Source organism: Chiloscyllium punctatum, chromosome 37 (genome assembly GCF_047496795.1).
Source record: "Chiloscyllium punctatum isolate Juve2018m chromosome 37, sChiPun1.3, whole genome shotgun sequence".
NCBI classification, from domain to species: Eukaryota; Metazoa; Chordata; class Chondrichthyes; order Orectolobiformes; family Hemiscylliidae; genus Chiloscyllium; species Chiloscyllium punctatum.
In genome coordinates this window covers 37,384,100-37,672,457 of record NC_092775.1, presented here as the reverse complement: position 1 = coordinate 37,672,457, position 288,358 = coordinate 37,384,100, and the positions used below count along the sequence as shown (strand labels likewise).

The following is a 288,358-nucleotide window of genomic DNA, read 5'->3' as shown; positions in this document are numbered from 1 at the left end:
CCTATCTCCTTTTCCACCTATCCACTCCACCCTCTCCTCCCTGACCTATCACCTTCATCCCCTCCCCAACTCACCCATTGTACTATATGCTACTTTCTCCCCACCCCCACCCTCCTCTAGCTTATCTCTCCACACTTCAGGCTCACTGCCTTTATTCTTGATGAAGGTCTTTTGCCCGAAACGTCGATTTCGAAGCTCCTTGGATGCTGCCTGAACTGCTGTGCTCTTCCAGCACCACTAATCCAGAATCTGGTTTCCAGCATCTGCAGAAATTGTTTTTACCTTATTGTTAAAAGATAGCCTATGGAAATACTCTTTGTTGTGGTAATAGTACTTGTTTAATAAAAATCCGTATGATATTTTAGTTCTTTAAATGTTTAAACATCATGCACAATTTCAAGTCAAGAATGCCAACACTGATGCAAAACTCTCACTGATATCTAGTAATTTAATCAAAAAATGGCCATCAGTGTGTGATAACAATTGATCATGGCTCTCTTCAACACCTTCCCTCCCTATTTTTCCTAATAAACCTGTTCAAAGATGTCATTACACACCTCTGGAGCAGTTTGGACTTAAGCCCTGGCCTCTCCATCCACATTGCCACAAGAGAGCCCAAAGATGCTCTCGGCATTTGCGCAATACTTCCCCAAACATTGCAGCTAAAAGTGAGTGCTTGGATCTGCCACATTTTGATGCATTGCTTTAAACCTTTAGTGTGTGCCATAATCTGTGATTTACTAATTATAATGTTTTAGTCTAAATATTGAGGCATCTCCACAAAGAAACAAAGTTATAACTGTTTACAAATTAAATATTTCATCTCAATATTCAGTGTGTGAGCTATCATTTAATATTTTTAACAACATGTTTTCATTTATTATATTAAGAGTGTCTGATTTTCAATGGAGTAGAGAAATTCAATTAAGTTCACTACTGAGATGGAAAGAAGAATGCTATGATTATAACCACTCATCAGAGAGGAAGCAAAAATCAGAACAGATTCAATGTTTACAACAGTAATAAAAAAATTAAGGATATGTTAAACATTAAAAAAAGTTACAAAAAAATTGAGGACAGACAGAGCGAGCACTCATTTAGGGCACACAAAAAGCTGAAAGACTGGCTAAAAAGACACTTTGAAGAATGATTTGAATAACCCAGAATCAGGAAAGAAATCTGAAAGATGAAGGCAGAAATATGTCAAAAGCTAAGATGTGAGGCATAAGTCATCCCAAAGAAAAGGAAAATAAGGAACAAAGGCAGATATAAAACATATAAAATCAACCAACCTCAAGGAAACAAAGAGAGAGATCCATTATTTTCATGGGATGCCTATAATTAAATGTCATTTTCATTTACAAGTTCGAATATTGTGAATTTTGCTCTAAACAGTTAGCTTGGATAACAGCACTGCATTTTTAATTTTGGAAGCATTTCTTGCAGTTCGTAGGATTTCACAGCTCTACGTAGATGGACATGATGGTCCAAAAGACCTCAACTTTTGCTGTATGAATTCAGAAGCACTGGAGAAACAGATTCTCAAGAAATTTGTTTCCATTTATAGCTCTGTGTGTAAAATAAGTGTGCAGAATGCTTTTAAATGGCATAGACAGTATTAAGCAGATCCTCGTCAACATGAATAAAATTAAGAAGATGGTGCAAAATTCAGTGTTGAACTCAGTGGATGTTACTATCCAGTACTGAGGATCTGAAATTAGAAGTAGAACTATTATAATAAAGCTCACTTTCCTGTGTGGGAAATAAGAAATGTAGTTTTCTGCAGGCGATGTAGAAATGTAATTGTTGTAAGTGCTAGTGGAGTGTAATGTCTGTAGATGGGGGAGGGGTGACACATTATACAAATGGTCATGGAATTCTTGTAGCATGTAGTATACTTAAGGCTAAGACTTTAATGAATATAGGGGGTCTTTTAAAGAAGTAGTTTTAAAGAAAATAGTTTTAAGCTAGGAAACAACTATGGAGTGTTGTAGCTGACCACAAAAGAAGAAGTAAGGGTATTTTCACAATAAAGCTTATAGTAACAGAACAAGGAATGCAGTCATCCAAGGACACGGACAGCCTGGTACATAGATAAGGAAAGAGAAAAACAAGTGAAGTAATTATCTTAAGGTTAGTCCAAATAAGAGAATGAAATGAAATAAATTATGATAGGGTAAGAATAGGGAAAAGGGATGTGAGCCTGCAACACACAAACTGTATAAAAATGATTGCATAACTGATATCTTTGCACTTTTTGCCAGGCTAGCGGGGTGTCCGGACTTGCAAGTTTGTAATAAATTGTCCTTGTTTCCATGGCTTTGTCTCTGGCTGATTTATAAGTGAGTTTTGTTTCTAACACCTGTAACAGACAGCCTCAGTGAACTTCCAGATTCAGCAATGGATGGTGAACCAAAAGATACTTTACTGTTACTTGTCCAGCCTGGCAGCCTAATAAGCATCAGTTGATGAAAAAAAATACCTTGACAGGAGCCACTTGCCTTGCTCGAAGGCTGCAGGTTAGGTTCCAATCAGTGTTAGAGCTCTGTGACCACCTCCTTGGTGAAAAAATTAAAACACTGCATTTGGCTTAGATCAGGTCAGAGAAGTGCTCTGTAAAGTTCCTGGTGGGTAAAATGATCTGCTAATAGCCTTCCTACTCCATTATGATGGCATAGGATGAGCTAATGCCCTGGATGGGGAGTTTAAGTCAAAACAGTTTGTGGTGAGGAATTCGGTTCCTTTGGTAACAAAGTGCTTTCCTCTCCCAGTTAGCTGAACTGCAAGAAGCAGTTCCAGATTGAGGTTAGTTTCTATCTTTCAACATATCAGGACCTGGGCTTGTGAATTTCCCTCACTACAATTCTAAGGATTGGCGGCTCAGAAACACTCTCAGATGTTTATAAGGTTTTCATTCCAAGATTCCAAGATGTCTATCCGAGTGTTTATGCTTGTTTAGAATAATGTTGAGTCTGTTATCTAAGGAAAGCTATGCTGGCATTGGAGACAGTCCGGGGAAGGACAACTAGACTGAGACCAGATATGAGGAGAGGTTGAGTAGTTTATGCCAGTACTTATTGGAATTTATAAGAATAGGAGATGACTTTATTGATACATATACTTTTCCTAGGGGACTCTAGACAATAGGTACAAAGAGGTTATGGGAAAGTCTAGGACAGAGGGCATAATCTCAGAATAAGGGTCGCACATTTAGGACAGAAATAAAGGATTCTTTCTCAACTGGTAGTGAATCTGGAATTCTTTACCACAACTGGGTCATTAAATTCAAGGCTGAGATAGACAAAATTTTAATCAGTAAAGGAAACAAGAGTGATGGAAAAAGGCAGGAAAGTGGAGGTGGGGATTATCAGATCAGTCATGATCTCGCTAAATGGAAGAGCAGATATTTTGGACGAAATGGCCTACTTCTGTTCCGATATCATATGGTCTTACGATTAAGACTCTTTCCATATAATTGCATGTAACCTGATAAACACAATTTTTGTTCTGTTATTCATGGAATATGATCATCGCTGGCTGAGCCAATAATTATTGCCCAAACTTAGTTGTCTTCAAGATGATGGAGGTGACCTGCCCTCTTGAACCACCGCACTTCATATTTTGTGGGTACCCCCACCAGGCTGTTTGGAAGGGACTTCCAAGACTTTGACCTAGTGACATTGAAGGAATGGCAATATATTTCCGAGTCAGAATGGTCAGTAACTTAAAGAGGAATGTGCAGGTGATGGTGATTCCATTTATCTGGTGTACTTATCATTTTAGATGGTAGTTCTGGTGGGTTTGGATAGTGCTGTCTAAAGAGCCATCTTGTACATGGTATACACTGCTGCTACTGTACATTAGTGGTTCAGGGAATATATAATTGTTGATGTGTCAATCTCGTGGGCTGCTTTATCATGGACAACATCAAGCTTCTTGGGTTTTGTTGGAGCTTTTTTTTTTGGTTTTGTCATCCAAGCAAGTGGGAGGTATTCCAGCACATTCCTGATTTGTAACTTGTAGATCAAGGACATGCTTTGGGAAGTCAAGAAGTGAGTTACTCACTGTAGTATTCCTATTCTTTGACCTAATCTTGTAGCTGCAGTATTTATATAACTCATTCAGTTCAGTTCTGGTCAATGATAACCCTATAATGTTGCTAGTGGATGTTTCACAATAGTAATGCTATTGAATGTCAGGGGGTGATAGATTATTCATTCTTTGCAATGATTTCTGTTTATAGGATGTTTTAATTAAATATCTCAAGGCACTTCATAGAAGCATTAAGAATCTTGCATCACAGTGGGTAATATCCCTGCTTCTGAACCAATAGCTTCAATGGTTGCCTCCTTATCCAAATCATGAAGACTGAGGCATGTGGGTCAGACCTGTCTTTGTTCAGAGAAGTCAAGATGAAGATATTCTACCTTGTATGTTCTACAGGCTGCAACAGCGAGGATACCAACTGTGATAACAGGCACATGACTTCTCAGAAGGAACAACCAATAACATTTGTGAACGACTTGTACTGGTCTACTTTTTGTGCATACTTCATAATGGAGCCGTGCACATTCATTTCCAAGTATTGTTCCTTTGCAAAACTTATTTGTCTCTCTCAGTTTCACACTGCAGTTGTTAGTTGGCCAATACATCTATTCATGTGGCATATAACCTCCTTTAGATCAAATGGAAAGTAAAAAGACTCTAACCAACTGGATGATACTGGACTGTCAGTCAAACAGCCTTGGTTCCCCATTTTCAATAACAACAAAACAAATCTCAATCTTTTTTGATGTCCCTGTGATGTTTCACCAGGATAGCACATAGTAGGATGCGGATAATTGGCTTTCGATTCCAGGTTAACAACCTCATGTAACAACACACTTACTACAAATGAATAGAATTTGTGACTAACGTGTGGCATTTTGGTTTCGGTTTAGAAGGTGGATGCATTTCAAGGCAAACGGCGTCGCTCTTTTTAATAATAAATGTCACCCCTAAAATTTCTGGACAAGACAATGAGTAACAGTGCTGTGTGGACCATTATATTTTACGTCCTCACGCCTCATTATTCGGTTTTCATGTTGAGGGTTTGACGCCCACTCACTGGTGAGTGAGCTGATTTCTCAGCCTCGCTCGTTGCCTGCTAATGTTGCACATCTCTTGCCCTGCTGTTCACTGTTCGTGGATGAGCTGTTGGCGGCGCCGGAGCCCGCGGAGCTGCGGCTGGAGGTGAAGCAGCGCAGCCCCTTTTCCCAGTCTTTCAGTGTTCCTGTTGTCCCGGCCGAGTTTCTGACCTTCATCCCGGCACCGCAGAGTGGGCAGGTTAGTGAGGAGCCTAGACTTCACTAGCAGCAAGGCAGACGCTGCAAACACTGACTGATTGTCCAGCTCGGCAGCTCACCTTTGTTACGTTGTTTTATTGTCACATTTTGAATCTGTTCTTAGCCGAGAATCAGATGCCAGGATTGAGTTCTTGTTTTATTGTTAGATATGCTGTACAGGCTTTTTGCAATACAATTGTGTCTCGGAGTCTGTTCTCACTTCCTGGTTGTGGCCTGATTAGTATTTTTTTTTATTCAGAATATTATGACGGGTATTCACTGACTTGAAAACGGCTGACCCTTATCGGATAGCATATGTTGCCTGATTGGTGTTTCTTCTGATAATGTAATCGCCTAATCTTCTCAAAGGCGAGTTAACACCGTCATGGATGTCAAAGGCCTAAAGCTACAACCTCTCAGATTTATGCCCAATCAGATTTCTGCGTATATCAATGATAAATTAACGAACAAATTAACCGTGACCAGGCTTACTATAACAAAACTTAAATAGAAACTCATGAAATGAAATTAAAATTTGTCGTTTGTTGGGGGTGGGGAGATTGTGCAATCCAGCTCCTGTGGCAATAATCAGTCACAGAAACGTACCCAAGCATGGTATGTTTTTGTGGCACAGTGGTAATGCTCCTATCTCTGATCAAGTTGATTAGAAAATATCTCCCAGGCATGGTTCTCAGAATGGTCCTGAGGAAGGGTCACTTGTCCTGAAATATTAACACTGATTCCTGTCCCCAAATGTTGCCAGGTCTGCTGAGCTTTTCAAGCAATTTCTGATTTACAGCATTTGCAGTACTTTCAGGTCTGATTCGGCCATTGACAATTGCCTGGACCTGTTAATGGCCACTTTGGCTAGGCCCAGGGTCAGACTCATGAAGAGACATTCTGACAGAGGTCTTCAAAATTAAGAGTGGGCTGGATAGTATGGATAAGGAAAAGAAACAAGGGCAAGTGGGCATAGATTTAAAGTGACCTGCAAACAAAGCAAGTGTGAAGTGAGGAAAAACTTTTTCACTTAGTGAGTAGTTATGATGTGGAAAGTACAAGAGAAGCAGGTTTGATAGAAGCTGGTTCAGTTGAAGCTTTCAAGAGGGAATTGGATGATTATTTGGCTATAATTATTGTGCAAGGCTATGGGTGAAGAAGCAGGAGATTGGCACTTGGTAAATGACACTCATTTTAGCAAGCTGGTGTAGGCATGATGGGCCAAATTAACTCCTTCTGCATCATAATACTTCTGTAATTCTGTGATCCCCGCCACGTCAAGTGACCAGAGATCATGAATTGCAACCAAAGTTGAAGAGCACTCAGACACACAATATGAGGGGCTGCAACATCATAAAAGTCCGTGAAACTACTTAACTTATGGTTGCAGTGTCCTGGTGCATGCAAGACCCACCAAACAAACTGTGTGGTAAAGGAGGGGATTCCTGGTTAGAGCACATCCCAGGGAGGGTTCCCCACTACCTTTGGAATGCCACATGCATTCAGATGGTTGGCGAAGGTGTGGTTATGATGGGTGTGCTGCTGCAGCCAGTACAAGAAACCTGTCTGTGCACAGTGGAATAGCATGGAGGTAATTTCTATGATGCAGCTCAAATCGTAGGGCTGGGATTTTAGACTCTTCTATGTGTCTGTGTCAAAAGCTGCTCATTCTCTAATGGATTAAACAAGTTTTACTCTACTCAATTGTATTTCCCATCATCTTTAAGCATGTAGGACTCAATACAGTTGTATAACTATTAGTGTAATTCCTGTGTAATTTCCTCACACTAGGAAATAATTTCAATCAATTCTTGCTCAAGTCCCACAGATATCAAGGCTGACAGTCCAGGGCACTACAGAGGGAGTGTACTTTCAGAGCTGCTGTCTTTCAGATGAGACGTTAAAGCTGAGTTCTTGCCTGCCCTCTCAGGTGGATGGGAATAATCCTGGGACACTGTTCTGAAGAAGAGCAGGTGTAAACATTAACCTAAAATTTGCTGGGTTAGCCCAAATGAAATGAAATAAGCATAAACATATAAAGTCTAATAATTATAAAGTCCTTGCCTTTGATGTGTTTTGTGTCTGAAAGAATGGGTTTGGATTTGAATCCTTTTTAATTCAATAGAAATAGACTGAACTGTCATGACAACTCTGAAAGGCTGGAGTATTTGTTTAAAACAGACCAGAACATAAGATGTGATAATGTGGACTATTTATCACCTAAACAGAGAGTACTTGATCATAGAATTGTGCTGCGTAAGGTGCCAGCAATGGTATTCTGAAAGTGTAGTTTAGCCACACCATTTCATGGATGATGGAATTGTCCCTAGTCACCTGGATGGGTGTAACTCTCCAACAAAGAGAGTTGAGAAGCTCCACAAAATCCAGAACAAAGCAGCCTGCTTGATTGGCACTCCATCTGCCACCTTAAAAATCATTCGCTTCCACTCATGGCGCTCAGTGGTATCAGTGTGTGCCATATACAAGATGCTTTACGGCAGCTTGTCAAGTCTTCTTTCACAGCACATTCCAAACCCATGACTTCTACCACCTAGAAGGGCAAAGGCAGTGGGAACAGGAGAACACCAGAATTTGCAAATTAACTGGCAAACCCCACCCCATTCTGACTTGGAGCCATATTGCTGTTTCTTCACTGTTGTCAAAATCCTCGAGCTCCTTTCTCAACAGCATGTACTGCAGCAAGTCAAGAAAGTGACTCACTTCCAGTTGTTCAGCAGCAGTTTGGAATGGACAATAAATGTAGGCCAAGCCAGCAAAGCCTATTTACTGTGAAAGAGAAAACTAAATCTTTAGTCAATGTAAAGTTACTAACTTTTCAGGCGTATAAATTTTGAAAGGTAAACTGTGTTAAGTATAGATGAGTTAACAAATCTTTCCAACATAATATCAGTAAAGCCAGGGTAATTGTTGTTGGTCCCTGTACGCAATTACATGCCTCTAGCCTCGATTTCATCAACCTAAGGCAGTCCTGAACACTGGTTGAGTGCAAATTCAACATCTTCCTCACAACTGTGCTATTACCGCAATCTCTTTCTCCCACCTTCACCTCACTTCCTCTACTACCCGACCCCCAGATTGCGTGACCTCCAAGCTCAGCTTCTCATCTTGGTAAACTGTAAGGAAATTTTCAATAATCCATAACAACTAGTTATATGACATTTAAAGTACATGACAGTCTCCTGTGAGATACTGGGCTCAATTTAAAAGTATACATTACTATTAACGAAGCATTCTGGATAAAGACAACAAGGCTACACATTAAAACCTGGCTAGCTCCTTGCAGGACATCACTTTTAGACCCCAATGGGTGGAGCAAATCATGTGATGCCTGTTAATTCTTTCAGATACTAACTGCTTGAAACAACATTCCCCACAAACTTTATTTTTTGGTTATTAAATTCTTTATACATTTGATTCAAATACATTAAGTACACTTACTGTCACTCCATCACTTCCCAAGTCTCTGATTTAATAAACTAAGTCAATCCAGCAGTTTGACTGAGTTTCCTGATTGAATATGTATTAAACTGAGTAAATCATTGTTTAACCTTGTTCCAGAATTGGCAAGACTTTGATTTTAAATTCTGTGTTGTAGTTTGCTGCTCGTTGCTGATGAAGTTTCCATTCTTTCTGACAAACATTGTTGTCTATCCATGGGCCTGATTTGTGGGGTTAACAACCTGGAAAGATAGAGAGCTGAGATTAAAGTCTTCTCTCAATCAGTGGTTCTGATGAGAAGCCACATTGTAATGCAATGAAGCAGTGCTTTAGTAGAACTGTGAAGTCTGTGTTCTTTTGATTGTTTGGACTCGCAGGTAGATAGGATAGTGAAGAAAGCATTTGGTATGCTTTCCTTTATTGGTCAGAGTATTGAGTACAGGAGTTGGGAGGTCATGTTGCGGCTGTGCAGGACATTGGTTAGGCCAATGTTGGAATATTGCGTGCAATTCTGGTTTCCTTCTTCTTATCAGAAAGATGTTGTGAAACCTGAAAGAGTTCAGAAAATATTTATAAGGATGTTGCCAGGGTTGGAGGATTTGAGCTATAGGGAGAGGCTGAACAGGCTGGGGCTGTTTTCCCTGGAGCTTTGGAGGCTGAGGGATGACCTTATAGAGGTTTACAAAATTATGAAGGGCATGGATAGGGTAAATAGGCAAAGACTTCTCCCTGGGGTCGGGGAGTCCAGAACTAGAGGGCATAGGTTTAGGGTGAGAGGGGAAAGATATAAAAGAGACCTAAGGGGCAACTTTTTCGCACAGAGGGTGGGACGTGTATGGAATGAGCTGCCGGAGGAAGTGGTGGAAGCTGGAACAATTGCAACATTTAAGAGGCATTTGGATGGGTATATGAATAGGAAGGGTTTGGAGGGATATGGGCCAAGTGCTGGCATGTGGGACTAGATTGGGTTGGGATATCTGGTCGGCATGGACGGGTTGGACCAAAGGGTCTGTTTCCATGCTATAAATCTCTATGACTGTATAAGTAGTGATCTATTGAAATCCTAAAATGGTATCTGGTCCATTATTGGATATAATCACATCTGGGATTACATGAGTGACACATTTTTTAGGTGGCATCTTGACAACTGAACCCACAATGACGAAGGATCATACTTTACTATCATAACTGAATCTCATGCTGTCCTCGATATATCTTGTTACAATTATCATAGGAACAGAGAACAAAGGCCAGTCAGCCTGTCAAGCCTGCTCTGCCATTCAGTATAATCATGAATACTTTAATGTATTTTCCTCACTCCCATTCCCATAACCCTTAATGTCATTGGTAATTAGAAATCTATCAATCGCTTCCTTAAAGCTAATCAAAGACTGAGCTTCCTGTGGTAGACAATTCCAAAGGTTAGTAAAAAAAATTCTCCTCTCAGTACTAAATGACATCCCTCTTATTTTTGAATAACGTCCCCCATTCTAGACTCCCCAGTCAGGGGAAACGTCTTATTGGCATCCAACAGTCATTCCCTTCAATTATTTTGTAAGTGCCAATTAGATCACCTCTTATTCTAGTCATAGAGCATGGAAACAGACCCTTCGGTCCAGCTTCTCCACATTGACCATGTTTCAAAACTAATCTAGACTCACTTACCTGCATTTGACCCATATCCCTCTAAACCAGTCCTATTCATGTACTTATTCAATATCTTTTAAATGTTTTAACTGTATCTGCATCCACAGCTTCCTCTTCCATTCATGAACTACTCTCTCCGTTTTAAAAAAAATGTTGCCCCTCATATCCTTTTTAAAGCTTTCTCCTCTCACCTTAAAAATATGACCTTTAGTTTTGAACTCCCCCCACCCTCGAAAAAAGACCCATGCTATTCACCTTATCAATGCCTCTCATGATTTTATAAACCTCTATAAGGTCATTCAGTGAAATAAAACCTAGCATATCCAGCCTATTTATATATCTCAAACCCTCCATTCTCAGTAACATCCTGGTGAATCTTTTTTGAACCCTCTCCAATTTAGTAAGATCCTTCCTAAAGCAGGGCAATTAGAACTTCACACAGAAGAGGCCTCACCAGTATCTTGTAAACATCAATATAATGTTCCTACCCCTGTACTGAAAGGTCTGAGCAATGAAGAAAAACGTGCTAAATGCCACCTTAACTATTTTGTCTACTTGTGACACAAATTTCAAAAAAATGTACCTGAACCCTTGGGTGTCTCTGTTCAAAAATATTATTCAGGGCCTATTATTAACTGTAAATGTCCTGTCCTTGTTTGTTTTACCAAAATGCAATAGCTTGCATTTATCCAAATTAAATTCCAACCACTGCTCAACCGATTGAATCAATTGATCAAGATCTCTTTCTAATCTTAGATAACCGTTTTTGTTGTCCACTACACCACCAATTTGGGTGTCATTCACAAACTGAATAACTATGCCTCCTATATTCTCATCCAAAGCATTTATATAAATGACAAAAACAAAACAAAACAAATTCTTTAAAATTCTAGTGAATACTGGCCCTGTTAGCCAATATCTTTTCATAGGATAGTCCCACCATCCCAGGAATAAATCAAGTGGACCTTTGTTGTACTCTCTCAATGACATATGTATTTCTTGAGATAAGGAGATCAAAACTCCACGTAGTACTCAGATGCAGTCTACAGTTGAAGCAAGACCTCATTACCCCTGTACTCAAATCCTCTTACATTAAAGGCCAACATTCCATTAGCCTTCCTAATAGCTTGCTACACCTGCATGTGAGCCTTAAATTATCATCAACACTCTTCAATCTCTTACCACTTATAAGACATCTGCACACCTGTTTTTCTGCCAAAGTGGATAACCTGAAATTTTACTACATTATATTCCATTTGCCATGTTCTAACCTACTCATTAAGCCTTTCTAAATCCTGAAGCTGTTTTACACCTTCCTAACATAATACCTTTCCATCCAGCTTTTCTCCTTTCTGCTTCTAATTTCAAAATATTACATTTTGCCTCCACCTCAAAAACCATTGAAATATGTTGTCAACAACAAGGTACAGGTGCTAACTCATATTGTACCCTATTGCAGTCATAATGAGAATCACCCATTTATTTCCTGCTGTTTTCTGTCGGTTAGCCAATCATTAATCCGTAAACAGTATATAACTTCTTATCCAAGGAACTTTAATTTTACAAACCTACCTCCTGTGAGGAGCTGTAAAGCTTCAACAAGGTCATCAAACACAATTTCCCATTTGCAAATGTATGCTGTCTCTGCTGAATCAGGCAGGCATCTATCTCATTATATAATAGATTGTCATTGTTCCTCCCACTGATGTAAGATAACCAGGCCTGTACTTCCTGGTTTTCTTTCCCACTCTGTTAAATAGTGGGGTGACATTTACACATTCCTGATGAAGGGCTTGTGCCCAAAATGTTGACTTCCTTGCTCGTCGGATGCTGCCTGACCTGCTATGTTTTTCCAGCACCACACTTTTCGACTCTTTCACTTACTACCTTCCTATCGACAGGAACCATTCCAGAATCGATAGAATTTTGGAAGATAATCACCGTTGCATCCAATGATCTCTGTAGCCAACTCCTTCAAGGCCCTGAGATATAGACCATCAGGTCCTGAAGATTTACCAACTTTCAGCTCCATTAGTCTTTGTAGCACCGTCTTTTTCCCAATGCTAAGTTGCTGAACTGTTCATTCTCCCTGGCACCTTGGATGCCTAGTTATGGGAGATTTCTGGTATCTTACATAGCAAAAACAAGCACAGTTTAATTATTTAGCTTCTCTGCAGTATCTCTCTGTTTCCCATCACAATCTTTTCTGAGTTTGATTGTAATGGACCCACATTCATGTTAGCTAACTGTTTCCTTTTATTTACTTTTTCTGTTTCTTTTTGCGAGATTGCATTCTCCCCTTCCTTTCAGTTCCTTGGTCTTCCATTGTTGTACTCCACAAGGCTTCCAATACTCAGAATTACTGCATTTCTGGAAACCTTACAGACTTTCTTTTTTGGTCTTATACAATCCTTGAACATCCTTTGTCAGCTATGGTTGACTAACATTTTTTTGATGATTCTAATGTGTAACTCTCAAAACTATTCATTACCCTTAGAATAAGTATGAGCTTACTCTGAAAACCCAGCAAGTTATTTCTGAAGGGTAAGTAGAGAAAACAAAGTCTTAAACACAAAAGAAACACCCAACTTTTACTTTAAAGATTGGTTATTGGGTATGGTTAATATTTTCAATCAGCTGCTTTCCCTGCAAACATGGCATCATGTTGCCATTATTCTCAGTACAGTTAAGCCAATCAATTTCTGTCTTATTTCCACACCCACTCACTCTTCTTCTGGAGACTTCATTTCTGGCACAACCTACTTAAATCACCTCGTTCTATCTCTGCCCCAAACTCTCACTTTGACCCAACTTCCCAGTTATTCACTCTGTCTCAAGTTTACTCAAATTCACAACTGACCTTGGAGGAATCTGTTTGGGAGAGGTCACAGCACAGAAACAGATAAGTAAATAGTTTTAAGTGTGGCCTTACAGTAAGTCTGCAGTAGTGAATAGAGTGGGTTCTTTCTTGATTATATGTTTTATTGAGATATGTCTCTTGATTAAACTTAAAATATAAGCAATACGTATTAAGTTAGCCTGGAGCAGTGTTTTGTAGAGGAATAAGACTGTGCTGTTTTCTGGGTTGTCAGATGTGGAAGTTTAGGGAGAGTTTTTGTTATTGAGGATTATATCTGCAATAAATGCGGTTGGTTGTGAATCCTATCAGATCAAATGGATCGTTTGGAGACACAGATAGAAGCAATGAGGAATTTACAAGAGCAAGGGGGTGTGATAGAATACAGTTGTAGGAAGGGAAAAAGTCACAGATACGTCACATAGATGGGTTAACTCAAGGAAAGGTAAGAGAGGTAGGCAGGTAATGCAGGAATCTTCTGTGGCTATCCCCATTTCAAACAAGTTTGCTGTTTTGGAAAATGTAGGTGGTGATGGATTCTCAGGGGAATGTGGCATGAACAGCCAAGTTTCTGGTATTGAGACTGGCTGTAATACAATGAAGGGTACGTCAGGTTACAAGAGATCAATTGTATTTGGGGACTCTCTAATCCAAGGCACAGACAGACTTTTCTGTGGCCAGCAGCTAAAAAATCAGAATGGTGTGCTGCTTACCTGGTGTCAGGGGCGAGGATGTCTTAGAGAGATTGCAGAATGTTCTCAACGGGGAGCGGGGCCAGCAGGAGGCCATTGTACACGTTGGAACCTGGAACCAATGACATAGGAAGAGAAAAGAATGCAATCCTGAAGGGAGAATATAGAGTGAGGCAGGAATTTAAAAAGGAGGTCCTCGAGAGTTGTAATACCTGCATTACTCACGGTGCTACGAGCTAGTGAGGCTAGGAATAGGATGGTAGAGGAGATGAATGCATGGCTGAAGAGCTGGGTGTATGGGAGAAGGATTCACATTTCTGGATCACTGGAATCTTTTGGGGTAGAAGTGACCTGTACAAGAAGGACAGATTGCACCTGAATTGGAAGGGGACTAATATACTGAAAAGGAGATTTGCTAGAGCTGCTTGGGAGGATTTAAACTAGTAAAGTGGGAGGGTGGGGCATAGGGAGATAGTGAGTAAAGAGATTAATCTGAGACTAGGACGGTTGAGAAAAGAAGCGAGTCAAACAGTCAGGGCAGGCAAGGACAAAGCAGAGAACAAGGTAGGACTGATAAATTATTTCATTGCAATAGGCCTGATAGGGAAGGCAGATGAACTTAGGGCAGGGATGGGATCACGGGGCTGGGTATCAGCAATTACAGAAACATGACTCAGAGGACTGGCAGCTTAATCTTCCAGGATACAAATGCTACAGGAAAGATAGAAAGGGAGGCAAGAGAAGAGGGGGAGTGGCATTTTTGATAAGGGATAGCGTTACAGCTGTGCTGAGGGAGATATTCCCGGAAATACATCCAGGGAAGTTATTTGGATGGAACTGAGAAATAAGAAAGAGATGATCACCTTATTGGGATTGTATTATAGACCCCCAATAGTCAGAGGGAAATTGAGAAACAAACTTGTAAGGAGATCTCAGTTATCTGTAAGAATAATAGGGTGGTTATGGTAGGGGATTTTAACTTTCCAAACATAGACTGGGACTGCCTTGGTGTTAAGGATTTAGATGGAAAGGATATTTGTTAAGTGTGTACAAGAAACTTTTCTGATTCAGTATGTGGCTGTATCGACTAGAGAAGGTGAAAAACATGACCTACCCTTTGGAAATAAGGCAGGGCAGGTGACTGAGGTGTCAGTGGGGGAGCACTTTGGGGCCAGCGACCATAATTCTATTAGTTTTAAAATAGTGATGGAAAAGGATAGACCAGATCTAAAAGTTGAAGTTCTAAATTGGAGAAAGGCCAATTTTGACGGTATTAGGCAAGAACTTTCAAAAGCTGACTGGGGACAGATATTCACAGGTAAAGGGATGGCTGGAAAATGGGAAGCCTTCAGAAATAGGATAACGAGAGTCCAGAGACAGTGTATTCCAGTTAGGGTGAAAGGAAAGTCTGGTAGGTATAGGAAATGTTGGATGACTAAAGAAATTGAGGGTTTGGTTGAGAAAAAGAAGGAAGTATATGTCGGGTACAGATGGGATCGATCGAGTGAATCCTTAGAGTATATAGGCAGTAAGAGTATACTTAAGAGAGAAATCAGAAGGGCAAAAAGGGCACATGAGATAGCTTTGGCAAGTAAAATAAAGAAGAGTCCAAAAGGTTTTTACAAATACATTAAGGACAAGAAGGTAATTAGGGAGAGAATAGGGCCCCTCAAAGATCAACAAGACAGCCTTTGTGTGGACCTACAGGAGATGGGGGAGATACTAATCAAGTATTTTGCCTTGGTGTTTACTGTGAAAAAGGATATAGAATGTAGGGAAATAGATGGTGACATTTTGAAAAATGTCCATATTACAGAGGAAGAAGTGCTGGATGTCTTGAAATGCATAAAAGTGGACCTGATCAGGTGTACTCTAGAACTCTGTAAGCAGCTAGGGAAGTGATTGCTAGGCCTCGTGCTGAGATATTTGTATCATCGATAGTCACAGGTGAGGTGCCGGAAGACTGGAAGTTGGCTAACGCCATGCCACTGTTTAAGAAAGGCGTTAAGAACAAGCCAGCAAACTATAGATGGTGAGCCTGATGTCGGTGGTGGACAAGATGTTGGAGAGAATTCTGAGGGACAGGATGTACATGTATTTGGAAAGACAAGGACTGATTCGGGATAGTCAACATGGCTTTATGTGTGGGAAATCATGTCTCACAAACTTGATTGAGTTTTTTGAAGAAGTAATAAAGAGGATTGATGAGGGCAGAATGGTGGACGTGATCTATGTGGACTTCAGTAAGGCATTTGACAAGGTTCCCCATGGGAGACTGATTAGCAAGATTAGATCTCATGGAATACAGGGAGAACTAGCCATTTGGATTCAGAACTGGCTCAAAGGTAGAAGACAGAGGGTGGTGGTGAAGGGTTGTTTTTCAGACTGGAGGCCTGTGACCAGTGGAGTGCCACAAGGATTGGTGCTGGGTCCACTATTTTTTCATCATTTATATAAATGATTTTGATGTGAGCATAAGGGGTATAGTTACTAAGTTTGCTGATGACACCAAAATTGGAGGTGTAGTGGACAGCAAAGAAGGTTACTTTGGACTACAATGGGATCTTGATCAGGTGGGCCAATTGGCTGAGGAGTAGCAGATGGAGTTTAATTCAGATAAATGCGAGGTGCTGCATTTTGGGAAAGCAAATATTCACAGGACTTATACACCTAGGGAGTGTTGGCTGTACAAAGAGACTTCGGAGTGCAGGTTCATAGCTCCTTGAAAGTGGAGTCGCAAGTAGATAGGATAGTGAAGAAGGCATTTGGTATGCTTTCCTTTATTGGTCAGAGTGTTGAGCACCAGAGTTGGGAGGTCATGTTGCGGCTGTACAGGACATTGGTTCGGCCACTTTTGGAATATTGTGTGCAATTCTGGTCTCCTTCCTATCGGAAAGATATTGTGAAACTTGAAATGGTAAGAAAATACTTACAAGGATGTTGCCAGGGTTGGAGGATTTGAGCTTTCTGGAGAGGTTGAATAGGCTGGGGCAATTTTCCCTAGAGCAAAAGAGGCTGAGGGGTGACCTCATAGAGGTTTATAAAATCATGAGGGGCACGGATAGGGTAAATAGACAAGGTACAAGGTCTTTTCTCTGGTGTGGGTGACTCCAGATCTAGAGGGACTCCAGATCTAGAGGGCATTGGTTTAGGGTGAGAGGGGAAAGGTATAAATGGGACCTATGGGGCAGCCTTTTCAGGTGGTGCATGTGTGGAATGAGCTGCCAGAGGAAGTGGTGGAGGCTGGTACAATTGCAACATTTAAAATGCATATGGATTGGTATATGAATAGGAAGGGTTAAAAGGGATATGGGCTGGGTGCTGGCAGGTGGGACTAGATAGGGTCGGCATGGGCGATTTGGACCGAAGGGTCTGTTTCTGTGCTGTACATCTCTATGACTTTATGACTATATGAGATGAAGTTTCCCTCACACTGACTTAGTCGAATTATGAGTCTGCCATTGAAAACCAGTACCATTGCACCAGGCCACTCTTGTACAATCTTGCTTTAGCAGAGGTGGAAGTGCTTGCCAGTGTCAGAACCTTTGACATTTTCACTTTGGTTGCCATAACCCCAGCTATGCACCACTTTAAACACTGCAAGTCAGGACGGTAAGTGGCTGTACTTTTGGAAAGGTCATATCCGTGAGAGGCACGTTGGCTCCATGTTTTACCAACAGGGACCTGGGAGTCCTGGTGGAGAGGAGGGCTATCCTCTTTCCCAAGGAGCACTAGAACTTTGCAGCCTGGTCAAAGTTGCCTCTTGGATCAGTGTGTGTTCTCCAGTCCAAAGGAACATGCAGCAATGCCGCAAGAAAGTTCTTCTGTGTTCCACAAGACTAAGTGTCACCATCTCTGTCTCTCTGCCACCTCCTGCTCATTTCTCCTATTCTCACTATTGCATTTGGTGTTTTCCCTCAATGACTCTCATCCTCCCCAAACGACTAAATCTCCCTTCCCAGCCAGATATATAGCATTGGATGTTATTGTGAGCAAGAGTGCCTGTCATAGACTAGGGGTAAGTTGAATGTATTTATTGAAGTCCTTGGATGCAATTAGGTCCTTTTGCTATTATTTAATAAAACAAAAGGAATTCAGGCTTGTTAATATTCCTGTAAAGTCAGTTCTCGAACATCTTGGTAGGAAGGAAGTAATGACACAAAATGTCATCATTTTTAAAAATATATTGGTAGATGAGGGGTTTTATTTTTGTTAGTTAATGCATTATGCTGTTTCAATGAATAATGATGTATTGTAGATTGCAAACAAATAACTACTCTGATTATCCATTCTTTCCATTTAGCATTTTTTTAATGGAAGCAGAATCTCACAAAGCACTGATGGCAGAAGAGAATGCTTCCTGTGATGGCGATGCCCCTTCAATGCCACTAGAGCTTCAGTTACAAGCCTCCCCAAAAGCACAGCCATATGTGTGCACTTTGAGTCCACAACTGATTGCTAAGGCACAAGAAGAGCTTCAGGAGAAACCTGAATGGAGACTGCGTGATGTGCAGGCCCTCAGAGACATGATTTTAAAAGAACAACCAAACTTAAAAACACGTTTGGATGACCCCTTCTTATTGCGTTTTCTCAGAGCTCGCAAGTTTGATTATGACAGGGCACTGAAGCTTTTAGTGAATTACCATGCAAGCCAAAGGACTTGGCCAGAGGTGTTTACAAATTTGAGGCCGTCTGCAATAAAACGTGTTCTAGACTCTGGATTTCTTACTGTTCTACCTTATCCGGATCCATTTGGTCGGTGTATCTTGGTTATTCGACCAGGTAAATAAACAGAATTGAACAAAATTCTATTTGAAAAACATAACATAAAGTGTTAATATAAAATTGAAAGCTATCTCATTATCCAGGCTTAAATTTAATCAAAAAAATCCAGACTGTGTGCAATGGTAGGATTTGTACAAAGCTATTGGAGTTTCCTTTTTAATTGGTTAATGGGACAAGGACATCATTAACTAGACCAGCATTTATTGTCTGTCTTATTTGTTCAGAGGGTCGTTAAGAGTTACCCAAATTGTGACTACAGACCTACAACATGTAATAATGCTACACTGGATTTCTTCCCTAACCAGATGGATTTTTATGACAGTCGACAGCTATGTGATCACCTCTGTAAGCCAGCTCTGATATCCTGATTTTATTGAATTCAAATTTCGCAGTCTGCCATGATGAGATTCAAACCCTTGTCCTAGAATATTGGCTGTCGTTTTGGATCACTAATCCACTGACATTACCACTATGTCACTGCCTCCAATAGATTGATTAAGTTAGTGTGATTCTAGTCCTATAAAAGAAATCTTCCTGCTGGACCAGAATAGTGCTTAGTGACACTTACATGCTGATGAAATATTTACATAATTAAAATCATAGGATTGTTAATTACAGATCAGCAGTATGCTTTGGGTAGCAATCATTGGTTATAGAGACATTGAGATGTACAGCACGGAAACAGACCCTTTGGTCCAACTTGTCCATGCTGACCAGATATCACAACCTAAGGTAGTTCCATTTGCCAGCACTTGACCCATATCCCTCTAAACCCTTCCTATTCATATCCCCATCTAAATGCCTTTTAAATGTTGCAATTGTACCATCCTTCACCACTCCCTCTGGCAGCTTATTCCATACACGCACCACCCTCTGTATGAAAATATTGCCCCTTTGGTCCCTTTTATATCTTTTCCCTCTTACCATTAACCTATGCCCTCTCGTTCTGGACTCCCCCCACCCCAGGGAAAAGACTTTGTCTATTTATTCTATCCATGCCCCTCATGATTTTGTAAACCTCTGTGAGGTCATCCTCTCAGCCTTTGATTCTCCAGGGAAAACAGCCCCAGCCTATTCAACCTCTCCCTATATCTCAAATCCTCCAACGCTAGTAGCATCCTTGTAAATCTTTTCTGAACCCTTTCAAATTTCACAACATCCTTCTGAGAGGAAGGAGACTAGAATTGCATGCAATATTCCAACAGTGACCTAATCGATGTCTTGTACAGCCGCAACATGACCTCCCAACTCCTGTACTCAGTACTCTGACCAATAAAAGAAAGCATACCAAATGCCGCCTTCACTATCCTATCTACCTATCCACTTTCAAGGAGCTGTGAACCTGCATTCCAAGGTCTCTTTATTCAGCAACACTCCCTAGGACCGTACCATTAAATGTATAAGACCTGCAAAGATTTGCTTTCCCAAAATGCAGCACCTTACATTTATCTGAATTAAACTCTATCTGCCACTCCTCAACCCATTGGCCCATCTGATCAAGGTTCTGTTGTAATCTGAGGTAATCTTCGGTGTCCACTACAATTCCAATTTTGGTGTCATCTGCAAACTTATTAACTATACCTCTTATGTTCATATACAAATCATTTATATAAATGATGAAAATTGGTGGACCCATCACCGATCCTTGTGGCACTCCATTGGTCACAGGCCTCCAGTCTGAAAAACAACCCTCCACCGCCACCCTCTGTCTTCTACCTTTGAGTATGTTCTGTATCCAAATGGCTAGTTCCCTCTATATTCCATGAGATCTAACCTTGCTTACCAGTCTCCCATGGGGAACCTTGTCAAATGCCTTACTGAAGTCCATATAGATCACGTTCACTGCTCTGCCCTTGTCAATCCTTTATTACTTTTTCGAGTACTAAAATTTAAGTTGTATCGTACTATTGCTGACAATTAGCTGATACCATTCTACATTGTCTCCTCACCACTCAGCCTTCTTTATTTTGGGAAGGCTGCATGTGTACTCTTATTTGTTATTTAACTCAGTTTTCAAGGCAGTAATTTATACAGACAAATGTTACATCTGTTATCAGAGACATTTCTGACAATTGTACGTAATTGAGAATGCACAGTTTTAAACATTTTAGAAATCCAAAAAACATTTTTAAAAGATTTTCCCAGAGGAGCAATGAAACTAAATATTTTTTATTAAATATATAGAACTGTATGACATTCTATACTTTATTTGTTTTCTGAAGTTATGATCTGCTTTATGAAGGTTTATTTTTCCTCTCTCTTCCAAAAATTATCTTTTTAGTTATTTTTTAAGCTCACATTCCAGTTCTGTGTTTCTCTTTGCATTCACCATTGTATGAAGTCCTTGATACCTGACTGAAAAAGGTTACCAAAATATTTGGTCTTTACCTACAATCAAATTGAGGGCCACCAGTAATCCCCATACAATAGTGAGGATTTTTCTGTTTTAGTTTATGTAATTATTTATTTGTTTAAAAACAAGGAATGTGTTCTCCTTTTAAATTGAGGAAGGTCCTGAAGACAGTGATTCTTGAGAACTGGCTGCAATAAGATAACATTTGGAGAACATAGCGCATATTTTATACCCACGTACTCATGAGGAATTCTGTGAAATATTCAAGAACTAATTATTTGCTTTTGGGCCTTTTTTTGTCATAAGAGTTAACAGCAAAGAACACACCCTGACAAAAATATCATCTGAATTCAAATATAAGGTGACCCAGTACAGCCCTCGAAATATGTACATTTCCTGTTGAAGTGAATTGAAAATTAGAGATTTAATTATCGTAAATTTTTAGATATTTTTCAATACTACCTTACCATGAAGTTTTAATAGACTAATATTCATGGTTTGAGGTTTCTTAAGTTATATTATTGGCCAACAAAAAGATTATTGTATTTTTAGGTGTAAGTTTAAAATCCCTTAAGCACAAACTACTGAATGCTTCTTTATATTGTAGGAAAATGGAAAATCGGTGATTATCCCATTACAGAAAACATTCGTGCCATTTATATAACATTAGAGAAACTTGTTCGAGCAGAAGAAAATCAGGTGAATGGAATAGTAATCCTTGCAGACTACAGTGGAGTTACTTTGTCCCAAGCTGCACAACTTGGTCCATTCATGGCCAAAAAGGTCATTGGAATTCTTCAGGTAAATATAAAACTCCATTTTTGTCACCTAACATTAAGCAGAGCTGATATCAACCCTGATGTGCCTCACTGATAGACTTTTACATTTTTTCTTTCTCTGTCAAAATCACAGAAAATATGTAACCAATTCAAGAAATTAAATTGCACCACTGCAGTTCAATAGCAATTTGGGTCTTACACTAAAGATGCTGGTGCTATTTTTTATTTAAATTCTATCAACGCTCAAAACAAAACATTCCAAATGAGTGCAATATAAAGTGAGATTCCTCGTGAATTTAAATCCAAGCAGTCCTAAAAATAAAAATAAATTATTTACCCTTATTGCTGCTATGTTTTCTAGAATTATTCACTTCCACATCTTCCAGGACCAACTATTAAATAAGGCTATTAATTTGTTTTCTATCTTCATGAGTCAATGTCCCTGATTTATGCTTTATAGTTATTGTTAACAATTTATTAGGATTCAATTTATCTGCACTCCCTAGAATAGGTACCTCTGAGGTACCTACTCTCCAGTGCAAAAATTGATGGTTTATTTAATGTCTCCTTGTGATACAAGTGCCCTTTAGTGAATTAATCCACTCCACGTCTCTCCTCATTGTCTCACAATCTAGGCTTTAAATGTTTTTAATCTCGTTATGGGGAAAAGATAGGAGATTGCTACTAAATTGAAATGCTTAGACAGTCAGTGCAGTTGTGAAGAGCTGAATGGCCTCCTGCACTGCAATAATTTTGTAATTTAGAACCTTTAGTTTCAGTCCAATCTTAAACATATGTCAAATCTTCTTTCTGACACCAACTTACTTTACCATCCCATAATTGTTATATATATTAGGTCGTGTCTTTGCTCACTGGTGTGATTTCCTTAACCGTTTATGACAGAAAAATCAAAGGTCCTTTCTAGAGAATTCTATTGCTACTCCCACAATAGATCACACAACTTATTCTTGGTGAACTTTAGCTATCTACAGAATTATGTTTAATGTTTGATCCCCTTATTTAATTAAAAGTTTCAACCCTAACCTTTGCATTATATTTAATCACTGTAATATCACTTATTTTTCTTCACAATGTTATATTTGTCTCGATTAGATTGCTGTACCTTAAACATCTTAAAATCTTTTAATTCTCAAAACTTAAATTGCTCTTCCTATACACAGAACAAGTTCTGTCATTGTAAATTTACCTCATCCTTACCACATACCCCACTCCCCTTCTGATCTAAGTACTTAGTTTATCAAGCTCCTTGACATGTATGTTACCAGTATGAGACCATAAGACATGGAAGCAGGGATAAAAATTATCACCCCTCAAACCTGTTCTGCACTTCAGCATATGCAATTCAGTATAATCAGGAATGATCATCCACCTCAATGCCACTTTTGCACCCACTTCCCATGTCCATTAATCACATATTTGATCAAAATTCTGTCAACATCAGCCTGAAACATACTCAACAATAGAATAGCAGCAATTCTTTGGAGTGTAAAATTCCAAGGATTCCCAACCCTCTGAGTGAAGAAACTTGGCACCTCGGTCTTAAATATTTATTTAACCTCTTATCCTGAAAGTCTGTTTCAATGTTCGAGAGAAAATAATCTATTTTGTCAAGGCTATTTAGAATCATATATGCTTTAATGAAATCATCATCCATTCTTCAAAACTGTGAAAACTATAGGCCCAATCAGAAACCAGACAAGTGAACTTTTGCTGTATCACCTTCATGCATGTGTATTTTTCCTTAAATTTGGAGACAAAACTGTGTACAATTCAGGTGTGGTCTTAGCAAAGCCCATACAATTTTATCAGCACCTCCTTTTTCATACTCCAATCACAACATACCATTTGCCTTCTAAATTGCTTGCTGTACCTGAATGCTAATTTTCTGTGTTCCTATATGAGTAAACCCAAGTCTCTCTGAACATCAATGTTCACACATCTTATAAATGTTCTTCTTTTCCATTCTTATTCCCAAAGTGAGTAACCTCATATCCCCATATTATTATTCTATCTGTCATCTTGTGGGCTAAAATTTATCAAAAATCAGCTGAGTATCAATTTTGGCAATTTTCATTTCTCTGTGAGCCCCAGGAAGATTTTTCATGCGATTCTCCGAAAAACCTCTCATCTTCCCTCTTGCCAAATGTGAAAGTACTCGTCTCTGCTGGTATCTCCAAGGGTACCCGGCACTGCCATCATTTATAGAGCCCAGCCATCCAACAAGTCAAGTGCTGCCAGGCTGGAGTTGTCCTTCACTTCAGACATAGTGGGAAGGCAACCAGAAACAAATGCTTCTCAGCAACATTCCCTGTAAGCTGTGCACTGCTTCAATGTTCTAATTACGGCAATTGGCATCAGCACACCGATCACTTCTGGTTCCAGAAGTCGCTTCTGCACACAGGTCTCAGAGGCCCATACAGCTACAAAGAAAATCAGAATGAACACTGCTTCTTGGGGCACATAGGTGGCACAGCTGACACTTCATTAAAAATACAACTGCACGTTTTGTAAATGTATTGCTATTTAAGCACAAGCAGTACAGGTTGTCTTTTCTCTCATCCCACCTTAAAAGCCTGCCTATGATTTCCTCCAATTCCTAGTGTAGCCTATAACTTAGTCACACCAACTAGTGAGTTTCAGTGTCTCCCTGTCAAGATCAAGATGGTTGTGAACTTAGATGACACCTCTTTCACCTCCCACAATAACACATGTCTTCCAATTCACTGTCATCTTTCCCCTACCTTCACATGTTGAGTTGCCCCCTTGACGATTATTGTTCCGTCTGTACTCTGGCATGCTTCCCGCAATCCCCACAATTGACTTCTCTAACTTCCCCCCCACAACAGTGACCCCTGAAACCCAGGATTGTGGCCTAACCAATCTGACCAACTTGATTGGACAGCCCCAGCTTTTCTTGCATCTGGTTAATCAGTCCCTTTCCTTTGGTATATTGTCTTATCTTAACTCATAAACCGGAGGATAATCAGCGTATAATCAGCTGCTACTTGAGGTCTGCATCAGTTATTTCACAGACCTGTACTCTTCAGGGATCCGCTATGGACACAGGGCAGCTCACATAATTGTGTGTTGCCCACACCGTGAGTTTACTTTCTCATGTTGCTATTTCTGGACTTATAGCTGCAGTACTACTCACTTGCTGTTTGTTTTTAAAGAATTCCAATGACTTCTGACTCTTTTACAAGAGTAACACAGCCTTGAAAATTGATATGTTGCAACATACAAATTTAACATCCATATTAAAAATGCAATTAAATGCAAGTTATAATTACCTGTTGTTAACCTTGACCCTGAAGGAGTAAAGAACCCACAAATGTACTAATTAGGATTAGGAGTAGGCCATTCTGCTTCACAAGCCAATTCCACTGTTTTATAAGATTGTGGCTGATCTGATTGTACCCCTCGCTCCATTTTCCATTAAGGTAATTATAGTTTGCATTTAATTGCATATTTAATCGGGTCGTTAAATTTGTATGTTGCACCACATCAATTTTTAAAGCTGTGTTACTTCACTTTTATTCCCTCTACCCTTCAACGCCTTTGTAAATCAAGAATGTTTGAAATGTACTTTAAATATTTGTGGAAGTTGTAAATATTTTTGAGCATGTTTGACAGGGACTTTGAAAGGATTGCGTGAATTGTAAAAGGAATAGAAATACTGGTCTATGTGACCTGCTGATCATTGACAGGGAAATACTATCAACAAGAAGGAAGTTAACATAAGAAAACCATGTGTCAGACACAAAGGAAAGATGCAGACAAAGGAAAACTGTAGCAGAGGGGAGTAAAGAGAAAGCACACTTAGCAGTAGCTTTATGTATTTAGTTGAACAAACAGTATGTCAAAGACAGGCAGTCATCAATTAAACAAATTTGCTGCTAGTGTTTCAGTTTTGTAGGCTTTCGTAAATATGGCTAAGGAGGTCTACAGCAGTGTGCCATTCAAATTACGTCTCTGTGGATCATGGATGGAATATGGTTGCCAATTAAACCTGGTGAGATGAATCAATGCGTGGAGAAGGAAAGAAATCCTATGTAGGAAACAGTAAACTAAAAATTGGAACTGCATATGGTACCAAATACCTGCAGGGAATGAATAAACTGCTTGTGGATTTGTAAGATATATTTAATTTTTATGTCTTATGGTTGTCTCAATGGGATCATAATGCCACATAAGTTTCTTAAAGTGAGTTTTTTTTTCAATTCATGGGATGTGCATTTCACTGACCAGGCCAGCATTTGTTGCTCATCCTTGAGAAGGTGGTGGTAAGCTGTCTTCTTGAACTGTGTAGTCCACATACTGTAGGTTGACCCACAATACCCTCAAGGAGGAATTCGTGAAGGAATAGCAAAATATTTCCAAGTCAGGATGATAAGTAGCTAGGAGGGGAATGTACAGCTGGTGGGGTTCCCATGTAGCTGCTATCCTTCTCCTTCCAGATGGAAATGATCGTGGGTTTGGAAGGTGCTGTCTAAGTAGGTTTGGTAAATTCTGCAGTGCATCTTGTAGATGGTAAACACTGCTGCTACTGAGCATCAGTGGTGGAGGGAGTGGATGTTTGTGGATGTGGTGCCAATCAAGTGGGCTGAAAATGTGTTGCTGGAAAAGCGCAGCAGGTCAGGCAGCATCCAAGGAACAGGAGAATCAACGTTTCGGGCATCAGCCCTTCTTCAGGAATCTAATCAAGTGGGCTGCTTTGTTCTGGATGGTGTCAAGGTTCTTGAGTGTTGTCGGAGCCGCATCTATCCAACCAAGTGGGAATATTCCATTACACTCCTGATTTCTGCTCTTTCAGATGTTAGACAGGCTTTCCGAAGCCTGGAGGTTAGTTACACATCACAATATTCCTAGATTCTGATCTGCTGTTGTAGCCACTATGTTTATGCAGCAAGTCCAGTTGAATTTCTGGCCAATACTATCCAGTGGGACAGGACATATGCAGAGATGGTAATGGTGGTGTGTGCGACAATGTCTGTAAGGTATGATTCTGACTGGCAGGCTATTGCTTCACTAGTCTGTGAGACAGCTCTCCCAATATTGGCAATATCCTCATACGTTATTAAGGAGGACTTTGCAGGGTAACAGGGCTGTTTCTGCCATTGTCTTTTCTGGTGCCCAGGGCAAAGCCAGGTGATGTGTCCAGTTTCATTTCTTTGGGACTTTTTAGAGATTGATACAACTGAATGGATTGCTAGGCCATTTCAGAAGGCAGTTGAGATTCGACCACACTGCTGTGGATCACATATAGGTCAACTAGATGAGGATGGCATATTTCCTTCCCTGAAGGACATTTATCACTAGATGTGTTTTTCTGACAGTCAACAATGATTTCATGGTCATCAGCAGATTCTTAATTCCAGATGTCTTTTGAATTAAATAAATTCCTGTCTAATGATAATACAATTTGGCCTTTCCCTCCCAATATTTGATATTTGATCAGTCAGCTGTAATAGTGTCACCTTCCAGTTCTTTTTTTATTGCTGTCTGGCCATGTTGACTGAAGCTAAGCATTTGGCTTTTTAAATGTTGATGATGCATCATAGCAACGTTGTTGTCCCCAGTAGGGATCTGCCTATTCTGTTAATGTCATTGTGTGGAAAGCACGTCACCATCTGAGTAATCTGTGTTTGATTAACAGAGCAATGATCCATTGAGAATAAAAGCAAAACCTAACACAGGAGAAAATTTAACAGGTTCCAGTTTCTTTTTTTCTCATCCTGATAATCCCTAAGCAATGATTTCTGTGGAAACCACTGTTCTTTTGGTTTTTGAATACTAGAAGTGCTCACCAAGAACAGTAATTTAAAAATCTTATAATGTTCCATAGGACATTACAGCACAGTACAGGCCCTTTGGCCCTTGATGTTGCGCTGCCATGTGAAATCAATCTGAAGCCCACCTAGTCTACACTATTCCATTCTCATCCATATGCCTACCAATGACCGTTTAAATGCTTGTAAAATTGACAACTGTTGCAGGTAGTGCGTTCCATGCCCCTACAACTCTCTGAGTAAAGAAACTACCTCTGACCATCTGTCCTATATCTATCACCCCTCAATTTGAAGTTATGTCCCCTTGTGCTAGCCATCACCATCCAAGGAAAAAGGCTCTCACTGTCTAACCGATCTAACCCTCTGATTATCTTATGTCTCAATTAAGTCATCTCTCAATCTTCTAACAAAAATAGCCTCAAGTCCCTAACCTTTCCTCGTAAGATCTTCCCTCCATACCAGGCAACATCCTAGTAAATCTCCTCTAAATCCTTTCCAAAGCTTCCACCTCCTCCTATAATGTGGTGACCAGAACTGCACACAATACTCCAAATATAGCCTCACCAGAGTTTTGTACAGCTACAGATGACCTCATGGTTCCAAAACTCAATCCCTCTACCAATAAAAGCTAACACACTGTGGTACTTATCTGAATTACTTGTTTCCAATGACCTCTGATTATAGTATAATTAAACAATAATAACATTACAGTAGTAAATTACATTGATTTCAATGGATTTTCCTCTGGTTATTAAATAAATCTTCCAAAACTCTCTGCAGGATCTTAAATTTCTATCTGATTGGCAGGAGTAGCTATGAGAAAATATTCATATAGTGTGTTTGGGATAGTTTCCTGGAACAATGTGTTATGGATCCATCCAGTGATCAGGTTATTTTAAATGTGGTGATGGGTAATGAGGTAGGCTTAGTAAGTGATGTCAATGTAAAAGATCCCCTAGGAAACAGTGACAGTGGTAGAATTTAGCATTCAATTTGAGGGAGGAACTTGGGTTGGAAACAATTCTGCTAAATTTAAACAAGGGTATTTACAAAGGAATGAGGGAAGAGCTAGCTGGAGTGAACTATGAAAGGAGTTTGGCAGCAAAGGTGGTTGAGGAACAACGTTAGATGTTTAAAAAAATAGTTCCTGGCTCAGAACAAAGGTATATTCCAGTGAGGAAGAAGGATCCTAGGAAGGGGCTAGGTTAACCAAGAAACTTAAGGATAGTATCAAATTAAAAGAAAAACATGTAATGTGGCAAAGATTAGTAGTAAGCCAGATGATTGAGAAAGTATTAAAATCCAATAAAAGATGACCATAAATTAATAGAACAAAGAACAAAGAAAATTTACAGCCCAGGAACAGGCCCTTTGGCCCTCCAAGCTTGAGCCGATCCAAATGTACTGTCTAAACCTGTCAGTCAATTCCTAAGCGTCTGTATCCCTCTGCTCCCCACCTACTCATGCATCTGTCCAGACGCATCTTAAATTAATCTACCGTGCCTGCCTATACCACCTCTGCTGGCAACGCGTTCCAAATATCCACCACCCTCTGTGTGAAGTACTTGCTGCATGTATCCCCCTTTCCACCTCTCACCTTGAAAGCAAGACATCTTGTTATTGAATCCATCACCCTGGGAAAAAGCTTGTCTCTATCCACCCTGTCTATACCCTTCATGATTTTGTAAACCTCAATCAGGTCCCCCCTCAATCTCCTTTTTTCTAGTGAAAATAAACCTAACCTACTCAACCTCTCTTCATAGCCAGCACCTTGCATACCAGGCAACATCCTCGTAAATCTTCTCTGCACCCTCTCCAAAGTGTCCACATCCTTTTGGTAATGTGGCGACCAGAACTGTACACAGTATTCTAAATGCGGCCAAACCAATGCCTTGTACAATTTTAACATGGCTTGCCAGCTCTTATACTCAATACCCCATCCAATGAAGGCAAGCATAATATATGCCTTCTTGACCACTCTATCCACCTGTGCAGCAACCTTCAGGGTACAATGGACCTGCACTCCCAGATCTCTCTGCCCATCAACTTTTCCCAAGGCTCTTCCATTCATTGTATAATTCGCTCTAGAATTAGATTTGCCTAAATGCATCACCTCACATTTGTCTGGATTGAAGTGGATCTACCACTTTTCTGCCCAACTCTCCAATCTATCTATATCCTCCTGTATTCTCTGACAGCTCCTTATGCTTTCTGCTACTCCACTAATCTTTGTGTCATCTGCAAACTTGCTGATCATACCAACAGTGCCCTCTTCTAGATCATTTATATATATTATAAACAACAGTCGCCCCAATACTGACCCCTGTGGAACACCACTGGTCACCTTTCTCCATTTTGAGAAACTCTCTTCAACTACAACTCTCTGTCTCCTGTTGCTCAACCAGTTCTTTATCTACCTAGCTAGAACACCCCGCACACCATGTGACTTCACTTTCTCCTTTAGTCTACAGTGGGGAACCTTATCAAACACCTTACTAAAGTCCATGTATATGACATCAACAGTTCATCTAACAAGTTGGTCACTTCCTCGAAGAACCAAGTTGGTAAGGCACAATCTCCCCCACACAAAACCATGTTGCCTATCACTGATAAGCTAATTCTTTTCTAAATATAAATAGACCCTATCTCTCAGTACCCTCTCAAGCAACTTCCCCACCACCAACGTCAGGCTCACTGGTCTGTAGCTACCCAGAATATCTCTACTACCCTTCTTGTACAGGGGAACAACATGAGCAAACTTCTAGTCCTCCAGCACCTCACCTGTATTTAAGGATGCCACAAAGATATCTGTCAGGGCCCCAGTTATTTCCTCTCTCACATCCCTCAGCAACCTGGATAGATCCTATCCGGTCCTGGGGATTTGTCCACCTTAATAACCTCTAGCATACCCAACACATCTTCCCTACTTATGCCAGCGTGGTCCAGACTAATCAAACTTCTATCACTAATCTCTTCAAGATTCATCAGGTTCCTCTCCTCAATGAACACTGATGCAAAATAATCAGTCAGAATCTCACCCATTCTCTCAGGTTCAGCACACAGCCTTCCTTCATTTTCTTTTAGTGGATTAATCCTTTCTCTAGTTACCTGTTTGCTTCTTATATAAGAATAAAATGCTTTGGGATTTTCCTTAATGCTGCTTGCTAAAGCTATTTCATGACCCCTTTTAGCCTGTTTGATTCCTTGCTCAAGACTTGTCCAACTCCTCTGATATTCCTCCAGGGCCTGTTCTATTCTTAGCTGCCTAGACCTTATGTACGCTTCCCTTTTCCTCTTGGCTAATCGTACAATTTCTCCTGTCATCCACGGTTCACGAATCTTACCCTTCCTATCCTTTGACTTCAACAGGACATACCTATCCTGTACTACCATTAACCTATCTTTGAAAGCCTCCCACATCTCAAATGTGGACTTCCCTTCAAATAGCTGTGTCCAATCCACATTTCAGAGCTCTGCCTAATTTTGATCTAATTGGCCTTGACCCAGTTTAGTACTCTTCCCTTAGGACCTCTCTCTTCTTTATCTAAGAGTATTCTAAAACTTACAGAATTGTGGTCACTGTTCCCAAAGAAATCCTCCAACACAACTTCTACCACTTGTCCTGGCTCGATCCCCAGTACCAGGTCCAATATGGCCCCTTCCCTCTTCGGACTATTGGCATACTGCTCTAGAAAACTCTCCTGGATGCTTCATACAAACTCTACTCCATCCAGACCTCTGACGCTAAGTGTATCCCAGTCAATGCTGGGAAAATTAAAATCTCCCATCAGCACTACCCTATTGCCTCTACATCTATTCATAATCTGTTTACCAATTTGCTCTTCTAGCTCACGCACACTGGGAGGTCTGTAATACAGCCCCAACAATGTAACTGCACCCTTCTTATTTCTCAGCTCCACCCATAATGCCTCACTACCCAAGACCGCCATAGTGTCCTCCTTTAGCACAGCCATGATATCATCCCTGACCAGCAATGTAACTCCACCCCCCTTTTACTTCCCTCCCTATCCTGTCTGAAGCATCTATATCCTGGAACATTTAGTTGCCAATCATCATGCCCTTCCTTCAACCAAGTCTCTAATGGCAATAATGTCATACTACCAGGCACCAATCCAAGCCCTAAGTTCATCTGCCTTACACACTATACTTCTTGTATTAAAGTAGATGCATTTCAGGCCACCAGTTCTTTTGCGCTCATCTGCTCTCTGCCTATACTTCCCTTTACTAATGCTATCTTCATAATTCTTACAGTCTCCAGTCTCCACCTCGCTGCCTACTTGTTTTCTCGTCTTGTTCCCAGTCCCCTGCCGCATTAGTTTAAAACCTCCCCAACAGCAGTAGCAAAAACTCCCCCGAGGACATTGGTTCCAGTCTGTTTCAGATGTAGACTGTCCCTTTTGTAATATTCCCACCTTCCCCAGAACCGTTCCCAATGTCCAACAAATTTGAACCTCTCCCTCCTACACCATCTCTCAAGCCATGTGTTCATCCTGCATATTTTTTTCATTTCTAAGCTGGCTAGCACATGGCACTGGTAGTAATCCCGAGATCACTACCTTTGAGGTCCTCCCCTTTAACTTCTCTCCTAGCTCCCTGAATTCTTCTTTCAGGACCTCATCTCGCTTTCTACTTATATCGTTGGTGCCTATATGCACCAAGATAACTGGCTGTTCATCCTCTCAAGAAAAAACTTGGAGGGTAAACTTGGAAGAATTCATTGAGGAGATAGCAAGCAGAATAGGGAAGCAGTGGATGTAATATATTTTGATTTCCAGAAGGCATTTGATAAGGTACCACACAATAGAACATTTATTAGATAAGAGCCCATAAGTGCTGGAAGTAGCATATTTGGCTAACTAATAGAAGATAGAGTTGGGATAAAGGGGGCATTTCCAGGTGGCAACCTGCAACTAGTTGAGTGTCAAATGGATCGGTGCTCGGGCCACAGTTATTTACAATATGTTTTAATGACTTGAATGAGGAATTTGAATGTAGTATAGCCAAATTTGCAAATGACATAAAAATATTTGGAAGTGGTAAGGGTAACACGAGGAATCTGCAGATAGATATGGACAGGTTGGGCAATGGGCAAAAACTTGGCAGATGGCGTATAATGAGAAATGTGACATTATGCACTTTGGCAGGAAGAATAGCAGAACTGAATATTATTTAAATGGAGAAGACTGCAGAAGGCTACAGAAACAAAAGAATTTGGGAGTCCTTATGCATGAATTATAAAAAGCTAGTATCCAAGTTCTAGCAGGTAATAGGGAAAGCAAATGGAATATTGGCCTTTAATTCAAAGGGATTGGGAGAATAAAAGGGATGTTTTGCTAAAGTTACACAGCTGGAATACTGTGAACAGTTTTGGGCCCCTTATCTAATGAAAAATATATTGGCATTGGAGGCATTCCATAGAAAGTTAGTGAGGCTAATAACTGGGAATGGAGGGACTATATTATGAAGAGAGGTTGATAATTATTCATAGGAGAGTTGACAGAGTAGATGCAGAGAGATTGTTTTACCTTGCATAAGAGTCTGGGACTGGAGGACATATTCTCAGATAAGGGGTCACACACTTAAATCAAGATAAGACATTTCTTCTCTCATGGTAGTGAATCTGTGGAGATTTTACTGCAGAGGGTTGTCAAGACTGGATCATTAAATACATTTAAGGCTGAGATAGACAGATTTTTAATCGGTACTTTTGGCGAAAGTGCAATTAAGGATTATCAGGTTAGGCATTATCTAATTGAATGGTGGAGCAGACTGAATGGCATGCTCCTGCTCCTACATCTTATGGTCTTATAATCGAAGATGTCTTTGTACAATTATAAATTAATAAGTGAATATGGCACAACAGGTAAGCATCAAAGATCAGGAAATGTAGATGGACAATAAATATATACTCTATATGTAAAATATTTCTTTCTATATTGTTTTTGAACTCTGGAAGATCTTCTGGTGCTATATAATATTTTTGGGTTGCGTGTGCAGTGCTTTTAATCAATCATTCCTATAAAACATTGTTAAATATGAAAAATGAATAGAAATTGTTTTCATTTGCAACTTTTCTTAACTGTTGCAGCATTACACTTTTCACTTCTCTTCATAGGATGGATTTCCGATGAGAATAAAAACTGTCAATGTCATCAATGAACCCATAATTTTTAAGGGCATTTTTGCTATCATAAAACCATTTCTAAAGGAGAAGATGACAGAAAGGGTATGTACTTTAGTTTTCTTAGCACATTGTGATACACATTCAACTATACAATTGTGTACTAATGTAGAATTATCCTGTGTGTATGAATATGAAGGGTTTGGAGGGATATGGGCCAGGTGCTGGCAGGTGGGACTAGATTGGGTTGGGGTATCTGGTCGACATGGACGGGTTGCACCAAAGGGTCTGTTTCCATGCTGTACATCTCTATGACTGCTATGTATGACTTTCATTTAGAGGCATTGAATTGGACTACTACTTTTAGAAGTCCATTAGACCTTTGCTCCAAATCTTCCATATTACATTTTAAGCTTACAAAATATATAGCATATTATATTGTTCAGCATTTTATATACAATGTTTTAAAATAGACTCCTAGCATCTGCAAATCAAAATACCTGCACATCTGGATTTGTTATATTTCATTGTATTTTCTCAATCATGGAGAATGCGCTAACTGGTAAAGTTGCTTTTCCCGGAGGCTTAAGAAAACAAAGATTACATGTCACTCTCTACTATCTTAGACTTTACTTGAGTTCATCTTCATATCTTCATTTCCACTAAAGGAGCAAAATGTAATAAGTCAAATTTGTTTTATAACTAAATTGCAGATGGTAAAGAGGTTTACACAAATTAACTTTTTCACCCATTCTCTCAAATATTTCCTTTAATGTAAAACAAAAACAGTAAGTGCTGAAGAAGCTCAACACATCTGGCAGCATCTATAGAGAAAGAAACTGAATTAACGATTCTAGTCCAGTGACCCTTTGTCAGAACTGAAATTAGTTCAGTTCTGATTTCGGGGTGGGTTTGAGGAAGAAGTGAATGAGTGAATCATGGTGCTAAGGGAGCGGGAGAGAGGGAAAAAGAAGGAGAGGCAAACAAAGGGCATGCTCTTGATAAGTCAAGGGGGGATAAAGGCAGAGTAGGATGCTAACAAGAAATGTGAATAGTTGAAAATGGATTGGTTGGGCTGTGACGATATGTGGCTTTAAGAGGTTTACTTTGTCTTTGTTTTAATGGAGAAAGGTTAAGACATTGGTACTGAGTGGTCTGCTCAAAGTTAATAAAGTAAATAGCTTGTGAGGCTTTGGATTTGTTTTAAGTTGGAACAATAGCAACAGCCTTAATGGGTGAGGTCAAGCTTTCACAGAACCAGGATTTTTAGTTTTAGCTTTCTGTAATTGCTGGGGTCTTGAAGCTGGATGTGAAAGCTCATATTCCTCTCTCTGTTAAAGCTACATGCTGGGTTCTCCTCCTGGATTGCTAGAATTGCATGTGAGACGATCTATTTTACTGAATTTGCCTTTGCCAAGGGTGTCTTTATGAGATGTTAATATATTGGAACAGTTAATTAGTAGTGGTAGTTCATAGTCATAGAGTCATAGAGATGTAGAGCACAGAAACAGAACCTTTGGTGCAACCTGTCCATGCCGAGCAGATATCCCAACCCAATCTAGTCCCACCTGCCAGCACCTGGCCCATATCCCTCCAAACCCTTCCTATTCATATACCCAATTAATATTATTTTGATAAGCATTTTGATAGCTACAGTCAAGCCAATTTTCTTTTATTTTAATTTTGTCTGTGCTTTAACTGTAGTGTGTGCTTAGAGGAGTTTGACCAATCAAATCACATCTTGAATGCAACATCTTACACTTACCTTTAAAATAAGAGAAAGTTAGGGTCCAGGCTATCTTATTTTCAAGGATTTGGTCTGGTCCGTAACAGCTGGAGCAACACATACAAAATGGAGCCTCAGGACGTGATGATAGGTAACGAACATAGAGGGTGGGTGTTCAAGTTCTGAAATTATTAAACTCAGAATAATTATTAAATTATTGAATCTTGAAAGCTGTAAAGTACCTAGGCAGAAGATGGGGTCTTGAAGGCTGTAAATATAATCAACATAAATACCACCCTTTCCCAGCTGCATTCAGTTCTGATGAAGGGTCATTAGATTTGAACATGAACTGTGTTTCACTACAGAAATTGCCAGACCTGCTGAGTTTATTCAATTCTCTGTTTTTATTTCAGATTTCTTTGTGTTATTTTCCTTTTGAGATTCATTTGTATTACATTCATATTGCTGACAGACATTCAAACTTACATTGTACCTTTGTCAAATGGAGGATGTTAATATGAAAATATATGACATAACCTTCATTTCATAGTTTATCATTAATTTGATTTATTTTTTGAGATATATAAAAGAATTCCTGCACAACAGGTCACTAAGATTGCAACTAGTCTGCTTCAATGAAGATTTTGCTGTCAGATTATTTTCTGATGACATTTTGATCATTTAGTGCATTGGATAAGCAAGACTATAAGTGTTGGCTCCAGAGTTCTATTCTGCCCAACCAAATGCTTCCCTCCGTGTCTAAGTTTAGATCTGCTTGTGTGCTGTAAGTAAGAAACATTACACTGTCAGAATAAACAAGTAAGAATAAGTGGCAACTTGAATACCCATTTCAGCAGATACCACTGTACAATTTTGGTCTAACATGATAACTTAAGTCATTTCTTGATTGTCGTATTCACATTATGGTGATTTCATCACTAAAGGTTTTTGAATTGGGTAATTATGCTGAGACTGAAGCCAAAAGTTTCATTAGGATGATACAAAAAGAAAAAAAAATTATAGAAGAAAGTTCGATCACTTTAAAAGGTGACATTTATTTTAGGCACTGTTTTTATTATTTCAGATACTTTTTATTGCAAGTTGTTATCTTACTGTTCAAAAGTATTTTGTTACAGATTTAAATTTTACCAGTGCTTGAGATTGGTATAGGTTTTTCTATATCAAAGATTTGAATATATTTTCCATCTTTTTTATAGTTTGTTCTTCATGGTTCAGATCTAAGCTCACTTCACAAAGATATTCCACCGAATACCCTTCCTCAAGAGTATGGAGGCACAATGGGAAAACTCAACACAACGGCCTGGACTGAGACTCTGCTGGCATTTGAGGATGAATTTGTAGCAGAATTTTGTCAGATACATACACCAACAGATAATTCATTGACACAATATGCAGTGGGGGCAAATGGTCAGTCAGGCCAACAGTGCGATGATTCCTTTCGAGGCGTGAGGTCACCACTGTATTACTGTTATTAATAAGAACCTTGTTTGACATTTCTGATGAAGAATCTTATTTTGGTGCTGGGGTATTCATTCAAAATAATGGTCTGCCCACTTTTAAAGTACTCCACAGTCTCTTCAATGTCTAAAGTTATATTGTCAGAAATGTCTGAATTGTACTTTCCTATTTAAAGAAATTGAATATATATTCCTGACCTATGGCAGTAATTTTAAAGAGAGCAGCAGGCAAGTTTTTTGAGAAATTAGTTTATACAAAAGCTCAACTGTTAGCCAGTCAAAAATGTGCAAATTTGAACAGGTCTAATCTGACTGCTGTTATGCAATTATCTTGAATTGGCAACACCAAAATTAGGAACATTAGGTTTCTAAGCTGAATGTTTCTCATTCAGAGAGCGAGGACAAGGCTTCGTTTTTAAGTGAAAATACTAGTCTCTTAACATAAATCTTTTGAATATTGATAAGATAGTCACATAATTTACATTGTCTAGCATTTGCAATGGTCACTATCTGGCAGTGCTAGGTTTTACAGAATAATAGAGCCAAAGTAAATGTAATAATTCAAAGCATTAACTGCACACTTTGATATTGAAATGGTGCTGTGGGCTTTAAACGGATGAGGAAACGAACAGTATTTATTATGAACAACTGCCTATCAGAAGTATACAGTAAACAGCATACAAAGAATGACAGATTCTTTTTAAATTAAGTCACAGGTATCTCTATTCATTATACAGTATAGTTAACTCAATTGGCCAGATGGTTGGTTTGCAGTGTAGAGTGATGCAAACTGTGTGGGTTCAATTCCTGCACCAGCTGAGGATACCATAAAGGATTGCCCTTCTCAACGTCTCACTTGCCTAAGGTGTAGTGACTCTCATGTTAAACAACCGCCAGTTGTTGCTAACTAATGAAAGTGCAGACCAATGGTCTGGTAACTTTATTGTAATGGAAATACTTTTACTTTTGCCCCTGGGTTTCAGATATAATTTGATACATTTAACCTAAAGAAAGCACAAGCAATCTACACCTTGCACATTTTGGTAAATTCTTCTTACAAGAAGGTAGAATATATTGATATGCTCCCATTCTGCTAATGTATCATCCAATGTATGTGCATGTAGATTTTCAACTGAGTCAAATTGTTACATTTCTCACTCTCCCCCTCTTTTTTAAACAGCAGTATTTGTCAAAGAAAAGCATCAGAATCAAATAGATATATGCAGCACTGTAATTGGTCAGCACAGCTATTCAGATGCCTAATGTGCACCATTTGTAAGAAATTGGGATATGAACAACAGTTCCACTAATATGATTCATTGAAACCGTTTGACTTTTGCAGCTATTCGTCTCACAAGTTAACCGTACTGTGGAATTGTCAAATTGGGATTTAACTAATCTCAGCCATAGATTTTCAGTATTGAATATGGCATTGTAAAGGCCAAATTCCACTGATTTGCTCTTGTTTCTCATAAAGTCCTCCAAACAATTCCTAAACTATTTAGTGTTGCTGAGAGACACATGAATAAGTGATATATCACTGTGTTCTACTGAGAAGTTACTGTAATTATAAAACAAATTGCAAGGTCTTAATATTGAGAACTATTACTATTATCCATTCAGATTAGATTTAATTCCCTTCAGTATGAGAATAGGCCCTTCGGCCCAACAAGTCCACAACGACCCTCTGAAGAGTAACCCACCCAGACCCCTACATTTACCCCTGACCTAACACTATGGGCAGTTTAGCATGGCCAATTCACCTGGCCTGCACACCTTTGGATTGTGGGAGGAAATCGAAGCACCCAGAGGAAATCCACAGAGACACGGGGAAAATGTGCAGACTCCATACAGACAGTCCCCCCGAGGTGGGAATTAAACCCGGGACCCTGGCACTGCGAGGCAGCAGTGCTAACCACTGACCCTCCATGCTGCCCTTCAAAGCCACTTATTTCACTGAGTAATAATTGCAGAAATAATTTGTTGGTCAAAGATCAACTATGCTTTCCCTACCCCTTGGGGGGTGGGGGGGAAGGCGGGGAAAACCGGAAGAAGGTTTTAAGTGCAGGTCACAACTCCAGCATGGACCTACAGCAATTCATGGGTCAAATTCATCCTACTAGGCATTCCACTGGTGGAAACAATTAACTTGCCAGCAGGTTCATAGGAATTTAAAAGTCTCAGCATTGTTATGGGCATTTTCCAGGAAGAAGACAATGGATTTTCATATAGCTCCTGTTCCCTAGAGTACTGCTGCCTGCATTTGTCACACCTTCAGGAACTAACCAGGTGAGAAATGGCTACTTCCTGCAAATGGTGGGTAGCTTGTTGCCAGTTAAAAGGCCAATCAAGGCTATTTTCCAATTGGCCTGCAAGTCCTCTGTGGCACTGGGAGCATTGCAAATATTTTGAGTTGTCCTGATTTCATATCATTACAACAAAATCACTTTGATGATGCACTGCCACAGATGCCTTGCCCATCTGGCTAAAGGCTGCCCTAGGATGGGATATACCCTCCACAGTGGTAGTCCAGCTGTGGTCATTTTTAATGTCAAATACATTAAAGTTGCTCATTCTTGAAGTATAACCTTGTGGCAGCTCCGTCCAGGCTAGAAGACTTCCTATTGGTCCTCATGCTTTTAGAGCCTGCCTATCATCCTGAATTGAACAGCAAACACACTTTCTGATCACTAATTGGTCAATACAGCTAAAACCAATGTAGGTTACTGCTTCAAACACTGTAGGAATCAGGTGTTACTCTAGATCAAAATGTTGGCGATCCCAATCCAAAACCGAAAATCCTGCCTAATTTCAAATTCAGTTTGCCAGTCTATTGAACAACCTTTTTAATCATCTTATTCTAAAGAAATACGGGACTTTCTTTTGAAAATATTACTTTGCATTGTATCTTGCCACACAATTTGGTATTGGAAAACCCGGTTTAGATCTCTCAATATCAATGAGACATACAAGCATTTTGCACAGAGTTCCAAAGATGCTCAGTTTCTCAAAGCTACAATATGACTACTCAGACTGTTTCTAAGATTAATTTAGCATCATTTAATAACACTTAGTCAAATCAAATTTAAAAACTGTTGTTTCAAATTTGCATAATTTAGGAAACAAACACTTTTCTGCTTTTATTGACAAAAGTAAGTGTCATTTTCGATGTAGATTTTCAGAAGTAAATCAATTGTGGGCCTGGTCATCATTTTTGACAGCAATCAACCTGCTTTCATATTCCAGGAAAGCCACAGCAATGTTCCTTACTCTGGCTCAGGGTAAAAGATGATTGGTGACTGTTGGAGTCGGGGACTCTACCCCTGGGCAAAAATGTCCAAGTTCAAGTCCCATGTGCTCTAGAGATCTCTCATGACATGTCTGAACAGGTCAATTAAAATAATTACTTTGGAATTGATAAGCAAGCTCCCTGTTCCTCCTATGATCTTAACTGGGCACGAGACTTTAAATGGATACTTCTGTAGTTAATTCGATAGAGCAATCAGCATCTTTTGACATCCCATCACCATTACTTTGTGCCAAATCAGCAGTTTTGGAAGTACTGTTCTCTTATTGCAGCTCTCGAACCTGGAGGGCAAATACATAAGATATTTTACATATATATTTTTCAAAAAGAATATTTCACATTTTTGCTTAAAGCTTATGGTATTCTGTTTTCCACTCTACAACAGTAGTTTGTCAAGTATTTAAAATGGCAAGTTATTTTTTTAAAATATCGAGTTGTGAAAAGTACATATAACATTGTTGATGTCCATGACAGCTAATGAATAGCTCAACCATAACAAGTAGTTTCCAAGTTTCACTATGATCTGAACTACACTGGGATGTCAGTAATTGGGCTGTAATTAACTTGACTTAACAAGTTGAAAATCAGGGTTCTTGACCCTAATCATTAACAGCCAATTCTTGGATAGCATGTATGTGTATGTTGAGGGGTAATAATACTAAAACCAGTTATTATGACTCCCTGCACTCACAAGTGTTCTGATAATTCAGATAAGGTGTAGAAACATATCCTACAAAGAGGTCAACAACATTTTCAGGGAGAACACTGGATAAGAAAAAAGAATTTAAAGTTTTATATTTTGTCTTTTGTACCAGAGTTATTTGGCATAAGATGTGAACTTGTTAAGTTTTGGGTTAGACAGTTAATTCTGTTTTAAGTTACGTTCACAACAAAATACTCAGATCTCAATGCGCACTTAAAGGTATAGTTCATTATTACTACTAGGATGTTTCTAAACTAAATGTTACTCAGTAGAATATCTGTGTTAATTGTTACAACTGGCAATAAAATTTGTTTTGAAAATATGTCTTTTTTGAATGAGGCAAACAAATGTGTACATAAGGTATAAGCTATTAGATTAATTACTTAGATTACTTAGTGTGGAAACAGGCCCTTCGGCCCAACAAGTCCACACCGACCCGCCGAAGCGTATACCACCCAGACTCCTACATTTACCCCTTCACCTAACACTACGGACAATTTAGCATGGTCAGTTCACCAAACATGCACGTTTTTGGATTGTGGGAGGGAACCAGGGCACCCGGAGGAAACCCACGCAGACACGGGGAGGATATGCAAACTCCACACAGTCAGTCGTCTGAGGCGGGAATTGAACCCGGGTCTCTGGCGTTGTGAGGCAGCAGTGCTAACCACTGTCAGTCAAGCTTGCTCACCTATTCAATACAATCATGGGTGATATTTCCAGCTTAGATTTTATTTTCCCCACACATTCATATCCCTCGATTCCCTAAGAGACCAAAAATTAATTTATCATGGCTTTAAACAAAAGCGCAGCAGGTCAGGCAGCATCCAAGGAGCAGGAGAATTGACGTTTCGGGCATGAGCCCTTCTTCAGGAATGAGGAAAGTGTGTCCAGCAGGCTAAGATAAAAGGTAGGGAGGAGGGACGTTGGAAATGTGATAGGTGGAAGGAGGTTAAGAGGAGGGTGATAGGCTGGAGTGGGGGTGGGGACGGCGAGGACATGGAAGAAGATTGCAGGTTCGGAAGGTGGTGCTGAGTTCGAGGGTTTGGACTGAGACAAGGTTGGGGGGGGGGAAAACCGGAGAAATCTGAGTTCAACCCTTGTGGTTGGAGGGTTCCTAGGCGGAAGATGAGGCACTCTTCCTCCGGCCATCGTGTTGCTATGGTGCTATGGTCTGGCGATGGAGGAGTCCAAGGACCTGCATGTCCTTGGTGGAGTGGGAGGGGAAGTTGAAGTGTTGAGCCACGGGGTGGTTGAGTTGGTTGGTCCGGGTGTCCCAGCGATGTTCTCTGAAACGTTCCACAAGTAGGTGGCCGGTCTCCCTAATATAGAGGAGGCCACATCGGGTGCAGCAGATGCAGTAAATGATGTGTGTGGCCCTCATCCCTACCTTTTATCTTAGCCGACTGGACACACTTTCCTCATTCCTGAAGGGCTCATGCCCGAAACGTCGCTTCTACTCCTTAGATGTGCCGCGCTTTTCCAGCAACACATTTTCAGCTCTGATCTCCAGCATCTGCAGTCCTCACTTTCTCCTTTAAACATTTTCAATAATGAAGCATCTACAACCCTCAAAAGTACAGAATTAGAGATTCACAAATCTCGGAGGGAAAAAAAATCTACCAGTCGTAAATTATCAGCCCCACATCCCGTGACTGTCAGCCATAAATCTAGATTGCCCAGTCAGGAAAACCACCTCTCAATGGCTACCCCGTCAAGTCCCTCCACCATCTAAACTTAAACGAATATAGAATCTATTTACTCAGCTTCGTCATAGAACAATCCTCACATCCCAGGGACCAATCTCAAGTCATAGAGTATGGAAACAGACCCTTTAGTCCAACTCGTAAATGTCAACCATGTCCCCAAACTAAACCAGTCCCACTTGTCAGCATTTGTCCCAAGTCCCTCCAGACATTGCCTATTCATGCATTTATTATGCTGTAACTGTACCTGCATTCATGGCAGTTCATTCCACATATGAACCAGCTTTTTTTAAAAAAAAGATGCCCCACACATCCTTTTATAAAACTTTCTCCTCTTGCCTTAAAAATACACCTAGCTTGAACTGTCCTACCCTCAGAAAAAGATCTTTATCATTCATCTTATCTATGCTCATATTATAAATATCTGTACGTTCACCACTCAACCTTCTATACTCCAATGAAAAATGTACCAGCCCATTTATGTATCTTGAACCTTCCATTCCCAGCAAAATCCTGGTAATTCTTTTTTCAACCCTCTCCAATTGAATAACATCCTTCCTATAGCAGGGTGACCAGAACTGCAGAGAGTACAGAAGAGGCCTCACCAATGTCCTGTACAACCTTACCTTTACTAAAGTTGGGTTGTATTGTTTTGTTGTTCAATCTTCAATGCAAGTATTTGACAACCAAACCAAAGCCCTGCATTAACGTAACAAAGTAGTGTCCTTCCTCATCCATATGTGAGGATACTAGTGAGAGAGGGTCTTGTCTTTTTGTGGCGAGTTGGCCACATAGGGATGAAGGACACCACTTTGACTGGGACAACACATCAATCCTAGGACAAGCCAAACAAAGACACGCATTAGAATTCATAGAAGCATGGCATTCCATCTGGAATTCAATGTGTTTGTTGATTGAGTTAGACCCCATCTAACGCCGCCTGATAAAAGGAATATGAAGTGACTTCACCACAGGAAATAACATCCCCACAGGAAGTGACATCACCAACCCAAACATATAAATAGAAAGCAAGAATTTTCAGCACCTAAGGCCCACTGAAGATGTTACCTAGTAAGGTAACAAAACATTTGGAAATGAACCTTCCAGCTCAGCGAGCAAACCCATATCCAAAATGTTTTGTGAATAGGTTTGAAGGATTGTGGATACCTGGGTTGTTTTATTTAAAGAATGTCATTGAAAGGAGCTTTTTTTTAAAAACAATGTATTTTTTGCTCATTTCTGGTGATAATTGCTTGTTTACAGATCACCCCCCCACCCCATAACTTATTTTGGTGAATCCTGACTATCCTCTTAAATAACTAGAAAGACTCCTTGTACTTTCCTGAGCAAGCTGTCTCTGCCAGTAAACCAGCAAACAACAGCCATTAGAACATCTCAAAATCTATCCTTTAAAATCTATCCTAAATGCACTGGCCAAGATAGTTTTCTGTAAAACTGAATTTCTGCAGAGAGAAATATTTTATTGTCCACACCTTCGCCCATCCTACTTTACATAAAAGTCATACTAGTAGAGGGGCATAACACACATTTTCTTATTACAAAATGTGTTCAAATTTGTATTTTCACTGAATAAGTTATTTTCAAATATCAATAATTTTAAACTTAAAGAAAACTGGCTCATGGATAATTTTATATCAAGTATAATAAAGTTGCTATAATAGGAATGAAGAAACAATTAAATTTACATCACAGCCTATGCATTAGTGGGACTAAAAGCAGTGCCACACCTCCAGCCTCAGTCACAACATAAGTACACATAATTATTTGTAGAAAAGTACATCCAAGGTACTTCTGCAGTGTTCAAAAAAGGTATTCATAATGATGGATAACAGTGCAATACACATGAAATAAAATGTGCAGCACAATCATAAACACATCTCATTAAAATGACAGATAATAATGCCAAAGATAATGGTGAGCTACCTTTTTGAACTGTTGTGGCCTGCTCTGTAAATATTTCAATACTGTTGAATTAACAACTTGTGCATTTTTGTAAACATTCAATTCCCTTGCCTAATAAACATTTATGTACCTCAGTTTATTAACACCATCTGCAGACTTAATCCAGTACGAGGTATTCTCTCGATTAGTATTTTATGAGCAGATTAATAATTTATTCACTGCATACACAAGACTTCTAAGTGTGGTAAAAATAAATTATAAAGAAAGGGAAATGAACAGTTTGACTCAATTGGGCACCTCAGAAGAGAGGCACATTCAATTGTAGTAAACACTGCAGCAGGCTGAGAAGGTTGAGGTGGTAAAAACCAAAAGGATTCCACTTTGAGGTCTGTTTCAGTCCTGCAGGAATGTGAACAATCCAAATAGAAAGTTAAAAGTCACAACACCAGGTTATAGTCCAACAGGTTTAATTGGAAGCACTAGCTTTCAGAGCGCCGCCCCTTCATCAGGTGGTTATGGAGCACAGTTGTAAGACAATTTATAGCAAAAGTTTACAGTGTAATGTAACTGAAATTATACATTGAATACCTTTGTATGTTGAGTCTTTCATTTGTTCGAATACCATGATAATTTCACTTGTATGGAAATCACAAAACTTTAAAAAAGTTAACCTGAGAATGTAACTGTAACAATTGGTGCTAGCCAGATAATATGTTGAAGGTGTTAACCCCCATATTCTGTCTGTGCCATACTGTTTAGACTGATTTTAATCTAGTAAGTGAGTTAGAGTATTACATGAATTCATGCAGTTTTTGAGCAAAGTACTGTGTAACTCAAGTACAAATTCACCCCACAAATGTATGCGTATATGGGGTTTTTTTTGTGCGCGCACATGTCTCTGGGGTGGGGGCTGTGAGAGAGTGTATGTGGGTGTGAGAGTGCAGAGTGTCTATGGGGTGCATGTGTGAGTGTGCGTCTGTAGACGTAGGTGTGGAGTGGGGGTTCTGAGTGTGTGAGTGTAGAGTGGTCTAAATCGGAGAGAGGATGCATGAGAGTGTGTGGGAGTGTGTCTGTATATGTGTGTGCGTATGCGCACGCATCTGTCCATATGGTCACCTGTAGTGTGACATGAACCCAAGGTCCCAGTTGAGGCCCTCCCTATGGGTACGGAACTTAGCTATCAGCCTCTGCTCAGCCACTTTTCGCTGCTGCCTGTCCCGAAGTCTGCCTTGGAGGATGGTCACCCGAAGATCAGAGGTCGAACGTCCTGGACCACTGAAGCGTTCTCCAACTGGGAGGGAATACTCCTATCTGTTGATTGTTGTGCAGGGCCCATTTATCTGTTGCCTTTGCTTGGTTTCCCCAATGTACCATGCCTCAGAGCATCCTTGCCTGCAACATATAAGATAGACAATGTTGGCTGAGTCACATGAGTTCCCACCATGTACATGGCAGGTAGTGTCCCCACGTGTAATGGTGGTATCCATGTCAACGCTGACATCTTGCAGCACCTACAGTGACAGAACGCCTACCGAGCAAAGGCTATGGCAACAGATGAATGGGCACTGCACAACAAACAACAGACAGGAGCGTTCCCTCCCAGTTGGAGAACACTTTAGTGGCCCAGGATATTCGACCTTCGGGTGACCATCCTCCAAGGTGGACTTCGGGACAGGCAGCAGCGAAAAGTGGCTGAGCAGAGGCTGATAGCTAAGTTCCGTACCCATAGGGAGGGCCTCAACCGGGACTTTGGGTACATGTCACACTACAGGTGACCACCATTGCACTATACACACAACCCCCCACGCACATCCTCTCAGACTTAGACCACTCTACACACAGACACACACACACCCCCTCACAGACTTAGACGCTCTCTCACACACCCAACCCCCCCCACCCCAGACAGACACATACACAAACCCACATGCACACACACAAACATGGGTAAAATATACACTTTGCTCAAAAACTGCATGAATTCATGTAAGACTTTTAACTCACTTAGATTAGAATCAGTCTAAACATTATGGCACAGAGAACACAAGGGGCTAACACCTTCAACATATTATCTGGCTAAAACTAATTGTTACAGTTAATCTGAGAATGTAACTTTTTTAAAAAAGGCTTTGTGATTTACATATGAAAGTGAAACTAACATGGTATTCAGACAGATGAAAGACTCAAACAATCAAGGTATTTTTCAATGTATAATTTCAGTTAAATTACACAGTAAACTTTTGCTATAAATTGCATCCTCCACAACCAACTGATGAAGGAGCGGTGCTTCCAATTAAACCTGCTGTTATGAGGCTTTTAACTTTGTACACCCCAGTCCAACACCAGCATCTCCAAATCATGAATCCAAATAGAGCAATTCAAACATGGAATAATAAGTGATAATACATTCAAGGACTTAAGGGGAAAGTGAAATTTTGAAACTTGCAAAGAGAGATAAAGGGTTTCATTTTTACAGAAAATTTGAAGTGACAGAAGATAATCATGGTTGGGAGATGGTGGGGGAGTGGAAGAGTCCAAACTTCTGCTACACATCCTATTCTTCATCAAGCCTCACTCACCTATCACCTAGTCTTCAATGGTTCACTTAACTCACTCATCCCCAACACAAATCCATTCATTGGCTTGGTCATCTGTAATCTCTTCTACCCCCTTCTGAGTACTTTTTTCTTAAACACTAAACTAATTCACAATTCCCCTCCATGACCCTTACCCTTCTCTGCAATATTAATAGTACAACTTCGTACAAGTCCCTTGCTGTCTGGAATTTCCTCCCCTAAATGCTTTATTTCCATCTTTAAATGTTCATCTCTTTATCAAGGTCTTGGTCATTCCTCCTAATTTTTGATCCTCGGCTGACATACATCTACTTGTAAAGAAACTTGGGATATTTCTTTTTGGAAATGGCATAACCTAAATTGGAGGTAATCAGTCATTGGTAAACACAGCAGCATACAAAATTAAATAAAAATAAGTTTCATTGACTTCTTCAGCTCTTCCAAAAAAGATTCTCCCTAAGAACAGAAATGACTCTTTCAACTCACATTTTCTTTTCTACCCTTCAAAACATGGTGTAGGATCAGTAAAAACTATTGATCTGGTACTATAAAAAGGTTGAAAGTAATTTTAAACTTAAAACTATTCTGCCAAATAAAATCTCATTTTAAATAATAATTCTCTTCAGTTTTTTATTAATTGCATAACAACCTTGAATCATAAGAATGCCTTCAGATAAATATGGAAAGAATGAAGAAAATGATATACAATCACATTTTCTAGTATTCAGAAATGCTAAATGCTTAATACAGATTTGATTAGGATAACTTAACATTTATTTTTTAATATAAACTCTTTACAGACAAGATCTTTGGACCAGACTTCATTTGTTACATGCATGAAAATTTTTGCTCACCATTTTAAACCATTACATTCTCTATGCATTATATAAACACATCAAATATTGTGTAAATTTTATGTTTAGCTCTTACAAGAACAGAGGAATGGCATGTTTATTGACTAACATCCACGTGATTTATGCAATGCACAAAAAAGTGCACATTTGAATACAATATTACAACCATGAATTTTAAAAAACCTAAATGCAGCATAAACCCGTAGAACATAACAGCAATTCTCTTAAAATTAGTATTAAATGCTTTGCAGAAACTGTAAACAGCTTCTAAACAAAACTACCTTATAATCTGCAATAGAATTCCAAAACTTGATACTCCCTGGCACCTACACATTCTTAGCTTTCAATAGGATGCAAAGTGCATATTATTCATCTGAAGAGAACAACATTAAGGCTAAAAACATGTTTTCTTGTTGTACGCAATGTTTCAGTGCAATAAGCCCAATAAGTGTTCTGCGGTATGCAATATTTTATTAAATAAAAATCAATAGCTATACAAATTAGTTTCATGTTAGATGGACTTTAATTCAGAAACCAGTGGAACAAGAATAAAGCAATCTAGTCAAAGTCACGGTTAGTAAGAATAAGAGGGGCCACCAATGTCCAGACATACAACAGAAGGCAGACCCAGCTTGAAGTGATCTTCACCCACACAGATGGCCATTTGCTTGTCATTGTCTTGTAATCAGCATCAGGGCTATATAAAGGGAAAATAAATTAACAAAATTAAAGTCAATGAACTCTTCAATCATTCCAAAAAAAACTAACAAAAGACATTACTAATTAAAAATAACATTTCCAAGCTGCTTAATCAATGTCACCATCCCAAAACATTAGATAACATACAATATCTTGGGCAGGCACAATATAAACAACTCAACTGTACTAAATTTTATAATATAAATATAGGTAGGAAAACAACCTGGCGAGAGCAAGAGCAAAGGGATACACTAAGTGGGCTGACCAAGAATTTGCAGATGAAGTAAACTAGTGAACAGCCTGGATAGGATAAATTGACAAGGTCTTTTCCCTGGGGTGGGGGAGTCCAGAATTAGAGAGGGCATTGGTTTAGGGTGGGAAGGAAAGATATAAAAGGATCCTAAGGGGCAACATTTTTAGAGGGTGATGCATGTATGAAATGGGTTGCCAGAGGACCTGGTAGAGGCTTCTGGATGGGTGCAGAACAACCTTGATTATCCAAACGAGACAGGCAGGGAGCATTTTGTTAAGATAGATGATTGTTCGGATAACTGATCAGAATCAAGTAAATACCTTAAATCAAGTTAAAATGAACAGGAGGTTGAATTAATTTAATATTTAAACACTTGCACCAGATGAAGACAATTCAATCAGTGAGAAGAGCACTCTCAGGTGTGCACAGACTAGCGATCTTCAACCTTTTCAGCTGGACTCAGGCCACCTTCTCTTCTTTGCTTCTTCCCCTTCAGGTCTCTCCCCTTAGCAACCATCAGCCCTGCGCTTCCTCCACTGCCGCCAGTTGGAAACTGCAGCCTCACACAAACGGTCCCAGGCACAAAGCAGGTGCAACGCTGTTCACCTCTGGGTCCTTGCACAATAGTTTCATCTCCATCTGGAAACCCATCACAGGAGCAAGACAACCAGATCCTCTACTGTTAATTTATCTCAGTGATTTATATTTTAAAGTGAGAAGAAAAGGAGGAAAGAAGGAAAAATAAATGATATAGAGGCAGGGTGAGAAAGAAGTTGCTGAGTTTACTGGTGGACAGTCTGTCTTGGAAAGAGTTTCTGCAGATAGTGACAGAATCCAGTTCCCAATCTCAAACTTCAGGACCTTGAGAATTTTTTTGGATAATCCAAAATTCAGATAATTGCTGTTTGGATAACCAAAGTTGTTCTGTATCTGGATTTAGAGGGATATGGGCCAAGTGCTGGCAGATGAGACTAGATTAGATTAGGATATCTGGTTGGCATGGATGAGTTGGACCAAATGGTCTGTTTCCATGCTGTACATCTCTATGAACTCTAAGTAATAATGAGAAAATGAGACTATCACCTCAGCAATAAGAATGAAGAACATTATTTAAGTACAGAATGCTGAGTTATAGAGTGACCTAGGTGTCCTTGTTTATGAATCACAAGTAGGTAGCATGCAGATGCAGCACATAATTACAAAGCAAATGAAGTTTTTGCCTTTATTGAAAAGGACAATGAAAATAAAAGTAGTGAAATCTTGCTATAGCTGTACAGGGATTGATGAGGTCCCAATTGTAGTGTATAATTTTCAATTGCCTTACTTTAGCATGGATATACATACATTGAAGGTAGTTCAAAGAATGCTCACTATGCAGATTTCAGATGAAGGTTGTCTTGGCTGGAATGGTTAAACAGATTGGGTCTGTAATCACTCAAGTATAAGAAATAAGCTCAAATATTCAGACAGAATCTGATAGCATAGCTGCTGGAAGGATGTTCCCTCTCGTTAGAGAATTTAGAACTTAGGGGATTTCCCAACTACAACAGATGAGGGACTTATTTTTGCTCAGAGGAGTGTTAGCTCTTGGAATCTTCCTCCAGAGAGGCGGGGAGGCTGGGTCATAATATATTCAAGCTGGACAATGACTGATTGACAAAGGAGTCAGCATGATGGGGAACATCTCTATTCAGTGCACTTTAAATCATAACCAATGATGAGCTTCTTCCATTTGTATGAAATTTTCTTTTATCCTTTAAATACCCAAGTGCTAATTTAAAGAATTGGACTGTAGCATCTTTTGGTGCACTGTTTCCACGCCAATCCTTGAATCAAGCTATTCTGTAAGTGAGATCGTTCTGTCCTTTCCACTTAACCTCATGTTTTTTTTCTCCTTTTAACTCTAGATCAATTATGTAGATAATTAAATTTAGTGTTTAATAATAACCACACATCAGTTCCAGAAAAAACAGCCATGCTAAAAAGAGAAAGGGAATGAAATTAACAAGTAGACTGCAGAGACCAAGGGGTAGAGCATAGCTGAAGTCCACCTGATGTACTTTACGTAAATGATTTGCTTGGTTTGTCACACTATTGTTACAATTGCAAAGTTATTCTATTCTAAAATAGAGATGCTACTTCAGTGAGGATTTATCCGCTGTCACAAGTCAACTTATTCTGAATATACACATATATTGTCGAAACTAATGCAGAGGAGGCAGTGTGAGAGTTCTATTGGACAAAGTTACTTAAAAGTAAAAGTAGTATTAGGTGTTTAAATTCTGGGTAAGTCAGTATTGGATTCTCACCCAGAATTGGTTGAGACAAAACTTTAAATTTATAAAATATATTAAGTTTTAAACCAAGGAATAATAAACCTTTTGGAAATAAATTTTGCAAGTGTTTACCTGTACCAGTTTGTAAGTGTCATCATAATATAAAGTGAAGCCAGAAAGAGCATGAAATGGAAGAATGAATAGCTGTACTGGACTGCATCTTGCTCATTGTCATGGACTCTTCGTATTCCATCTCCCTCTTCAACACCAACAGCATCTCCAGCCAAAGAGTCATCCAACATGACAGTTTCACTGCCAGAGAGTGTTAGCTTGTTCACCTGGCTGTTGTTCGAGGAACGAATACTGTAAATAAAAAAAAACACTAATCAGTACAGCAACACCAAGCATATTTAAATAATATGAAGTCCCAACCCAGCAAAGCTACAGCAGAGAACTACATGCATACAAACTGCTGAGGCAGCATGCAATAAAAGCTAAACAACTCCATGACCAGATCAAATTAAAATTCTGTAGTCCTGCCACATCCAGGGGGAAATGGTGGTAGATAATTAAATAACTAACGACTGAAGGAAGCTTCACAAACATCTGACAATAAGGGAGCCTATGACTTCATTGCAAAATGTAAGGCTGAAACAATTGCAACTTTTCAGCTAAAAAAAAGTAAGCGTGGATATCCATTTTGGCTTCTCTAGCAGTCTCCAGCAACAGACACTAGTCTTGAGCTAATTTGGTTCAATCCATATATCAAGAAGCAGTTGGAGAGAGTTTGATGGGTAAGGGAAAGGCTATAGACCTAACAACATTGAGGTAGCACTGAAGAGTATGCAACAGAATGAGACATACACAGGTCCAAATTGTTTGGACAGTAGTGACATCCATTCAATGATGTGGAAAAATAAAATCACATCTTGTTCACAAAAGGCAGGAAAAAGCTGATCCAGCAAATCCTCCCTTAAAAGTCTAAACACAAACCTCAGAAACAGGATTAATGATATTTAAGTAGAATTTACAAAGCTTAAATGTTCAATTGAGTTATAATCGGATCTGTATATCATTACAGCCTTACTTCAACACATGGTCAAAAACTGGTGAATTTCCAAAGCAAGGAAAAAATAAATGCCTTGACACCAATGCTATATTTAACTGACTGGAGCATCAAGGAGTCTTAGTAACATGAAAATAAAACTCAAGGCAAATCTTCCACAGGTTGGAATCATACATGGTACAAAGAAAGATAGTTGAGATCTTGCAAGTCCAATCATTCCTGAAGGAACTCCTCAGGGTGGTGTCCCAGGCATAAACATTTTCAGCTGTTTCATCATTGATCGTCCCTCCAAAAAGTTAGAAGTAGGAATGTTCAATGCTAATATCTAGTATCATCAATGACACCTCAGATATTGAGGCCATCTGTACTCAGCTGAAGCATGACTTGGACAACATTTAGGCTTGGGTCGACAAGTAGCAAGTAACATCTGTGCCACACAAGTGTCAGACAATAACCATCTTCAACAAGAGCAAATCTAACCATCTAAGCTTGTCATTCAATGACATTACCAATGTGGATGTCCCCCACAATTACTATGTCCAGAAACAAAACAAGACCAGCCACATAATTGCTGTGGCTTAGACAACAGGTTGAAGACAGGAAATTCTGTGGTGAGTAACTCATCTCCTGGTTCCCCCAGCCATGTTCACCATCTACAAAACACAATACAAGAAAGAACTTTTTTTGCACTGTAAGTAGGAAGGATATGGAACGCACTATCTGGAAGTGTAGTGGAGGCAGATTCAATTTAGCATTCAAGATGGTACTGAATGATCATGTAAATAAAATTCAACAGTATGAAAAAGACAGTAAATTAATAGTTGGTATTGTTGCTCATTTGAGGAGCCAGTGCAGACACGATGCACCAAAATGTGTGATTCCGTGATATGTGACGATGGAATACGCTTTGCTCACTTGGCTGATAACAGATCCAACACCAGTCAAGAAGTTTGACAACATGTAGAAAAAAGTAGCCTACTTGATCAACACCCATCCACCATTTTAAACTTCACTACCTCAAATAGTGTATACAAATCAGGAACAGAAATAGGTCATTCAGCTTCTTGGGACTATTACTGAATAATATTATGGACGATTTGAATGTAACCTCCAACTTTGCTGCCCACTTCCGATAATCTTTCAACTGCTTGCTCCATAAGGATCTATCAAGCTCTGGCGTAAAGTATTCAACAACTCTGCTTCTGTAATTTTACCAGAAAGAATTCCAAAGGCTCCGCAACTCCTGAGAGAAAAGTTCTCCATTTCTGGGGAAGCGATGACCTGGTGATATTATCGCTAGTTAAATGTAATACCTAGGTAATGTTCTGGGGATGCAGGTTAGAATCCTGCCACAGTAGATGATGGAATTTGACTAAAATAAAAATCTCAAATTAAGAGTCTAATCTTGACCATTAATTCATTGACAATTACCAGAAAAACCCATCTGGTTCACTAATGTCCTTCAGGGAAGAAAACTGCCATCCTATGAGCCAAGACCCACAGCTATGTGGTTGACTCTTAAATGCTCTGTGGCCAGTTAAGGATGGGAAATAAATGACAGTCCAGCCAGCAATGTTTAAAAATCAAGGATTTCCTTTTCTTAAAAAAAAAGAACATGGCCCACTAGTTATAGATTCTCCTATGAGTGGAAATATCCTCTCCACATTTACCTTGTTAAGTCCAGTCAGAATTTTGTATGTTTTAATTCAGTCAAATATTACTCTTCTGAACTCCGGTGGACACAGCCTAGCATGTACAACCTTTTACTCACTGGGCATCTACCTCATCCCATGACAGCAGCATGCATCATATAACAGATGTAGGAATTTTTAAAGGCTCCTTTGACAGCATGTTCCAAACTTTCAAACTCTACCACCTAGAAGGCAGTAGATGAATGGGATCATTACCACGTGCAAGTTCCTGTTCAAACCACAGACCGTCCCTAACTTGGAAATACTGCCATTCCTTCAGTGCTGGGTCATATGCCCAGAATTCCCTAGCACACCTGTTTGTGTACTCACACTTGAACTGCAGCAGTTCAAGATGGCAGCTCACTATGATCTGAAGATCAATGGGCAATAAATGCCAGCCATAACAATTGCACTCACCTGCTCTAAACAACTAAAATAAAATTTGAATTCAGCTGGAATATTGCAGAAACATTAAATTAAACCAATTTAGGAGTGCTGAGATCAGCTGTTCTTCACATTAAAGCAGCAATAGATCTGAAAAGATACAGGTATGTACCAATAGGTCTGCAAAAATAAGCTAAAAAAGAAAATCCTCCACAAGAGTTGTAGTTTACTGAAAATGGAAGACTTCTGCAGTTGACAGGACAGTGATTGCAACCCTGCGAAACCCCATTCTGAAGTCATACTAGATGATTTGAAACAAACCTCTTTTTCTCTGCACAAATGCTGCTGGACCTGACTAGATTTTCTAGCATCCTGTTTCTTTCAGAGTTCCACATCCACAATATTCTGCTTTTATCTGAAGGCACTGACTGGAATGGTTTTCAGACAGTGTTCAGCTCCGTACACAAATATTCTAAAATTGAAGCACTCTGTGGCTTCAGGTAACAGGACCTGGATAACATCCATACAGGTGAAAAAGTTCAAGTAACACTCATGTAACCAAGAGTCAGACAAGACCCATTTCTATCACAAGAAAACCAAATTGTTTTTTGACCTTCAACAGCAGTAGGGCCATGTCAACATAATCAATATTTTTGCCAGCCACCAATAACTGATCTGCCATATTAGCAAAAGCAAAACTTGCATATTCTGTAATGAATGGCTCCCACAAAGTTTCTTTACAAGCTATAAGGCTCAAGTCAAAAAGTGAAGAGATGTTCACCCCTTGTTTGGATGGACATAATTGCAATAAGAAATTCAAAGACGATCCAGAAGTCAGTCTTCCAGTTTCAATATTCAACCCTCCATCTACACAGCAGATGCCACAGCTACAGATTTTAATTTTCATACAAATCTGCAAACACCCAATAGCTGTCTCTTAAGCAGGTTTTCATTCACACAGCCCCCCTCCACACAAAAGCCCTCCTTCCTGCTAGTTTAATTCTTCAGCCTGTGATCTTTGCTATTCCCTTCTGAATGTCAATCTTACATTCACAAAACCTCCACCCTTCCAGATATCTGTAACTCCACCCATCCACCTCAACAAACATCAATCTAAAATGTTGGTCTGATTGCTTAGTCACCCTCACTGGCCTTTCCATCTTGGGAACTAACTGAGCTACAGTCTTTCAGGCACTGTCCAACAGCAGGCCTAAAGGAGATCTCATTGTAAAATTCAGAAAGAATTCCTGTTTCAAGGATTAATGGATTCCAGTGCGATAAATATTGAGACTGCTTTAAAAGCAAAAAGACTTAACGTAATTTAATTTGACATGGTTCAATTCTGTTTAGTTTCTTTTTGTTTTGATTCAATTATTTATTGAATTGCAGTTTGTGTAGAGCTTTTTTTTCCTTCTAGACTGTGGGGTAGAATAGTAGTTTGTTTACAGTTATTGTAAATTGCAATATTGTTCTAGTATTGTGCAGTAATTTTATATATATTTATAAAAAAGCAAATGGATTGCAAGCTATGTTAGACTTTATAATAAGACAAAATTAATTAAAAAATTGACAGCAAGTTAGTATTTAGTAAAGTGACCACACCAAAACAGGAGTGCAAAATTCAAGTTTGGAAAAGCAAAGATAACACAACCAGGTTTTCCAGTTGGAGCAAGCGGACATTGGAGAAATGAGTCATATGATTAACATATTAAAACGGTGGAAAAACTTAAATCCACTGAAGAACAGTGACAATTACTTAAAAAGTTATATACAAGATAAATATAAAACATTCCATTTGTGCAGTCAACTGACCTAGGTCAACATATGAAGTAAGACACAGTATAAAGCTAAAGAAAGGTTTGCATAAATGCCAAGAAAAGCAGTAAATCAACAGACTGCAAAAATGTATGAAGCAAAGAAACTAATAAGCACTGCAAACAGAAAATATGCAAGTAACATTAAAGCTTATTGTAGAAGTATTTATTATATTAGTACATTAAAAATGAAAGTGGCTTAGAGATCTTTGTGCCCAAAGATTGGAGCAAGATACTGTAATTAAAATATTAACTGAAGAGTTATTAAATTACTGCTTTTTATCTGTTTGGTGATAAATAGGAAACTGAAAACAAACCAAGGGGAAAAAAAATAATTTTATTCACTACAAGGAGAACGGTAATAGAAAAGACAATGAGGTTTTAGATAGATAAACCTCCAGGACATGGTGCTTTCCATTAAAAGAACTCAAAAAACTGCACAAGTCTGGGTTACGCTCGTTAAAGCCTCTCCTGATGTGGAAGTCTAATTGCCTGGAAACTTGCAAATGTCACTCCACGATTTAAAAGAAAAAAAAAGTGTGTAAGGGGAAAAACAATTAACAATAGACTTTTGCTTATTATTGGATCTGGGAGAAGTTATTAGAATCTGTTGTAGGTATGGAATGACAGAACATAGATTGAAGCTGCTTACATCAGATGAGTTATTTGTTTTGAGACAGTGCCAATAAGGTAAATAAGTGAACCTCTGAACGTTATCTACCTGGATTTCCAAAGGCAATGTTTCCATCAAGAGATAAACAAAAATGAGAACAAAGAATGAGGTGTCGCCTTTGACTTGATGTCAGACACAAACTTAGTTTTTCACCCTAAGTTCAGGTCGTTCTGAAATAATACACATTTCATTAACACAAATTGACTAGTGCATATGAAGAATTGTGGACGTTATTTGGATAACACAACCATTCTACTGAACAGCTATAGCAATTTTCTATAGGGATCTTGCATTGCGTGATTTTCTAAAACGGTTTTCCGTAGCATGATTTTCTCTAGCACGGGGTTGCAGAGGAACATAACTGTAACGCTATAGCAGAACGACTTGTAGTCCAACTTGTCTGATGCTGCATGCTGTGCACCCTAGAATGTGTTTTGGTAATTCAACATTCCCTCCCCACCAGGCTCCTACAAACTCACCGTTACACTCTGTTAAGTTCAAATTGGACTAGGAAAAGAGGCCTGCTTTCATTAGTAAGCAAGTCACTCAACTTTCAAGGCCTCTGCCTTGAAAGCTGTTGAGTATACCGATTAGGTGTCCCCTGCTTGATGGTTTAATAATGAGGTCCATGACATTTGTTCAGATCTAACATGGAAATCATTCTGTATGTCCACTTTTGGATGCAAATGCAATTTTCCCCAATTTTATCTCAGAATACATCTTTCAAACCCACCCACCGATTTCAAAATGGATACAATTAATATTGATACATTTACAAATTGTTTTGGTGGAAAGTTGGCTTTCTTTCATGCCCTGCCACAGCTGGTCAACAACTAAACGTTTTCAGCTAAAAACTTCAAACCAAGAATAAGTAAATTAGGTTGCTTCAGGTAATGGACCATATGCATTGGCCATCAAACACTATTTTAGCGCCCATACAATTGCAGTTAACAGCTTAATTAAAAATATTAACACTGAAATAATCTACCTGGCCTTAAACAATGACAATGTGGTTTAAACATTCATACTCAGACCATACCTTGAATACAGTAGACACAGAATGAAGAGGATGAGTCCAATAACACTCTGCGCATCCCACCATTGCATTGAAATTAAAGGTGAAGGTGAAGGTGCTACATTTACAGTAGATTCACTTTTATTGGCTGGACTCAATGTAGGGGAGGCCAACTGTTTAATAATGGTCAAAAGGCTAGGGTTGCACTGCCGGTCTGAAAGATAAATCACAGGTCTTAGTTTAAAAGCTGCTCGGTATTGATCTACAAATGATATTAATTTGAAGTGGTTGTCTACATAAACAGTGGGCTTACAGCTCAATAATGAAATGCAAACTGTAGAAATTGATTAATTAGAACCTCCAATGACCAATACCCTGAAAAAACATTTATAAATAACAGGTCCAAACTTAACCCATTGAAAATCAAGCCACTTAAGAGTTAAAATTCAGACCCAATATATTTGTTATATATACACCCAAGGTAAATAAATTTGAAACCTGCATGACAGAAGCTGAATTTTCAAATTATGATCAAGAATCCAATACCTGGATAATTTTCAAGTTCTGATCTTGCATTGCAGCTAACCACATGATGCAAATATCCTAATTAGGCCAAAGCTGAAACTGGTGCCCAAGTAGTGGGGTCAAGCATTACCAGGAGTGGGACAGAAGGTGCAAGGGCAAATGACAGCCATATGTTGGTCACCATTACCTTGCAGAAGACAACAAGTGGATTGCAATTTGAAGGGCCTGCTGCCTCACTGAACACAAATGTGGCCATGCAGTCAAATACATAAAGCATAAGATCCTCACAGCTCCTAATACTTTTCAATACGAAAAATAATTTACTTCTGCTCATTTTGAACCTGACAGCTATACTAATTATTAATAGTAATAAATAACACCTTCAGCTATTTCAGCTTTGAAAATCTTGACCTCCTGGCCAGTTAGGCTTTTCAAGAAACTTAATGGACTATTTAATTGAAAATGAACAGGTTTCCCTGTTTCCAACAGTCCTGCCTCCCTTTGAAAATTACATCATGTTACTGAAGCAAAATCAAGTGAGCCCTTAAACAGTGCAATTTTAAAATCAATCCTACACCTTTTCCTGACCCCACCAGCAAATAAAAATCCTGGCCAAGGTGTCCATAGTAGCAATGTTTTATAGTGGCAATGTTTTAAAGTCAATCAAAATTAGGTTTTGCACTTCAATAATTTTGTTTTTAAAAAAACAGGAAATATTGAAGTAATCCATTTTGCGATTAGTGACTTTATTCGACATGTAATGCCATCTCAAAATAAATCAGTTGTATTCAGACGTTTAGTATTCAGTACCACCTGTGGAGACTTACCAGGTTCGTTAGACATTGCAGACCATGTGAGATACATAGTGTACAGTGTGATGATTGAAGACTGAAGGAGACCAGACCGAGGTTGTGATTCCTATAAATTAAAAAAAAAAATTATGGTTTAATAAAACATCCTAACAACTCGAGAATATACAAAAAGCCTCAAAACCTGAAAACAGCATTAAAGAAGTAGGATCAGCTCAGGCAAAATGCAAATCCTAAGTGTATTTGGAACACACTAATGTGATCATGTCAGAGCTCCACTGCTAAGTTACAGGTAAAAATCAGATCTCTTCAGCATTCAAAACAAGCTTCTAAATGTTCGCTGCAGACCAATGGTGCGCTCACTGAAAGTAGCAAGTCTTGTTTTCCAGGAATATTTAGCTGTAGTTATTTCACAATTTAAACATATTTTTCATAAACATGTTTAACCTTCGAAACAAGAACATTTGGGGAAAACCATTTTAGGCACTTGTAAGCCTCTATTCAACTGATCTAAGGACAATTTTTTGGTGAACTTAGACTGATTTTATGTTTTTAATAGTAAATTGTGGTTTGAGACCAAAAACATCAAGAAAAGGAGGAAATGCAGATATATTTTTACCTGTACTTTTGGAAGAATAGAAGTAATAGATACAACAATGCAAAGGATCATATTGAAACTAATGAAGAACTTGTTCTCAACACATCCTTCGGATTTTGTGTAAAATACATAGAAAAGCACAACTGCTGTGAAAGCCAAGATGTAATTCAGGCCAGTGACGGATATCAAGGCTGAAATAAAAATAAAAAAAGGTTTAAGTACGTTAAAATTTAAAGTAACAACCCTACAAATGAATTAAAGTTGCAAGTTGATCTCAATACGACAGGGCAAAGAAATATTTTGATCACCACACTCTAGTCAATTAGGTTAAATACAACCACATTATTTGCTCAGGTTAAATCATTTGTTATAGTGGACCATGTATGAAATAGTATTACTTTTACAATTTGCACCACACTTGAATTATTTCACTTGCACTTTAATAACGTGCATACCTAGAAGTATAAGAACATTTTCCTGGGTGGAGACCAAAAATTACATGGAGCAGAAAATTAGATGGATTGGATGATATTGTGAAGACTGTATTTTAAGAACGCTTACACTACAAAAACTCAATTTTCACTTTCAAAGTCTAATTCATTAAATAGCTTAAATCAGAATTCCTCTTGCACAACTTAAAATACAAGATTAGTTCATTGATACAAATATTAATAAGAATTCCTTTCATTTTAACATTTATGAGTTTAAAAGTTAAGATGATTAAAAATTCAGGGATTAGAAGAGGCCATTTGTCCATTAAGGTTCATCCTCAAAGTAAATTCATTTGGCACGTGTAGTATGCAATTGAACAAGGAATTGTCTCTTATTAGTTATTAGATATTCTGAAGTATTACTCTACTACATTTATCCTAATGTCTGATCTCCATTTATAACCATACCTTCTTCTCAACTGTCGAAATAACATAATAGGGAGGATAGTTCATTATACGTCTACTGCACCATTCAATACAATCTCAGCTAATTAGCCTCATCACCTTTTCACAGTGTCTCCATATCCATTAATTCCCTTAGTTCCAAAACTCTATTGATTTCTGGTTTGAATGCTGACCATCCACAATTCTGTTGGGGTGAAGAATTCAAAGATATTTCACTCGAGAGTAGGGCGTCAACAACACTGCCACTCTCTCTCTCTCTCTCTCCCTCCCTCCAACCCCTCCCCCACCCTCTCCTCACAAAAATTCCCTCCATTTCAAGTGCCATTCTAGTGAACCTTTGATACACGTCCTCTAAGCCAATAAATACTCCCTATAAGTATGTAGTACTCCAAGTGTGGTAAAAAAAATTAATAATCCCTGTTTGAAAATGCTTGTTAGCTGAAACATACATTTGACCATATTACTGCAGAATTAATGACATATAACCTAAATAAAGGTGGGAACATTGCAAGAATGCAGTAATTAACACCAACATTTTGCATAAAATCTTTATCAGAAACCCAAATTAGTATTAACAAACATATTATGAACAGATTAAAATTCAATTCATAATTAATTAGCAATAAAATGTTGATTTTATTGCAACTCTACAAAAACACATATCAAATTCATTAAGCTTCCAACCAAAACCTCAGCTTCTAACAGCTTGAAATAAAGTGTTCAAACACATGCTAAAAACTATTTCCTTCACGAACATATTTTTACTAATCACTCACCTGCATACCAACATTTTGAATTTCCATCCTCCATCTTTCCTACCCATGACTCATTCCATGAATGAGCAAAATCAACTAACAAAACCAACTGGATTAGTATGAAGCAGAAGGCACCGGCTGTACCAATGGCAAACAAGGCTAAGATGGACAGGTGGAGTGGGGGGGGGGAAAAAGAGAAAGAAAAACAACATTAATTTAATACATAGATGTTTATCATCAAAATAACTTTCATCTCTTTCAAATTGGCAACTGTTTTCTCTTCTACTTTCTTACTTATTGTACTTTCACTTCATTAGAGTTTGCGTTTCTTTTTCTCCAGTATGAAGGATAAAAGATCAAGAGCATGCATAGAGTCCCTACAGTGTGGAAGCAGGCCATTAGGCCCATCAGATCCATACTGACTCTCTGAAGAGCATTCCACCCAGACTCACCACCACCCCATTCTAATGTCCATCCTTGGACAATGAGCAATTTAGCATAGGCGATACACTTAACCGGCACATCTTTGGACTGTGGAAGGAAACTGGAGCAATCAAAGGGGATCCAAGCAGACAGAACGGACTCGCAAACTTCACACAGACAGACAGTCACCCAACGGTTAAAATGAACCCAGGTCCCTGGTGGTATAATGCTAGCCACTGAGCCACTGTGCCAGAGGATGAGGTTAAAAGCAAAGCACAGAAAGTTTTTTTTTAAATCACAATGGTTGCATTTTTGTGCAATCCCACAATACAGATAATTCACATTTTAGAAACCGTGCTTAAAGTGGCAGCGATGTAGTCTCACTACAACCAAACACTTAAAAACAAGTGGCTGGCCTTGCTGACAGCCATGAGGAAGAAGTGCACTGGCAGCAAAATCTCTCAAATACATTAAAACAAAAATGAAAACTAACTGATACCCAAAGTATATTGTGGAAGAAAACTAAACAGTTTTATAAATCAGAATTTTCATTTTAATTTTTAAAAATTAACTTAACTGCATGATCAAAAAGAGTCAGTGAGCAAGTGCAGTTACCAGATTGTTGATGTCAGTAAGCTTTTTTGAAAAAATAACGTGTCAAGAACAGAATCAGACATTTATGGAGAAGGAAAAGATGATGCCAGGTTAAAAAGACAAAAGTAAAACAGGGCAGCAGTGGAGGAGAGACAGGGAGTAAGAGAGTAGTAAAAACAAAAGAAAGAAAAAAACAGACTGCATGTGATGGAGATTAAACAATAAGAATCAGAAATAGGGATATTGTAAAAGGACACAATCAGAAAAAAAAATTGAATTTGAATGTGTGACTCAGCTTTCTAGAGATGGATTGTGATGGGGTAGCGGTTGATAGCGTAAAACAATAATTTAGTTGGCATATGTACAAACTTCAAATTGTCTGCGACAAAACTTAAAGATTACTGCACTGGAGGATTGGAATGCTGTAGTTAAATTCAAACACTCACTGGTGAAATCAATGGAACAAAGAACATAGAATACAGCACAGGAACAGGATACAACAATAAAGAGAAAACAATAAAGTGGAAAATTTTCACTTCATAGACTAAGAAGAATCTAGTTATCTGAGCATAGACTGTAATGCAATTGATTTGAATGCATTGCCAATGAAATAAAGATCATATCTCCATGCAAGTGCGGGAGATACAACATCACCTTTTATCTCCTCCATTTTCACAATCTAAAGCCTCAAACATTCGATACAAAGTGAAACAATTATATAATTTTACTTCTTTCAATTTAATACAGAGGAACCTCGAGTATCCAGCATCCCATTATCCGAATGTGATTATTCAGCAAGATTGCAAGGTCGCGATGCTCAGCTAAACTACGTTATCCGGCATTTGATTAACCGAAGGAAGTACTCGCTGCCCAAGTCCTTCAGATAATCTAGGTTCCCCTGTATACTGTATTCACTACTTATAATTTGGTCTACTCTACAATTGGGAAGCCAAACCTTGGGTGAAACAAAAACAGAAATTACTGGAGAAACTCAGCAGGTCTGGCAGCATCTCAGAGTCAGAGATGTGCAGCATGGAAACAGACCCTTCAGTCCAACCTGTCCATGCCGACCAGATATCCCAACCCATTCTAGTTCCATCTGCCAGCAATGCCTCTTAAATGTTGCAACTGTACCAGCCTCCACCAATTCCTCTGGCAGCTCATTCCATACACATACCCCCCTCTGAAAAAGTTGCCCCTTAGGTCTCTTTTATATCTTGCCCCCTCGTTCTGGACTCCCAGACCCCAGGGAAAAGACCTTGTCTATTTATCCTATCCATGCCCCTCAATTTTGTAAACCTCTAAGATCACCCCTCAGCCTCCGACGCTCCTGGGAAAACAAGCCCCAGCCTGTTCAGCCTCTCCTTAGTTCAAATCCTCCAACCCTGGAAATCCTTGTAAATCTTTTCTGAACCCTTTCAAGTTTCACAACATCTTTCCGATAGGAAGGAGACCAGAACTGCACGCAATATTCCAACAGCTGCCTAACCAATGTCCTGTACAGCCACAACATGACCTCCCAACTCCTGTACTCAATACTCTGACCAATAAAGGAAAGCATACCAAATGCCGCCTTCACTATCCTATCTACCTGCGACTCCACTTTCAAGGAGCTATGAACCTGCACTCCAAGGTCTCTGTTCAGCATCACTACCTAGGACCTTACCATTAAGTGCATGTCTGAAGAAAAAACAAAGCTAACATTTCAAGTCCAATAACGCTTCTTCAGAATCCACCCACTTGATGGGGTGACCACTTTGCATTTTATTCAATCCACAAATATTATTCTGAGCTTCCTGTCACTGGTCATTCCCATTCTCCACCTTGCTCCACTCAAACTTCTGTCTGACCTGTTAATGTAGTTCAAATGAAGGTCAAGGAGCACATTTTTCAACTCTTCATCCTACAGCCTTCTGGACTCAACAATGAGGAACACAGGAACTGAAGTAGACCATTTCGACCCTCATGCCTATAACACCATTTAATGCGATCATGTTTAATTTGTGGTCTAACTTTACATAACTACTGTTGACTCATATCCCTCAAGATCTTCACTTAACAAAATTCTCAGATTTAAAACTAACAGCTTATCTAGCATCAAATGTCATTTGTGGAAGAGAGTTCCAAGCCTCTACTGCCCTGTGTGTAAAAGAGCTTCCTAACATCTCTCTTGAACAGTATAATTCTAACTCTCAGATTATACCCTCCAGTTCCAGAATTGACAACTAGTGGAAATAGTTTATCTACCCTGCCTTTTCCTCTTAAAAAAATAATCAGACTAGCATCTTTGACTTTTTTGTTTTATTTTTAATTCCTCATTTCTTTCTTTCATTCCTTTACTTTGCATTCAGATGACTGTTGTCCAACTATTTGCACCTCATCTAGATAGCTTTTATTTGTTACATTATCCATCACCATTCCATATGGTTTTCCTAACATTAAATCCTGTCATTTGTCCCTCTTGCTCTCCATCTGATCACAAATCTTCCCCTTTGTCCTGCCTCACTTCATTCACTTACTCTAAACCTATTACGTTTCTATCTTTCCTCAGCCAATCTTCAACCTGAAACATTAACACTTTTCTCTCCACATAAGCTGCCTAACCTGCTGGATGTTCTTATTACTCATTTCATGTTTCCAGCAGTAGCTTGTAGGAAGAGGCAGTTGTTTGTCAAAGTTCTAATTAAATATCAAACTTTCATTCCACTTTTTAGAATTATATTAAGTATGCATGCAAAGCAAAACTTTACACTGTACCTAGGTACATATCAGATTAATAAATCAAAGATTGTTTGTTGCTTTCTTACTAAACTAAAAAGGGAAATATTCTTCCCCTTAAAAGACAGTTATTACTCTACCTCTTGTAAAAGGTCCTTCAGGAATGTAAAAAGCTCCTACAGTAATAGCTATGATGGCAGCTATTTTGAAGAACCAGAATCTGTCAAAAATAAAAGTAACAATTAAAACTTGCAAATAGGCCAACTTTGAAAATCATTTGATTAAACCCAATCACAACTTGTAGATTCAAAGGCTACCACTTAACTTCTTAAAAACAGGTGGGTAGAATAAACAGATGTTAAAAGTGGAAAATTTTCAAACACCAATCCACGAGTTCCCGATTTAATGCAAGTCGGACAATGGGTGAGCAGCCACTAGCTTCCAGGAAACAGGATGGGCAATTAAACAATTTGACGAACAGCTTATGATTGAAGCTATTGCACATGCTTAACAGTTGTTGACCAGCAGTCAGCAAACTCAGCAAAAAAAAACCACCAAAGACAGCTTCAAAAAGAATCTGAGTTCACTCCTTCAGCTCTGAACTCATCCTCATCAGATCAAGAACAAAAACATCCCCACGATTAGGGATCAGTCACCCTATCTACCACCATCTCCATCCTCTGCTCAATCAGATACTATTTTACCTACATCCTCCATTGTGGAGATTTTAAAATAACCTTGGTCACATTAACAGGACAGATTTATTATCTGTAAGGCTGGGATTTTGATCAAGAGAAATACTTTTTCAATGAACATTTAACTTCCCTTTTACTTCATTTTCAAATTGTGAACATAAACAAGACTACTTACCCATTATGCACTGCAGCTCTGGGATCCCTGCTGGATTTCACATTGATCAAAAGCAGAGAGAAAAGAAAGAAGAAGACAGCCAATCCAAAGCAGATACGGTAAACAGACTTGTAGCTAACCAATACATTACAGTTCACGGCCCCATGAATAGTTGGAATTTGGGTACCAAAGCCATCTTCACAGAATCCCGGAATCTATCAAAAAGAAGTATTAACTTATAACTTAGGTATAATTCAACTATACATTTTCCTTTACTTCTCATTATACCAACTAAACTTTCATCTTACTGATTCTGCTTTGCCTTTTCTACTTTACTCTCTATATTTCTGCTTCTGACATAATTTTGATCATTTCTCCATCCTTTTCCAATTCTATCCATCCTTCTCGGTAGGTGATAATTGACAGCATGATGCTTGAAAGGGAAAGGAACTTCTATTGGCTAAAGGCTGCAATTTGAGAAGTTTAAAGCTAACATATTTCCTTCTTAAATCTTCACTCCCAACTTTATTAAATTCCCTACTTTATTAACTATTCCTTTTTACACCACCCCCTCACACATCTCTACATTTCTATCTTTATTTCTTTGAATGATTCAGTTAGTTCTTCAATCCTACCCCTCCACTTTGTTCCAGTCACTCACCTTGCAATTAACTTTCCCTCCAATTTCAACATCCCATTAGACATTTCCCAAAACTGGATGCCAAAAGACCAGATACCTCCTGATGCTTTAACCAGCTCAAGGTGCAAATCATCCTTAAATGACATTTACTGAGGAATTAATAATATCCATAAAGAGAACACAATGAATGCTGTATATGTACAATTAGGTATTTTAAATTCTAAGAATATTAGTGATATGCTTCCTAAATTATAGGGACCATTTATACTAATAATTCAGATATCAAGCATAAAAAGAACAAACCTAAAAAATTTGCTTGGCACCGAATCAAGAGCATGACAAGTAATGAAAATGAATAGAATTGAAGGAAAGGGGAATTGACAAGTTAACAAGGAAAACTGATACTTGGCAAAAGTTAACATTGACAGAAAATCCTGGAAATATCCAGCCATGCAACATCTATGGAGAAAAGAAAAACTTGTAATGTACTAGGTCATGTACAGGGAAGTAGGGAGGAAAGATCAAAAAGAAAAGTTTGCGTGGAAAGAATGATTAATGACGACAACATGGCAGCTCAGTGGTTAGCACTGCTGCCTCAGTGCCAGGGACCTGGGTTTGATCCCAGCCTCAGGCTACTGCCTGTGTGAAGTTTGCACATTCTCCATGTCTGTATGGGTTTCCTCCCACAGTCCAAAGATGTGCAGCTTAGATAGACCGGCCATGCTAAATGGACCATAGTGTAGGCTAGGTGGATTAACCATGGGAATGCAGAGATATAGGAGCAGGGAGTGGGTTTGGGTGAGATGCTCTTCAGAAGGTCAGTGTTGACCTGATGGGCCAAATGGCCTGCTACCACACTGTAGGGATTCTGTTCTAACTTGTCATTTCCCAAATATATTCCTAATTTTCATTCAACTCTAGGTTGAAGGTCAAAGTTATAAAACTTGGTTTCCATCCCTGTTTCAGCACTGAAACAACCATGAAGTCACTAATCACGTCTGTAATTGTAGTACACCATCTTTCCTCGTCGAGACCTATATTCAGCCTGTGACATGGCTGCCAATATCTTCATCCTCAAATGCTTATCCACTATTAGTTCAGAGGAACTGCACCTGTCTCACTCTTATCTATCCAATTATATCCAAGATACTACTTCAATGCTTTCTCATCTGCAAACCCTTTTATAATTATACAGGTAGTTCTTCTATAATGTGACAGTTGCATTCTTTGTGTAACCCTACATTATAGAGAGAAAAAACACACTTTAGAAACAGTGCTTCAAGAGTTGGTGATGTAATTGCCAACACACATTGTAAAAGTTCACTTTTTAAGAAGTGTCCCCAATGCATCAATCGTATTACAGTGAAGTTGTATTAACGAAATGTGCGCTATAGTAGAACACTTGTATGTACACATCAAACATTATAGGAAAGGTTAAGCAGGATGTTACTTCGAAATAAAACCAAGAGTAAAACTTGGGGAAGTACGTTCAAAGTGAAATGCAAGTTTAGGAATCACATCAAAGTACTTTTTTCATCCAAAAAGAAATCACAGAATAAATTTAAAAGAATATCAGCGAAACATCAGTCATGCTGAAGCATAGTAAATGGCATGGAAAGTGGTAGATTTATAATTTAAAAGATGGATAAACTAAGCTAAAGCAAATTACCTTCCTCAACTTGATGGTTATGAAAGGATTGTTCTGTTTGATATAAGTGGATACTGTTTACTCAAATTTAATTACCCATGGAACTTGGCAATGTGAGCATTTCCATATAGTTCGCAGTAAATACATTTTCAGAATTCCAAAATAGAAACATGAACGTTCGATTATGTTTGTTATGAAGCTGTAGGTGTGTATTGTACATTTGAGAGAGGAAGCTAACAAGGACTGACCGAAAGCACAAAGCGTGCTGAACAAGGTACAATGTAACACATGGTTGAAACAAATATCTGGAGTTGCGTTGCCACGGAACAAAAAAATTCAAATCTGGCCAGTTTAAATTACACCCCAGACACCAAATTCCAATCAAATTTGAATTTAGTGTTTTGATGACATCAAACCAATGAAATGATCTGATGTTTTGGGGTATAAAACCGGACACTTTGAACAGTTCGGAGGAGAACTGCCAAGAAAACCAACAATTATAGACTGCTAGCCAAACAGCTCTCTGAAAGGTATCTGTCCACAAGTTGTGCAGAAGGCTGAAGAGGAAACGGCCACCCAAGGAAACTCTACAGAAGAAAATTGACAAAGCTGACTGGTTTTGAAACGTGATTTTTTTGTACATCTTAATCAGGGTTTTTTTCAAAAAAAAACTGACCAGTATTGTAGAGTGGGAGGTAAAAGATAAGTTTAAGAGAAAGGAATTGTAAAAGGCAGTTTTAATGTTCTCTGTTGGTCTTAAAGAATAAAGTTGTTAATTTTCACTTTAAATAGTGAAATCTGGGATAGTTCTTTGCCTCTAAAATTTAAAAGATTATGGCATGAGGTGAGCTTCTGTGTCGGTTTTAAATTAGCAGTGGGGTTTAACCCAGTGTCATAATGTTTCTCATCAAAACAAAACAAATACCAAGTCAAAGTTTCCCATTCCCATTAAGCAGAAAGTACCCTATCTGCTTAACATAGGTGATGTGAACGGAATTAGTAATAGAGATAAGCAATGCCTTCTAAATGTTTTAAATTAATGCTTTCCATCAAAAGTGGAGTCCACTGCATTTAGGAATGATAATATAACACATACCTTTTTCAACTGAGTTTCCATTCCAGGTGCCAACATAATACAAGCCACAAGAGTGCCCAGAAGTAGAATGAATGCATAGATTAATCTGGTCACTGTGGAATTCTTACTGTTGGGGCAGCAGGTACACAGCAAACAAGGTGCACTGCTACACAGACATGGCACCTATGAGTAAATATTACAAACCAAATTATTAAAAGTGAACAAATCCTTATTGTAATTCATGCTGAAATATTTTTCAGCATTCTAAAATATATTTTCGCATATTACAAATCTGCATTTTACACAGGTGAAATAGCTAGTTTGGGGTCTGGAGATCTGACATTTTGGCACAGATGAGATTGACCAAAAGGTCTGTTTCTAGACTTTATAATTCTGTAACTATTTACATTCTATTAAAGAATATTAAATCAAAGAATTTGTTGCTCCTTATAACAATTATGGATCAGAAATTTCTGAAAACAGGAAGTGTTGCACTTACAGTGTACATAGATCATAAAATATCAGTAGATAAATTTAACCCTTCAAGCCTAGTCCCATCCTTTTAGCTCATGTCAAGCTAAACAGCCCTTAGTTCACTTGCATGCCATGCCTCCAATCACAGACTCATCCAAATTCCTCCTCAATGTTGGCTTTAATAGGAGATGCTTTACAAGTAAACCCCAACACCATTTCCACTTTCCTCTAAATGCTGAAACAACTTCTCACTAAAGGAGATTGTCAAGCCTCCTCAGAATCTTATGCAAGTAGTGTGGACTGCAGATGCTGGAGATCAGAGTCAAGAGTGCAGTGCTGGAAAGGCATAGCAGTTCAGGCAGCATCCGAAGAGCAGAATCGCATTTTGGGCATAAGCCCTTCATCTATATTTAATCAGACCATTCTTGATGAAGGGCTTATGCCCAAAACTTTGATTCTCCTGCTCCTCGGATGCTGCCTGACCGGTGCTTTTCCAGCACCACACACTCGACTCAATCTTATGCATCAATAAGCTCAACTCTTAATCAGCTAAACTCCAGCGAGATGGTTTAATCCTTCCTCAGGAATTCACCCCTTAAAACCAGGAAGCAGCTGTCTTAAACTTTCCTGAATTGCATCTAAAACAAGTGGATCTTTCCTTAAGGAAGGCGGCCAAAACGGTACAAAATAATCCAACAGTCTCACCAATGCAATGAAGTAGCAACAAGATTTTGCACTTACAATACTCCAACGCCCTTGCGAAAAAAAAGTATCACTCTATTTACCTTCCAAACATCTTGCTGCAACTCCATGTTAACTTCTAGTGGTTCATGACCAAGGACAACCAGATGGCTCTCTGCCCCAGAATTCTTGAGTTTCTCCTCATTTAAACCAATTTTTTTGTTCATGTCAAAGTTGACAACTGCACATTTTCCCACATTACATCCCAACTGAATTATTTTGCTCACCTATTTATCCTATATCATTTTGCAGACTCAGCAACCTCTTTACAAATTTGCTTTCTAGACTACATTTCTGTCATCTAATTTGGCTACCACACTGTTGGCCTCTTCATTTAAGTTATTAATACAAATTGTAATGAAACCCAGCATTTAGGTTGGATACAAGATGGCTTGTTCATTGAAGATAGTTGTAGAAGGTTATTTTGCTGACTAGAGATCTTCCACAAGGATGAGCACTGTTGCTTGTAACATATGTAAATGATTTGGATGAAAAATGTAGGGGGCCTGATTAGTAAGCTTGCTGACATCACAAAAATTAGAGAAAAGTCGTCAAACCATAAAGCAGGATAATCATCAGTAGAAAGTTGGACAGAGAAATGGCAAATTCTAGTTTAATCCAAATAAGTGAGAGAAGATGCATTTTGAGTTCAAATGCAAGAGGAACGTATACAATAAGTGGCAGGACCATTTGGAGCATTGACATTCAGAAGGATCCTGGAGTCCAAGTCCATAGTTTCCTGAAAGTGGCAACATAAATGAATAAGATGGTAAAGCAAGCCAACAACATGCTTACCGTCACTGGTCAGGGACCGTGACTAAAAAGACTGGCAAGTCATTTTGCAACTGCAAAAGAAAACCCTAGGCCATATTTGGAATATTGTGTGCCATTCTGGTGGCCAGACTACAGAAAGGACATGGAGCTTTGAAAAGGGTGTACAAGAGGCTTACCAGGATATTGCCTAGTTTGGACTACATTAGCTATGAAGAGAAGTTGGACAAACTTGGACTGTTTTCGCAAGAGCGAAGGTTGAGGAGCAACATGATATAGGTATATAAAGTTACAAAAGGCATAATAGAGTGGTTAGGTGGAGTCTTTTACCATGATGGAACTGTCAAATATTAGGCAACATAGATGAGAAAGGGAAAGTTTAAAGGAGATGAGAGGAGAAAGGTCTTTTTTTAAAAAAAACACAGGTGGTAAGTGATTCAAACTGCACTGCCAGGTGAGGTGGAAGAAACAGATAAGATAGCAACATTTAAGATGCACTTAGAATGCATGAACCAGCAGGAAATAGGGAAATGTCAACCACATGCAGGTAGTTGGGATCCGCTTAGAATGACATCATGGCACGCACAGACATGGTGGGCTGACGGGCCTGTCACTCTGCTGTACTGTTCAATGTTCTGTGTAAATAACTTAGCTCTGATCCCTGTGGTGCTCCACTCTTGACAGTGTATCAATGTGAAAGTTATCTATTTATCCTGATAAAATCATAGTCAAAATGGACTATCAAATTTCAAAACGTGGCTTTAACATTCAACATTTCATGGACTAAAAAAGACACGACTGACTCAAAGGGCCGCTCTGAACGCCTGACAAGCTCAGACAACTCACGCAAAATATGAACTCAGCTATTTCAGAATTTCTTCAGAACTAATCAAGGGACACTAAGAAATTTACATCTCTACTTTTACTCAGACTTACATGATTTCACCAATTGAGATGAAAAGTTAACAACATTTCATTTATGAACAGAAGCAGACCATTCCGCCCAGCAGGTCCATACTTTTGGCCTACAGCCCAAGGGTGTCTGACTCAACTATCCTCTCAAGCAGAAAGTTCCTAATCCCATCACTTACAAAATGGAAATATTTCTCCTCAACCCTCCTTCTAGCCTCCTACCTCTTACGTTAAATCCTGGTCTCATGATTATTGACCCCTCCAGTAATGGAAAAACCCCTTTCCTAACAACACTATCTACGCCCCTTAATCTTCTATCTCTCTTTCAGTTCCCCCTCAACCTTTGCTGCTCCAAGCAAAACAATCCCAGCCCATCCAATTTTCCCATATACCTCAGATGCTCTAGCTCAGGCAGCACCCTGGTAAATGTTTTCTGCATCCTCTCTAGTGCAATCACATCGTTCCTATAACATGGTGACCAGAATTGCATTCAATATTCTAATCATTTTTATATAGTTCCAGCATAGCGACCATTCTCCTTAAACCTCAGCCAAGAAAGGCAAGTATCCCACATGCCTTCTTTAACTACCTTATCTACCAGCTAAGACCTTCAGGAATCTGTAGATATGCACAGCCAGGTTTTTCGCCTTCAGTACTTTCGCGGGTCTTACAATTCATCATGTAACCTCTTCTCTTGTCAGCCCTCCACAAGAGCATCACCTCAAAAATAAAATCAAGTTTGTCAAACACAAACTTCCTTTAATAAATCAATGCTGACTATCCCTGATAAATATGTGGATGTCCAAGTACAGAAGACTAATAATTCACCACCAAGATTCAACTCACTGGCCTGGAATTTCCTGGTCTATACCTTTTGCCCATTTTTAATAATGGAGTGACATTAGTGGACCTCCAGTCCTCTGGCACTTCAGCTGTAGTCAGGTTTAAAAATTACTGCCAGGGCTCCTGATATTTCTGCCCCTGCCTCCCTCAACAACCTGGGATACATCTCATTTAGGCTTGTGGATTTATGCACTTAAGGCTGCTAAACCTTGTCATGGAGTCATACGGTCAGAAGTTACACCACACTAGGTTTAGTTCAACAGGTTTATTTGAAATCACAAGCTTTAGGAGAGTTGCTCCTTTGTCACTTCACCTGAAGCGGCTATGGTCAAAAAACTTGTGATTTCAAATAAACCTGTTGGACTGTAACCTGGTGTCATGTGACTTCGGACCTCATCATCACCTCCACATCAGTCATACAGCACAAACAGACCCTTCAGTCCAATTCATCTGTGCTGACCAAGCATCCCAACCAGACAGTTCAATTTGCCAGCATTTGGCCACTCACTCCAATCATGATTCATATGCCCATCCAGATGCCTTTTAAATACTGTAATTATACCTCCACCACTTCCTCTGGCAGCTTGTTCCATACACAAACCATCCTCTGACTGCAAAAGTTACCCCTCACGTCCTTATTAAATCTTTCCCTTCAGCTTAAAGCTATGCCTTCTGGCTTTGGACTCCCTCTGCCATAGGACAAAGACCTCATTATTCACCCTATCCATGCGCTCATGATTTCATAGACCTTGAAGGTCATTTGTCAGCCTTCAATACTGCAGGCAAACAAAAGCCCAAGCCTATTCAACTTCTCCTCATAACTTAAACCCTCCACTCCAGGCAATATCCTTGCACAGGTCGTTCTGCTATAATGCAACAGCTCTGTTCCTCTGCAATCTCGTGCTATAGTAAATTGCGCTAAGGAAAAGCAGAAAGTTTGCGTTAGGCAAACAACATCCGCAATTCAATCTCATATTGCCAACTCGTGCTGACTAAACTTGTGTTACAGCAGAACAATCTGTAAATTGTTTCTGCACCCTCTCAAGTTTAACAACATCCTTCCAATAGAAGGGCAACCAGAATTGTATACATTCCAAATGCGGTCTCATTGATGTCCTGTACATCTGCAACTCCTACATTCAATGTTCTGACCAATAAAGGCAAGCATACCAAATGCCTTCTTCACCGCCCTGTGACTCCACTTTCGAGGAACTATGAACCTGAAACACTAGGTCTCTGGTCAGCAACACTCTCCAGAGCCCTGTCATTAACTGCATAAGTGCTGTCCTGGTTTGCGTTGTCAAACTGCAACACCTCACATTTATTTATCGAAATTAATTTTGATCTGCCAGTGCTTGGCCCATTGGCCCAACTGATCAATGCCCCTTTGTATTCAATCATTTTCATTAGGAGAAAGCGAGGACTGCAGAATCTTTATCACTGTCAACTACACCACCTATTTTGGAGTCATCTGCAAACTTACTAATTAGGCCCTCCTACATTCACATACAAATAGTTTATAAAAATGATGAAAAGCAGTGGACACAACATAAATCCTTGTGGCACACCACTATTCACAGGTCTCCTGACTAAAAAGCAACCCTCTACCACCACACTGTCTCCTACATTCCAAGCAAATTTGTATGCAATTTGCTAGCTCACTCACACCTATGTGATCTAACCTTCTTACCTGTCAACCATGCAGCACCTGGTCAAACAATTAGCTGAAGTTGATACTGATGAAAGCAGAGTGGTAGATATCTATTTTCTTTGTCACCCCTTCAAAAAGCTCAATCAAGCGAATGAGACATCATTTCCCAACCATAAAGCCATGTTAACTATCCCTAATCATCCTGGCCTTTTCAAATGTATGTAAACCCTGTCCCTCAGAATTCCCTCCAACAACTTTAACCACTACTGAAGGAAGGCTCAGTCTATAGTTCCTAGGTTTCCTGATATACTTTCTTAAGTAATGGAATCAGTCTCCAGTCTTCCGGCACCTTCCCCCACAGCTGTCGATGATACAATTATCTCAGCAAGGGGCCCAGCAATTTCTTCCCGGAAACTTCCAGGGAATTCCTTTTCAGATCTCAGGGATTTATCTACCTTTATGCATTTCAAGACCTCCTCTTTTGTAAGATGAACTATTTCACGACATTACTATTTAGCCAAGCTTCCATGCCCTTTTCCACAGTAAATATTGACAAAATATTCATTGAGTATCTCACCCAAATCCTGTTATTCAACACAAGGTGGCCATGTTGATCTTTAAGAGGGTCTATTCTATCCCTACTTTTTTGCCCTTAAATGTATTTACTAGTCGCTTTTGGATTTTTCTTAACTATTTGCCAAAGTTATCTCATGTCCCCTTTCTGCTCTCCTGATTTCCCTCTTATGTACACTCCTACTGCCCTTAATATCTCCTAGCTCATATGATCACAGCTGTCTACACCTGATATTCCTCCTCCTTTTTCTTGACCAGAGCCTCAATTTCTCTATTCGTCCAGCATCCCCTACACCTGCCAGCCTTGCCCTTAACACGAACAAGAACATACAGTCTCTGAACTTCCGTGATCTCATTTTTAAAGGCTTTCCACTTCCCAGTTGGCCACTTACTTTGGGGAATAGCCTCCCCAAATTAACTTTTGGAAGTTTGTATCTAATACCATCAAAACCAGCCTTACTTCTATTTAGAACTAGCTTTTTGATCAGTTCGATCCTTTTTTATAGCGATTTTAAAACTAACAATTATAATCATTTGTCCCAAAGAGTTCCATTACTGACACCTCAGTCACTTGACCTGCCTTATTTCCCAACTGAAGATCAAATATTGCTCTTTTGGTAGGCATAAAATGAGAAAAAAAGATTTTCTTGTATATACTTAAATTTCTCCCCATCCAAGCCCTTAACACTATAACAGTCCTAGCCTATGCTTGGAAAGTTGAAATCCCTCACCATTACAGCCCAATTATTCTTAGAGGTATCTGAGATCTTCTTAATATCTCATTTTCCCACTAACTATTGGGGGACCTATTATACAACCCCAACAAGGTGATCATCCCTTTCTTATTTCTCAGTTCCACCCATGTAACAACTAGATGATCGCTCAGGAATATCTTCCATAAGTACAACCGTAATGTTATCCCTAACCAAAACAGCATTCCTCCTCCTCACTTGCCTCCTTTTCTATCCTTCCTATAGCACATGTACACCAGATTGAGTTACCAGTCATGCACATTCTTGAGCTAGATTTATGAAATAACTGTGATATTATAGTCTCATGTTGCCTGTTTTACTTGCCAGGTGTCATGTATTGAAGTAAATGTAACTTTATTGATCAATCTTCCTTATTGTTTGCCAAGCTCTTGTCTCCCTTGATGATTTGAGCCTCAGCCCTTTCTCACTCTCATTTTGGTAAGAGCTTCCAACATTAGCACCAAATCTCCCCACAAGGATATTGGCTACTAAATAATTCTCAAACACTGATGCGGACCCTTGGGCCAAATGGCCTTTTTGCACTGTACTATGAATACTTCAACTGAAACTGTTTTCACCACAGTCTCAGGCAATGCATTCCAGACCTTGACCAAGCATTTTTCATGTTGCTGTTTCTTTAACCAATTACTTAAAATCGGTCTTTTCATTGTCAAAACCTTCACAAGTGGGAATTACAGCAATTTGAGTATACTTTTATCTTGAAAATGAAGGAAACATTAATGCAGACACATTATTGTTTAAAGGACTTAGCGCCTTAAGAGCAGTTCGGTTTTGTGGGCTAACTGAATAATTCAAAAATAAAACAGATTTTACTCTAATTACTGAAGTCGATTTTATAATATGTTCACTGATGCAGAGTTACTGCAATCTGCGCAACATCGACACTGACTTTTGTATATACACAATTGAAGGTATTACACTTCCGGAGGCGCTAACTTTCAGATGCAGTGTTAACCCGACGACACCCCAAAGCTCATTCAGGAGACCCCCTGATAATAATTCAAGGGGAAACAGGACAGTTATCCCCAGCTACATAAATAGAACGCTACCGAAAAAAACATAACATCCAACGTTTGCATTAATTCTGGAAGCGTAACTTTTCCAAAGTTTTCTTGTTGAAACGTTGTCAAAATTTCCAATACGTCAATACTTGGCAAACGCCACTAAGTACGCTTTGCGGCTGCTCTACTGAAGCGCAAAAACATCACGTGACGATATAGTACAACCCGAACAGTTGCGCAATGACAATTCACTGGTTTCATTAAAGCGGGTGGGGTTTTTTTTGCCTTTGACACTCGGCGCTTTAAGGCTTCATTAAACCACAAGCGTCAACATAGACATGCGGTGGGCAGAGCGCGGCCACATACACACAGCTGCTGCGGTCTCAGCACTGACAGCGACGGGCAGAGCGGCCTCAGCCCCGCCTTGATTTCGGAAGCTTCTGGAAGTGATCTCGAGAGTGAACGAACGCAAGTAATGGCCATATTGGGCACCCATCAGCGGGAATTTAACCTGATCGTGAGCTCAGGCCCGCCGTCAGACCCCACCCCACCCCGACCCGACCCGACCCGACCCGACCCGACCCTCCAGGCTCCGGGAGCTGCCAGACACACACCACCCCCACGCGCACAGGCACTTCAAGGCCTCGCCGCTCGCATCACATTCTTACCAAGCTGGCTAGCGAGCACACCCCCAATACGGAGCCCATCGTGAGCGGCACACCGGGAGCGATCCGAATACCCGGCGAGCTTCACTATCCCTGCCTCCGAACGGCCGCGTTACCAAGCAGCGGGAACCCGCGAGCGAGTCACTACGTCAGCACGTGACTGTGACGTCGGCGAGCAGGGCACGCGCACGCGAGCGCTACCTCTGGTCCGTGGGGATTGACTGCGACGTCAGTTATAATGGGCAGGATTTGGAGATGCCGGTGCTGGACTGGGGTGCACAAAGATAAAAAAAATCACACAACACCAGGTACAATGATGGAAAAAAATAGGGTTAATATTGCTGTAGTCTATCAATGTTAGTTACCTATTTGAATTCAAATCAGGCAACTCCACTATGATTAGATGGGACATTGCCATGGTGATGAAGCAGGGATCGGTTGTCTCCATAGCTATTTCTACATTGGAAAAATGCAACGTATGGATCTGCTCAATGTTTATCTAATCCAATCATACAAAACTCAGAACATGGTGTTTAACATTAACATTAACACCAGGTTATAGTCCAACAGGTTTAATTGGAAGCACACTAGCTTTCAGAGCTCCGCTCCTTCATCAGGTGGTTGTGGAGGACACAATTATAAGGCACAGAATTTATAGCAAAAGTTTACAGTGTGACAGAACTGAAATTATACATTAAAAAAATACCTTGATTGTTTGTTGAGTCTTTGATCTGTTCAAATACCTGTTGAAAGGTCACGCTTTCAAGGTGAGAGGTGGAAAGTTTAAGGGGGATACATGTGGCAAGTACTTCACACAGAGGGTGGTGGCCAGCAGAGGTTGAAGAGGCAGGCACAGTAGATTCATTTAAGATGCGTCTGGACAGATGCATGAGTAGGTGGGGAGCAGTGGGATTCAGATGCTTAGGAATTGACCAACATGTTTAGACAGTATATTTGGGTCGGCTCAGGCTTGGAGAGCCAAAGGGCCTGTTAATGGGCTGTAAATTTTATTTGTTCTTCTTTGTTCTATCTTGATCGTTTCAGTTCTTTCGTATGTAAATCACAAAAACTTGTTTTTAAAAGTTACATTCTCAGGTTAACTGTAACAATTGGTGTTAGCCAGATAATATGTTGAAGGTGTTAGCCCCCGTGTTCTCTGTCTGTGCCATAATGTTTATACTGATTGTAATCTAAAACGTGAGATAACAGAGTCTTACATGACTTCTTGCAATTTTTGAGCAAAGTACAATGTAACTCTGCAAGTACAAATTCACCCCACAAGTGTGTATGTATATGTGTGCATGTGGCTTTGTGTGTGTGTGTATGTAGTAGTGTCTGGTGCAATGGTGGTCACCTGTAGTGTGACATGAACCCAAGGTCCCAATTGAGGCCCTCCCTATAGGTACGGAACTTAGCTATCAGCCTCTGCTCGGCCACTTTTCGCTGCTGTCTGTCCCAAAGTCCGCTTTGGAGGATGGTCACCCAAAGATCCGAGGTCGAATGTCCTGGATCACTGAAGTGTCCCCCAACTGGGAGGGAACACTCCAATCTGTTGATTGTTGTGTGGTGCCCATTCATCCATTGCCATAGCTTTTGCTCGGTTTCTCCAATGTACCATGCCTCAGGGCATCCTTGCCTGCAACATATAAGATAGACAACGTTGGCTGAGTCAATTGAGTACCTGCCACGTACATGGTGGGAGGTGTCCCCTCGTGTAATGGTGGTATCCATGTCAACACTCTGACATGTCTTGCAGCGCCTACCGTGACAGGGTTGTATAGAGTTGTCCTGAAAGCCGGGCAGCTTGCTACGAACAATGATCTGTTTGAGGTTTGGTGGTTGTTTAAAGGCAAGCAGTGGAGGTATGGGGAAGGTCTTGGCGAGGTGCTCATCCTCGTTGATAATGTGTTGCAGGTCACGAAGAACATGGAGCAGTTTTTCAGCTCCTAGGTTGCTGAAGGAAGCAAGAGAGGAAATAGCAAGAAAGGAAACAGATAGCTTTGCAGCATCCTTGAACACAGGTAAGGTCCCAGAAGACTGGCGAATTGCTAATGTTGACTCCTTGTTTAAGAAGGATAGCAAGGATAACCTAGGTAATTATTGACCAGTGAGCTTGACGTCAGTGGTAAGGAAGCAGCTGGAGAAGACACTGAGGGATAGGATCTGCTTACATTTGGAAGAAAATGGGCTTATCAGTGATAGGCAACATGGGTTTGTGCAGGGAAGGTAATGTCTTATCAAGTTAATAGAATTCTTTGAGGAAGTGACAAAGTTCATTGATGAGGGAAGGGCTGTAGATGTCATGTACATCAACTTCAGTAAGGCGTTCCATAAGGTTCCTCACGGTAGGCTGATTGAGAGAGTGAGGTCACATGGGGTCCAGGGTGTAGTCACTAGATGGATAGAGAATTGCCTAGGCAGCAGGAGAATAGTACTGGAAGGGGGTTTCTCAAAATGGAGAACTGTGACCAGTGATGTTCCACAGGGATCTGTGTTGGGATCACTGTTGTTTGTGATATACATAAATGATCTAGTATAGGTGGTCTGATTATGAAGTTTGCAGATGATACTAAGATTGGTGGAGTAGCAGATAGTGAAAGGAACTGTCAGAGAATGCAACAGAACTTAGATAGATTGGAGGGTTGGGCAGAGAAATGGCAGATGGAGTTCAATCCATGCAAATACAAGTTGATGCATTTTGGAAGATCCAATTCAAGAGCAAACTATATGGTAAATGGAAAAGTCATGGGGAAAATTGATGTACAGAGAGAGATCTGAGTGTTCAAGTCCATTGTACCCTGAAGGTGGCAACACAAGTCACTAGAGTGGTCAAGAAGACAGACAGCATGCTTTCCTTCATCGGACAGGGTATTGAGTACACAAATTGGCAGGTCATGTAACAGTTGTATCAGACTTTGGTTCGGCTGCATTTGGATTACTGCGAACAGTACTGATTGCCACATAGCCAAAAAAGTTCAGATGCTTTGGAGAAGGTGCAGAGGAGGTTCACCAGAATGTTGCCTGGTATGAAGAGCGCTGGCTATGAAGAGAGGTTGAGTAGATTAGGATTAATTTCATTAGAAAGATGGAGGTTGAGGGGGGACCTAATTGAAGTCTACAAAATCATGAGAAATATAGACATGGTCGATAGCAAAAGCTTTTTCCCAGAGTGGGGAACTGAATTATTAGCAGTCATTAGTTCAAGGTGAGAGGGAAAAAGTTTAAGGGAGATATGCATGGAAATTTCTTTAAGCAGAGGGTAGTGGTGCCTGGAACGTGTTGCCAGGGGAGATGGTAGAGGCTGGCACGATAGCGTCATTTAAGATGTATCTAGACAGATACATGAATGGGCAGGGAGTAGAGGGATACAGAAAATAGACAACTCTATACAACCCTTAGAAAATAGGCGACAGGTTTAGATAGAGGATATGGATCATTCTATTCCTGATGAAGGGCTTTTGCCCGAAACCTCATTTTTCTGCTCCTTGGCTGCTGCCTGACCTGCTGTGCTTTTCCAGCACCACTCTAATTCAGACTCAGGTTTCCAGCATCTGCAGTCCTTGTTTTTACCTAGAGGATATGGATCAGTGCAGGCTTGGATGGCCGAAGGGCCTGTTCCTGTGCTGTAATTTTCTTGCTATTTGTTCTTATACATTGTACATGCTGTTGCTAGTAAACATTGGTGATAGAGGGAGAGAATGTTTGTGAATAATCTGAATCTGGATCTGAATCTGAATATTTGTCTACCAACTTGCAGTTAGGATCACAGAAAGATACTAACAACTGTCTGAGAGAAAATAGTCTCCTTATCACTATCTTAAATAGGAGGACACTTCTTTCCTAAACTATGTGCCCTACTTTTTGTCTCTCCCACAATGGGGAAACATCCTTTCAGCAGGATGTCCCCTGCCCCCTAAGGATCTTATTTGTATGTATACAATTACCTTTCATTCTTTTAAATGAACACAGTCCAATCTGTCCAATCTTTTTTGGGAAGGAAAATGCAACATCCCAGGAATGAGTTGGGTGCAACTTCTCTGAGCTGCTTCTAATACAGTTATATCCTTTTTCAAACAAGGAGATCAAAGCTGTACATGGTACTATATACATAATCTTGCCTAGACCCTTACAACTATAATAAAGATACCAAATTAACATTCCATTCCCTTTCAATAAATGCCATTATTCTGTGCTTTTACAACTGTGATGCTTTAAAAGCTTGATATGTAATGAATCAAGAACCAGGATGTAAGTTCCTAGACCAATTAGCATGTGCAGCACTGGAAGAAGGTGGTACATGTACTTGCTTGTAACTGCAAATTATAGTTTAAGCTATTAATAAAATCTTTGAGCTTTTTAAAGTAAACGGAAGCCATGCTATTCAGTTGGCGATACTTCCAAATAATTCAAGAAAACATGCCGTGGTGTAAAACTCTAGTGATTTTCTTACATGTAAAAACAGAATACAAGGTTGAGCACCACAGGAGAAGGCCTCAGGCAAGACATGAAGGGGTAGCACAACGACCCTGGAAACAAATGTGAATACTTGATTTTATAACAAAAACAATACTTGAGCTGGAACTGGAAACAGCAATGAAAAAGAGGGGGAAAAACAATCCCCAGACATTTGATAGCATCAGTGAGATGATTATGAAATTCCCTAGGATGACTGGAAGACCACAGGTGATCTATCTAAATCTGGGTTTTTTAAACAAAGGATGGAGCTATGCTTTTTAGATTTAGCAGTTGCAGAACCAGTTAAGCAAACAGTGCAAATAAAGATAGCAATTAGAAAGGATGCAATACTGGGTCAGTTCAATCTACGTGAAGAAAATGTGACTGACAATGGTCCACAATATACAGGAACACATTTCAAAATGAAGCTAACTGATATTACACCCTTATCACAATATCTCACTTTTACCACTTTTGCTGAATGAATGCATGCACTGTTAAAGCAACATAAAGTGCAGGGTAAATAAACAAGATTTTTGTGTTCTGTTGCTGTATCTAAGGGCTAAACCTCTGGATATGGGTTTAACATTCACCAGCAGTGATCAAGTTTAGAAGGATAGTTAGGATAATCCTGCCAAGCCATCACCTATCCCAAATTCTCAGAAATACAGGACAAACATCTTGAAAAACAAGTGAGAATGAGGATGGTGTATGACCACCATGCAGATGCAGAGCTGTCTAATCTCCATGTCGGACAGAAGGCCAGGGCCATACGTCCTACACAGGGTACCTGGTTGTCAGCAGAGGGATTGAGAGAGTACATTAAATGTAGATCCTACAAAGTCACAACACAGAATAGAACAATGTTGAGGATAAATTGAAACCAGCTCAGAGCGGTACCATCCAGCAATTGTGCACAAAACACATATAAACCTGTAGTTACTTCACAAAAGTGTGGAAGATCATCAGGACAGCAATCAACTAGCAACAGCCAAGTCTCCAACACCTCTATGAATGGTGAACACTAAAGTGCGAAGTTCAAATCTCTGGATGGTTATACAATCACAAGATTGAAAAGGGTTGTCTAACCACCAAGACATTATACCAAATCTTGAACTCTACTTTTTTTAAAATTAAAACAAAATTTAAATACTTTTCAGTGTGTGTTGCTATCTAAATAATTTTGCAACTAGCCTACTGTTTATCATCCCTGGAACCAATATACAAACTGCAACAATGGAAAACCAGAACTGGCACCAACCGGAAACATCACAAACTGGAAGTTCAAAGTGGAACAGTAAAGCAGCACTTCACAGCAAGCAACTCAGCACTGATGATGTCATCTAGAAAGGGAAAAAAAAATCTCTGCCAACAAACCTACCAGCTCGGCAAACAGACCAACAATGAATGCAACCCGCTGCAGAGCTACAGATTTTCACAAAAAGTTTAGAATGTGTAATTTTATCTTGGAATATATGGGTTGTTGTTTAAGTGCTTCAAGAGGTGTTTTGCTTTAAAAGCTTGATCACACCCTCACAGAATCACTTAATACTAATGCTGCAGAAGAAGACCATTTAGCCCATCATGTCTGCACTGGCTTTCTGAGCATTTTGAATTAGTGACAGACACCTGACCACTGTAGATTATTTCTTTTTAAATAGTTATCCAATGCTCTCTCTTATTGCCTTAATTGAGCCTGCCACCTCCACACTTCCAAGCAGTGTTATGTCAGTTAGCCAAGGACTAGGATGTAAACTACAAGACCAATTGTCATGCAGTCTAGCAAGAAGAAATGTGAGTAGGAGGTTGTATTAGTGTCGATTTTCAGATCTAAGCTGCTAACAAATCTTCTTGAGCTTTTTGAAAGTAAACTGTATCCATGCTACTCAATTTGTATCAGATTATTGGTAATACAAGAAGACATAACACATCCCATTTACTTTCCTAAACATTTGCTGCACTAATATTTTGTGATTCATAAATCAAGCTACCTAGATCCCTCTGCACTACTGAGTTCTGTAATATCTACATTTAAATATTATGTAGCTTTTCTATTCTCCCTGACAAGCAGACACGTTCACATTTTCCCACATTATACACCATCTTGCAATTTTTTTTTTATTCATACACAAGATAAGGATGTTGATGGCCCCAATTGCCTTGAGGCCAATTAAGAGTCAACCTCATCACTGTGCATTTGGAGTCACATGTAGACCAGACCAGATAAGGATGGTAGTTTCTTTCCCTAAAGGACTCAGGTGGGTTTTTCTGACAATGGATTCATAGTTATCATTAGACTCTTATTTCCAATTTTTTTATTGAATTCAATTTCCACTATCTACTATGATGGGAATCAAATCAGATTAATAGTCCAGCAATAGTACCACTAGACCATCTAACTCCATTACAATACCAATATCACTGGTCAATATCCACCTTAGGATTTATAAACCTCCACACTCTCTAACATTAGACTTATTAGCACCAATGTGAAAGGGCCATAGCCATTTGTTCAACATACAAGATTGATGTAGAACACAGCAAAGCTATCCTGCAGGACAATAGCTAACCTGTTCAGATCATTGTTACAATGCACTGCGTACGTGACTGGTATTTTTCTCCAACAGGATGCTGCCTTCAGTCTAAAAAGATGTTTTGTTTACCACATTGAGCAGCATTGTGAATGAATTTTAGTGTCAATATAATGTCAAGATCATTGGCCATACATCCCAACAACTGGCTAATTGAATCAATGCGGCACTGGAAAAGCACAGCACATCAGGCAGCATCCAAGGAGCATGCAAATCAATATTTTGGTCAAAAGCCCTTTATCAGGAATGTGGGCAGAGAGAGGGGAAGGGGGCTGAGCGGTAAATAGGAGAGGGTCGGGCTGGGGGGAAGGCAGCTGAGAAGGTGATAGGTGCATGCAGGTGGGAGGTGAATGTGATAGGTTGGAGTTGATAGATGAGAAGGAAGATGGACAGGTGGGACAGTTCACGAGGGTGGCACCAAGTTGGTAGGTTGGATCTAGGATGAGGTGGGAGGAGGGGAGATGGTGAAATCGATGTTGATGCCATTTGGTTGGAGAGTCCTAAGGCAAAAGATGAGGCGTCCTTCCTCCAGGCACCAGATAACTATGATTTGGCAGTGGAGGAGGCCCAGGACTTTCTTGTCCTTGGCGGAGTGGGAAAGCAGATTGAAGTGGTCAGCCACAGGGCAGTGCAGTTGTTTGGTTACTGTGTCCCAGAGAGGTTCTCTGAAACATTCTGTGAGTTGGCGTCCTGTCTCCCCAATGTAGAGGAGACCACATTGACAGCAACAGACACAGGAGATGAGGTGTTTGGATGTGCAGGAAAATCTCTACTGGATGTGGAAGGATCTTTTGTGACCTTGGATGGAGGTGAGGGGGAGGTGTAGGTGCAGGTTTTACACCTCTTGCAGCGACAAGGGAAGGTGCTAGGAGTGGAGGGTGGGTTGGTGGGGATGTGGATCACAGGCATGCCCCTACGGTGGGGTGGGAATGGTCTCTGCAGAATACTGAGAGGGGTGGGGAGGGAAATAGATCTCTGCTGATGGGGCCTGACTGGGTGACGAAAATGGCAAAGGATGATGCGCTATACCCAGAGATTGGTGGGGTGGAAGGTGAGGAACGGGCGGGGGGGGCTGGGGGGGGTTCTATCCTTGTTGCCATTGGAGGAGTGGAATTCAAGGGAGGGGGTGTAGGAAGAGGAGGAGATGCGCTGTGCATAATAGGCAGAGTACCGACCCTACTCAACCAGTCCTAGCTCGGAAAACCCAAAACAAAACGTTTTCTTTGACATGACTCACTTGGGAGAATGCAGCAATGTTAAGCCACAAAAGTTCATGAGATATCACAACCATGGTCACAAAAACTTTAATTGAACTACCAAAATGTCCAATATACCTGATTGTCTGTTTCAGGTTCTTGGCATTAACAAGAAAATAATTAATCAATCAAACTGCTTTTCTTAACTAATAATAAACACTACTGCTAATTTATGACTATAAAATTTAATTAATACCTTTTAAAATTTCCCTCTCTCTCTCAACCACACTCACACATACAAACAAACACGCAAAAAGAAATAGACAAGGCACAAATATTACAGTGGAGAAAAAAAATGGCGCAGAGGCCACAATTATGTACCATTTGTCTTAGCCACCAATACTGGATGGATTGGTTTCACAATACTTTTTTTTTCCTTCGATGATACCACAGTGCTATATACACACAGTGTTGATCAGTCTTTAATTCACTGGGTGATTGGTTGGACCCAAGGAATTTTTTTTACCTTTGGGTGTTAAAATGATTTATATCAGCACCTCTGAGTGTAGTTTTCCAGCTCTTCCAACAGAGAATTAGAAAGAGCAACCTTACAGAGAAAGGAGATAGAGAACTTTTGATGCAGCTACTTTTGGTGGTTTTCTCACAGGCTGTATGTTAAGCTTCAGCCTGACTAATCTGAAAGTTGTTGCAAAATTGAGCTCTCCTGACCGCACAATAAATTGTGCCAATTCATTTAGTATTTGTGTCCCCAAAAAGAAGCTTTTTTTATATGTACCCACAAGCTTTACTGATTTTACTCAGTTGTAAACAAACTCTTTGCACATTCTCCCCTTTTAAAAGAAGCATTCAATTTTCTTCACTTTCATTCCAGTTCAAAAATAAAAAAGGTTGAGATCATTAGAACAATTAATTGTGATTACATACCTCACTGAACAATTTCAATTATGCTATGTATGATACTAAAAACTCATTTAAGATAACTGGCCAAATAATATAGCTATGGTATATATATGGTATTATGCTTGCTAGAAATGATCTACATTATTACAAAGTGATCTGTTCTCTACTAAAAAATATTATTAAACCTTGCAACTTTTTTCAATTACCTTGAAGCTTGGTGCATATATAGCCTTCCATTGTTTTCTCCATTATATTATAACTGAAATGGGAGGAGTGTACTGTCTCTCTCCAGTTCTTCTACTTCCCAGGTGACAGCATTAATGTAATCAAACATAAGCAGTTATTTCTCAAATCTTTATACGAGATGCTTCTCAAGGAAACACGGATTCTTCCAGGTACTGCTCAAGAGGATAATCAGTTGGATTTGCCACATGGATTTTTCCAGAAACAGGACAGATGAGCTGGGAAGCTTTTTCCTTTTAGTGGGCTGATTACCAATGACAAAACAATATCAATGTTCGCAACACCGTTCAAACTGAAAGGAAGTGAGAACTGCAGATGCTGGAGATCAGACTCGAAAAGTGTGGCACTGGAAAAGCACAGCAGATCAGGCAGCATCCGAGGAGCAGGAGACCTGATGTTTTGGACGTAAGTGCTTCATCAGGAATGTGGGGTGTGGGGTGGAAGGGGGGTTAAGAAATAAGTAGGAGAATGTGGGTTGGAGGGGAAGGTAGCTGGGAAGGCGATAGGTTAGGTGCAGGTGGGACTGATAGCGATAGGTTGGAGGAGAAGGTGGAGCGGGTAGTTGGGAAATTGAACAGTATAAATCCAATCATTAAAAAGTCATGTGAGCTACAGGGATCAAGACCAGCAATTATCTGGAACCATACGCTTTCCCAAAAATTGCCTGCTTAAAAAAGAAATCTTTTCCTTTAAAAAATATCCAGATATTTTCACAATTCTTTACAGTCAAGTGCATTAAAAAAATGAAGCTGTCATAATCAGAATTGACTTCCCAACCATTCAGCACCTTTTTGTCCTGTCATATAAATTGTTGAAATCATTCGAAATTTAGCATTCATGTATTTGCCCGAATGAGTTCAAGATGAAAGATATCAGCAACATGTCTCCCTTTTCAGCAAGATTCATGTTCTGCTCAACCAAGTGACTAACTGACCGACCTGATCTGGAATACATTGTTTGGAATCAGATTGAATAAAAACTCTTAAAAGTCAATTTGATATATGTTTGAAGAAAACAGACTTGCAGGAGTATTGAAAATATGTTCGGAAGTGGGATTAAATTGGACAGTTACTTTTAAAATGTGGTAGGACAACTTCACATTCACTTATCTGGCATTAACACAACAGGCCAACAAACTTCTTCCTTGCTACAGGATTTCACAAAAGACCAAAAATGATAGGACAAGTTTTTAATAAGTTAAATTTTCCAACAACAATTAACACTCAAAGAAATAAGACTCCAAACTTGTAATATTTAATTTTCAATGCCAGAGAAGTTGGCTACAACTATTTTAGACTTGCAATGCTATTAAAAGTGGACTTAGACAGAACTGAACTTCCTGTGCCAGTTTAGTTCATAGATACCAAAAATAAATAGCAACATCTTGCCAGTTATTGCATTTCAGTAGTGAGACAGGTTTTGATATTTTATTGAAACTAGTAGCAATGCAGCATATCTTGAATAGTCATTTTTGGATTTTCACATATAATCGTACAATTGCTGCCACCTGAAATTACTGTGACATTTACACATAATAAATAGACACTGTAAAATATATTTTGTTGTCATTTTAACTTGTCAAATGCGTTATTTGAATATTATTAATCAAGTAACTGCAACAGCTTTGAACTGTAGTAGAGATAATGGAGAACATCTACAGTTAAGTTTTTTTTGTGGTGAGGAGTTTATATAAGAAACCAAAACAAAATCTAATTAAGAGTTTTCTTAATATTTGAATACATTCCTACATATAACTGAATCTAAGCAGGAGAGATGCTAACAAGTTCAGCTGAATTTCTTTGAAATGTTAATAAATTGATGATCTTGTAAAAGGTATTTTTAGAAATTTCCTGCAGCTTGCCTGGGAGTTAGTAAGAGTGGCACTTGGTACATCTTCACCTGGTCCTAAAATTCTGAAAGTCCTTTATGACCACATATTCTCTCAAGTGAAAATAGCCTCAGGCCAAGATATGTCATAAGGCCTGTTTGTGACATGTTTTTAGTTTATTGCTTCCCCTATCCCCCACATCATATTGTGTATCTTTTACAAATACTTCCAATATTTTATTTTAAACTTTTGAAATCAAATAGAACACTAACCTTATTATTTAGATGAGCTAATGGAAGGTAATGACGCAGACCTGTACCCAAAGGATAAGTTTTTACGACAAGGTATTATACAGAAGTCATAAAGTACCGATTTAATGTTTTGCTGCAGTTAAATGTCTCTTTGAATAAGAGCTTAAAGTACGTATTTTGATTATAATCTGTTTGAGAGGTCTTACAACACGAAGTCTTATCCCTTAATTTGAAAGAATACTCTATTCATTAATAGTTAGCACAACTTTTCATAACATTTAACATTTTATTAATTTTCCAGCACTAACGAAATATGTTTATTTTATTTTCAACAGTGATCCTTGAGGTTAACATGCATTGCTCATGTGCTAAATAGTTTATAGATGTCTTCTGTATAAGGTAGGTTGTGTTTTATAATATGCCAAGCTAATACAAGGTTTTGCAAATTAAACTTCTTCATTAAGAATTGGTTTTGTTTATAACTTTCACTTCTTGGAAGAATTACTTTAGTTAACATTCGATTTGTAGTTTTTCAAGATCAGCTAACCTAGCAGAACATTTTAAAATTGGTTAATGGGGTTATTTATGAAAACTGACTTTGTGGTCCGAGTTATATTTTTCTCTCTATGGTGTTTAATATTGAACAATAAATGACCAAGAAATAACTTCTAGTTTCTGAAATATTCAGTGTAAGATTATGGCGTAGGGAAAGATCCGGACTATGTACGGGGATAAATCCGGACTGTTGTGGTGGGAGAGTAATTTTGATTAGGTTTTTATGTTTTCTCTGTCCATTTGTTGTGTATTTTAGTTAAAATTTAACTCCCACTATTTCACACTTGAGGTGGAAAAGAAAAAAATGAAATAAACAGCAAATTATTCCAATTATTTCAGTTGGAATGGTACTATTGCAGTTTACTTACATGCTTTTGCTGAAATTAAAGCATAATAACAAGCTTGGGTAAAGAAAGGCTATGACAAGGTCTTTTCCATGCGGTGGGGGAGTCAAAACCTAGAGGCCATGGGTTTAAGGTGACAGGGAAAAGATTTAAAAGGGACCTAAGGGACAAGAGGAGAGTGTTGCGTGTCTGGCTGTCAGGGGAAGTGGTGGAAGCTAGTATCATTACATTTAAAAGGCATCTGGATGTTTTATGAATAGGAAGGGTTTAGAGGGATATGAACCAAGTACTGGCAAATAAGACTAGATTTACCTGGGATAGCTGATCAGCATGGGCAAGTCGGACCGAAAGGTCTGTTTCCGTGCTGTATATCTCTATGACGCTATGACTCTATTTGTATGCCACAATACCTAGTATGTTCCACATGATGGAATCTAGCATAATGGAGCCATGATAAATTAGTCTGGATAAAATTATTTTGTTCTTACTTTTAATCAGTTTTTTTTTAAACAGATATGGCCAGTTCCATGTTGCATATTGTGCAAAGTGTCATTAATTTTCAAGATGAATCTTTTTTATCAACCAACTGTACATTCTCCTTATAGCTGTAGCGAAAATGAGCTTTAGCTGCTTTACTAAACATTAAATCTTGCATTGCTATTCTTGATTTGGCAAAATTAATATTAGTAGGCTGGTTTTAGATTATATTATGTGTTATTAATAATGCAGAATCAAACTATCAGCTTACAGCAGTATTACCTTCATCCAAGGTTGCATTTCTAAATAACAGTAATTCAGGTTCTATTTTGGAATTCTTTAACTATTTTAAAAGGTAGCCTGAACTCCTGAGGTGCTTGCATCATTTGACAGAGTTTAAATACCAGAATATTGTAAAATGAATAAATTACATTTACAATACATTCTGAACTCAAATCAAATCATGCAATTTTGTCACTGTGTCAATAAAAATGCATTTATAAATTTTCAAAATTAGGGGAGATTTAGATACAGTAGGTAGGGAGAAACAGTTCCCACTCAGGGCATAGATTTAAAGTAATTTGCAAAAGTAGTAAATGTGATGTGAGCAAAAAAAAGCTTTTTCACACAACAGCTTCAGATCTGAAACACACTGCTTGAAAGCATACTGGAATCAGGTTCAGTTGAGACATTCAGGATACTATCAGATAATTATTTGAAGAGAAACAAAGCAACGGTGTGGGGAACCGGCAGGAGAATGGCACTAAGTCCTGATACTCATTTGGAGATACTACACAGGCACAATAGGATATTTGGCATTCTTCTGTGTACCGATTTATGAAAAGGTTTACATTTCCTATGAATCTTACACCATTATGAGAATTTTTATTGGAGTCGGAACTTCACCACAATGATCAAATCTAAAAACAAAAACTAGAGCAAACAAGGAACTTACAAAATAAATAAAGTAAAAACAATGACTGCAGATGCTGGAAACCAGATTCTGGATTAGTGGTGCTGGAAGAGCACAGCAGTTCAGGCAGCATCCAAGGAGCTTCGAAATCGATGTTTCGGGCAAAAGCCCTTCATCACGAATAAAGGCAGTGAGCCTGAAGCGTGGAGAGATAAGCTAGAGGAGGGTGGGGGTGGGGAGAAAGTAGCGTAGAGTACAATGGGTGAGTCGGGGAGGGGATGAAGGTGATAGGTCAGGGAGGAGAGGGTGGAGTGGATAGGTGGAAAAGGAGATAGGCAGGAAGGACAAGTGCGGACAAGTCATGGGGACAGTGCTGAGCTGGAAGTTTAGAATTAGGGTGAGGTGGGGGAAGGGGAAATGAGGAAACTGTTGAAGTCCACATTGATGCCCTGGGGTTGAAGTGTTCCGAGGCGGAAGATGAGGCGTTCTTCCTCCAGGCGTCTGCTGGTGAGGGAGTGGCGGTGAAGGAGGCCCAGGACCTCCATGTCCTCGGCAGAGTGGGAGGGGGAGTTGAAATGTTGGGCCACGGGCCGGTGTGGTTGATTGGTGCGGGTGTCCTGGAGATGTTCCCTAAAGCGCTCTGCTAGGAGGCGCCCAGTCTCCCCAATGTAGAGGAGACCGCATCGGGAGCAACGGATACAATAAATGATATTAGTGGATGTGCAAGTAAAACTTTGATGGATTTGGATACAAAATAAATGCTATTTCAAAGGGCATCTTTGCAAAATGAAACCAGAAAAGGAAAGTATAAGCTGGATACCGTGTAATGAATGGCTATCTCCTGACTCTTCAAAAACTCTTCATCAGTAAATCAAGTCAATAGTGTAAAGGAAAAGACACTGTTTGTCTAGGTAATTACAGCAGCACCAACATTCAAAAGTTGTACACACAAAACAAGCAATTAACCAGCAAGAAGAATCAGTTTCACTGCAGTTGGGAAATGTAGGACCGTTAGGGAAAAGAAACACCTGTGAGAAAAAAGTAATTTGCATTTATAATTTCACAGTCCTTCATATATCGAAGTGTACAGTGACGAAAATACATAGTCACTGTTGTTCCTACCACAATGTTTAAATATGAATTATTCATCTTTGAACAATATTCAGTCTGATATCTGGAACTTTCAGGGACCAAAGTGGTTTGAGAAAGAGACCAAAACCATGAATTTAAAATTGCCATAATCATCACATGACCACACAGTTTGGACAAATTTCATGAATCCATTGTGGATTAAATGATGAAGTCTGAGCTGAAATTAACATGTTAATTGAAGGGAATGCAACTTGCCAACAATAACCCCTGTCCCCACTGCTCACCACCCCACTAACCACCGATTTATGAAAAGGCTTGCATTTCCTATGCCATTTACACCATTATGAGAATTTTTATTGGAGTCGGAACTTCACCACAATGATCAAATCTGAAAATAAAAACTAGAACAAACAAGGAATATACTAAATAAATGCTATTTCAAAGGGCATCTTTGCAAAATCAGACCAGAAAAGGAAAGTATAAGCTGGATACCGTGTAATGAATGGCTATCTCCTGACGCCTCACAAACTCTACATCAGTCAACATCAAGTCAATAGTATAAAGAAAAAGATACCATTCATCTAGATAATTACAGCTGCACCAACATTCAAAAGTTGAACTCTTCCTGGACAGGACAGTTGTTTGTTTGGTCATTCCTCCTCTGGTTTCAATATATATATCTCATCTGTCACCAGAGTACTGTGGCTGTAGTAGGTACAATACAAAAGAGATACTATAGCAACTCACCAAACCTATTTTGAAAACACCTTCATCCCCTGACAACTCTACTACCAAGGAGGCAAAAGTTGCAATGTTGTGAGGAGACCATCATTTCCAAATTCCCCTAAGCTAAAGTAGGAAAGATAAAAGGTATCTCTGGGAGAAACTCAGGGTGAGTCCTGTAGATTGAATAGCTCAGAAATATTTTGAAAAAATGAAAAAGGAGGATGGAACAAGTTGAAGTTCAAAGGAGAAGAAGACACTAACGGAGGCAGAGGAGAGATTAGTACTTGCGTTGTGTGGAATACCACCGTCACCGTGTCAGTTTATATATGAGGCTACAAGAGCTTTTGAATATGTGAAACCCATTTCATTGAAGGCTATGATAAGAGTTCTGAAGCAGCACAGAATCAACAGAGTGAGTATGATCTACAGGGAGCTCTTCACCCTTTGCCCTCACAGAAAAAAAATGCAGACAATTAAGAGTGAAAACTAAGAACAAAAATGTTGCATAAAAGCTTTTGGATCAGAAATATGCTGATATTTTCTTGGCCTAACTGAGCTCCATACACTAAGAACAAATAACTTGAATCAATTCTTAAACTGCAATGCTGTCCACAGAACTAATTGTGTTGAAAACTCTACTGTTTCACTCTACAATTCCAAAAAGCAATAAATACATGACCATGACATATAAAATCTTGGAAAGTAGTAAATTAAGATGTTTGTAATAAAATTTCCTAGAATTCTGCAATAATTATGAATTGCTAGTTGTGGTTTATTTGAAAACAAGAAGTAATTCTATTGATCTCAGGATGTTCATGGAGAAACTGAGTACTCGTGTTTTCTATCACTTGGCTAACTCTAATTTACTTTCAAAGAGATTCTAATGATTCAGCATCATAATATAAGTCAGAATAAACCAGTCTCCGCTTGGGAGGCATATTGGAATCCTCCTAAATGACCACTCAACTACTATATAGATTCAAAATGTCATAGTCTGTGGGCATGACAGAATAAAACAACAGTACTGTCTCTGCTTTCCATTTTTGACTTGGATGCTGGAAGAGTACTTAATCAGAACAAAAGGGCAATATTTTAATACAATGTACATGCACCATTTGACTGATATAAAAATTACATCATGATAATGGAATAAAACATGGAGCCTGTCTGTACTTCAAAGTACAATTTGTAGTGAGATCTTACTAAAGTTGGAGAGAGAAGTGAGGTTGTCCTCATTCTTGTGAACTACAATCTTTATTCAATACTTACTATTTATTTCAACTAAGCATATTACAATATGACATTCGAGTGTTCAGTGAGACTGTGTATCAGAGGCATCATTATACTAGTGTAACCAGTGAAGGACTGAGAAACATCAAAAGGGTCAACAGAAATCTCAAGATGGTTGTCAATGTCTGTGCTGGCTTCAAAGAGCATTGCTGAATTTATAACCTCCTCCATCATCAAATCATCAGCAGTGGTGGCCCCTACTTTGTGTGCCTGTTTCATTGCCAAAGATAAGGGAAGGTCTAACACAGCATCCTGCAGCTGGCCACCTTCACGTCCTGGACACTTCACAGAGCCTTTCCTGAAAAAGGAATGAAAGATCCAAAAAGTTCAGCTGTGGTCCTATCGATGAATGTTATCAAGAAAGTGTATTATCATACTGCTGCTAAAGAAAGAAGGTTAAACAAGCTTCTCCCTTCTTGAAATAATTTTGTTGATTAAAAATAAAATGTAGAATCTAGGTAAACTTATGTCAATTTGGAGAGCATACAGCAGTCTCTTAGCATCCATGAAATAACTCCTAGACCTCACGGTCAGATCTTATGATGTTTAGAAAAGTGAGACTTGAGCCATGGCACCATATCAGAAAGAATGGACACATCAACCTTGGTAATTATTCTAAAGGAGTCTTCTTGTAGTTAAGAAAATTACTTGAGTAACAGAAGTCATCTTGAGGATCTATGACTTTCTCCAGAAAAATACATTTGGTTTTCAATATCATATATTTCTTTACATATGGACAGGCTGTAAAGATTTATTTTTGTTCTTTTTTCTGATTGCCAGGACTGTTCTATTGCTTCCATAGACATTTCTGAAATAATCTCTTTTGTTACAGCCATGGCACAGTGGATTAATAACAGAGCTGTTAATGGGGCATCTCTTGCTACAACATGAACAGAAAACAATGACAATTGCTATACCATCTTCTCAGAGGCCTACCTGACTTGCCATTAATATTTGTGATTTTGGCAAAGATTTGTGGATCAAGTTGCAGGTTTGCTACTGAGCTGGTAGATTTGTTCTCAGACATTTCGTCACTATGCTAGGTAACATCATCAGTAAGCCTCTGATGAAGCACAAGTTTTATTCCACTTGCTATTATAGTTGGCCATCACTAGCATCCATACACACAGACCAAAAGGGACACAGGTTTGACTGGGACAATGCATCCATCCTGGGACAGGCTAAACAAAGACACGCATGGGAATTCCTTGAGGCCCTGGCATTCAAACTGGAACTCCATTAACAAATATATCAATTTGGACACCATTTACCAACCCCTCAGAAAAAGAACCGGAAGTGATAGCACCCACCACAACAGACCAAGACAGATAAATAGCAAGCAGGATAGAACACCAATGCTTCATCAGAGGCTCACTGATGATGTTACCTAGCATGGTGACAAAACATCTGAGAACAAATCTACCAGCTCAGTGAGCAAACTTACAACTAGCCATTAATATATTAGACAGACTCAGCAGTGAGCCCCAAGGAAAAACTTCTGTCTCCCCAGAGAAGGGATTTATAATTTTCAGCACAAAGTGTATGATTCAACTCAGCCTTGTCCAATGGTCCCCAGATTCCAGTCTTCAGTTAATTCAATTCACTCCACACGATATCAAGAAATGATTGGTGACACCAGATACTGCAAAGGCTTTGAGCTCTGACAACACTCTGGTAATAGTACTGAAGCCTTGTACTCCGGAACTTGCCAGTCCCCTAGCCAAGTTGTTTCAGGCAACACTGGTATCTGCCCACCAATAAGGAGAATTGCCCAGGTATGTCCTGCACAGAAAAAGCAGGACAATTCCAACCCAGCCAATTACCACCCCATCAGTCTAGTCTCGATCATCAGTAAAGTTTTGGAAGGTGTCATCAATAGTGCTATCAAGCAGCACCTATTCAGCAATAACTTGCTCACTGAAGCCCAATTTGGGTTCCACCAGGGCCACCCAAGCTCCTGACATCATTTATAGGCTTAGTTCAAACATGGACAAAAACCCTGAATTCTAGAGGTGAGGTGAGAGTGACATCAAGGCTGCATTCAGCTGAGCTGGCATCAAAGAGCCCTAACAAACCTGGATCAGTGGGTATCAGGAGGCAATCTCTCTGCTAGTTGGCATCATACCTGACACATAGGGAGATGGTTGTGGTTGCTGGAAGTCAGTCATCTCAGCTCCAAAACATCTCTGTATGACTTCCTCAGGGTAGTGTTGTGGGGCCAACAATATTCTGCTGCTTCATCAGTGACCTTCCCTCCATCATAAGGTCAGAGTGGGGATGTTTGCTGATGATTGTACAATGTTCAGCACCATTTGTGACTTCTCAGATACAAAACAGATCATGTTTGATTTTGAAAATGTTCATCATGCTAATGTAGATTATGTTAATCTACTAATCATGTGCAAATATGGAATAATAATAACTCAAACTTCTGAATTAATTTTCCAACTTTATCTGATTCAGTCAAAATTTATCAAAACATATAACACAGACTTAAACTTGGAGGAAGGATGTGAATGTATTGTAGCCGCATTTGTAGACAACACAAAAATACGTGGAAAGGCAGGTTGTGAGAGGGATACAAACAGGGTATGTAGAGCTATTGTTAGGTTAAGTAAATAGACAAAACTTGGCAAATAGAGTACAATATGGGAAAATGTGAAGATGTTCTTTTTGAAAGGGAGAACAAAATAATATAACATTCTCCAGCATTGGCCTCTCAGTGGAGATTCACTGGCCATTGATAATGCATGCTTAAGAGAAGAGGGAATCAATTGTTGAAGATGGATGAAAGCTTGTGATGGTTAAGAAGGAGTTAGCAAAAGATGTATTTAATGAGAGAGCAGTGCCACACAGCACAATGAAGAGCCAATGAGGTCTTCCCCTTCCCACTTCAACAGTTATGCTTTTCTCCAGTAAAGGAAGTGCCATGATCAGCTGATTATTACATTTCATTTTGTGAGGCTTTACCTCAGTCTCTTCAGGGATGTGAGTTTTCATCTGAAAACAACTGGACGACATTTTGTGAAAATTTTCCGAAGTTTCTCTACCTACTGAAGTTTCATGCCAAGAAGATTGGACAACATTTTAATCAGAATTTTATCAGCTTTCTCAAGAATATTATTAACCCTCTCCAATTGGGTTAGAAGATGAATCTCTTTCTGCTTCAGATATTCCTATCAATCCTCACGCCAGGAGTAAATTTTATGACAGGTGCTTAACAGGCCAATTTTGTTATTTTCAGAAGTTGATCCTATGGTATCTGACTCTTCAGATCTTAGACTTTAAGACCATAAGACATAGGAGTAGAAGTAGGGCCTTTCGACCACTGAGTCCACTCCGCCATTCAATCATGGCTGATGGGCAATTCAATGCCACTTACTCGCACTCTCCCCATAGCTCTTAATTCCTTGTGAGATCAAGAATTTATCAATCTCTGCCTTGAAGACATTTAACGTCCCAGCCTCCACTGCACTCTGTGACAATGAATTCCACAGGCTCATCACTCTCTGGCTGAAGAAATATCTCCTTATTTCCATTCTAAATTGACCCCCTCTAATATTAAGGCTGTGCCCACGGGCTCTAGTATCCCTGCCTGACGGAAACAAATTCCCAGCATTTACTCTCTCTAAGCCATGCATTATCTTGTAAGTTTCTATTAGATCTCCCCTCAACTTTCTAAACTCTAATGAATACAATCCCAGGATTCTCAGCTGTTCATCGAATGTTAGGCCGACCATTCCAGATATCATCTGTGTGAATCTCCACTGGACAAGCTCCAGTGCCAGTATCAGGAATCATCAGTTCATTCCTGATGAAGGGCTTTTGGCCAAAATGTCGATTTTCCTGCTCCTCAGATGCTGCCTGACCTGCTGTGCTTTTCCAGCACCACTCTAATCTAGACTCTGATTTCCAGCATCTGCAGTCCTCACTTTTGTCCAGTGCCAGTATGTCCTTCCTGAGGTCTGGAGCCCAGAATCGGACACAGTATTCTAAATGGGACCTAACTAGAGCTTTGTAAAGACTTGTAGCACATCGCTGCTTTTACATTCCAACCCTCCTGAGAGAATTTGTTTTCTTAACCACAGAATCAACCTGCAAGTCAACCTTTAGAGAATCCTGGACCAGCACTCCCAGATCCCTTTGTACTTTGACTTTATGAATTTTCTCACCATTTAGAAAATAGTCCATGTCTGTATCCTTTTTTCCAAAGTACAAGCCCTCGCATTTGCTCATCAGCCATTTCTTGGACTACTCTCCAAAACTGTCTAAATCATTCTGCAGCCTCCCTGCCTCATCAGAATTACCTGCCTGTCCGCCTAACTTCGTATCATCAGCAAACTTTGCCAGAATGCCTCCAGTCCCTTTATCCTGATCATTAATATATTAAGTGAACAGTTGCGCCCCACAACAGTGAACCCTACGGGACCCCACTTGTCACCAGCTGCCATTCCAAAAAGAACCTTTTATCCCAACTCTCTGCCTTCTGTCAGACAGTCAATCCTCAATCCACGCCAGTAGCTCACCACAAATACCGTGGGCCCTCACCTTACTCAGCAGCTTCCCATGAGGCACTTTATCAAAGGCCTTTTGGAAATCTAGGTAGATAACATGCACTGGGTTTCCCTGGTCTAACCTACTTGTTACCTCTTCAAAGAATTCTAACAGGTTTGTCAGGCATGACCTCCCCTTACTAAATCCATGCTGAATTGTTCTAATCCGGCCCTGCACTTCCAAGAATTTAGAAATTTCATCCTTAACAATGGATTCTAGAATTTTACCTACAACCTATAATCGGCCTATAATTTTCCATCTTTTGTCTTGATTCTTTCTTGAACAGTGGGGCTACAATGGCGATTTTCCAATCATCTGGGACTTTCCCTGCCTCCAGTGATTTTTGGAAGATTATAACCAATGCCTCCGCTATTTCTTTAGCCACCTCCCTCAGAACTATAGGATGTAGCCCATCCATGCCAGGAGATTTATCAATTTTTAGAACTTTTAGCTTTTCTAGCACTTTTCCTTGTAATGGCTACCATACTCAACTCTACCCCTTGACTCTCCTTAATTGTTGGGATATTACTCATGTCTTCCACTGTGAAGTGTGACACAAGTATTTATTAAGTTCTTCAGCTATTTCTTTATCTCCCATCAGGAGCCTTCCTGCATCAATTTGGAGCTTTGCCTCTTGCTTGTTTCTTATGTATTGAAAGAAACTTTTACTATCATTTCTAATATTACTGGCTAGCTTTCCTTCATATTTGATCCTCTCCTTCCTTATTTCTCTCTTTGTTATCCTCTGTTTGTTTTTGTAGTCTTCCCAATATTCTGATTTCCTCGTGCTCTTGGCCACCTTATAGACTCTCTCTTTTTCTGTGATACATTTCCTGACTTCCTTTGTCAGCCTTGGCTGTCTAATTTCCCCCCCACCCCCCCAACCACCCCCAGATAATCTTATTCTTTGGGATAAACATCTGTACTGTGTCCTCAATTACACCCAGAAACCCCTGCCATTGTTGCTGTACTGTCTTCCCCACTAGGTTCTGCTTTCAGTCGATTTTTGTCAGCTCCTCTCTCATGCCCCTGTAATTACCTTTATTTAACTGTAACTCCATTACACCTGATTTTGCCTTCTCTCTTTCAAACTGCAGACTGAACTCTACCATGTTATGATCGCTGCCTCCGAAGTGTTCCCTTACTTTAAGATCTTTTATTAAGTCATTACATAGCACTAAGTCCAGGATAGCCTGCTCCCTTGTTCCAAAAAGCCATCCTGATATTCAAAACATATTCAATCTTAATTTGAATACTTTTAATTAAAGGCTTCCGCTAATAATGTTAAAAAAAAGCTATGAAAAGAGAAAGCGATAGGGTTTGTTGATTATTTAGATGAGCCTTTGAAGTAAGCTGTGATATCACTATGACCTCTGTTGTCATGTGGTAGTGCACTTTGTACAGCTTGGAGCCTCCTGCTTCATAACTTTACCATTATGGACAGTGTAACACTAAATACTATATATAAATACAATGTCCGAAATATAAATATTTGTACTTATTATTGTGATCCTATACAGGGGTGCATTAATAATAATTTTAAAGATCCAACATGGGACATGTTTCCTTGTACTTAGGAACGATTACTTTATATTGTCCTGTATTGTGTTCGGACTTGGTTCCAAATAGACTTATGAATGGATTCAAGCACAGCAACTGTTCACAACCCAGGGCTGCCTGTATAGGTTAACAGTTAATAAAAAAATCCAGCCTGAGCTTGGATCAAATTTGAATAACTCAAATGAGAACATGATCAAAAAAGCTTTCACTGTACCCTATATGCACTTGCGTGTTTGTGAAACCCAAGAATGTAACAGCATAACACCCCTGAGCCAAATCAGAAACATTTGTATGAGATGCATAGGCTTCTTCAGATATTCCTTTAGATTGAGTTAGTACTAGAATATACAAGACTAATTAAAATTGTTAAAATTATTTTTCACGGCATGTGCAAATTCGCAATACTTCTGATCAGATTCACTTGATTTTATCCCAGAAGGTTATTTCAGAGGAGTAATGTTAAAGGAATGCTATATCAGACCACACCCGTTGCCATTTTGGTTAACCTAGGCCAACTCATCCATTTCCTGCCTTCCTGGAGCTTACCATTTATGAAAACTTACTTCAACTGCCACTCCTACTGCAAAAGAACAACTCATCTTAATCAATAAAATGCTATTTTATTTCCGAACTGTGAACAGTTAAAAAGAGGTCAGCCTTATGTTCACCTTTGCAGCTCAACTATCATTATTTGAACCAAAGCTGTAAGGAGTTGACTGCCCTCGCAGAATCTGAATTTAATGTCCATGATCAGGTTGTTGCTGAACAACCTTTTCCACTACTTTACTGATGATTTAATAACTGGGAGAATGGGATGGAGAGTAGCATGGTGGCTCAGTCGTCAGCACTGCGGCCTCACAACGCCAGGAACCCAGGTTCAGTTCCCGCCTCAGGCGACTCTCTGAGTGGAGTTTGCACATTCTCCCCGTGTCTGCATGGGTTTCCTCCAGGTGCTCTGGTTTCCTCCCACAGTCACAAAGATGTGCAGGCCAAGTGAATTGACCATGCTAATTTGCCCATAGTGTTCAGGGATATGTAGGTTAGGTGCATTAGTCAGGGGTAAATATAGGATAGGGGAATGGGTCTGGATGGGTTACTCTTTGGAGGGTTGTTGTGGACTTGTTGGGGCAAAGGACCTGTTTCCACACTGTAGGGATTCTATGAGTCTTTACAGGAAGTAGGATGAGAGGATGTATAGACCAGGTAACTGTGGGAGTCACAGGGTTTGTAGTGGATATTGGTGGCCAGCCTACCCGAGAAATGGAAGCAGAGATGTCATAGAAGGGAAGGAGATTGACCGAGTGAGGGTGAGAACAAGGTGGAAATTGGAAGAGAAATTGATAAACTTTTCCAATACTGCACAAGAGAGGGAGGCAGCACAGATAATGTCATCAATATATCAGAGAAAGAGTTGTGGGTAGGACCAGAGTAATAATGGAGCAAGGAATGTTTTATGTACTCTACATCATGTGCAGGATACTATCATCAGACACATATTCCCTTTCTCTCCCTTGACAGCCTAGTCCACTCCCAACACTTCCCCATGCAATAGCAGAAAGTGGTACACATGTCCATTTACTTCCTCCCTCTTCACAATCCAAGGCCCCAGACTCATCTTTCACATGAAGCAGTGATTTACCTGCACTTCACTGCTCACAATATGGTTTTCTGTACAATACTGAAATGAAACACAGCCTGAGTAACTGCTTTGCAGAACATCTGTGTTCTGTCTGTAAAAATGACCCTTAGCTTCCTGTTGCCTGTAACTTCAGCACATCACCGTGTTCCCTGGCTAATATCTCATTGAAACATGTGAGATTCTTCAGGGGCTTGACAGGATAAATAGTGAGAGAATGTTTCCTCTCAGGGAAGACCAGAGGACATAGTCTCAGAATAAAGGGGTGCAATTTAAAACTGAGATGAAGAGGAATTTCTTCTCTCAGCAAGTTGTAAAGCTTTGAAACACTTTGCCACAAAGAGAGCTGTGTGTATTTAAGACTGAGAGTGAAAGATTCTTGATTATTAGAAGAATCAAGAGTTAGAGAGAGACAATGCAGGAAAGTGGACATAGGGGTGGCACAGTGGCTCTGTTAGCCACTTCGTTAGACTTCTGTCTCACAGTGCCAGGTTCCTGAGTTTGATTCCAGCCTTGGGCAACTGTCTGTGTGGAGCTTGCACATATTCCTCTACCTACAAGTGTTTCCTTCAGGTGCTCCAGTTTCCTCCCACAGTATATTGGCCATGCTACATTGTTCCCTAGTGTCCAGGAATGTGGAGGCCAGGTGGATCTGCCGTGGTAGATGTAGGGTTATGGGGATAGGATTGGGACTAGGTCTGGGTGGAATGCACTTTGGAGGGTTGTGGAAGACTCACTGGGGCAAATGTATAGATTATATTATTCCATTCTGTTCTGTTCTATTCTATTTTATTCTATCAACATAGGATTGGTGTCCCTATTGAATGGTGGAGCAAGCTTAAGGGGCCGAATGGTCTCATCCCATTCCTTCTATTATGGTCTTATTACCTAAAGAAATAGCATTGAGTAAACACAAAAATTTGCCAAAAATAATCCAATTACAATCATGCCATCTAAACAAGGACCTTTAAAGTGGAGTCAGTGTGACTGTTCACTGAGGTTTGATTATCCGTAAGGTAAAAGTAAAATGATTGGATCTTTGTTTCTGATATTCAAATAATAAGTCTTTTCCAAATAGTTCTTGTATTTCATAAAAGTTTTGTGTTTATTTTCCTGTTGTGTCACAAACTTTGATGTTCTTTTGTTAAAAGTGTATTGACAGGATCATGTGTATGTTCAGTGACTGACCACCATGATTAAAAAGAAACCACAGCATTAAAATTTAAGCTCTATCAAGCCAGGTTTCACTCTGGAATGTGACTTGTCCAGAATTTCCATCAGCAGGGATCGACAACAGTTGCAGAATCCCAGTGGTTGTATTTCATTGTCTGACGCTTAGCACCTGATTGTATGACTGGTAGAAGAGCCTACAAAGATTCACACCATGCCCACCCCCACCCCCATCTCCCCTCCCCCCTGCCCCCCCCCCCCACACCCCCCAACCTCCAGCCAGAATCTGACAAGAAAATATATTAACATAAAGAGAGACAAGATTCTTTCCTGACTAAAGATCAAAATGACGTCCATCAGTTTTTCTATTGCCAGTAGTTAAACAGAAAGTAAAGTAATTCTGAAAGTATGAACAGATTGTCCAACAGTATGACATTGGGTGACAACAGTTTTCAACAATATGGAAAGGAGTAAAATGGAACTTTGATTATAATTGTTACTCTGTAGTAATGCATTGTGAAATAAAATAGCTTTACAATTTGTGTCTGATCTTGTTTCACCAAATGCCTTCCAAGAGATTGAAGAAATACCAGTTTAGGTCACAAAGGGGTATTATTGTTACACCTAGCTTACACCATCATGCAAGTATATATATGCAGTGTGTATCAACTGCCATAAAAGTAAGACATTCGGGTCATTTATGGAAGAAACTGATCCCACAAAACCTGCGATGGTATGTACAGAAGATCTGCATTTGTAATGGGCACAAGTCTGGTATTTAGAGGTAGGTTAACCTGGCTTACATAGTTGGGATGGGGAAAATTTGAATATTATAAAACGTAAACTTGTATTCCTCAACTGACTGCCTGTAACACCACAGACAATTTCCAGAAGACATTGGACAAGGTTTCATATCAAATGTTTCCACCCAAAACAATTATTCATGGTGTTGAGGGTAATATATTGGCATGGATATAAGATTTGTTAGCTAAAAGGAAACAAAGTAGCTATAAATAGGTCATTTCTGGTTAGCAAAATGTAAAGTGAGGAGTGCCACAGGGATCAGTGCTGGACCACAACTATTTACAATTTATTTCAATGACTTGAATGAAAAGACCAAGAGGTGAAGAATGTATGGTTACTAAATTTTCTGATGACACAAAAATAGGTAGGAAAGTAAGTTGTAAGAGAACACTGCAATGGGATATAGTCAAGTGAGTCAGCAATAAATTTGGCAGATGGGGTATAATGTGGGAAAATGTGAACTTGTCCATTTTAGCAGGAAGAAAAGAAGCATTTTGTTTAAATTGTGAGAAACTGCAGAAATCTGAGGTAGAGAGGGATCTGGAGTGCCCCGATTTGTGAATCACAAAGAAGTTAGTATACAGGTATAGCAAATGATTAGGAAGGCAAATGGAATGCTCTTATTGCAAGGAGAATTGAATATATAAGTAGGGAAGTTTTACTATAGTTGTACAGGGTATTGGGAATGTGTTGCTGGAAAAGTGCAGCAGGTCAGGCAGCATCCAAGGAACAGAAGAATCGACGTTTCGGGCATCAGCCCTTCTTCAGTTCCTGAAGAAGGACTGATGCCCGAAACGTCGATTCTCCTGCTCCTTGGATGCTGCCTGACCTGCTGCACTTTTCCAGCAACACATTTTCAGCTCTGATCTCCAGCATCTGCAGTCCTCACTTTCTCCCCAGGGTATTGGGAAACCTACATATATGTGTGTGTGTATCTACAGTATACATTTTGGTATCCTTATTTAAGAAAGGACATAATTACATTTAGAGTCAGTTCAATGAGTCACATGCCTGCTTTCTGGGATGAGGAGTTTATCTTATCAGAAATGTTTGGACAGGTTGGACCTCTATCCATTGAAGTTTAGAACAATGAATAACAATCTTTTTGAAACATTAAAGATCCTCACAGAGCTTGACCTAGTAGATGCTGAAAGAATGTTAACCTGTAGGAGAGACGAGAAATGGGAGGCAGAGTTTAAAAATAATATCTTCCATTTAGACAGAAATATGGATTATTCTTTTCTCCCAGAGGGTTGTGAGTCTATGGAATTCTGTTCCCAGACTCTGGTCGAGTCAGGATTATTGAAAACCTTTTAAGGTTGAGATGGATAGTTAGTTAATGAACGAGGAACTCAAAAATAGCTCGAAAAGTGGAGTTGAGGGTACAACCAGATTAGGGAATGGCAGAGAAGGCTCAAGAAACCAAACGGCTTATTCCTCCTTCTAATCTATTTGTTTATGTGTTTGTATTAATAGTTAGTTACTTTGGCTGGCTGGATTAGGAATGTGTTTGACAACAGATATAGAGGAAGGAAGTAAATAAATAACAAGTGCTGTGTCAAGGGAAAAGTAGCCATCGGAGTTCAAGGTGCCTGTGAAACCTGAAAGAAACATATTTCTTTGGCAGAGTTTAATTACTATTGCACAGGAAAGAAGCAGCATAAAAATAATGTGGCTGTTAATGCTTCTCGTGATGGCAAATCCAATCTGCTCAAATCCACTAGATTCTTCTTCACTCTCCTTCATCAAGTAGTGCAAATGCAAGTTGGGAATTGCAAGCAAGTGATTCATTGAACAGTATTGCTCTCTGTCACTTGAAGAAGTATCCATTCAGAAAATGTAATGGATTCTAAAAACGTACAGTCATCATAGTATTACTAGACCATAGGTCTACTCTCTCATGAGAGAGAGGTAGTTGGTGGTAATTTTACCTGAGGATCACCAGAAATTGAACCCAAGCTACTGATAAAGTACTCTATACCACAAGCCAGTTAGCCAGCCAGCTGATCTAACCAACTCCATCAGCAAAAATCAAAAAGGAAAGGAATTTCTGAGCTATTATTATCAAATTAAATGTATCTAATGTATCTGTATATAACCTAGTTATGAACAAAGCAAATTAGATACTGGGGATTTTTAGATGACATTAGATGCAACTAAACGAATGGTGAAATTGAATTCTCGATTTTTTTTGCAATTAAATGACAGCTAGATGTTCTAGTTTGGCAACAGGAGACATAGAGTAGTAGTGGAAGGGAACTTCTCAAAATGGAGACCTGTGACCAGTGGTGTCCCACAGGGTTCCTTGCTGGGACCACTGTTGTTTGTGATATATATAAATGATTTGGAGGAATGTGTAGGTTGATTTATTAGCAAGCTTGTAGATGATATTAAGATTGGTGGAGTAGCAGATAGTGAAGGGGACTGTCTGAGAATACAGCAGAATATAGATAGATTGGAGAGTTAGGCAGAGAAATGGCAGCTGGAGTTCAATCCAGACAACTGCAAGGTAATGCATTTTGGAAGATGCGATTCCAGAGTGAACTATACAGTAAATGGAAAAGCCCTCGAGAAAATTGATGTGAAGAGAGATCTGGGTGTTCAGGTCCATTGTACCCTGAAGGTGGCGACACAGGTCAGTTGAGTGGTCAAGAAGATGTACAGTATGCTTTCCTTCATCGGACGGAGTATCGAGTACAAGAGTTGGCACATCATGTTACAGTTGTTCGGCCACATTTGGAATACTGTGTACAGTTCTGTTCACCACATTACCAAAAGGAAGTGGATGCTTTGGAGAGGGTGCAGAGGAGGTTCACCAGGATGTTGCTTGGTGTGGAGGGTGCTAGATATGAGGAGAGGCTGAGTAGATTACAATTATTTTCATTGGAAAGAAGGAGGTTGAGGGCAGTCCTGATTGAGGCCTACGAAATCTTGAGAGGTGTAGACAGGGTGGATAGCAAGAAACTTTTTCCCATAGTGGAGGACTCAATTACTAAGGGTCATGAGTTCAAAGTGAGAGGGAAAGTTCTTCATGCAGAGGGTGGTGGGTGCCTGGAATACATTGCCAGCGGAGGTGATAGGGGTGGAAATGATAGCAACATTTAAGATGTATATAGACAGATACATGACTGGGCAGGGAGCAAAGGGATACAAATCCTTAGAAAATAGGCAGCAGATTTGGATAGAGGATCTGGATCAGTGCCGGCTTGGTTGCCAAAGTTCCTGTTCCTGTGCTGTCATGTACTTTGTTCTGTGACATAATTGCATTAGAAAACATTTAGAAAAGCACGCCCAAGGTGAATCTAGATAATGGGTAAATGGGATGATTAAACCTATTTCACTGGAGATAAGAAGACTGAGAGAGCTATTGGTACAGGCCATTAAAATAAGACAGGTATAAATACCGTAAAAGTAAACAAATCATTTTCAAAGAACTGGAGAACACAAAATTCACAAATCTCAATTCGAGTTAAAGCATTGAAAAGTAAATCCCCTTTCAGGATGCTAGAGAACAGGAATGGAAAGCTAAAGACTTAACAATTAACTTTAGGTAAATTTGTTATGTTTTTAAGAAAAGAGAGGCGATTATTTATTCATAGAGGATGTTTGGAATTACTTGATTTATTTTACAGAAGAGAAAAATAAATCCTCCTTTAAATAAGGTTCAATGAGAGAGTCATTGGGAGCTAAACTGATCCCAGCATGGGATTACAATGCACTTTATTCCATGTCTTTTGCTTTCAATGCAGCAAGCATATCTTCATGTTGCTTGCTCATTTAAAGGATTTCAGCACCTGGCCTGTGTTGACAATGCTGTTGAGTGCCTGGATGCCTGAGCAGGATGGCAGGTCTGTGAGCATTTGGCCCTAGTAAAAGCTTGCTTGCAGAAGTAACATAAGTAAAAGCTTATGTTAACCTGCACCTCACTGAAGCACATGCTGGCAAGAAGTAAATCTGATCCCAGAAATATTGAAAAAAGGTATAGTTTGAGAGACTGCTTAGGTGACTGACATCCAAAATCATAATAATTTCTTTTGCGCTATGAATGATTCCAACCAGTGGAGAGTTTTCCCTGATTCCCACTGACTCCAGTTTTGCGAGGGCATCTTGATACCACTCTCCATCAAATGCTCCTTGATGTCAAGGACAATCACCCTCACTTTCCTTCCTGAGTTCAGCTCTTTTTCTATGATTGAATCAAGGCTGTAATGAGTTCACGAGCTGAGTAGGCCTGATAGAAACCAAATTGAGTGTCAGTGAGCAGTTTATTGTTGAATAAGTGCTGTTTGATAACAACACTGTTAACACCTTAATGTAAGTTTGCTCGCTGAGCTGCAAGGTTTGTTTTCAGACATTTCGTCACTATACTAGGTAACAGCATCAGTGAGCTTCCAATGAAATAGTGGTGGTATGGCCTGCTCTTTAATTATGCGTTTAGGTTTTCTTGGGTTGGTGATGTCATTTCTTGTGAGTACGAACTGACTACCAGACTACTCAGGCCTCTTGGCATCATGGTAGCCTACAAACCCACTAACACACTAAAACAGCAGCTAATGAACTTGAAAGACCCTATACAGACAACAAGCAAAACCAATGTCATTTACAAAATACTTTGCAAGAACTGTAACAAACACTACATTGGACAAACAGGCAAAAGGCCGTCCACAAAGATACATGAAAAAAAAGACATGACCCACTCTGACTAGTATCTTTACATACAGATGAGGAAGGACACTACATCCATCCTAAGACAAGCCAAACAGTGACATGTGCGAGAATTCCTAGAAGCATGGCACTCCAACCAGAACTCTATCAACAAACACACTGACTTGGATCCCATTTACCTCCCCCTGAGAAAAAGAACAGGAAATGACTTCACCACAGGAAAAGACATCACCACAGGAAATGCCATCACCAACCCAAGAAAACCTAAATAAAAATCGGGCCATACCACCAGTGCTTCACTGGAGGTTAACAGATGATGTTACTTAGTATGGTGATGAAATGTCTGAAAACGAACCTTCCAGCTCAGCGAGCAAACTTACATCCAGAACTTCAATCTGAGCTACAAATCTTCTCAAAACTCAACTGTTAACACCATCTTCCATCACTTTACTGATAATGAAAAGTAGACTGAAGGGATGATAATTGGCTAGGTTGTTTCATCCTACATTTTGTAACCAAGACATACTTGGGTACATCATGTTGTTCACATTGACAAGTAGATGCCAATTTTATAACTGTACTGAAATACCTTGGGTAAGGACATGGCTCATTCTGAAGTACAAGTTTTCAGTACTATTGTGAATGACATCAGGGCCCATAGCCTTTGTGGTATCTGATGCCTTCATACATTTCTTGATATCATGTGGAGTGAATTGAATTGGCTGAAGGTTGACATGTTATTAGTCACTCATGGGCTTGGCCATCACTGGCTAGCATTTATTGACCAGTCATTGTTGCTCTTGAGAAAATGATGGTGAACAGCTCTCTTCAACAACTGTAGTCTATGTGCTATAGGTAAACAAACAGTGCCATTATGGACAAAATTCCAGAATTTAACCCAGTTATAATCAAGAAATGGCAATATATTTCCAAGTCAGGATGGCGAGTGGCTTGAAGGGGAATGTTAGGTAAAAGTGAGGACTCCAGATGCTGGAAATCAGAGTCTAGATTAGAGTGGTGCTAGAAAAGCACAGCAGGTCAGACAGCATCCAAGGAGTAGGAAAATCGACGCATCGGGCAAAAGCCCTTCATCAGGAGGGGAATGTGCAGATTGTACTGTTCCCATGTATCTGTTATTCTTTTCCTTATAGGTCACAGTTGTAATGGGTTTAGAAGTCACTACTAAGCATTTTTGGTGAATTTCTGCAGTGCATCTTCTAGATGGTTCACACTGTTGCTACGAAGTGTCAGTGGTAGAGGAAGTGAATGTTTTTGGATGTGGTGTGCTTTATCTTGGATGGTGTGAAGCTTCTTGAGTGTTGTCGAACTGTATTCATCCAGACAAGTGGGGAATATTTTTTTCACACTCTTGACTTGTGCCTTGTAGATGGTGAACAGGCTTTGGAGTGTCAAGAAATGAATTGCTTGCTGCAGTATTCCTACCCTCACATCTGCTCATGGAGCCATAATCTTTATATGGCTAGTTTAGTTCAGTTTTTGATTAATGGTAATGCTGAGGATGTTGATGTAAGGGATTCAATGCTGGTAACATTGAATGTCAAGGGGCAGTGATTAGATAATATCTTATAGGAGATGGTTATTGCATGGCATTTATGTTATTTGCCAATTGTCAGCCCAAGCCTGGATAGTGTCCAGATCTTGTTGCATTTCAACATGGATTGCTTCAGTATCTGAGGAGTTGTGAAGGGTGCTGAACTTTGTGCAATAATTGGCAAACAATAATGATATAACTGAAGTTGACTGGGCCGAGGGCACTACTCTGAGAAACTCCTACAGGGATGTCCTGAAGTTGAGATGAATGACCTCCAACAACCACAAACATCATTTTATGTGCCAGGTATGACTCTAACCAGTGGAGAAATTTGCCCCAATTCCCACTGAGTCCAGTTTTGCTAGGACTCCTTGATCCCATGCTCAGCCAAATAGGACTTTGATATCAAGTGCAGTCCATCTCACCTCATCTCTGATGCTGGGAATCTCAGAAGAAGGCAAAAACGAATTTCCCACTCAGAACCTCTAGCTGTAGTTGTTTGCAAATGTTTCAGCCTTGTCTTTTGCATTTAGGCAAATAACACAATATAAAGGCCAGACATGAGTTTGAACAAGGTTTTCCTAGACAAATACTTAGTTTCTGGTGAGCAATGGTTCAATTATTCTTCAATTTTAGTGAAGGGGACAATATTCTTAAAGTAAACAAAAACAGAAATTGCTGGAAAAACACAGCATATTTGGCAGTATCTGTGGAGAGAAAGAGTGTTAACGTCTCAAGTCCAGTGACCTGTGTTTTAATTTTCCTAAAATGATGCTCAACAGGGAGACAAGGATATGCTCACCTGCAGAAGGTGGTTTGATTGATCAGAATTTTGCACATTTTGTTCATTATGAGAAATAAGCAATTTGATTTGGACTATCAGAATGATGCTCAGTCAGCTAAAGGGAAATTTGCTTATCTGCACTACACTTCCTCTAAATAAGCTATGCTTTCTTTTCAAAGTACTTATTACTGTGGGAGATCCAGTTTCATCAAACATGTCATCTGGGATTGCCATAACATTTACTTGATCACACCAGTCAAAGGATATGCTGATCAATCTTATGTCAGTTGCTAAGCAAACTTCCTTTCTTTCCAGCCAGCATTGACTGCATCCTGTCCACTGACCATCCCACAGCTACATTTCATCTGCACTCAGATTGTCATCAAAATTTTCATGCTTGTACAATGACTCATGATTATGAGATTGATGCTTTGCAATTGTTAACTGGAATTTGAAGAAGAGATGTTATGAAGATTCAAGCTGATTCTATTGCTAATTTGTTTCCTGCCAGGAATGATAACTTACCCCAGAATTGGCTCCTGTATGAACACATTGGTGCTGTTTCATCCCATTGAAGACTTGAGAGTTCAAATAAAGAGACAGCATCATTTCACTGACAGTCACAAAATACAAGATAGCATTCAATTTTATCACATAGCAAGATGCTCCCACATGAAATATGATCCCGTTGGAATATTGTAATCATTATGTTCTAAAATGGACATAAAGTTCTGATTATATATTGCAAACATTATAAAATAATTTCTTCTTTAATCGATTGAAACAAATCTCTCTTGAGTTTGTCATATCCCAGCAAAAAACAGTGATGTGGCAAATTCACAGTCGGAATGACTGTAGAGTTTATACATGTATTTCAGTCCTTATGTTGCATTAGTGCCCAGAATACAGAGTGGTCAGTTAGACCATAATAGATTGAATATCCTAATTTTGAGCACAATGATAAACCTTCCTTCGCTGCTTGAATATAGCCAGCCACATAGAGTGACACTGCTGTTCTTAGTCAGAAAGGAGGCAATTGGGTAATTACCCATCAATCATATCTGGAGAACACACTGTTGTGTCAGAGATTAATTTCATGCATCCAATCTGGATATAATATGGGCAGCACGGTGGCACAGTGGTTAGCACTGCTGCCTCACAGTGCCAGAGACCTGGGTTCAATCCCCGCCTCGGGCAACTGTCTGTGTGGAGTTTGCACATTCTCCCCATGTCTGCATAGGTCCCCTCCAGGTGCACCGGTTTCCTCCCACAGTCCAAAAATGTGCAGGTTAGGTGAATTGGCCATGCTAAGTTACCCCTAGTGTTAGGGGCAGGGATAATGTAGGGGAATGCATCTGGATGGGTTGCTCTTCGGAGGGTCGGTGTGGACTTGTTGGGCCGAAGGGCCTGTTTCCGTACTTTCAGTAATCTAATCTATATAATTCCCTTCACTCACTGCTGTTATCTGAAGTGATTATTTTTTTAAGTTGTCTCTGTGAATTATTGCTACTGTGTGTTCTTTAAAGTCTGCAGCTTTCTGAATAAGTAGAATTTGATTTTTTGAAATTGCTCTGGTTGCCAGCAATCCTTCCATAAATTCCACCTTACAAAATATTTAATCAACTCAGTGCAACACATTGGATAACAGAAGTGTGTCAGTGTATGCTCTTCAATAGACAATGGCAATACTTTAGCAGTCTTTCTTAGATGGGGTTGGGGTGGGGGTGTGTATCAGGGGGTTGAAGAGTTACAAACATTATGTCCTTATTCAGAAAAGGATATACCAAAGTTCTGAAGAGGAGTCATATTGAACTTGTAACATTAACTCTGTTTTTGTCTACAGATGCAGCCAGACCTGATGAGTTTCACCGGTATTGTCTGTGTTTGTTTCAACAATCAGACAATTCAAATTTATTTCCAGATTAACTCTAACCTGTCTGTGCTCACTTTCAGGCCATATTGGAATCTAAAATAATCCCCACGGTATCCCCCACTGGCAGCATGGTATAGATTAATTCTAGTTATGGCTTCAATTTACAGCTTCAACACGACTTGGGATATTTTGTTATAGCTGTGTACTGTAGTATATTACCCACCACTTGTGCCACATTGGCATTTATTTTGAAGAGAATGGAGCATAGAATTAGAGAAGTCGTGCTAACACTGTACAATGCACTATTTGGACCACACCTGGTAAATTTTAAACAAGTTTGGGCCCTTGATCTAAGGAAAGACATACTGGCATTGGAAGCAGTCTACAGAAGGTTCACCAGGCTGATCCTGGAGGGATTGCTTTATGAGGAGAAGTTGAATAGTGGGCCTGTACTCATTGGAGTTCATAAGAATGAGAGATGACGTTATTGAAATGTACAGAATTCCCCTTGTGGGAGAATCTCGCACCAGAAGGCATAAACTCAATTAATGCAGAGATGAGTTTTTTTCTCTCTGAGAGGGTAATGAATCTGGAGAAGTCTCTACTGCAGAGGATTGATGAGGCTGATTCATTAAGTAGGCTCAAGGCTGAGAGATTTTTAAGCAGTATGTAAATCAAATGATATGGGGACAACGCAAGAAGGTGAAGTTGATGATTATCAGAACAGCCGTAATCTCATTAAATCATGGAGTAGACTCAACAGGCTGAATGGGCGAAAGTGAGTACTGCAGATGCTGGACATTCGAGTCAAGAGTGTGGTGCTGGAAAAGCATAGCAGGCCAGGCAATATCCAAGGAGCAGGAAAGCCGCCATTTCGGGCAAAAGCCCTTCATCCAGAATTCCTGATGAAGGGCTTTTGCCTGAAATGTCAATATTCCTGCTCCTTGGATACTGTCTGACCTGCTGTGCTTTTCCAGCACCACACTCTTGACACAATAGGCTGAATGGCCTACTTCTATTCCTACATTTTATGGCAGGTGGTGAAAGATCCCATGCAGAAGATGAGGGATTTGTGGCACTGTACCACTAGTCTTGGTCTCACCCACTACATAAAGTGCAAAGATAATTTTGTGCATCATTTGTACAGCTGATCTGTGACAACTTTCACAGGAACACACAAATTATTTTCAATATTTTTGTTAATAGACATGATTCCTTTTTTCACACAACCTATAGTCTACACCCACCACATTAATTGTATAGGCCTTATAAGCAGTGAAACATTAGCTGTATGGAAGTTATAAAGACCTAACACAATTTCCAATCCTATTTCCAATCTTGACCAAGTGCAGAAATCAATGAAGACGAGAACAAAAAGAATCCGTGCTGAAACAATATCAGTTTTGCAGCATTTGTATTCTGTATGTCAAAGGTCTAAAGCCTCATTGACCGCTTCTAAGAGAATGAAAGTAGGCACAGCACAGGGTTATAGAGGTGTGATGGGGGAGAATGGCACTTAAGTGGTGATGTACCATCTGGGTAGGTGAGCAGGCTGGAAAGTGAATGGAAAGTAAGGTGTCACGTGGTGAGGCGATTTGTGTTGGAGAGGATTGGTGTATAAAGGGGGAGTCAGCTTTCCAAAGGGTATTTGGGGAGAGTTAGGGATCGAGTCAGCGTCAGTGGGGAGGGCGTAGAATTGGTTGCTCTTGGAGAAATGACTGGGTGGCCGTGTTAGTCATGAGTCAGGGAAATGGGGAGAATGGTAAGTTTCTATTGTCCTATTTAGGTGAGCCTAAACTATCCAAGGTTTCCGACTTTACCTAGTTATAGATGTTACCTAGTATGGTGACAAAACATCTGAAAATGAACCTTCCAGCTCAGCAAGCAAACCTACATCCATATCTGACTTTAACTTCAGACACCTGTTGAAAGTTTTAACTTCCTGGGTACTTCCTGTGGACTCAGCTGCATTAGGATTTCCTCATGGTCCCAATATGCAAATCTGGTCTACCCTCAGTAACAACTGTCTTCCTACTGGAACATCTGGACCATAGTCTTGTGTATAAGATTGCCATTTTGTGGAGTGTATGACTTAATACACACAACTGAGAGACCTGAGCTTAAGATACATTTAGATTAGCTCACTGTAAATAAACTGCTCAGTATTGAAATCAAAATTTGGACATAGTTTAGTTCAGCAGCTCACCTCTGTTTCTCTGTCCACGAATGAACTTATTGGGTATTTCAGCCTTTTCTCTTCATATTTTGAATTTTTACAGTATTTGCTTTTTAATGAAAGATCTTCTTAATTAACTGTGACTGTTCTGCATAACACATTAACACTTGCAGTATACCCACAGAGGTGAGTAGTGGGACCCCAGGGTGGAAATCATCAATGCAAATCAAGAGGCAAGGCGCTGTTAAAAGAACAAACAGCAGAACAATATAAATCAACCAGAATATTTTAGGGATTTATGACTCATGATGAATCACTTTTTCCCTGAACTTGCTGCACATTAATAACTGTAGCAGAGAGGACCATTTTCTCCCTTTCACATCTTAGTTTACACATCTTTCACATCTCTATTCTCTTTCTTACAATTAGTAACCTCTTGGCCCTTGGATTTGTTCTCTCCACCATCTGTTCCCTCAGTCCTCTGTCAAAACCATAACAAGCATTATATTTCCAACCACTTTCAGTTCTGAAAAAGAATCATATCTAACTCAAATCATTAACTCTGTTTCTATCTTCGTAGATGGGTTGAGTATCTCCAGCACTTTCTCTGTTTGTTAATATTGCATTGTTTGGGCTACTATCTTTCATTTTTATTTCTTATATTTCCAGGAAGCTTTGGTCCATCATATTTAAAGTTAAAACCAAATCATGTCACTATATGGAAGCAAAAAGATAGGTGGAGAATAGAGGAGATTTTGTACAGTACTGTATGAAAGGTTGGGTAAAGCAAACATGAAATATGACAAGCCTCCAGTGGTGCAGGATATATAGCAAGTTTTTGGACAAAGGAATTTATGGAAATATTTTCTGAAAAATTGACAAAATGTGAGCAGAAAATATATTCTTGCAAATAGGAATGGTTTACAGATAAATGACATTTAGCTCCACACACCAATTGCCTAGTTGAAATTGAGGAAGAAGTTAAATTGTGTTATTTGCTTATGGAGGTCCTTATCCTACAATTTTTGGCTACAATCATTTATTCTTGTAAATTAATTCTAATTTAAACAGCTTAGGGAAACTGTCACACTGTAATGACACTCATTATCCAGTGATACAGCTACTGTATCATTGATACTGGCAAGGGTGTAATTAGACTGTTCCAAGTTTACAAGGAACAAGGATGCAAATTTACAAATTTATAGCAGGATGGTATTGGAAGATGGGCAAGTTTATTAAAGATTTCAAAAGTAATATTTTAAATTTATACTTATGATGTAGGTATCTATGGGAACACCAACTTTTTCTTAGGTTTGACGTTTGTTGCAATTCATTCAAACACAGATTTCAATTAGATTACACTTGTTCTCATATTCCAGCTTTCCTATTCAGATTTAGAGCAATTCAATCACCTTTGCTGAATTTCTAGGTTATACTTTGATATCATATATTTACCTATTGTCCACTTTAGTGAATCACATGATTCTAAACTTCTTTTTTATTATATTGAACTTTTTTCATGTTTTTCTTCTTTTTTCTTTTAATTTTCTCATGCTCTCTCTCTATCTCTTTTTCTCTGTCTTTCTTTTCTCTGCTTCTGTTCTCCGTGTCAACTAATGCACTATTGTCACTATCTATTTTTGTTTGTTGGTCAACTATTTAAGATTTAGCTGCTAAGTCCTTCTCTCTGTTCCTCCTGTTATCCACCATTTCATATTTCAGATTTGATCTTATACATTTTTGATTGTGCAAAGTGCTCATTTTGGACTGTAAACCACTTAAACACTTAATAAGGCTTACTTTTCAGCTCAATATTGAAAGAACCAAACATTTTAATATCTTTAAAGTGACAATTTTGGGAGAAAGTAAAGAGATGAAGAAGACTGTAAATTGAAGGAGAATTAACAGAAATTTGGGGTGATGATGTTGAAGGTGTATGAGGGAACATACAGAAATCATTGTTTTCGATTTTGTCTTTCAATATTGTTGTCAGAGATAGAAAATGTTTGATTTCCCATGCCACTATTGATAGTGAGCAGGAAGATCCTGTATTATAAGTAATTCCAGATTCTTATCTGAGATCATTCCATCGAGATTAACAAGACTAAGTTCTTGATTAATATATGTTCAATATGGTTAATTTGAGTAATTTAGCACATTGATTTTACATGACCATGAAAATTAAATTTTGTAATTGGACTAAATAACTAATAACAAAATTCCAAGGTGGAACCTTTGAAGAAAATGCCTTCCTAAATAATGCAGCCATGCATGCTGTGTGCAGTCTTTGAACAATGAAAACTTGTACTTCTTATCCAATCCAGTAATGAGTCCACTTTTATGTAAAAAAATTGTTTTGTCTCAGTTTGATGGGGATATTGTGCAGCGAATAGCACCCTACTGATTGAAATTAAAAGCAATGTGGCAAGGCCTATTTATTCATTCAAGCTGGCATGAGAATGACTGATCTGAAGCTCTTGGCAGTGGTTCATGAGCATTAACAGATTTTAAACACGACCATATTTACTGGTGTCTTGAACTCAGGCTTCATGTTGTAAATGGCAATCAACTTTCCCACGAGAAAATTAAATTAAAATGTGAGGTTCATAGTAAAGGAGCTCCTAATCTTTCCTTTCATTAACATTAATTTGCATTTAGAAACAAACCAGCTCTGCAGTTTATTAGAGAATGATGCTTTCTTTTATCATTTATACTCAAAGCCAGAAAGCTTGACTTGGCTGTGGGTTTGGTATTATATTTCTCTCAGCTGGAAGATCATATATTAGTTCCAAATCATTTGTTGCTCAGACTTGCATTTCTGCTGAACTGCTACGTGGGGTGAATATTTCACTAAATGTAACTCATGCTGGCTGCTCCTGTAGTTGTATTGACAGCAGTAGTGGACAATGATATTGTTTGGACTTGCCTGCTCACTAGCATTTTCATCCTAACTGGAAGCAGGATAGCACACGGACTGATAAAAGAAAAGTGATTAAATTATCCTTGGGCATTGTTTGTCAGGACTGTAATAGATTGGGAGTGTGCATGGAATTTAATGGAGGCCCACTCCCACAGATGCAACTTTGGAGGCGGGCCATTTAATTGGGAAGAAGAATGTGGATGGAGACCTTGGCAGCTTCCTGAATCTCTCACTTCTCAAATCAAGGCCTAGCCGGGAAGTGTCAAAGGCAATCTTCCTACCTGGACACCAATTGTGGTCCTTAGGTAGTCACTTAAGGGACATACTATGGTCTTACCCTGGGCAGGAAACTCACCTTCCAAGAAAACTGCCTGGTAAAGCTGGTTACATTTACCTGAGACATATTCTGGCAGCTCACTAGTTCCCAAGTGTTATGCCCCAAATCAAGGCACCCAGCAGTGTAAAAAGTGTGGTGGTTGGGGTGCTTTAGAAAGTTATCCAATTTGTCCTTACCATCAACATCTCCTCAACCCTGCACTTACCCCCACTCATCACCCATAGAGTGGTAAATAGCAGGCATATATTTATCCTGCCGTTTTATATAGGACATAGCTGAGCAATTTTCGAATTGTTAGGTAGATGTCAGTGTTTATCTGTACTGAAACAGCTTGGCCAAGGATGCAGCAAGTGTTCAATACTGTTGTGGAATGTTGTTTTGGTCCTTAGACTTTGCACTATCTAGTGCCTCCAATTATTTTTTGATATCACATGGAGTGAATCAAATGGACTGAAGACTGGTATCTGTGATGCTGGGGACCCCTGGAGGAGATCAAAATTGTTCATCCACTCTGGGATTTGACAGCAGTTCTGGCTGAAGATTGCTGCAAATGCTTCAGTATTATCTTTTGCATTGATGTTTTGGGCTCTTCCATCATTGAGCTGGGAATATTTGTGGAGCCTCCTCTTCCAGTGAGTTGTTATCCACCACCACTCATGACTGGGTGTGCAGGACTGCAGAACTTAAATTGATCAGTTGGTTGTGGAATTACTTAGCTCTGTCTATCACTTGCTGCTTATGCTTGGCACACAAGTAGTCCTGTTTCGTAGTTTCATGAGGTTTACATCTCATTTTTTAGGTATGACTGGTACTGGTCCTTTTGTGTCCTCCTGTACTTTTTATTGAACCAGAGATGATCCAGTGGTTTGATGGTAATGGTAATGGGAATATGCCTGGCCATGAAATTGCAGATTGTGCTGGAGCCAACCCACTTATTCATTCCTTCACCACCTTCACCACCTCCCACAGGCCCAATCCAGCAGCTATGTCCTTTAGGACTTGACCAGCTCAATCAGCAGTGCTGCTGTTGAGCTACTCTTGGTGATGAGTTTTGAATTTCCCACCCAGAGTACATTTTGTACCCTAATGACCCTCAGTGCTTCCTCCAAGTGCTGTTCAATATGAAGGAGTACTGATTCATCAATGAAGGAAGGACAATACAAGATAATTAGCAGGACGTTTCATCGCCCATATTTAATCTGAAGCCTTGAGACTTCATGGGGCCCAAAGTCGATGTTGAGGATTCCCAGAGCAACTTCAATGAAAAGGGAAGACCACAGTTGTCTAGGTAGGTATATGCAATATACTTGCAATAGCTTTGGGCCTCCAAGATAAAAGTGCTCTGTGGTTCTCACAGATTTTCAAGGCAGTGGATAAGTCACATTGCCAACTTCAAATTCCACACTATATTTCTGCTTACTGACATGCCTGATGAGATTCAATTGTCAATTGTTAATATCCATTTGAATTTTTAAAAAATGTAATCTACATATAAATTTAATGTGCAGGTTCCTGTAATTCTTCTGAACTATACTGCTAATGTTTTGAAGTATATTAAACAACTGAAAACAAAAATTGCTGGAGATCACAGCAGGTTAGACAGTATCCATGGAGAGAAAACAAGCTAACGTTTCAAGTCTAGATGACTCTTCATCAGAGCTGAAGCAGGAGAACACGACGGGACCAGCACCAACCGTTTGTAAAAATGAGAGTCAACTTGGTGAAGCTACCAAACAGGACCATTTGTGCGCCAAATAGCATAAGCAGCAAGTGATGAACAGAGCACAGCAATCCCACAACTAACAAATCATTCTAAACTCCACAGTCCTACGCACCCAGTCGAGTTGTGGTGGATAGTTAAACAACTCACTGGAGAAGAAGGCTCCACAAATATCCCCATCTCAATGACGGAAGAGTCCAATACATCAGTGCAAAAGATAAGACTGAAGCATTTGCAACAATCTTCACTTCAGCTCTGACGAAGAGTTATCTGGACTTAAAACGTTAGCTTGTTTTTTTCTCCATGGATGCTGCCTTACCTGCTGTGATCTCCAGCATTTTTTGTTTTCAGTTCAGATTCCAGTATCTGCAGTAATTTGCTTTAGTATTAAACAACTATTTAGCAATTATCAACTGGTGCATGTGCATCTTCTGTTTAATAATTACAGTTTAAAGCCAACAGTAAAAATATTTACTTTTATTCTGACATGGTCTTTTCATATTTCAAACTCAAAATTGTACACAAAATCAGAATACTGTTTCTTACTTCTGTTGTTGCATGCATGAGCACAAACAAAACAGTTACTGCCTTTCTTTCTTTTCAAGTGGAAGGAAAAGATCAAATTTGAAGAAGAATAATGATGTTTTTCCACTTCTGTGGACAGTATTTTAGACCTTGGCTAATATCACTAAAGCAAGCATTTTTCTCATTGCTATTTGTGACTCAAGTGTTCATAGCACTGTTACCTCTAACTTGACTCTACCAATTCTATCCTAGTCAGTTTTCCACCATCTATTTTGCATAAATTTGAGCTCATCCAAAATATGCTGTTTTCTAAATTGGACAAATTCCCTTTTACCCATCACTCCTGTGCTTGCTGATCTACCATTTCCCAGCCTATCTAATGCTTTGCTTTCAAAATTATCTTTATTTATAGCTTCACCCAACCTATTTCCATTACCTCAGGTAGTCCTCTGAAGTGTCTTTTGAGATTTATGAGCTGGATTTTGCAGTGAACAGTAAAGCCACAATGCGTGGCATTGATGCCACATAAAGCTGTCTGTAAAGATCTCTGTTGGTCGGACTTACCTTCTTCAGTGGCAGTTTAAATCTTGTGCCAAAATATAGAAATTTCCAAGTATCCAACTGCAGTGATGTTAACAAACAGCTTAAGCAAAACAGAAATTGCTGAAGTTCTGAACAAGGGTCACTGGAACAGAAATGTTAACTCTGATTTCTCTCCACAGATGCTGCCAGACCTACTGAGATTTTCAAGCAATTTCTGACTTTGCTTCGGATTTCCAGTATCTGTAGTTCTTTCAATTTTTAGCTGATGTAACCAACCACATTGAAGAAATCTCACAGACAGCAAATCAGGAAATTAAAAGCACTTTGTCTTTCACTTTTAATTTACATGATCAGATGGCGAAATAAATGATAATGATTGGATTAAGTTAGAAGCCAAAATTGAAACAAAAATGCTTTAAGAATCATGAGAATGGATTCTCTATTGATTCTGTACCATCAGGATTGTCATGAAACATTTGAGAAAGCATTCATAGACATATGTCTTCTCAGTTGTGATCATGTTGGGAAACCTCTGACGAGTGTGAATGACTTGAGCTAAAATGATTGGATGAAAAGTAAGAAATCTCACAAGACAGAGACCGAGTTGAAAAGAATGTGAGAGTGCATGTGGCTGCACAGTTGTGTGTGAAGCAATCTGACTATTTGTAATTAAATGAGGTCTATTTTTGTTATATCAACTACTTAAAGCAAAATTTATCTTTTTTTATTTGAAATATCGTTTGCTTATTGAGTGATGTTTTAGTTATCTTGATCGGAGTTGGCTTGGTGAGGAAAGAGTTTCAAAAAGTGAAAATTTGTCCAGTGGCTTCCTTTCTTTTTAAACAAAATATCAGACTCTAAGGTGATTGTAAAAGGAAAGAAAACATTACTTTGCAAATAGTCAATTTGGCACTTTAGTTGTGAGTGCTCTTGTAAATATGAGCTGAGAAATATTCCATTCTGGCACTAGTATCTGTTAAACTGAGAGAGACATACAGAGAGACAAAATGATGATTAAGTCTTGCATCGAGCTTACACTTCCTGTTTGTCACACATCTACCATGACACTACAGATCAAAACTAAGAAAAAGGCTGAGAAAAAAGGCAATGATTATTAAGGTCTTGAGGCAACTATTAAATAAGTATTGAGGAGGACCTAATAAAATTCATTTTTAAGTTAACATGTGGACCAATTAGATCATCCCTAAAAAATTGTGAAAATGTAAATATAACACTTAGTCTGTACAACTGACATTTTCAATGTCCAAAATAAAACTATAAATAAAAGTTTCTGCTGTAAATGCATATTTAACATCATTATTAAATTTATTAACTGATTTGGTTATATTAATATTATGTACAGATTCATTTTACAGATCTGCTATGTATAAGAACAGAAATGAGTAAACCTTAAATGTCTAAATGCAGGTCTGGCTGCATCTGTAGACAAATGTAAGAATGGGTGTTTTTTTCTTTGTAAATTAAATTTTGTTTGAAAATGTAAGTATATGATTTGGCATTGAAAACTCACCAACAGTAGTTTGTGCTTAAGTCTGCAACTTCTGCTTATTTTCATGAAAATCTTTGATGTCCAGACTGTAAACATAAGAACATAAGAAAAAGGTGCAGGAGTAGGCCACTGGCAACTCAGGCCTGCCTCAACAGTATCATGGCTGATTTTATTCAGGTCTCAACATCTCTTTGATGCCAGCTCCACACAGCTTTCAACTATGCATGCATGCTTGGTTCCTAGTTGTCAGAGAAAAGAGATTCTATTTCTATGAATGAACTTGGCATAAAAGAGATCATATTCTTAAAATCAAAAATTGGCTTAACATATCAAAGACATGTCTACCCTTATAAAGTGAGTGTGAATCTGCTTCAGTCATTCAGTTACATAATCTTTGTTTATTTAAATTGCAGGTGCAGCTGCATCCAAATGCATCTCAAGTGCCGGATATAAAAGCCTCATTAACAGAATTCATTTCTTCGGCACGAGCAGGTCGTAGAGATGCTGTACCTGACATAAACAAGTCACCAGAAAATACATCGGAGACTGGAGGTACAAGCAAAGAAGCAGCTGGTAAGAATGGGCATGCAACCAAATCCAAACATTAGTAAATCATTTCCGGGTTTAAAAATTTGATATCTTACTATGGTTAAACATAAATATTGTTCTCTAATGCATCTTTACTTTTGTGACATTCTATCACTAAAATCTAACTATTTAAACAAGCGTTATCTCCAAAATCCCCTACTTGTAAGCATTTGCCATAGAACAAAAAATGGTCCAGTTTTAATTAGTAGATCACTCAAAAGCAGAGTACTTAAAGACTGGATTTGTCTGAGTATGTGCAAACTCAAGAATTTGTATTTGAAAAAGTTTAGTTACAATATTTGTTCATTCTTCTTTAATAAGCCCCATCCTTAAACTCCCATCCCTCCCTAACACAACAATGCAAGACATCTTAAACAGTAAACATTACCACAATGACTCTGAACTACTCTTGGTTCCACTGCAAGGTGAATTTTCAACTGTTGGTCAAGAAAAGAAGAAATTTTACACCTCAGAATTGCTTTCCTACCTATTTTTGAGTCGTGAAAAAGTTTAATTGAAACTTTTAAAACTTTAATTGAACGACACACAGTCCTTCCAGCCAAGCTATTAATGTGGATTGCAAATAGTTGAGTCCACAGCACTGACTGAAGCTGACAAAATCAAGAACATATGTTTTTCTTTTAGATGTTGGCTAAATGTATTTTTGCACTCTGCTGTTTAAAATTAAAACCTCCTTTCTTTCAATTCAAGGCCAATGCTAATATCTTGATAATTTGTTCTTCAATTCGTAATGTGACTTTTGGGATCATAAATACATCCTGCCAAAGATGTGTAATGTGTTGTAAAACTTCACCAATTCAGTTGATATTTCATTTGAAATGTTTAAACTAAACAGGAAAGTACAATTCTGTGCAAGAGGTTGCCACAATACATTCATCCTTGAGTCTTCAAAGAAATGGCAGCAGAGATAGTTGATGCATTGATTACATCCTTCTGAAACACCTCAGGTTCTAAAAAGATCCAAACATTCACAAAACTGCATTTATAACACTTCTAATCAACAAAGGAGAAAGGTGGAAAACGGGAAACTATAGTGCAGGTAACTTAAAATCTCTCACTTGGAAAATACTGAACTCTATTTGCAATGGAATAACAGGATATTTGGAAATTCATAATACAATAAATTATATTGTTTACTTGGTTTAAGGAAAGGGAATTCATGTTAGGCCAATTTAGTAGATTTCTTTGAAGATGTAATGGGGAAGGTGTATAAAGAGCAACCAGTGGCTATAATATGTTTGGATTTCCAAAAGGTATTTAATACATAAAGATTGCTACACAAAGTAAAAGTTTGTTGTATTGGAGTTAATGTATTAGCAAGATAGGGGATGGGCTAACTAACAGGAAACCTTTTCTGGCCCAAATGATCACTTTCAGGTTGGCAAACTGTAACTACTGGTAATTCACAGCAATCAGTGCTGGATCTATTGATGTACAACCCACGTTCATGATGGTTAGAGGAAATATCTGTGCAGCTCAATTGTAGTCCAATCTGCCAATGACAGAAAGATCGCTAATAAAGCAATACCTGAGGAGTACAGGAAGTAACTGGAAGTCAAGGTAGGTTGGCAAAGCATTGGCAGATGGAGTATTATATGAGAAAATGTGAGCTTGTGTATTTTTGTGAGAAGAATAACAAAGCAGAATATTACTTGAATGAAGAAATACTATGTAATACTATAATACAGTGGAATCTGTTTTACATTACTCACAAAATGTCAATACACAGGTATATAGGGTATTTAGAAGGTCAATTGGAATATTGGCCTTTGTGGAAAGGCACTGAAGTGTCTAACTACGGAAGTCTGGTTACAGCTGTACAGGATGTTGGTGAGACTGTACCCAATTTACCCAGGAGTAGATGCCGAGAGTATATTTTCCTCTCATTCGGGATCTAACAATATGTGGGCACAGTTTCAAAATGAAGAATCTCCCATTTAATACAGAGGTAAGGAAGTATTCATTTTCTCAAAGTTGTTAATCTTTGAAATCCACTGACCCAGAGACCAGCAAAGGCGAGTCATTGAACATATTCAAATTTGACAGACTTTTGATCAACGAAGGAATTTAATCTAATGAGGGAGGGAGAGCAGACAGGAAAATATAGTTAAAGCCACAAGCCGATCATCCAATATTTGATTGAATGACAGAGTAATACATATTGAAAACTGCACACAGGTACAATTTTCCTGTCCGTAAATTCTTCTTCCTTAAAACATTTAGTCTCAATTTTCTGTTGAAATTGACACATTATTTGTATTTTAAGATGTTTATTTTTTTTCCCCCCAGAAGTCTCCAAAAATGAAAACAGCAAGGCTGCAGATGTACAGGCTCATACTAGTCAAGCAAAACAACAGGGAAACAAGAAGTGAACATGCACTGTTAATAGATGGAGGAATGAATATTGAAAACACATATGACAGTATGAATATGATTTTGATCATGTCCTGTGTAAAATGCTCTGACAATATGAAAGGAATATAAACAACTATGTCACCAACAAGGAACTGTGTTTCTCAAGATGTTTCACAAGAAATTCAAGCAATTCTGCTTAAAATAATTTTTTTTTGTTCTAAACTTTGCAATATATCGATAGTACTTGATAATACAGCTGGGAAGCTGTTAATTAGTAACTGGAGAGCATAAATAAAATTAAAGTTTTTGAATTTTTTTTGCAGGATACCATTTAATATCTACAATTTATCTACTGCCTTTGAATCTCTTGATATATGACAAACAGGTCATAGCTATACTATTGAAAAAAGTGGATGAAAGGAGCTTTGAAGTTTCATCAATATGACATTCAACCTCCAGCAATAAAATTGGTACATATATTCCACTGTGAATTGTTCCTTACATTGAAACATTCTTAGTAATTGGGCCAAATTTTACAGTTGACTATGAAAGAATGGCATCAGATGTTGGTTATATTTCCCTGTCTACAGACTTTCCATCAGGTTTGCACTGAACTTGTGTTTAGAAAGCCTTTGTGGTGGAGTGTCTGTACGAACAGGGTACATGTATCTCCTTAACCAATCACAGTGAAAATTGTTAATGAGAAACATGAAGTCTGAATAAAGCTGTAAAAGTTAGAATAGTTATTCAATACTGAAAAATGTATAGAAACTAAAATAAAGAGAGGGAAAAGAAAGATGGATATAAAAAAAGAGAAATAAGCAAAGAAGTGATTCATTTTGGTAGCATTAACAATAATTAAACATGAAGGAGAGAGACAACACTTGTTCAACTTAATTTGCAGTGGGCATTGCTGGAGGAGTTTTGGCGTTCGTTACGTTCTTACACTGGAGTTTGTGAGTTTAGTGGATAGGTCAGCAAATGCATGCTGTCCCGTATGTTTTGTACTTGTTTCACAGCAAGATACCCAGCATGGCAAAAATTCAGGAGACCAGAGCAACTTGGACAGTAAATGCCTGATTACAGTATTTAATTGCGGCATGTTCAATCAGTGCGTAATGCTGATTAAAATTTTAATAATAGAGGTGAATTCTTTACTACGATTTTTACAGCAAAATATGAGCCATTAGGAATTTACTGAAGTACACACACAACCAAAAGTAAATGGAAGGCACTATTTATAAGCAAGACACTTCAGTTGTTTATACAAAACATGTATTCTGAATACTGAGTATAAGGCAGACGTAATTCTGTATGGCTGTACAAAAATCAATAAATTGAGTTTTAAATAAAATGTTTTCTTCACCTCTTACAGACACAAATGTCGTATTTTATTGCACTGATACAAGTATTACCCTAATGTGCTATGAACTTAGTAATAATGTAATATTTGGTAAATGTAAGTCTATTTTTCTATATAGCATAACAAAGTCCTTTCAAAGCCAATCATTGAACATTTATTCTTCATACAAAAATCATCATTCCACACTTGGATGATAGAAAAGGATATGATCATAAAAAAATTATAGTTTTTATATAGCTTAGGAATTTTTGCTACAATAATAGTGCTAAATACACTTAAGCAGTTATTGTATGAGTAAGATTGTTGGGCAAATGGCCCAAAGCTTGAATTTGCATCTAAATTTGAATCATTTCACTTTCACACATCCAAACAATTGGAGAGTATTCCAATACTTTTTTGATTTGTGCCTTGTAGATAGATGGTGGACAAATGTTGGGGAAACAGGAGACAAATTCCATGTCACAGAATTTCTAGCCTCTGACCTACAATATTTACATGGATGACACAAAAATGGTCCTGAAACATTGACCCTCCTGCTCCTCGGCTGCTGCCTAACCTGCTGCGCTTTTTCCAGCGCCACACTTAAATCACAATTTTTGGTTAATTGTAACTACAAAGATGTTAATTTTGGCATTTTACTCATGGTAATATCTTTGAATGTCAAGGGAGGATGGTGAGGTTCTCTTTTGAGAAGGTCAGTGCCTAGCACAAGTGTGGTGCAAATATTAGCCAGGCCTGGATGTTGTCCATGTCTTGCAAGATATGGACATAGGCAGCTTGAATATCTGCACATTTATAAATGATACTGAATGTCGTGCAATCATCAGTGAACATCCTCACTTCTAGCTTTCTGATGGAGGGAAGTTCATTGATAAAGCAACTGAGGATGGTAAGGCTTAGGACAGTACCTGAGGAAATCCTGCAGAAATTGAGATGGCTGATCTCCAACATCTATAAGAATCCTTCTTTGTTCTAGATACTGCATTAAAGTTGCTGTTATTATGTAAGTCTTTCACACTTCAGAGGTTCTGTAATTATTATTCACTCATAGAAACAACTTCATCTAATTCCCTCAGCATCACTGCTGGCATTCCTCAGGGTAGATCTCTTAATCAACCTGTTCCAGCATGTTATGACACACTAAACAATCCTTATTTACACCTGCTACTTATAGCCCATGTATGGTTTCTATCCCTCTGTTCTCCTTTTGTTCATGTATTTATTAGGATACACCTTAAACGTTGCTAACATGCCTCCTTTCATTATTTCCACTGTCAGTGCGTTCCAAGCACTCACCACTCTCCATGTGAAAGATTTTCCCCGCACTTCTCCCCTAAATTTGCCTCCTCACTTTTGTCAATTACAAGAGGGCACAGGGACCTTTCCACCCTGGGGGGGAAAAAATAGCCTCTATCCACCCTCATAATTTTGCAGACCTCTAACAGGTTACCCCTTAGCTGCCACCTTTCCAGTGAAAGAATCTTGAGTGTATTCAACCTTTCTAAAACCCTCCAGACCAGGCAACATCCTGGTAAATTTTCCCTGCACCCTCTCCAAAGCTTCCACATTATTCTGGTAGAATGGCAACCAGAACTGCATGCACTATTCCAAATGTGGCTTAACTGAAGTATTATCCATCTGTAACATAAACTTGCCAACTTTTACATATGATGCCCCAGCCAATGAAAGCATGGATTTTATATCAGGTGAATGTCAAAAGAATGTTTCCTCTTGTGGAAGAATGTAAAACTACTGATTACAGTTTAAAAATAAGGGGTCACCCATTTAAGATAGGGATGAAGAAACATGTCTTTGACAGCGTTGAGTGCCTTCAAAAGGCAGTGGATGTAGAATCATTATTTATTTTAAAGCAAAAGTACATAGATCCTTTATTATTGAGGGGATGAAAGGTTATCATAAGGTAAACAGGAATGTAGAGTTGAGGTTAAAATCAGATCAGCCATGATTGTATTGCATGGTGAATCAGGCTCGAAGGGCAGAATGAGCTACTCTTATTCATACAGTTTCACACATCAAATTCTCAACATTTATACTTTGCCTGTGATGCACTCTGCTTACAGCCACTTTGCACTTGCCATTCTTAATGCCTGATGAGTTGTCATTCTGTCGTTACGGGATTTTAGTTAAAAAACGGCAGTAATGATCCATTCAATTCTGACCAGCTGAATTGCACAAATTGAAAATGCTGTTTTAGAACAAATTGCAAAGTATAATGGTTGTACAGTAGACTACAACATGGTTTCCACAGTAAAGCTATGTGCGGAATGTTTTGTTTCCAGGCTTCCAGAGCTGTATTCAGGGTGTGCTGCATTGTCTGATTTGTCATTATTTCAATAAGCTGTCAAACCACGATGGTGTCTTTTTGTTAAATATCCTGTGGTACAGGACAAAGAAAAGTAAGAAAGTTCCCCTGGAGTCCTGGCTGATATTTCGCTCAACCAAAATCACAATACACAGATTCATGAGCTGGTTGCTGGTTTTTTTTTGAGTTTTGCTATGCATAAATTCTTTCCTGCATTTACTATTGCAAAAGTGTCAATATTTCATTGACAGGAAAGTAGAAAATCTCATGATCGTGAAAGGCTTTATTACTAAAAACATATTTTGTCAAACATTTGTCTTTTTATTTCAGTATTTCCTTTCACTTTTTTTAAAACAAAAGTAACATTAGATTTTGGAGTAATTAATTAGCACTTACCATTTTGTTTGTTTGAATTTCTTTCCAGTTAAAATTTTGAGAGAATTATAGGTTCTTGAAGTTAAAAGCAGAGTCCTGCTATTTTATAAACAACACTGACATTTAGGTTGGGATCCCTTGTTGGCAAAATAGTTATAAAAAATTCAATTTCTAGCAGAAATTTAATGTAGGATAGAGTTTCAAATTATTTAGCACACCTCTGCATTTGTTGTGGTAAAGATCAAATTAATTATGTTATTATATTCATACAAACAGAATTGTGGTCACTTGATTGCCAGCAAATATGATTAAAACTATGTTTGTTCTTTCTCACTGAGTTTGAAGTTTCCATGCTACATTAATACTAATTCTAACTGCTAATACTATAGCAGTTAGCTCATCTGCACAATAGATTGACTGAAATACACAGCAGAGCATCACATCATTCACTAGATTACATATTCCTAGAAATTATCATAAATTGTGAGTTTTTTCAGGATGGTTAGCAATGCATACAATCATTGATAAAGTTTAATTGATCAAGCCACATAAATATTATGACTTCAAGACTACGAAAAGACACTGGGAATTCTGTTGAGAAACTCATCTCCTAGCTCTCCAAAGCCTCTCCACAAGGCACCAGTTAGGAGTCTGATGGAATACTTTTGCCTGGATGAGGGCAGCTCCAACAACATTCAAGAAGCTCAGCAGCATTCAGAACAAAGCAGCCTTGTTTAACATATACAAGCTGTGCTGCAGGAACTCACAAGGTTCCTTTGACAGCACATTCTAAACCTATAAGCTCAACATGAAAAAACAAAAGACACATGGGAACTCCACCAACTACAAGTTTGCCCCCAAGCCACACACCATTCAATTGGAATTGTATCATTGTTCCTTCGATGTCATTAGGTCAAAATCCTGGGACACCTTCTGTACGAATGTTAGTTCATTAAGCATAGTTGCACCGAAAGGACTGCAACAGTTGAACAAGTAAGCTCATCATCAATATCTCAAGGACAAATAAACATGGGCAACGAATGCTGGTCTAGCTATCAACATCCATTTCTCATGAATTTAAAAAAAAGTACTCAAACGATATAAGTTTTCATGCTTCACTCTTCAATCACAAATTTCAATCATGATTTAAAATAATAGCCATTTTAACAATTATGAATTATGCAAATTGTGCATCTAAATGATACTTAAATCTGTTTCTAGCTTCTTTCCAGACATTTATAAAATTATTTTATGAGCCTTGCTGAAAGTTCTCTCTTAATATTTGCCAACACCATAGCAGTAAGCATATGAAAAACACAGCATTAACTTTTTAAAAATATTTATTTTAATATTATAAGTTAATATCTTTATTGTTTTCCACTTTATAAGACATCTTCATACATCAAATTGATTTCTAAAATCAGAGCATCTGGTCAAAATTTTAATCAAGTTCTTTTGGATGGGTCTTCTGTAAAGAAATATCATTTATTGAGTTGGTAACTATGCTCTGTTGATGTAGATAAGTTTAACTAACAGTGTAGAAATAGATACTCAATAAATACCATTGTAACTCATGAATAATTTGAAACAGAGTTTGAAAAAGCCTCTATTTCAAAATGGATTTATAACTTATGCAAATGTGTATAGAAAAAGAATATATTGGTACATGTGAATTCTGCAAATGTACATTAGCTGCACTTCTTATAGGAATGAATTATAAAAGTTATGTGCAATGATTCCTTCCTCACATTTAATAAAGAACATCAAGCTTGAACTGATCCCATAAAGTTGTGAAAACACATTTATGTATTTGGCTTGATGATAGTTCCAATATGGAATTTTCAGCAGTATGCATTGCTGATGTGATTTGATAAGCTGTGAGTAGGCATTGGCAGTGTTTTGCTCAAACAAATGACTGTGCAAAATGCTTCATTAACAAGCCTTCTAAGAAAGTGAAATACAAAGGCAATTGTAACTTCATCATTTCTACATTAAATGTTATGTACGGGTTTTGCCACGCCAAGACCAAAGCAAGGATGATACAACTGAAATGTTCACAGGTTTTTTTTCCCCTGTATCCTTTCATGCGATATGGGTATTATTGTCAAGGTCAGCTTTTGTTGCCAATCCTTAATTGCCCTCGAACTTAGTGGCTTGCTGGGCCATTTTGGAAAACTTAAGAGTCAACAACATTGCCATGGATCTAGAGCCACATATAGGCAGATCAGGTAAAGATGGCAGTTTCATTCCCTTAAAGGATAACAGTGAACTAGGTGGGTTTTGAAGCCTTAGACTTAGGCTCCACAAATGTTGAGCAAGTAACTAATTGTAGAGGTTCAAGCTCACATTTAACATAGCTGCCAGTGTAGTATAAAAGGCATTCATTGATGAATATGAGACAAATATATTGTCAATACTCCAATAGATTATCTGCACAGTTACATATAATAAGCATATTAACAGGAAAGAGATAGTTTAAATGTAATTTTTATAACAAAATGTGAATATACTGAACACACTTACACAATAAACTTTAAGTACCCAAATATTTAATTGATGGAAGATCCAGATCAAGAATGTAATAAAACCACCAAATTGTCTGAAAGGTCTGCTTTTGGTCTTCCTTTATGAACATTCATTGACTTCACTTTTCAATAACAACAATCTTATCATTTTGCAGTCTAAGATTGTAAATGAAATCACATTGAACAATTACTGAACATAGAGTATCAATGCAATTCCAAATATCCAACAGTAATGTGAATTCAGTCTGACAGAATAACTGTGTCCTCCGATAGAAAAGGTCAAGCCTCCCAGATTCTCTCTTTCCAATCACGTTCCACGGTCATTAAATTGAAGAAACAATTTCTCTTTGCGTACATTGCAACTGGGTAACAATGTTGTTATATTGTACTTATTGATATGAAATCCACGGTGTCGAAGTTGGTATCTGATATGTAGGAATAAATATGCCCACAATCCTGGTTGTGCCACCAGAGATAACCAAATGAATAAGGTGTATCAAAAATCTTTTATTGCCTATGATTTAGTCATTCTTTGGAATATTTGTAAATGAGGTACCAGGCTAAATTAAATGTTTCATAAATTCTGCTTTCACGTAGAACAATGCTCTGTGCATCTTAAATAATTCTCTTAAAATATTATCTAAATAAATTTGGACATTGTAAACAAAATGAAGTCACGTTTTTGATTGGAAAGAGCTTGAAAATTGTTGAAATCATGAAGTCAATTTAGGCTATATTGCATTCTCCTCATAAGGAAACAAAGAGAGTTGCATTACACAATAGCCACAAATTGAACAGTTATTGATGATATTCACAAATAGTTTCAATTTCTGTCTGTAATTATATACATTACACAGTCACTTTGAAGACCGATTTCCCATTTGTATGGGTGATTTACCAGGAGCTGTTTAACATACAGTGCTCTGCACCATTCCATAAGTCTCATACAGCGTCAACAAAAGTTCTTCTTTTTCTTTATCAGGGAGAAAGCAGGATCGAGCTCCATTAATATTCTGTAGGTTTGCAAGACATGTCAGTTATCAAACAGTTAGTTGTGTTTTCTGTGAAATATTTTAAATTGTTTCAGAAAATAAAGAAATTGGAAAACTTAAATTTAATTTCTTCTACACTTCAGGATAAACTTTGGAATAAAAATTACTAGGAAGTCTGTAGGAATCCACCAGTTGACTCACTGTTGGCACTTTCTCAGTATCTTGGAATGATCAAGAAATTACCATGTAAGAAAATAGAAGGATGATCCTAACTTCAATTAATCTATCCAAGAGTACCTTCTTGCTCCTAAAGAATTTTCAGATGCTTCAGATTTGACAAAGAAATTGCCCCATTTTTAACTTTGATTCTTCTACTTAGATTCATAGAGTCATAGAGATGTACAACACGGAAACAGGCCCTTCGGTCCAACTCCTCTATATCAACCAGATATCCTAACCTAACCCATTTGTCAGCACTTGGCCAATATCCCTCTAAACCATTCCCATTTATATACCCATCCAGCTGCCTTTTAAATGTTGTAATTGTGCCAGCCTCCACGACTTCCTTGATAGGCCAGATGGCCTGCTTCCACACTGTAGGGATTTTACATAATATTCTTTAAGTCTACTTTGCATGTCCAAAAGGGTTTAAAGGTGGATTTAAAAATTGACTATTCTGCTTTAAATTTGGGAACAAATTAAAACAATCTTTGATTGACATTATATCCAATGCTCAATATTAAGCTGATAGAGCCTTGAAAATTTATTTTTCTTGTAATAGTCCCTATTAGTATAAATGAAGTAATTGTCTTATAGTCAGAAATGTACAACACGGAGATAGACCCTTCGGTCCAACTCGTCCATGCCGACCAGATATCCTAACCTAATCTAGTCCCATTTGCCAGCACTTGGCCTCTTTCTCTCTAAACCCTTCCTATTCATATTCCCATCTAAATGCCTTTTAAACACTGTAATTATACCAGACTTCACCTCTTCCTCTGGCAGCCCATTCCATACAGGCACCACCATCTGCATGAAAATGTTGCCCCTTAAATCTCATTTATATCTTTCCCTGGTCACCCTAAACCTATGCCCTCTAGTTCTGTACACCCTAACCCAGGGAAAAGACTTTGTCTATTTATCCTATCCATGCTCTTCGTGATTTTATAAATCTCTATAAACGTCATCCCTCAGCCTCCAAAGCTCCAAGGAAAATGGTCATAGCCTATTCAGCCTCTCCCTATCACTGAAATCCTCCAACACTGCAACATCCTTGTAAATCTTTTCTGAACCCTTTCAGGTTACACAACATCCTTCTGACAGGAAAGAGACCAGAATTTCACAATTTATTCCAAAAGTGACTTAACCAATGTCCTGTACAGCCGCAACAAGACCTCCCAACTCCTATACTGAATGCTCTGACCAATAAGGACAAGCATATCAAACACCTTCATCACTACCCTATCTACCTGAAACTCCACTTTCAAGGAACTATGAACCTGAACTCCAAGGTCTCTTCATTCAGCAACACTCCTCAAGACCTTACCATTAAGGTGTATAAATCCTGCTTTGGTTTGCTTTTCCAAAATACAACACCTCATATTTATCTAAATTGAACTCCATCCCCCACTCCGCAGCCCATTTGCCCAGCTGCTCAAGAACCCAAGTAACAGGAGGAACAAGTTAAAAACTTAATTGGATTTTGGAACCAAAAATCCTAAGTGATAATTTATTTTTTTCAATTTTTTAAATGTATAGTAAGGCATTTCAATATGATAGCTTATCTGCAAGCAAGTTAAAATACTCTGGCATGGCAAATGTTACTGTTCTTTGTATTTATAGGACATGGAGATTAAATAGCAGAAACAATTTTAGTACTTGCAACCATTTTGCTGCATATCAACAATAAAAGGACCATCTAAGTCCTTACAAATATGCAAACGAATGATGCAAACTGTACTTATTGTTATTGTGCAATATCCCATCTTATTAACTAAGACGATTTGGATGTTGGATGAGAATCACCACAGAAATTGGGTTCAGCACCATTAATCTAAATCCTACACTGTTAGTAGTTTTCTTTTAGCCCACAGTGAATTTAAGTCCACATTAAACAACCTGTTACATACGAACATAAGAAGTAAGAGGAAAATCAGGACACTCAGCCACTCAAGATTACTCTCCAATCCATAAGTTCACGATTGATCTGATTCCTCCATGTTACCACCTATCCCTAATAACCTTTCACTTCCGTACTTAAGAATCTATCAACTTCTTCCTTAAAAAATGTTCAGGGACTCTTTTAAACAAAAGGCTTCTACTGCCTTTTGAGAATGAGTGCTCTAAAGATTCATGCACCTCTGCAAAAGAAATTCTCCTTTTCTGTCTTAAATAAGTGACCAACTATTATTAAATGGAACTGCTGCTTCTAGATTCTCCTCCAAATCTCCCACTTCTAACCTGTCAAAATTCCTCATGATCTTATAAAATTCAAGAAAATAAATCTACCACAATATTAAGTTGACTTATAAAGTTAATTGTTACATTTTAGAAACTCGTAACCTAGTCCTTTATAAACACAATAAGCTTCACTATGAAGTAATATGCATTTTTAAACTAGGAAAATGCATTTGCTAAGAAACTAAGTAGAAAACAGATTATATTTAAATTATGGGCTAGAAGTGCAGCATTGACTTACCGCTTCCATGAAATCATCTTCTGTGAAACCCATGTATTTTGAGGCAATACGATAATCCTTATCTAGCGTGGATTTGAATATCAATGGATCATCAGTATTCAGAGAATAATTTGCTTTGTCCTCTCTAAACCTATGAATATATAAATGTTAAAAGGATCAAAAACTTAACATTCATAGAATGTCACATATGACACATTTGCACTGTGAATACAATGGAATCATGTTATAGAACAAAGATCAATACAGTGCAGAACAGGCCCTTTGGCCCTCGATGTTGCGCCGACCTGTGAACTATTCTCAGCTTGTCCCCCTACACTATCCCAAAATCTTCCATGTGCTTATCTAAGGATTGTTTAAATCTCCCTAATGTGGCTGAGTTGACGACATTAGCAGGTAGGCATTCCACGCCCTTACTACTCTCTGCGTGAAGAACCTGTCTCTGACATCTGTCTTAAATCTATCCCCCCTCAATTTGTAGTTATGCCCCCCTCGTACAAGCTGACATCATCATCCTCGGAAAAAGACTTTCACTGTCTACCCTATCTAATCCTCTGATCATCTTGTATCAAATCCCCTCTTAGCCTTCTGCTTGCCAATGAGAACAGGTTCAAGTCTCTCAGCGTTTCCTCAGAAGACCTTCCATCCAGACCAGGCAACATCCTGTTAAATCTCCTCTGCACCTTTTTGAATGCTTCCACATCCTTCCCGAAATATGGGGACCAGAACTATACACAATATTCCAGACGTGGCTGCACCAGCGTTTTGTATAGTTGTAGCATGATATTGCGGTTCCAGAACTCAATCCCTCTATGAATGAAACCTAACACACTATGCCTTCTTAACAGCACTATCCATCTGGGTGGCAACTTTCAGGCATCTATGTACATGGTCTCCAAGATCCCTCTGCACATCCACACTACCAAGAATCTTTCCATCGACCCAGTACTCTGCCTTCCTGTTATTCTTCCCAAAGTGCATCACAACAACTTTGCTCCATAGGTCATCAGTTCTATCCCTCCTTCCAGCCTTTTCTATAACCACAGCCAGCTGTGAATGCTTCATAATTTACTGTCATATTTTGAAATCATAAGAATGTAAACAATAGGAACACAGCTATACATTTCAGCCCATTGTCATGCACAACTATCTGAAAAGATCATGGATGATCAGATTGTGGTCTTAAATTCATTGCTGTCTGCACTCCATACTCTTAACTCTCATATCAGTAAAACATGTGTCTAACTCAGCCTTGAATATCTTCAAAGACTCATTCTCCATTCTCTCTGTGTAAGAGAATTTCAAGACCAAAAATCTTCCCACTCTTCTCATCTCCATCTTAAATGGGAGATATCTAATTTTCAGTGCCTCTAGCTCTAGAAGCCCCCATGAGAGAGACCATACCCACAGCATGTTTCAATATGCTCACCTCTCATTCTTAGCTCCAACGGGAACAGCCCAACCCACCTCAACCTACCTCATGAGACAACCTTCATTCTGAGAAACAATCTGGTGAACTCTCACTGAATTGCTTTCGGCTCAAGTGTTCAGTAGTATGAACAGAACAACTATACACAGCAGTATTTCACTGTAGCCTGTACAGCTGTAGCAAGACTTCACTACTTATTTACTCAATTGCCTTTATAATAAAATCCAATATTCCAATTATGAATTAAATTACTTCTTATACCTGCATAAATACCTGATTTGTGTAAATATTCAAATAGAATAAGGTAAATCAGCTTGTGAGGCCTTGGTTTGTTTTTCAAAGGTTGGAGCAATAGAAGCATCCTGAATGGGTGCTCCCCATTCTCTGCCTCATTTATTGTTCCCACTGACTGCCTGGCTCACTGCTTCAATCAGAGAATGGACAACAAGTGAGGTGATGGATTACACAGTGGAAGCTTTTTCTGACAGGTCCTCAATGTTTCATAATTTGTTTCAAGGTCACCGGGCTGCTACACTAAATAAATCTAAAGCATGGATTAGTATTGCATGAAATCACTCATTTTAGAATGTCCTTTACATCTAAGTACAAAAGGTTACTGGTACAAGCATTAAAAAATTATTTTGTGCCAGTCATTACATAAGCTTTTGACATCATTGGCTGTGACACAGACACCGTCACTGCAAACCTGGAGGTTGCAATGGCAACAAACACAGCCTAGAATGCACCAAAGCTTCCAGGTTTCCTTCATTTTCTCTTGAATACATTTGCAGTTTTCCAATTTCCTGGGAATTTCTAGAATCTGGGGAGTTCTGAAAGGTGATAAATAATGCACCAACTTCTTTTCAGGCTCCAGAAAGTAGGCGCCCAACGGCAGGGGACTTTTACTCCCATTAGTTTTCACAGTGTTTTTCCCCTCGTGATGGTGATTGTTTTGATTTTTTCCCCACCCCCCAAAACCTTTATTTCCCATCATTCATTAGTTGTTTTCTGTATCTTCAATTGGGAAGTCAAATACAAATTATTTACTCAATTATTTATTTTCTTGATTTCCATTATCAATTTTCCAGTTTCGTGATCTAAGAGAATGACAATTAGCTATTCTTCTCCTTTTCACATACTAGTCGAAGATTTTGTTGTCCATTTTATATTTCTTCCTAGTTTTTTCTCATATTCTATTTTCTCCCTTTTTTGTAATTAGTCATAGAGATGTACAGCATGGAAACAGACCTTTTGGTCCAACCTGTCCATGCCGACCAAATATCCCAACCCAATCCAGTCCAGAACCTGCACTCCAAGATCTCTTTGTTCAGCAACACTCTCTAGTACCTTACCATTAAGTGTATAAGTCCTGTGAAGATTTGCTTTCCCAAAATGCCATCACCTGACCCATATCCCTCCAAACCTTTCCTGTTCACATACCTATCCAAATGCCTCTTAAATGTTACAATTATACCAGCCTCCCCCACTTCCTCTGGCAGCTCATTACATACACATACCGCTCTCTGCGTGAAAGAGTTGCCCCTTAGGTCTCTTTTATATCTTTCCCCTCTCACCCTAAACCTATGCCCTCTAGTTCTGGACTCCCCAACTGCAGGAAAAAGACTTTGTCTACTTATCCTATCCATGCCCCTCATGCTTTTATAAACGTCTATAAGGTCACCCCTCAGCCTCCGACGCTCCAGGGAAAACAGCCCCAGCCTGTTCAGCCTCTCCCTATAGCTCAAATCCTCCAACCCTGGCAACATCCTTGTAAATATTTTCTGAACCCTTTCAAGTTTCACAACATCTTTCTGATAGGAAGGAGACCGGAATTGCACGCAATATTCCAACAGTGGCCTAACCAATGTCCTGTATAGCCACAACATGACCTCCCAATTCCTGTACTCATTACACTGACCAAAAAAGGAAAACATACCATACACCTTCTTTACTATCCTATCTACTTGTGCCTCTACATTCAAGGAGCTATGAACCTGCACTCCAAGGTCTCTTTGTTCAGCAACACTCTCTAGGACCTTAACCATTAAGTGTATAAGTCCTGCTAAGATTTGCTTTCCCAAAATGCAGCACCTCGTATTTATCTAAATTAAACTCCATCTGTCCACTGGCCCATCTAGTTCAGATCCTGTTATAATCTGAGATAACCTTCTTTGCTGTCCATTACATCTCCAATTTTGGTGTCATCTGCAAACTATGCTAACTATATATACCTCTTAAGATCATATCCAAATAATTTACATAAATTGTGAAAAGTAGTGGACCCAGCACTGATCCTTGTGGCACTCCACTGGTCACAGGCCTCTATTCTGAAAAACAATCCTCCCCCACCACTCTGTCTTCTACCTTTGAGCCAGTTCTGTAACCAAATGGGTAGTTCTCCCTGTATTGCATGAGATCTAACCTTGCTCACCAGTCTCCTATGAGGAACCTTGTCGAATGCCTTACTGAAGTCCATATAGATCACATCTACCATTCTGCCCTCATCAATCCTCTTTGTTACTTCTTAAAAAAATTCAATCAAGTTTGTGAGTCATGATTTCACACACATAAAGTCATGTTGACTGTTCCTAATCAGTCCTTGCCTTTCCAAATACATGCTCATCCTGTCCCTCAGGATTCCCTCCAGCAACTTGCCCACCACTGATGTCAGGCTCACTAGTCTATAGTTCCCTGGCTTGTCCTTACCATATTTCTTAAACAGTGGCACCACGTTAGCCAACCTCCAGTCTTCCAGCACCTCACCTGTGACTATCGATGATACAAATAAAAGGCCCAGCAATCACTTCCCTAGCTTCCCACACAGTTCTAGGGTACACCTGATCAGGTCCTGCAATCTCTTGCTGGTCTCAAAACATGTTCCAATCTTCTGGATCACTACTAGTTATTGCAGAACTGGATATCTTCTTTTTCTGTCAGATACAACTCTCAACCTCCTTAGTTAGCTATGGATGGTTCATCTTTCTTAATAATTAGATTAGATTAGATTACTTACAGTGTGGAAACAGGCCCTTCGGCCCAACAAGTCCACACCGACCCGCCGAAGCGCAACCCACCCATACCCCTACATTTACCCCTTTTACCTAACACTATGGGCAATTTAGCTAAGCCAATTCACCTGACCTGCACATCTTTGGACTGTGGGAGGAAACCGGAGCACCCAGAGGAAACCCACACAGACACGGGGAGAACGTGCAAACTCCACACAGTCAGTCGCCTGAGGCGGGAATTGAACCCGGGTCTCTGGCGCTGTGAGACAGCAGTGCTAACCACTGTGCCACCGTGCCGCCCATACTAATATTTAGCTTTGTTGTGAATTATGAAATACCTCTTATATGTTTGTGCCTCCTTCCCTAATGTCTTATATTGTGATCTATTTTCCCAGCCCATTTTAGCCAACTCTATTTTCCTGCCTTTGTAATTGCCTTCACTTAAGTTAACAACATTGGTTTTGGACCCACATTCTTCCCCCTCAAATTCAATATAAAATACTGTTATGTTTTGTCCATTCTTACCCAGAATGTGCTTTACTATGAAGCCACTGATTAATTCTGTCTCAATAAATTATTGTGCAGAGTTTTGTTGTATTTCTACATCGTTGACTAAACTTGGACATGTACCTCAGTACCGTACTTATATTTTCCAATTTCATCAGTGCACATACAACTTTCTCCTTTGGCTTCCAGAGCACAAATGTGCTTTAAAAAGTTATAAGAATATTTTAACGGCAGTAAACCTTCGACTACTCAAATCCACGTCCCACTTAACAACAGCGTGGCTGACCTCCAGCTCAACTCCCTTTACCCACCTTTCAGCCACATTCCTTGGTGGGTCAGCCACTTAAATCTATAAAACTCAATCTTGAACGTTTCAGGTGATCCAGCAATTGATGCTTTTTCAGTGGGACTGTCCACATTTCTTTTAAACTTTTGCATGCAAGTTTTCTTCCTAACATCACTCTTGCATAGTATTGTTGTAATTTTAATATATGTTCTTTCATTCTGGCACTGCCCACAAGAGGAAATTATGATATATAATATATTAAACCTACCAATTTGAAACTTATAAGTTTAAGGGAATACAAGGCAATGGTAATTGTTATTGTCTGTCAATCAGAGAACATTCTCTTTAATGGTCCTCTTGGTCAACATGCCCAAATCAATTTTCAGTTATTTTCAATTTGAAGCATTTTTGTTTTACTGATGACTTGAGCAGATTATTATGAAACATTTCCTGGAAGTCTACACAAACCCCAGCCATAGGCACACACCTATCTATTCTGATTAGTGATTTCAAGAAACTTAAAGGCAGGTAATTTTTTGGAAGAACCTCCTCATGTTCTATACAGTTTATCTCCAAATTCCCACATTCTTAACATCTAACAATGTGGGCACATTGTTTCCTGTCAGGCTGTCACCAGTAGATCCTGAGACCATCCGTTTGAATTCTTTTACAGTTTTCCACCTTGGTTGCAGGTCGATCAATCTCAAATATGATACAAATTTACATCATTCTTGATGCACAGTACTGGAATTTAAAATGTTAACACTCAATGCTACTAACCTCTGGTTTGCTATACAAAAATGAACAAATAGTAGGAAATTTTAACAAATGAAATATTGCGACAAAAGCTGAGTTTACTGAAAAAGCAACTACTCTTCAAATACTAATATATCTACTAATATGATTTTTTTTAAAAAATCCATTACCCAGGAATACTTTAACCACATCTCAGACTCAACAGATAGAGAGACTTCTATTTACCTAATAGCTGGATGCTTCATTAAATCTGGGTCACAAGCTCCAGTGAGATAGCTAGACCAGGGGCATATCTAAAAAAGAAACAAATCATTAACTAAAACCTGTCACATCTTCAGCAGACAGAAACATATGGTCTGTTAACAGTCACGCAGAAGATCCTGACCTTTTCAGTGGAAAAAGATTCAATAATTCTGTCATCAAAATATTTACAGAAAAAAAGTTAAACGTTCAAAATATCTCCAGGAGCTGCCTACCTCAAAATGTATATTCAGTTTTAACAAACGCTTGTAGAGACAAAAATCGTCAATTGTGTGATACCCATGTCCAATTCTTTCAGCTTTCAAAACATCGACAGCCTATTGACAAATAAATCACAATAATTACATATAAGATAATAATTAAGTTGGTGGAAGCCAGCAGCAAAAGCTATAATTTCAAGCTTTCAGTAAGTAATATGAACCTAAAAATACATGCTCTCCTTCCAGCACTGCCTTTTGCAAAGTATCTTCATAAGGGTGCTGCAGTCACAGTATCTGAGGCACATGACAAGGAGATGGCACAGAAACTATAAGAGAAGAAATTCTCCCTTCTGCCCTCTTCCAATTTCGAGCCAGAAGTCTCTATGCTTCTTGACACTGACAGGAGACTGTCTGGCAGGTCAACCAAAGCATTCAGCATCTTGGTCAGTACGCTTTTCAGCATTCTCCAGCATGCTGACTGGTAAAATCATCAACTGAGCACCCTGTGGTATAAGTCATCTTTAAGACACACACCAACCTTTCCCTCTTGCTTGGCTGCAGCCCACCCACTCCTAGCAATTCACAAGTGCAGATCTCCAAATCTAGACAAGTCACTTGCAACTACCAGCATCTAAACTGGTAGTTGCAAGTGACAGATGAAATGATAGAGACGCTTCTCCACTAGTATTGTATTCTCTCTCTCTTTCTCTCATTTTCTCTTTCTCTCATGTGCTCTTTTTCCTGGAAAAACAAGAGATCCATGGTCGCACCACGAACAGCTTGCACTTTATGCCAGAAAACAGGATAAGGATCAGCCAAATGTTGTCATTTGACAGAAATATACTATCATTCTCAAGTTTCTCAGTGACACTGGGTATGACAGGCCATGTTCCAGCAAACAGTGTGGACAACCACCTCCTCCACAGGGTGAAAGAGATGCATGCATCCTGATCCTCTCTACCAGGCTTCCCCGATTTCTGGCAGCTATGATAACATTGTAAGGAGGAAGACAGAATGTCAGCAATTCTCTAACATCGTATTTGGATGATGTGCCTGCAAAAGCTGGAGATATTGGAAAAAGCATGAGCTGATATGAGTCTGTCATCACTGGAATAAGGAAGTAAAAAGTACAATATCTGAAGTCCAGATTGTCAGGGAGTTCTGATAACTGATTGATAGCTATACAGTGCATTGAGCTTGAGGATTTGGTGTTATCATGTGTATGAGGTCCTTTGAAGATGCACTCACTGACCTTGAAAACCCACATCAGATTAATACATTTCTTGTGGCACTACAGGTGTATCCTCAGGAACAGCTGTTTTGGCTTCCCTGACCGCCTTCCAGGACCTTCTAGCTCTCAAATTTAAGCTCATGTATTTCCAGCCACCCAGCTGGCAGGAACAAGACCTTTCGCTCCACATCTGTGAACATTAGAGTTCTTACATGCCCTGATTCGCTGATTATGCAGTTTCCACTTTCAGTGAGTGCCAGCCAGCCTTTTAAGGGATAGACTGCCTTTAAGAAAAGCAGTCTGGCCCCACCACAAGATTAGCACATTCTGCTCAACTCAGGCTAGCTACAATCATTTATATCAAGTAGATAGCCTGTTGCTGCCCACTTCAAATGACATTGGGCAAAGAAAGAGCCATAATGAATGTTTAGACCAATATTTTTGACCACTATAAAAGGATACTGAGAACAAGTGATATCAATAATCATAAGCTTGGAGGTGGTGAACCTTTTTAAAAATGACAATGCGCAACAAAATGAATAATCACGAATGCAAGTGACAGTTAATTAAGGAAAGCCATCACAGATTTGTGACTGGGAAATCCTGTTTAACTTGCTTGAGCCTTTGGATGAGGTAACAGAGATGGTTGATGAGAATCATCATGTTGATTTGGTGTATATAGACTCCAAAAGGCATTTCATTAAGTGTGAAACAACAGACTTGAGATCAAAGTTAGAGTTCAGAGAATAAAAGTGACCGTAGTAACATGAATAAGAAATTGGTTGAGCATCAGGAAACAGTGAACTGGGTTTTCTGGTCTAAAGGAATGTTTACAAAGGGGCTTCACAAGAATCTGCGTGAGGATCCTTTCTCTTCTTGATGTATCTTTAGCAGGGCAGCACAGTGGCTCGGTGGTTAACATTGCTCCCTCACAGTGCCAGGGTCCCACATTCAATTCCACCCTCAGTTGACTGTCTGTGTGGAGTTTGCACATTCTCCTCATGTCTGTGTGGGTTTCCTTCGGGTGTTCTGGTTTCCTCCCACAGTCCAAAGATTTGCAGGTTAGGTGGATTAGCCATGGGAAATGGCAGGGTAACAGGGATAGGGTAGAGAACAGGCTCTGGATAGCTGCTCTTCAGAGTGGCAGTGTGAACTTAATGGACTGAATGGCCTGTTTCCACACTGTAGGGATTCTATATATTTATGACCTAGACCTTGGTGTAGGGGAAAAAATTTCATGTCATCTGGCAGTTTTGAAATTTGAAAGTATTCTGAACTTCAAAGTGTGAAATTTCAAAGGACATCAACAGATTGATAGAATGGGTAGACAAGTAGCAGATGCAATTTAATAAAGATGTGTCAGATGACTCATTTTGTTACAAAGCGTATAGACAGTCATAGAAATAAGGATGCTATTACTTCAGTTATACAGAGCATTGGTGAGAATGACATTTCAAATGCATTGGAGGTGGCCCAAAGGTGGCTTAGTGGATCAATACCAAGAATAAGTGGATTGACTGATGGAGAGGTTAGGCAGGCTAGGATTGTTTCCATTGGAGTTTAGACTTGACTGAAGTGTATAAAGTCTGAATGGTTTGCTGCCCTTTTAGGACACATTAAAAATCATTTATCCCTATCTTGTGTGAATTTGGAATCCTCTACCTCAGACGGCAGTGGAAGCAAGCTCATTAAATATTTTTTTAAGGCAGAGGCAACTAGATTCTTGTCAGAAAAAGGAATCAAAGGTTATCAGGGACAGATGGGAATGTCCAAATTTGAAAGATAACTACGATCTGCTTGAATGGTGGAGTAGGCTTGATTGGTTGACATCTATTCCTATTTCATATGTTCAAATCAAACAAAGGGTAAAAGGGGTGCAGGAGTAGAGGGGCCTAGAGGTATATGTGCACAAATCCTTGAAGGTGACAAGAGAGGCTAAGAGTGCAATAAATAAGGAATGTTGCATCTTTGACTTTATAGACAGGGCATAAAGAATAAAATGTGTTATTATAAAAATTCAGAAAATACTGGTTTGCACTCAATCTGATCACTGCATCCAGTTCTGGTTGACATACTTCTACTAAGAGCTAGAGGCATTAGAGAGCGTGCAAAAAAAAGTACACAAGAATGAGATAGATTTTTCATCCCTGGAAACAGTTACAAAGATATACTGGAGATGCTAGAACTTTTTCCCCATGAGAGGAGACAATTGTGATGAAAGTATAAGTATTCAAAAATCATGAGGAGTCTGAGCAGAACCTAATCTAAACAAAATATAGATAGGAAGAAACCATTCAAAAACCAGAAAGCATAGATTTAAGGTAACTGGCAAAAGAACGAAAAGCAATGCAAAGGAAACCTTTTCATATGCATGGAGCGGTTAGGATCTGGAATGCACCAACAGTATGACAGTGACAAACTCAACCATGGCATTCAAAAAGAGAACTGGATTATGGCCGATATCTGATAAATGTGCTATGAAAAAACTCACGCACTAATGACACCAAGAGAATTGTTGTTACAGAGAACCAGACACAGTAGACCTCTTCTGTGAAACAAATACTCCATCATTTCTCAAAGAAAAGCTGATTTGGTGGTTAATAAAGACTATAATTTGCTGTCAGTAACATTTTGCATAAGGATTCAAAGCTCAAATTGATTTAAGATATCAAATAAAAGGAATGAAATAACTACGTAAACTGCCTCACCTCTTTGACCACTGTAGAAGGTCCAACTTCACCTGCATGTACAGTTCGATGGATGCCACTCTTAAAAGCCTCCTGGTAAAGTAACAAACAAGAAAAGATACAGAAATGTCTGCCAAGAACCCGAACAGAATGGATCCTTCTTTTGATAGATATCTGCACTGCTCATTTGATAATGATGCCATTTCTGAAGTATTAAGAACTTGCATTCATATAATGCCTTTTGTGATGTCAAATACCCCAAATCGCTTGACAATAAATTAGCATTCGTTTTGAAGTGTGGTCACCATGGAGATATAGGGAAACACACAAAGCAATTCATATGTCACAAGATCACAGAAGCAGCCAGTTCTTAAATACTTGGGTAATCTGTTTTTTGCAGTGCTGGCTGAGGGAAAACAATACAATAGGAATCCAGAGAACTCACCTAAATAAAAGCAAAGAACTAAGGATGCTGGAAATCTGAAAGACAAAGTGCTGGAGAAACACAGCTAGTCTGGCATAATCTGTGGAGAGAGGGGTGATGTTAACTTCTTAAATCCAGTGACCCTTTGTCAGCAAGTAGCAGAGAAAGGTGGTATTTATGTTGATCATGGGGGTGGGGTTGGGGGGGTGCTTGGGTTTAAAATTTTTGCATTTCTCCTTTTGATAATGCTCCAGAAATATGAATTTGTGCTGTCTCAATTCAGATTATAATATTCCTGCTCGTTCAGGAAAACTGCTCGTAAATCAACATTAATTTGGTAGTTTCACTGAGACCAGATGTAATGACAGGATGACAAAAGTAATTAAGTGTTGCTAAGCGATTGGATTTGATATGGATTAGACTACAAACTTTTATTATGCAGTTTACCAGTCCTATCTACACCTGACTTTGAACTGATCGATGCAGGCTTGTGCTCAAAACAGGAAGTGATATACAGTACAATACTTCGATCTGTGCAGCCTTATGAACATATGCCTCAAATTTGCAGTTAGTCACCAAATATCTCCAAATACACACCAAATAGTTTCAATATCACATTTGTAACTTAAAAAAAAAGGATTAAAAAAAGAACAAAAGATAGCAAGAAAGTAATGCACATCCATGGTGCACAACACAATAGATACACATAATTATGTAAGATAATGTAATGGGAGCTAGCTGCTTGAACTGCTACAGTTCATGTGGAGATGGTAAACTCAGGGTTGTTAGGAAAGAAGTTCCAGGATTTGCATTTCTATATAGTCAGGAACAGCAGCATGATTCCACATCAGGATAATGTGAAACTTGGAGGGGGGAGTTGCTGGTGGTGATATCCCCTTGCATATGCTGCTCTTCTTCCTCTCAATGGTAGGAGTTGTTGTTTCAACGGTCTGAGGTTCTCTCATATCTCAGAGGTGGGAGATGGGGATGTTGAATTAAATTGAATTAGCTTTATTATTATAAAGGATAGAGTCTTCAGGACAAGCTTTTAGGAGAAAAAAAATGTTTAAAAATTTAAGAAATTAAAGAGGCTCAGCGTTACAGATCATAGGAGTAAATTAGAAAAGAGAGAGAGAAATAAAAAAGTTCAGAACAACTGTCCTTCCAACCCAGTCCACACTGGCACCTAGCCTAGAGTCTGCACCAGGCCTTGACTCCAGATTGCAATGGGGTTACCCTTGAGGGTGTCAAGATTGGGAGACCACTTCTGGAATCACTTTGAGACTGGTAGTCCTTGCTGATGCCATGTGGGGCCAAATCTGCCAATGGCTACTGAAAGACCACCATGCCAGGTTGGGTGATTGAAATGCTGAGCTGAGGGACAACCGCACCAGGCCAAGAGACTACCATGCCAGGCCAAGAGTCGGCCAAGCTGGGCCGAGATATCGCCTAGTGGGCCGACTGCCACTATACTAGGCTGAAAGGACGCCTCGCCAGGTCCACACAGAGGCTGAGAGTTCAAATCCACACTAAGGTCAGGAGTTCAGGATGTTACCAAGAAGAAAGAAAAATATCACAGAAAAAAAATAAATAAAAAGAAAGAAATGGATGGAGCGACCAAGCTCTGGCTGAAGCAACCTACTCCACTACCATCCCGCTCTGCTGCCATCCTACTCACTCTTGAATGCTAACACTTTTAGCAAGATTTTTGAAACACTCGACCAGCCTTTGCTCAACATCGGAGATAATTTTGCTAAGTGCTCATCAGGCATTCTGGTAACACGAACTGATCACCATATCAGAATCCTTTGAGCTGAGTTTTTATCCTAGCCAGATGAGTCAAGGAGAGAATCACCATATTAGGAACATTGGGTTGACCAATTAATCTTGAGTAGTCTCTGCAAGCAGGTCATGAAAAAGTGGTGCCTGGAATATTCAGTCCATGTCTTACAAGTATAAAAGGAAGAATGATCACTCTGTACATCTTTGCCATTTGCTGAGAGAATAATTCCTCTTCCCTATCATACAGTCTGATATTTTGTAATAGACAAAGCTGATCTTAGTTTTAATTTATTGAATTTGTCAACAATGAGAACTACTTCTAGGAGGGCACTGTGAAGTCAACACATTTGTTCACTGCTTCAAATGTTTAACCATTCACAATAACAATTGACTTCATAGTGCTTTGTGGGGCAGTTTGGTACATGACTTCAGTTTTTTCGATGCTGACAGTGAGTACAAAGTTATCACATGCCAATAAGAAGCAGTAGATGGTACGTCGCATTTCTTGATCTGATAAAGATTTTCACTCATCATGACACTGCAGTCATGACCACAGCTTCAGCATTTTGATTTTTGCCTGTACTCTCAAACAGATCCCAGGAACAGGCCCTTTGGTGTTCCAAGCCTATGCTGCCAAATGTTGCCCTTCCATATTAAAACAGCCTTCACTTACAGGATCCGTATCTCACTATTCCCTTCCTATTCACGTATTCGTTCAGGTGCTTCTTGAAAGCTGCTGTTGCGTCTGATTCCACCACCTCCTCTAGCAGCACATTCCAGGTGCTCACCAGCCTTTGTGTGAAAACCTTGCCTCACACATTTCTTTGAAACTTACCCCCTTGCACCTTAAACCTGTGTCCCCTAGTAATTGACCTCTCCAACTTGGAAGAAAGCCTCATACTCTTCTCCTCAAATTGGAGATTTTGCCATCTGTATGATACCTAATGTGGATTCTATTTCCCTAACAATAGGATGCTTCAGAAGGCATGACAGAGAACATTAGGCTTAACAAGACAGGAGCCACCGCCACTCTTCGTGCTTTGCGAGTCAAAAAATATCACAAAATGACCTACTATTCAACAAATTGGAGAACTTGCTACTTTGGAACCATTGTACATAATGACAAATTTTCGGTACTGCCATGTTGCCAAGATTTTTCAGAGATTCCCATGACTAACTATGTCAAAAACTTTAATCAGATAAACAAACTGGGCAGCACGGTGGCACAGTGGTTAGCACTGCTGCCTCACAGCGCCAGAGACCCGGATTCAATTCCCGCCTCGGGCAACTGTATGGAGTTTACACATTCTCCCCATGTCTGCGTGGGTTTCCTCCGGGTGCTCCGGTTTCCTCCCACAGTCCAAAGATGTGCCGGTTAGGTGAATTGGCCATGCTAAAACCTTAGTTCCGGTTCTGCTCTTGCCATTTTCCCTGGAGTTAACATGCAACAAACAGTTGCATTTTCTGAAATTGCACTTTAGAGGATTTTTAAAAATATCTGGTATTTATGACAAAACTCACCTCAGTCAGCGTAAAATAGATTGCGGCCATGTTTATTGGAACAATCTGAGATACCTTTGGTATATCCACTGCTTTTAATCCTTCTTACTGGTAAGTGTCTAAGTATCTGACACCATGTGAGGAAGAATCGTAGAATCCCTATAGTGTGGAAACAGGCCCTTTGGCCCAACAAGTCCACAACGACCCTCCGAAGAGTAACCCACCCAGACCCAATCCCTTACTACTCTACATTTACCCCAGAATAATGCACCCAACCTACACTATGGGAAATTAAAATGGCCAATTCACCTGACCTACAAATCTTTGGATTATGGGAGGAAACCGGAGGCACGCGGAGGGAACCCACACAGACACTGGGAGATTGCCACCACTTCCGCCCCCACCAACGCCACTCACTTGCATCCTGCTGACATGCCCCCCCCCCCCCACAGATCCCACTGTCACCATCCCCGCCCCCCCAGAACACTGAGGGAAACATCACCCCTCCTCATGACTCCACCCCCATTCCCCCCACCACCACACCCACACTCCGCCTCCACTCCCAGCTCCACACCCACACCAGATCCCAGCTCCCAGTTCTGCCGAGTTTTCACCATCTCTCCAGACCTCCCCCTCACTGAGGATGATCAGTCCTCAGCAAAGGACTCACCTTCATCCCCCCGCCCACTCATCAATGAATTTAATACACACCATGATGTCGAACACCTCTTTCGCCGCCTCCGTCTCTGAGCTTACTTTCACAATCAGGACTCCCGCCCACCTTCCGAGGACCCCTTCACCCACCTCCAACACACTGCATCCACCTGGAACCCCGCGCTGGCCTATTACCAGCTCTCGACCTCTTCATTTCCAACTGCCGCCAGGACATTAACCGCCTCAACCTGTCTACCTCCCTCCCCCACTCCAACTCCTCACCCTCACCATGCGCAGCCCTCCAATCCCTCTGCTCCAATCCCAACCTCACCATCAAGCCAGCGGATAAAGGGGGTGCAGTGGTAGTCTGGCGCACTGACCTCTACACTACTGAAGCCAGACGCCAACTCGAGGACACCTCTTCCTACCACACCCTCGTTCATGACCCCATCCCCCCATTACCAAACCATCATCTCCCAGACCATACACAACCTCATCACCTCAGGAGATCTCCCACCCACAGCTTCCAATCTCATAGTCCGGGAACCCTTTCCAAGATCCACGAGCCTGAGCACCCTGGCCGACCCATTGTCTCAGCATGCTCCTGCCCCACTGAACTCATTTCTACCTACCGCGACACTGTCCTATCCCCCCTAGTCCAGGAACTCCCCACATACATTCGAGACACCACCCACACCCTCCACCTCCTCCAAGACTTCCGTTGCCCCAGCCCCCAACGCCTCATCTTTACCATGGATATTCAGTCCCTCTACATCTCCATCCGCCATGACCAGGGCCTCCAAGCCCTCAGTTTCTTCCTCTCCCAACGTCCCCAACAGTACCCTTCCACTGACACTCTCATTCGTTTGGCCGAACTGGTCCTACCCTTAACAATTTCTCCTTCGAATCCTCCCACTTCCTCCAGACAAAAGGGGTAGCCATGGGCACATGTATGGGCCCCAGCTATGCCTGTCTCTTTGTTGGCTATGTAGAACAGTCCATCTTCTGTAATTACACCGGCACCACTCCCCACCTCTTCCTCCGATACATTAATGACTGCATTGGTGCCATCTCGTGCTCCCGCGAGGAGGTTGAGCAATTCATCAACTTCACCAACACATTCCACCCTGACCTTAAATTTACCTGGACCATCTCTAACACCTCCCTCCCCTTCCTGGACCTCTCCATCTCCATTAATGACGACTGACTTGACACTGACATTTTTTACAAACCCACCGACTCCCACAGCTACCTGGATTACACCTCTTCCCACCCTACCTCCTGCAAAAATGCCATCCTGTATTCCCAATTCTTCCGCCGTATCTGCTCCCAGGAGGACCAGTTCCACCACAGAACACACCAGATGGCCTCCTTCTTTAGAGACCACAATTTCCCTTCCCACGTGGTTAAAGATGCCCTCCAATGCATCTCGTCCACATCCCGCACCTCCGCCCTCAGACCCCACCCCTCCAACCGTAACAAGGACAGAATGCCCCTGGTGCTCACCTTTCACCCTATCAACCTTCGCATAAACCAAATCATCTGCTGACATTTCCGCCACCTCCAAACAGACCCCGCCACCAGGGATATATTTCCCTTCCCACCCCTTTCCGCCTTCCACAAAGACCGTTCCCTCCATGACTACCTGGTCAGGTCCACGCCCCCCCAACAACCCACCCTCCCATCCTGGCACCTTCCCCTGCGAACGCAGGAATTGCAAAACCTGTGCCCACACCTCCTCCCTCACCTCCATCCAAGGCCTAAAGGAGCCTTGTACATCCAAAGTTTTACCTGCACATCCAACAATATCATTTATTGTATCCGCTGCTCCCGATGCGGTCTCCTCTGGGGAGACTGGATGACTCCTCGCAGAGCGCTTTAGGGAACATCTCTGGGACACCCGCACCAATCAACCACACCGCCCTGTGGCCCAACATTACAATTCCTCCTCCCACTCTGTCGAGGACATGGGGGTCCTGGGCCTCCTTCACCGCCGCTCCCTCACCACCAGGCGCCTGGAGGAAGAACGCCTCATCTTCAGCCTTGGAACACTTCAACCCCAGGGCATCAATGTGAACTTCACCAGTTTCCTCATTTCCCCTTCCCCCACCTCACCCCAGTTCTAAACTTCCAGCTCAGCACTGCCCCCATGACTTGTCCTACCTGCCTATCTTCTTTTCCACCTATCCACTCCACCCTCCTCCTTGACCTATCACCTTCATCCCCTCCCCCACTCACCTATTGTACTCTATGCTACTTTCTCCCCACCCCCACCCTCCTTTCATTTATCTCTCCACCCTTCAGGCTCTCTGCCTGTATTCCTGAAGGGCTTTTGCCCAAAATGTCGATTTTACTGCTCCTCGGATGCTGCCTGAACTGCTGTGCTCTTCCAGCACCTCTAATCCAGAATCTGGTTTCCAGCATCTGCAGTCATTGTTTTTACCATCCACTGGGAGAATGCGCAAACTCCACACAGTTGCCTGAGGCTGCAATCAAACCCGGGTCCCTGGCACTGTGAGGCAATGCTAACCACTGAGCTACCATGCTGCCCCTCTGAAAGGATCCTCGGTCTTTGTCAGACGGACAGGTTCAACCTTTATTAACAGGAAAAGCTTATTACCTAATGCTCAATAGGTAATTACGTTTCATCTGAGGCAGGGGTTGGTTAGCTCAATTGGTTGGCCGACTCATTTGCAATGTAAAGTAATACCAACAGTGTGGGTTTGATTCCTGCACTGGCTGAGATTACCATGAAGTCGCTGTTATTGCTTAGGCATCCGATTAGGTTTTAAATGTTTTTAACGTTTCCTGGGTAACTACCAACCCAAGCTTGGAGGAATTGTCCAAAGATTCGGACTATAGCTCACAGTCATGGACTTTTGTGGAGGGTCATGAGAAGCAGGGAATTGCCAGCAGGAAATTCAAAATGCCCCTGAACAATTCCCATGGAGGGCAACACTTTGGCATATCTGCAAGGTCCAGTCATACACAGTGGATCGCACTTTTAGTTTGCAACAAATCAGGAAACCTGGAGATCTGGGCTGTCGTGTCTAAAAGAACAGTGGGAACAGTGGGATGATGAACTGTTTCACCTGATAGCAAAGGTAAGATGAAAAGAAGAGCAAAACCAGAACATGAAAAGAATCAAAATGAGGTAGAGATTGAAATTGTTAAACTAGACATGGAGCCCAGAAGGCATTCAAGACCCTAATGGAAACAAGAAATGCTGTTCCACAAGCTTACACTGTGCTTCACTGGAAAATTGCAGTGGAATGAGAGGTGGGGACCTCTAGGTGTGAGCATGTGGAGAATTAAAATTGAAAAGAATGCTCGCAAAATGAATGGAAAGCTTTCACCCAAACTATGCTCAATCTAATCTGTACTCTATTCCTTTCTTCACAAATGCCGCCTGACTTACCAAATATTTCTAGAATTTTCTGTTTTTTATTTCACATTTCCAGCATTTGCAATATTTTGCTTCTGTCTTAGTGTTCCAAATTATTTTGACACGGTAAGTGAAAAATTCTTTGTCCTGGTCCTATTCAGGGTACATCCCTCACCACTCTTCCAGTCCACTGTTGTCTGAATCAGTGTCATTTCCTGGCCTCATCCTCAGCTGGAAATTTCAATCAGCTTTGCTTTCAATTTCCGTTCTTTCCATGGTCCACTCTTCCTTTCCTTGAATTCTCTGTCTGTATCTGGAGATGACTGTTGACCAATATGCATAAAGCTCATGTCCTCTCACTCTGCATCTGAGACAGTATTCTATTTCATGTTCCCAATTACTTAGCTGCATCTGTCTGATGACACCACATTTGATATCATTTCTAACAATGCAACCTCTTTTTTTTTTAAGACCACATGCAAGGGTTTCCCTCAATCAATGGTTGACAAGGCTATTTTAGTCCCAACTGGTCTCATATCTGTACTCACCCTGCCCAACCTCCCACAGACATGACAATGATCTCCTTATTCTCATCTTCTATTCCACCATTCAATGGATCATCTGATAGCATTTTAGCCACAGCCACATCCAGCTCAATGCCATTCCCTCCCATCAGAATTCTGAAGAGACACCATTCTCAATTCGCCAGCGCAATTCATCAAATACCCCAACACACCATTCCACAACACCCTCTTGTGCAATCAGGCGATACAACACATGCACCTTTATCAACCTTTCTCACCGTTCAGGCTTCCATACACACCTTCCAGGTGACTCAGCGATTTACTTGAACTTCTCTCCATTTAAGGTACTCTACTTGCTGCTCATGCAGTCTTCTCTACACTGCAGAGAACAAACACAGGTTAAGTGACCATTTGGCAGACACTTCCATTCCGTCTGCAAGCCTGACACTGAACTGTTGGTCACTTTAACTCTTCATTTCAATCTGACCTTTTTATCCTCGGACTCCTGTAGTGTAATGAAGCTCAGTAGAAGGTCAAGGAACAGCACCCAAACTTCAATTTAGGTATTGTTTAGCCTTTTGGATTTAACTTTGGGTTCACCAGTTTCAGAGCACAAGCTCTGCTGTCATTTTTCAGACAACAGTTATCGGTGCCATTTGCACCTCTCTAAACCGAGATGGTTTTCTTTGTCCTTATCTGATCCATTTCAGCCACCTTTGTTTGCATCATCATCCCCTTTGACATTTAATCCTTCCTGCTTTCAACCAGATCACAAACACTTTTTTTGTTCTGTGTTCATTTCAGATCTGCAGCATCCAGAGTATTTTACTTTCATTCTTAATTTTTGCTGTTGCTACCTGTTTATCCTTGCTTGAAACCTGTACTTTTTCTATTTCTGATGATAAAACACTAACTTTGGTTCTATCTTCACAGATACTGACAATGAAATTGGGTATTTATGATATTTTATGTTTCTATATCATATATAGTAGAGGCAGAGAGAGGGGGAAATACAGAGACTTAGTCAGTGAAGATGCCAGAGAAAAGTAGATGGGGGTGGGAGGGAAGTGAGAGCGAAAGTGAAGGGAAGCGAGAGCGAAAGTGAAGGGAAGCCAGAAGAGGAGGAAGCCGCAGAGGGAGAGAGAGAAAGAGACAGACAGAGAGAGAGAGAAAACTAGGTGCACAATAACAGAAGTGCTGCAGCCAACTTATGTGCAATTGTGGATGTTTGTAAAGGGTTTTTTTGTTGCATCACTGCATAGTGCCAAAAGGAACTAAAGAATACTACAGCTCAACTCCACCTTGTAAGAGAAGTCTGCTGAGGGGTTAGGTTCCCTAACATGGCCTCATATTGAGATTAGGGTAGCAACCTGATCACATGCAGGACTAAGAGAGCAGAACAGAAAATTCTGGAGTCTCAAACACTTCAGTGCATAAGGGCAGGATTGAACAATATGTGGAATAAGGAAGTGGTAAAGATTTTGCACACTTATTTTGAATCTATCTTCACAATTGCAGGCTCTAAAAGTATCACAATAAAAGTAGAAAACTTTGTGGATTAAAGGGAGAAAGGAACTTTAAACAGTTATCAATAGAGAACAAGTACTAGAAAAGCTAGTAGAATTAAAGATTAATACATTCCTATGCCTGATGCCCTGTATCCAGATCCTACAATAAGTGGCTCATAGATAATGGGTGCATTTCTTGTGATCATGTAAAATTCCACAGATTCTGGAAGTTCACGGCTAAACGGAAAATTGCAAATTTGACATCTCTATTTAAGAAAGGAGGGAGACAGAAAGCATGAAACTATACACCATTTAGCCAAATATTTGGTCTTGGGAGGATGTTGGATTCCATTACTAAGGAAGCATCAGCAAATTATCTGAAAGAAATCATAATACAAATAGTCAACATGGTTATAAGAAAGGGAAATTTGTCATTTTTGACCAGCTTACAAGACTATTTTGAGAAATGTAACAAACAGGGCAGATAAAGGGAAGTAGATATAATTTGGATTTCTTAAAGGAGTTTGATAAAGTGACACCAAAAGGGTTACAGTACAAGATAAAACTTCAGTGTTTGAGTTGGTGTATTAGCATGGTTAGATGATGGGTTAACTAACAGAAAACAGAGCCAAGATGAATGGATTATTTCCCAGTTGAAAAACTGTATTTAGAGGAATGTTAAAAGAATCCATGTTGGGGCCCCAATTATTTGAAAACTTGGATAAAGAGACCAAATGTCTTGTAAGCAAATTTATTGGTTGTACAAGGAAAGCTAGGAAAGCAGTTTGAGCACAAACAAAGGGAATAAGGGATATAGAAAAGTAAGAGATTGGGCAAAAAAAGACAAATGGAGTTTAATGTAGGAAAATGTGAGGTTGCCCACTTAGCAGCAAGAATAGAAAAGCAGATTATTGTTTAAACAGTTAGGAGTGTCTGTAGAATGCTGCAGTACAGAAGGATCTTGCTGCCATTATAATGAAGCCAAAAAATAAACCAGTAGGTACGGCATGTAATTCAGAACGACAATGAAATATTGACTCTTATGGAGTATAAAAGTAAGGTGGCCTTGTTATGACTGTATAGGGTCTGAGTGAAATCACTCAAGATGCTGCATTCTCTTATGGTCTCCTAACTTAAGGAGTTAACTTTGATTTGGAAGTAAATTGAGAAGGTACATTAGGTTGATTAACAGTTGAGTACGTTAGACTTTAGAAGAATGAGACGTGATCTAATTAAATCAAGTACATTTCTAAGGGAGTTTGATGGAGTCAATGCTAAGATGATGTTTCCTCTTGTTGGGAATCCAGAATTAAGGGGCACAGTTGATTATCAGGTTGCCCACTTAGGACACTCACCTATAATGGGATTTGAATAAGTGTCCCCACATCATTAGCATGGGCTTCTGGATTATTAGCCCAGCAGTGTTACCAAATGCCACAATCTCCCATCGTTGTCCCTCTCAGGCAGTTGTGGTCGTAGAGTTGTTGAATATATTCACAATGGAGACAAATTCTTGAATTAGAGGGGAATCAGGGGTTACAGAGGACAGACAGAAAAGTGAGTTGAGGCCATGAGTTTATTAAATAGCACAACAGGGTCAAGGGATCATCAGGACTACTCCCTCCTCCTATTTCATTATGTTCCTGGCTTCAGTTAACAGTCCTGTTGTATCTGGGAATATCCTCTCTCACCTCAGCTGCATTGTTGCACTAGTCCTGAATTTAATATAATGGCATGTCTTTTAAAACTATGAAGTAATCTTGGAGCAGTCTGATGGAGGCAGATACATTATCCCCATTTACTGTCTTTTGCGTGCTTCCTGGGTGCAAAATAGTGATGAAATATACCTTCCTGGGTGCAATACAATGTTGAAATATACCATACCCAATCTGCAATATGCAAAGGACCTGAAGGTCAAAGGAAAAATAAGTTAATAGCCTCAGGAAGGCTTCCAAGGGATTGCGAGCCAACTTTACACTATATTAAGGACATGGGTAGTGGATGCACCTGCTAAGTTTCTTGTAATTTTGCTGCACCCTTACTCAATATGTATGGTAAGCCCTTCAATTAATCTTATACAAGCTTCATATTACCAACTGTGAAATAGGACATCAGGACAGTTTATTACTGCACTTTGTGCTGCATCTTTTTTTAAACACAAAAAGTGCTTCCACAAAATTCACCTCATAACTAACATGTTTAATTCATGTTTACACTGTGCACTGTTCAAACCTCCAATATTAGTACTAATCCAGCTCCGGTATATAGTGCTGTCTAAACCTGCACTCTATACTAGTTAATATGAAAATCAAGGCATGGTATGCACTAATAATTGTGTGATCATTTCAGATGTGCTATTAAAGCAACACTTCTATTAATGCATCTTTTTCTGTTGGGTCAGCTTGTCTCAGCTGTTAGAGGTTGGCTAAAGGGATAGCTAGTAATGGTGGTCTGGTCTTACACTACTGGTAGTTTACTTAGCTTTATGATGTTTGGGACAAAGAAATTGCAGGGTACAAGCAATAAACTGGATCTTTCACAAAGTAATCCAGTTAGATCCAATACAAATTCCCTAGGTTGAATTACCTCTTTGCGTGTTATGCTATTCAATTATTCTGAAAGTTGTGTCCAATGGATTTAGCCCGTCGATTTTCAGGGTGGCATGAAATGACTGGATGCTGGCATTTTTAATTATGCCAACTGGTGGCAGAGACTGAGCAAGATCATCCACTTAACACTTTTCACTGCAAATATTGTAAAAAAATTTACACTTTTTTTGACGTGTGCAGCAAGTGTGTTTGGTAACAAATAACAACCCTTACACCCCTCACCTCCCCAAAAAACAAGTGAGACAACCCATTAAGAGCTGATAAGGCAACAATGTTCCAACAGGCAGCCTATCAGGCACCTTGACATTAGTGTGTCAGATTGCCAGGAGCTGCTGGCCAATCAGAGTCCGGCTGCTTCTGATTTCAGAGGGCTACTGATCAAGGCCTACTCTAGAGGGAATCCTGCGGAGAGCAGATAAGGCCTATTTTCTATTCTCACAGGTTAGGGCACATGAGGAGAGAGGGCTTTGGAGACAAGAACAGGGGGTGTATCTTTCAGAAGCTAATACTCACCATCTGTGCTTCCATCTGATAAACCCTTTATCGTAGCAATTGGAGGCAGTGATATAATGGTAATGTTTACTGAATATCCAGAGACCCAGGCTAATGCTTTGGGGATATACATTTAAATCCCACCATGGTAGATGATGATATTTGAAATTAATAAAACCTGGAATTAAAAGCTACCTCAGAGTAACCATGTCTGATTCACTAATATAACTTAGGGAAAGAAAATTAATGTAACTAACACTTAACAGCACTCTGAAATGGCCAAGCAAGCCAATCAGTTGTATCTAACCATCACGGTCTAAACAAAGGACTGAAACTGGACTGACCATCTGGCATCTACCTAGAAACAACAAACGCCAGGCTCAGCCATGTCGACCCTAGCACATTATCCAGGCTTGGGCTGATGAGTTCCAAGTAATATTCATGTCTAGTAAGAGCCAAGTAGAACATAACCATGCCCGTTGATGTTCAATGACATTATCTTGGAATCCTCAACAATCAATATCATGGGGAGGAGGACTGGACTGACCATCTAAATACTGTGACTACAAAAGTAGTTTAGAAGCTAGGAGTTATGCAGTGAGTAGCTCACTTTCTGCCTCTCCAACGTCTGTCCACCATCTACAAAGCACAAGTCAGGAAAAGCTGGTGAACTGCCCTGTCAAACAGCAGCAGTTCTTATAGTATAGTATACCCATGGTGCAGTTAGAAAGAGTGCACCAGATTTGGATCCAGGCACAATGAAGAATTGGTAATATAGTTCCAAATCAGGATGGTGTTTGCCTTGGCGGTATTCCCACACATCTGCTGTCCTTGATCTTCGAGATTGTTGAGGTTGTGGGCTTAGGAGGTGATGTCAAAGAAACTCTTGTGAGTTATTACAATGCATCAAGTAGATGGTGCGCATTGTTAACTATAGTGAAGGAAATTAATGTTGATGAAGGTGAATGTGGCACCAATTGAACTGTTTTGTCTTGGCCAGTGTCAAGCATCTTGTGTTCTAGGTGCAGTCTTTTAGGATTTTCATCACACTCCTGATTTGTGCCTTGTAAGTGACATTGAGGAGATAGGTGGTGAGTTACCTGTCACAGAATTATAACCATAGCCTTTAGTAGAAACTAAATACAAATTCCCAGGATCTTTGTTCAGTGACAGTTTTGTGGTTGAATGTCAGGATGAAATAGTTAAATTCTCTCTTGTTTTTGGAGGTGATCATTGCCTGACCTTTGTGTAGTGCAAATTTTGATTTTGAAAAATGAAAACCATCTTCCTTTGTACTAGGTATGATCCAATTCAAGGAAAGTTTTGCCTGATTTCCATTGACTTCAGTTTTGCTAGGCCTCCTTGATGCCGTACTCAGTTAAATGTTGCCTTGATGTCAAGATCACTTTACCGCTCAAGTTCAGGTCTTTTGTTTATGTCTGCACCAAGCTGTAATGAGGTCAGGAGCTGAATGGCTCTGATTGGACCCAGAGTATCAGTGAGCATGTTATTGCTTGTGTGCGTGTCACTTGGTAGCACTGTTGATAACACCTTGAATATTTGCTCATGATAGAGAGTTGACTGATGACACTCACCACTGAATGATTAGTGGCACACAGCCTCTTCTGAGGCCTCAACTGTGAATCTGAATTTGCTCTTCAGTGACCTCTAAATTGTTTTGAGTGACCTTTTGAGCAACAGTCCTAGGCAGCATTGGATGTAATTAATATTTTGGGACTGTTAAATTTAGCAACCTGTTGAAATGATTTATTCCTGAATGTTACAATGTTCTCAGTGCTTTCTCCTATACCACCAGAACATACACAACAAAAAGGACTTAATCACAACATATATTAAAAAATTCATAGAAATCAATTTATATAAGGTGGGAAATTATTATTCAGCAACATATACCACTTTGATGTGTAAATAATGGGCATCCTATCGGATGTACACTATTTTCTCTTATTATATGCATACTCAGACTCAAATGCAGAGCAAATAAGAGATTTAAATAAAACATTTTACTTGTTATGATTTAATATTCATGGCATGTTACTTAGCCAGAAAGTGTTATTATTGTGATTGGTGATATACAAAATAACATTTCTAAGAGATTACAATATTTCTTGTAACTACTGAATGAAAATTACCTCAATGGTGATAAAATATTAGCCCTACATAATATACAAAAGGGATCTTAAAGTAACCATAAAACACACTCTTCATGAAGATATCATTTGAGCAGTCGATCTTGCGTGTAATCATGGACAACAGCCAATGAATTCATCAAGTCTCCCACATGTGGGAGGATATTCTATCTGTAAACATTCTTTATGAGTATGTGATGCAACTGTAACACAAACATATACCCAACCTACTGGTTGAAAGATACACAAAACCTTTTTGGAGTTCTGCAAATTAGCTAACCAAACTTTCCATAGAAATATTACTTCTATTGTGCTTTCCACTTATGATCCACCAGATAGGAAAACCGGATAATGACATATTGGAGAGATCTGTACATATCCTACGAGAGTATATTCTGATGAAGTGCAGTAAGAGATTCACAGTGTGCGCTCTAAAATTAGTACTACTTTTTGTAATTTCATGTTTCTAGAAGCTAAACTGGAATCCATTTTTTTTGGTAATTTAATATCCCCATCAAGTTAAACTCATCATGTTATGGATAACCACCTACCTCATAGGCAATGCAATGGCCTGAGTTGAGTTTACAGTTTAAAGACTCATCACCTGCCAAGTCCATACCCACAACACCTTCATTGCGATACTTCTTACACAGGCTCACAATTTCAGTAGACCATTCTGAAAACATATTAATACCATCTTATGATCATTGCGTTCTTCGAGGAGATGCTGCTACAACTCATTAACAATTCAATAATAAGTTATTGCATTGATTTATTAATCACAACTCTCTGGCTTTGCTTTTATCAAACAACAACTGCCAATATTTCTATAGCACCTTTGGTTGAATAAAACACCCAAGACACTTCACAGGAGCATTATAAAACAAAATTTGACACTGAGCCATACAGCAATATTGGTGGCAGATGATCAAAAATGTTTTCAAGGAAAAAGAATCAGTATCTCAAAGGAGAAAAGTGGCACAGATAGGAAGAATTGGCAGACAGCTGAAGTTATGTTCACTTATAGAATGCATAAGAGATCAGAAGTAGAAAAAATGTCTATCTCAGAGAATTGTGGGATTGGTGAAAATAAGAGGTAGAGGGGGAATGGCTATGGAAGAAGGAAGGGCTATGGAAGAATAAAAAAAATTAGTGATGAAAATTGCTTAACTAGGAGACAATGCAGTTTAATAAGCACAGGGCTTATGCCTGAATAGGATGGCATGAGTGAACTTTGGTTGACTTCAAGTTGAGGGAGATACAAAAGGCTCGGAGTGCTTTGGAGTATTCAGTTCTGGATGTAACAAAGAATGCAGCAGTAGATGAGTTGAGACAGGACAGAGTCAGGTAAAATAAGAGAGTTGGAAATGGTTGTTTCTAATTAAGAATTAACTGGGATTACTTTAGTTTACATCTTCTTCTTAAAAAACAGCAAGTTTATGCCCTATTTTAGTGTGAGCCAGATAAAAGAAACACCACTTTTCCACAGATAATAGCAAGAGTGGCACAAATCATTTGGAAATCCACATATGATCACACATGAAATCAAAAAGACTAAGAAATAACTTGACTGAAACATGTAAAAATCCAAGGTGTCTTCACAGGGCAGTATGTGAACTCTTAAGGGAGAATGTTGAACTTGGGACATTGTTTATAAATGAGGGATTTCTCATTTAAAACTGAGATTAGGTAATTCATTTTCTCTTAGAGTGTCTTGAACCGTCAGGGCTGTATTTCTGAAAACATTCCTCTCCCCCCCCCCCCCAAATCCTCACAGCATTGCTATTCAAACTCTAGGCTCATTTAGGAGAACTGAATCACAGTTTAATTTAAGCAGAAAATCGGACAGTGACAGAGAAATACGATAGAAAATTACAAGGAGTTTCAGACAGACAGTCTTAAAAAATAAAATTAAAATTATAAATGAATAGGTAGAAAAATATATGCTGCATGTATAATATTACCTGGCATATGACGCATGCAGCAAAGAATGGACCTTGCTTTGATTTTAAAATATTTTTCTCCTTCCTGGAAACCCTGGTTGACAAGATGAACTACTTCATCTGGAGTCAGGTCCCCTCTGATTATGAACATAAACACAAGAAGCAGGTCAGACTTTTGATAACTAACTGTCACAAGAAAGAGGTTATAGCATGGTCGTGTCATTTTGTACATGTGAATACACTTCGGAAAGGTCAAAAAAATAGTGGCCTAGCCAGTGCTACACATATGCCATGAAAGAACTTTTTTTTAAAACGGCTGGATTAAAACGGTTGGATTAAAACAGCTGTTAGTTTTATAAAGGTAAGTAATTATATTTACCAATTAATTTTATTTGATATTAGTTGAGCTTAGAAACACTGTATGTGTTTCTGTACGATATTGAAGATAACTGTTCAATAAACTCCAAATAATTAGATTTATTGTAGGTTGACCACTGCTTATATCACAGACCGTCAGAGGTGAAACACTGGCAAATCAAGTGTCCTTAATTTTGGACAAAGTCCATCTAAAAGAATAGGTGAAAAATTTAAAATACCAATATCCCATCAAATAAAATTTCATAACACAAACACAACAAAACACGGAGAAATTAGAAAGTTTACACTTTTAGTGTCACACTACTATTTTCTCATTGAATTCACCATCACTGTCAATTTATGTAAAATGGATTTGTAACATCTGTATTTGGACCACTTCTTTATCTGAGCAAACTTAGGCAAATAATAGCAAGCCTCAGGAGCTCAAGAAGAACATTTCTCACTTTATATGTGTGCCATGACAGAATTATCCTCATTTTCAGTGGCAGAGAGAGGATTGTTCCTCAGAGGTTACAGTTTCAAGTACAAGGACAGTTTCAAAAATTACTTTCAAAATAATAATCAGGTTAACAGTGCTCATGGTTATTTTGGTACAAATGTCACACTAACTTCAGGTGACAGCAGACGGCATGTCAAAACGTGCAGGTTTAGAATGTTTTTCCCAGATTCATCAACCTACTTTTAGCTTTACAAAAACAGAATCTGACTGTTTGGTTACCTCACTGAACAGTGGATAGTTCCTGTACGTGCATCAGTAAATACTATGTAAACTCACCACAGAAAATTTCATCAAGTCATTGACTATAGACATGTTAATAACCATAAACCTCTGACCCATAAATTAATCCTTACTATATGTTGTATCAATCCCTCAGTTTTTTTTATGTTGTTGGGAATTTTTGTTTTAAAATCTGAAGTTAGTTTTTCTGCAAAATCTTCCTTTACTATTTTCAATCTGATCTCTCCCTCTTTCCTGTTCTCTACTTCTTTCAAAGTTGACTTCACCATTTTAACAATCCTTTGATCTGATGAATTAAGAAATTACTCAATTGTTTGCTCTTTTCATTCAAATGTCACAAGCTCTATGGAGGCTTCCACATTCATTTCCATTTCAAACTTTCAATAACTTGCAGCAATACCAAATCTGACAAAAATCAGTGTTGTATTTTGACCAAATGCAAGGATTTTTGGGTTAATTTATGTGGCATCTGTACATGGTAAAATGTGCCAAGAAAAGTCCAAAGTTCTCACATTTGCACAACACCATTAGGATAATTAACTGAGCTCAAAATATGGTAAGTTAATGCTTGCTAGAATCAATATACACTCAGAACCAGTTCTCTGAAAACAGAAGAAATATATACAATCCTCACACTTATTTTTAATCACATGAGAACTCAGGAACCTACAATTCCTTTCTCCATGATAATGCTTCAGCAGATCAGGTTCAACTTGCAAACTTTTCTCCTGTAGTATAAATTGTTGTGACCATTGGAAATTTGGCATTCTTGTGTGTACCCTGATGAGTGCAAGCTGAATAGCTCCAGCAACATGCTTCTCTTTTTAGCAAGATTCCAGTTCAGGTGTCATTCACTACATTAAAAAAAACACTTTTGCCCATTTCCTACCTTGTCAATTATATCAATACAAAGTCTATGATTATTCGCCTTTCTGCCAATGGAAAGAGTTTCTCCCCATCTACTCTCTTAAAAACCCTCACCATTTGAACACATACCACATCTCCTCAACCATCTCTGTGCCAAAGAGAATAACTCCAACTTTTCTCGTCTTTCCTCATAACTAAGTGTCTTATCACTGGTACCATTCTAACAAATGTCCTTTCCACCTTCTCCATGGCTCCTTCAAAAGCAATATATTTATGGTGGTTAACAAATGTTATCACATTTAGCGTATCAAAAACAAAGAGTCTTCTCCTAAGCTTTATCAAACATGAAATTGATCTTTGGAAGTAGATGTTAACTTCTTGTGTGATCAGACATTACCACAGAAAAAGAAAGTCCACATTTCACATCAACTTCAGACTAATTAATGGGCTGAATACCTGCAATACCCAATAAATCAGCACAAATCAATTCTGGTGAGTTAGCTGTCCAAAGTAGCAGAGAGTAATCATTGACCATATTCTTTCTCAAAGATCGAACTCATATCTCCATTGCACATACAGCTTTCAGTTAATACCACTATTCAAGATGGTTTGATATAATTTATATTGAATAATGTATGACCTTCAGGAACCTCTAAGCAATTGTTAAGTAGTGCAATAGTACATGTTAACATTTGTAACTATGTGACATAAATCTTAACCTATTTTTCAAAAGCATACTCTGGCTGCAATAGTCAGATTGTCACTTGTTATCAACAACATTTAGCACACCACAAGGGATTATGCCATCGATCAAAGAATTTCGAATAACACGTGCATAAAGCAACAATGTTAAAATGCAGTTTCTCTACTTTCAAGAGCACTCATGTATCACAATAACTGACCATTATGAGCTTTCTTTTTTAAAAAAATCTTCATGAGCTGAAACTACTAAATAAATCAAATAACCAATACAAAAAGGAAAACTGTTCAAATTTATTATAAGAGTGACCTAGGAAAGTGTTTGTTTCTGAGCTTATTGTCAGTAATGACTAAACTAGAATAAGACAGATAAACATCATAAACTCCTAGATTGGAATTCTATGAGAGACTCTTCAGATGTTCAACAAATTAGCAGGACGTTGTTTGAGAAAATAAAGGACAATAGAAGCTCTGTGGGTGCAATTTATTTAACTTGGGACTTTATAAAATGAAGGAGAGCAGAAAAACCAAATATATGTGAGCTGGGTGTAAGTATGCAGATGAACAGTATAATTTAACAAATATAACAGGGAAAGTAAACAGTGACCATAAACTAAGAAGCTTTGAGCGAGGTGTCAAGTTGGAAGTGGGAATTCAGCTGTGGAAATGCTATTGAATATTATTAAATTGTCTCTTCTTGGAGATGGTCATTGCCTGGCTCTTGTATGGTATGAATGTTATTTGCCATTTGTCATCTCATGTTTGCTGCATTAGCACATGGACTGCTTGAGTATCTAAGGAGTGGCAAATATAGCTGTACATTATGCAATCATCAGTTAACATCACCAGCTCTGAGCTTATTACGGAGGAAAGTCATTGACGAAGCAGCTAAAGATACTGGACCTAGAAAAGTACCCTGAGAAACACCTGCAGAGATCTCCAGGTCTGAAGACAATTGATCTCCAACAACGACATCTATCTTCCTTTATGCGATTTAAGACTCCAACCAGCAAAAGGATCAATCCCAAATTCTCACTGATTTCAGTTGTCTCCTTGGACCACATGTGGACAAATATTGCCTTGATATCAAGGGCAGTGTCTCTCACATCACCTTTGGAGTTCACCTCTTTTATTCACAATTGATACAAGGTTATAATTGGGTCAGCAGTTGAGTGGCCCTAGCAGAACCCAAACTATATCACAGTGAGCAGGTTATTGCTGAGCAAATGCTTGCACTCAACTGTAAACAGCTGTATGTGTCACTGACTTTTATGTCCCATGCTACCACTACATTAGTATTAACTCCCCCACAAGAATGGTATCACGTACTGCAGACCAAAGGTCAGCTCTACATCATTGCATTAACTCTTTTATTAAAAGGATTTTTACATCTAAAATGTAATGAAGTAATTGGAAAACTATAAACATGCAACAATTTAATGTACAAGCCAGTACTCGAAAGATTTGTTCTGTTATTCAGGTTAGGCATATCCTTTCATCTGTCCTCAATGTTAAGTTTTGGACACTGAACTGTGAACAACATTAAGTTTGCTCACCTTCTTTCTGGTCACATCTTGCTTGAGAAGGTCATAGGAATTATGAAACAAATTTTTAAAAATCTAAAGTTTCTGGTGATTTGTTAGTGGAAACACAAAGTGAAGTTTAATCAATAAAAGTAACTGGGGTAAAGAGGTTTTAAAATATATAAACAGTAAATAGCAGGAGAATATATAAAATACATTAAGAACTCTATTTTAGTATTTTGGCAATATATTATATTTCAGGTGATACTTACGGCTTTTGGTTCCAAGGAATGGGATTAACATTGGAGTTGGCAAATAGGTGAGGACTGTATCTTGCTTCAAAATATATAACACCCTCTTTTGCTTTCATTTCCACAAGCTCATAGGCTATTCTTCTCACAGCATCTCTGTCTCCACTGCTTACAACAAGAAAATAAAATAAAAATCAAGGATTATTTTCAGGAAAATTCTCTAAAATCTTGAACATTGAGCATTAACCCATAAATGAATAGTATGTATAGGCTAGATTTCATTGGAGTATTTTTTTAAAAATCTATCTGACAACATGGAATGAATGAGGAAATAATGTTCGTCTTGTGCAGCAGCAGAACCAACTGTGTCTTGTAAGGGCTTAGCACATGAATCCAAAAAATTTTCACATGTATATAGTATTGTCCTGAACACTTGTTTAGCACTTATATGCGTACAGGTGATTAAAGAGGAGTTAGGGCTAACAATGGATCAAAAACAGGACCTACACTTTCTTTACCTTTTCTGTTTTTAAAAATGTTAATTATTCTCTTGCAGAAATGGGAGACAGTAAGTGCTAAAAAAGTATCCAGACATGAACAGCAATATTATGCTTGTTATTTGCCACAATTAAAATGGTGACAGACAATACGTTGATAAAACTTGAGTTAATTAACGACATAGAGAAACATTTAGAATCAATAATATCTGGCAACTATTAACTGCATTCTGTAATGAAGTTCCAAGTTTACAATAACCAACACCCAAGATTTAGTGTCACAAGCTTGCATTAATCATAAATCTATTCATCTGTTTCCAATTGTCATCTTTATTAATATTGAAAAACTGTTTGCAAGCTTACACTTGTCTTAATTGATTGCCTTTCATGACAAAAGCTTGAACCGTAATGTTCCACTTCTCTACGAATGAGAAGTTCAAAAACAGTCAGCTTAAAGATTGTCCTGTTTCAGGAAATCACACATACTGACACGTACCATTCGCAGCTTATAGAATCACAGAATGGTAACGGAACAAAAAGAGTGAAGAATAGCTCTTGAGCATTTGTGTAAGGAGCAACATCATAGCAATAGTCAGATTAGAAGGAATTGGGACCTGCATTTGTTGAGTTCCATAGATATCTACTCCTCCTATTTCTTGTATATATTTTACATTCCATAAAGCTTGTTATTGTTCATTCACCCAAGTTTAAATCTGACTTTACCACATACTGTCAGGAAGTCACTCTCCAATCTGATTATGCTTGAGCACAGAAAGTGGCCAAGTCAATGCTGACTGCCATGCTGATGATAGCCTAAAAGAACCAAAGAATACTTCAGATTCCATCAACATGTGGACTGGACAGGTATTAGGCATTCGACCACCATGCAAATACATTTTGGGCATCTCAGATTATTAGTCTTACAAAAAGCAATTAGTATTTTAAAAATATTATATGCAAAATGGCTTAATCTACCTGTCATTTTGCCTTTGATTATGTAGAGTTAATGGAGCAATTTTGCAATCATATGCTCCCATTGGTGAACTATTTTACAAAAAGCATGGATTTATGAATCTGGTGAAAATGCTGTGATTCTTGCACCAACTTAGAGTTTCACTGGGAGCACAAATTCCAGAAATACCATAAATTGGAGTACATTTTTCCTTACCAATTCACATCTCTCAAGACTTTACTGGCACAGTTTTGACATGCAACAGCTCCTCACCTGGTCATTATTTAGCAGGCCCTTGACAGTAAATGCCTTCATGCTATTTAATCATGATGGTAACCCAAATATGCCCAATTTTATCTTTATTTTATGTCTGCATACAATATTCTCTGGCAGCATTGGAAAATAGCATTTAGGCTTATTTTCTTATCCTATTGCATTTTCTACCATCTTGCCAAGGGTCAGCATAGCAAATCCAAGGGTTGAAAGCCAAAGCACAAAGTTGGAGGACATAATCCATTGTAGAAATGTGCCACCAGCAGGACCTTGCATACAACTTATCAGAAAACTGCAGCTCTATAGACCAATTAAATAAAATCAATCAATCAGCAGCAAAATTCATAAATATTTGATTAAATACCAGCAGAGCACAAGGCACAAGGTCTTAGGACACTTCAGCTGGAGACTTTACCTCTGAGCTATTAGACAGTTATTAGCATCAAAGAGTATATTTAGCACTGAAAGGTCATATTGTGCAACATGAGTAGGAATATGAATTTCTTGGCAGCAACAATTATGATTGGACTCTAGTTCCAAAGTTAACTACAGCTGGAAAATAAAATGGCACTGGATTTGAAAATCTTTAAACTAAATGCAGAACACAAAAAGCATCAAAGTACAATTGAACTTCAAGAATGTAATCTTCACCCGACGTTTTAAGTGAGTGATCCTAATGCAAACATCTTCAGTTCTGACCTTTTTGTCAAGGCTCATTATGATGAAGCAACAGGCAATGTGAATGGAACAAACCAGATCGGGGGATCCCAGATTTAAACTCTAGTGAGTCTGCTGAACTCAGCAGGAACTGTAATAGATTATACAATTGACTTTAGCATTCTTTCATTGTTTTCACCCCACCAACGCCACGAAAACAAAAAAAAACAAACAATAAAATCAGCCTGGGTAATCATTCTTTGCAGTCATCTGAAGACAGAATTGTGCAAGATCCTCCTATGACTTCAAATCCTTTTCACACCAACTCCAAAAGAAAAATTAAGTTGAGCTACATATGAGGGTACTTCCATTCAAACAAATCCTGACAACTTCAAGTGAAAGGGAAAGCAAAGTTCTGTTTATCAAAAATAGCCTGCAATGGTCGGCTTGTGTATGATGTACCAATACAGCAAATAACTGAGGTACGAGTGATGGAATGCAGACATGCCAGTCAGGTACAGACATGAGTGGCTGAATGGTCTTCTTCTTCACTGTAACAATTCTGTGATTTTATGCAGCACTATCAGTGACACTGTGCGCTAAAGCAAAGTTCCCTGTCACAGGGGATGGGGAAAGCTTCAAATGAACCTCTCAGCTATTGAACACTTAATGCAGCTTTATGCTTTACTACATTCAGAGCTGAATTTATGGAGTCTATTCTGCACAGAGGAAAATACTAAATTAAGATAAGAGCAAAAAGAGTTACAGTATGAATTCACTTTTAAGCATAAAGTGCTCCGGTTTCCTCCCACAGTCCAAAGATGTGCAGGTCAGGTGAATTGGCCGTGCTAAGTTGTCCGTAGTGTTAGGTAAGGGGTAGATGTAGATGTAGGGGTATGGGTGGGTTACGCTTCGGCGAGGCGGTGTGGACTTGTTGGGCCGAAGGGCCTGTTTCCACACTAAGTAATCTAATCTAATCTAATCTAATCTAATCATAAACATAGGGTGCACTAGAACCTTTCATTCAATTACCAACCATGAACATACTTTATTTCAGTACAACAATATTAGTGCAAGAATGTCTTCATTGTCAACACAAAAACAGCTGACCGTGTATCTCAATAAAATCAATAAAGCGCACACTCAAATTCACACGCTCAGTTTTTTTTTCCTCTTTTGTTTCTTAGTTCCTACTCAGAGTGGCTCACTCACATCAATGTTGGTTAAGATGACATTTATGCCCATCAATGCCTGTTATTTTGTTAGCTCAATTCCTGAACAATGAAGGAATGACCCAGATGGAATTGGCTGTTGGATCTGAATGCATTTAACTTATGCAAAGAGGAGGAGAACATTGCTTCAACTACAAAACGTAAATGATAACTTCAGTGATAAAAACAATCTTTCAGTTTACACTTACTATAAATACTACCGTATGTTGTATTCTTTCCAATAAATAATATCTCACTGCCAGTTAAACAGCTTCCAATCACAACAAAGTGATTTGACCTTCCTTTAAAAGCTGCACTCTATTGCTGATTGCTGGACAACTGGTAGAATCTTGGCTCCCTCATAGATGCAGTGATCCATTACAGGAGCAGAGGATTTAGACCAGAATGTCACTCTTTAACAATGAAGGAAGGCTGTGTTCGATTAATTGCTTCATATCTACTTATCAATTGCCATTCAAGATTCCATGTTGCTTCTGAGAGACACTTAGTTGCTCATTTCTCCTCCAAACACAATAACCATAAACAAATCCTATGATTATTGAATCAGTACTTGCAACATGTTGTTGAGTACAAACTAACCAATATTTTCAATTCAAAATAATTCTATATGAGACGAGTTAAGGTAACTGTCATATGGTTATGCACTATCCAAATAAATGTCTCCTTTTCCTTTAGGAGTTTCAATTGTTTCCAACACTACTTTATTTTTACACACTAAAAGCAGATCAATTATTTCACTTGGGGCTGAATTTCCCTTTTTTGGCTGTCAGCTTCATCGAGACTGGTGAGTTTTCTCACTGAATCTCGCTGAACAAGCCACCTTAACCATCTACTCCACCCCAAGAATCTTGTCCAATTCTAGCTCGATTCTATTAACTGGTCTTCCCAGAGCAATTTGCCACTGCCATATATCCCAGCACTGGCACCGGCACAGTCTTTATAAAGCCATTATGAACCCAGACAAGCAGTATCAGTCTGTGGTTGCCCTGCATAACTCCTGAAATTTGCCCCAGAAATGGCAGTCAGTGGAATGCCCGACATTCGGATGTGACCCTTCACAAGGGCAGCATTCTAAAAATGACTACCCCAAGCAGCAGACTGACCATGTCCAATCCCTTGGACTGGTATCAAATGCTACTCTTGACTTACTTAACTATTGGCTACTGACAACCACAGCAAGCTGTCCGAATTTGTGCCTGTGGTACGTGGCATGGCAGTACAGCAGTGCTGTGAGCCTCACGTCTCTAACTGAGGGCCAAAGTGAAAAAAGGCAAAGCTGTAGTTCCATGAACATCCATGTCGGCTCAAAGTGAGGGAGTGCAAAAACAGCACATAAACAGGCTGGAGTTGCAGCCTAGTCCAGTCCATGAGATGGACGCATCTCCCTGATCAGTTGCCAATGCATCCTGAGGTGCAGAAATGTACTGTCAATGGATCAGAAATGTGCCATGCGAATTGTTAGAGGTTGGCAATATTCTTATTGTACAGGGTGCCCATGGAGCAAGCCTTGAGATACTGGTGCAACATCATTTCTGGTGTAAGCAATGAGCTGAAGTTGCTGGATACCCACTCTGACTTCCATATCTAGAATTGTCAACTCTAGTTTGTTCGCAAAGGATACTAAGATAGAAAGCTGTATTGATGAAGCAAGACTTGCTGTTAACAAGGTTGTTAACTAGCAATACACCCCTTAATAGGAAAGTTTCCACTCCCTGGCAAGAATTGCTTCTCAAAATCCAGAACACAGTCAAAAAAATGCAACAAATTACTCTGATATTGAGAAAGTCATCATGGGACTTCTTGTGATTTTACGAGATTTCTCAACATAGTTTGCATTATTAAGGCCCCAATAAGATTCAAAGCAAGTCTGTTCTGAAGAAAAGTCATAGTGGACTCAACATGTTAACTACGTTTCTCTCTCCACAGAGACTGCCAGACCCCCTGAGTTCCTCTAGCATTTTCTGAGTTGGTTCTCTCTCAGATTCAACGCTTGAGGTTTGCAGGACATGGCTGTTTGCAAATTGTCCACATCTGGATATGTTGAAGAAATGTAATAAACAATATGCTTTTGTATAGAATCTACCATTGGTTTTGTCTTCCTATTGACCTTTACTTTTTAATTACCACTTTTATTTCAATACAGCATGAAATTGGTTAAAAAAACTAAGCATACTCTAAGAGTCAACATTTAGTTTTCTATTTTACAAACTTTGATGATTAAACTTTGAGCACTCTGGTGTTGGTAATGAAATGGAAAAAGTACATAGTGCTTTTAATTAATAAAGTACAGTCACATTAATTGAGTTCACATACAAAGAAGTACACAGGCATCTACATGGATGCAAATTTCAATTGTAAACTACATAACTGTTGGTGAATTGAAAATTACAGGACAGTAATTCAAATGAAAGAACTCAAAACTCAACAACTAATCTTGACATTTTAAAATGATAGATTTTCAGCACAATATAATTGTGTTGCTTCAAATATTATTTGTTATATTATGTACAATTTATTTTGCAAACATATAGCATAAAGACACAAAGATAGGCTGATGTCAGTGAAAGGATAAAAAAAAGAAAAAGTACATTTAAAGGCATATGACACTGCTTCTAATTCAAGAGCAAACTAGCAAATTACTGAGAATTAGAAAATACATGGTAATCGTTGAAGGGGAAAGTATCAAGTATCTTCATACATTTCATCTAATGACTATCTGAAAATATAAAGCAACAATAAATGCAAGCAAAACTGTAAAAGATAATCTGTAGATTTGATAGCCTCTTGAATCTGAATGAAGTGTTTAAAATCTTTCAACTACTTGTCCCAATATTTAGTTGATACTTTCAGGTTACAGTTTTTAATACAACTAAATTTCCCCCTCTCCATTTGCTGCCAAAATCAAGTTTTGCTCTGTATCATCAGTTTAGTCTTTAAAAGTCCCAACCAGGACCTCAACACTTAGCAAAATTTTAATTCCCTTCCAAGGTCCAAAGTCCACAAACAGATCATTGCTGTCCAACATTGCAGACATCTTCTCTCAAGTCATTGCTTTAATGGTTACAGATTTTATTTTTACCCTGTTCATAGTTTCAAAGAACTCTGAAAGTCACCGAAGACACAAGTGGCTGCTCTTGGTGCCAGGGATCTGGGCTCAATTCTAGCCTTGGGCAATTGTCTGGAGTTTGCACATTCTCCCTGAGATAGCATGGTTTCCTCCAGGTGCTCCAAAGATGTGCATGTTAGGTGGGTTAGCCATGATAAAAACTGATTAAAGTGGTGCTGGAAAAGCACAGCATGTCAGGCAGCATCCAAGGAGCAGGAGAAATTGACGTTTCGGGCAAAAGCCCTTCATCAGAAATGAGGCAAATATGATTGAATTAAAGTGTCCCAGGCTTATTATGGAGAATTAGACAGTTTGTTGGCCTGAAGTTAAAAATGGGGCTTTGGACTTCAATTTCCTTAACTGAAAACATAGTGATTTTTCATTGTGTAATTGGTAACACGCAACTGAAACCAACATTTATAGTATTCTTTGTTATATACCGTGACACATTAATCAGATCAAACCCACTATTTGCTTTATGGACTTGGACAGTCAAAACTAAATTCTGGATTAGTGGTGCTGGAAAAGCACAGCAGTTCAGGCAGCATCCGATGAGCAAAAGCCCTGCATCAGGAATAAAGGCAAAGAGCCTGAAGGGTGGAGAGATAAGCGAGAGGAGGGTGGGGGTGAGGAGAAAGTAGCATAGAGTACAATGGGTGAGTGGGGGAGGGGATGAAGGGGATAGGTCAGGGAGGAGAGGGTGGAGTGGATAGGTGGAAAAGAAGATAGGCAGGTAGGACAAGTCATGGGGACAGTGCTGAGCTGGAAGTTTGGAACTAGGGTGAGGTGGGGGAAGGGGAAATGAGGAAACTGGTGAAGTCCACATTGATGCCCTGGGGTTGAAGTGTTCCGAGGCGGAAGATGAGGCGTTCTTCCTCCAGACGTCTGCTGGTGAAGGCGCGGCGGTCAAGGAGGCCCAGGACCTCCATGTCCTCGACAGAGTGGGAGGGGGAGTTGAAATGTTGGGCCACAGGGCGGTGTTGTTGATTGGTGCGGGTGTCCCAGAAATGTTCCCTAAAGCGCTCTGCTAGGAGGCGTCCAGTCTCCCCCATGTAGAGGAGACCGCATCGGGAGCAACGGATACAATAAATGATTTTGGTGGATGTGCAGGTAAAACCTTCTTGGATGTGGAAGGCTCCTTTAGAGCCGTGAATGGAGGTGTGGGCGCAGGGTTTGCAGTTCCTGCGGTGGCAGGGGAAGTTGCCAGGATGGGGGGTGTGAGTTGTAGGGGGGCGTAGACCTGACCAGGTCGTCACGGAGGGAAGAGTCTTTGTGGAAGGCAGAAAGGGGTGGGGAGGGAAATATCTCCCTGGTGGTGGGGTCTTTTTGGAGGTGGCGGAAATGTTGGCGGATGATTTGGTTTATGCAAAGGTTGGTAGGGTGGAAGGTGAGCACCAGGGGTGTTCTGTCCTTGTTACGGTTGGAGGGGTGAGGTCTGAGGGCGGAGGTGCGGGATCAACCCCAGGGAATCAATGTGGAACACTTCAACCCCAGGGCATCAATGTGGACTTCAACAGTTTCCTCATTTCCCCTTCCCCCACCTCACCCTAGTTCCAAACTTCCCAGCTCAGCACTGTCCCCATGACTTGTCCTACCTGCCTATCTTCTTTTCCACCTATCCACTCCACTCTCCTCCTTGACCTATCACCTTCATCCCCTCCCCCACTCACCTATTGTAGTCTATGCTACTTTCTCCCTACCCCCACCCTCGTCTGGCTTATCTCTCCACCCTTCAGGCTCTCTGCCTTTATTCCTGATGAAGGGCTCTTGCTAGAAATGTCAATTTTACTGCTTCTCAGATGCTGCCTGAACTGTTGTGCTCTTCCAGCACCACTAATCCAGAATCTGGTTTCCAGCATCTGCAGTTATTGTTTTTACCCAGTCAAAACTAAAAGCAAATGGAAATATTAAGATAGTGTATTCACTTACGCAATAGCTGGCATGTAGTAGCTAAATATTTCAAGAAATTGAGTGAGGTTACGGGGTTCATCATATCCAACGTAGCTCATAAGACCTTCTACCGAGTCTGCTGGCAATTTGATACCTCGTTTTCTACAAATAAGGAAAAAGCATCACTTCAGACAAATGCCCAGACCATCTCAGATAGTTCCACAATTTTAATAATCATAATCAATAATATAGATTTATGTGAAGTATACTACTTGATGCAGAGTATCAAGAAAAAAGTAACATAGTAGCCATATATTTTAACTAAGCATGACAATTTTCACAGGGACATTTTTTTCCTGTTGTAATCTCACTCTAAGGGAGAAAATGCCACGTCAGAGGTTTGCTTTCTTTCACAGATGGGTGCGATGGGGTGAAATAGAAACATCCTTTTTGACATCATAATATATGCAGCATGGCACAATCACACTGTACAATAGTATTTTACCGATGTGATCAATACAGTTGGAAGAATTGTTATGGTTATATAGTCATACAGTCATTGAACTGTACAGCATGTAAACAGACCCTTCAGTCCAACTCATCCATGCTGACTGATCCTAAAATCAATCTAGTCCCATTTGCCAGCATCTGGCCCCCATCCCTGTAAACGCTTCCTATTATAATAAACCCAACCAGATGCTTTTTAAAAGTTGTAATTGTACCCGCCTCCACCACTTCTTCTGGCAGCACATTCCATACACACACCACCCTCTGCGTGAAAAATTTGCCCCTTAGGTCCCTTTTAAATCTTTCCCCTCTTACCTTAAACCTATGCCCTCTCATTTTGGACTCCCCTACCCTGGGGAAAAGACCTGACTATTCACCCTATTCATGTCCTATATAAGATCATCCTTCAGTCACTGATGCTTCAGGGAAAACAGCCACAGACTATTCAACCTCTCCCTTTAGCTCAAACCCTCCAACCCTGGCAACATCCTTGTAAATCCTTTCTGAACGCTTTCAAGTTTCACAACATTCTCCCTTAAATAAAACTCTGCAAAAATGTACAAAGGTAAACAATATTTAATTTACATGACTGACTTCAAAAAGTGACTTAAGAATTTCATCAAATTAAAATTGACTCCAAGCCAAAGGATGGCCTACTGGGAGGGATGCACAAATCCTTGGTCAAAGGAGAAACTGAGAATTGGATATATGGAGTGTTGATACATTTGCAGATTGCCTGTCAAAACCAAATGACCAAGCATGAAACCAATTCCTTTTATGGGCATTGTAGTGTGTTCCTGTTAATTACTCTCTCTATCTGATGTGTACGACATATGAGAAGTAATCCCAACATAGTAAAGTGACTGATCCATAAGATCAGTCCAACTAATCTAATAAAAGTGGCACCAATGGGTTAAAAATATCCAAAACATGATTTTGAATTCAATGTAAAAGGTTTGTCACATCGAAGAAACTTTGTCTAATCTAGGCTCATATTTTAGCACAGAACAAACAGAAGCTGCAAGGTTCAATGTACTGTTTCAGAAACAACATTAAAGCAATGCTTAACTTCTCTCATTATTCTGAATTTCAAAGATCAACAAACTCCTCAGAAATGGAAATGCTGTTCTATCTCCATCTTCAATGGAGACCTCATATTTGGGATATCTTATCTGTTTCAAAAATATTGGCTTGAATCATCTGAATTCATCTGGAAACAGGCTTAAATTTCTCAACCTTTCTTTATCAGACAATTCCTTCATCCATAGAATTGGGTCAGTGAAATGTCTTTGAACTGCCTCCAATGCAATAGCATAATGTTGATGAGTTTTAAGAGTTTTCACTGATATTGTATAAAATATTTATTTATATTTATAACATTCTTTATTTATTGTATCAATGATAATAGCCATTACACAATGCATGTTTTCCAATTAACTATATACATAAACTTGGCAGAGTAAGTTAAGTTAACATAACTCCGTGATGGCAGTAACATCGGCCCAGATTGCAATTTCCTGCACCACAGTATACAATTTTCAAATTAGTATCTGTTTGAACAGTGAGCACATTGCCTGGATGTGGGCTAACATTTCAAGAAGGGCATGAAGGATTACAAAGATGACTAGTTATGGAAAACTTTAAAAACATTTACACTTAGTAATACAATATTATTTCCTAAAGCCTTGGGATACAAAATTTTTACTCATGTTGCGCACAAACAGCAGATCTGTCAGAACATTTTCAAGAGTGCACAATTCTAAATTTTCTCACATATTATGCCTTCTAAACCATGTGGAGGATTATGGAGGCTCATCAAGCACACAGCAGGCACCTCCTTGAGTCAATCTCACCACTGTAAAGTTGCTGTGTATTCAGTTGTACAGGAAACCTGGCCCTCAGCTGTCAAAGTTAAAAAGCTTTATGCAGCTATATAGTCTAATTACTTTGTTTAAAATTCCAATCCAGGCACCTTCTGTCCTCAGTTAAAACCAGAAAACAATAGGCTGGCCAATTGGGATACACAGTCTTCCCCAGACCCCCTTGATCCAACTGGAGCAAACCATTTTTAACGCTAAAGCACCCTTCCGCCTCTACTGATCTCTACCTTCATTTAAAATAACAAATTAACTTTAAAATAATAAATAATCATTTTTCACAACCTTCGACAATTTTTCTGGAAATGGTACCTCCTTGCCTAAAATAAGAAAATGAGACTGAAGTAACAGGAGAAAAGTAAACCTCTTTTTTTAAAAATCACTTCCAAAGTGATATTCGAGTATTAGGACCTTGCTTTACTTAAACTAGCATCAGCATTAGCCACCTTCAATATAAAGCCTAATCACTTTATGTTAATTAATCAAAAAGTATCACCCATTGAGTGTCATATGCAATTTTGCAATTTAATTTCTTCCTTCTCCCAATAATTTGCTACATGTTAAGTCGATGGACAGCAACCTATTAAAAGGCCATGTGATTCCATTCATTAATTCAAGCCTACAGCATGTTGACTTTCTAATTGGAGAACGCATTTCCTGAAAGTTAACCTTCACAAAACTTTGATTTATAGCTGGATATTCTTGGTTCATCTAGCCACCCATACAAAATTTGGAATTCACAGTGAAGTATCTGAGCTGTTGCCAAAAATGCTTTTCTAAAGACCTGTTTGAATTGCGCCAGATTAGGAAGCTAATTCAGAAGCTTTTTTTTCTATTCTGCTGTCCACTTAACTGGTCAAATAACCTAGTGTCCAATGTAAACAGCTCCAGATATTCGACATACAGTTTTCTGAAATCTTCCATTCAATTTCTACACCGATCATCTGATGATAAATGTTCCTTGTCCTTTACAAAATTAACCGCCTCAACTTCTCCACCCCTCTCACCCACTCCAACCTCTCACCCTCAGAACGTGCAGCCCTCCACTCCCTCCGTTCCAACCCCAACCTCACTATCAAACCAGCAGACAAGGGAGGCACGGTGGTAGTTTGGCGCAGCGACCTTTACACCGCTGAGGCGATACACCTGCTCACGGACACCTCCTCCTACTGCCCCCTTGACCATGACCCCACCTCCCACCACCAAACCATCATCTCCCAGACCATCCATAACCTCATCACCTCAGGGGAGCTCCCATCCACCGCCTCCAACCTCATAGTCCCACAACCCCGCACCGCCCGTTTCTACCTCCTGCCCAAAATCCACAAAACTGACTGCCCCGGCCGACCCATTGTCTCAGCCTGCTCCTGTCCCACCGAACTCATCTTTGCATACCTCGACACGGTCCTGTCCCCCTTAGTCCAAGAACTCCCCACCTACGTTCGGGACACCACCCATGCCCTCCACCTCCTCCATGATTTTCGCTTCCCCGGCCCCCAACGCCTTATCTTCACCATGGACATCCAGTCCCTGTACACCTCCATCCCCCATCATGAAGGACTTAAAGCCCTCCGCTTCTTCCTTTCCCACCGTACCAACCAGTACCCTTCCACTTACGCCCTCCTTCAACTGACTGAACTGGTCCTCAACCCGAACAACTTCTCTTTCCAATCCTCCCACTTCCTCCAAACCAAAGGAGTAGCCATGGGCACCTGCATGGGCCCCAGTTGTGCCTACCTCTTTGTAGGATATATGGAACAGTCCATCTTCCGCAGCTACACTGGCCCCACCCCCCACCTTTTCCTCCGCTACATCGATGACTGTATCGGCGCTACCTCGTGCTCCCACGAGAGGTTAAACAGTTCATCCACTTTACCAACACCTTCCACCCCGACCTCAAATTCACCTGGACCATCTCAGACTCCTCCCTCCCCTTCCTAGACCTTTCCATTTCTATCTCTGGCGACCGAATCAACACGGACATTTATTATAAACCGACTGACTCCCACAGCTACCTAGACTACACCTCCTCCCACCCTGCCCCCTGTAAAAACACCATCCCATATTCCCAATTCCTTCATCTCCACGGCATCTGCTCCCAGGAGGACCAGTTCCAAAACCGTACAACCTAGATGGCCTCCTTCTTCAAGGACCACAATTTCCCCTCAGACGTGGTCGACGATGCCCTCCACCGCATCTCTTCCACTTCCCGCTCCTCGACCCTTGAGCCCCGCCCCTCCAACCGCCACCAGGACAGAACCCCACTGGTCCTCACCTACCACCCCACCAACCTCCATGTACAGCGTATCATCCGCTGTCATTTCTGCCACCTCCAAACGGACCCCACCACCAGGGATATATTTCCCTTCCCTCCCCTATCAGTGTTCCGAAAACACCACTCCCTCCGTGACTCCCTCGTCAGGTCCACACCCCCCACCAACCCAACCTCCATTCCCGGCACCTTCCCCTGCAACCGCAAGAAATGCAAAACTTGCGCCCACATCTCCCCCCTTACTTCCCTCCAAGGCCCCAAGGGATCCTTCTGTATCCGCCACAAATTCACCTGCACCTCCACACACATCATCTATTGCATCCGCTGCACCCGATGCGGCCTCCTCTATATTGGGGAGACAGGCCGCCTACTTGCGGAACGTTTCAGAGAACACTTCTGGGACACCCGGACCAATCAACCCAACCACCTCGTAAGCTCAACACTTCAACTCCCCCTCCCACTCCACCAAGGACATGCAGGTCCTTGGACTCATCCATTGCCAGACCATAGCAACACGATAGTTGGAGGAAGAGCGCCTCATCTTCCGCCTGGGAACCCTCCAACCACAAGGGATGAACTCAGATTTCTCCAGTTTCCTCATTTCCCCTCCCCCCACCTTGTCAGTCAAATCCCTCGAACTCAGCACCGCCTTCCTAACCTGCAATCTTCTTCCTGACCTCTCCGCCCCCACCCCACTCCGGCCTATCACCCTCACCTTGACCTCCTTCCACCTATCGCATTTCCAACACCCTTCCCCCAAGTCCCTCCTCCCTACCTTTTATCTTAGCCTGCTGGACACACTTTCCTCATTCCTGAAGAAGGGCTTATGCCCGAAACGTCGATTCTCCTGCTCCTTTGATGCTGCCTGACCTGCTGTGCTTTTCCAGCAACACATTTTCAGCTCTGATCTCCAGCATCTGCAGTCCTCACTTTCTCCTCCTTTACAAAAGCATACTCTGCAGATAGCTTCAAAGCAACAAAATCTTTTGGTCTGTTGGAATTATACAAGTTCAGCTCTGCCTGATCTTGCTGACTTTGTTCTCCAGAATTGTAAAATTGCTACTTGGTACATGATTACCTTGAAATTTCACAGGTTTATACTGAATCGATCTGTTTCCCTCTCAGTGTTCAAACCTAGTTACTAGCACCTCCAGCGACACAGATCAAAAGAAAAAAGTTTCTAAAATTTGTAAAACCATAATTGGAACTTATTTAACTAATTTTGAATTTTGCCATCAAGGAATTTTGAGATAATTTCATTCAACCATTGCCCTTCAATAACATTGCATATTACTTTGATGTAAGCAAATGCAACTAAACCCCCAAGGTGGCAAGAATAATGGCGAGTGTAACTTAAACTGGGGGACAGTCTAAAAATTAGAAACTCACTATTGAGTTAAATTTTCATAATTCAATCCTCAATAAATACTGAAAGAACTGTGGATGCTATAAATCAGAACCAAAAACAGGAGTTGCTGGAAAAGCTCAGCATGTCTGGCAACACCTGTGAAGGGAAATCAAAGGTAATGTGCCGGGTTTGGTGACCTTCCTAATTAAATCTTCCTTCCTAAGATGGTGAGTAACTTATTTGCATCTGATTAATTACACAACCCATCACATAGCCTTCCCTCCCCAAATTCTCACCAACTGAGAAACTTAATGATTCAAAACCTGGATAGTAAAAACCAAGCAGGCACCTGTCAAGTTGGACCCTCTGCCCTGGGTTTAGGTGAGTTCATGCCTGCGCCAACTATCATCCTCTTCATTTTAGAAAGAATCATTACAATAGCAACAGGTGACCTCACAGTCATTGTCGGTAATGTTTCCCTGGATCTACATCTACACAATTAGGCAACAGAAACATTAGCCAGAGCATATCAAGGTGCTAGCTTTCACCTCTGGTTTGCTTTACCCCAGAGGGACAGCCAGCAGCCTTTGGTTGAAAGGTAACTTTAAAACAGAGGGAAAACCAGGCAGCTTGGGTCAGTAGGAAACAGTGCAGCATACATGTAAGCATCAGAAGAATGGGGGCAACAGGTCAGTGTGCATCAAAATACTACATCCTTGTCAGCAAGAGTTAAGACAAATCATAAATCGCTGGAAAAGCTGAGCAAGTCTGACAGCATTTATGAAGAGAAATCAGAGTTAACATTTCAGGTCCAGTGACCTGATTTCTCTTCATAAATGCTGCCAAACCTGTTAAACTTTTCCAGAAATTTCGGTTTTTGTTTCTGATTTACAGCATCCACAGTTCTTTCAATTTTTATTAAGGCAAATCATGGTCACTCTGGCCTAAATATGGGAAGGATGCATAGGCCATTTGAGAACAGTGGGCACCAGGATAAAGCAGGCATAGTAATAGGTATGAAAAATGTGTTGCTGGAAAAGCGCAGCAGGTCAGGCAGCATCCAAGGAGGAGAATCGACGTTTCAGGCATAAGCCCTTCTTCAGAAACGTAGATTCTCCTGCTCCTTGGATGCTGCCTGACCTGCTGCGCTTTTCCAGCAACACATTTTTCAGCTCTGATCTCCAGCATCTGCAGTCCTCACTTTCTCCATAGTAATAGGTATGTAAAGGAGCTTAACCAAAATAAGGGAACGGTGAAGGATCATAAGTGGCACATGGATCACAACAAAATAAACATTTGAAGAAAGTGAGTAATTTGTGGTTCACAGACACAGTTTGCAGATCACTAATGATGAATTCCAAAGTTGGAACCTCAACGTACTGATCTAAAAATCAACTGCATCAGAAGGGCTCAATGTGAGAAATAGCACATTCAAAGTGGGAGGAATAAGTTAATATGCTTTTCCAAGGGGGCAGATTGTAATGTTGAAGTGTGAGGCACTACAGAGCTACTGCGCTCATTATGACTGTAGTAATTAAAAGAATGCTATTCATTTGCCTCCATTTGACAGTTAATGTGGAAGTTACCACAGAACGTACACATTTTGGTATGTGTGTGAGAAGTAGTCATCAGAAATACATTGTGCCCACTGATCGCTACTTTGTGGTCTCAGAGATCAACAAGACTCAAGAGGACAAGGAACTCTCAATACAACTTCAGCTTCCCAAGGGGTTAAAGGTACGCAACTGCAAAGACATGATGTTTGCTGGATGGGAGGGGGTGGGCAGAGATCTCGTGACAGCCACCTAATTCCAAGGGATCATGGATATTTTATGGACAACATTACCCAAGATTAATTACATTACTCTTGGTGCATTACATTTGACTTCATAGACTGACTGCATACTGCCTTCTGTGTAGCCATAGAATGGCATTTAATAATGTGTGTTATTTCCTTTACTTTTGTCATAGGTAGCTTCAGCTTAGGAACGAATGGCTGAGGTAAAACTGCTGGTTTTGTATAGTGTTATTGCAGTAAGTCAACAGGCACAGAAAGCAGCAGAGAAAATCATTTCTGCCCGCCCAATCTGATAAGCAGCTGCCCCTGGTTACTGCATATCCTCCTGAGAGGGGAACAGCAGCAGAAAATCCCGCACAAAAGAGGAAGGTTCAGGTGGAGAATTGTAAATCCAGGCTTTGGCGCAGCTATCTGCAAATGACCAAGGCTCAGCGTAGAAACATAGACATACAGAAGATGGGAGCAGGAACAGGGCATGCAACCCCTCAAGCCTGCTCTGTCATTTATGGTGAGCATGGCTGACCACCTAGCTTAATATCCTAATGACCCACTCCTCTCCCCCACCACTCCCCCAACCAAACCCTAGAAGGTGATAAAGGATGACCCAAGGCATCATCTTGCATCAATGCCAGCTGCTGGTTAAGAACTTGTGTTTGCAAGGAAAGGGTGGCAATTCCATCTTGGTAGACCACAAGGTCTTTACTTAGCCTTAAATATTTTTGTTAGCAGGTCATTTCAGTGAGCTGGGAATCTCTGTGATTTCACAGTCTCTACTTGTAACAGTGTCTAAAAAGATCACTGATGCTATGTTTACCAGAGTCCACCTATTCACCTTGTTTGCCCAGGTATGTCCTGTACACAAAAAGCAGGACTACTCCAACCTGGCCAATTATTGCCCAAATAGTCTACTCTCGATCATCAGTAAAGTGATGGAAGGTGTCATCATTCGAGCTATCAGGCAACACCTACTCAGCAATGATCAGCTCACTAACTCCTAGTTTGCATTCAGTCAGGGCCACTCAGCTCCTGACCTTATTACAGCGTTGGTTGAAACATGGACAAAAGAGCTGAATTAAAGAAGTGAGATGAGAATGACTGCTTTTGACATCAAGACCACATTTGACTGAGTGTGGCATCAATGAGCCCTACAAAAACTGGAATAATGTGAATAAGGGGCAAACTGTCCACTGGTTGGAGGCATACCTAGCACATAAGATGATGATTGTGGTTATTTGAGGTCAGTCATCTCAGTTCCAGGACGTCTTTGCAGGGGTTCCTCAGGGCAGTGTCCTAGCCCCAACTATCTTCAGCTGCTTCATCATCGAAATTCCTTCCATCATATAGTCAGAAATGGGGATGCTCACCAATGATCCCGCAAAATTCACGATTCATCAGATACTGAAGTAGTCCATATTTAAAAGCAGCAATATTCATTCCTTCACAAGGAACATGCGCGTCACACAAATGCCAGGCAATGACAATCTCCAGTAAGAGACAATCTTATCACCACCCCTTGACATTCAATGATGTTACTATCATTGAATCTCCCACTAACAACATCCTGGGGTTTACCATTGACCAGAAACTCCACTGCACTCACCACATAATACAATAAGACAAGGCTTGGAATACTGCAGTGAGTAACTCACTTCCTGATTCCCCAAATCCTGTTCACCATGTACAAGGCACAGGTCAGAAGTACAATGGAATATTCGCCCCTTGCCTGGATGAGTGCAGCTCGAATAACAACTCAAGAAGCTTCACACCATCCAGGATGAAACACACCAAATGCACAAGCATTCATTTCCTCCACCATTGACTCTCAGTAGCAGCAGTGTGTACCTTCTAGAAGATGCACTGCAGAAATTCACCAAAAGTCCTTCAGCAGTGCCTTCTAAACCCATTACAACTACAATCTAGAAGGACAAGAGCAGCAGACACAAGGGAATACTACCACCTGCACATTCTCCTTCAAACCACTCACCATTCTGACTTGGAAATATATTGCTATTCCTTTACTGTCGCTGGATCAAAACCTGGTTTCCCCCTCCCTAAAGGCATTGCGGGTCTACCTACTGACTGACTGGTATTATTATTGTTATGAAGGTGTAGGTGTGTACTGTACCTTTAAGACAGACTGGAAGCTGGCACAGGCTTAGAGAGGCACAGAATGTGCTGATACAATTTAAAATGTAACATTTGACTGTGGAAACCAATAGTGCAGCTGAGTTGCCATGGTACACAACAAATTCAAATTTGGCCAATCAGTTTAAAGTATACCCAAGATACTAAAGTCCAACCAGAATGTTTTGATGACATTAAACCAATGAAATAATCTGATGTTTGGGGGTATAAAACCAGATATTTTGAACAATTAGGGGGAGAACTGCCAAGAAAACAAATCAGTATAGACTGCTAGCAAAGTAGCTCTTCAAAAGGTACCTGGTCATATGAAAGACCTGTGAAGCAGAATACTGAAGGAAAGATGACAGAGGAAAATCTACAGAGGAAGAGAAGATCCAACAGCTGGCTGGTTTTCAAATTTGAATTTTTTCCGTAAATCTTAATCGGGGTTTTTAACAGATCAGTATTGTACAGTGGGAAGATAAAAATAGGTTTAAGAGAAAGGAGTTGTAAACAGTTGTTAAGAAATAAAATTGTTAAGTTTTTTTCTTTAAATTGTGATATTTGTGATAGTTCTTTGCCACTCAAAATTTAACAGATTACAGTGAAAGGTGAGCTTTCCTGTGTGTCTGGTTTAAATTAGCTGAAAGGTTTACCCCACGTCGTAACATTATTGTTGGGAATAGCAGGAAGAATATAACACTTTCTCTCACACAAGGAGAGAAGAATGAATAATGGCATATTGTATGCTTCACTTGTCATCAGGAATCATGTCATATTCAAATTCCTCAAGGTCCTTCACCTATAACATACTGTTTGTGATACAAATGCACACAGTTTGAACAAAGTAGAAAGTCAAAAAACTTGGCTATATACATTTGAGTGAATCATTTCATATTAGTTAAAATCAGAAAATCCATTAAAGTAGCTTTTCAACGGTTTAAGTGACAATGAAAATTAAAACAGCACTTATTTTGATAATTATTCACTGCTTTCTTTATTAAAACAGTCAAGTAGTACAAAATCTGGTGAAACTGTACAGAAGTGCAAGTAACAATATTAACTAAAGGAAGAACTTAGTCCATTTAATTGGATTAAAATGATAGCAATGGAGAAAATAGTGGAATTTATGAAAAGAAAATCTCTATGACCTGATTATCTTCATCTAAGGATATTGAAAAACAGTGAGGAGATTTCAGGCACATTAGTTATGATTTTCCAAATCTCTCTGAATTCAGGAATTGGATTCTTAGATTTTTTTTAAAAATGACTGTCACTTTATTATGCAAAGAAGGGAGGTAGGAGAACCTATAGGGCTACAGATGTATCAATTATAGGCAAATGAGGGGCATGGATAGGATAAATAAATCTTTTCCCTGGGATGAGGGAGTCCAGAACGTAAGGTTTAGGATGAGACGACAAAGACATAAAAGAGACCTAATGGGCATGTTTTTCATGCAGAGGGTGGTGCATGTATGGAATGAGCTGCCAGAGGAAGTGGTGGAGGCTAGTACAATTACAATATTTAAAAGACATCTGGATGGGTATCTGAATAGGAGGGGTTTAGAGGGATATGAGCCAAATACTGGCAAATGGGACTGGGTTAGGTTAGGATATCTGGTTGGCATGGATGAGTTGGACCCAGGGTCTGTTTCCATGCGGTACATCTTTATGACTCTGTAACTCTAAGTCACTGGAATTCATTGAAGACAGACTGACTGAACACCCAGTCAAGCATTAGCCGATCAAGGCAAGTCAGCATGAATTTGTGAAAGGTCAGTCATGTTTGAATAATGTAGTCACATTTTTTGAGGCATGCTGAATAGGGCAGTGTCTATGGATTATGTCTATACAATCTCCCAGAAATCATTTGATCTCTGTGCCGAAGAGATTATTGGAAAAAAAAAACAAACATGCCAAGATCTAGAGCTAACTTTGTTACCATGAGTCAGTAAGCACTTGGTAAGTACAACACAGAGAACATGGATAAAGAAAGTGAATTCTGATTAGCATGTTGTAACAAACAGTGCTTCCCATGGATTTATTTCAGGGAACTTCACATTCCTACATTATTACAGTCAGAAATCCAAAGGAAATGGATTTCAGTGTGGGAAAGGGTGAGGACTTCCACTTTGGATCCAAGAATAGCAAAATGGAATATATTTTAGTGAGAGCCTAGAAGCTGTGGAGAAGCAAATGATTTTAAGCACCCGTATAGACAAAATATTAATGCCAGTGCATAGGTTTTGTAGAAGAGGGCAAGGAGGCCTAAGTTGAGAACTCCTGCTCTTTAAATTAGAATCCAACACATTTAGATATATTTCAACCCACATGACAAATATGAATAAAACTGTTTTGATTTTATAATCAGGTAAGCAACTTACTTGCCAAAGTATAAAATTGTCTCAGGTTTTATAGCCCCGTCAAGATGGAGATGAAGCTCCACCTGTAACAAAAAAAAGATTTTTCTTTAGATGTGTGATTCCTACTTTGTTATTCTAAATATGGTCCTGCCTAACTATAGGTAGTACTATGCAACTCAAACAATGAACTGCATAAAGTAAAGTGCGCTTCTCTGCCATTGTCATACTCAAATCTTTCAAGTGACCTTTAATCTAGTTTGTTGATGTACACAATATCTTTAGGTAATAAATAATTTGCAACAAATCACAAAGTGCATAACAATAAGTGCAAAGATCATGAACTTTAATCATAAAACAATAAAGTTAATTGTTCCTATTTTTCTACAATTAACTGGATCAGTGAACTGGCTAATAATGGTTTGCATTTTGTATACACCAGCTGCAGCCAGTAATGCAGGGACATTTATTTTAACCCTTGTATTATACTATCAATTCCACAGTATCTTGTTTACACAATCCTAAATTGATCATGTTTTGGACTATAAAAGGTTCCAGCAGGTCAAGAGAATGGAGGGAACTGAGAGTAAGGAAGACTTGAGTATTAGGACCATAGGTGGTGTAGAACTTGGCAAAAATATTTTATAACAGATAAAGGAATAGGTAGTCTAAATTAACAACCCTGGTTGTCAGGTCATTAGCATTCTTTCTATACCACATACATTCTAACAGACATATTGCTGGAATTGACATCCTCTGGACCCTCAGCATTGGTGCAGTGACTTTCATCAGGAGACCCAAGGGATCCTCAGTGGGAAGAGTATTTGTCACATGCTACTTACACCTTAATCCACTGACCTTCTACATAACAGAGAATCAAACAGCCCTTACAGAAATAGGATGTGAATTTTCACTATCATTCAGCATTATAATTTTACGAACAGCCTCAGAATAGGGATGGAGGCCATACCATCCCTTTAATGCCAAGAAACAGCTCAGATGGTGACATCTTAAAATAGATACATTGCTGGTTTTCTAAAATGGCAGATGCTAGCTATCTTCTAATAAACAAACCCTGGGATTCCACATCCATTTTTTATGCATGATTTGGTTGGCATGTGCATTCTGACCAGTCCAAAAAAATGGTGGAGTCTAAATTCAGTCAAGGTAAGGATGCTTGGTCAGGTTGTGGAGCAATTGCTCCTCTGAGCCTCAAAAAACTGTCACCCTTGGATCCCCTACCCCCCCCCCCCACCCACCCACCCACTCTAATCTTGTAAGTATTAGGGATACCTCAGATTTAGAAGGCCAGATCAGGAGATGTGCATCATGATTCCCATTTAGCTCTGCCTAGTTCACCAAGCCAGTAAAAATATGGTCAGTGCCTGAAAATCACAAATACAGGCAGTCAGCCAGCAGCCCCTCCCCCAAATCCTAAACCCGGACTTTGAATCAGAAAGCTTCCTGTTATTTTCATTGCTGTAAAGTAAATTAGGGAGTAAGTAAATTACACCTTTCCAATGAGGTAGTATCATTAACTCTTAAGGAATATTCCAGAAAAAAGTAACACTCTCTCCCTCTCTCCATCACACACACATATAAGTCCAGGGTGAATTTGCATATGCCGATATTTTATACAAAAAGCACACAATCTGTTGGCAGTCAGTCTGTTGTGACATTTTATAAATTCCCACTTTGGAAATAGAATCAGTCTGACAGACTCTAACCTCACACATTTAATGCATTGACTGAGCTGAGATGTCACTTTGTTTTATACTGATAAAACTTGAGTTACTCGGGATTGTGACTTGAAAGAAGTTCTGGAATTTACATATTAATCAATCAAAACCTGCATCCCTATTCTGAGTGATTAAAGATTTAACAGCAATCTAGGTTTGTTCAATATATCACGTCAGTCGTACGACACTTTGATGTTTTCCTTAAATTTCCGTGTCCTATGATCCTGCCCTACGAGCTACCTGACGAAGGAGCAGCGCTCCACATCTTGTACTTCCAAATAAACCTGCTGGACTATAACCTGGCGTTGTATGATTTTTAACTTTGGATTAGTGGTGCTGGAAGAGCACAGCAGTTCTGGCAGCATCCAACGAGCAGCTTTAACTTTGTCCACCCCAGTCCAACACCACCTCCTCCACATGATAGTTCTCATCTCTTGTCACAGAACTTAGTGATTGGTCATATCATTTTTTTTGCACTCATCACTGATCACTGAAGTGCGTATGTGTTGCACTATTATTTCTTCACTATTAAACTCACCCTTTAATTAACTCAAGAAAGCTTGGTTAAATTAGTTCCCTTTAAAACTTTCGTTTGGTCTGGAGCAAGGCAAGGGATCATTCCATACAACCGACAAGGCAGATGAATAATTGTATCAGTTCATTACCCCTCACCCTGGAGGTTAAGAATTTGGGAGATCCAGAACTGGAATAAATTGGGAAGCTTCAACCGGGAACTACACGTAACACATTTTTTTTAAAGTATATTGATAACTATTGTTTCCTTATAAAATATTGGAGACAAGGCAAAAGATAGCTCAACTAGATTTGGGAGTTTGGAGACGGTGACATCTTGCCTAACCAAATTGGGGCACTTTTAACACTTGAAATGCGGGATGCATTTAAACTGAGCCAAAGAAGGCGGAGTTCCCTGGTCCATAAAAGACAAGCTTCCAATTTCCAATTGTGCTTGCAGCTTAACGCTGTCCCTCTCACTGGCTCATGGCGCTTAACGCAGCAGCTGCGCGCAAAATCCGACCTAAATCCGGCTTAAACAAATTTCACCCTTGACATTATTATTCTGAAATCAGTTAAAATTGTGCTAAAATAAATACATGTGAAACAAGACAAAACAAAACATTGCCATAGCATTCTGTGATTTTGCAGCACTGCTTGCTTCAGGATACACCCTGCATTGCACAACCCAAAAATCCCGTTCAGGTCAGCTCTGGAAAAAGACATGCCATAGAAACATCTTGGCTCACATTGTTCAACGGCTGTCACTCATCAATCCTACCTCAGTGAGCCAAGAATTAATTCCGTCCCATTAGCAATGCATTTCACTTTTCACTGCAAGAAGTGGAGGGTCACCGCCAGTGCACCGATGCCAAAGTGTTCCCTCAATCTGCTGCAAGCAACACATTCCTTCTCAATTCTTCATCCCGGATTGTTTTAATGTTCAACACCACACAGACCGAACCTTTTTGTTTGGAATGTGCTGTACATACATTCAATAAGTACAGGGAATCGCACAGGACAAATTCACCTCACTCCGATTGCAATCGATTAGTCGAGACCTTCGTTTTCTATGACTTTCATTGATCATTGGACAAACAGGATATGTCCAAACTAAAGTTAACAGCTCCGACCGAGTCTAAAAGGTGACTGTGTGAGGGAAGGTATATCCTTTGAATCGTTCCGGCAGTAACTAACAAAAATGGACATCAAGGTAATCCAGGACCAAAATCAAATGTTAATTTACAAACAAGCCCCAACCCGTCTTTGGCTCAATAACTATTATTTAACTTCATGTAACCAAAACGCATAAAAGAGGACGACAGTTTGGCTCGTAAGCAGTTTGTCTGCCCCGGTAAAGTTTCAATTGTTTGTTCGCGTTTCTTACCCTGGGTTTGTTGAATATCTGTACATTGTTTGTTGAGTTGTGTGCCATGTCCGGACTATTTTTTTTTAATCTCCCCCAGTGAGTGTGATAGTTTCAGGGACGCAAAATCCAGATGACTTTTCCCTTTTCCCTTTTGGGCAAACAACAGCTCGACTTCGTGCTGCCTATGTCCATTTTAAAGACTTTCGTCCAGCCTTAGTTCCGCCCACAAATCCAACGCGAGCATCTGTCCCCTCCCTTCACACACACACGCCATGTCCTTACGGCAGGGGGACAGTTTAGTTCCTGAACATTGTATCAGTTGGTCCCGGTTGGGAAACAGACGCAAAGCGAGTTCCCTTTTGGAATTGAAAGCTTTCTGTCAAATGTATCCCTGGCTGCCATTGTTGCGTCAGCACAGTGAAGCGGCTGGGTTGTATCAGCTACCTATTATACGCTGTCCCCTCTTCTATATATGCAAGGGATATTCTTCCAAGTGTGTGTTTTTTTTAATTGGAGCAGAGAAAACTAAGTGGAGACTAATTGACAAGAGTTTTAAATCTAGGGAAGTGACTGCTGGCCCCTTGCTGAGATGTTCGTATCATCGTAGTCACAGTTGAGGTGAGGGAAGGCTGGAGGGTGGCTAATGTGATGCGACAACTTAAGGCAGGAAAGAACATGCCAGGGAACTATAAACTGATGAGCCTGATATGGTGGTGGGCAGGTTGTTGGAGGGAATCCTGAGGGACAGGATTTGCATAGTCAACATGGCTTTGTGCACGGGAAGTAGTGTCTCATATGATTAGATTAGATTCCCTACAGTGTGGAAACAGGCCCTTCAGCCCAATAAGTCCACACCAACCCTCTGAAGAGTAATCCACCCAGAGCCATTCCCCTACCCTATATTTACCCCTGACAAATGCATCTAACGCTATGGACAACTTATCATGGCCAATTCACCTGACCTGCACATCTTTAGATTGCGGGAGGAAACCGGAGCACCCGGAGCAGACATGGGGAGAATGTGCAAGCTCCACACCGACAGACACCCGAGGCAGGAATCGAATCGGGTACCTGGCGCTGGGAGGCAGCAATCCTAACCACAGATCCACCGTGCCACCCACACCACTCACCTCATGAACTTGATTGAGTTTTTTGAAGACATAACAAAGAGGATTAATGAGGGCAGAGCAGTAGATGTGATCTATATGGACTTCAGTAAGGCGTTCGACAAGGTTCCCCATGGGAGAAAGGTTAGCAAGGCTAGATCTCATGAAATACAAGGAGAACTAGTCATTTGGATACAGAACTGGCTCAAAGGTCGAAGACAGAGGGAGGTGGTGGAAAATTGCTTTTCATACTGGAGACCTGTGACCAGTGGTGTGCCACAGGGATTGGTGCCGGGTCCACTCCTTATATACATACAGAGGAACCTCGATTATCTGAAAGAGATGGATGGGCACTATTTCATTCGGATAATTGATTATTTGGTTAATTGATTTCCTCTGGGGCTCGGAGTTTTCTGTGAAATCTGCATCTAGTTCAGCAGACCAGGCATCAGCCCGCCGCCCACCCACCCTCAACCCCGTCCACTCCCACCCCACCCCACCCACTCACCCCCAACCCCGTTCACATCCTCCACACCACCCTGCCCGCCCCAACCCCATACAACACTGCCCCCAGTCCATCCCCAACCCCGCTCCCCCCAAACCAATTCCCGTCCAACCCCACCCACCATCCGATCCCCGTTCCCACCACCCCCCCGCCCCCCCCCCGCCCCCGTCCATCCACCCGCACCACCACCCCCCCTTCGTGGCAGCCAGACTGTAACACCAATAGTAAGACTGCTGCTGCCTTTGTGGGGTAAGTCTCCAAATAGCATGCACGCACACACACACACGACTTTTTGACAGGTATCAACTCTGCCCTATACAGGACAATGTTGGAGTGATTATCTGGAGAAGGGGGTTTAGGGTTAACCCCTGTGTAGAACTCAGGGAAAGTGTGGGGAGGGAGAGGCCAGGAGGTCAGTCATTGAGCGACAGTGCCTGGACTGTCCAGGACTGCTCTCAGCAGCATTTCAGTGTGCCGAGTTTGTTTTTGATCATTGTACCTGTAAACAAAAGATGCGATTAGGGTTGAGACAGCTCTTGGACGTAATGTTTCTATCAGGACCTTGAGATCCCCTTCAGATAATCCAATTGATATTTGGATAATCAAGGTTACTCTGTAAATGATTTTACACACTGTTTATGTAAATGATTAGGATGTGTAACATAGGAGGTATAATTAGTAAGTTTGCAGATGACACCAAAATCAGAGATGTAGTGGACAACAAAGAAGGTTACCTCAGATTACATCTTGATTAGATGGGCCAATGGGCTGATGAATGGCTGAAGACAGATTTAGATAAATGTGAGGTGCAGCATTTTGGAAAAGCAAATCAAAGCAGGACTTATATACTTAATGGTAAGGTCCTAGGGAGTGTTGCTGAATGAAGAGACCTTGGAGTGCAGGTTCATAGCTCCTTGAAAAGAGTTGCAGGTAGAAAGGATAGTGAAGAAGGCATTTGGTATGCTTTCTTTTACTGGTCAGAGTATTGAATATAGGAATTGGGAGGTCATGTTGCAGCTGTACAGGACATTGGTTAGGCCACTTTTGGAATATTACATGCAATTCTTGTCCCCTTCTAATCGGAAGGATGTTGTGAAACTTGAAAGGGTTCAGAAAAGATTTACAAGGATGTTGCCAGGATTGGAGGGTTTGAGTTTTAGGGAGAGGCTGAACAGGCTGGAGCTGTTTTCCCTGGAGCGTCGGAGGCTGAGGAGTGACCTTACAGAGGTTTATAAAATCATGAGGGGCATGGATAGGATAAAGAGAAAAGTTGTTTTTCCCTGGGGTGAGCGAGTCCAGAACTACAGGGCATAGCTTCAGAGTGAGAGGGGAAAGATAGAAAAGGGACCTAAGGGATAACTCTTTTATGCAGAGGGTGGTGCGTGTATGGAAGGAACTGCTAGAGGAAGTGTTGGAGGCTGGGACAATTACAGCATTTTAAAAGGCATCTGGATGGTATATGAATAGGAAGGGTTGAGAGGGATATGGGTCAAGTCCTAGCAAATGGGACTAGATTAGGTTAGGATATCTGGTCTGCATGGATGAGTTGGACCAAAGGGTCTGTTTCCCTGCTGTATATCTCTATGAGTCTATGAAGTATTTAGAATGGGTAAAATATTGAAGATTTGAGGAACAGAGGGAACTTTTTTTTAAGCGACTGGCAAGGAAACTGGAAGCATGATGTGAAAAACAAAATTATCCAATGTGTAGTTAAGATTTGCTGTAAAGTTGTCATAGTCCTACTGGACCATACAGCCGATCTCTCATTATAAAGAGATGATTGGTGATGGTTTAATCTGAGGGAGACCACATCAAATTTTTCTTTTGGTGTGATATTGATTTGAGGGATAATTATTGCCCAAGATACTGACCATAACTGCCCTGCCATTCTTAGGAATAATACCATTGGATTTTTGACATCAATTTACATGGATTGGGCCTTGGTTTGTTGTCTCATCTGAAAGAGAGCATCCTAATAGTGCATCTCTCCCATAGTACTAGAATAAAGTTCTGTTCTTCCTTACTAGCTATGCTCACATCCCAAGAACAAGCAGGATAAAAGAGATCTGACAGCATTTGTGGAAAGAGGAAAACAAAGTAAACGTTTTACATCAGTGACCTCTAATCAGTGGAAGTTATCTGCTTCTTGAAGGGAAGGGAAAGAAAAACATCAATTGGAAATTAACCCAGCAACAAGGTGAGCAGGTTTGTTGGGGACTTGGGGGGTCCAATTGAACAGAACTCTATAACTGCCATGTTTGTTGATAGGTTAACATTGGAGTTTGAGAAGGAAAACTTTTTTTTAAGAGGAATCTTGAATCTCATGCATTTAAACACCTTGTGAAAGATTGTTGTATGAACAACTTTCAGTTGTGGAATTACATTGAGGAAATATTCTGAAGTTTGAGAAGCCTGAGACTTCTTCCTTGCTGTCTCAAATATTCAAAACACTGGTCAGATTTCATGGCATGCTACACAGTTAATTTAGTCCTTGGTTCCAACCCCCCCCCCCCCAACCTCCCACCCCTTGTTTTTCATCAAATTCTTTGTGTAATACCTGTTTGGTTTTATTAAATATTATGCTTGACTATGTATGCATTGCCTGGTCAACTTCAGGCTCGGACGGACCCATCATTTTCAGGTGACAGTGCTGAATGTTTGTTTGTCTTTTTACAAGTGAGGAGTTATGGATCAAAAAGAAAGAAAATTCTGAAAACACCGAGCTAACCAGGCAGAATCTGTGTAGGGGGAGATTAATATTTTTATGCAAATTAAAGATCATTGATTTATTTCATAAGTTTTTGGGGAATAAAGAACAAGCATTTGGATAGATGTCATTTGCCTGGTGGACTTGTATACCTTGACGAAACATTTTCATGGAGGGGTTTATTCTATGTTCTCGAAAGAAAATTGATTTCTTTTGGAGGCAAGTTTGCCCTGAGTTTGTTGCTGGCTTCATTTTTCTCTTAGGTGTATGTTCTATATTTTCTGACTTGTCATGACATACATTTTTAAAAATTTTGGCTTCAGATGCAAGGGAGACATGGACAATATTTGGACTGCATTTTCCCTTCAGGCCAATGTTTTTGTGGAAAATAATTCTGCGTTAGTACAAGTACACAATCCTTTATCCAACAGTCCAAAAAGCTCCAAAATCCAAAGTATTTTTTGTGGAGTGTGGAGCATCAGTCATGTCTGCATCACAAGGTTGGTTTGGCGTGCGAAGACCACACCCACTTAACCCACATGACGGCGTGGCCCAGCACTAGCAGGCCTCAATTTTTCATTTTTTTTCACTGTATTTAATTGTGTTTATTTCACAATGAAAATGCCAAAAAGAGCTGCAGATACACCTATGTGTAACAATAATAAAAAGAAAAGGAAGCATATGACGTTATCAATAATGCAAAAAGTGGAGTTATTACAGAAGCTTGATTATGGTGTGTCTGTGCAGCGTCTTACTAAAGAATATGGTGTCAGAACTACCACTGTATAAGATTTAAAGAAACAGAAAAGCAAGTTACCAAAGTTTTATGGTAACAGTGCTGACCATAAACTAATGAAAAATAGGAAAACACTGCATAGGGCAAAAATTGAAGATTTTGACTGTGTGTTGATGGAGTGGATTCAACAATGGAGGTGTGAACGTATGCCACAGACTGGTTTGTTGGTCATGAAACAAGCTAGAGAATATAATAAAGAACTGAATATTAAAGGCAAGTGTCAATATTCAAAAGGTTGGCTGCAGAAATTTAAGAAGCGTAATGGTGTAAAATATCTGAAAATATGTGGTGAAAAGGCATCTGAAAGAGCTGAAAATTATATTGATATATTTGCCAAGATAATATCTGATGATCACCTTAGTCCTGAATAAATTTACAATGCAGCTGAAACAGCTGTCTACTGGCACTACGTCCCTAGAAAAGCGTTAACAATGGCTGATGAGAGAGCACCAACAGGTTCTAAGGATACTAAGGACAGGTTAACTATTCTTGGTTGTGTCAATGCTGCAGGCACGCACAAGGTGAAGTTGGCAGTGATTGGAAAAAGCAAACATCTGAGATGTCTGAAAGTGATACACAACTTGCCTGTGCATTACTTTGCAAACAGGAAAGCACGGACAACCCGAGAAATGTTTTTTGACTGGTTTAGTGACCACTTGATACCAACAGCCCGAGCTCATTGCAGGCAAACTGGATTGGAAGAAAACTGTAAAATTTTATTGTTCCTGCTCAACTGCTCCACACATCCCCCTGCCGAACTTATTGTGAAAAGTAATGTTTTCAGCATTTACTTGCCCCCCCCATGTGACATCTGTATTACAATCTTGTGACCAAGGAATGTTATGCTTCATGAAGACTATTTTTTAAACTGAATGCTTGCTACAGTCAACAGAGAGGGGTAGGAATCTAAGACTTCCTGAAAGAGTTTAGTGTTAAGTTTGCCATTTACACAGTTGCTCATGCTTGGAAGGATGTTGATAAATCTGTGGCCTACAACAATGTTTGATGTAAATGAATCTACAAATGAAGACTTTGAAGGATTTTGCGTCACTGATGAGAAAAAGATGATAGCAAACCTTGTAACTTACTCACAAAATTTATCGGATGAAAGTATAAATAAATTACAGGAAGCTGACATCGAAAAGTGCTGAACATTGATAATTCTTTGAGTGATGGGAAAATTGCTGAAATGGTGTTAAATACAGATAAGCGTGAGGATAGTAGTAATGATGATGATGATGATGACTTTGTGACTCATTTAAAAAAATATCCCGAAGATGATACGGTGAAAATGTGTGATCATTTAGTGGTTGGCCTTGAACAACATTTATTTATCAGTCAGCAGGCGATTATGGTAATTTACTCAATTAAAGAGAGATTGCTTAGACAGAAACTGATGTTAATGAGACAGATGACACTTGAAAAAGTCTTTAAAAACACCGTCTGCCGTAGTGCTGAAACTGTGTATGTTTTTCTTGGAATGTTTTTTCTGGAAATAAAATGTCCTTGAGTATTTATGGTTTTTGCATCTCATTTATCAGTATATTATAAATAAACTGTAGTAGGTTTCTTGTCTTTACTTATCCTGCTTCGTGTGAATATTCATACATTTTTGCTGCAGTATTGAGGTTTAATTACGGCACGCTGCCAGGACCCTACAGGGGGTGCTACATTTGTTCTGAAATCCAAAAAATTACGAATTCTGAAAAACAGCTGGCCCCAGTGATTTCGGATAAAGGATTGTGTACCCGTACTACTGCTTTTGAATTGGAATTGCTCCCAGAAATGTTCCTCAGCATTCCCATTGCTATCCTGAACTCTGGGATGGTTCCTAACTAGCTGAACTCTGAGATGGTTTGCTGGCTGTGAGAAAGACTCAAATGTTCCTCACCACTATTGCATTGATAGAATGATATCAGAGCTTTGGGATTTAACCTCGATCAGGAAAGATTGGGCAAGTAGGGCTGAATAGTGTAGATATATTTTAAGGGAAGCTAGATAAATACAGTTTTGCAGTATGGAGGCCAGGTTGCTAGGTTGCTGTGAATACTGTTTGCTGAATCATAGAGTTCCAAGCTTCTACTTCATCTTGTATTTACCTCCCCTATGGGAGGTACAACTACTGTGAAAATTTGAGATGAGTCCTTCGAGAATAAAATGGTGATGCATACAACATTGGAAAAGCCATTTGAGTAGTGGCTTTAACATAGTAAAATATCACAAGGTACTTCACAGGGGCTTATCAAGGGGTGACCTTTATAGAGGCTAAAAAATCATGAAGGGCATGGATAGACAAGGTCTTTTCCCTGGAATGGGTGCATCTAGAACTAGAGGGCAGAGGTTTAGGGTGAGAGAGGAAAAATTTAAAAGGGATGTGAGGGACAACGTTTTCACACAGAGGTTGGTGAATGTATGGAATGAGCTGCCAGAGGACATGGTGCAGGCTGGTACAATTGCAATATTTAAAAGACACCTTGATGGGTATATGAATAGGAAGGGTTTAGACGGACATAGGCCAAGTGCTGGCAAATGGGACTAGATTAGGTTAGGATATCTGGTCAGCATGGACAAGTTGGATCCAAGGGTCTACCTTAGTGCTGTACATCTCTGTGTCTCTATCCAGAGCTAGGAGCTGCCACTGGATCCTTGTGGATCTACAGCCAGATGTTGCCAGAAAGCATCTGATGTCTCATCAATTCAATTTTTTTCATCTGCTGACCATCCTGTGTCTCCCCAGCCACTTTCATGTCCCAGTCTGGCCCTGTTAATCTGGCAACTAGGGAAAGAGAAGGGGCGACTTTAACTGCTCACCCAGCAAAGGGAGGGCCTATGGCTATAGCTGCCTTCCTGCTGGTGGCCATTTATTCCACACTTTAGCAGACTACCTGCTGAAAAGTAACGGGGTTCTGAAGTGTGCAGGTTGAACTCTACTGCCTTTGCTGGAACTGTGACTTTAACTGGAGGCACTTCACAATATCACAATGCTGAATGAGATGGATGCAAAACAGTTCCAGTAGCTCAAAACTGGCATTCGTCCATAATGTACTGTGGTCCATCATCAGTAACCCTCAGCCTATCTACAAAAAGAAAGGTGCCCTCATGAAGCTAAAACACAGGTCTTCATGCATTGCCTGACAGCAGGAGCTGTGAGGGAGATCTAAACCATGGTCAAAATTAATATTCTGCAGTTATACAGCATGTTTAAGCAGTTAACAGAATACTCCACAAACAGTGCTGCCCTCAATGATAGTGAAAATCAGCACATTTGTGCAAAAGACAAGACCGTATAATCTTCAGTCAGAAGTTCCAAATGGATCATCGATCTTAATCTCTTTCTGAAGTCACTGGAATCACAAATTCTAGAACTCAACAACTCGAGTTATGCCATGCAATATTGAGAAATAGCTCAAGATGCTGGTGAGAGCAAATCTGCTCCAGCAGAACCTCAACATTGACATTTGCCTGATAACGCTGAAATGTGCAAAAGTATGTTCCATTGGCAACAAGTCGGTCATATTCAGTTGGTCTGATCAGTCTACTCTGAATCACCAATAAAGGAATGAAAGGTATCGATGATAGTCCTAACAATTAACTTTTACACAGCAATAACCTGTCCACCATCAGTGCTCAGTTTGGGTTTTCTTTTTAGGGGTTTTGCCTCCAGACTACATGACAATGTTCATCCACACAGACAAAATTGCTGCATTCCAGAAGTGAAGTGGGTGTAACAGACCTTGTCATTGAGACAGCATTTGACTAAGTGTGGCATTAAGAAGTCCTATTAAAATTGAATTTGATATGAGTCAGACAGAAACTTTTCAATGTTTGGAGCATACCTAATATAAAGGAGCATGGTTGTGGTCTTTGGAAGCAAATCATTTCAGCCCAAGGATATTACTACAGAAGTTTCACAGGGTAGTGTCCTGTGCACAGTCATCTTCACCTGCATCAGCAACGGCCTTCCTCCATGGTGAGAGTGAGGATATCCACTGATGACTACATAATGTTTAGTGTTGTTCACAACACCTCAATACTGCTGAATAAGTTTTTCTTTGCATGCACAAAGACCTGAATAACATTCCCGCTTTAGTTGATCAGTGACAAATTATAATATCAAAAGGTATGGCACTGGAAAAGCACAGCATGTCAGGCAGCATCCAAGGAGCAGGAGAATCAATGTTTTGGGCATAAGCCCTTTATCAGGAATGTGGGGGATGGTGTGGGGGGTGGGAGCATGAGGGAAGGGGTCTGAGAGATAAATCGGAGGGGGCCTTGGGACCCTTCAACCACACTGCATCAACATCGATTTCACCAGTTTCCTCATCTTCCCTCTCCCCACCTCATCCCAGATCCAACCATCAACTTGGCACTGCCCTCTTGAACTGTCGCACCTGTCCATCTTCCTCTCCACCTGCCTGTATCTACCTGTCACCTTCCCAGCTACTTTCCCCCAGGAAAATCACTAACTGGTTCAAGTGGAAGAGTTTCTTGTAGTTAACAAGATATAGTTCATTGAAGATTAGCAACTAGTTCCCCCAGCCCCAACCCCATCCTATTTATCTCTCCGCCCACTCACTCCCGCACCACATTTGTGATGAAGGGTGTATGCCTGAAACGTTGACTCTCCTGCTCCTCGGATGCTGCCTGACCTGCTGTGCTTTTCCAGCACCACACTTTTCGACTCTGATCTCCAGCATCTGCAGTTCTCACTTTTGACAAATGACCATCTTCAAAAAGGTAGAAAATCTAAAATATGAATGCAATCTGTAACTAGTTGCTAATCTTCAATGAACTATATCTTGTTAACTACAAGAAACTCTTCCACTTGAACCAGTTAGTGATTTTCCTCGACCACATTAGACCAAACAGGCCGAGTAGTTTCCTTGACTTAAAGCAGATGGTGGCATAATGAACAGCAGTTGTACAGTGTAATGAGCTGGCATGCTCCTACAATGGATATATTCCTCTAAAATCAACCTCTACCAGTTCAAGTTAATTCTCTGTGTCTCACCAACCTTCTGATTTAACCAGAACACCTTGGATAGCACCTTAGTTGACACTCCATTCTTGAATAACTTTCAACATCCCATTTCTTCCTTAAGACCTTTCCTACATTAAATATTAGTATCAAATTACTGAATTTGGCATGGCATGTAGTAAGGTTAACAGGTCACGAAACAAACAAATGCTGCAACTATAAGCAGAGTTATGCTGTGTGCACAGCATTGGAAGACATGAGTTAAAATAAACAAAATTGAAATTAATCTGGAGATGAGAAGATTTTTCCTCAAACTCCCACAGAGATAAAACCATATGAAGAACAGATTTTGGAACTTGCAGTCAATGTTGCTGGATAAATATTTTGTTTCAGGCCTGAATGAAAGGAATAAGGTTAAGCTGAAATTATCAAAATGTTATTGTGCTGTTGGGCTGTAAAGAAGAAAGGGCAGATGTTGCATGTAAAAGGCATTCAAGACAAGTTTGAGCAGTGCATGGATGATCTGGAGGTTAGCCTAACAACCATAGATCGTCCCTTTCAATTATTTTGAATGCGGGGTAAGTTCAACATTCATGAGTCAGGGTGTATGCATTTCTTGAGTTCTTGGTAAAGTATTGAATAATAGTTTATCTTTATGTCTTTCCTTCGTTGGAGATTTAAATAAAATCTGATTTTTCGCTTTTCTATGGAAGATTAAATAAATGAAGTTAAAGTCATGATAGATTTGATTGTATATTGTTTTTGACAGGGGAGATTGCTTTCTTCCCACCATATTTTCTTATATTTCTTGCCATGATGATTAATAGATCATTTTCAGAATGTGAGAAATCTAGGATAGGCTCAACGTTCGATCATATCCTGTGACCCCCAGGACAAATTCTGATCTGGGTCTGATGTCCATTCTGGTGTGTTACTGTGTCCAGATGTGTACCATTTTCCTCTGACCTTTTTGTAGATCAAGCATTGGTAGTGTGTAAAATGCATAACTGCTCCTGTTGAGGTTCAGCTCCCTATTTTAAATAGGAGATCAATCTCAGATTTTTTCCCACACACCATTTTAATTTGATTGTGTGGGTCATGGAAGCATGCCAGACTCGAGAGCTTGTGAAGAAAATAGAAATCCAGCTGAGAAATCAGGAACACTCTGAACGATAGATGTAAAATGTTTGACACCTTCAAATTAGAGGTCAGATTTCTGTAATTTAATAGTTATTCATCATAGGGATATGTCCTATAAAGTTAAGTTGACCCTTGCATTGAATAGCATTGTACAATTGTTCTCATGTAATGCAGTACTTTTCTTTTAGCGAAAGTATCAAAAATATATTTTTAGTGTGGAAAGGAATGTCTACTACTGTCATTTAATTGGATTAGGAAGTCTGGCAATTGTTTGAAAGAATGTGCTCATGGTGATAGAAAAGAATGATCTGCACCTCCTTTTCCATGGATTGACATTTATTTCACTTTGAAATTGAGATAGATGTTTGTTCTGTCAATGGAATTGAAAGTTTTTGTTATGAAAGTTTATCCATCATAAATGCTTGGCAGGGTTTCAAAAACTACAACTCAGCAGGTAATCTTATTAATCAAAGAGCTATTGAACTTTACAACATATAATAAAGAATATATCATTATGGCTTCTCATTTATTTACAAACATACAGTGGATGTAAAATATTACAAGTTTGTTCCCTTGGGTTTTTGAACCAGTAACAGTGATAGTAAGTTTGAATTTAGGGTTTTATTAGATGGTGGGAAACTTAATATTTCTCCAGTTATTTTAAGAAATAATTCCATTGCTATTGCATGACTCCTGAACACTATTGAAGTGCATCTTTGGGTCAGTGACTATGGAGTATAAATAGATAAAGGTTTACAGGTAGGCCTAGCAGCAGCAAACACAGAAGAGAATCAGTCTGTGGTTGGGGGTTACGTGAGCAGCCCAATGTCTAAACCTTGTGGTTGGGTCTGGGAGTAGGAGCCTTTCAAGTAGTCTGTGGCTTGGGGAGAAGGGGAAAGAGATGAGAGTTGCACCATAGGGATAAGACAACAAGAGTTGGATGGCAGGGAGGAACTGCATTCTGGGTTGCTACTGTGATGGGGGTGCTTGATAGTCAGACATCTGGATTATTCCTGTTAGTTTACTTTATTATTTTTTTTTAATTGCCTTTTACAAAATTATATTTAAGTCTGTCCACAAAAGTTCAACTACCTTAATTTTAGCACAAGGTTTGTTGACTGTACCTGCCTCCCCCACCCAAGAAAGAGCAAATTTGAAATGTGTGCCCTTTGTTGTAGGTGTTAAAGATCACATATTTGGAGAGTGCTGTTCAAATGGTGAGTTCCTTCTCTGCATCCTTTAGGTGGTACACATTGCCACTGTTATCTGTCAGTGGTGGAGGTAGTAAATGTTAAGAATGGTGGAGACAGTGCCAATCAAGCAGGTTGTATTGCTCTGAATGGTGTTGAGCTTCTGAGTGTTGCTGGAGTTGCATTCACCCAAACAAGTACAGAGCATTCTATCATACTCCAGACTTGAGCATTGTAAATGTGAACAAGTTTTAGAGATGATTTCCTTACTGTTGAATTCATAGCATTTCACCTACTCTTGTAGGTACAGCAATTAATTTACTTGGGACAGTTAATTTCTGTTCATGGTTAAACTCCAGGGTATTGATGGTGAAGAATTTGACATATTAATATGATTAAATGTCAAGGGAGATGTTTGGACGATCTCTTATTGGAGATGGGTATTCGCCTAAATGTGGCATTAATGTTATTTTCCAACAATCAGCCCCAGCTTGGTCTTGCTGAATATAAACATGGAGGGCTTCAATATCTGAGGAGTTGAATGACACTAAACAGCAAGCATCTCCATGGTAAAAACAATGACTGCAGATGCTGAAAACCAAATACTGGATTAGTGGTGCTGGAAGAGCACAGCAGTTCAGGCAGCATCCAACGAGCATCGAAATCGACATTTCGGGCAAAAGCCCTTCATCAGGAATAAAGGCAGTGAGCCTGAGGCATGGAGAGATAAGCTAGAGGAGGGTGGGGGTGGGGAGAGAGTAGCATAGAGTACAATGGGTGAGTGGGTGAGGAGGTGAAGGTGATAGGTCAAGGAGGAGAGGGTGGAGTGGATAGGTGGAAAAGAAGATAGGCAGGTCGGACAAGTCAAGGAGACAGTAACTGAGCTGGAAGTTTGAAACTAGGATGAGGTTGGGGAAGGGGAAATGAGGAAGCTGTTGAAGTCCACATTGATGCCCTGGGGTTGAAGTGTTCCGAGGCGGAAGATGAGGCGTTCTTCCTCCAGGCGTCTGGTGGTGAGGGAGCGGCGGTGAAGGAGGCCCAGGACCTCCATGTCCTCGGCAGAGTGGGAGGGGGAGTTGAAATGTTGGGCCACGGGGCAGTTTGGTTGATTGGTGCGGGTGTCTTGGAGATGTTCCCTAAAGCGCTCTGCTAGGAGGCGCCCAGTCTCCCCAATGTAGAGGAGACCACATCGGGAGCAATGGATACAATAAATGATATTGGTGGATGTGCAGGTGAAGCTTTGATGGATGTGGAAGGCTCCTTTAGGGCCTTGGATAGAGGTGAGGGAGGAGGTGTGGGCACAGGTTTTACAGTTCCTGCGGTGGCAGGGGAAAGTGCCAGAATGGGAGGGTGGGTCGTAGGGGGTGTGGACCTGACCAGGTAGTCACGGAGGGAACGGTCTTTGCGGAAGGCGGAAAGGGGTGGGGAGGGAAATATATCCCTGGTGGTGGGGTCTTTTTGGAGGTGGTGGAAATGTCGGTGGATGATTTGGTTGTTGCGAAGGTTTGTAGGGTGGAAGGTGAGCACCATGGGCGTTCTGTCCTTGTTACGGTTGGAGGGGTGGGGTCTGAGGGCGGAGGTGCGGGATGTGGACGAGATGCGTTGGAGGGCATCTTTAACCACGTGGAAAGGGAAATTGCGGTCTCTAAAGAAGGAGGCCATCTGGTGTGTCCTATGGTGGAACTGGTCCTCCTGGGAGCAGATACGGCGGAGGCGGAGAAATTGGGAATACAGGATGGCATTTTTGCAAGAGATAGGGTGGGAAGAGGTGTAATCCAGGTAGCTATGGGAGTCAGTGGGTTTGTAAAAAATGTCAGTGTCAAGTCGGTCGTCACTAATTGAGATGGAGAGGTCCAGGAAGGGGAGCGAGGTGTCAGAGATAGGTCCAGGAAGGGGAGCGAGGTGTCAGAGATAGGTCCAGGAAGGGGAGCGAGGTGTCAGAGATAGGTCCCCCGTAATTACACCGGCACCACTCCCCACCTCTTCCTCCGCTACATTGATGACTGCATTGGCGCCACCTCATGCTCCCGCGAGGAGGTTGAGCAATTCATCAACTTCACCAACACATTCCACCCTGACCTTAAATTTACCTGGACCATCTCTGACACCTCGCTCCCCTTCCTGGACCTCTCCATCTCCATTAGTGACGATCGACTTGACACCGACATTTTTTACAAACCCACTGACTCCCGTAGCTACCTGGATTACACCTCTTCCCACCCTATCTCTTGCAAAAATGCCATCCCGTATTCCCAATTTCTCCGCCTCCGCCGTATCTGCTCCCAGGAGGACCAGTTCCACCATAGGACACACCAGATGGCCTCCTTCTTTAGAGACCGCAATTTCACTTCCCACGTGGTTAAAGATGCCCTCCAACGCATCTCGTCCACATCCCGCACCTCCGCCCTCAGACCCCACCCCTCCAACCGTAACAAGGACAGAACGCCCCTGGTGCTCACCTTCCACCCTACAAACCTTCGCATCAACCAAATCACCCACTGACATTTCCGCCACCTCCAAAAAGACCCCACCACCAGGGATATATTTCCCTCCCCACCCCTTTCCGCCTTCCGCAAAGACCGTTCCCTCCGTGACTACCTGGTCAGGTCCACACCCCCCTACGACCCACCCTCCCATTCTGGCACTTTCCCCTGCCACCGCAGGAACTGTAAAACCTGTGCCCACACCTCCTCCCTCACCTCTATCCAAGGCCCTAAAGGAGCCTTCCACATCCATCAAAGTTTCACCTGCACATCCACCAATATCATTTATTGTATCCGTTGCTCCCGATGTGGTCTCCTCTACATTGGGGAGACTGGGCACCTCCTAGCAGGGCGCTTTAGGGAACATCTCCGAGACACCCGCACCAATCAACCAAACCGCCCCGTGGCCCAACATTTCAACTCCCCCTCCCACTCTGCCGAGGACATGGAGGTCCTGGGCCTCCTTCACCGCCGCTCCCTCACCACCAGACGCCTGGAGGAAGAACGCCTCATCTTCCGCCTCGGAACACTTCAACCCCAGGGCATCAATGTGGACTTCAACAGCTTCCTCATTTCCCCTTCCCCCACCTCATCCTAGTTTCAAACTTCCAGCTCAGTTACTGTCTCCTTGACTTGTCCGACCTGCCTATCTTCTTTTCCACCTATCCACTCCACCCTCTCCTCCTTGACCTATCACCTTCACCTCCTCACCCACTCACCCATTGTACTCTATGCTACTCTCTCCCCACCCCCACCCTCCTCTAGCTTATCTCTCCATGCTTCAGGCTCACTGCCTTTATTCCTGATGAAGGGCTTTTGCCCGAAACGTCGATTTCGATGCTCGTTGGATGCTGCCTGAACTGCTGTGCTCTTCCAGCACCACTAATCCAGTAGCAAGCATCTCCATGTCTGACTTTATGATAATGTGGAGGAACTGGTGTTGGACTGAGGTGGACAAAGTCAAATGTCACATGACCCCAGGTTATAGTCCAGCAGGTTTACTGAAATCACAAGCTTTCAGAGCACGTGTGATTTCAAATAAACCTGTTGGACCGTAACCAGATGTCATTTGACTTCTGACTTTGACTTTATGATGAGGAAGGTCACAGATGAAGCAGCTGAAGATGTTTGTGTCTGGAGTACTACCCTGAGGAACTCCTACAGTGAAACCCTTGGGCTGAGATGACTGGTCTCCAATAACCGAAGCATCTTTGTTAAGTTTGGTTCTAGCCTGCGGAGAGTTTTCTCCCTGATTCCCATTGGTGTTAATTTTGCTGGGATTCATTAACTCAAGCAAATGCTGCCCTGATATTAAAGTGTAGACTTGATATCTTGATATATTCTAATTTGCACTGACTATCTGTAATGAATTCAGTTCTTGGTTGACATAATGAATATATAAACAAAATTTCAAATGGGTTAAGTAAGGCGTAAACCTGGTGAGTCAGCATAGGGGACTTTGGACACTTCACCTTTAAATCTCAATCAAAATTCTATTAGAAGTGAGAAAGGGAATAAGATATATCAATCTGGATAAGGTTCAATCAGGTAAATGATTGGTTTAAGCCATTTAAATCCTATGATGCACTTGTCTACATCACAATGGCAGCCTAGGCCAGCAGCTGAGAAGGACTAACATTGGCAGCTTACTTCATTATACTATTGGGTAAAGTGCTGTGTTGATATAAAGTATGATCAGTTGATATTTGAATTCCATTGTTTGACTTAATAAGTTAAGCTGAACAGGTTTTGAAAAGAGACCTAAAACACTGATTTAAAATGGCCACAGTCATCACTTGACCATCAGGAAATTAATGTTTACTAGCATTTTATCTGGAGACAAGGAAACCAGCAAGCATCTCAACCTACTGCACTCTGTTCCTTGATGTTATCAGATCATAATATTGCTTTTCCTTTCACTCATGAAAGCCTTGTCATTGGGTCCTTATTGTTTCTGGTGAAAACTGTCAATTTTAAAACATTTTAATTCGAGAAAAGTATAGATACATGCTGAAAATAACTTGACCATTTGTCATGGCCAACCAGACAGGTTGGAAAGAGAGGAGCCAATTCACTCTTCCATGCCTGGTCAGAACAAATAACTAGTAGTTTTACCATGGATTGGGGTTTTCTCAAAAAAACTTGTTGCTTTTTTTTGGAAGATTCTGATGACAGGAATTAAGAAAAGGGCTTTCCAGCCCTAGAGGAAGCAAGAAGGCAGGCAGGTGAACTAAATCAGGTCAGGAGCAATAAATTAAATTCTTGGAGGATTTATTATAATTGGCTCTTGTGGCACAGGTAGAGTTCTTACTCTGGGATAAGGAGGCGTGAGTTCAAGTCCCACCTGCTCCGGGGTGTATAATAACACTCTGTAAAGGTTGATTAAGAAAATAAGTTAAATAAAAATCTTGCTGTCAAGTTGAACTGTAACATTTAATTTCTCCACCCTAAAGATGAGAGTTGATCTTCTTGCCATCAGATATCGTTAAGCTTGGCTGCATGTATCAGCATTTTATTAAAAGCCTAAAGTCAATTGGAATTAACCAATAAGGAACCAAGTATTTTTTTTTGGAGTTAATAATAGAGTCCATACACGACACTGAAAATGTGTTGCTGTAAGTCCTCACTTTCTCCTCCATACACAACACCTAGAGTAATGATGAATATTGCAGTTAAGTTTCAAGTTCTTAATTTTCTAATGGTCCTTTACAGTTATTGCTATCAAATCAGCTATCCATTTCTCTCTGAGGGAAAAAAAGAGACCTTCATCCTTATCTCCATCTCTCCTTGTTATAATTACTCATTTGTACATTCCACATCTGCTGAATGTCTGAATGTGTTTTTTACGCTTGATAATTGCAGGTGTTGGCTCATCTTCGGCGTATGAAGGTTCTACTAATAGTGTAAATCTAATTGGAAATGAAAGCTTTTCCAGGTCTCCCATGGACTGGTTGATGGTTTCAATGACCTTATAGAAAATGTTCATTTCTCCTCAAATTGTCCTTAATTTAGTCCATATCAGCTACATGAAATTTAGCCAACATATGTGGATTAGGTGATCCCTGTGTCAATGTTTTGATCCCTTATTAAAACATTTTGCTTCATGAAAGTCTTAGATATTATACCATTGTGATTCACAGTTCATTAGACTGGAATGTTTCAATATACCAATGACCCAAGAGACCTCTGTATTCCATAAGAATGGTGTTTCAGCAGCTGGCACTTGCTTTCCTTCAGAAAACAAGAACAACGATAACCAGCTCTTAACCCTGAATGTGTAACCAACACAAAGCTCCATTGTGGGCGAGAGATCTGCAATGTACATAATTAAATTGATCTGAGGTGTTGACAGTGATAGAAAAAACAAAAAACATGCTTGTGTTAACATTATACCCAATGAGTCAGACATGACTATCAACAAAATGTGCTTTCAGATAAATGTTCTAATAAAGTCAGTTCCAAAGTCCAGAATATCATGTTAGTGAAGTCTCTCAGCTGGAACACCTTTTAATCATCATCTATGACAAGAGCGAAAATTATAAGATTATCATTTGTGAACCATATGTTTTGCTTTATAATATTATTATAGTGTGGATTTGAACTGTATTTTTAAATGTAGATTAAATGAAAGGGGTCATGTGATATGCAATCACCTATCTGAGTGTTAAAGATCAACTGGATGAGCCGATTGTTTCATTAAAAGGGAGTGCTAAGTATGAATAGCAAGGAATTGTGACAGCTGTTTTGAAATCCATAATGGGAAAGACTGGTTACTACATGCTCTCAATGGATGTGTTTTCAGTGGGGGTGAGTGGCACAGGGGGCACAGAGAGGGTACAGAAAATAATGTGGGTTCTCAGCCCACCACCTCCAACTCACCCCTGAATGCATCCACAAAAATGGAGGCTCGGTAGATATCCGCGATAATCAAATAAATGAGGGTCATTAAGTTTTTTACAGCTCACCTGATCCAAATATTACCCCATATATTCTATATTATGGTTGGTGTGGCCAGGTGGATGAAATTAGCAAGCACATTTATCAAAAAAGACTTTTCAAACAATGGTCATAGGTTAGGTTCACTGTAGTGATTGTAATGAGATCAGCCAGGTGAACCTCAGAGAATATGAGTTCCCTGATTGGGACTATTAATCTGGTGCAATCAGGGAGTCCTGACTGGCAGATACAAACAGCAGAGGTGTGTTCACTCTGAGAGCTGGCTTTGAGGAAGCTGGACCAGTGTCAAGGATTCTCCACGTGTATATAAAGGGTGACTTGGTGACAGGATACTGGCCTCTGTGGAGTTATTTCATACACCATGGCTCGTGTCAATTTTCCTCACATAATTTTCCACTCTTCATCAGAAAAGCCAAAAATGCTTGCCATGATAGGACTTTGAGATATACACCACATCTAAACCCCACCTGCAGCACCTCAAGTACTGCAAGCCAGGTACCATTACACTGTGGTGCACAATTATCATTACTCAGAAAGGAAGCCAGCACTCTATTTCACTGACTGGGATCTGGAAGAGTTGCTGGAGTGGGAGCTGGAAAGGAGGGCAGTGATTTTTCATGCCAACCTGCAGAGGAGGCCATGCTACCAAATTCAGCCAGCCTGGAACAAGACAGTAACCTCAGTCAATGTTATATCCTGACTTAAAAAATACACACAGCAGTGCAGAAATAAGGTTATTGATTTGCATTCTACATATCTTCTCTCTATTACACACTTACAGGGCCACCACTCAATTGAACTCTGCCACTGCACACTCTCCTCATCAAGTCCCATGCAGCAGGTCCACTCAACAGCTCTCACTCTCCTCTTCAACGCAGATTACTAACCTTGGCTGCCCTCTGCCCTTCCTTAAGCTGTTCCTTGGGAACATCTTATCACCTCTCCTGCACCTACATGATGAAAAACCACTCTGCCTTCCATTTCCATCATATTGAACCTTCATATTGTTTCAGTGCAGGAAAAATGACTCATAGCTAAGCTAAGAGATGAAGACCATTGGTGGAATGGTGAACTTAAAGCTCCTCACACCCTGTGCGAAGTAAAAATTAGATGTGACCAGAGAAGAATGTGATGACACATGAGAATGTACAGGCCTCCAGTGGCAACTAACCCAATGAACTTCCTTGTGCTTGCTGCACTGCTATTCCATGACCACCAGTGCAAACTCATTCTTAACCTGTGTAAGCTTTTATCTCTCTTACACAACTCATCCCCTCTCATCTGTTATGCAGGCACTACTGACACTCAATGAACCTTTGCCAAGAAGAGGCCAGTATTGAGATTCTCTGCTCCACCCTCATCTTTGATACGGAAGCCTCTGAAACCTCAGCAAGGCTCTCATCCACACTTCAGACCCTGGAGGATTCTCTAAATGGTTTTGCCTCAGGAACAATCTGATAAGCACTCAATCATCTTATTTCCTCAGCAGGTCAAGGAAGAAATGACACAGGTCGCTGGCACTTAAGACTGCCAATCACCTGACAGAAGATGTTGCCATGGTATTGGCCAGTAATAACTCATCAAAATGCAAACAGGAACAGGAAAGATAGGCAGGTTTGTCAGAGGCAGTCAGGCAACTGGATCAAATGATGGAGAGTTCACAAACATTATTAGCACTATTGTTGCTTCAGCAAACAATGTCTCCCTACCAGACAGGTTGGCAATCACCATGGAAACCCAGGTCCAGCACACTCAGTTCTGCTGGGTATGTGCATTAACTTGCACTGTATTGAACTAGCCACTGGTGTTCAGCATTAATGGCAGGGTGAGAGGGAGATAAGGGATCTTGACTTATTCAGGTGCCCTTAAATCTCAGGGAGAAAGCATGGTGCCAGGAAACATCCACCAGGAGAAGGATCCACAAACAATAACCCAGAAGTTTACTTACAGGATACTTCAGAGGTGCCTGTGATGCAAAACCTGCAGAAATCCAAGCCATGTAGGGTGAACCTGCAGCTGCGCAGCACACTCCGAGCCTGGGCTCTCTAAACGCAGGGACAACCAGACAGGTCTTCCAGACCAACTGGACCAACAGCAGAGCAGTCTCCCTCCACCTCAGCTGTGTAAGTCAGGATTGCAGTTTGACATAGTGGGAGGGAGAGGAGGAAAAATAATTTTGAGGGCCCATAGATGGCACAGGTGATACATCATTGTAAAGTGACTTGCACTTTGTAAGTATAATTGTACTTGCATTCTTAAAATGCCTGCTTTTGTGTCTTTGACAGGCCTGTGAGATGAGCAGCTTCTTCAGAAATCCCAAGGATTAAAGAAGTTGTATAGACCTCATTGCTCATCTGTCACAAGCAACCAGACATCAGGGCTCCTCCAGCTGTGGTATCAATGGCTACAGCCAAATATTGCACTTTAATGTGGCCAACACTGAGCTAAAAGTAATGTGCAGCGCTGGCCTGCCCTATTTTCCATGCTTACAAAAACCTTGTTGATAGAACACAGATTCAGTGATAATTCCACACATCTCTGGAGGTAAAGGTTCATTCTATTTGTTAGCTTTTCAAGGGAACGCATTAGTATTCAAAGTTAGAAGATATGCAATGGGAAGTTCACACATTGGCTCTTCCTGATGAATAACTGTGTGGAGTGTGTCTGATTGAATTTCCTCTGGTTGCCTCCAGCAGTCCAAGGATGTGCAGGTTAGGTGGATTGGCAATGCTAAATTGCCCATAATGTCCAGGGATATGCAGGCTAGGTGGGTTAGCCATAGGAAATGCAGGGTTCCTGGGATAGATCAAGGGGGTGAGTTTGGGTGCTCTTGGAGTGTTGGTGTGGACTCGATGAGCTGAATTGCCTGCCCTCACACTATAGAGCTTCCATGATTCTTTCACTCAATGATGCATTGCTCAGTCATATTTTCTTGTTTGAACCTCTCAGTCAATGAGCTGATCCTCATTCTCATCTACATCCTCAGAAAATTGCTGTCAATCCATTATTTCCTTGCGTCCAAGACATTCCTCCTTTGTTGACTGCAGTTGTGAGAGGCATGGCATGGCACAATTGTACAGCACACTCTAGCTGTGCTATACAGCAAGGCCCCACCAGAGTGATCCAGGGTTAAAACCTTATATTAAAGAAAACTTTTGTTGTGTGGTGCCTTCCAGCAGATATGCGATACATCTTTAAAGGACTTGTGCATGATGTCATCATCATATCACAGCATAAGACCTAATGCTATATAGCTCTATTTTCCTACAGCATGACACTCTGTGGGAAGCATATTACTGTATGTTTAACTTGAGTCCAATGCTTATGAGTGCTTATGATTGTACTCTGTGGAATTGATATATAGATACCAGAAGCTATAATAAAAGTTCATTGAAATCTTCAATAATATATGATCTATGTCTCACCTTATGTTATAAGAACTCGTATAAGTTTCAGTGTGTAGTGGAAGATCATCAAAATATCTCGATACCTTTTGTCATGCTGGGCAGCATAGTAGTAAGCTGCAGTAACTTCTTATAAAAGAATCTTCACAAAAGATTAGACACAACTGGATGGTAAAGCATTTAGACAGCAAATCACAATTAATTTATAGGAGAACAGGTTACCAACTTAAATAGCCAGGAGGCTGATTCACCTTTATTCTACATAAGGTTCAAGACCTTTCTATAGTCTGTTTCATTATGGCCCTCATTAAGTTGTGAGCAATGCTGTATCTTCCTTCTGACTCAGTCTGAGAGTTTTGTAAAGATAGCATCAGCCATGTATGTAGGAGGTAGCCCTTGTCTCCCAGCAGCCATTCCTTTATAACCTAAGCATCTTGAAAGGATGGAGGAATCTGAGAGTTTTCTGGTATGAACACATCAAGGTAATTCCCAGATTATTTGGTGCATCCCTCCAGATTGTGGCATTGATGATCACAGTTTATTTGCATACACTCTCTCTCTCTCTTTCATACTCATATGTAGTGTGTGCGCACACACACATGCACACTTTCTGACAGGCATGTACTCCCTCACACTCATGCACACTCTTAAGCACATGCACACACACTCACGCACACCCTCTCACATATACTCCCTCACACATACACATGCGCGCACACACACAAGCACACACTCTATCCCTCTCTCTTACACAGACACATACACAAAAATTCTCTTTTTCTCGCTCTCTCTCTCTCTCTCTCTCTCTCTCTCTCTCTCACACACACACACACACACACACACACACACACACACACACAAATGTACGAGTTGAATTTGCATTTGCAGGTTTGTATTTGCAGCTACCTTTTGTTCAAAAAAGCACACAATCTGTAGACAGTCAGTCAATGTGGAATTTTATAAATACCCACTTTGGAAACAAAACCAGTCTGACTCCAGATTAAGACACAGGCTGACTCTTAAACGAGGCCTCACAACTAAAATGCATAGTCTGACCTGAAATGTCACCTCTTTTATACTGATAAAACCTCAAGTTATCTTAGGGCAGTGATTTGAAAGAAATTCCAGGTTTTATATTTAATCAATTGAAACCTGCATCTCGATTCTAAATGATTAAAGTCAAAGGTTTATTCAATACATTTGGATCAGTTACATGACCCTTTGATTGTTTACTTATGAGAGTAGAGGATGGAGTAGCTTTTTATTTGTCATTTCTACCATATTTAACTGATACAGTAAAAATGAGAAGCATTCCTCCAGGACCAAGAATGCAAGGTGGACAGAACAAACTACACAATCGTACACGGCATAAAGTACATAAGAAATGCAAAACATGCAAGTTACAGAGTAATAGAAGAATGATAAATAATAGACATTTTTTGAGCAGCAATTCAAAGTCATGCAAAGAATTTCAAATGGGAAAGAGCCCGATCATACTGTATTAAGGAGCTTGATGGCTTGGGGGAAGAGACTGTTGCACAGTCTGGTAATGAGAGACTGAATGCTATGGTATCTTCCGCCAGATGGCAGGAGGGAGAAGTGTTTGAGTGAGGGGTGTGTGTGGTCTTCCACAATGCTGTTAGCCTTTCAGATGCAGCGTATGGTGTAAATGTCTGTAATGGAGGGAAGGGGGAGACCCTGATGATCTCAGCTGTCCTCACAATCCGTTGTAGAGTCTTACAATCCATGACAGTGCAATTCCTGAATGAGGCAGTGATGCAGCAGCTCAGAGTATTCTGAATGAACCCTCTGTGGAATGTGGTCAGGATGTGGTGGGTGGGGGGGGGGGTGGGGGGGTAGGAGATGGGCTTTCCTCAGCCTATGCAGAAAGTAGAGATGCTGCTGGGCTTTCTTGGCAATGGAGCTGGTGTTGAGGTTCCAGGTGAGATTCTCCTGCCAGGTGTACGCCAAGAAATTTGGTGCTCTTCACAATCTCCATGGGGGAGCCATTGATATTCAGCAGAGAGTGGTTGCTCCATTTCCTCCTGAAGTCAACAACCAACTCCTTCGTCTTGTCCACATTCAGAGACAGGTTGTTGGCTTTGCACTAGTCCGTTAGCTGCTGCGCCTCCTCTCTGTATGCTCACTTGTCATTTTGCTGATGAGTCCCACTACAATTGTATAATCAGTGAACCTGATGATGTGATTCGATCTGTGCATCGCTGCGCAACCGTGTGTCTGATATATCCTCTCTCACTAGCATCTGAAGAGGAACAAGGCTCCAAAAGCTTGGGTTTTCAACTAACTCAGTGTCATGTGATTTTTGACTTTGTCCATCCAGTGCAACACCAGCACCATCACATCATATTTGCAGATTGATAGAGTCTTTTCTGTCAGTTAGTGCTACATCCTTCACAAAGCAACTTGGGTTCAGTTTATAGTACCCTGTACCTGGGAGAGGCTAGTAATGGTGGAAAAGCCAACTGCCCCAGCTGCTTGACTCTCATTATCAAGGGACATATCTTCAAATGCATGTAATTTGGAGGAAGTGGCATCAGTGACAACCAAATTAGGACTCAGTTGTGCTTCAAGGATTAAGAGGTGCCACACAGGTCTCCAATTGCTCTTTGAAGTGAACTGCTAGCATAAAAATTCAAGGCAGCTGTGACCGTGGTGGTCACTGTTGGGATGACCACTCTTTCTTCCAAGCACAACTTCACCTCCAGTATTGATACATTTTGGTGATGGTGGCTTGGGACATCCTTAGTCTGTGTCTATGCTGAGTTTCTGAGAGCTGTAGGAAATGACAGCCATGATCCGGTCACTTTGGCTCCTTGTTTCATCTTCAATTACAGATTTTTCCTTTGCAGGCTGTGTGGCAGCTGCTGGAGGTTACTGTTCTTGTTGAATTTACTGACAGCGTTATAATAATCATGCTCTCCTTCAATGTTGTCATTGTCGTTGAAGCAAACCCACAAGAAATCCAGCAAATGTCATGTCTGTACCATGTGCATGAGTCGATAGTGGGGAATTCTGGAAAGACTACTGCTTTCCAGGAATGGTAGTTCTGAGCCTTATATTAATCATAATGATGTGTCATGTTATATCACAATAGAGTGCGCCAAGGCAGTTAAGAAGGAGGCAAATATTATGCCTCAGCAGGAGCTCGGCTGTACATAACCTTATCCAGGTGAATGTTACAGAATCAAAATGTTAATGTTTACATTGGGGGAGTGAAATTCTGGCACAAACCCATTGTGATAGCCCTCCCACCTCCCTGTAAAACTATACATCACAGCTGATGTTCTTTGCTTATTTACAGTTCCCTGGACTCTGGTTGGCCTAAGTGCCTGATTGATGATTACCAATCCCCTGAACTCAACTCAGTTGAGTCCCTTGACTGATAGTGGTAGGAAACCCTGTGTGACCGTCAATCTCCATCGATCCCACAATGGCCTGGACCCATTTGATTTTCAGGCATGGTCATGTGCTTGAAGAAGTGCAGAGTTTGCCATGTAGTCTGCCTGCAGTTACTTCAGTTGTGATATTGACTTGATATGTTAACAGTATGTCCAACATCTTGACTGTTAAGCACATTGAACCATGACATGCTGCCTGTCTTTCTTTCCAAACTAACATGAAACTCAAACCACAGAAGCTGACAGCGTAACATTGAACAGCTTGTTTGCAAAAAGATATTATAAGCCAGTTAGGCTGACAATTTATGAGTTAACGCTACAAGTTTTTATGCTTATGAACAATGCAAACCCAAGAGGGTAGCAGCCTCCAGGTTACCACAAAATTTGTGTTGCTAAGAAAGTCAGTTAAGAGAAATAAGATGCATCCTGTGTAGATGCATGAGATAAGACAACCTAGCAGAACCATGCAAATTATAAATGTCTCCGAGTGCCAAAGTATAGTCCTGAAAGGCTAAGGTGCTGTATGAGTTGGTCCAAGAGCAGGCGCAACAATGTGATGCGGCTGGCAGTTTTCTGATACCTGTGTGGACAAAGTGTGGCAGAGTATGGTGGGCATGAAGGACATTTTGATTAAAACAGAGTTGTCTGATAACCCAGAGAATTTTCCACCAGATCCCTGCTCTGACTTGCATGCCAGGAATTTGCACCATCTAGTTTCTCAGGGAAAGCAAATTGGGAACTGCATAGAAATGAGGCAAGTTGGAACGCATTGGAAAGGAGGTTAGTGAAACTCTGAACTTGCTGTTTAAACATTAAGGAGAAAATTAGAATTCCTTTGTCATTGAGGTTCTGATTTTTCATTTTCATTATACATTATCTTGCCATTACCAAGCAGTGGAAGAAAGGAATGAATTCCACCATTATAATTTCTCTTTAAAGTAATTAATCTTTATGGTGATCATACAAAAAAGTGAAACTGAAAGTTTATGTGTTGATCTAGCTTAAAGGTGACGTAACAATGCGTGAGAACTAATGTTGTTACTAACTATGTGATATTGGCTATTCAAGATCTTTAGTACTGGTTCTATCTAATGTCAAGATCATACCAATTAGACTTTGTTTTTTAGATAAAAATTATCTCCACTTTTAATGTTTAATGCTAAAGTATAGCAGTCATGCCTGCAGGGTGCGGTATTTTCCATCGTAGATTAGGGCTGGGTTTTAAAAATGCATTTCACTCTTGTAGTAAGGATCCTTGTGATAACATTATCTCTATTTAAAGATTGCTGTACCTTGACTTCTGATTTCTGTTACATTTTATGTTGTTATTCATTTCAGCAAACACCACATTACAAAAACATTATCTTTGGCCACTGCTGGTCATCCACAGAATTAAAGGTTATATGCTCAGGACCTGGGTTCGATTACAGCCTCTGTGTAGAATTTGTACATTGTCTACATGTTTGTGTGAGTTTCCTCCCATAGTCCAAAAATGTGCAGATTAGGTGGGTTAGCCTTGCTAAATTGCCCACAGTGTGCAAGAATGTGCAGGCTAGGTGAATTTGCCATGGAAATGCAGGATTACAGGGATTGGGTAGAGGGCAGGGTCTGTTTGGATGGGCAGTGTGGACTTGATGGGCCAAATGGCCTGCTTCTGAACTGTAGGAATTCTATGATGCTATGATTCTGTGATCCTGTGCAACACCGAGGAAGTGCTCCACAGTGGAAGTGCCAGTTGAGATCTTTTAGTTGAGATCTTTTCCCTCTTGAATGGATGTAGAAGATTCTATGACACTATTTTGACGAAATGTTGGGGTGAAGTGATCAAAATTAATTCCTCATTATAATCACTAAAACAGATTATCTGGACACTATCACTATCTCCGTATCATATTTAATTGCCCTTGGTAACAGGCAATGGCCTCCCCAGCTGGAACACATCACTGAGCCACCGATGGCCCTATTACTTTCACTATTGTGAAAGCTTACTGTACACACACTATCAGCTGTGTTTCCTATATCATATTAATGAATACACTTCAAAACTACTTTGTTAAGTGCAAAGTAGTTGCATTTGTATTTACGTTTTTAAAAGGTGCTATATAAATGCATCTTTTTGGTTAGTCCCCTCATCAATAAAGACCAATTTAACTTTCCTGAGGTATGGTGTTTAAATCCAAATATAGTACTCTGACTAAGATTTGAGCAAAGTCCTATGCATTTGAAGCTCACATCTACGCTATTGTTTTCATACCCTCTTTGAAATAAAGGCCAACATTCCACTCAAGGGATCCTATTGTAGTACTGAGGAAGTGAGGAAGTGGGGAGGCTACAGAAGGATCTAGACAGGTTGGGAGAGTGGTCCAGGAAATGGCTGATGGAATTTAACGTGAGCAAGTGCGAGGTCTTGCACTTTGGCAAAAAGAATATAGGAATGGACTACTTTCTATATGGTGAGAAACTTAATAAAGCCAAAGCACAAAGGGATCTGGGAGTGCTAGTCAAGGATTCTCTAAAGGTAAACATGCAGGTTGAGTCTGTGATTAAGAAAGCGAATGCAATGTTGTCTCTTATCTCAAGAGGGTTGGAATATAAAAGCAGAGATGTACTACTAAGACTTTATAAAGCTCTGGTTAGGCCCCATTTGGAGTACTGTGTCCAGTTTTGGTCCCCACACCTCAGGAAGGACATACTGGCACTGGAGCGTGTCCAGCGGAGATTCACACGGATGATCCCTGGAATGACAGGTCTAGCATATGAGGAACGGCTGAGGATACTGGGATTGTATTCGTTGGAGTTTAGAAGATTAAGGGGAGATCTAATAGAGACGTACAAAATAATACATGGCTTTGAAAAGGTGGATGCTAGAAAATTGTTTCTGTTAGGCGAGGAGACTAGGACCCGTGGACACAGCCTTAAAATTAGAGGGGGTCATTTCAGAACGGAAATGCGGAGACATTTCTTCAGCCAGAGAGTGGTGGGCCTGTGGAATTCATTGCCACGGAGTGCAGTGGAAGCCGGGACGCTAAATGTCTTCAAGGCCGAGATTGATAGGTTCTTGTTGTCTAGAGGAATTAAGGGCTACGGGGAGAACGCTGGCAAGTGGAGCTGAAATGCGCATCAGCCATGATTGAATGGCGGAGTGGACTCGATGGGCCGAATGGCCTTACTTCCATTCCTATGTCTTATGGTCTTATGGTCTTATTTCCTGTTTCTCCACACAAACACATAAGGAAGTTCAGAAAAGTCAAATAAATATACAAACCATTGCCTCTTCTGACCAGCCTCATAATTCCTCATAGGTCTAACTATTCAATGAGTTCAGATTGTGCTGATAACATTATCATTAATTATTAATAGCCACAGTATTTTGTTATTTGTTATAAAAACTTACAGCAAAGTGATTTTTTTCTGAAATTATATTGAGGATTCTTTATAAATGAAGATTGATTAAAAAGGAATAATTTTATAGTAAAACAAATTTACTTGCCCTGCTCACCACAGTCTGGCACTTTTGTTTTACGCAAGTACCTACACTTCCTTTAAAATATGTTTTGATTTCTGCAGCAATGATTCAATTCACAATGCTCCAACAGCCCATGCTTTAAAGAATATGTCCCAATATCTATCACACTCTGACTGAAGTATTTTTTCTCTTTTCACACTTCATTTTCAAAACTTCTATACATTTCAGATCAAGAACTCCTGGAGAATAATTTTAGCAACATTAAACCAACCATCCATTGTGCACAGCCTCTCTGCGAAACTCATACAAGACCCATGAGGAATCATTAATTAATCTCCGTATCATAATTAATTGCTCTTGGTAACAGGCAATGGCTTCCCCAGCTGGAACACATCACTGAGCCACCGATGGCCCTATCCCTGAACCAAGAGGCACTGGTTCAAGTCCCACCTGCTCCAGAGATATGTAATAGCATCTCTACATAGGTTGATTAGAAAAATACGTATAAAGCAGACCCAAATGGGCTTTGTGTGCAAATATTGAATTGGCTACACAGATGCTTTTAATGGTGGTGAATAATAGTTTTAAAAAGGTCATGGTGATTTTGTGGTGGGAAGGTTGCTCATTTGTGTGATAATACTTCTGGATAGAAAAGAAAAAGCAGATATATGGTGGCTTAATGATTAGCACTGCTGCCTCACAGTACCAGGGACCTGGGTTCAATTCCAGCCCTGGGTGGCTGTCTTGTGGAGTTTGCAAATTTTCTCAATATCTGAGTAGGTTCCCTCTGGGTGCTCTAGTTTCCTCCCAGAGTCCAAGGATTTGTGGATTGGGCAAGGAAAAATTGTGCAGGTTAGGTGGGTTAGCCATGGTAAATGCAGTGTTATGGGAATATGGTGAAGGGTCTGTGTGGAATGCTCTTTGAAGGATTGGTGCTGGCTGAATGGCCTCTTTCCACACTGTAGGGATTCTAAGTTTAAAAAAATAGCAGACCCTAGAGGGCTCTTGTGGCATAGTGGTAATGTCCTTACCTTTGAGACCAAGAGGCCTGAGTTTTAAATCCCACCTGCTCCAGAGATATGTTATAACATCTCTGAACAGGTTGATTAGAAAATAAAAATCAATCTTAGCCATTGGCTCTTGTCCGTACCTCTGAGTAGGAAGCCCAGCTTCAAGTCCTACCTGCTCCAGGTGTGTGCTGTAACCCTCTGAACAGCTGGATTAAAAATACCAATCTCAGCCAAATGATTGTGGGAAAGTGAAATGGAAGCCAAGTGCTGTGGATAATATAAAGCAGACCCATGGGATGGGTTTGCACAACTGTCTGTCCTGAGCTGGGACCAATCTATGTATGCCATGAGAGGTTTTGGTGTTCAATAATGTTCTTCTCCAGTCAGGCATCCTGAGTTATTACGCTCTCTCTCCTCGCCATTCAAATTAATAGAAGGTAAAATTGCGGGATGCAAGGTTAAGATGACCTCTCTAATATGATTGATAGGAAAAAGAACTCAGGACAATTATTGGGACAACAGGGGTACTCCTCCTGACACCAGCATCAATATGTCCTAGTTGATTAGATTAGATTAGATTACTTACAGTGTGGAAACAGGCCCTTCGGCCCAACAAGTCCACACCGACCCACCGAAGCGCAACCCACCCAGACCCATTCCCCTACATTTACCCCTTCATCTAACACCACGGGCAATTTAACTTGGCCAATTCACCTAACCTGCACATTTTTGGACTGTGGGAGGAAACTGGAGCACCCAGAGGAAACCCACGCAGACACAGGGAGAACGTGCAAACTCCACACAGAGAGTTGAACCCAGATCTCTGGCGCTGTGAGGCAGAGGTGCTAACCACTGTGCCACCGTGCACCGTTGTTGCAGTCGTGGGGAAATAAACTCTGTTCAGCCTTCATTGCGGTTCCACAAAGTTTTTGTAGGCTTTTACGCTGAATCCTGTGGCAGTTAAGTGTAAGGGGCAGCAAGGGGCAAGTATTCCTGGATGTGTTAGGGATAGTTTCTATAGCAGTATCTGTCCAGTCCAAAAAGGAAGGATGATTTTGGACTGTGTCCTTTGAAATGAGGTGGGCCATCTGGATCAGTTGTCATTGGGGAAACGTGTAGGAAGCAGTGATCAATGTATCATAAGGTTGAGGATATTGTTCGAAAATGACATGCAACAATCCAGAGTAAGAAAGCTAATTGCAAATTCTATTACTCTAATTAGGGAATTGATTCAAAAAGAGATTGGCAGGAACTGAAAAATGTGCCACCACCAACAAGTAGATAGTTTGGATTACAGTCAAGATATATAGTATTCCCTCTAATTAAAAGAGGTAGGACAAACAAATTCAGAGTGCACTATGACAGAGGAGATTTAAATTGACATTAGAAAGAAAAAGTGTGTTTATGACAGGGATTCTCTAACTAGATTAGACTCAGGAACAATCTGATACGTACTATCAACTTATTGCCTTAGCTGTCAAGAAAGAAATGTCCCAGGTCATTGGCACTCAGAAAATTGCCAGAGACCCGTCACCTTCTCAGCCCCAGACAGGTGGTCTCATGGTCATGGTCATTCATAACTTCATCAAAATGGAGATAGGAACAGGAACAACAGGCAGGTTTGTCAGAGGCATTCTGGAAACTGGATCAAAGGATGGAGGCGTCCACCAACATTATCAGCACCATAGTTGCTCCAGCACACAAAGACTGGCTACGTCCAGCTGGCAATTTAAATAATTCCAAGGAGTCAGGTATTTCATCACCAAGTCATTTTTATTTACATGTGTACAGGACGTGGACTCTGACTAGCTTGCTCAGAGCCAGTCCCCAGAATAAGGAGACTCTCAGAATCTCCTGTTTATATTTTTCCCTCCAATATAGCACATTTGCAAAGTAGAATACAACTGCAAAAAAATTGATTTGAGTTTTTTCCTACATGGGAAATTAAAGTCTAGGCAGGAAAAAGGTCTCATATGTTAACTCTTGTTTATATCTGTCCCCCAAAGTTCTCTGATTAACAGGTTAACAACCCCAATCAAGGATCTCATAATACATAAGATCCATCTGGCCTTCATTCCAATCATTACAGTAATCATCATGGAAACCCAAGTCTAGAATATTAAGTGTCTGCAGGGTATGTGCATGGACCTAAACTCTATTGAACTGACCATTGTGGAAGACAGGGTTAAGGCAGAAAATTTTTATGAGAATCAATGCAAAGAAGTGTGAGGTGATGCACTTTGCTTAGCAGAACACTGAAAGACAATACAAAATAAGGTTATAATTCTAAAGGTCATTGACATTGGCAAGACAGGTGGAGGAGTCAGTTATCTATGCATTATTAATAGGGGCATAGAGTGTAAAAGGAAGATTGTGATGTTGAACTTTTGCAAGAACCCAACTGGAGAACCATGTATAGATGTGGGTAGCGCTGAAAATGTGTTGCTGAAAAGCACAGCAGGTCAGGCAGCATCCAAGGAACAGGAGGATCGACGTTTCGGGCATCAGCCCTTCTTCAGGAATGAGGAAAGTGTGTCCAGCAGGCTAAGATAAAAGGTAGGGAGGAGGGACTTGGGGGAGGGGCGTTGGGAATGTGATAGGTGGAGGGAGGTCAAGGTGAGGGTGATAGGCCGGAGTGGGGTGGGGGCGGAGAGGTCAGGAAGAAGATTGCAGGTTAGGAAGGCGGTGCTGAGTTCGAGGGATTTGACTGAGACAAGGTGGGGGGAGGGGAAATGAGGAAACTGGAGAAATCTGAGTTCATCCCTTGCGGTTGGAGGGTTCCCAGGCGGAAGATGAGGCGCTCTTCCTCCAACCGTCGTGTTGCCATGGTCTGGCGATGGAGAAGTCCAAGGACCTGCATGTCCTTGGTGCAGTGGGAGGGGAAGTTGAAGTGTTGGGCTACGGGGTGGTTGGGTTGGTTGGTCCGGGTGTCCCAGAGGTGTTTTCTGAAACGTTCCGCAAGTAGGCGGCCTGTCTCCCCAATATAGAGGAGGCCACATCGGGTGCAGCGGATGCAATAGATGATGTGTGTGGAGGTGCAGGTAAATTTGTGGCGAATATGGAAGTGTCCCTTGGGGCCTTGGAGGGAAGTAAGGGGGGAGGTGTGGGCACAAGTTTTGCATTTCTTGCAGTTGCATGGGAAAGTGTCGGCAGTGGAGGTTGGGTTGGTGGAGTGTGGACCTGACGAGGGAGTCACGGAGGGAGTGGTCTTTTCGGAACACTGATAGGGGAGGGGAGGGAAATATGTCCCTGGTGGTGGGGTCCGTTTGGAGGTCGCGGAAATGACCACGGATGATACGCTGGACATGGAGGTTGATGGGGTGGTAGGTGAGGACCAGTGGGGTTCTGTCCTGGTGGCGGTTGGAGGGGCGGGGCTCAAGGGCGGAGGAGCGGGAAGTGGAAGAGATGCAGTGGAGGGCATCGTCGACTACGTCTGGGAGGAATTTGCGGTCCTTGAAGAAGGAGGCCATCTGGGTGGTATGGTTTTGGAACTGGTCCTCCTGGGAGCAGATGTGGCGGAGACGAAGGAATTGGGAATATGGGATGGCGTTTTTACAGGGGGCAGGGTGGGAGGAGGTGTAGTCTAGGTAGCTGTGGGAGTCGGTCGGTTTATAGTAAATGTCCGTGTCGATTCGGTCACCCGAGATGGAAATGGAAAGGTCTAAGAAGGGGAGGGAGAAGTCTGAGATGGTCCAGGTGAATTTGAGGTCGGGGTGGAAAGTGTTGGTAAAGTGGATGAACTGTTCAACCTCCTCGTGGGAGCACGAAGCAGCGCCGATACAGTCATCGATGTAGCAGAGGAAAAGGTGGGGGGTGGGGCCAGTGTAGCTGCGGAAGATGGACTGTTCCACATATCCTACGAAGAGGCAGGCAGGGGCCCATGCGGGTTATTATGGCTACTCCTTTGGTTTGGGGGAAGTGGGAGGATTGGAAAGAGAAGTTGTTCAGGGTGAGGACCAGTTCAGTCAGTCGAAGGAGGGTGTCGGTGGAAGGGTACTGGTTGGTACGGCGGGAAAGGAAGAAGCAGAGGGCTTTAAGTCCTTCATGATGGGGGATGGAGGGGAACAGGGACTGGATGTCCATGGTGAAGATAAGGCGTTGGGGCATGGGGAAGCGAAAATCATGGAGGAGGTGGAGGGCGTGGGTGGTGTCCCGAACGTAGGTGGGGAGTTCTTGGACTAAGGGGGACAGGACCGTGTCGAGGTATGCAGAGTTGAGTTCGGTGGGGCAGGAACAGGCTGAGACAATGGGTCGGCCGGGGCAATCAGTTTTGTGGATTTTGGGCAGGAGGTAGAAAGTTGTGGGTACCACATTATAGGAAAGATGTGAATAGCATTGGAGACACTACAGAAGTGATTTACAAGAATGGTTTGATGAATGAGAAACTTCAGTTATGAGGATAGATTGAAAAGAAGGTGGAGAGGAGATTTGATAGGGCTTTTCAAAGTAATGTGTAGTTGGATAGAGTGGATAGGGAGAAGCTGCGCGTAAAGGAAAAAGAAGAATATTGTATAGATTTAAAGTGATCTGCAAATGAGTAAGGTTAATTTGAGAAAAAACGTTTTCACTCAGAGAGGAGTTAGGGTATGGAATGCACTGCCTGGAAATATGGTGGAGGCAGGTTCAATTGAGACGCTCAAGAGGGTAGTGGATAATTATTTGGGTAGAAATTATGTGCAGAGATATGGATAAAAATGCAAAAGATTGGCACTCAGTAACAGAACCAGTCCAGTCTTGATAGGCTGAATGGCTTTCCTCTGTGCTGTAAGGTTTCTATGATTCTATCATTCAATTAGAATCAAAACATTTTGAGAACCTTTACAGGAGATGGAGAATGAGTGGAAACAGACCAAGCTGCTGCATGTGTCCTCAGACAATCATACTGAAGGATATTTACTGAGACTTGCTTAGAAGAAACTGTTCAACCCCAGTAATTAAGAATTATCCTGTTGTTAAAATAAAAAAATTGCATTTGAATGGAAAACCATAACTTTCTCTTGTTTAGTGCGTATTTGTCACATAACTATCTCACAGTTTTGCTCTTCCATGTATTTCAATGCCATGTCTTTTGACCAGCTACTATGATGGCAAGCCAATTTTGACAGCAACTTCTTGATATCAATGTTTAACAATTAATATGTGGATGACAAAAATCAGTATGCAGTCTTATAAAGTCCAGGAATTGGAGAAGATCATTAGACATTTACCAATCATTGAGAAAAATTAAAGAAATAAATACTCATTTGGAAGTGATGGAAGTTAAGAAAATTTAGAACTGGTTACTCAGAATGATTCTATGAAAAATGATGAAATTAAGTAGATAAATGATTACACATCACTTTATTCACAGACATAATCATTCCATACCATTTGTTAGGTACATTGTTACAATGGCTAGTTACTTCATTAATTACTATAGACAAGTATTTAATGATAACATGTCCTGTTATATACAGAAATTTACAATAAAAAAATACATCTCCCAAGCACAAATACTTAGAGTATATATCCTCTTCACCTCTGGTATACAGTCATGCAAGTGGTATTCATTTTTAATTAAAAATGTAACAAACTATTGTATTGCTGTTGATTAAGTTGAGATAAATGGTCTAATCTTCAATTGTGCTGCAGCGGATGTGTCTTATTCTTATTATCATGCTTCGTAGTGCTTACACCTGCATTCTGCTAAATGAAAGGTATGAGCAGTGTTCCTGCAATCTCCTACATTGTGCAATCAGTGCAGCCCAGTGTCATCCTGTAGAGGATGCTGATAGCCCAACAAGTGAATATTAGGGTGAGGACTTAACCATCCTCAACAGGTCTTATTGAGGTTGTCAGTTGAACATCCAACATTTTCATGAAGGTTCTCCATGCATTACTGCAATGTTAAGCAGTTCAGCCTCAAAATTTAGTGGCAAAAAATTTAAATATTTCTGCAAAGCAATTAGTGGCTGATGTGTGGTAAGTGAAAATGTTCACTTTATCCATTTTTATTTTACTGTGAGATTATGTTAACTAGTGCTGGAAACTCAATATTAAAGGAATGCACAGAATATTCTTAAACAGAAGTAATTCAATAGCCAAAGGTCTCTTCTAAATTGATTACAAAATGTTTTAACTCTTCAATATAGCAACACTTTATTTTACACAGGAAAATCTTGTATGGAAATAATCTGCTCTCAATGTTGCAGTATTCTAGTGAGTTACAATTTAGTTGTAAGCATGGGAGCAGTTATAATGACAAACACAGGAAATAATGAACATCATTTGCTGTTTTACAATCCTCCCATGATTGCACCTGAACTCCAGCAGCTCTGTTCTAGTTTTATGTGGAGTGCAGCAACGTCTGTCAGAGCATAAGCCACAGTATCTGGGTCTGTAAGCCTTAACACTTATACAATTGTTGTATTCAAATTGAATTGGATAAGGTGCCCTTGTTGTTGGCCTGCAAATCTTCCTTCTCTGAAATAAAGATATGTTGTATTATATAAACTGAATACAATAATAAGCAATGATGCAGCTAGAAAATATATCTGAATTGTGATTTGTTACTAAATTATACTGTGCAAAATAAGTAATTTTTGCAATGGCAATAGAATAAAATTATCACTATAATTGACCTTATTCCTTCATCTTCATACATGACAGCACATTCTACAAAGCGAAGCATTGGAAAAGACAACCCAAAGCTTTACAAAAACAGTCCGACTGCTTTACAGATCTTGATTTTATGGTCAGCAACAAATGAAAAGCATTACAGAGTGATTCATTACATTTACTGATTTTCTGGAGATTTGCAATGGAACTTCCAGTTTCAATGTTATCAATCTAACTGCAGAGTATCACTTGTAATGGCTTTGTTTCCCTTTCTTATGGTACAGTCTCAATTGTCCCCAAGGATCTATACTGGGCTGTACTTTTGTATCTTACCTCTCGGCAACAGTAACTAAAGGCAGAGCATTAGTTTTCACATATACAATAACCATACCCGAACCTACTTCACCACTACCTCTCTCAACATCTGCATTATTGTTTAATTATCACACTGCTTACCACACATTCAGTGCTGGCTGAGCAGTAATTGCCTCCAATTAAATATAATGAAGTCATGAACGTTTGGTCATTATTCAAGCTCTGTTTCCTACCTAACATCTGCATTCCACTCCATGACAATAGTCGGAGGATTTATAAGACCATAAGGCATAGGAGCAGAAATTAGGCTATTTGGCCCATCGAGTCTCCTCTGCCATTCAATCATGGATGATAGCTTTTCTCAACCCCATTTTCCCATTTACTACCCGTAACCTTTGATTTCCCCCCGGCAATCAAGAACTTACTATCTTTTTTTAAATACACTCAATGACCTGGCTTCCACAGCCTTCTGTGGCAATGAATTCCACAGATTCACCACTCTCTGGCAAAACCAGTTTCTCCTTATCTCTGTTCTAAAGGTTCTTCCCTTTACTCTTCGGCTGTGCCCTCAGGTTCGCATCTCTCCTGTCAATGGAAACATCTTCCCAACTTCCACTCTGTCCAGGCTGGTCTGTATTCTGTAAGTTTCAATCAGATCCCCCCCTCATCCTTCTAAATTCCATCAGTATAGTCCCAGAGTCCTTAAACATTCCTTATATGTTAAGCCTTTCATTCCTGGGATCATTCTCATGAACCTTCCTGGACCCACTCCAGGGCCAATACATCCCTCCTGAGATATGGGACCCAAAATTGCTACAATACTCTAAATGTGGTCTGACCAGAGCCTTGAAAAGCCTCAGAAGTTTATCCCTGCTTTTGTGTTCTGGTCATCTTGAAATGAATGACAACAATAGTCTTCCTAACTACTGACTCAACCTGCAAGTTTACCTTATGAGAAACCTTGACTAAGACTCCCAAGTCCCTTTGCACTTTAGATTTCTGATTTTCTCCCCATTTAGAAAATAGTCCATACCTCTATTCTTCCTACCAAAGTGCATAAGCTCATATTTTCCCACATTGTGTTTCATCTGCCACTTCTTTGCCTGTTCTCCTAACCTGTCTAAATCTTTCTGCAGCCTCTCTGCCTCCTCAATAGAGTCGTGGAGTCATAGAGATGCACAGCATAGAAACAGACCCTTCAGTCCAACTCATCCACGCCAACTAGATATCCTAAAATAATCTCATCCCATTTGCCAGTACTTGGCCCATATCCTTCTAAACCCTTCCTATTCTTACACCCATCCAGATGCCTTTTTAAATGTTATCATTGATCCAGTCTCTACCACTTCCTCTGGCAGCTCATTTCACCCTCTGCATGAAAAAGTTGCCCCTTTAGGTCCCTTTTAAATCTTTCCCCTCTCATCCTAAACCAGTGCCTCTAGTTCTGGGCACCCTCATCCAAGGAACAGACCTTGTCTATTTATCTTATCCATGTCCCTCATGGTTTTACGAACTTCTATAAGGTCTCCCCTCAGCCTCTGATGCTCCAGGGGAAAGCAGCCCCAGCTTATTCGGCCTCTCCTTATTGTTCAAATTCTTCAACCCTGGCACATCTTTATAAATCTTTTCTCAACCCTTTCAAGTTTCACAATATCCTTCCTATAGGAGGGAGACCAGAATTACATGCAATAATCCAAAAGTGGCCTAACCAATATCCTCCCAGAAAGCATACCAATGCCTTCTTCACTATCCGATCTATCTGCGACTCCATTTTCATGGAAGTATGAACCTGCACTCCAAGGTCTCTTTGTTTTAGCAACACTCCACAGGACCTCACCATTAAGTGTATAAGTCCTAACCTGATTTGCCTTTCCAAAATGCAGCACCTCACATTTATCGAAATTAAACTCCATCTGTGACTCCTCAGCCTATTGTCCCATTTGATCAAAATCCCATTGCACTCTGAGGTAACCTTCTTCACTGTCCACGACACCTCCAATTTTGTCCATTATACGTCCAATGTATAAAATGAAAAGTTGTGGTCCCAACACTGACCCTTGTGGAACATGTCTAGTCACTGGCTTCCATCCTGAGAAGGACCCTTTTGTCCCCATTCTCTGCCTTCTGCCAGACAGCCAATCTTCTATCCATGCTAGTACCTTGCCTCTAACACCATGAGCATCTAACTCAGCAGTCTCCTGTGTGGCACCTTATCAAAGTCCTGGAAGTCCAGATAGATAACATCCATTGGCTATCATTGGTCTAACCTGCTCACTACCTCCTCAAAGAATTCTTACAGATTTGTCAGGCATGACCTCACCTTGATGAAACAATGCTGATTTTACTCTAATTTACCATGTGTTTCTAAGTATTCAGAGATTCCATCCTTCACAATGGATTCCAGGATCTTACCAATGACTGAGATCAGGTTAATCAGCCTATAATTTCCCGTATTTTGCCTTGCTCCCTTCTTAAACAGGGGGGTTACATTAGCAATTTTCCAGTCCTCTAGGACCCTCCCTGAATCTAGTGATACCTGAAAGATCACTACTAAAGCCTTCACTATCTCTTCAGCTATCTCCTTCAGAACTCTGGGGTGTAGCCTATCTATTCTAGGTGATTTATCCACTTTCAGAACTTTTCAGTTTTTCTAGCACCTTCTCCTTGGTGATGGCCACCATACTCATCTCTGCCCCCTCACTCTCTTGAATTTTTAGGATATTACTCATGCCTTCTACCATGAAGACAGACGCAAAGTACTTATTCACTTCCTCAGCCATTTCTTTGTTCCCCATTACTCCTTCACCAGCATCATTTTCCAGTGGCCCAATGTCCACTTTTGCCTCTTTTCTGCCCTTCGTATATCTATTGAAACTCTTGCATTCTTTCCTCATATTACTGGCTGGCTTACCCTCATTTTTAATATTCTCCCTCCTTATTTCTTTCTTCGTTGTCCTCTGTTGGGCTTTGTAGGCGTCCCAGTCCTCTGGCATCTGTTTCTAATCTTATTTTCCTACTTAACCTTCAGGTTCTAATTGCATACCCACACTATTTCTAAGGCCATGTATTTCTATCTTGGTAACACTGCCTGACTTATTGTCAGCATCAGCTTATCTGCTGCTGAAATCCTCATTCATCCCTTTGTTACCAATAGTAACAAATCAAATAAATGTCTGTAGGATCTCCTACATTCTACCCTCTGGAAACTTTATACCTTCTAAAACCTTGTTCCCATCACCCCTAAACTCGCTGAGCTCCATTGGTTCCCAAATTAATAATGGTTCAATTTTTAAATTTTCATTCATGTTTTTAAATCCATCCATGGTCCAGCACCTCACTATCTTTATAATTCTTTTTCTAGTCCCATAACTGTCTGAGAAATCCACACTCAGCCAATGCCAACCTCTTCACTATCCTAGATTTTGGTGGTTGTGTCTTTAGCCACTTAGATCCTGGGCTCTGGAATGCCCTTCCTCACCCTGCCTGATTCATTCTTTATCTTTCTTCCCTTAAGATGCTCCTTAAATCTTGTTTCTTTGACCAAGCCTTTGGGCATCTTGTCAACATACAGGGATCAGTGTCTATGTTTTGCTTTTTATTGCTTTTTGAAGTGTATTGAGCTGTTTTATTACTTCATAGATGTTTTATTAAAAAATAATATCTGTCACTGCAGGAACCTGCAATTATTAGAGATCCAAAACAACACATAGCCTCTACAGAGGATCTGCTACTCCTGCAATGAGACCAAGCAACAAAATAGGTCCTTAATTAATCAGACTGAAGAATCTTTACTGAGGCTTGCCAAGTCATAACTAGGGAGTGCACATCAGAATAATTAATTCAATATCAAATCAGGTGTAGAATGGGAAATAATAAAAAGGAGCTTAAGACAGTTTGCTACAATTTTTAAAATTGTAACCTATTTAAAATTAGTGTTCTTCTTGCAGAGAGAAGTGGAAAATAAATAAGTCCCATTTGGTTCTCATCCCTGTCCGTAATATTATAACAATGAGCTTTATGAATAACATTGTTACTAACTGGTTTTTAAAAAAACTATTATTCACCATGTGAGCTTCATTTGCATCGTCATGTTGGCATGGTCTCACAATACAAAGCTGGCTTTGTGTCTCCAAAATACAACGGTCATTCTTGTTGGAAATTCGGGTAGACACTCCTATCCCACAGCTCCTGGAACAAGCACTCCACTCACTGCTTTGCTCTGGGCAGTTGTAAGGTACATTGGAAACATATCTTCCATACAATACCTCTGATCTGTATGCTGAAGATAAAATAAGCAATAGTCTCATTTGTTTCAAAGTTAGTCATAAAAATGAACTGACAACTCATATGCTTACATAGGCTGTCAAAAATAAGAATATTGCATATTTAGGTCTAATTCTTTATAAAGCAATTATGTTACCATTGTAGGAAATAAATCAACAAATGCAGTTGGGAAATCTTAACATTAGGTATTCTTAAAATAATTTATTCATGGTTTGTGGTCATCATTTATTATCAGGTAATATCACATGGCATCAGGGTGAGTTGGCAAGATGGATACAGAACTAGCTTAGTCATAGGAGACAGAGGGTAGCGGTGGAAGGATGCTTTTCGGAATGGAGGATTGTGACGAGTAGTGTTCCACAGGGATCAGTGCTGTTTGTGATCTGGTTAAATGATATGGAGAAAAACGTGCATGGTCTAATTAGTAACGTTGTGGATAATACAAAGCTTGGTGGAGTTGCGGATAGTGAGGAGGATTGCCAGAGAATATAGCAGAATATAGATCAGTTGGGGGCATGGGCAGAAAAACAGCAGATGGTGTATAATCGGACAAATGTAACATGATGCATTTTGGAAGGTCAAGTGTAGGTGGAAATTATACAGCGAATGGCAGAATTCTTAGGAGTATTGATATGCAGAGGGATCTGGGTATGCAGGTCCACAGATCACTGAAGCTGGCAGAACAGGTAGATAAGGTAGTAACAAAGGCCTATGGCATGCTTACCTTCATTGGAAGGTTGAGTATAATGATAGCCAAGTTATGCTCCTGCTTTATAGAACTTTAGGACACATTTGGAATATTGCTTACAGTTCTGTTCACCACACTACCAGAAAGATGTGGATGCTTTGGTGAGGATACAGAAAAGGTTTACCAGGATGTTCCTGGTATGGGGGATTTTAGCTAAGAAGAAAGGTTAGATAGACTGGGTTTGTTTTCACTGGAACACATGAGGTTGAGGGGGAATCTGATACAAGTTTATATGATTGTGATTGACAATGAATAGATTGGGAAGTATGAGGCTTTTTTCAAAGGTGGAGGGATCAATTACTAGGTAACACAGATTCAAGGTGTGTGAGGAGTTTAAAAGAGATTAAGAGGCAAGTTTTTCACACAAAGGGTGGTGAGTGCGTGGAACGCGCTGCCAGAGGAGGTGGTGGGGGCAGATACAATAGCAGCATTCAAAATACACCTTGACAAATACACAAATAGGATGGGAATAGAGGGATATGGATCCTGCTTTAGTATGGAAGGGCAAAATGTGACAGTACAAGCTTGGAGGCCAAAGGACCTGTTCCTGCACTGTATTGTTCTTTGTTCTTCTTTGTATGCATCCCTAATTGCACTTGGGAAGGCAACAGCACACTGCTTTTTTTTAACTACTGCATTGTAATGAATGTTAGGGAGACAGTTCTAGGACTTTAGCACAACAACGAAAAAGAAACAGTAAAATAAAACAAAGAACTGTGGATGCTGGAAACTTGAAACAAAAACAGATTTTGCTGGAAAAATTTGGTAGGCCTAGCAGCACTTAGAGAGAAAGCAGAGTTGACGTTTTGAGTCCAGTGACCCTGATATTTCCAAGTCAGCCTGCTGTATAACTCCGCAGGTGTGGGGAGGTGTGTGGAGGTGGGGTAAAATTCTTAGGCGGTAGGGTTCTCGAGCGCTTACAGAGTATAAGAGTTTGAAAGGTGCTGTCGATGGTGCATTTGATGAGTTGCTGTTATCAAGATGGGACGCAGTGAATGTTTAATGAGATGGATGGGGTGCTGATCAAGCAATTTACTCACTCCCGTAAAAAGTTTTATAAGTCACCAAACCACAGCACCTGTATTAATGATAGAAGTCATAGAAAATAAGCAAAATGTTAAGACAGTTCATCTCAGGTCAATTTCACTTCAGGAAAAGTCGATTAAGATGATGAATGTAGGAACACCCAGAAGCTGCTGCCAAAGGGATGACCATGCCAGGACTAGACTTGCCAAACCAGGCCGAGACAGTCCCTCTGGGACTGGAAGGCTCCTCTTCACTGGGCTGATGCCGGGAGAAGATGCCTTCATCCGAAGAAGTTAAAAAAGGTAAGATATTAAATGTAAACATTAAGAAAATGCAGAGAAAGAAAAAGAAAGTAAAAAATGATTGGAGTAGATGAGCACCAGGCTCCTGAACTGAGCAGCCTGCAAGTCGTGCTGCTAAACCACTGCCATCATGTTCACAAGGAAAATTAGGAATAGGTAGCAAATGCTTGCCTTGCCATTGATGGCCAAATCCCAAGAAGGGATAAAATCTTTCTTGTCTGTCCACTACTTTAGCCAGGAATTTTCAGTGATGGACTATCCTTCAAAAATCCATTGTGTCCAATTAGCTGAAACATTTTAAGATGTTCAAGTTACCCTGTGGTTAATTATAGATTCTAGCAATTTCCTGACAACAAATGTTATATTAAATAACCTATAATTCAATTGTTTCCCTCTAACACCATTCTCAGCTGATGGAGTGTCATGCTTTATGTTTGGCCATCCTAACCCACCCATTTATTCATCCCTCTTCACATACATTCACTGTTTTTCCCTCCCTTCACTCTGACTAATCTTTCTCCAATCACAGCAGCTCAAGACTCCAATTGCATCCTTATAAGTGCCACTTACCTTCTGCATATGTCCTTACAGCAGTTATGACAAGCATTCCTGAATTCATAACTTGAAGACTAACAAATCATGTTATCATTTCTTACTGTAGCTATTTTCTTAAACTTTACAAATCAGTTTTTCTGCCTTCCTATTCACTCTCAGAATAAAAGATAAAAAGCCTAAATAGCTGAATAGCAGGTTAAAAAAAAGTTCTTCAACTCTTTGCAAAAGCACATGTGTGATGAATAAAATTTGAGAAAGGATCATCTGCATCTGGGCACATACTAAGTAAGATGCAAAGGCACACCACATGGAATTGGGCAAGTGAGTTGCTGAGAATATTGATGGAGGCAAGGGCAACAAAAAAGTATCTGCCTTTCCTAATACTATCACTTGCTTTTCTCACACAGTCCTGAATGTAAACTGTGTGGCACTTCATTACCGAACATTCTCAACAACTTTGGGAACTATTAAACCCACAGAAACCCTTGTTGTTCTCCCTGTCTCAATGAGCCCTTCATTCTATCAACTGGAAACTGCAGATTGGCAGAGGAAGTGCATCTTAAAGAAGCACTGTCTCAAACCTCTCATACACCTACTCAGAGATTGACATTTCACTTGGGATTGAGGAGTACCCAGTGGATGCACAGGATGATTTACATATAATGGTAATTAAATGTTAGAATAGCTGCAGCACAAAATAAGGTCGTCACGCCTGTCCTATCTTCCTGAAAGAATAATTCACTTGGGCCACTGCCCTACCTTCTCTACATAGCACTACACATTCTTTCTTTTCAGGTTATAATAAAATTCCTTTTTGAATACCTTCAATGAACCTGTTTGAACCATATTCTCAGCCAGTGCATTCCTAATCCTAACTACTTGCTGTGTGAAAAATCTTTTCCTGATGTTGCCATTCCTTCTTTGCCAATTACCAATTATCTGTACCCTCTGTTCTCAATCCTTCCACCAATGTTTATCTCAATAAATGCTGTTGACACCCATTTACAAATATATTTTTTAAATTCCCTCACAGTCTTCTTCTCCAAACTGAACAGCCTCTCCAGTCAATCTATGTAACCGAAGTTCCTCATCCTCATTTTCGTGAATCTTTCTGCAACTTCCCGAATGCCTTCATTTTTGTCCTGGGCATAATACTCCAACTGCAGCCAAACCAATTTTTTTTTACAGGTTTAACAAAAATTCCTGCTTTTGTGTTCAAAGTTCAATTGATAAAGTCCAGATGTTGTGTGCTTTACTAATCACTCTCTCCACCTTTAATGATTTATGTTCAAGGTATACCAGGTACCTCTGCTCTTGCAACACTTTTAGAATTATACTTTTATTTTATATTGCCTCTGTTTTCTTAAAATGAACCATTTCATACTTCTCTACATTAAATTTCATTTGCCACTTCTCTGTCCTTTCCACCAGGCTACATCCTTTGAAATTAAATATTATCCACTTCGCAGTTCACAATACTTCCAAATTGCATGCTTTCTGCAAACTTTGAAGCTGTGTCCTATTCACCAAATTCCAGAGCATTAATACATATAGCAAAAAGAGCAACGGCCCTAAAACCGACCCATTTCGGAACTCCACTATAATCCTTCCTCTAGCTCAATAAACAACCATTAATCAGCCACTTCTGGTTATCTATCATACAACAAATTTCATATCTATGTTGCTGCTGTTCCTTTTATTCAGGACCTCTAAATTTGCTCACAAGTCTGTAATGTGCATTTTATCAAATGCTTTTTCAGGAGACACTTGAAAGAGCAGCTCAGGGCCTCATTTTGCAGAGGCCAAGTCAGGTCCCAGATGAAGACGATCAAGTTGCAAACTCCAGAGGATCATCATACTGAAGAGTTCTCCTTGACCTGAATTAGGAGTTGTCAACAGTATAGGAGGGCCTGCCAAGAGTCACGGGAGCATTTCCAAGACAGTTCAGCAGTTCCATTCCAACATGGAGAGCAATCTGCTGTCGGACCTAGCATATATGGTTACCTCTGGGGATGCTACTGATAGGGTTTGTAAACAGAAGTCTGTGTCACCAACTTCAAAAGCTTTGATTAATTATCAAGACTTCTGTTTTACAAGCTATTTGGTATCCATTGGTTTCAACACATGGATTTGATTTCCCAAAGTACTGCTAATTTCTCATTTCCTCTTATCTGATCGTAGCCTGTCCATCTCCAGCAATGGCTTCTTTTCCTGCCCTTGAATCATTGCCTCAAATCCTCAAGGAATTTGTCCTCTATGCTCTCATCTTCCATATTAACATGCTGCTTCAAGGTGAAATCATATTTATTTCTGTAACTTGGTCCTGCCTTACATTCCCATTCCCCAACCCCAATTCTTCCTCTAAAACATTGTGTTTCTCAATGCATTAGCTCCCTCTTTGCTTGTTTGGAGACTGAATACTCCAATTTTTTTCTTTAAATCACTATACCTCAGCATTTGCTCTTCCAATTTCTTCTTTAAAAACATTAACTAAGTGTTAGTGCACACTTCCGAATACCTGCTCCTTGACTTCACTCCTGATCTTTATCTAAATGTGAAACTGCCCCCATTGTTTGTTTCTTTTTGGGCTAAGAAGTGAAGGTTGTTTTTATAGTGTTTGTAATATATGGAGGGGTCATCAATTAAATATTGAATAACCAAAGAAGCAGCTAACATTTTCATTGTAAGTATACGCGGGCATTTGCCTTTCCAGCCACATTGTTAAATTACACAGATTATTACAGATAATTCAGTCAACCAACACAATAAGGATACATGCCTGTCATCCAAGAGTATCCATTTTGCTGAGACCATCACCTTTTTTTTTCCTCTTATTTTTGATTTGGAACTGTGAGCTAAAGTTAAGCATTAGAACTTTGAATTTTGAACAGCAGCTTTTTGTGGAAAAAAAAGAAAGAACAGAAAGAACAAGCAAACTGATGTGTGTATTTGGGAACTGGCCTGGAAAGATAATTTCAGGTTAGTTATTGTTCTAAGAGCATGGCAATCATTGCAATACCAGGATGTGTTATATTCAAAGACTGGCAGCATGTTGGATGTTGCATTGATTAATCAGAGAGGGCTGATAAATCAATGCAAAAGTTACAAGAGGAAAGATAAATCATTACAAAAGGAAAGATAAATCAATCATTGAATTGGTTTTGACTGGGTGTTTTGGGGAAAAGGCTGTGAGTGGAAGCTGCTGGATTGGGAAGCTGTGTTTGAGTTTTACTATCTCTCTAGTTTTATATTCAGTTAAAGAATTATTGAATTTTCTGTAAAAAGAATCTCAGTTTATAAGAAATAAGTCAATTTTCCTTGAAGCATACTGGTGGCTGTTTACATTAAGTAGTGACATTGGAATTCAAGCAAAATACAATCTCATGTGACTGAATTAAAGGCTTGGTACTCATCGTTGAAATGGTTGTCAAACTGGCCAGTTACAGCTTTTAACTGTTTTCTTTTAAATTTATCCCTTAACTGTGTCTGTTTGATTGTAACCCCCACTCACACACATAGACAAAGTAGATTAAATCATAGACATTAAGTAGATTACTTTGTTGTTTAACTTTGCCATGCTAAAGTCACATTACGAATAATAAATTGGTAATTTCTGTATAAGTCATATGTATCTGCAATCTGTTCTTCTTAAAGTCGGTGTAGGAATAATGGTGCAATTTTGAGGGTCAATGAATACCTTAATTTCATTAAGTTGTGATTCCAATGATAGTGAGGCCGCTTTAATTTGATGGACCATCCCTGTGTCATAACAATCTAATTATTTAATGTTATAGAGATGTTTATGTGACATACCGAACTAGCTAAATTTAGCTTGCTGCACTGATGAGGACTAAGCAGCATCAAGTACATCAAGAATACCTATACTGATCGTTTGATCTGCCAACCAAATCAATCTGTATAACTAGCTTCCACTGTTCCTAATAATTGGTGCAAAATCCAAAGATATTTGTTGCCAAAGAATCCCAAATAATTACCTGCCAAAGCATCGCCAAAGATACCATTGTCTTGTTTCTCACATATCCAACGAGGACAGCATTCCCCTGGGATTTCAACACGTTTTGGGTAAAGGCAGTCTGGACCCTGCAGACGAACGTCTTCACTACAGCGTGGGATGCAACCAATTCCTCCATCCGAGCACCAACAGTGATATTTACAGCTGGGCTGGAATACATCACCATCCTTATAGATCACCCCATTGAATTCACATGTTCCAGCTTCAAGTGCTAGACACAATTTAAAAATGCTCGTAATTCAAATCACATTTATACATAATCATAATATAGTTTAATATATTAAAAAATACAATACCATATAGTCCGTATCATTTCATTAATTGAAATTATAATAACTGCAAGGAATTTGTGGTTACCAATAATGTTCACAACACTTAAACTTGTCAAAAAAACTTGAAGAGATTTTTAGATTGGGAAGTCAAAGCAGTGCTCCCAATTGAAAACCACCAAGTTGTGTGACGAAGACAAACACTGAGTAGCTTATCATCCAGATTGCCAAATACTCAATAGACCATAGTGCAATGCAAGAGGCTAAAACAGTAAGTGAATGCCAGAATTTTTGATCAATTGTCAAACCATACACTGAAAGTGAAATAAATGGATTGCAAGTGAAAGAAAACGATTCTGGAAAAAGTTGAATGAAAACATTTTATGGAAATTGGATTTGAATGCCTTGGAGGTTGTTTGTCATGTCATTAACTTTTAATTTACACTCAATGAGCAAAAACATGTCTTGTATTCAGAGTCTGGTGAGGATCTCATGGGTACCTAATGCAGTGCATTCTGGCAGACCTCTCAGTGAAGTACAATTAACATGCATCCTCTGGAGGAACAGACCAACTCAGACAGTAACTTCTTTAATGTGTTTGCTGGAAATTTAGTCTTTGAAAATGCTGGGGATTGATAGCGTCAAAAATTTTTTTGCTGCAGAAATCAGGGCTCTCCTATGTCTTGCCATTTGTTTACAGAATTTGGACTGAAATTTGCAACACAAGAGGCTGTTAGTATTCCCAAGATATCTCAGAGTAAATAAACATCCGCACATGTGCAATGAAATGCAAAAATCTAGAAATTGGTGTCTGGTTTTCCCTGCTCCTCCAGAAGATTCATATAATATTACCTTTCCAACAAATAGCATTAAAATAATACAAGGGACATCTGCAGTATTTACTAAGCAGTCATTCATTAAGTATGGTTACAGAAGAAGGCATGGCTTCTTTATCAAAGTGCATATTTTTTAGCAATCTGCTAAGTAATTATGAACAAAACATCTTATAGTGTTGAAATTTTAGTTTGAGAAGTGTGGAATCTTATTCCTTTAAATCCTAATTAAATTTTGAAGATTTTAGAGGAATAAACAAGCTTAACAGTTCAGTTTACTTCTTCTATCTGTCTTTTTATCTCTCTCGCAATCCTACCTTTCTCACTCTTAAGTATGCTTTCTTTGGATTATTTTACATTAATTAAATATTCTAACCTATATGTCCTGGTTTAAACTCAAAGTCCAACATCATCAATTTACAAGTAGGTGATTTTGAATGAATTAAAATTGGGCACTATATGTCAGAGTGAGGATGTTTTAATTTGTTTGGCTGAGAAGATGCTTTGGATGCCTTGTTTACAGGCCCCACATCTCCTGTAGAGGGCACTATGCGCTTTGTCGTTATGACTGTAAATTGCTGCTCAAAAGTACACAAAGATTCTCTGGACAGCTGTAAGCTTTCTAAATGAAGCAAATCATTTGTCTTCCATTGACCACAAGCCATACCAACACCAAAATCCTTATTTATCACTTGAATGCCTGTAGATTTGGGTGGAGAAGTACACACAGATAATTCAACATTGTGCATAATCATAATGCTTTTGTACCACACAGATATAGTTTGCATTTTTAGAGCACTTTTCAGTATTCCTGGGAATTTCAACCTACTTAACAAGAATGGGTGATGGTCCCTTAGATTACCATTGTCATTCTCTCATCCCCCCTTCTTCCTTAGATTACCATTGTCATTCTCTCATCCTCCCTTCTTCCTCAAAGATGCTCCCTTAAACGTACCTCTTTGACAAATACTTTGGATATCTACCTTAAAATACATAGTTTGGTGTAAGATTTGATTGATAAACAAACAAGTGCCATGGGATGTTTCACTATCTTAAAGACACAAGGTAAATCCAAGAAATTGAGGGTTTGGTTAAGAAAAAGAAGGAAGCATATGTCAGGCATACACAGGATAGATCGAGTGAATCCTTACAAGAGTATAAAGGCACTAGGAATATACTTAAGAGGGAAATCAGGAGGGCAAAAAAGGGTCATGAGACAGCTTTGGCAAATAGGGTTAAGGAGAATCCAAAGGATGTTTACAGATACGTTAAGGACAAAAGGGTAACTAGGGAGAGCAAAGGGCCCCTCAAAGATCAGCAAGGTGGCCTTTGGGTGGAGCCGCAGGAGATGGAGAGATATTAATTGGGTATTTTGCAGCAAAGTTTACTGTGGAAAAGGACATGGAGGATACAGAATGTAGGGAAATAGATGGTGACATCTTGAAAAATGTCCATATTACAGAGGAAGAAGTGCTGGATGTCTTGAAACACAAAAAAGTGGATAAATTCCCAGGACTAGATCAGGTGTACCCTGGAACTCTATCGGAAGCTAGGGAAGTGATTGCTGGGCCCTTTGCTGAGATATTAGTATCATTGATAGTCACAGGTGAGGTGCCAGAAGACTGGAGGTTGGCCAACGTGGTGCCACTGTTTTAAGAAGGGCAGTAAGGACAAGACAGGGAACTTTAAACCAGTGAGTCTGACGTCTGTGGTGTTGGAGGGAATCCTGAGACTGGTTGTTGGAGGGAATCCTGAGAGACAGGACGTACATGTATTTGGAAAGGCAAGGATTGATTAGGGATAGTCAACATGGCTTTGTGTGTGGGAAATGATGTCTCATAAACTTATTGAGTTTTTTGAAGAAGTAACAAAGAGAATTCACGACAGCAGAGCGGTGGACATAATCTATATGGACTTCAGTAAGGCATTCAACTAGGTTCCCCATGGTTAGCAAGGTTAGATCTCATGGAGAACTAGCCATTTGGATACAGAACAGGCTCAAAGGTTGAAGACAGAGGGTGGTGATGGAGGGTTGATTTTCAGACTGGAGACTTGTGACCATTGAAATACCACAAGGATTGGTGCTGGGTCCACTACATTTTGTTATTTATATAAATTATTTGGATAAGAGGTACAGTTAGTAAATTTGCAGATGACACCAAAATTGGAGGTGTAGTGGACAGCAAAGAAGATTACCTCAGATTACAATGGGATCTTCGTCAGATGGACCAATGGGCTAAGAAGGGGCAGATGGAGTTTAATTTAAATAAATGCAAGGTGCTGCATTTTGGGAAAACAAATCTTAGCAGGACTTGTACACATAATGGTAAGGTCTTAGGGAGTGTTGCTGAACAAAGAGACCTTGAAGTGCAGGTTCATAGATCCTTGAAAGTAGATTCGCAGGTAGATAAGATAGTGAAGAAGGCATTTGGTATGCTTTCCTTTATTGGTCGTATTGAGTACAGGAATTGGGAGGTCATGTTGCGGCTGTACATGACATTGGTTAGGTGACCTTTTGAATATCGCGTGCAATTCTGGCCTCCTTCCTATCAGAAATATGTGAAATTTGAAAGGGTTCAGAAAAAGTTTACAAGGATGTTTCCAGGGTTGGAGGATTTGAGGTATCGGGAGAGGCTGAATGGGTTGTGGCTGTTTTCCCTGGACCGTCGGAGGCTGAGGGGTGACCTTATAGAGATTTATAAAATTATGAGGGGCATTGATAGGATAAATAGACAACGTCTTTTTCCTGGGGTTGAGGAGTCCAGAACTAGAGGTTTAGGGTAAGAGGGGAAAGATATAAAAGGGACCTAAGGGGCAACATTTTCACACAGAAGGTGTGTGCATGGAATGAGCTGCCAGAGGATGTGGTGGAGGCTGGTAAAATTGCAACATTTAAAAGGCATCTGGATGGGTATATGAATAGGAAGGGTTTGGAGTGATATGGGCAGGGTGCTGGCAGGTGGAACTAGATTGGATTGGGATAGCTGTCGGAGTGGGCGAGTTGGAACAAAGGGTCTGTTTCCATGTTGTATATTTCTATGACTCTATGACTCTAAGTTGCTTTTATAAAGTGTTGTCATGTGTTGATGTATTTGATTAAAAATTGTAGCAAATAAATTAATAATGTTCTGTTGATATTTTGAACTATGTTGCTGTGCATGAGAGAACACAAAAGCATTGTGTTGGATTACTGTGAAGAAGCCAGCTAAAAGAAGTTTACTGACAATGAAACAACAAACAACTCCTCTTAAATTTATGAATAAAAGTTGTAGTATTCCAATATTCATGGTGATAATGGAAATTCCAGATGAAATACCAATACAGACAAAAAAATAATAAACCTTGGCATGTGGTCTGCTGCTTCAAAAATAAACACCAAGATTCTTTGAGAATACAGATCACAATAATTTAATTAAGTATGCTTCTAAATGAAATAAAAGACTGATGAAAATTAATCACTAGAGAGAGTCTGGAGGCTGATGTTGGACAATGCAAAATCTAGCATTGGATTAAATTGCATGTGAACTCATAAATGTTTATGTTCAGCTGAGTCAGACAGGAGATACAGTGAAGATTGTGGTGGATTAAATCACAAAACAGAACATACGACGATAATCCAAAATTAGACAAATACATAAAGAGTTGATATCTAGTTTATGGGTGGCACAGTGGCTCAGTGGTTAACACTGCCTCACAGCACCAGGGTCCCAGGTTCAATTCCAGCCTCGGACAACTATCCGTGTGGAGTTTGCATGTTGTCCCCGTGTCTGCGTGGGTTTCCTCTGGGTGCTCTGGTTTCCTCCCACAGTCCAAAGATGCGCAGGTCAGGTGAATTGGCCATGCTAAATTGCCCATAGTGTTAGGTGCATTAGTCAGAGGGAAATGGGATTGGATGGGTTACTCTTCGGAGGGTCGGTGTGGACTAGTCGGCCCGAAGGGCCTGTTTTCCACACTGTAGGGAATATGATCTAATCTAAAAAAAAGTTCATTCAGGTTCATTTTCAGGCTGTGAAAGGGGACTGGTCATAGTTTGAGATCTGCCCATATTTGTTTCTGTTGCAGCAGCTGCCGCCTCACTTTCACCCGTATTTGTTTTTGCTGATGGCTGCCGCAAGCACAACAGAACAGCCTTGCAGAATTCCAAACATACACACAATGTCAACTAGCCTCCAGCGCCTAAAAGCAATTTGTCTCTCTTAAAGGAAAGCTGCATTAAATAAAAGATGCTGCTGCTGGTTGGCACAAATGCAACTGGAGGGAAAGGAAATCAAACACTGGTGAAGAGACAGAGTTCATATAAGCATCACCAAAGGCCTTAGTCCTGGAGGAGTTATGTCACATTTTCACAGGGAGCCAAAAGACACTCAATGCTGCCCTATGAAGAAGTATGAGTAAGTGATTAGAGAGGTCAATGCAAAATATCTGGCATTGAGAATGTGGCAGCAGTGCCAGAGCAAGCTCAATGAGCTAATGTGAATTGTCAAGATAAATTAATATATTTTCTCATAGCGTTTCCTACGTGCCATTGTATCAATTTCTCATTCTGCTCAATGTATCACAGCACCCAGTCGCCCATCAACAGTCTCTCCAACTCAGGATCGAAACTTGACAATAGTTACTATAACTTATAAATGGTATCAGCCTCATCTATATCTCACTGCTTCCAAATACCTAAAGCTTTCTAACAATTACCTCAATCACTGATATTCTTCCCTCATTCTTTCAGGACAAGATGGCATCAAATGCAAAGGAACAGACAAGGAACAAATGGTGGCCAAGCATGTCTTCATCCCTTGAGTTTCACACATGTGGAGCAGTAGTTGTGCTGATCCAATCATAACAACTGATTGGACCTAAGTCAGGCTATTTGCAACATTGTGTCACATTTAACCTCAGGGATGAGATTGTAATCACATATCCATGTCATCACAAAAGCTATAATTTTGTATCTAACATTGCCCAACTACTCTCTGTCCCCCCTCACCTATTCATGAAACCTCCATTGGGTTTTCAACAATCGACTATTCCACTGCACTAGTGCAGGCTGATCTATATATTACCCTCTGTCAGTGGTATCTGAGTATACACTGACTTTGAAGGTTGTGGGTCCAAGAACCACTGGAGGACTTGAGCAGAAACATCAAGGGTGTTACAGTAACAAGGGAGTGCTGTAAGGGTAGAAGTGCTGTGCTATTTCCTGATAAGACAGCAAAACTAAGACCCATTCTGGCCTCTTAGTTGGACATGAAATATCCACAGCATTATTTTGAAAAGATATCTCAAGAGTCTTGTCCATATTTATCCTTAAATCAAATATCCCAAAATCAGATTATCTGGTCCTTAACACATTAGGATGGTACCGTGGCTCAGTGGTTAGCACTGCTGCCTCACAGTGCCTGGGACCTGGGTTCGATTCCTGCCCTGTCTGTGTGGAGTTTACGCATTCTCCCTGTGTCTGTGTGGGTTTCCTCCCACAATCCAAAGATGTGCAGGGCAGGTGAATTGGCCATGCTAAATTGCCCATAGTGTTAGGTGCTTTAGTTGGGGCAAATATAGGGTAGGGGAGTGTGTCTGGGTGGGTTACTCTTTGAAGGGTCAGTGTGGAGTGCCAAATGGCCTGTTTCCATACTGTAGGGAATCTAATTACTCATTGGCTGCCAGAGTTCCTACATAACAACAGTGACTATACTCAAAAGTGTTTCATGGACTTTGAGACACCCACTAGTCTTGAACCTCACTCTCTCTCTATATATATATATATATATTTTTATGCAAGGCTTTCTTTCTTTATCTTCTATAAACTTAAGGTCATCCAACAATTTGCTGCCCCTTTTCTAACCAGTGTGAAAAGCCCAAAAGCATTCAGAATGGTGCTATGTTGTTGTTTTATGCATCACTTCCACTCCTATCTCACTCACATTCTTCTATAATGGCATGATTTTTCAGCAGCAGCTGATATGTCCAAGGGCCTCTCATTCCAACCCTCTGTTATGATTTTATGCTTTTGGATGTACAGGAGTTGCTGCCTGGGTAATCACAGCAGCCTCACGAGGAGGACTAACAACTGCACTAAACATGTGAGTTGACCTTTGCTTATATTACATCCACCAGCTCAGATGGAAGAATTACATGAGCGGCTAGTACAGAACTTGTTGAGTCAGTGGGTACAAGTTGGCTGAAGCCAGGTGGCTAATGGAGGCTCCTCTGCCATCTCCTTGGAGGGCAAGGGAGCAGATGAATTCTGTTGCATAGAACTCAGATAAAGACCATGATGGAGTGGCATACAGAGGAAAATGGATGAGCACACAAAGTAATCATGATTTGGAGATGCCGGTGTTGGACTGGGGTGTACAAAGTTAGAAATCACACAACACCAGGTTATAGTCCAACAGGTTTAATTGGAAGCACACTAGCTTTTGGAGTGCCACTCCGTCATCAGGTGATTGTGGAGGACACAATTGTAAGGCACAGAATTTATAGCAAAAATTTACAATGTGACAGAACTGAAATTATACATTGAAAAATACCTTGATTGTCTGTTGAGTCTGTCATCTGTTCGAATACCATTATAGTTTCACTTCTTTCATGTGTAAATCACAAAATCTTTTTTAAAAGTTGCATTATCAGGTTAGCTGTAACAAGTGGGTTTCCCCCGGGTGCTCCGGATTCCTCCCACAATCCAAAAATGTGCAGGTTAGGTGAATTGACCATGCTAAATTGTCCGTAGTGTTAGGTGAAGGGGTAAATGTAGGAGTATGGGTCTGGGTGGTATACGCTTCGGTGGGTCGGTGTGAACTTGTTGGGCCGAAGAGCCTGTTTCCACACTGTAAGTAATCTAATCTAATCTAATCTATTTGGTGTTAGCTAGACAATATGTTGAAGGTGTTAGCCCCCTGTGTTCTCTGTCTATGCACCCAGACAGACATACACACAGACGGACACAAAGACCCACATGCAGACATATATTTTGTGGGGTGAATTTGTACTTGTAGGGTTACATTGTACTTTGCTCAAAAACTGCATGAATTCATGTAAAACTCTGTTATCTCACTTTTTAGATTAGAATCGATCTAAACATCATGGCATAGACAGAGAACACAGGGGGCCAACACCTTCAACATATTGTCTAGCAAACACCATTGTTAACTGCTAACCTGAGAATGCAACTTTTAAAAAAAGCTTTTGTGATTTATACATGAAAGAAGTGAAATATTGTGGTATTCGAACAGATGACAGACTCAACAGACAATCAAGGTATTTTTCCATGTATAATTTCAGTTACATCACACTGTAAATGTTTGCTATAAATTCTGTGCCTTACAATTGTGTCCTCCACAATCACCTGATGAAGGAGCAGCGCTCCAAAAGCTAGTGTGCTTCCAATTAAACCTGTTGGACTATAACCTGGTGTTGTGTGATTTTTAACTTTGTACAGACAAAGTAAGATGCTCAAGAAGTGCCCAATTTCACTATAGGACAAAGCATCACATGCAGCTTGAAGCCCATCCTTTCCAGTGTGAATGTGATGGCCAATCCTCTGACCACTTGTGGAGCCAGCTGTGATACAGCATCTGGAGACCACTGTATCCATTGCTGCACAGGCAGAAGCCATCCAGAATCACAGTGTTGCACGAAAGGTCACAAAACCCAACTTTGTTGCCTAGAGGCTTATTGCCAAGGCCTGGATCTGATAAGCTCAATAGCAGTGAATGCTGAGATGTTCACCGGCACTGAGGGCTGTAACAGAGTCCTAACCACCAGGGAGCCAAGTTATGCTCAATTTAGGAAGTTGTAGCTTAGAAGATATATGACCATCACCTGTCAGTGTACAAATGTGGGCTGACCGGCCTATATATGCATTGATGTATTTAGGGCAACATGGTAGCTATGCCTGTCAAGTTCCCTGCACACCTATCCAGATCCCACTCCTCACTAAATGGAATTAGAGGCATAGCTCCACTCCATTTCCAACAGGAAAATCCCTTTCCTTTGAGAAATGCCCCAGTTTGGGTTCTTAACCTACAGAATTGGCTCATACCTCTTTGGTATGGGATGTTTTCACTGTAAAGCACTCTGTCAATGTTTCTAGGAGCTGCCCTGCCATAGTTCTCTGCTATTTTCCTGAGCCATCAACTCCAACCCCACCTCCACACAGCCCTGACCCATTATTTCAATGCCTATTCTCCCTGAATAGGCACCCTATACCTCACCACTGAGCAGTAAAACATAAAGTGAACTGAACCTCTTCACTGACTGCCTTTCCCATTCCAACCCATCCATCAGCTGCCTGCCCCTCCAGTAATATTGGATTACTGAATCAGTCAGAGAGAGTTGGCCAGTTTCTGATCTTCCATTGCCAGGAATGTCTTCTTGGAGCTGTTTTGATTCAAAGAGACTGACCTCCTCCAAGAAGATAATCACTTGTAGTCCAAATCAATTTAATGGATGATTTAAAAAGGCTAAACTGTGTTTGATAGTGGATCTTAAACAGCTAATACCACCATGAAAACATCTGACCCAAATAAAAATGTCACAGGCTTTTGAAATGTTTTAGCATGGAAAACTTAACATGGTATTCTTGCTTTAACATCTAACTGTTGTAAGAAACAGTGGACAAGGTAATGCAATGACCGCAGAATTCTGGATGGCTGAAAGCCTTCTTATAAAATCTTGTGGTTCTTTCCAATGTATGCACAGTTAAGGATGGCCATTCATTGATAAATAAACTTACAGGTACATATCCCTCTGGTCCCAGAGAGGCTGATGCTCTGATCACAGAACAGATGCTGATGAGGATCACACACGTCCACCCCTGTGCAATATTCTCCCAACTGCTTGGCACAAACCCGGCAGCAACCACAAGCATCCACAACAAGAGGGACTCCTGGGGCACAGAGGGGTAGAGTCGGGGGACAATGGCAGGGGTAGGGGCAGAGCTGGGCACCAACCTGCAAGAGAAGATGGCAGTCATCAAAATGTTATCCATGAGGAGGCAGGTGGCTTGGCCACTGAAAGGAGCAGAGCTGTGGGGGAAAACAACTGGAGCCAATGTTGCACTTTGTGAGGTGAGTAAACGACCATTATGGTGCTTAATCTCAAAGTGAGAGTTGGGAGAACGGAGGCGGGGGGGCAACTTATTCCCTCCACAATCCCGGAAATTGTGTTGCTCGTGAATAATTATGAATGATGATGTAAGTCACAAGCAAAAAGAAAATAAACATTTTAAATTAAAACCATTTCAGTAAACCAGAGAGAAATATCTGCTGCATGAGAAGTCACTTACAATATTATTGTAAAAATGCATTATAATGGATCTGCCCCTAGCCCAGAAAAAAATACAAACTTTTGGCATCTACTCGAAGTTAACCTTTTGCATTTCCTTCACTGTTGAAATGGGACAATAGTCTAACTCACATCGTCTAATAATGTACCTGCTTATGTGTGCACAAACATGCAAAATAGGAGCACAAAGTTTCTCTCACCTTAGATGCAATGCACAGGACATAAAATGTTACTGTGCTTTCGACCCAAAGATTCCTCATGGTGTTTCGGTCTGTTCGGCGCAGAAATGTGGAGATTGCTGCAAAGCTGCTGGTTTTAAACTTTGCAGACTCTGGCGAGTTGGGGCGCCGCGGTTTTTATAGGCAGCAGTGACGTTCTTCGCAGACTGGACGGCAAACAGAGACAACTCGGGAACACCACCAACTTTGTCCTAATTCCGGATGCCTCCTGACATTTTGACATCCGCCAACATAAGGTCCAGTTAGTTATTGAATAACAGTTAAAGAGCCAAACAGAAAGTGGCGTTGTTATCCTACACCGCCGGGTCTCCTGGCTGTTGAAAAACACAGCGTTTTGACTGGCTATCACTTACAAATTGTACTTGACTGCAAACCGATTGATAAGCCTTCCCCAGAATGAATTACATTTGCTGAATAGGACCACAGCAACGATGATTGCCTACGTTTGTTTGACCATTAACAGAAGAACAATTCTGAAAGCATCCCCGTCTATACAGGATATGCATCTTAATACAACATGTAGGAGAAAATTACAGCAAATGCCGGAATCTGTATTGGAAACAACCAATGCTGAAGATCACAACAGCATCCGTGGAGAGAGTGCAAGCTAATGCTTCGAGTTTGGATGACTCTTCATCAGAGCAGCATTGGTTGTTGTCATCTAAATACAATAGTTCAGTCACAAATCCAATTTCACCAAAACTAAATGAGATATCTAAGATTCAGGTGTCCCAGATCTACACCCTGCAGTATGCACACTCGCAGTATGCTGGTAGACACCCTATGTCACACCCCACTGCCACCTGGACAAGGATAAGACAGCGAAGAGTGGCATCAACCACAGTGGCCCTCCCATGGGGCGAATTCAACCTTGACGTGTGACTTGAAAGAGCCAGCCAGCGTGCATGGATCAGCGTCCAGAGGAGATGCCATCAGTCTCGGTACAGATCGGACAAAAGCTCAAAGAAGAAGCAGCAGGCCAGCAAACCTAAAGCAGTTAAAGGTCAAAGGGAGGCTGTAATTGTGCTACTGAAATTATGGTATTCAAGGTTGGTAATAATGGCAGCAATCTCTGAATTCACAACTGGTAACTTTATGCCTCCCAAAATCCTAGAAAGTTGTTGGAAGTGTTGGGTTGTAAGCAGCTGTGATGTGAATTGTCTATCTACTTTTAAGATGAAAGCGAGTTGGGGTCAAAAATGGTTAATCAGCATTTCTACCTGAATGTTAGCCTAATGTGTTCCACTTTGCCACTGGAAAGAGTACAGGGGAAAGCATTGTTGAGATCCATTTAACCCTACAAGTCGATGAATATCCAACAGAAGTTTACTGGGGTCCATAGAAAGAACAGCTATTACAGTTGGATGCAGGGGGGAAATGATCTCCAGTAGAAGAAATGCATCTCTCAACCATCTATTGATTTCAAAAGGTTCATCCTGGCAATGAACAGAGGGAACTAATCATCAATGCAGCCTTTACAACTGGTAGTAGATTTAGGTAACTCTACAAAAAAAACAGAAGTGCCTGAGGGTGGCCACTTGACCTTACTACTTAGTAGAATGGGGTAATGTGCAACTATTAGAAGTTGGGAACAAATGTGGACTGCTTCCTTTACAGACAGTAATTCTGTGGAGCGTGCAAACAAGTTCCTTTCTTAAATAAATTGTATGTAGCTTGTAAAATTGTATTTACACTATAAGTTGCCTGAAAACGTAGAGTTCACAGTCAATATTTTGTAGGCATTAAGATTTTTAAAATGTGAAATATAATGGTAATTTTGCAGCAATTAACTGGAAGCTTGAATTTTCAGTTATCCATCTCTGTGGTGACTGTAAAATTAGCTCATCCAAAACTTTGTAGTTGTTATCTTAACTTGCACCAAATCCCATTCAGTCATTATTTCATGAATGTTGATTTGGTAAGTGTCCTGATTCACCAGGTTTAAACTGAAAATTCTCTTCCATGTATTCAAATCTCTCCATGTTCTTACTCCCTTCTATCTATTTAAACTCCTCCAGCCTTATAATCTTCCAGAATTCTGTTTCCTCCAAGTCTAGCCTCATATTTCCCTTCCTTTGTTTCACCATTGCCTTCACTGTCCAGGCTCTGGATCTGGACTTGCTTCCCAAAACAACTCCACATTTCCACCTCTCCTCCTGCAAAATGCTGCTGAAAACTTAACACAGTGGCAAAGCTTTTTCTTACCTGTTCAAATGTCACCTTCTTTAGTTCAATATCATTTTTTGGCTGTGAAGTGCTTTGGGCCATTTCACAATAGTAAAGGTATCTGTAATGCTGGGGACCATTGCGGGAGGCTGAGATGGATCATCCAGTCAGCACTTCTGGCTGGAGATTGCTGAGAAAGCTTCAGTATTTTATTTTTCACTTAAGTGTTAGGCTCTTCCATCATTTTGGGTGGGGCACTTATGGAGCCTCCTCCTCCAGTGAGTTGTTTAATTGTCCACCACCTTTCGTGACTGGATGTGGTAGGATTGCAGTGCTTAGATCTGATCATTGGTTGTGGAATTGCTTAGCTCTGTCCAACGCTGTTTATGCTGTTTGGCAAAAGCAAGTAGTCCTGTTTGATACCTCATTTTTAGGTACTCCTGGTGCTGCTTCTGCCGCACCCTTCATTTAACCAGCGTTGATTCCTTGGCTTCATTGTAATGGTTGAGTGGGGCTTATGCAGATCATGCTGGAGTATACTCCTGCTGCCGTTGATCGCTCTCAGTGCATCATGGATGCCCAGTCTTGAGTTGCTGAATCTGTTCGAAATCTATCCCATTTAGCAAAGTGATAGTGCAACACAACAGGAAGGAGGATATTTTCAATATGGTCAGGAATTTGTCCCAATAAGGTCTGTACATTGGTCACTCTTACCAATACTGTCATGGACAGATGCATCAGCATTAAATTATGGTTTATAATTGATGGCAATTTGCTTCTTAATTCATATTTAATTTAGATTGATTCTGGCTGTTAAAATGTAGGGCATTATGTAAAGTTAACTTTGACTCTTGCATAGAAAATACTCTAGTTTTAAGCATGAAAGTTGGTGGTTTCATTCTTTCAACTGGAATTTAAGATTTCTTTTTCTGAAAAATAAATCTCGTCTCTACTGACATTGTAAACTCATCGTTTGTCAGTTTCTGAAGTCTTTCCAATCTTCTGTGCTGTCAGTTATTTTTGCAGCCTTGTATATCTATTCTTTCAACTTGATAGCATCCTTAACTTACTTCCTTAGCCACAGGTGGTGCATCCTTCGTGTAGCATCCTTTCATTTCAGTGGAATGTAACATTATTCAGATATGAGATGTTTCCTTCGGTGTCTGCCACTCAGGGTGACCAAATCTGGTCAAAAACCAGAACACTTCATCATGGGATCACCAAGGAGACCTGAGGAGCCAGAGTAGATGAGAGGTGGTTTGGCAGATCTTGGGAGAGAGTTGAGGTGAGTGGGGAGAATCAGTCATTGAATCATGAATGAGACTACAACCAAGGCTGTGTGACCCTCCTGAGTCTCATACAATTAACACAAACTGCAAGATACAAACACTCACTGGTCACTAGCCCCTAGATTCATTCCATCAACCTGTAGAGGCTGTAGTAAGCTCAGCTCCACATTCTTGTAAGTGAACATTAAGCAGAGCTACATTCAAAAGATGTTAAGAGAGAACATCTTCCAGAATCCTACATATCCAGACTCCAATTCTAGGTGATCTGATATCACTTGGACACCACCCCTTGCACATAAGCTCAGTAGCTATTTTCAGACTAAAATTATAGTTAATCCTTTACTCCACATTCCCTCCACCCAAATGTTTTTTTATATTGCCCCTATTAACCATCCACCTTTAACCATGAATATTTACCTTTTTACTTCATTTCCCCTCACCCCCATGTGTGGAGGTTGGCCTAGTGGTGTGATCAGTGATGTTTTGGATGCCTGTATTTGGATCCTGCTGTTGCAGATGGTAGAATTTGAACTCAATGAAAACATCTGGAATTAAGTGTCTAACAGTGATTCCAGACCCACACTAATTTGTTGACTCTTAACTGCTCTATGGGCAATAGATCTTGGTTCAACCAATGATGCCCAGATCCCATGAATTACTTTTTTCAAAAAAGTCTCTTCTGCTTGTGACATTAATCTCCAACATGATCTCATCACTACTGAGGAACAAATAGTATAGGTGTGCTACCCTATCATTGTCTAGGAAGGTGAGCATAGGGTTGCAGTCGATAGCAATTTCTCTGCAGACTGGAATATTCCTGAATTTCATCAAAATGTAGAAGTGTATCAGTATTGATGATGAGACTTGTCTTTTTAAATCTGGAACTATACAAAATTTTTGTATAACACTGTTGACCGCAGGCTATGTACTAAATTAGCATACGTCATTTTGCATTTCTTAGTCTTTTTCCAAGAACCATCCTCATTCTGCAGATCATCTCGATTGTTAACAAACACTTGTCCCTCTATGATAGTCCTCTGAGAAGTTAAATGAAGAATTTGGTTCTCTCTTTCTCTCCATAGCTCATTTTTAAAATACAATAATGATATATTCAGGGTAAAGGATATAATTATTACACATTTCCCTTTGACAATACATTGGCACTTTGAATAGTTCCATGAAAGAGATACTTTTTCTTTATCTGTCTGTCTCTTGTGTCAATTACATGAAAACGTTAGCCACCTCTGCATAGAATTTTTAGAAATCTTCTTTAATCTGTTATTTTTCAGTCTCCAATGCTCTACTTCATAGTGTGGCTCTTAACAACTGGGCTTTTAGATCAGCAGTGTCTTTGAAGCAGCTAGACTATTACAATTGTTGTTTCACTTTGATTTGTTTGAGCTCCTGAAATTTCAGTTTTGTTGGGTAATCTATATCTAGGAGCTAGGAAGCATTTTTATAGATTGTCGATAGGACTCCATTGAAGACTTAACTTAGCTGTTTTGTAGACTAAGAATTCTTAAGCGTTGAATATTGATATTGCCCACTTTGTAATAATTATATCCTTTACCCTGAATATATCATTATTTACTGTTTACCATGATTCAAATATTACTTTTGTCAAGAAGAACATAACTTCATTCTTGGTAGCACATATTTCTTGGATAATTACAAAGTATAGCAGGCTGTTTTGAAGCTTGCTTAATGCAACCAGTCATTTCCTTATTGTTATTTTGGCAGTCAGCAGAAATGGCCTACCTTGTAGTGTGCCTACTGTTCAGCATTACTGGCAATGCAGGGTTACCAGCGATGTGAAGGAGACACAGTGCAATTAGAAAAGCATCCTTAAACACATGTTCAGTAGCTGTTTTTAGAGTAAGGGTATAGTTAACGTTATTCCACACAGGCATCCCCAGACACAAGGCCTGCAGAGACAGTAAATATACTGGGACCTGAAGGAAACCTGTTTGCACCATGCTCCCTGCATCTCTGGGAGTGCTAGCTGTGATGGCAGGGACCAATATCACAGTTGCTGACTGACAGAGGGGCCCTGGGTATAAAAACTGTTTGGGATCCTCAATCTCCTCCCCAACTTCATCAGCTCCACTCATGCTTTCGGATGGCCTGGAGGGACTCAGCTGCGAAGAGCTTTTGCCCGAAATGTTGATTTCGCTGCTCCTGGGATGCTGCCTGAACTGCTGTGCTCTTCCAGCACCACTAATCCAGAATCTGGTTTACAGCATCTGCAGTCATTGTTTTTACCTTGCTGAAACACAACTGCTAACCTTTCCAGCCATCATTGTACTGCCAACCTGCTGATTTGGGTACACAGCTCCTTGTGTACCGTATAGGGATAAGTGCTTGTATAATAAATAAGCTGGTCCAGGCTCCTCAGTGCTCCTAATACCCTGAGCAGAATGTTATGTTGCTCATACATGCACTCTACGTATTGGCAAAGGGGGAACTCCGTGAGGTTGACCGTTGCTCCTGGAAAGAGTTCACAAACCAAGACATGAATGTGCGCACGTGCATCATGGCCTCTAACAATTGCAGATCAAGGGCTTTCATTGCCTGTGGGAATTCGATCACATATCCGTACATCTGCTACAGCTGTTCCAAGTACCAACCTCCAAATAGTGATTCTTCAGGTGCTACTTCAGTGTATGCCAAAGATTCATTGTAACCATCCTCAGTCCTTCCAGGAAAGGTGTCCACAAAAGCTTCTGATTCTGACACTTCCTCTAGCATCTAGTTTTGTGGATTCCACCCAGGGACCAACCTAAATGCCTTTTCAATGAAATATAAAAATCCGTCTGCTCTTTCATATTGATGTAAAAAATTGTGCAGTGCTATTTTGAAGGGGAGTTATCCCCAGTGCCTTGATTACTATTTATTACAACAAAAAAAAATTATTGGATCATTATCAAGTTACTGAGAGTGGTCCTTGCTAAACAGGTTCAGGCCAGGCTGATTCTCCTGCACAGCCCTGCTCAACCTCTGTGGCTTCAATACAAACCCCTTTTTGCACTTGTGGGAAGATACAAAGAAAACTGCACATTACCAAGGAGTATCCGTCTGCAGGTTAAGTGGCAGACTGACTATCTTAAGCTTAGTAAAGTAGGAGGGTATGTTTGACTCTGGGAATTTTCATCAGCTAAATAAATAAATAAACCAAATTGCCTATCATATTTCCAATATTAGTGATTACAAGTTAAAAGTACTTAATTGTTTTTGCGCTGCTCTGATACAACAATATAAAAGCAAGTCTTTTCTTTTATTCCTGGTTAAACTGACATTAGTTTGGTAAGAATCTGAGTAATATAGTGCAGCTCATGTGTATTCTGCACTGGCATATCACAGCCTTCCTGCATGTAGGTTTTCTCATAAGGTGGTTTTGTTGTTTAAGAGCTTCAGGAACCAAGAACAACCTTGTGCTAATGTCCTGGAGCTACACCTCACTGAGCATAAATAGTGCAGCATGGGCGGAGTTAGAATAGACTGGAACTAGAACACTAGAATACAAGAGCAGATGGAAAGGAACATACAAATATGATAGATTGGTTCTTACCTAATGTAATTATAAGACCAGAGAATGAGGACTCTATGATTGCCGTGTAAAGCATCAATTAGTGTGAAAATATAATTTGTAGTGTTACTTTGAAGTCCAAGCCTGAAAACTGTTGTTGAATTTGTCTTTTCATCAACCTGTTTCTCAAACCTAAACACATAGCTTGGTGCCAAACTATGCAATAAAAAAGATTTCATGTCAGAAATATAATGCTTATTGGTAAATTGGATTAAGTTTAATCATTTTCATTGGGCAAGACCTATTGTATTTAATGTGTATAGCTCCACCCCCATTTGAGAATTAACATGTACTTAGCAGCCAGCCATTTTTCAAGAGTAATGAAGTCTTTACCAATAAAACAACAAATAAAGGAACTGAGGCAAAAAAGGGTTTGTCTGAGCCATTCATATTGTGTGCAGCTCATTGCGATAATATTTAGGTGAACATGATGGGGTTTTTTTGAGATCTGTATAAAACTGCTTAAAATGAGCAATAATGTTGGACACCGGCTTAGATTTTGATAAATTAACGGTTTACTTTCACACATGCAATTATTAGAAAGGAGACTTCTTAAAAATTCACTCACAGGATGAGGGCATCACTGGCAAGACCAGCATTTATTGCCCAGAGGGTAGTTAAGAATCAACCATATTGCTGGGTCTGGAGTTGCATGTAGGCCAGACTAGATAAGGTTGGTAGTTTCCCTCCTTAAAGCACATTAGTGAACCAGTGGGGATTTTCTGACTATTGACAATGGATTCGCAGTCATCATTAATTCCAGATTATTTTTAATGAATTGAAATCCACCATCTGCTGTGGTCGAATTCAAATCTGGGTCCCCAGAGCATGACCTGGGTCTCTGGATTAACATTCCAGTGATAATGCCAGTAAACCATCGCCTCAGCTAAAGCCTGAAAATCTAACAGATTTATAAGCCATTGTGTTACTCAAGAGGCAAATGTTGAAAGCATTTGTGTGACTATGTATTCACTGCTAATTTAATGAAGGCACTAATCTGTTTGTTTTAAACAGATTAATGTATCTGTTGAAACTGTAAAGAATGCTTGATAATTGTCTTTCATATTAGCCCATAAATATTACCACTTGTAATTTCCAAGCTACACTGACCAGTTGAAGAAACATCAGAGAATTGTGTACACTTCAAAAACTGTTCCAGAGATTAATAACCCATGAAAAGCTGCATCCGATTTATTCACAATGATATCCAGGAGGAACATGTAGTAAATGTCAAGGGCTGAATCTTATGTTTCACTAGCTAAGTGTGAGTTTTATTGTGTTTCATGGAGTGTTCCATGGAGGATTTCTCTCTGTGAGGCCTAGCAAGTTCATTCACTGTGTTCATTACCTTACTAAACTCATCTCTTTCACTACCTACTCTGTCTTGACAATGCCCACTCACTCTATTCTAATCCATTCTATTTGCTGTATCTGTAACAACCCACCACTATGGAAATACCCAGGAATTAACTGGCATTTCTGGCACTGGCTCTGTCTTTGGGCACTGTCTCTGTTGCACACCTGAACAAAGGCTGTCATTTTGGAGCTACTCTCATATTTCTTGATATTTACCTCAGACATGGTGGAGTAGGGAAAATTGACACCTCAGTTTATGGACAGCGACCTGGAGGTCTTCATTGATGGGGTAGTGCACAGATGAGATCACTTTCTCCCCAAAAGGTACATCTGAGGAGTTCACTACACGAGACCATGCCGGCTTGATTCAAGGTTTTTTCCAGGTCAGTGCAGTCACTGTCATCTGGAGGAATGTACAGCCATTTAGGAAGAAGGTCATTGACCTTCTCCACTTCCCCAACATAAGTGTCACCACCTTTTCTCTGACAGACCATACTCAGTCTAACTCTGCTAACTGAATCCAGTTCCCACCAAGGCTCATGCTCTATCACTCTCATTATTGCCTGCACCACCTTTCCTCACTCGCTGTCACCCAGCCCAACCTCCAACATCACAAAATCCTGGCATGTTCTCTCCATTACCTACTCACTCGCTTGGGACACCTTCCCACCTACACTACAATTAAAAGCTGTGCCACCTACTTTTACCTTCCTGAATACCTGCATCTCTCTCATTCCAGGAGAAAAGAAAAGCCCAAATGGGTAATAAGAGTCAAGCCAGATGGTGGGCTGCCTGATATTTGGCTCCTTACCCCCAGTGAAGAGAAGATCCTGACTCTGACCATTTCAAGCAACTGATTGAACTTGTCCAAAGCCTCAGACTGGTTTTGGAGGCTGTCCTGCTGCAACTGGATCCCTGACAAAAGCTATTTTGTTTTACTTGACTGAAAATTGCTGACTAGTAGGACAAGTATTTTGGCTTTGTGCCTGTGCTGAATGGTATAGCAATACAGCAGTACTGTGTGGCTGATATCTCTGGCTGATGGGGCAATCTGCAAACAAATAAGACAGACATGCTGTCAGCATTCAGATAGAGTCAGGGTGAATGAACACCATGACAGCAATTGATCAGCCTGGACATGTTGCTTGGTCCAGTCATTGAGTTGGATGTAGGTCCCAGATTGCCAGGTGACCTTACTGCAGCATTACAATGACAGTAGCTGTTGCACCCTGAACTAAGATGTTGAAATACAGAAGTGCACTAAATTGGATTAGAGATGTTCTATAACAGTTCCTAAAGGTTGGTACATGTTAGATGCCAGTGTCAGTAGATTTGGGTGTCCATGGAGTGTGTCCTAAGGTGTTGGTACCTAGTGATTTTAACATGAAGGTCTTTTGGAACAAATGCCAAGCTAAACATGCCAGGTACCTAGAGTCATAGAGATGTGCAGCATGGAAACAGACCCTTCGGTCCAACCTGTCCATGCTGACCAGATATCCCTACTAAATCTAGTCCCACCTGCCAGCACCCGGCCCATATCCCTCCAAACCCTTCCCATCCATATACCCATCCAAATGTCTTTTAAATGTTGCAATTGTACCAACCTCCACCACTCCCTCTGGCAGCTCATTCCATACACGTACCACCCTCTGTGTGAAAAAGTTGCCTTTTATATCTTTCCCCTCTCAACCTAAACCTAAGCCCTCTAGTTCTGGACTCCCCGATTCCAGGCAAAAGACTTTGTCTATTTACCCTATCCATGCCCCTCATAATTTTGTACACCTCTATAAGGTCACCCCTCAGCCTCCGACGCTCCAGGGAAAACAGCCCCAGCCTGTTCAGCCTCTCCATATAGCTCAAATCCTCCAACCCTGGCAACATGCTTGTAAATCTTTTCTGAACCCTTTCAAGTTTCACAACATGGTTCTGATAGGAAGGAGACCAGAATTGCACGCAATATTCCGACAGTGGCCTAATCAATGTCCTGTACAGCCGCAACATGACCTCCCAAATCCTGTACTCAATACTCTGACCAATAATGGAAAGCATACCAAACTCCTTCTTCACTACCCTATCTACCTGCGACTCCACTTTCAAGGAAGTATGACTCTATGAGGTACCTGTTTTGACTTCCATGTCGAGAATTCTGAGCATCTGGCTTACTCTCAGCAGATGGTAAGACAGAAAGCTGAAGATTAATGAGGCAAAATTTACAGTTAATAAGGTAATTAACAAACAATAATCCCCCCAAATAGATAACTCACAGCTCCCTAGTGAGAATTTTGCCTCGATGTCCAGAACTTAGTTAAAAGATGCAGTGAGTTGTTTCTGGTGATGATATAGACCTCCTTGCACTTCTTGTGCAATTTTACCACATTTCTTGCCATAGCCCTCGTTGCTCAAGCTCATTTAGATATCAGCTCAAGTCATTTTCCACAGATATGCGTTCCAGAGAACTCAAGTATTTTTCTATTCTATTCAAGTTCAGCAATCTGTTCAAGTTCTACTGCATTTATACAATGGCATTCCTTTCATTTTTATTCATTTTAAATTCCTGAACATGTCGAACCTTATAAATATGTTGACAAAAATGTTGGGTTTTTTTTATATAAAAATTATGTACATACATGCTGCTATTTCACAAACGATCACAAGTTCTTGAGATGCTGGGGTCGCTAAGCACAATTTAGGAAGTTTTTTATAAGATTTCCCCAGTGAATTTGTGAAATGTGACATATGAATATTCTAGGTTCAACATGAGGGAATATGTCATATTTCACAAATTCACTGGGGCAATCTTATTTAAAAAATTCCTAAACTGTGCTTAGCAACCAGCATCTCAAGAACTGGTGATCTTTTGTACATAATGTTTATAAAAGAAAAATAACAACATTTTTGTCGACATATTTATGAGGTGCAACATGTTCAGAAATTTAAAATGAATAAAATGAAAGGAATGCCATTCTATAAATGTAGTAGAACTTGAATAAATTGCTGCAATTTTAAATGGATTGCTATCAAATTAAAATTTGAGTTCTGTTTTTTGTTTAACTTTGGATTGTTCTGACATTGTTTCATTTGAAAACAAATTCTGGGGCAATCTGTTATGAAATATGATCAGAATTATTGTTCTGAGCTCAATAGATTTAATTAGATGAAATTTGCTGCACTAAAATTTATGAACATGAATAATGTAATATGACAGTTGCTTTCTTATGATGTCTGCATTTGTAAAATGTTAACTTCCAAAAAGGAAACTGTAAAAAATTGATTCTTTGATGTATCCAAGCTCTTGTTACATATAATATTTCCAGTTGCAAAGATCTTATAATTTTCTTCTTAGATTGTTGTGTTTCGTTTTTCCTTCTTTTGTAAAACAAATGAATGTGTTTGAACAGCTGGCCACCAGATGCTCAGAACTTGCATTGGCTTTTATCCAAAAGGCAGAAAACGAATAACCAACGAAATGTTTGAAGCAAAAGGAGGAAATGATACCTGCGCTCCAAGGTATCTGTATCAAAGGATCATATTCTTGTAAAGTACACAAGGCGGTTTCACAGGCTGCGGTGATGCACGCAGTTTAACTATGTTATGAAAATATTGGAGATACATTGCAGTTTCGTTTTGGCTTTTGACTCCAGAATTCCTACTTTGTGGTTAGTATTTAAATATATTTTTCCAGAACTGAAATTTTGGACTTGTAGGTTGAATTGCTGATGAGCAAAACATTGTCCACATCAAACTCTCTTCATGTAATACTTGAAAAGTGTCCAAGGAAATGCATTCTCTGATGTCCTCAATTCTATGTCCACACGCTGAGGTAACTGCAGGGCAAGTGCACGGACACACAGTAACAATGATTGCCTGAATTGATCCTCATAAAACTTTTGTTTTTCATGATAAATACTGTGAATACAGTGAATTCATGTTGATTGACAGAGCAGCATTATTCCAGTTAACAAACATTTTCATCCAATAATTCATAGATAGCCTTAAGATTTTTGTATCCCACTTTTCATTTCAGTTTGATGGTTGTAGACATCAGGCTGAGATTTTTCTCTGCTGTGTGTTACCAGCAGAATTGTGCTGGGTTGGATCTTTTTACTGGATCAGCACCAACTACAATGGACCTTCTGGATTTAGCTGAGTTTCAATATGTTAATGTTTAGGCAAGGACAGAATTGAGAGTGTGATGCTGGAAAAGCACGGTAGATCAGGCAGCATTCAAGGAGCAGGAGAACTGATGTTTCAGCCCTTCATCAGCCTGAAATGTCGATTCTCCTGCTCCTCAGATGCTGCCTGACCGGCTGTGCTTTTCCTGCACCACACACTCAACTCTGATCTCCACCATCTGCAGTCCTCACTTTCTCCTTTAGGCAAGGACAGTAAAGACCACTTGGGTGGCCAGTCAGTATCAGAAAAAGTTTCATTATCTACTCAGATCAGAAAAGGCAAAAAGAAAATGGCCACACCTCACTAGAGTGCACAGAAAGAATACTGGATTAGTGGTGCTGGAAGAGCACAGCAGTTCAGGCAGCATCCAACGAGCAGCGAAATCGACGTTTCGGGCAAAAGCCCGACTGCGAATCCTCTTGCAAGGATGCCTGCCTTGAAGAAGTTTTCCTCTCTCTACAAGAATCTCAGGGAGTCCCTCTCCCACTGCAACTCCCAGGTCATTTCCTCTGCTCTGAAGCTCTTCAACCATGTCGTAAAACAAACTCGGTACCACAGCCACATTTGCTTCCTCAGTGCCTGCCTCCGTAACCAACTCATCCCACACGGACTCCGGACCACCTTTAAACCAGCAGAGTTCGGACCCGAACAGGACAAACAGTACAGACTACAGATTCAAAAACACCAGCAACAGTTCTCCTTCAAGATCCTCCGCTCCACACTTGCAGCAATGTGCCGGCACCTCACCTCTCTACAGTCAGCCCTGCCTCAGCTGAAGGCCACACTCTCTCAGAATTGCAAAGGACCCACTCTGTACTACATCCTCAGGAGAATTCATACTCTCAACAAACAGTATTTCAACTCCATCTCAAACATCAAAAACTGTAAGTACAACAAACTTTTATCCACCCACCTCCATAACCAGCGCTCCTCAAACATTCCAGAAGCTTCCCCTGGCCTCGGAAACGCCATTAGCCATGCGGCTGATGCAGCTACCACCCCCACGCTGAGTGATGATGTCACTTCCGCCCCCATCATGGCCACTCCCACAGCCACTTCCGCCCCTCACATCATCACTGATGTCACACGCTCAGTGACTTCCGCCACCCCTACTGCCATGATCACCATCACTTCCACCCCCACCAGCGCCACTCACCTGCATTCTGCTGACATGCCCCCCACAGACCCCACGGTCACTATCCCCACCCCCCAGAACCCCGAGGGGAACATTACCCCTGCTCATGCCTCCACCCCCATTCCCCCCACCATCACACCCACTCCAGGTACTGGCTCCGACCCCAGTCCCAGCTCCACACCCGCACCAGATCCCAGCTCCCGGCCCTGCCGAGTTTTCACCATCCCTCCAGACCTCCCACTCACTGAGGGCGAACGATCAGTCCTCAGCAAAGGACTCACCTTCATCCCCCTCCGTTCACGCATCAATGAATTTCATACACGCCTTGACATCGAACAATTCTTCTGTCACCTCCGCCTCCGAGCTTACTTTCACAATCAGGACTCCCGCCCACCTTCCGAGGACGCCTTCGCCCACCTCCAACACACTGCATCCACCTGGACACCCCGCGCTGGCCAATTACCTGTCCTCGACCTCTTCATTTCCAACTGCCGCCGGGACATTAACCACCTCAACCTGTCGACCCCCTCCCCCACTCCAACCTCTCACCCTCACAACACGCAGCCCTCCAATCCCTCTGCTCCAATCCCAACCTCACCATCAAGTCAGCGGATAAAGGGGGCGCAGTGGTAGTCTGGCGCACTGACCTCTACACCGCTGAAGCCAAACGCCAACTCGAGGACACCTCTTCCTACTGCCCCCTCGACCATGACCCCACCCCCCATCACCAAACCATCATCTCCCAGACCATACAGAACCTCATCACCTCAGGAGATCTCCCACCCACAGCTTCCAACCTCATAGTCCAGGAACCCCGCACTGCCCGGTTCTACCTCCTTCCCAAGATCCACAAGCCTGACCACTCTGGCCGACCCATTGTCTCAGCATGCTCCTGCCCCACTGAACTCATCTCTACCTACCTCGACACTGTCCTATCCCCCCAGTCCAGAAACTCCCCACATACGTTCGAGACACCACCCACGCCCTCCACCTCCTCCAAGACTTCTGTTTCCCCTGCCCCCAACGCCTCATCTTCAATATGGATATCCAATCCCTCTACACCTCCATCCGCCATGACCAGGGCCTCCAAGCCCTCCGTTTTTTCCTCTCCAGACGTCCCCAACAGTACCCTTCCACTGACACTCTCATTCGTTTGGCCGAACTGGTCCTCACCCTTAACAAATTCTCCTTTGAAACCTCCCACTTCCTCCAAACCAAAGGCGTAGCCATGGGCACACGTATGGGCCCCAGCTATGCCTGTCTCTTTGTTGGCTATGTAGAACAGTTGATCTTCCGTAATTACACTGGCACCACTCCCCACCCCTTCCTCCGCTACATTGATGACTGCATTGGTGCCACCTCGTGCTCCCGCGAGGAGGTTGAGCAATTCATCAACTTCACCAACACATTCCACCCTGACCTTAAATTTACCTGGACCATCTCTGACACCTCACTCCCCTTCCTGGACCTCTCCATCTCCATTAGTGACGACCGACTTGACACTGACATTTTTTACAAACCCACCGACTCCCACAGCTACCTGGATTACACCTCTTCCCACCCTATCTCTTGCAAAAATGCCATCCCGTATTCCCAATTTCTCCGCCTCCGCCGTATCTGCTCCCAGGAGGACTAGTTCCACAATAGAACACACCAGATGGCCTCCTTCTTGTAGACATCAGGCTGAGAATTTTCTCTGCTGTGTGTTACCAGCAGAATTGTGCTGGGTTGGATCTTTTGACTGGATCAGCACCAACTACAATGGACCTTCTGGATTTAGCTGAGTTTCAATATGTTAACGTTTAGGCAAGGACAGAATTGAGAGTGTGGTGCTGGAAAAACACGGTAGGTCAGGCAGCATTCAAGGAGCAGGAGAACTGATGTTCCAGCCCTTCATCAGCCTGAAATGTCGATTCTCCTGCTCCTCAGATGCTGCCTGACCAGCTGTGCTTTTCCTGCACCACACACTCAACTCTGATCTCCACCATCTGCAGTCCTCACTTTCTCCTTTAGGCAAGGACAGTAAAGACCACTTGGGTGGCCAGTCAGTATCAGAAAAAGTTCCTGATCTACTCAGATCAGAAAAGGCAAAAAGAAAATGGCCACACCTCACTAGAGTGCACAGAAAGAATCATGATTCCTAAGTACTTCTGTTCCTTGCATCAACATGCTGACCATTGTTTCCAATGGAGCTATTTACCTTTCATCTTGAAATGCCCCATCACTCATTATCTACATGCTGTGTGCTTATACTTGAAACTGAATTTTACCTCTAGGAATCAGGAGCTGATTGTTATTCACATGGGATCTTAACGAGCCTTCCAGCATGGGATAAACTGAGGTTTTTGGTGGAATGTTAAAGACAGGATGCTTTCAAAAAGGAGCTATCCTCTTTCCAACTTTGATAAAATCATATTAATAACTAGATTCAGCTGTCACATCATCACAGTGGAGGCAACCTCCTTTATTTAAACTTTAAAAAAAGGTGTCAATGAGTTTTTTCAAATAGTTATCTAAAAGCAACTCACCTTCTCTAAAATTTGTTTGCTATCTATCCTGTGAAATGCCTTAATTGGGGTGTTTCTCGATGTTAAAGGCATTATATTAATGCTATGTCTTCTCTTTATTATTTTCTGATTAATGGCAGTAAGACAGAGTATGGAAATTGAACAGGCCGTCAATCTTGACACAAGGCTTATAAGATCTGCCTTTTGCTGAAGCACTTCAAGTTCACAGTTTTGTGAATCTTGTTTTTTTTTAAAGAATTGTGCACTGCCAAATTTTTATTTTTATTCTCTGCACATGTTAATTTCAAATTTGGAACTTATTTTAAATTGATAAAGCAAAGAATATAATTACAGAACACTGCCAAAGCTGAAAAGTGTGAAAGAATTAGATAAATCAGAATTTAATCTGATTACAACAAACTTTGGTTTAAAAAGTTTAAAACTGAAAGAAAGACAGGATTTAAAATGAATGGTATACAGGGAGTTGAGGTGCTCTTCAAGTAAATGGCAAATACTGGGCATGCCTGTATTTTAGAGGCCCATTCTCCTGACAAATATTACTTCCTGCCAGAAACACTCAAACAGGAAATAGGCACTTTGTTGTTAATATGGTTGAAGTGTGGAAAGGAATTCAATGTGTAAGATGGCATATTTGAAGCTTCAGTGTGGGCCTGACTGGATAGTAGCCTTGATCATTGATAAATTAGAAAAGTAGAAAAATTTGTGATGGGAGAAATGTGTGACATATGGTGATGTAATGAATACAAAGTCTGGTTCTCTTTTAAATCCATATAAAGTTCCAATCTGAGTGGCAAAGAGAATTATTGAATATGTTATCGGCTTGCTACTTCATTCTTGAACTCACTGTGAAAAACATTATTATTATAAGAAATATTTAGTTTCCTAATGTGCATAGCAGAAAGCAAGTGAAAAACACATTAGGTGCTACAGGATGAGTTACAAAATGCTGCTTTGTTATAAAGGTGCCCATGGATTAAATCCCTTCCAGGGTCAATATATTGTACAGCAATGTGGTAGCTCAATGGCATTGAATTCAATGAGGAAGACTTATGAGAGTAAGTCTAAATTAAAATTTAATAAAATGCTTTCAACATGCACCATATTACATAGAAGTAAAATTTTATAGCCTAGAAATTAGCTCTTCAGTCCAACATGTCTTCGTGACATACATAATTGCCACAAATGTCCTGAAGAAGGGCTTATGCCCGAAACGTCGATTCTCCTCCTTGGATGCTGCCTGACCTGCTGCGCATTTCCAGCAACACATTTTTCATCTCTGATCTCCAGCATCTGCAGTCCTCACTTTCTCCTCACAAATGTCCTCTTGCCATATATCAGCAAGTTGAATAAAAGTGTTAGATGATGCCAAGCATCAAGAACTTGGAATGGCTTGAAGCAACTTTTCAAACTTTTCTAAAAGCAGAAAAGAAACAATACTGTCATCTGCCCAAATAGGCCACCATGAAAAGTTTCCAAGAAAATAGCTCATTAGGGGCAGGGTGTCAGGTTAGCACTAAATGGAAAAAGATAAAAGCCATGAATGTCCAAGTTTTTGCTCAGCAGTGGCTGAGATAATACTCCATTATTATTAGTAGGAAGATTAACTGGAACTAGTTGGATTTTGTTTTAATTGAAAGAAACAGAGGTAGCATCAGCATCATTTTAAGTTGTTAACTTTTTTCCAGTTTTGTAGCTTACAATTATAAAGTCAGTAATAGGGTAGATGTTATGTACTTCATAAAATAAGTGACATGATAGATTGATTAGCTATTCTTTATTCTGTACTTTCTATTAGTCATAGAGTCATAGAGATGTACAGCGTGGAAATAGACCTGTCCATGCCGACCAGATATCCCAACCCAATCTAGTCCCAGCTGCCAGCACCTGGCCCATATCCCTCAAACCCTTCCTATTCATATACCCATGCAAATGCCTCTTAAATGTTGCAATTGTATCAGCCTCCACCACTTCCTCTGGCAGCTCATTCCATACACGTACGACCTCTGCGTCCAATCTCAGGTAGCCAAGTTCAGTTTGAATAGTGGAAGAAGAATTGGCTTCACTTCTTTCAGTTTCTGGAAGGAAACATTAGGTACATACAATATTAAGTACCTGCAGCCTGTTCCACCATTCATTTGGAACATTGAATGATAGAATCCCTACAGAATGGAAACAGGCCATTTGGCACAACAAGGCCACACTGATCCTCCGAAGAGTAACCCACCCAGACCAATTACCCTACCCTATTACTCCACATTTACCCTTGACTGATGCACCTAACCTCCACATCCCTGAACACCATGGGCAATTTAGCATGGTCAATTCACCTAACCTGCACATCTTTAGACTGTGGGAGAAAACTGGAGCGCCTAGAGGAAACCCCTGCAGACATGGGGAGAATGTGCAAACTTCACACAGATAGTCGCCCAAGGCTGGAATTGAGTCTAGGTCCCTGGTGCTATGAGGCAGCAGTGCTAACCACTGAGCCACCATGCCACCCATCTGGGCAGGGACATGGCTGATCTAGTTATGGTTTCAACTCTAATTCCTGCCTATCACTGATAACCACACACTCCCTTGTTCATCAAAAATCTATCTACCTCTGCCTCAGAAGTGTTCAATAATCCTGCCTTTGTTGTTTTCAGGGATTTGCACAAAAGACCTTTATCCTGAGGTTAGTGGTCAGACCTTTGTTAACTGGTGTAGACATGAGGACTAAAAGCTTACTTTTGTATAGGAGTCTATAACTATAGTGCAAGTGCAGGTGTACATTTATCAAATGGAGCTGACAGCTCGTGTGAAGAACAGCTATTGATGAGATAAATAAAAATAGCAGAACTAATGGAACAATCTCCAATATCTCTATCACAATAACTAGGGATGGCAGTAGATATTTATCAAATACAATTCCACAAGACATCAAAATTTAGTGAAGACATGGTGAGGTTTCACCAAAAAATAAAAATTGTATTGCATGAGGCATTTTGAAAAAGAATTGGCTTCAATGTTTTACCTGTAGTATTTTCTGATTCAAATGAAGAAAAAAGGACAATGGTCCCCGAACCTTTGTAGAATTTAAGATAACTTCCATTATTTTCAGAATGTACATAGTTTTACATTAAAGTAGAATTTTGTGAATGTTATTCTGCTATCCAGGAGAATGTTTATTTTATGAATGGATCTATGTATTTCACTAGCAAGAAAGTAAAATGACCATTTAGATATATACATCAGCATTTTAGGGAGATGTCAAGATGTACTTTTTGGACATCACTGCTCCAAAGTGATAACTTTCACAATCTACTTAGGTCATGTACTTATTAAATGCATGTATGCTATTTAATATGTAAATCATAATCTGCATTGTATTTCCAAAAATCATATCTGGATATCCACTTGATTGATTCCATAACTCTTCTATGAGAAGATACTAGCTCATGACAGGATATAACTCTTCTGGCTTGATGCATCCTTTTTTGCATGTCCAGACTGCTAATGTTTGCAAAGTATTAGTGCATGCAAGGATTATGGACAAACCTAATTGTCTGTATCCAGTGTTCAAACAATAGCACTTGAGAGTAGAAGTTGGACGAGGGGAATCATAATTTCTCTTTGCACTCCTTAGCACAACTATATTAAGACAAGCATATATGAGCCCTATTGCCTTCTTGATTAGGAAGTAACTTTGGGTATACCTGGTAATTACCGGCAACTCATGTTAAAGACATGTCATTAGGAGATGAAACAACAACAGAAACAGTTCGGAAGAATAGTCAATGGACTCAAAACATTAACGTTGCTTTGTCTTCACAGATGCTGCCAGACCTGCTGAGTTTCCCCAACAGTTTTTTTTGTTTCAGTGTTCAGCATCTGTAGTTCTTTGGTTTACCATCGGGAGATGGACCCGTTTGCAGAGACCTCTGGGTTATAGTAGTATTTTTGAAATGTGAGCAGCTCTATTTAATAATCCAGTAGCAATAGTAAAATCTATGATAGTTTGTAATATCACATATAACTGAGAAGTGTTAAGAAAGGCTTAATCTAGACTGTAAACCTGGTAGAATGTAGGCTTTCTAAAGAGACAACCACTTTGTTAGCAAACACCAATCTTAGCTGGAGTACTCAATGGCACAAGTGTATTTCTCAGTTTATTAGGTTAAGGAAGGGAAAGTTGCAAGAAAATTTATGCTGCTAGTTGAACACAGAATTAAACTCATTGATGATGCTTTCATTATGAAAGAGCCTATTGGCTCTAGAATACATATAGTCTTATGTTGGAATTTGGCCTCTGCAGGGAAAATGGTCATGTCCAAATATTGTGCCTTTTTTTGAATTACATAGAGGACAGCAGTTCCCTCGTGCAATCTCTTTGGCAATGCCTTGACTCTAAACGCTGTTTCCTTTGAAAATTGGCATTCATGTGTCTGTCCTGATGAGTACAGGATGAAAAGCTTCAACAGCATGTTTCTTTTTTCTCAGCGATAATCAATGGCACTAATTGTTAAGGATCACACATAAATAATGTTTCACTGAGAGAAATACTTGAGGTCAGCTGAAACCATGGAACTTTATTTTCACAAGGTATAACACATTGAACAGCAGTAAGAGAAAATCTGTCAGAAAAGAAAATTGAGGGAAAAAAAGCAATTAAAATTTTAATGCATTCAAATTATCCACTTCAGGTGTATGTAGATTGGCATGCTTGTAATTTTCAATTGTTATTCACAGTACTTTCAGTTAAAGATATTTTAATTTGATATGTTCTGCAGCAGAAGTTGATCCAGTTATGAACATAATTCTTCTCTAAGGTACTTTTCCATAGAGGGTAATTCATCATTTTGTGAAAGTAGATGGACTCCCTTCACTGGGAATTAACTGCAGTTCAAAGATTTTAGAAGCTACATAATCCAAATGGCTCTAAATGGATTAGGGGCCACACATTTATTCAGAAGGTGGTAGCCAGAAAAACTCAATGTTACGCAAGAATAAAAATGCATTCCTAAATGGCCTGTAACTAATCCAGATACAGATACAAGGAATGCAATAGCTTCAAATACAAGGATCCTTCTGACATTGTTGATAAAAGTGTGAATGAACATTGTTGTGTGCTGGAATAACCTTGAACAAATTAGATTCTGGCAGGAAGTGAAAGCTTCCCAGATGTTTAATAACCACAAGGAATTTCACTCAAGGTACAAAAAACTAACACCATAGTCCAGATTCTTTCCCTGAACTGCCAGTACTTTCAAACAAAAGGGAATGAAAAATAAATATTTGGTGCCAATTTTTTTGACATGTAAGAGCTGAACACATTTTCTCTTTTGTGAGTACCATTACTCTCCCTATTCCTATATTAAAAAATACAATGAGATTTATACTTGTAGAAACTTATTATTTTGGAAACTATACAGTCCCAGTTTTCCTGCAATAAGTCATGATTAGTTACCTCTAAAGGCAAGGTTTAAAAGAAATAGAGGCAAGTGGATGAGCAATTGCTAGATAAAAGCAATGTGAAAAAGTGTTTCTTTCTATCTAATATCTCTCTTTTACAAGTTCAAATGCTTCTTTTGCACAATGCATACCATCCTAAAATCAATACTTTGAATTAAGCTGATCCATGAATTTTCATTTGCAGGAGTAACTTCCCAGACTATCTCCCTGATCCAAAGAATGCAATTTATCCCATAAGAATGTTGATGATGAGTTTAAAGCATGCTACGTATTCAGTTGAATTTCTGAACTTTATAGCTGGATCAACAAATCATTTCTCACTTACGCCATTTGACTGGCTGCGTTGTGGTAAAACATTGTATGTAGTTTCAAAAATCATTGCATGTAGATTGCACAAGTTAATGAAAATAACATGGCTACCTGCTATAAAATAAGATTAATTACGTCTAATCTGCAAATGACTTCTTTCTGAGAAGACATTGACTGTTATTAATAAAACTAATGCCTAAACCATATAAGTAAAAGCGTATCAAATTTTGAGTGTCTAAAGACAATTTTAATTAGTTTGTCGTACTGAGCTAAGGAACAAAAAAGATGTAACTATAGTGTTAAGTGTGGTTTAAAGAACACCAACAAGTGGAAAGGATATAGAGGAAAAAATCTACAGAGAGGTTACAGAGATATGCCAACTTTATAAAGTATTTATAATGGGGGACTTTAATTACATAAGTATAGACTAATACTGTACACTGAAAGTATAAGAGACTAGTGTAGGGTAAATTTCCCTAGATTGTACTTAGGAGAATCTCCAATTGCAGCATGTGTCCTGTGCAACAAGAATGGATGTACTTTTAGACCTGGTTCTTAGAAATGAGGTGGGCCAAGTTGATCAAGTATCAATGAGAGAAACTTTGAATATCATAAGACTCAGGATGATGGTGGAGAATGACAATTACAAATCCAGAATAAGTAATATCAATTGAAGGAACTTTTTTTCATCAATGACCTTCTCTCCATCATAAGGTTAGAAGTGGAAACATTCACAGATGTTCAGCACTATTCACAATGCCCCAAATACAGCCAGACCTGGACCATATCTCGGTTTGAATTGAAAATGGCAAGTAACATTTGCCAGGCAAAGACAATTTCCAGCAAGAATTTCCCACCACAAGAATCTAAGTTCTTACTCTCCAGAAATTGTCTATCATCCTCAAAGCACAAGTTAAGGATATGCTGGAATGCTCCGCACTTGCCTGTGCAGCTCCAGCAATATTCAAGAAGCTTAATAACATCTAGAACTAAAGAACCCATTCAATTGGTACGACATCTACAAACATCCACTTCTTTCACCCACAACACTCAAGACCAGCAGTATGAACTATCTACAAAATGCACTGCAGAAATTGACCAAAGAATCTTCCAAACACATGAACACCACCAACTAAGACAATGGCACTAAGTACATGAATGTACACCACCATCTCAATGTTCCCTTCCAAACCACACTTGATCAGACTTAGAAGTATATCACCATTCCTCAGTGTCATTAAATCAAAATCCTAGAACTCCCACCCTAACAGCATTGTGGCTAAAGTGATTCCTAATGAAGGGCTCCTGCCGGAAACATCGATTTTCCTGCTTCTTGGATGCTGCCTGACCTGCTGTGCTTTTCTAGCACCACTCTAATCTTGTCCCCAACAGCATTGTGGGTCTACCTACAGCAAATGGACTGGAGCGATTCAAGAAGGCAGCTCACCACCACATTCTTAAGGGTACGTAAGAAGGGGCAATTAATGCTGGCCAGCCAGCAACACCCACATTCCATAAATGAATAAAAAAAAGAAACTTCATTCAGCACCTACATGTGCAGTTCCAGCAGGGTTGCGATTGATTAAAAGTGACAATTATGTATGGTTTACTTTTTTCTCCTCCTTATCCTGATAGTTTGGTATAGGTCTTATAGTATAGTACAGTATGGACTTAAAGGTCCAACTGCCAGCCCAATTCAGATCCATGTTTCAACTCAGACAAAGATCTATTTGGAAATTCTGTGGTTTACTCATGAACTAATTTACTTCAAGTTTCAAGACGTCTGGCATAATCTTCACCTTCCAAGAGAGTTGGAGAGAAGGTAATTTAATTAGGCAAGTTGGCCTTGGGAGAAATTCACCCCTTTCTCATCAACCCACAATCAAGTTCTGTGTATAAATGTTCATGAATGACTTTCTTGACTCATCACCAAATAAGGACAATAAGTGGTCAATTTGTGGCCACAAAGGCCTCAATTCACCACCTCCGATCATCTGCTTCAGAGGTTGAGAAAAGTGGCTAGTTTCCTGACTGGGAAACCATGGCAACCTTTAGGGCAGTATCCTCCAATTGCATCAATCTGGAGGCAATCAGAGTCTCCCTTCATCTGACCTCTCCCAAAATCTTTTATCATGTGATCAACACTGCATTAGAAGAGCATACAGATTATTTACCTTATCTCCTCTGAATCCCTTGGACAAGAGACCTCAACTGCTATATTTTAGATCCTGTAGGCTCCTGGCAACTCAGGATGCCAGAGTTGGGGCCTATGATTCAATGAGAACCTCACCAATGCTCTGCATGTTCACTATTAATATGCCAGTTTGTTGATGATACAGTCAGGTGGCATGATAGTCACTACCTAACATGCTCACTCACACACTTTAACAAAATGGAAACATTCTGCTCATAACTGTTTAGCAACTAGTGTGCCAAAGATGTTGAAGGGCACAAACAGGACACAAAGATTGACTGAAACGGCTTCAACTTCTTCCATTCAAATGAGTTACCATTACCAGCAGCTGCCATTTTACTACAGAAAGTATGCAACAAAATTATCAGGAAAATCATCACCCAGGTACAGAACAATGTCACAGATCTACCCCAACTCATCAGAAATAACTCCACAGAGGCTGGTATCCTGTCACCAAATCACCCTTTATTTACACATGGGAAGTCCTGGACACTGTTACAGCTCCCTCAGAGCCAGCTCTCAGAGTGAACAAAACCTCTGACATTCCTATTTATATCTGTCAGCCAGGGCTCCCTGATCGGACCAGGTTAACATCCCCAATCAGGGAGCGCATATTGTATGAGGTCCACCTGGCTTACCTCTTTATAATCACTACATGATCCATCTGTGTTCTAGTTTCAATGGCAAACATGATCTAGTTAGACTTTTGTATAAATAAAACTGATTAGAAATGAGAAGAATTCACAATTTCACTGAGAGAATTTGGCTTGTGAAGCATTTTGCAATAGTGACATTCTAGCAATGAAGTTTGCAGGCAACACTGAAGTGATTATACTCAGCACAGACCTTGTGGCACAGATTTCCCCTCTCCCAATATCAAATTGAATCTGGCACCAAGACAACAGAATTCCCACATATCCAGCGACTGTGATATTACTAAGAATGGTAAACCCATTGCAGTATACTCACAAATAACGACCAATTGTGTAAAAGTTACTGAAACCTCACATGACAACTTCCAAATCTTACAAATAATAATAGTAAATGTTTGAGACATATATGTAGGTTTCAGTAGAAGCTGAAGTGTCTTAACTTTTAAAAAATAGGAATCATAATGGAGAAATTTGACATTCAAACTTAGTCTTTCAGTTTGTAAAGTTATTTAACAGTAAGTATGCTTCAAGAGCCTTGAGGAATCTCTCCTGAGAAATGTGGAGCTCTCTTCATTTGTGAAGAAGAAGAGCCAGAGGGGCAATCTGCGTGAGATCACCATTCCTTAGAAAACCCAGCTTATGAATACTACATCAGTAAGAATCGAGTTACAATGCATTCAGCAAATTGCAAATTTTCAAGGATTTTACAGCAAGACTAAGAGTAGACGAGTAGAAGTTTTTGCATATTTGAATAATCCAAAATGCTCATTATAGCTTCAAGATATGGACTCAGACATTAATAATCCTAACCAAATCTCAATTTTCAAGATCCCTGTTTGCCGGGATTACTGCTGTAATGTTGTCCCTCCTCATTTAACACATGATTTTATGTCCTGATTCTTTTAGAGCATTGACTGATGAGCATTATTAGCATTTTCCAGATGAAAGGAGAGAACAAGATTTGATCAAAAATGTCTATTTGAAAATATAAAATATGCAAAATATCAGGAATGAGCAGCATTCGGAGTGGTAGTTCCAAAATAAAAATTTGCAAATGTGTATTAACTATTAAGTAAGGAATAAGGAAGATTGCAAATACAAAATGTTAAGCTTTTTGTCGGCATTTCATTTCCTTTTTCACAGAAATAGCTTTCCATTACTGCAACCAGCAATGTTTAGAGCAAATCAAACCAAAGGGATATTCCAAAAATGTAGAAAATGAAACAAATGGAATTAGTATCTCAAGGAAATAGGAAAAATAGGGCAGTACAAACATAAATGTAAAATATGTGCAGAAAAGAATATGTAACAAAAGATTTTATTATTTTCTTTTCAATTTTTCCACATTCTTTATATACTACGTCAAATTGAAAAGCTCTCTCCCACTGGTTTATTCTGAAAAAGTCAATATTTTTAAATGAAATGCCTAAATGTCATTGGTTCACCATGACTCACAGATGTATTTGTCTCCTCATATAGATGCTGACCACATTTAGAAAATTATTCTTCTGTTTTTGTTAAAGGAGCAAAGGAAAATTTTATTTGCTATGTTTTTCTTCAAGTCTTGCTCAATTGAGCTTCAGGCAGTCAAGTGGAAAACTGCACTTTGAACAACAGTACATTTGCCAAAGGAACATTCTGTGCATTTTATTAGCACTACATGGCCATGAAAAGAGCTGGCGTATATTAACATTTTGAAACATACTAAATTATTTCCACAGTACACAAGGAGACAACTGGAGATATTTACTTAATCTACACTAATCACAAGATCTGTTAAACATTGGCTTAAAAACTTCATTCAAAATTGTAAATGAGAAGTTTAGGTGAGAGGTTTTGGTTCAATGGTTAGAAACATAGAAACACAGAAATTAGGAGCTGGAATAATCTGTTTGGGCCTTTGAGCTTTCTCTGCCTGATCAGACCCTACTCTGATAAATATCCAGCTCAGTATTGAAAAAATTCAATGTTTTGACCTCAACCGTTTTCTGTGGCAAAGAATTCCACAGGTTCACCATTCTCTAGGTGAAAACATTTCTCCTCATTCCAGTGCTAAATGGCTGACCCATGTCCTCAGATTGTGACTCCTGGTTCTGGACTCTCCTGTCATCAAGAACATCCTTCCCACGTTTACCTATCTCTGTTAGAACTGGACATGTGATCATCCCCCACCCCTATTCTTCTAAACTCCAGTAAATATAGTGCTAAACTATACATCTGTCCTGCCATCCCAGGTATCGTCTGGTAACACTTTGTTGCACTGACTCCATCGCCAAAACAACGTGGCAGTGGAGGATCTCCCTGACATCTGCAGCGATGGCGAGAGCGAAGGAGATTAAGCCAGCATGGGGAAAGTGGACCAAGCAGAGAAGATCAAGGCCTTATAGGAAGTGTGATCCCAGCATGACTAAGCACCTAAGAAAGATTGCAGTGATTGGATCATTTGTTTTATTTTTCAACTTAATACTAAGAAGGACTGAATGTTTAATTTTTAATTTTGTTCTCTATTTCTCTTCATCTTTTCTTACGTTTTTGCACCTAGTTACTTGTACCTAAGATGGTGCCGTGTGTTGAACATTTTCACTGGACTCCTGTACCTTTGTACTCAAGGACACATGATGATAAAGTCTACATCTAAATCTAAAAATTTAATCTTTCTTCAGATAAGGAGTCTAAAACTGGATATAATACTCAAGTTCCTGTACAATAATTCACCAAGGTCCTATACAATTGCGGCAAGATATTCCTACCCCGTACTCAAATCCTCTCACCACAAAGGTCTGCATACCATTTGCTTTCTTCACTGCCAGCTGCACCTGCATGTTTACTGGTTCACAAGGACACTCTGGTTTCATTACGCCTCTACCTTTCCCAATCAGTCGTTATTCAGATAATATTCTGCATTCCTGTTTTATTTTGCTCCCAAGGTGCGATACCTCATCTTTTCACATTATACTTCCATCTACCCTCCATTTGCCCACTCATTCAACTTGTACAAAGTTGGGGATTAGTGGAGATACAGGGGTATTGTCATGAAAGATATAAAATCTGGACTATTGATTTTTGAATTCCATCATCTAATTGTAATACCTGGAACATCTACATAGTGTTAAGAAGGAAAAACACTGAATTAAAAAGGCCACAGCAATCACCTGAAATAAGTTGCTCCAGCCATGAAACCAACATAAGAGAAATAAAGGTAGTCTGAAACTGTCTTAGCATTTCATCCAATGAGACTGAAGCCAGTCAAGCCAATAGGAATAAATGTATCCTTGTTGTCTATTTGAATGTACAACTTTATGTGTACTCATAAAATCACTGAAGTCTCATGTGCAAACAGAGGTCATTTGGGTCATTGTGTCTGCTCCAGAATTATCATGTGTTGGAGATGGAACTTTGATTACAATTAATAAACCGAAAAATAACACTGTGCAGAGAAAATGCACAAGTTCGGATGTCAAGGAGCAGTTTTTGGCAAGGCAGAGGAGATGGATGTTTTTAGTGCAACCAAAAGTAGAAAGTGCTGAGGATGGGTCACTCGACCTGAAACGTTCACTCTGATTTCACTCCACAGATGCTGCCAGACCTGCTGAGCTTTTCCAACTATTTCTGTTTTTTTGGGGGAAGCACTGTCTTGATGTCTCAAGAATAAAACGTGTCCAGTGTCAAAAGAGATCAAGAAGGAACATCAGAGCACTGCGAATTCAAGAGACATCTGAAATATTTGAGGATACAAGACATCAATTTAACAACCATGGTCTCAGATTAACCCTTATATCTCAACAATACCTGAAAGACCTTCAGACCATTTCTTATCTTCTTTTCAGAACATGGAACATAGAACGGTAAAGCAGAGTACAGGCCCTTTTGCCCTCGATGTTGTGCTGACTTTTTATGCTAGTCTAAGATTAAACTAACCTACATACTCTACATTTTACTATCATCCAGGTGTCTATCCAACAGTCACTTAAATGTCACTAATGTATCTGACTCTATCACCACTGCTGGCAGTGCATTCCACGCACCCACCACTCTCTGAGTAAAGAACCTACCTCTGATATCTCCCCTAAACCTTCCTCCAATTGTCTTAAAATTGTGCCCCCTCATGGTCACCATTTCCGCCCAAGGAAAAAGTCTCTGGCGATCCACTCTATCTATGCCTCTCATTATGTTGTACACCTCTATCAAGTCACCTCTCATCTTTCTTTGCTCCAATGAGAAAAGCCCTATCTCCACAACCTTTCTTCATAAGACATGCCCTCCAGTCCAGGCAGCATCCTGGTAAATCTCCTCTGCATCCTTTCTGAAGCTTCCAAATCCTTCCTATAATGAGGCGACCAGAACTGCACGCAATATTCCACATGTGGTCTAACCAAAGCTTTTAACGCTGCAACATAATCTCACGGCTCTTAAACTCAATCCCCCACTAAAGAAAGCCAACATACCATATGTCTTCTTAACATTGTACTGAACACTCTCAATTTTTACCTTTGTTAGTTGGCATCATGTCTTAACTATTTTACTCAGAATTAGTTGATAATAGAACTGCTCTTTCTTTCACTCAGGAAAACCTTATAACTCACTCCTTACTTATACAATAGATAATGGTTAACTACATCTTCATAGGCGAGAAATATAACCTCAGAGTCATTGAGTCATAGAGCTGTACAGCATGGGAACAGATCCTTCGGTCCAACTCATGCATGCCGACCAGATATCCTAACCTAATCTAGTCCCATTTGCCAGCATTTGGCCCATATCCCTCAAAAACCTTTCTATTTGTGTATCTATCCAGATGCCTGTTAAATGTTGTAATTTTACCAGCCTCCACCTCTGGCAGTTCATTCCATACACGCACCACCCTTTGTGTGAAAAAAGTTGCTCCTTAGGTCCCTTTTATATCTTTCCTTTCTCACCTTGAAATACAGTTCTTACAGTAGACTCTAATAACACAGTTCTTACATACCAAGATGGAGAACAGAAAATATTTCTGACTGTAACTGGCAGCTCCTTTTTTGAGGTATTTCAGGTGTTAGAGACTGAGGATTATATCTGTAATAAATGCCGTTGGTTGCGAATCCTATCAGATCGAATGGAACGGTTGGAACAACACTTAGAGGCAATGAGGAATTTACAAGAGCAAGGGGGTGTGATGGATGGCAGTTACAGGAAGGGAGAAAAGTCACAGATACAGTCACATAGATGGGTTAACTCTCGGAAAGGTAAGAGAGGTAAGCAGGTAGTGCAGAAGTCTTCTGTGGTTATCCTCATTTCAAACAAGTGTGCTGTTTTGGAAAATGGAGGGGGTGATGGACTCTCAGGGGAATGTACCACAAACAGCCAAGTTTCTGGTGTTGAGACAGGCTGTAATGCAATGAGAGCTATGTTGGGTTTTAAGAGATTGATTATGTTAGGGGACTCTCTAGTCTGAGGCACAGACAGACATTTCTGTGGCCAGCAGCGAAAAATCAGAATGGTGTGTTGCTTCCCTGGTGCCAGGATCAGCAATGTCTCAGAGAGGGTGCAGAATGTTCTTAAGGGGGAGAGGGCCCAGCAGGAGGTCATTGTACACATTGGAATCAATGACAAAGGAAGGGAAAAGATTGAGATTCTGGAGGGAGAATACAGAATATTAGGCAGGAATTTAAAAAAAGGTCCTTGAGAGTAGTAATATCTGGACTACTCCTGGTGGTATGAGCTAGTGAACGTAGGGATAAGAGGATAGAGCAGATGAATGCATGGCTGAGGAGTTGGTGTATGGGAGAAGGATTCACATTTTTGGATCATTGAAATCTCTTTTGCGGTAAAAGTGACCTGTACAAGAAGGACAGATTGCACCTGAATTGGAAGGGGACTAATATACTGGCAGGTAGATTTGCTAAAGCTGGTCAGGAGGATTTAAACTAGTAAGATGGGAGGACCCGGGGAGATAGTGAGGGAAGAGATCAATCTGAGATTGGTACAGTTGAGAAAAGAAGCGAGTCAAACAGTCAGGGAAGGCAGGGACAAAGCAGAGAACAAGGTAGGACTGATGAATTAACCTGAATGTATTTCAATGCAAGAGGCCTAACAGGGAAGACAGATAATCTCAGGGCATGGTTAGGAACATGGGACTGGGATATCATAGCAGTTACAGAAACATGGCACAGGATGGGCAGGACTGGCAGCTTAATGTTCCAGGATACAGATGCTGCAGGAAGGTCAGAAAGGGAAGCAAGAGAGGAGGGGGAGTGGCATTTTTGATAAGGGATAGCATTACAGCTGTGTTGAGGGAGGATATTCCCAGAAATACATCCAGGGAAGTTATTTGGGTGGAACTGAGAAATAAGAAAGGGATGATCACCTTATTGGGATTGTATTATAGAACCCCCTAATAGTCAGAGGGAAATTGAGAAACAAACTTGTAAGGAGATCTCAGCTATTTGTAAGAATTATAAGGTAGTTATGGTAGGGGATTTTAACTTTCCAAATATAGACTGGGACTGCCATAGTGTTAAGGGTTTAGATGGAGAGGAATTTGTTAAGAGTGTACAAGAAAATTTTCTGACTCAGTATATGGATATATCGACTAGTGAAGGTGCAAAACTTGACCTACTCTTGGGAAATAAGGAAGGGCAGGTGACTGAGGTGTCAGTGGGGGAGCACTTTGGGGCCAGCGACCAAAATTCTATTAGTTTTAACATAGTGATGGAAAAAGATAGACCACATGTAAAAGTTGAAATTCTAAATTGGAGAAAGGCCAATTTTGACAGTGTTCGGCAAGAACCTTCAAAAGCTGATTGGGGGCAGATGTTCGCAGGTAAAGGGATGGCTGGAAAATGGGAAGCATTCAGAAATGAATAACGAGAGTCCAGAGACAGTATAGGGTGAAAGGAAAGGCTGGTAGTATAGGGAATGCTGAATGACTAAAGCTTTGGCAAATAGAGTTTAAGGTGAATCCTCTTACTGAGATATTTGTATCATCAATAGTCACAATAAACTGGAGGTTGGCTAACATGGAACCACTATTTAAGAAAGGTGGTAAGGACAAGCCAGGGAACTATAGACCAGTGAGCCTGACGTCAGTGGTGGGCAAGTTGTTGGAGAGAATCCTGAGGGACAGGATGTACGTATATTTAGAAAGGCTAGGACTGATTAGGGATAGTCAACATGGCTTTTTGCATGGGAAATCATGTCTCATGAACTTCATTGCGTTTTTTGAAGAAGTAACAAAGAGGATTGATAAGGGCAAAGCGGTAGACGTGATCTATATGGACTTCAGTAAGGCGTTCGACAAGGTTCCCCATGGGAGGCTGGTTAGCAAGGTTAGATCTCATTGAATACAGGGAAAACTAGCCATTTGGATACGGAACTGGCTCAAAGGTAGAAGACAGAGTGTGGTGGTGGAAGGTTGTCTTTTCGGATTGGAGACCTGTGACGAGTGGAGTGCCACAAGGATTGGTGCTGGGTCCACTACTTTTTGTTATTTATATAAATGATTTGGATGTGAACTTAAGAGGTATAGTTAGTAAGTTTGCAGATGACACCAAAATTGAAGGTGTAAAGGACAGCGAAGAAGGTTATGTCGGATTACAACGGGATCTTGATCAGATGAGCAAATAGGTCAAGGAGTGGCAGATGGAGTTTAATTTAGATAAATGCGAGGTGCTGCATTTTGGAAAAGCAAATCAGAGCAGGACTTATACACTTAATGGTAAGGTCGTAGGAAGTGTTAGCTGAACAAAGAGACTATGGAGTGGAGGTTCATAGCTTCTTGAAAGTAGAGTTGCAGGTAGATAGGATAGTGAATAAGGAATTTGGTATGCTTTCCTCGATTGGTCAGAGCATTGAGTACAGGAGTTGGGAGGTCACGTTTCAGCTGTACAGGAAACTGGTTAGGCCACTTTTGGAATATTGCATGCAATTCTGGTCTCCTTCCTATCAGAAGGATGTTGTGAAACTTGAAAGGGTTCAGAAAAGATATACAATGATGTTGCCAGGATTGGAGGATTTGGGCTAGAGAGAGAGATTGAATAGGCTGGGACTGTTTTCCCTGGAGTGTCGGAGGCTGAGGGGTGACCTTATAGAGGTTTATAAGATCATGAGGGACATGGATAGGGTAAATAGACAAAGTCTTTTCCCTGAGGTGGGGGTGTCGAGAACTACAGGACATAGGTTTAGGGTAAGAGGGGAAAGATATAAAAGAGACCTAAGCGGCAACTTTTTCCCAAAGAGGGTGGTATGTGTACGGAATGAGCTACCAGAGGAAGTGGTGGAGGCTGTTACAATTGCAACATTTAAAGGATGTCTGGATGGGTGTATGAATAGGAAGGGTTTGGAGGGAAAAACAAGGTAAAAACAATGACTGCAGATGCTGAAAATCAAATACTGGATTAGTGGTGCTGGAAGAGCACAGCAGTTCAGGCAGCATCCAACGAGCAGCGAAATCAACGTTTCGGGCAAAAGCCCTTCATCAGGAATAAAGGCAGTGAGCCTGAAGCATGGAGAGATAAGCTAGAGGAGGGTGGGGGTGGGGAGAGAGTAGCATAGAGTACAATGGGTGAGTGGGGGAGGAGATGAAGGTGATAGGTCAAGGAGGAGAGGGTGGAGTGGATAGGTGGAAAAGAAGATAGGCAGGTCGGACAAGTCAAGGAGACAGTAACTGAGCTGGAAGTTTGAAACTAGGATGAGGTGGGGGAAGGGGAAATGAGGAAGCTGTTGAAGTCCACATTGATGCCCTGGGGTTGAAGTGTTCCGAGGCGGAAGATGAGGCGTTCTTCCTCCAGGCGTCTGGTGGTGAGGGAGCGGCGGTGAAGGGGGCCCAGGACCTCCATGTCCTCGGCAGAGTGGGAGGGGGAGTTGAAATGTTGGGCCACGGGGCGGTTTGGTTGATTGGTGCGGGTGTCTCGGAGATGTTCCCTAAAGCGCTCTGCTAGGAGGCGCCCAGTCTCCCCAATGTAGAGGAGACCACATCAGGAGCAACGGATACAATAAATGATATTGGTGGATGTGCAGGTGAAATTTGATGGATGTGGAAGGCTCCTTTAGGGCCTTGGATAGAGGTGAGGGAGGAGGTGTGGGCACAGGTTTTACAGTTCCTGCGGTGGCAGGGGAAAGTGCCAGAATGGGAGGGTGGGTCATAGAGGGGTGTGGACCTGACCAGGTAGTCACGGAGGGAACGGTCTTTGCGGAAGGCGGAAAGGGGTGGGGAGGGAAATATAACCCTGGTGGTGGGTTTTTTTGGAGGTGGCGGAAATGTCAGTGGATGATTTGGTTGATGCAAAGGTTTGTAGGGTGGAAGGTGAGCACCAGGGGCGTTCTGTCCTTGTTATGGTTGGAGGGGTGGGGTCTGAGGGCGGAGGTGCGGGATGTAGACGAGATGCGTTGGAGGGCATCTTTAACCACGTGGGAAGGGAAATTGCGGTCTCTAAAGAAGGAGGCCATCTGGTATGGTCTGTGGTGGAACTGGTCCTCCTGGGAGCAGATACGGCGGAGGCGGAGAAATTGGGAATACGGGATGGCATCTCCATTAGTGACGACCGACTTGACACTAACATTTTTTACAAACCCACCGACTCCCATAGCTACCTGGATTACACCTCTTCCCACCCTATCTCTTGCAAAAATGCCATCCCGTATTCCCAATTTCTCCGCCTCCACCGTATCTGCTCCCAGGAGGACCAGTTCCACCATAGGACACACCAGATGGCCTCCTTCTTTAGAGACCGCAATTTCACTTCCCACGTGGTTAAAGATGCCCTCCAACGCATCTCGTCCACATCCCGCACCTCCGCCCTCAGACCCCACCCCTCCAACCGTAACAAGGACAGAACGCCCCTGGTGCTCACCTTCCACCCTACAAACCTTCGCATCAACCAAATCATCCACCGACATTTCCGCCACCTCCAAAAAGACCCCACCACCAGGGATATATTTCCCTCCCCACCCCTTTCCGCCTTCCGCAAAAACCGTTCCCTCCGTGACTACCTGGTCAGGTCCACACCCCTCTATGACCCACCCTCCCATTCTGGCACTTTCCCCTGCCACCGCAGGAACTGTAAAACCTGTGCCCACACCTCCTCCCTCACCTCTATCCAAGGCCCTTAAGGAGCCTTCCACATCCATCAAAGTTTCACCTGCACATCCACCAATATCATTTATTGTATCCGTTGCTCCTGATGTGGTCTCCTCTACATTGGGGAGACTGGGCGCCTCCTAGCAGAGCGCTTTAGGGAACATCTCCGAGACACCCGCACCAATCAACCAAACCGCCCCGTGGCCCAACATTTCAACTCCCCCTCCCACTCTGCCGAGGACATGGAGGTCCTGGGCCTCCTTCACCGCCGCTCCCTCACCACCAGACGCCTGGAGGAAGAACGCCTCATCTTCCGCCTCGGAACACTTCAACCCCAGGGCATCAATGTGGACTTCAACAGCTTCCTCATTTCCCCTTCCCCCACCTCATCCTAGTTTCAAACTTCCAGCTCAGTTACTGTCTCCTTGACTTGTCCGACCTGCCTATCTTCTTTTCCACCTATCCACTCCACCCTCTCCTCCTTGACCTATCACCTTCATCTCCTCCCCCACTCACCCATTGTACTCTATGCTACTCTCTCCCCACCCCCACCCTCCTCTAGCTTATCTCTCCATGCTTCAGGCTCACTGCCTTTATTCCTGATGAAGGGCTTTTGCCCGAAACGTTGATTTCGCTGCTCGTTGGATGCTGCCTGAACTGCTGTGCTCTTCCAGCACCACTAATCCAGGGTTTGGAGGGATATGGGCCAGGTGCTGGCAGACGGGGCTAGATTGGGTTGGGATATCTAGTCGGCATGGACGAGTTGGACCGAAGGGTCTGTTTCCATGCTGTACATCTCTATGATTCTGTATTAAAGTTCCGTTACTATGGTGTTACATTGTTTTATTTATAGTATGCAAAGGTTTCTGTGTTGGGTGACAGAACATGCATCAAAACATGTTCTAAGTGCTGGCTGCTACTTCTGATGTGATTAAGAATGTCTGGTCTGCTTGCATAATTAAGAAGTGACAGTCCTTTTGTCTTTTAAGTTAGTAAATGTTCGTAAACATACTAGGCCTATATGCTCTGAATAGGTTAGAAATTTTGCCTATACTTAATAAAAGAATAAAGGATATTTAACTGATTACCACAGCTGGGTTGTGAGATTTGTTTACTATTTGCCAATGAGAATTTCATTCATTCATGCATTTTACATAAGTGCTGGTTTGACCGTTTCTTAAAGGGATAACATCCAGTTAAAATGTATTTAACAAGCACATACTAATTGGGGAAACTGTTTGGTGTTTCAGGTCCGAGAGATAGTTGGTAAGGGCTAATTAATACTATAATCTTTTGTGGAGACATGGTGGTGGGGATGGTATTGTTCTGAATACGCTACACTTATTCAGAGGTATATAAGCCTAAACACTGCTTGTAGCAAGGGCTGATAAGGTATGAAAATGCAGTAATGGGTTTGAAAGGGTTGTTTTGATTAGAAAAGGTTGTTTTAATTTGGTCTATCTTCTGATCGTAAAATATAATACAGAACCGCTATTTTATGAATGAATGAATGAAACCATTTTATAATAGGGAGTTATGAATGAATGAAATAGGAATGCAGTGTTTGCTCGTGAGTGGGTTGGTGAAGGAGTTATGAATGAATAAACATTAAGCGCTTGTGAGTAGGAAATATAAAGTGCTTGTGAGTGAGTTAGTGATGGGACCTAGAATGTAATATCTCACACTCTTGTAGTACAAATTATTGTGATTATTTCACATATGACATTCTTGCATTGTCCTGATGAATGCAAGATGACAAACGTCAGCACCTCTTTTTTCAGTAGCATAATAAAATCAGCATTATTGAATTAGTGGTGAAGTGTGTGGCTTAAAATATTAGTTAACCAAATACGTCGACCATATTGGACTCATATCAGAACTCATAGGAAGCTAAGGTTCTGCTTACAGAACCATACTTCAAGGTTTGTTGGAGAAGGGCAGGTAGACAAGGACTATATCTCCTTCATTTAAAAAATGCGATATAGAATTCAAGTCACTAATTTAACTCATATCAGTATTGGAGTTCTGAAAAAAAAATCAAGGACATATTAGGAGAAATTTAAGGAGACATAAACAAATGTGTAAGAATCAGAACCAATTTGCGAAAGGTAAATGATGTCAGAGGATTTTAATAGCACT

General features: G+C 40.2%; 4 protein-coding genes and 3 long non-coding RNA genes across 10 annotated transcripts; 4 read left to right on the top strand and 3 right to left on the bottom strand.

Annotated features, from left to right (window-relative positions):
• The first annotated feature begins 5,096 nt into the window (after positions 1-5,096).
• On the top strand, positions 5,097-41,356 carry ttpal (tocopherol (alpha) transfer protein-like). Of its 3 annotated transcripts, none has more exons than XM_072556600.1 (5): positions 5,097-5,109; positions 18,283-18,761; positions 21,725-21,918; positions 33,843-33,953; positions 36,792-41,356. In XM_072556600.1, the coding sequence occupies exons 2-5, from the start codon at positions 18,293-18,295 to the stop codon at positions 37,068-37,070; spliced, it is 1,053 nt and encodes a 350-aa protein (XP_072412701.1). In that variant the 5' UTR covers positions 5,097-5,109; positions 18,283-18,292; the 3' UTR covers positions 37,071-41,356. The 3 variants fall into 3 exon arrangements, with proteins under 3 accessions (XP_072412701.1, XP_072412700.1, XP_072412698.1); XM_072556599.1 differs by lacking the exon at positions 5,097-5,109 and adding an exon at positions 5,132-5,325; XM_072556597.1 differs by lacking the exon at positions 5,097-5,109 and adding an exon at positions 5,145-5,232.
• Positions 41,357-48,018: 6,662 nt separating this feature from the next.
• LOC140463007 (serine incorporator 1-like) lies at positions 48,019-78,069 on the bottom strand. Its single transcript, XM_072556596.1, has 10 exons — positions 77,930-78,069; positions 69,544-69,705; positions 66,181-66,374; positions 65,451-65,530; positions 61,597-61,734; positions 59,946-60,115; positions 59,345-59,435; positions 58,017-58,206; positions 51,482-51,712; positions 48,019-48,818 (listed from the first exon to the last, which is right to left on the bottom strand). Exons 1-10 carry the CDS (start codon positions 77,966-77,968, stop codon positions 48,680-48,682), a joined length of 1,434 nt encoding a protein of 477 aa, XP_072412697.1. The 5' UTR covers positions 77,969-78,069; the 3' UTR covers positions 48,019-48,679.
• Positions 78,070-78,091: 22 nt separating this feature from the next.
• On the top strand, positions 78,092-87,728 carry LOC140463009 (uncharacterized). The gene is made up of 3 exons (XR_011954573.1): positions 78,092-78,234; positions 79,841-79,947; positions 87,485-87,728. It is a non-coding gene; the product is annotated as an uncharacterized lncRNA (long non-coding RNA).
• A 2,034-nt stretch (positions 87,729-89,762) lies between these two features.
• On the top strand, positions 89,763-127,461 carry LOC140463008 (uncharacterized). The gene is made up of 3 exons (XR_011954572.1): positions 89,763-89,810; positions 123,551-123,710; positions 126,036-127,461. It is a non-coding gene; the product is annotated as an uncharacterized lncRNA (long non-coding RNA).
• Positions 127,462-132,694: 5,233 nt separating this feature from the next.
• On the bottom strand, positions 132,695-192,913 carry ada (adenosine deaminase). 2 transcript variants are annotated; one of them, XM_072556593.1, is made up of 11 exons: positions 192,700-192,913; positions 189,085-189,146; positions 176,814-176,936; positions 168,189-168,332; positions 163,732-163,847; positions 162,319-162,443; positions 146,761-146,832; positions 142,837-142,938; positions 142,586-142,653; positions 136,378-136,507; positions 132,695-133,700 (listed from the first exon to the last, which is right to left on the bottom strand). In XM_072556593.1, the coding sequence occupies exons 1-11, from the start codon at positions 192,745-192,747 to the stop codon at positions 133,596-133,598; spliced, it is 1,095 nt and encodes a 364-aa protein (XP_072412694.1). In that variant the 5' UTR covers positions 192,748-192,913; the 3' UTR covers positions 132,695-133,595. The 2 variants fall into 2 exon arrangements, with proteins under 2 accessions (XP_072412694.1, XP_072412695.1); XM_072556594.1 differs by lacking the exon at positions 192,700-192,913 and adding an exon at positions 192,094-192,210.
• LOC140463005 (uncharacterized) lies at positions 192,336-199,308 on the top strand. Its single transcript, XR_011954571.1, has 3 exons — positions 192,336-192,525; positions 196,320-196,489; positions 198,306-199,308. It is a non-coding gene; the product is annotated as an uncharacterized lncRNA (long non-coding RNA).
• Positions 199,309-228,193: 28,885 nt separating this feature from the next.
• On the bottom strand, positions 228,194-251,623 carry ccn5 (cellular communication network factor 5). The gene is made up of 5 exons (XM_072556595.1): positions 251,287-251,623; positions 250,536-250,752; positions 240,665-240,913; positions 233,819-234,033; positions 228,194-229,304 (listed from the first exon to the last, which is right to left on the bottom strand). Exons 1-5 carry the CDS (start codon positions 251,344-251,346, stop codon positions 229,053-229,055), a joined length of 993 nt encoding a protein of 330 aa, XP_072412696.1. The 5' UTR covers positions 251,347-251,623; the 3' UTR covers positions 228,194-229,052.
• Positions 251,624-288,358: the final 36,735 nt, after the last annotated feature.

Coding starts and splice junctions, on each gene's coding strand:
- ttpal (XM_072556597.1), top strand. CDS start 5,150: ATGTTGCACATCTCTTGCCCTGCTGTTCACTGTTCGTGGATGAGCTGT. Junction 5,233..18,282: donor CCGCGGAGCTGCGGCTGGAG/GTGAAGCAGCGC, acceptor CTTTCCATTTAG/CATTTTTTTAATGGAAGCAG. Junction 33,954..36,791: donor AGGAGAAGATGACAGAAAGG/GTATGTACTTTA, acceptor TCTTTTTTATAG/TTTGTTCTTCATGGTTCAGA.
- ccn5 (XM_072556595.1), bottom strand. CDS start 251,346: ATGAGGAATCTTTGGGTCGAAAGCACAGTAACATTTTATGTCCTGTGC. Junction 234,034..240,664: donor CTTTGGCGATGCTTTGGCAG/GTAATTATTTGG, acceptor TTTTATCTTCAG/CATACAGATCAGAGGTATTG. Junction 229,305..233,818: donor ATGCAAATGAAGCTCACATG/GTGAATAATAGT, acceptor TCTTTATTTCAG/AGAAGGAAGATTTGCAGGCC.
- ada (XM_072556593.1), bottom strand. CDS start 192,747: ATGGCACACAACTCAACAAACAATGTACAGATATTCAACAAACCCAGG. Junction 176,937..189,084: donor ACAATTTTATACTTTGGCAA/GTAAGTTGCTTA, acceptor CCTTATTTGTAG/AAAACGAGGTATCAAATTGC. Junction 168,333..176,813: donor TACTACATGCCAGCTATTGC/GTAAGTGAATAC, acceptor TGTTGTAAGCAG/TGGAGACAGAGATGCTGTGA.
- LOC140463007 (XM_072556596.1), bottom strand. CDS start 77,968: ATGGGCTCCGTATTGGGGGTGTGCTCGCTAGCCAGCTTG. Junction 69,706..77,929: donor TGTGCTCGCTAGCCAGCTTG/GTAAGAATGTGA, acceptor ATTTACTCATAG/GTGCCATGTCTGTGTAGCAG. Junction 60,116..61,596: donor TTCAAAATGTTGGTATGCAG/GTGAGTGATTAG, acceptor TTTTTATTTCAG/CCTTGATATCCGTCACTGGC.